The sequence below is a fragment of the Lingula anatina genome, chromosome 3 (assembly GCF_051362555.1).
Source record: "Lingula anatina isolate TDL-2025a chromosome 3, LinAna3.0, whole genome shotgun sequence".
Classification (NCBI taxonomy): Eukaryota; Metazoa; Brachiopoda; class Lingulata; order Lingulida; family Lingulidae; genus Lingula; species Lingula anatina.
Window position 1 is genome coordinate 19,783,325 of NC_141769.1, and position 270,794 is coordinate 20,054,118.

The 270,794-nt window shown below is 36.9% G+C and overlaps 17 protein-coding genes across 38 annotated transcripts; 5 read left to right on the forward strand and 12 right to left on the reverse strand.

Moving 5' to 3' along the window:
• Positions 1 to 2,304: 2,304 nt before the first annotated feature.
• On the reverse strand, positions 2,305 to 22,796 carry LOC106166843 (transient receptor potential cation channel subfamily A member 1). Its single transcript, XM_087009461.1, has 24 exons — positions 22,525 to 22,796; positions 20,702 to 20,867; positions 20,146 to 20,354; positions 18,083 to 18,271; positions 17,600 to 17,818; positions 17,123 to 17,216; positions 16,636 to 16,831; positions 16,193 to 16,376; positions 15,744 to 15,851; positions 14,956 to 15,044; positions 14,330 to 14,476; positions 13,777 to 13,888; positions 13,289 to 13,425; positions 12,400 to 12,521; positions 11,890 to 12,036; positions 11,451 to 11,551; positions 9,863 to 10,041; positions 9,343 to 9,502; positions 7,485 to 7,619; positions 6,992 to 7,192; positions 6,491 to 6,694; positions 5,990 to 6,058; positions 3,624 to 3,782; positions 2,305 to 2,612 (listed from the first exon to the last, which is right to left on the reverse strand). The coding sequence occupies exons 1-24, from the start codon at positions 22,684 to 22,686 to the stop codon at positions 2,394 to 2,396; spliced, it is 3,708 nt and encodes a 1,235-aa protein (XP_086865587.1). The 5' UTR covers positions 22,687 to 22,796; the 3' UTR covers positions 2,305 to 2,393.
• A 1,147-nt stretch (positions 22,797 to 23,943) lies between these two features.
• Positions 23,944 to 28,121, reverse strand: LOC106156215 (methyltransferase-like protein 27). The gene is made up of 5 exons (XM_013531340.2): positions 27,765 to 28,121; positions 26,293 to 26,418; positions 25,948 to 26,083; positions 25,389 to 25,481; positions 23,944 to 24,685 (listed from the first exon to the last, which is right to left on the reverse strand). Exons 1-5 carry the CDS (start codon positions 27,870 to 27,872, stop codon positions 24,489 to 24,491), a joined length of 660 nt encoding a protein of 219 aa, XP_013386794.1. The 5' UTR covers positions 27,873 to 28,121; the 3' UTR covers positions 23,944 to 24,488.
• A 669-nt stretch (positions 28,122 to 28,790) lies between these two features.
• LOC147763039 (uncharacterized) lies at positions 28,791 to 48,471 on the reverse strand. 3 transcript variants are annotated; one of them, XM_087009519.1, is made up of 23 exons: positions 48,309 to 48,471; positions 43,582 to 43,646; positions 42,849 to 43,133; positions 41,619 to 41,755; positions 41,133 to 41,296; positions 40,712 to 40,823; positions 40,502 to 40,572; positions 40,160 to 40,308; positions 39,403 to 39,618; positions 38,097 to 38,297; positions 35,850 to 37,823; positions 35,287 to 35,499; positions 34,864 to 35,000; positions 34,504 to 34,734; positions 34,018 to 34,179; positions 33,652 to 33,753; positions 33,152 to 33,413; positions 32,690 to 32,928; positions 32,245 to 32,485; positions 31,914 to 32,098; positions 31,410 to 31,598; positions 30,168 to 30,383; positions 28,791 to 29,887 (listed from the first exon to the last, which is right to left on the reverse strand). In XM_087009519.1, exons 2-23 carry the CDS (start codon positions 43,607 to 43,609, stop codon positions 29,765 to 29,767), a joined length of 5,637 nt encoding a protein of 1,878 aa, XP_086865645.1. In that variant the 5' UTR covers positions 43,610 to 43,646; positions 48,309 to 48,471; the 3' UTR covers positions 28,791 to 29,764. The 3 variants fall into 3 exon arrangements, with proteins under 3 accessions (XP_086865645.1, XP_086865644.1, XP_086865646.1); XM_087009518.1 differs by lacking the exon at positions 48,309 to 48,471 and adding an exon at positions 47,040 to 47,140; XM_087009520.1 differs by lacking the exon at positions 48,309 to 48,471 and adding an exon at positions 46,035 to 46,106.
• A 401-nt stretch (positions 48,472 to 48,872) lies between these two features.
• Positions 48,873 to 71,958, forward strand: LOC106156231 (uncharacterized). 3 transcript variants are annotated; one of them, XM_087009524.1, is made up of 3 exons: positions 48,873 to 49,097; positions 68,859 to 70,490; positions 70,880 to 71,958. In XM_087009524.1, exons 2-3 carry the CDS (start codon positions 68,927 to 68,929, stop codon positions 71,104 to 71,106), a joined length of 1,791 nt encoding a protein of 596 aa, XP_086865650.1. In that variant the 5' UTR covers positions 48,873 to 49,097; positions 68,859 to 68,926; the 3' UTR covers positions 71,107 to 71,958. The 3 variants fall into 3 exon arrangements, with proteins under 3 accessions (XP_086865650.1, XP_086865649.1, XP_013386831.2); XM_087009523.1 differs by lacking the exon at positions 48,873 to 49,097 and adding an exon at positions 66,497 to 66,611; XM_013531377.3 differs by lacking the exon at positions 48,873 to 49,097 and adding an exon at positions 67,235 to 67,422.
• LOC106156230 (uncharacterized) lies at positions 50,295 to 67,685 on the reverse strand. Of its 4 annotated transcripts, none has more exons than XM_013531363.2 (23): positions 67,548 to 67,685; positions 63,840 to 63,904; positions 63,036 to 63,320; positions 62,253 to 62,389; positions 61,479 to 61,642; positions 60,935 to 61,046; positions 60,636 to 60,706; positions 60,290 to 60,438; positions 59,529 to 59,750; positions 59,030 to 59,230; positions 56,799 to 58,772; positions 56,253 to 56,465; positions 55,827 to 55,963; positions 55,175 to 55,405; positions 54,645 to 54,806; positions 54,267 to 54,368; positions 53,855 to 54,041; positions 52,949 to 53,181; positions 52,480 to 52,720; positions 52,147 to 52,331; positions 51,654 to 51,842; positions 51,165 to 51,380; positions 50,295 to 50,700 (listed from the first exon to the last, which is right to left on the reverse strand). In XM_013531363.2, exons 2-23 carry the CDS (start codon positions 63,865 to 63,867, stop codon positions 50,353 to 50,355), a joined length of 5,787 nt encoding a protein of 1,928 aa, XP_013386817.2. In that variant the 5' UTR covers positions 63,868 to 63,904; positions 67,548 to 67,685; the 3' UTR covers positions 50,295 to 50,352. The 4 variants fall into 4 exon arrangements, with proteins under 4 accessions (XP_013386817.2, XP_013386823.2, XP_013386815.2 ...); XM_013531369.2 differs by having other exon boundaries at positions 63,840 to 63,899; positions 67,548 to 67,651; XM_013531361.2 differs by lacking the exon at positions 67,548 to 67,685 and adding an exon at positions 66,404 to 66,537.
• A 5,389-nt stretch (positions 71,959 to 77,347) lies between the features above and the next one.
• Positions 77,348 to 119,373, forward strand: LOC106156203 (uncharacterized). 2 transcript variants are annotated; one of them, XM_087009526.1, is made up of 13 exons: positions 77,348 to 78,328; positions 79,560 to 79,629; positions 80,201 to 83,160; positions 83,967 to 84,284; positions 84,597 to 84,866; positions 85,042 to 85,060; positions 114,197 to 114,288; positions 114,438 to 114,572; positions 114,842 to 115,024; positions 115,228 to 115,311; positions 115,534 to 115,605; positions 116,125 to 116,224; positions 118,311 to 118,949. In XM_087009526.1, the coding sequence occupies exons 3-13, from the start codon at positions 83,088 to 83,090 to the stop codon at positions 118,540 to 118,542; spliced, it is 1,578 nt and encodes a 525-aa protein (XP_086865652.1). In that variant the 5' UTR covers positions 77,348 to 78,328; positions 79,560 to 79,629; positions 80,201 to 83,087; the 3' UTR covers positions 118,543 to 118,949. The 2 variants fall into 2 exon arrangements, with proteins under 2 accessions (XP_086865652.1, XP_086865653.1); XM_087009527.1 differs by lacking the exons at positions 77,348 to 78,328; positions 79,560 to 79,629; positions 80,201 to 83,160; ... (1 more) ...; positions 84,597 to 84,866; positions 85,042 to 85,060 and adding exons at positions 112,350 to 113,257; positions 113,570 to 113,827 and having other exon boundaries at positions 114,178 to 114,288; positions 118,311 to 119,373.
• Positions 86,943 to 100,084, reverse strand: LOC106156211 (uncharacterized). Of its 2 annotated transcripts, none has more exons than XM_087009522.1 (3): positions 99,944 to 100,084; positions 92,220 to 93,508; positions 86,943 to 91,470 (listed from the first exon to the last, which is right to left on the reverse strand). In XM_087009522.1, exons 2-3 carry the CDS (start codon positions 93,309 to 93,311, stop codon positions 87,991 to 87,993), a joined length of 4,572 nt encoding a protein of 1,523 aa, XP_086865648.1. In that variant the 5' UTR covers positions 93,312 to 93,508; positions 99,944 to 100,084; the 3' UTR covers positions 86,943 to 87,990. The 2 variants fall into 2 exon arrangements, with proteins under 2 accessions (XP_086865648.1, XP_086865647.1); XM_087009521.1 differs by lacking the exon at positions 99,944 to 100,084 and adding an exon at positions 99,017 to 99,197.
• Positions 99,306 to 107,689, forward strand: LOC106155271 (uncharacterized). Its single transcript, XM_013530013.2, has 3 exons — positions 99,306 to 99,452; positions 101,270 to 102,748; positions 104,307 to 107,689. The coding sequence occupies exons 2-3, from the start codon at positions 101,621 to 101,623 to the stop codon at positions 107,652 to 107,654; spliced, it is 4,476 nt and encodes a 1,491-aa protein (XP_013385467.2). The 5' UTR covers positions 99,306 to 99,452; positions 101,270 to 101,620; the 3' UTR covers positions 107,655 to 107,689.
• A 1,404-nt stretch (positions 119,374 to 120,777) lies between the features above and the next one.
• On the reverse strand, positions 120,778 to 122,652 carry LOC147763040 (Na(+)/citrate cotransporter-like). The gene is made up of 4 exons (XM_087008726.1): positions 122,546 to 122,652; positions 121,875 to 122,036; positions 121,413 to 121,550; positions 120,778 to 120,933 (listed from the first exon to the last, which is right to left on the reverse strand). Exons 1-4 carry the CDS (start codon positions 122,642 to 122,644, stop codon positions 120,778 to 120,780), a joined length of 555 nt encoding a protein of 184 aa, XP_086864852.1. The 5' UTR covers positions 122,645 to 122,652.
• A 2,211-nt stretch (positions 122,653 to 124,863) lies between these two features.
• Positions 124,864 to 126,622, reverse strand: LOC106155265 (Na(+)/dicarboxylate cotransporter 3-like). Its single transcript, XM_024074304.2, has 3 exons — positions 126,516 to 126,622; positions 126,073 to 126,209; positions 124,864 to 125,174 (listed from the first exon to the last, which is right to left on the reverse strand). The coding sequence occupies exons 1-3, from the start codon at positions 126,620 to 126,622 to the stop codon at positions 124,864 to 124,866; spliced, it is 555 nt and encodes a 184-aa protein (XP_023930072.2).
• Positions 126,623 to 146,454: 19,832 nt separating this feature from the next.
• LOC147763041 (uncharacterized) lies at positions 146,455 to 151,745 on the reverse strand. Its single transcript, XM_087007449.1, has 2 exons — positions 150,417 to 151,745; positions 146,455 to 149,020 (listed from the first exon to the last, which is right to left on the reverse strand). Exons 1-2 carry the CDS (start codon positions 151,722 to 151,724, stop codon positions 146,744 to 146,746), a joined length of 3,585 nt encoding a protein of 1,194 aa, XP_086863575.1. The 5' UTR covers positions 151,725 to 151,745; the 3' UTR covers positions 146,455 to 146,743.
• A 4,938-nt stretch (positions 151,746 to 156,683) lies between these two features.
• Positions 156,684 to 163,672, reverse strand: LOC106155269 (uncharacterized). The gene is made up of 3 exons (XM_013530012.3): positions 162,348 to 163,672; positions 158,718 to 161,045; positions 156,684 to 157,218 (listed from the first exon to the last, which is right to left on the reverse strand). Exons 1-2 carry the CDS (start codon positions 163,656 to 163,658, stop codon positions 158,778 to 158,780), a joined length of 3,579 nt encoding a protein of 1,192 aa, XP_013385466.2. The 5' UTR covers positions 163,659 to 163,672; the 3' UTR covers positions 156,684 to 157,218; positions 158,718 to 158,777.
• Positions 163,673 to 179,312: 15,640 nt separating this feature from the next.
• LOC106155272 (transcription factor IIIA-like) lies at positions 179,313 to 189,692 on the reverse strand. 2 transcript variants are annotated; one of them, XM_087007886.1, is made up of 9 exons: positions 189,535 to 189,692; positions 189,236 to 189,360; positions 185,447 to 185,537; positions 185,015 to 185,103; positions 184,372 to 184,445; positions 183,354 to 183,440; positions 182,756 to 182,979; positions 181,937 to 181,990; positions 179,313 to 181,727 (listed from the first exon to the last, which is right to left on the reverse strand). In XM_087007886.1, the coding sequence occupies exons 1-9, from the start codon at positions 189,631 to 189,633 to the stop codon at positions 181,122 to 181,124; spliced, it is 1,449 nt and encodes a 482-aa protein (XP_086864012.1). In that variant the 5' UTR covers positions 189,634 to 189,692; the 3' UTR covers positions 179,313 to 181,121. The 2 variants fall into 2 exon arrangements, with proteins under 2 accessions (XP_086864012.1, XP_086864013.1); XM_087007887.1 differs by lacking the exons at positions 189,236 to 189,360; positions 189,535 to 189,692 and adding an exon at positions 186,082 to 187,777.
• Positions 189,693 to 189,846: 154 nt separating this feature from the next.
• Positions 189,847 to 211,053, forward strand: LOC106158622 (P protein-like). 6 transcript variants are annotated; one of them, XM_087007884.1, is made up of 20 exons: positions 189,847 to 189,990; positions 198,233 to 198,400; positions 199,402 to 199,573; positions 200,064 to 200,136; positions 200,343 to 200,509; positions 201,114 to 201,214; positions 201,772 to 201,925; positions 202,062 to 202,133; positions 202,543 to 202,665; positions 202,951 to 203,075; positions 204,176 to 204,314; positions 204,772 to 204,907; positions 205,178 to 205,322; positions 205,589 to 205,640; positions 205,861 to 205,969; positions 206,749 to 206,876; positions 207,113 to 207,277; positions 207,938 to 208,025; positions 208,459 to 208,552; positions 209,337 to 211,053. In XM_087007884.1, the coding sequence occupies exons 2-20, from the start codon at positions 198,261 to 198,263 to the stop codon at positions 209,422 to 209,424; spliced, it is 2,271 nt and encodes a 756-aa protein (XP_086864010.1). In that variant the 5' UTR covers positions 189,847 to 189,990; positions 198,233 to 198,260; the 3' UTR covers positions 209,425 to 211,053. The 6 variants fall into 6 exon arrangements, with proteins under 6 accessions (XP_086864010.1, XP_086864011.1, XP_086864008.1 ...); XM_087007885.1 differs by lacking the exon at positions 189,847 to 189,990 and adding an exon at positions 192,186 to 192,333; XM_087007882.1 differs by lacking the exon at positions 189,847 to 189,990 and adding an exon at positions 192,519 to 192,699.
• A 230-nt stretch (positions 211,054 to 211,283) lies between these two features.
• LOC106155263 (uncharacterized) lies at positions 211,284 to 217,769 on the forward strand. Its single transcript, XM_087007888.1, has 2 exons — positions 211,284 to 215,979; positions 216,372 to 217,769. The coding sequence occupies exons 1-2, from the start codon at positions 215,806 to 215,808 to the stop codon at positions 217,272 to 217,274; spliced, it is 1,077 nt and encodes a 358-aa protein (XP_086864014.1). The 5' UTR covers positions 211,284 to 215,805; the 3' UTR covers positions 217,275 to 217,769.
• Positions 217,770 to 218,864: 1,095 nt separating this feature from the next.
• Positions 218,865 to 255,907, reverse strand: LOC106158624 (ATP-binding cassette sub-family C member 4). 7 transcript variants are annotated; one of them, XM_087007878.1, is made up of 28 exons: positions 255,886 to 255,907; positions 244,294 to 244,710; positions 243,459 to 243,569; positions 240,788 to 240,911; positions 240,364 to 240,579; positions 239,883 to 239,972; positions 239,144 to 239,307; positions 238,599 to 238,724; positions 237,897 to 238,146; positions 237,265 to 237,393; positions 236,904 to 236,993; positions 236,323 to 236,514; positions 235,866 to 235,963; positions 235,126 to 235,212; positions 234,519 to 234,615; positions 234,054 to 234,272; positions 232,405 to 232,604; positions 231,683 to 232,037; positions 230,916 to 231,066; positions 229,998 to 230,234; positions 229,318 to 229,418; positions 225,537 to 225,731; positions 225,065 to 225,220; positions 224,667 to 224,756; positions 221,515 to 221,690; positions 220,834 to 220,939; positions 219,985 to 220,139; positions 218,865 to 219,694 (listed from the first exon to the last, which is right to left on the reverse strand). In XM_087007878.1, the coding sequence occupies exons 2-28, from the start codon at positions 244,305 to 244,307 to the stop codon at positions 219,526 to 219,528; spliced, it is 4,098 nt and encodes a 1,365-aa protein (XP_086864004.1). In that variant the 5' UTR covers positions 244,308 to 244,710; positions 255,886 to 255,907; the 3' UTR covers positions 218,865 to 219,525. The 7 variants fall into 7 exon arrangements, with proteins under 7 accessions (XP_086864004.1, XP_086864006.1, XP_086864000.1 ...); XM_087007880.1 differs by lacking the exon at positions 255,886 to 255,907 and adding an exon at positions 254,815 to 254,951 and having other exon boundaries at positions 234,105 to 234,272; XM_087007874.1 differs by lacking the exon at positions 255,886 to 255,907 and adding an exon at positions 254,815 to 254,951.
• A 3,315-nt stretch (positions 255,908 to 259,222) lies between these two features.
• Positions 259,223 to 268,463, reverse strand: LOC106159391 (acid-sensing ion channel 1-like). Its single transcript, XM_087010071.1, has 9 exons — positions 267,907 to 268,463; positions 266,540 to 266,873; positions 265,459 to 265,590; positions 264,719 to 264,871; positions 264,159 to 264,306; positions 263,361 to 263,417; positions 261,416 to 261,569; positions 261,053 to 261,144; positions 259,223 to 260,100 (listed from the first exon to the last, which is right to left on the reverse strand). The coding sequence occupies exons 1-9, from the start codon at positions 268,179 to 268,181 to the stop codon at positions 259,919 to 259,921; spliced, it is 1,527 nt and encodes a 508-aa protein (XP_086866197.1). The 5' UTR covers positions 268,182 to 268,463; the 3' UTR covers positions 259,223 to 259,918.
• Positions 268,464 to 270,794: the final 2,331 nt, after the last annotated feature.

Sequence of the window (270,794 nt, forward strand, 5' to 3'; positions counted from 1 at the left end):
TCCTACTAAGTAGAGCCGCATTTTGCAACTGAACGCATTTTGCAACTGCAACGCATTTTGCAACCAAAGAAAATCGTGAAAACGCATTTTGCAACTGCAACGCATTTTGCAACCAGGATTTTTTTCTAAGTTCCTAAAACAGTTTGAGGTACGAAACAGGTAGAAATGGAGTGGGGACGGGTTTGCTTCGACGAGGTACGCTGAAACTGGTCAGGTTGCCTCTAGGGCGGGGAAAATATATAATCTATTTCACATTGTAATTTCTTATACCATTAGGGTTAGGAAGTTGAAACGTCAGGGAATAAAGAAAGATATTGTTAGGCATGTACATAGGGGTGTGGCCGTCCCTAGGGGTGGTTGATTGTAATTTTACATTGTATTTTCTGTTATCTACCCTTATATCTTTAGAATTAGGAAATAAAAGCGTTGGGGATTAATACATCATCGTAAGAAATGTGCGTGGGCACTTCAGATTTTTGGGGAGTTGGGGTGTGTTTTTCTCTGGGGTGGTTGAGATCGTTAGAGATGTGCTTGGGCACAACGGAATTTTTGGTGACTTGGGGAGTGGCCGTCCCTGGGGATGGTTACTTGACTGTAATATTTTCACCGTAATTTCTGTCATCTCTTTCTCGACCATTCGAGTTAGGAACATGAGTCTTTGGTGCATGGGTACAGGGGAATTTTAGTGTGACTTTGGGTGTGACTGTCCCTCAGGGGATGGGGTGATTGGTGGCATGTCAGACAATTAAGCTGATTCCACTGATTGCACTTAAGTGAGATCCCCTGCAGAGTTGGACCGACCCAGCTAGTAGGATGTGTGAATCTGAAAGCGGTCTTCGAGTTAAGAATGAAGGTGAATGCAAAGAAAGCAGCAGACAGCACTTAATAACAGACCTTTAGCGGTGTGCTTGGATGTAGGTCAAGTTAATTAAAAACCCATGCAAGACCCCATACTTTCAAGAATCTTTGTGCATAGCCTCTGTATAGCAACACACATGCTAATTACTATTTATGATTAATTAACATGTTTGTTTCGTATTAAGACACAGCGGCTAGTTGAATGCCAGGATTTCCGAGTGTGTAGGGCCTTGTGGTTGGCATGGATCAAAAGGAGCAGCTTTAACTGGATTCTTTGACCTATATTCATGCCTATGACTGTAAGTCCGTTTAGTGCTATGTGCGCTGCTGCTGTTCTCTACATTCCTCAAAGACCCATGCACATTCATAAAAAGTGACTGGTTTATCAATCCCCAACGTTTCAAGTTCCTAACTCTAAGAGTAGATAGTAGAAATAACGGTGCAAAAAATAGAATCAGCCACCCCCAGGGACGGCCACACCCATCAAAAACGCAGAAGGATCCATACATATCCCTAAAGACATGTTTTCAATCCCCATAGCCTTCCGTTCCTAACTTATATGGTCTAAAGGTAGATAGCAGAAATTACAACGTCTAATTGTATTCAACCACCCCCAGGACCACAACCTAAGTCAAAAAAAAATTAAATGCCCTTCAACATCCCAAATGATACTGTAGCTACGTTTCATGTTTTAACTCAAATGGCCGATACAATGGGTAGATAGCAGAAGATACGTTGTAAAATTAGAATCAACCACCCCCAGGGACAACCACACCCATGTCACAATAAATTTCCGAAGTGCCCCTGCATATTTCTTACGATAGTTTATTAATCCCCAACGTTTTTATTTCCTAATTCTGAAGATATAAGGGTAGATAGGAGAAAAATACGAAGTAAAAAGTACAATCAACCACCCCTAGGGACGGCCACACCCCCAATTAAAAAAAAATCCGAAATCCCATGGACATGCCTAAAAAAATGTTTATTAACGTTTAGACTTCCTAACACTAATGGATTAGGAAATTACAACGTGAAATAAGTTTTATATTATCGTCCACCCCAGGGGCAGCCTGGCCAGTTTCAGCATACATAGTAGAAGCAAACCCGTCCCCACTCCAATTCTACCTGTCTCGTACTTCAAGCTGTTTCAGGGACTTAGAAAAAAATCCTGGTTGCAAAATGCGTTGCAGTTGCAAAATGCGTTTTCACGGTTTTCTTTGGTTGCAAAATGCGTTGGAGTTGCAAAAAGCGTTCAGTTGCAAAATGCGGCTCTACTTAGTAGGACCGCATTTTGCAACTGAACGCATTTTGCAACCGGTTGCAAAATGCGGTCGGTTGCAAAATGCGGCTCTACAACTCTCGTGGCAAGTAGAACGGGCGGCACTTGATGACTAGAGTCTCTAGTTCCTTGGTACAGCATCTGGATAGTACCTTCGCGTTATTGCACCAGGAGTAATTTTTCAATATAGAAAATGGTATTCATCTTCAGTTACCCCTTGGGTCAATTATCTGCAAATATAACTTAACAACAGTACTTAAATTCCCAGAGAAGCCAAATTGACTTCATCCTGGTCATCCACAACCTCCTCTTCCTCCCAGTCGATCGCATTATGTTTCATCAGGGTCGTCATCATGGTCTCAATGTGCTTTGTACAGGATTTGAGGGCCTTCACCTCAGCCCTCACCTGTCCCTTCAGCTTCAAGATATCTGTTCTGGTCAACTTCTGTTGTTCCTCTATGAAATTGATGCGGTCCTGGAAGAGGAATTGTTGTACCAACAGCTGTTTTACATTATGTCTTGAAATTTTATTTTGTTTCACTCATGCTTGCTTCTTTAAAGGTTCAGCCTTACTTGCATGTAATTAAAACAAGAGACCTTACCATCTTTAATAGCTCTTCAGAAGCAAAAATCAGAGAGTGTAATTAACATCAGTGTCTCAAGTTACAACACAGAAAACTGGAAGCACTGACAATTCAGAGCGCCATGTACAGTGGTACAGTACAGTGTAAGGCCTAAAAGAGAGGCGATACTGCCTCCAGGTATTGTACCACCAGTTGGGGTAAGCTCATTTGTATGGAAAAAAAATGTGCTTCACAAGCTGTACAAAATGCAATAAACAAGAATTCTCAATTTTTGGCATCTAATGAAATCTCCACATATATGTGACTTTTCTCACATTTATAGTAATTTTTCAAATTTTGGTCAAGGGTGCATTGCAACGAGTGCCACACCTAGCCCAGTGCACCGACAAAGCCCAAAATTTACATGGATCAAGTTAAAATTATATGTGACCTACATCCAAGAGATGAGTTACACAGGCTCTTGTAGTCTAGGGGTGCATTCCCAGAGATTTAGATTGATCCAGAAATTTAGATTTAGATCGACCTAACTCCCTGGAGGTTCATGCTAAATTGCAGTCAGTTGAGTGCGCAGCATAGTTAATTACCCCCTTACAGCTTTTAGTAGGCAGGACAAATGCTTAAGCTGGCTAACCTGACAGTAATCTAGTTAGACTCCCCACTGGGATAGATCGATCTAAAATCTATGGGAATGGAGTCTAGGAGGAGAGCGTTAATGGTGATGTGGCAATGGAGCCAGCGAACGAGAGGGGTTAGGACAAAAGCCATTTGTACCACCAGTGCTGTGCAGGTGATATAATTAACAAAACATATTTGTTGCATATATACTACACGGCTCTCTATAATAAGTTTACAAAATACTATACTCAGTCTTTAAGTTTATATGGAAATTAATATATACTTACCAGCTCTGGCTGCAACATATGTGCAACGGATGCAGATGTCAAGGGCTTATCCTTGGTAAACCAGCTCTGTTGTTTAGGCTTCAGTACCTCTTGCTTAATTACCATCCTTTTCCGGTATTTGATAGGTATTTGATTTTCCACATCTAATGCCAAGTCAACCTGAAAATGGAGATCTCTTCATAAATTGACTCTACAGCCAATGTCTTGACATTAATCTGTATATAACAAAGATTAACCAAAACAAGGCAGCAAAGCTGTCAAATGTACAGACAAAAAAACAGAAAATAAAGATGCAAATAAGTGAAAAATTAAATTTTCACAAAAAACTGTTAAATTGCCAGAAAAATTTACCAAACAGACTGCATTGCCTATTGAAGCTGTATGTTAGACCCATGTTTCTTTCCTGTAAGTTTGAGAACAGTAAGTGACATGATTTCCCTTAAATGGTCATCATAGGAGCAGTGCCCAAAATAGGGGTTTCTTCAAATTTTGATGCAACATTACATAATGTTGAATAGCATGATGACAATCAAATGTTATTAATAAAATATTAGTAACATGGACATTCAGAAAATGTGACAAGCAAAAGTCTTCAGGATCATGGAACTTTAAAGTCACACCTTGTAAATGCCAATATGTAAAAAATTAAATTTTCACAAAAAACTGTTTAACTGCCAAAAAAAAAAAAAAAAAGAAAAAAAAAAATACCAAACCGACTGCATTGCCTACTGAAGCTGTCTTTTAGTCCCAGGTTTCTTTCCTGTAAGTTTGAGAACAGTAAGTGACATGATTTTCCTTAAATGGTCATCATGGAAGCAGTGCCCAAAATAGGGGTTTCTTAAATTTTGATGCAATATTACATAATGTTTAACAGCTTAATGACCATCAATTTTTACTTATAAAATATTTGTATCACAGATATTCAGAAAATATGACTAGCAAAGGTGTTCAGGCCCATGGAACTTCAAAGTCACACCTTGAAAATGCCAAAATGTAAACAAGACAGCACTGTTCTGAAATGGGTTTATTTCCATTTTTAACACTTTTTTAACATAAAACAAAATAAACATTTTACTGCCATTTTTATATGACCAACTAAGAAAATTGATGAGATGGGAAAACTATCAATAGAACAGTGTTAAATGTCCAATTTCCTCCATTCTGAGATTCTGAACATAGTGGATGATTGAATCTGACAAACTGCAATGATATGAGTTTATTTCCATTTTTGACACTTTATTACACAATACATGATAACAAGTTTACCATGTTTTTTACATAATCAACTAACAATGTTGTAAAGATGCAGGAAATATCAAACAAACACTTTTAGGCATCTTATTAGTTAAATAATGAGACTGTTAACATGCCTAATAATTGAATCTGAAGACATGTGAAAAAACAGTATAACTTCTAAAATAATGGCCCGATTATGCTGATTTTCGAACTCATCCTGCTTTTTAGTAAGATTGACCACTCCTGTGAGTATAATTACAATTGGCCAATCCGTTTTTCTTATATTGTGTTATCAGTGTTGCATTTATATTGAAAATAGTGAAAAAACAGCATAAATTCCCTAAAAATGGCCCAATCATGCTGATTTTCAAACTTGACCTGCGTATTATGAATATTCATCAGTTCTGTAAGTTTCAAGTCAAAAGGTAAAATGGTTTTCTACTTATCGTGTTATCGGTGCTGCATATATGCTGAAAAAAGTGAAAAAACAGCATAAATTCCCTAAAAGTGACCCAATCATGCTGATTTTCGAACTCGACCTGCGTATTATGAATATTCATCAGTTCTGTAAGTTTCAAGTCAAAAGGTAAAATGGTTTTCCACTTATAGTGTTATCGGTACTGCATATATGCTGAAAAAAGTGAAAAAACAGCATAAATTCCCTAAAAGTGACCCGATCATGCTGATTTTCGAACTTGACCTGCGTATTATGAATATTCATCAGTTCTGTAAGTTTCAAGTCAAAAGGTAAAATGGTTTTCCACTTATCGTGTTATCGGTGCTGCATATATGCTGAAAAAAGTGAAAAAACAGCATAAATTCCCTAAAAGTGACCCGATCATGCCGATTTTCGAACTTGACCTGCGTATTATGAATATTCATCAGTTCTGCAAGTTTCAAGTCAAAAGGTAAAATGGTTTTCCACTTATCGTGTTATCGGTAAAAGTGCACGGCGACGACGGCGACGACGGCGCCGACGGCGACGACGGCGACGACAGACACAGATGATGGCTATATGTACAGACACATCTGTGTCTGTACATAATAAAAAAGGTTTACAAGATTAATCTGATTAACATGTGAAATGAAGTACTGTAACAGTAGAATCTGTAGTCAAGTAAATATATCACCTGCATAGCTAGTCTTTTTAATACAGCCTGGTCCTGGACAGCTTTAATATCATCTACAGCCAAACCAACCTGGGGAAAATCATATTGCGAAATAGTCATACTTACGTTTTATAAATCCATTTTCATTTGATTTGTAATTCTTCACTATATTTCCCACTTTTACCCCTTTTTAATACATGTAGAGAAAATGAAGCTTCACCCCCCCCCCCAAAAAAAAAAATAAAATAAATAAAATAAAATAAAATAAAACTACTGTAACAAAAAATTGATTAAGCAAAATTTAAGAAATATGAAATTAAATTTTTACTTGTGAAATATGAGTCACAGTGGTTGGAAATTTGGAAAGTGCTTGAAAATAACTTATTTTATTAAGTGATTTCTTTCCAAAAACCACAATACAATATTCAATACAGGTGCCAGTTTTATGTGTAGTATACGTATATCTAAGTCATAAAATATCTTCAAACACACAAATGCATTCACATATTTGTTTCACCTCACCAGTAAATTCATGATAAGGATGGACATGAGAACCAAGAAGAGAATAAAGATGGTATATGTGACCCCCTCATAGTAGACCTGATCACTGTGCATGTTTTGCCCCTCAGGTGTGATCTCTGTAGTGTATTGAGTATCAAACTCAAACTCTCCTATCATCATTACAGTTGTCTTCAATAAAGATCTGGCTGGAGAGCTGAATGACGCCTGAAATCAAACTTTAAGTGATGAGAATTAAGTTCTTAATTAAATGTGATCTAAGTTATATACAGTAGGTACACTTTGAAATCTCAATTGGTCATGCTTTTATTTTTCAAATATATTGGACTTGCATGGGTTTAATAATATTTTATAAAAGCTGATGAATGCAATCACAGATATTGTTCTGCAAAACAGCACATACACAATTTATATGGTCTGGATGGTGTGCAAGTGGAATGATCATTTAAGCTGGACTATATAATATTTAAGGTACACAACAAGAATGTCTTTTTTTCTCCTCACTTGGTTTTTCAACAACACATGGAAGGTCAATCCAAAGGCCACTATGAACAAAACAAAGACAAGGAAGAATTGGCAGAAGGTCCAGAGGATGTCTGTGAACATCACTACATAGATTCCAAATCTTGGCAACTTTCTTATGAACAACAACAGCTCAATCCAGGCCAGGAATAGTGCAATGGCTCCCACGTTCCACTGCCATGGCTAAATGTTGACAGAGAATATCTTTGGGTACACAAATTTAAAAAATCTTGAATATATTTACATATAATGTTAACACTTAAAATTTATATTTTAAACTTGCATAAAACTGTATAAAGGAAAAGTATTAACAAACAAAATGGAACTTAAAGGATAGGGAATTTAAAAAGGCACAATTGCATATTTCATTTATTTATTAATCAGAATGACAAAAAGATAACCCAATGGCATATTTTTATTCTTTTTCATCAATAATGTAGTTAAAACAAATAAACACAATTGCATCATTACTCACATGCCTGATATGAGGGTTGCTCATCTGACATGAATCCCAGTCCATCACCAGTAAGAATGCAGGCACATATATCAACCATTCAATAAGGTTTTCTACATTCACATAGCTCATCTTTGAGTAGCATATTTGATACAACTGTAAAAAAAATATTTGAAATTTACATGATTTCATCATCTTTAAAATAACCTGGAACTTCATCTTAATAACTGGGAACACTGACAGTTGCAGTTAAAGAACAGAGCATGAAGTTACAACTTAATTCAAATAAAAGAAAGGGGTAGACAGGGTAATGTCTCCTTATCACCAAATTTTTTCAACTTGTATACTGAAAAAATATTCAGAGAAGCTGAAGATATGAAAGCTGTGAATAAAGAAGGAATCATTATAATTAATAATCAGAGATATGCAGATGGTACAGCTTCATAAACAGAAACTAATTCAGAATTACAAAAGTTAGTAATGATCAGTCAATGAAAACCCTACGGAATGGAAATAAAGCAAACAAAAACAAAAGGAATATTAATGAGGAGAAAAAAATGTGTAGAGAATAGAAATTGCAAGATTTAGCATTTTTAATTTTAGTGAAAGTTATATATAAAGTTCAAGATACATTAGCATCAATCTTTGGCTGTCTATCATTAAATGTTAACACTTTTATACAGCTCAGAGATATTGACACTAACAAAACAACAATGGAAAAAACGTAAATGTTTGAAATGTGGGTGTATAGAAGGATGTTTAAAGTATCATGGACTGAGCAGAAAAGAAATGAAGGGTTGCTACATAATCTATAAAAATTAAAAGGTCATCATTATTACACCACCAAGAAAATCAGAGAAGAATTTCATCAGCTGTGTTATGTTATAAAAATAATGTGATTTTTTTCTTCAGTCAACAGCTAATATTGAGATCTCAATATTAGCTGTTGACTGAAGAAAAAATCACATCGTTCTCACCACCAAGAAAAGAAATCCACCTTTAGCTTATTTTGGTCTCATCATGAAAAAGATAATTTGCATTGGTTGCTGTTGGCAGGAAAAGTGTGAACAACAAGAACAACATGGATGGGCAACAAAAATGAATGGACTAATTAAAAAAATATAGTGAACAATGGCGCAAGATTGAGAGGAATAGTGATCCATGGCAGCCAATCTGCTGACAGTGGATGGCACCCAAATGAATGATGAATGAATCATCTTACACCCCATTTCCATAGATTTTTAGATCGATCTATCCCTGTGGGGAGTCTCACTAGATTACTGTCAGCTTGGCCGGCTTAAGCGTCTGTCCTGCCTACTAAAAGCTGTAAGGGGGTAATTAACTATGACCCCATTTCCAGAGATTAAATCGATCTACTTTAGATTGACCTAACTCCATGGGGGTTCACGCTAAATAGCTGTCAGTCGAGCGGACACAAAAGATAATTACCCCCTTACAGCTTGTAGTAGGCGGGACGGACATTAAAGCCGGATTATCTGACAGTAATCTAGTGAGACTCCCTGTGGGGATAGATAGATCTAAAAGCTCTGGGAATACAGCCTATGGTGCCCGCTCGGCTGACTGCAATTTAGCGTGAACCCCCAGAGATTTAGATCGATCTAAATCCTAATCTTTAGATCGATATAAATCTCTGGGAAAGCACTCTTAGTCCTCATGTTTATGTAAGATTATATAAATATATATTTTGCCACTATGAAAATAAGTTGCTGCAATTATAATTGAATTTATCTATCTCAGATTTCATTTAAATAATACTTACATCGAGTCCTCAAACATTAAAATACTGCAGTATTTTAGCCTTAACATACAACTTTTACCCATGGTATCAGAATTACAGTGTATTTCCCAATTATTTTACCTCCCTGAATGTTGTAACTATGGCTAGTGCCAGAACTATCCACTTCCCTATGGTTCCAAACAACAGAAATGCTATGGGATACTGTACTGGCTGGTGTAAGCCAAAGCTGGCCAGTTCCTGACAGGATACTGCATTGATATCAGTCCCATTCCAGGCAGTGCTAGAAAAAGTGAAAAAGACAAAGAAGGCACTTTGTTTTATCATTTTGCAAATAAATAAATGATATTTCCTCTTAAAACCAGCACAAGTGATTTTGATTTTCATGATCTGCCCCACATTTACAATCTTAGTCTCTCTTAATCTCATCTATAAAATAACAACCAACGAGCAGACATGGTGGATTACCAAATAAATAAATAAATAAATAATGTGGGTTTAAGCATTATTTGTCTGTGATTGTTATCTGATGAATGAACTCCTACAATTGTTATCTGGTGAATGAACTCCTACAGCAGAACTGACCCTCATTATAATTACTGACCAATCATATAATTATTATAAATACTTTCAATATACTTACTAGTTCACCAGCATATATGGGGGTTCATGGACTAGCATATAACCTGTCAGAAATGTCAGGAAGACACTGTAAATGATCAGATTGATATAGTAGAAGGCAGCTCCAAATTTTTGCCACTTGTGTTTCAGCAAGCTGGCTACCAGTGGGTGACTCAACAAGTCCTCTCTTTTTGAGGACACCTGTAATATTTCAGCATAATGAAATAATCATAAACTATAGATACATGTATATGAGCAGAATATATATCACTTACTTTTTAAAATATTTTGCATGGTTTTAAGAACCAGTGCTTTAATTGTGATTGCAATTGTGATTGCCAAATGATAATTGTATGAATGGGTGCATGACAATTATGTTTGATAGTCCAAAACTTGTTAATTAACATGTTCATTGGTCCGAAGGTTCTTTAGTCTGAATTCAGGTTCACTGATTGGTCTGAAGGTTCAAATACCGCATGGGAATATGCAATAGTCTGAACCCAATGACAGAATGTACAGATATGGTGTACAGTGTATTACTGCATTATCATGCATTACTCCTAGAGTGCAAGCACCAAAATTGCAAATGATTTGGCCATGCAGCTTTCACTGTTCCTCTCCTTGTTTGTTTTTGTTTTTCTTGACTCGCGATTGACACTATTTCAGATGAGCAGAAGATATGAGTACTGATCAAATAAAGCTTTCAAAGACTCCAAGTCATAACATATAGTACACAAGTATTAATGCATATTTCCAACATTTTACAAATAACTGTGTTTTATTATAATAACATAATTATACACATTTCAGTCTTTAGGTATTTGACCCAGGCAATTGAGGTGATAACAGCTATATGTCTGGGGTACTGAAATGTCTCGATCAGCCGCTGGTTATCTAAGGCACACACTTTTATTTGTTATGAGCAATGTTTTTGGCAACTATTTCCATTGAGCTATGTCAGTGAGAAGTCATTCAGTTTTTTGGCTGCAGTGATTTACGTACCCGCATTGTTCCCTAGTGCAGTTTTGGCATACCAGACCTCAACAGAGTGGACAATTTAACAGGAAATGAATTTCATCATAAAGCTTTTCATACTCTGGTAGAGTTTCCCAATTTTCAACATTCTCAATTGTCCCACTTCTATCATCACTAGAGCGGCTAAAATGGTGTGAATCAGATTATTTTCCTGGAATTGGTTTTGGAATACCTTTTGTGTTGGTAATATGATCATGTCAATTTTTGAGAGTAACCTTTTTAACAAACAAAACAAACAAAAATTTACATGGTATGACAGTTACAGGGACTGATGTTCCAGATGATGTCTGCAAAAGGAGAAAACGTTGTTGTCCTTGGTCCTACTTTAAACTAATGAATTAAGTTTCAGACCAATTATAAGACCGTTGGACTAACAATTTAAACTCGATGTTTGGACTATTAGATGACCTTCAGATCAATGAACAATTTTATTTTTTAAAAAATTGATGAAAATGTTAAGAATCTTAAATTTGGACAAATGAAACTTAGGACCAATGAACCTTCAGAATATTGAGATTGAACATGCAGTACAGATGTGACTAAATAATGTTGCAATATATATATATAACATATACCATAATCTGCAATGGATGGTTTTTCTTCAAAATTCTTGAATCCTTCGAGTAGGGGGGGACATCAGGTTTAATGATATGCGTGTCTTCATCATAAATTGAATCTGAAAGACAAACACAGAGCTGCAGTAATTATACATATATATGTATATCTCTCCCCCGAGCAAAACATCAGCTGGAACAGGAGCCCAGGCTGCCAGAGAGACTGCCAGGGAGACTGCTCTTTAATTTGCAGTCTGGGGCTCCAGTGTGCAACTGTCTTCTTGAGCAGGCAGACTGCAAAGGGGGCTGCAATAACTTTAACTTTTTTGCAGGGGACTGCAAATGAAACTGAAAAAACTGTCATTTTCAGAGGATTATGTACACCTTGACACCACTATATAGCTCTCTTATCGAAACCGGCAACTGAATAAAATTGTATATCATGGACAGTTTTTCTTACCTGAGCAGGATCCATCATCACTCTTCTCTCCCCAGTCTGCAAACGTGTCATCCAGGTATTCATAGTTGAATATTATTTCACAATCTGAGTTTTCAAGGTTGGTCATGTTGGGTTTCATGCACTTGTTAAACACTTTCTCTGCAACATCTGCTTAAAATTAAATAACCATGCATTTAAATTGTCGTCCTTTGTACCCCTTTTAGACGCTTTCTTTATACATGTATCCTTGTATCTAAGATCTAATATACCTGTTTATTAGATCTTAGCTTGTATGCACAATCACTTGAAATGTGGCAACGGTGGTATAATGGGATGAAAAACTTTCAACAAAAATAAATTCAACAAATGGAGAATTACATTCAAAGTAAAACTTTCTGTCATGGTGTGATTAACATGTTAGAGTTATGTCTCTTGATCATATCTGATAAGAAAACAACTTTACAGAGATTTATTTTACAGACAATGAGAATTCTTTACTCTATATCATAGTGTTCAAGTAAACTTCCTTACCTGGCATTTTGCGGATTAGTTTCCTAAGGGGAGTGTCCTTTCCTAAATCTTTGGAAACTGCTGTTTGGTTTTTCATAGCTTCTTCCCACTTGTCCGACTTAACAACTGCCATGGCAACATTCCTATAATAATATATTATAATAATAATATACTTATTATTATTATTATTATTCCTTTATGACCATGGATACAACCACATTTTGTACAATGTCTATATACTAATCTATTATTATTTAGGCTAACATAATAATTATTATGAACCAATACATAATATACTGTTGAATGCATGATAAAATTTTGAAATGAACAATTTTCTACAATTATTGACTTCAATGTTGATCAAATACCCCAGCTTTGGGTAGAATACCATTTTCTGGTGACCGAAATACAAAGTTCATAACTGTTTTATTACATGAACGTCAGGCTAAAACATCAAACTACATAGCATTATACAAATAAATAAGCAACAAAGTTACATAAATAAATTAATGGGCAGCACAATTACACATATGTGTTTATTATATTATTATATTATGTAATGTTACAAACCATGTATCTGGTAAGACACGCATGCAGTGAATTGCACTATAATTATTATAATGCACAATCCCATTCTCAAAGTCAACTACACAGCAAGATAATTCTAGAACGATATTATTGATCCAAAAGAAAAGAGAATTAATCTCCGCAGACAAGCTATAGGTTAGATAACTTTCAAAAATGATTAAAATAAATGAAAAAAATATTAAAGACTGCATCATTATAACATGATTCCAGCAGCGTAATTACATAATAGGAGGATGAGTAACACATATACTGTGTTACAAAAACTGATTAAATTAAATGAGATAACATGTACAATAGTGTGAAAGCCTTTTGTCCAACTTACTCATGGTTGCAATCTATAGCCATATCCAGGCAGTTTAAGCCATTTTGATCTCTCTGCGCTATGTTTGCACCCATCTTCATTAGAAATTCAACCATCTCTGTGTGGCCACCCTTGGCAGCCAAATGAAGAGGGGTAACCTGAAAAATTAAAAGTTTTCAATAAGGGCTTTGCACTTATAATTAATTGTCCTCTCAAGTCATTTTATGGCAAACTTTACATATAGCCTGCCAGAAAATTATGATTGTTAAATAAACATACTGGTTTATTGCTTTAAAGATAAGATAACAAATTTAAAGTGTTGTATTAAAAAACAAGTGAAACCCAATGCAAGGATGTTTTAGTAGGATACAGAGATGTTTGGCCTAGTCTGCTGCATTCTTCCTAATTTTGTTATTGTCTTGGAGGTGTATTTGATGCAGGAAATAAAATATCCTTAACAGTTACACAAAATTAAAGAACAGACATTGCTCTTTTGTCTCTACATGTACCTTTTCTTTATCAAGTGGATCAATGGGACTGTGTGCCTTCAGCAGTGTTTCTGCTGCCTTCACCTTGCCCATGTAGGCAGCACAATCAAGAGCTGTCCAACCTTTGGCATTCCTAGGAATGACAAACACAAGTGAAAACTATGGTTAACTTCTATTATTATAATTAAAATGTGCTCGCTTATACAGCAAAATGATTGCAGGACAAATCCTTAAGCTTGTTTTGTTTTTTTGTTCAGTACATAAATTGCCAATGCAAAATATTTATTGCATTTTTGTGACATATTTAAAAAACTAAGCTTGGTTTGATGGCAATTTATAATACTTAAAATTGTTTGTACTAGCAGTTCGTGATTGTTTCTCACTGAGAATTATTACACAATAAATGTTTAATTTTATGCAGTTGTGTAGGAGTGAATAAAAATATGTATAACTCGAGACATCTGAATGAGAAATAAATGGGTCACCCATTTGAATAAAACTCCAAAATGCAAATGCACATATGCACATGCACACACCCACACGCAACTTACAGTCGGTATAAGGATACTGTTACCTAGTCTCCACACCTGCCCCGAGGTCCAGCAGCACATCCATCACTCTCTGATGACCAGCCAGAGCAGCCAGGTGGAGAGCTGTGTTTGAATCCTCATCTCCATCATATATTATTGTCTTCTGCTTGTTCACAAGCTCTCTTACAACTCTGTTAAAAAAAAACTGTGATTATTTGACATTTTACTATTGGTTGTTACCATTTATTGATGAAATCATATGTATTGTACTTCCTGCTGAATATGATATGGATCATTTATTTGAAAACTCTTAGCAAAATATCAGGCCTGCTGCAAATTTGCAGTGAATCTTGAGCAAGTTTGTTCCAATAACGCTGCAAACTGCAATGCCTTCTTACAAAAAATTTGCTGCAATATGGCTGCAAATAAGCAGCAATCAAATTCTTCTTGCAAACTTTTCATCTTGCTTAGGGACTGAACTGATATAAGTATAAAACATTGCCCTATTTTTGCATTCTTCCATGTGACTGTAAACCTTGTAATATAATAATAATAATTTTTCATGCAAATAGATAAAAACCATGACATTTTTTTTCATATCGATGCATGAGATCTAAAATTCATAATTTTCATCTTTAAAATACTGATAAACAGATTAATACAAACTCACAGTGGTTGATCATACATAGCAGCTAAATGCAGCGGCGTCTGTTCATCTTCATTTTTGTCGTCCACCATGGCATTGTGCTCCATAAGCAACTGATAATATAAGAGAATGTTCATAAATTCTGACTTTAAAAAATCACCAAACACAATATTCAATGATGATTCAATTAATGAGAAAAAATAAACATTTTGAAAATGAAAACAATGAAAATGCCAGATAACAATTTCTGGTGTTATCTTGAAAGACACTGACATTCAGGTATTTGGTAATACTGTAAAAAACAAGATTGACTTCTTTCTGGTCAATATGTTGCTTTGCAGACCTCACAAAAGTGATGCATGTATAGGCCTATACCTGTCTCCACATCGATTTTAGGTCTACAAAACAGCATATTGACCTCAGCCAAAGTCAATGAATGCCCTTAGCAAAATGAAGTTTGCAGCAATATTGCAGCAAATATGCTGCAAACTAAAAGTTTGTGGCAGCCAGTTTGCAAGAGTTTGTAAGAAAAAATTTGTATTGCTGCTAACATCTCAAGATGATTTAAAGTTTGCAGCAGGTCTGCAAACAAGTCTTTATATGTTCCAGCAAATTTGCAGCAAATTAACAGCTACTTTGCAAGAAGTTTGCAGTAAGTTTGGAGGTGGGTATTTATGTTCTTGCACATTTGCTGCAAATATGCAGTAAATTAGCAGCAAATTTGTACATGTAGCATATTTGCAGCAATTAAATTTCTCAGGGAATTTGCAGCAGTCCAGATATTTTGCTAAGGGTGTATAGCATATTGGTACCTTTACACAGTTGATGTGGCCCAACTGTGCAGCAATATGGAGTGGGGTGTTGCCATAGCGATCAGGTTCATCAATCAGCTTTGTTACTTTTGGGTTTTTCAGCAGAACCTGAAACACAGAAAATACCATATCATATTCAAGAATGGCTTTACTGACACATGGTACAAGCTGGAAAAAGAAATGAATGGAATGCCCGCAGTAGATGGGAAGTACATATGCCATTGGAAATAAGGGCTTAAGGAGACTATAAGGAGTGCAAAAAGTTGTAACTTCTTGAGGAGTGATAGAAGCAGATTGTCTATTATGTTAAGTTCCCTTCTGCTTGAAAAATTATAACTCTCTATTCAAATTCTGCCATGAATGTTGAACCTCAATAACCTGGGCAATGAGTTTTCTATTTTAAAAAAAATCTGTAATTCTTCCGAACAGACAGAGCTGACTTAAGCTACCTGAAGACAGCTGACATGATTGTTTTCTGCAGCCCAGAAAATGGCAGTTTTCTCATTCTTGTCCGCTGCACTAGGGTCGGCGTTGTACTTGAGCAGAACCTTGATCACCTCAGGATTTCCCCAACATGCTGCCAGCAATAGTGCGGTGCAGTTATCCTCATTACGCTTCTCAATGTCTGCATTGCTATAGCAATGTTATAAAGAAATGGTAAAATTTAGATATCAAACACCCCAGTATACACCTAAATGTCAAAAGCATTGTACCTATTTAGTTCCAATGGGCTCTGGTATCAGTATAGGCCTACTCCTCCTTCACATCGTGCAACAGACGCTAAAAGGGTGAGGGGCGCATAGAAACTGAATACTTCTTGAATAGTAATAATCCTTTAAAAATGAACAGAAAGGCTTTTCAGTACACAGCACTACAGTGATCAATTATTAACCTTTTCAGTAAAAGCTCCACTACTTCGGGGTGGTCATTCTCTGCAGCTTTATGGAGTGGTGTCTCCTGGTTGTGGTTAAGAGCGTCCACTCTAGCATTACTGTCCAGGAGCAGCTGCACGACCCGTACATCTCCACCAACAGAGGCAAGGTGGAGCGGAGTGGATAAGTATTTGGATGTTTCATTATCAAGCCCACCTACAATATAGGGAAAGGAGTCAAATAATGCACACAAGTTCCCCTAGATCACAGTTTTAGCAGAGATTGTGACTTATTTAGCAGAGATTATTAGTTTTTTTTTTTTTTTTTTTTTTTTTTTTTTTTTTTTTTTTTTTGTGGAGATTGGATTGAGATTTTTATACATCATGTTCAGGGATTAAAACCACAAATAAAATATAGTTCATGCAATACACTTGGATATGTAGGCTACTGGTAAGTAAATGCATGTAAAATTAAGTTTAAATGAGATATATACGTGCATGTACAAACCTTTTTCTATAATTAATTTGGCCACTTCATAATGACTATTGTTGACTGCAAGATGAAGGGCTGTATTCTGTTCTACATTCTGATCTGTTACCATCTAGAAAATAAACAACAGTTAAGGAAAAAATTATCAAGTTCTAATACATTGCAAAAAAACGCCAAATTTAAGTATGCAGAAAAAAGTTGCATAGAGTAATGAGTAAAAATTCCGAAGCTTTATTGCCACTTCTTTAAGCTGTCTTTACGAATGCTAAATGAAACAGGCACTACCTCTCTTGGAATGTCTACCATCTTGTGGACATAAATATATATCCTTTTGTACGCTTAACACACTTTAAAAAATTGATCCTAAAATGAAATGTGAAATTAAGGCCTGTCTTTCTAATACTGATACAACTTAAAGAGTATTTGTTTGCATTAGTTTTAATTAAGACAGGAGCAATTCAACCATAAAACTCATCAACTGCCAATAGTTTATACCTGTGACAAAGTAACCCAACCATCTTTTTTCTGTCCTGCATCAAACAACATGCCGACAATCTCAATATTGCCCTTCTCCGCTGCCAGGTGAAGTGGAGTACATGACTCATGATCAATGCAACGCAGGTTTGCCCCAGCTTCTATGAGAATCTGTGCCACCTCCACACAACTATGGGCCGCTGCTAAGTGCAGCGCCGTCATCTGCTGCTTATCTGCGGCCTGAAATAAAGAATAAGATATTGAATGAAATCAGGTATCATTTTACATGCTTTAACACTCTATTTAACTAAAATATCTTAGTTTATACTATAGAAGACAATCATATTGCACATTGCCTAAAGGCCAATTAAAACCATAAAACTGTTACAAACCAAAATCTTTTAGAAATGGTCATTTTCAGACTGTTTCAGAGGACACTTTTAAAGACATCTATCTGGCAATTTATAAATATGAATGTCTTTTATCCGATTCCAATCTGCCTACCTCTATATAAATATCTGGCACACTCAGTAGTTCTCTGCAAACACGGTCATTCCCTCGCATGGCAGCAAAATGGAGTGGGGTCAGACCATAGTAATCCTGAGCATTAACATTAGCCCCTCGTTCTATTAAGTATTTTACAACACTTGGCTGATTATCCAGTTCATCATCAGATGCTGCCTCTTCTCTCACCTAGAACAATACATGCACCTTAAGAGCCTTTGTTAGGACCTTGTGACTTCGTGATCCATTATTAGTATCAGGTTACATTTATTACATGAAATCCCACCATGGTGATATCATTAGCCTCTGTTTAATTAGCGCACGTAGCATTATGATAGGATGCCTAGTTGTTTAATTAAGCCAAAATGCAAAAGGTGTATTTAAGAAAGAATGAATTATACTTGAGTGGAGACTTGGGAGCAAGGCTTTTCCCAGAATTGGGGTACAGGCAGACCAAAATCGCCATTTGTAATTTCTTTCAAAATTTTAGGGCGTCAACTTTTGCAAGGTGGGGGTTGGGGTTTAAAGGAAAATGAAAAAAATTTTAAAAAATAATTAATTTCAAGGGGGAAGTGGGGTTAAAAATAATCGATAACGATCTCCAGCGAACGAACTCCCTTGAACGAACATGAGGATTGCCTTCTCGTCTCGCTTGGACCAAGAGCGATCTCTGCCTGACCACCTTCCACATGTACAAGGAAGGCTTTTTGCTTCTCGTTTAAGGGTCCCATTGGACATTTTGTTACCCGTGAAAGCTATTTTTAATACTGCGAGATGCAAGAAACGTTAATTTTATTAAGCGAGATCCGTGAAGCACCCCATTCTCGTGACACGTGAATGCGGCTTTTATTTTTCGCCCTTCGTGAAAGAAGTCATTATACCCAGGGATTCATGATTTTCAGGATTTTCGACTTGCATTATAGGTGAGATATGAATGAAGTTTTATTTACTGGGATTTGTGTATTGATTACTCCATTTCCCGTGAACTGTGATTAATATCTCCCATGCAATGGGACTCTCTCTCGTCTCGCTTGGATCGCGAAGGATCTCCGGCTGACGATCTTCCGCGAACAAAGTCCCATGATCGAATATGAAAATTGCTTTCTCGTTTAGCTCGGACAGCGAAGGATCTCTTACTAAGATATTAGAATTGCCTCCTCGTTTCGCTCGGATCGGTAACGATCTCCGGCTGACAATCTTTGCGAACGAAGTCCATTAAACAACTGCTAACGATTTCTTTCTGATCAATATGAAAATAGCCTTTTTGTCTATCAGCTAGCGTTGTCAGGTGCCGTAGCCTATGTATGAAGTTTATAGAAACATTTTTGAAATTGTGTTTTGTCAGCTTTAGGTAGTGGTTACGTCGTAACTGAACAACAGCGTGTACTACAATGAAGTATAATTAAACTCGGACGCATGATCATAAAAGCTGGGTACGTCCAATTAGTCTAAGGAAGCATTCACATCGAAAAGAGCCGAGGTCTAGTAAGGCCGCGACCTAAATATGGCGGACCTACATGAAAGGAAGGCCGCTTAATCCACTAATGGTCTCCCCACCTCTCACACGCCTTCACACGCGTCGTCCCTGCAGGGGCACACTAATTAGATCTCGGCTCAATTCAACCGGTCGAGGGACGACGCGTGGGGAGCCGTGTTAGAAGCGGAGAAACCATTACAGGATTAAGCGGTTTCCCTTTCATGTAGGTCCGCCACATTAAGATCGCGGCCTTATTAGACCTCGACTCTTCTCGATGCGAATGTTCTCAAAAAGAGTTTCGTGCGTGACGTCCACGGTCGCTCCGACAAGCCAAGCCGTCATTTAAAAAAAAATTCGTAAGTTGTCATGTACGTCTTTAGGCCGTCCAGTGATACCAGCGACCGTCCAAATGACGGCTGGACGGTTCGCTTGGAAAAAAGCTACTTTATTCGTTTGCAGCAGGAATAAATGAATGTAAATGTAAACCATTCGATCACAGCTCAAGAATAAACGGGGTGTAAATTCTTTCAAAAGGAAGGACATTCATATGATGCATAGGATATTGCATGGATATAAACAGTAATACCGCTCCATTGGGCACATCATCCCCATCTCCCCTCTCCTCCTCATTGCTCACTGCTGTTTCCACTGTGGCCTCACTACTAGCAGGGGTCAATGGTGCACCGTTGCCCTCTACCTCATCCAGGCTGTCAGTAGATTTGGTGCGCTTCATGCGCTTGCAACGGGCTGCGAGATGCAGGGGAGTCAGATCATCTTTTCCCTTTTTGTTCACATCTGAAATGCGTTTTAAAAACCATTAACATTTTTGAATTGTGCCTACCCCCAAAATCGGGATAAACTAAATTAATACACTCTATCTGGCAATCGGGGCTGTATTCTCTGACATTAAGAATTTGTGAACATCAGATATCTTAATGGCAATCTTGGTTATTTACAAACCTTTCAAAATGAGATTCATACGTGGAACTGAGGCTGTTGTATAAATAAGGCAAACCCTATGTCTTATATATAATTGGATGTATGCTCTATCAAAAACCCTTCCACTGTTTTTCCATAGCTGATTCCACGTAGTCTGCTAAAAGATTGATATATTTATTATTGAAGAACAAATATTTCTATACCTGCTCCTCTTTCCACCAGTATTTTGACCACCTCAAAATGATTGTACCGGGCTGCATAATGAAGTGGACTAAGTTTGCTTTCATCAAGAGCATTGATCTTCTTCGTTACATTGCCAAAGTTGTCCAGGAGATAAAGCAGCTTGTCTGGGTTGCCATCCCTGACACACTTTAGAGTAGTTATAAAATGAATTAGAAAATAATTTCATATAATTAAACAACAAGATATTTGTTAGACAGACATGGTTATTTTTCACCCCTGTTAATTGACAAATAAGAGGAAAAAATAAGTTATGTTGCTCAATAAATGTACACACACTGATTGAGCATTCATTGAATAAAATGGCTACATCCCTGTAGTTCCCCACAACGATACTCCTCTCCGTTACTCATCCGCACCGATACCTGCCAAAAAGATCTCCTTCGTGTATGAACGATCACTGGCAATCTGCTAGCGACCTTATGCAGCCGCTGTTTAAACTATGACAACCTCCTTGCGACAGAGGTTGCTAAAAGGTATATAGCCAAAAGGTAGCAAGCTCAGTGTGACCGAGGCTTTAGCCATGCGGTTACTGTTCTGTAGAGCACGTACTAAAATCAATTTATGCAGTGGTCATTCTTATTAGTCAATTCAAAAGAGTACAGAATCGGATAGTAAAAGCTGAGGCCAGAAAATGTATATGCTCACCACTAAAACCCCCCTTTCCCCTCACAAGACATTGCACAATAGATAATTTGTCAATTAATTTAACTGAACTGATTATGAGTCATATGACAACTTAGCCAGGGTGGTTCTATTGACACTGTGGATAGGTAAATATTTAGCCAAAGGGACACCGACACAGTGCAACAGGTATGAAATACCTATGGAATACTTAAATCAGAACTTATAAAAGTGTTAGTACATGAACTTTGGAAATTATGATTTAAACTTTTTTCTATTGGTGTAATCCCTATATATAAAATTATAAAAAAAATAATTTGTCAGAATTTCATTCTTTGATTTTCTTTATTATGATTGTCATATACTAATAATTTAATCATCATTAAAATATTTTTATTGGTTTATGCCTTAAATATGAAATTAGAATATTTTTTATTTATCAAAAATTCCCATTCTTCATTATCTTTGTCATATGCTAAGAATTTGTATTGTTGATTTACAAATGCTAGGACAATACAGGTCATCGTAAGTTTAATGATGAATCTCAAAGGAATCATACCACCTACCCCTCCTTTCTTTTTTTTTTTTTTTTTTTTTTTTTTTTTTTTTTTTTTTTTGAAGTGTCGTAGCTTGGTCTTCAAAGTAATTAAGCAATATTTGGGGCCTGTTTTATTTTCGACATCTTACTTTCTGACATTTCTTGCAAATGCAAGGTAGCTTTAAGCTTCTACACACTGTTTATTTCAATGTGAACTTTTACATATAAAACAAAAATGGATGGATTTCAGACAATCTACAGCTCAGGACACTTGAAAATTCCTCCTAGAGTCAGCAGGGTGTGGGTGGTTAGGGAAAAGACATGGAAGGCTTCCTTTATAATGATCATATTTGACTAATTCTTGTATCAGCAAATACGTGTATGTACATGTATGTACATCAAAATAGGAGTGCTGGAGACAGACATTTGGTATCACACAAAATGATAAGGAAACAACAGTTCAACAGGATATTAGAGTAGTAGGCCTATTATCATGGAAATATTGTAAACCAAAGTTCAAACAAAATCCAAATCTGGCCAAATACCTAGATCTTTAAGTCTCGCTTGTCGTAACTATCTCCAGACAGTTAAGTTCAGTCGCTACCTTTTGAACAAACAGCTTACCTGGTGGAGTGTTAAGGTAGGAGTGTCTTTCGGTTCTCCTCTCCGCATCCCAATGTTGGTCGACATCTCCATGTTATCTCTGCCGTGTTTTGGAACGTTTCTTTTCGAGACACCACCCGGCCCACCCCCTGGAACAAAGGAATCTACACTACGCCTGAACATTCTGTGTGTGTTTTGCCTTGGGTGTGTTGTCAGTGGCCGTTTCGACTGGGGTAAGATTGACGGATGATCTGGACTCTACCCACTCTGGACACAAACCCAAGACGTAGAAAATGTTATCGTAATCAGAGTAAACACTCCTATCATCTATTGGTTGTACGCGACCTAAAAAAAGCCACCGTTTTGGTGGATTCAATAGTACATAAAATACTAGTAAATGGTTGCTTCTACCGATGACTGCTTGAGAGTTCAAGCAATTTATAGCTTAATTGCAACTTGGAATGGTTTTGCCACAGGCTTATCTATTTGAAGTCTGTTAAATGACATACTAAAAATTTCAAAGAGTCCTTGCATGAGAAATATAACAAAAATCAAGATGGACGCCAAGGGCATAATAATACAGGGTGGTCCATAAGAATCGACCTATTTTACTTTCCATCTCCAACTTTCTTTTGCCAAAATGTTCCATAAGGATAACCATTTTTCCCTTACAAATTCTGCAGAAATTGTAAACATTCACCCTTACATCTCACGCAACACGAACATTAATTTGGCCACCCTAGTACTTGCTAGATCTCAGATTTCTTCCTTAGGGTGCACCTAAAGAAAAGAACCAATGTCAACAAGCCACAAATATTGGCATTTTCAACGTATGAAGAGAAGTAAGGAACAGTCGTACTTTTTTGTGACCTTGGGTAATTTGAGTAAATCCGAGGTGGAGGCTATTTTCCATAGAACATAGGTTCTAACTACTAACAGGGATGATTCAGTGTTCTGTATCAAGTAAAGTTATTTTAAGCGTTTACCACGTCCTCATGACTATAATGTATATCTGGTGGGTGACTAGCATTTTTTCCTAGAATTTTAGAGAAATTCCAAGATTACCGCCGTTTGCCATATAATTACATGTACATCGGAATCAACAACTGCCAGGGATTTATATTATTCGTTATTAAATAAAGTTTAAGGGCCCTATTTTCCTTAAAATACAATGCCGTAGTACATGGATTTCAATTACCAGATAGACATTTAATTCACTAGAAAATAAATGTCACACACGCACTGGATGGCTTGCTGCACTGACCTGAAAAAAAGGTAATAAGGACGGTACACGATTCCACTGGCAGTTGTTATCTAGGTTAAGCGTCAAAAGATTGCCTTAACCCCCCCCCCCCCCCCCCAAAAAAAAAAAAAATAAATAAATAAATAAATAATAATAATAAATTTAAAAAAAAAAAAAAAAAAAACAGAACGACGGCGTACCGGCACATGTATTTCGTTTTTATTAAATTGATGCAGTAAACGGAGCAAATTGCTTTCTAGAAGAAAATTTACGACACATTTTACATCTTATGGAAATGACATCCTACATTACACATGATGATACGTTTTATTTCCCTCTATCGAAATGGAACCATTCAGGGCTGTCTAAGAATTTGCCTTTACAAATTGAAGGACATTTTGCAACTTGTACGAAATACGAATAAAAAATATCGTCACGTATTTAAATACACTAAACCATATTTTGATACTCGTAATGTCCACCACAAGTTTTAACATGTAATATAAAAGGTATTTTCAAACGTAGACATTAGTCAATTCAGTTTATTGCCAGATCTACGCCTGTGCTCTTTTTCATTTTTAAAGTTTTTTGCTTACAGGCCAGTATCTAAGGAATTCGAATGTGCTATTGTACTTGATATGAATACAGATTCCCATACCTCATGTGTTCAGGTGATTTTTTATAAGTTGCATGTCATTGCTCCCATAAAGACACGGAATAGGCCCTGGAGACACGACCGATATTAAAACCCCTGTACTTTGATACGAAATATGTACAACATTCCCTCTTCCATTTCGTGATACCTAGGTATGGGATGGTTGGCCAGTACGTCCCATCGGCCGGCTTTGGTATGCTCGTCCATAATCTCGTGAAGCCCTTGACCGTTGTAACCCAGAACTGGCAGGAAAACTTTTTTGAGGGCGATAACTATGTAGCCACCTGGATATAAAAATGAATGGATGTACCATGATTGATGGAATAGTAATAATATTTAAACAAACAAATCTGTGTGACATATGTTACACCAGCGGTAAGGTGTGCAGTGACTTGACTGTTCCATGCCCAAACCGCTGTGTACGGTTTTGAAAAGAAAACTTTATTTTAAAATCATTATGTGTTTGTTTGATTTTACATTGCTATAGTTTAGAAAAAGACGGTCATGACCCGGCAGAACTATAGTCGCGACAAAATGTCTCATCTTTCCAAATTAACTCTTCGTTTTTATCGATATCATGTTAAATCAATTGATTATCACCCTATGATATATTACAATTAAAAAGAAAAAGTGTCGACAACATGCCATTACGGTGATTTTTAAACTAGAATCCAAATTTCTGATGACCGTCTGAGACCATGGTCTTAGATACGACAGCACGCTAGGCTCTGTTTTATCCACAACCGTTTTCAGCTTCGAAGAAGTACCTGTTATCTAAAAAATAATGCACATTTTTTCTCACACTATTGCTTCATCGAATAATATTGATATTGGTTTTAAAACGCGATCACAAAGACACTTGGGATCAAAGTTGAACATCAATTTCAGCAGACAGTTGTACTTGATGAAAAGAAACGTGTCGGTGTGTTCGGTATGGCCCCTATTGTTTGTTTGATGTAACTAGTGTGTATTCACACTATCATGTACCTGGCTTCACGATCCGAATTAGCTCAGCCAGACAGCTTCCGTTCACGTGACCTGGACAAAAGCTACCTACAGTCACAACTCCGTCATAAGTATCTGTAAAAAAAAAGGCAATTCGCATTTCAGTAAATAAAACAAGTTCCATATATATATATATATATATATATATATATATATATAAAGAAGACAAATTTTCATAATTTTTTCGGGCTGGCGAATATGCATGTACAGCGCAGATATACATGTAGGCCTATTCTTACCCTGGTCGCAGCGCATTAAAATTAATTTAATTTAAATAAAAAAATCAGTTCCTCAAAGAACTAAATTCCTACGTCAATTGTTGTAGGTAAGTCGTAACTGAACACGTGGTCACCCGAGATAATGTGGCTGTCAGTTTTTCTGTTGCCTAACCTACACGTGCACCACTACTACTACTACTACTACTACTAATAAATTCTCTTAATTCTTGACTGGGCTTTCACATTATTAAACAGTCGATAAGTACTGTAAAATAGAACGAATTCTGGTAAACTAATTCGTCAACTCCTATTTCAAATATTACCATCTTTTATATCCAACCGATTTGGGCCCATAAAGTCACAGATAACGTTATTATACAGTTTCTTCTCCTTCGCCTTTTCCAGCATTTCCGCGCTGGCGTCCAGTGCATCGATGTTTTGAAAACCATTTTTCTTCAGCTGTAAAGACATTTTTTAATTTATAAAATGATGAAAGTAATATTGAGGAATTGTTTTCTATGTTGTCTAATATCATCGACACGCACGTTTTAGCGGTTTCACAAATTATACCTGGTCTTTATGAATAAGTTCAATCTTGAATGTCTTTCTACTTCTCCAATTTTCAATGAAAAGCTGTTTTTATTAAAACTGCATCTTGTAAACCCTACCTCAATTGCTACTAACCCGGTCCCCGCCGCAGCGTCCAGAATTAAAGCGTTCTTATTGTCCCCTAATAACTTCGATAACTCGCTGGCACCAATTTTAGGGGGATTATATTCTATGAAACTCAAATCCTAAAAATATATTAAATGCATGTTTTTCAGTATACAATTTCCACATTTATACTTATATTACCAACATATAGATATCAGCTTAATACTTTAAAAGCTAGAAGTTTTATTACCTTTAATTTGGGGATTTTAAAGTCCTCAACAAAATGTTAAATGTTAAATGTACCCCGGTAGTACTGGTAGATGTGCAAACAACATAAGAAGTTTTTTTCATTATGGTAAACTTCAAAACTGTCAAATTTCTACACAATAATTAAGCTGCAAGCGCACACGAGAGCTTTCGTCCCAACACATGGGACTTCTACAGTCACATTTAACCTATGCGACAGTGTATAGTAAACAGTTTAGTGAGAAACAGTTTAGTGAGAACTGTCCACTATAGCACTGTCCCAGAAGCAGGTTATGCCCCCCTTCCCTCCCCCCGTCTTTGTTAAGTGAAGGTCCCTGGGCCCGTATGTAAATGGCCTCCTCCACCCCTCGATTGAATCACAGGGGGTCAAAAAAGCTCTCAGGTACGCTTTCAGCTTATTGTGTAGAAATTGACCCTTTTTTCAGTTTATCATCATGAATAACTCTACTACACATATCAAATTTCATCATAGGTTTTGATCATAGTGAAGCGTGTCTTTTATTAATTTATTATAGGCGGGAGGGTGGGGTAGGATAGGGGTTCTCGTGAGCCCCAATTTAGAGTTTTTTCACCCTTCTAAGCCCCTAAATTCCAATGAGAAGTGTAAGCTCACGCAGTTCTTAATGGGTCAGAGGGCAAAATCCTTACGTTCTCTGGAAAGTACAGTCACTGTTGAAACTCTTGAAACATTGATCTAGAGAACCTTCTAGCACTGTCACACAGAGAACATTTTCAACAGGTATTCACAGATATATAATATATAGTTCTCTGGCTAATTCTCTGCACTTTTCTATCCCACCCAAGAATATTTTACGAAAAATAAATAAACCACGCAAAGAAATAGTAATAGATAAATTAAAATACCCATGCTGTCCTAGGGCAGAGAGTAAGTCCGAGGATCTCTGCGCGTACCAGTAATATAAGCCTCTGTTCTTGGCTAACAGTTTATTAAGTAGGGCGGTATAAAGTAGGCCACCTCACTTGGCAGGGGCTACATTTGCGCTAATGACACTATGATACATACACTACCTAAGCTACTTAGGGAAGATACATTCTCAGGCCTACATGTATGACCCAGATATGTTTTCAGTTTTCAAATTCCAGTCATATTTGACTTCTTGTGAAGTGAAGCATGCATTATCAATCTTGTCGACACTGCACGGTGACATATTTAAAGCAGGTAGCCCAGAACAAGTACAGTGCAAAGCCTAATTCTTACCTCATCGTAACTCTGGGCCCATACTTTATACTTGTCCATAACCTCATCGTTGGTGATGTCTAAGCGTGTGATGTCGGTGACGACTCCACGTACCTTTTCGCTACTCATCTCTTTTTAATGAACTTGTAGATGCCGATAAATCAGGAATTAACTCGTAAGATGTAATGCTCGCTCGTATTTGCGAACAGTCATGCAAAGCACACGTCTTATTCAATTCACATCTAGACTATCTGCAGCGGAACTAACTTGACCTACAGAATCACAGACAATGATAGGCATTCAAACACACGGTTTTATCTGTTGTCTTGGATCAATCCGTTATAGTGGTATGCCTGTGTTGGTCTGTCTAGGTCAAGCGGAATTAGGAAAAGCGTACATTCTATACAAAGAGGGCCTGTACACTTTATCGTATCTGTAAACTTTATTGTAGATACGTACTCATTCAGACTGGGCGCAGACAGCTCGTAGAATTGCTTCTTATAGATAGCAAAACGGACAAAATGTTGGTGGGAATTGATATGCAAAGACAGAAGCAAGAGTTAAATTGAAAAAGATCTTGATAGATTTGAATTAATCAGCGGAGGGAAGGGGTTGGTGGGAGGGGGGGGGGGGCATTGGCTTTTTTTGAAAAGTTATGTTCGCTCACGCGAACCAGAAAACTTGTCCCCTATGCCTATTACGGACCGTTCATATGAAAAATCAATTTTCTAAAAATCTATTTTCTATTCGCGGTATCTTGTGATCACTCCGAGCGCAGCCGAGAATTAATTACAGCTTTGGAAGTAACTGGGTCGCGCTGCCAGTAATTATGCCGCGGGGTATTCAGGGCACAGACCGTGATCACAAGATACCGCAAATAGAAAATACATTTTTAGAAAATAGATTTTTTCATATGAAAGGTCCCTAAGGGAAAAAAAATCTGTGTAACCCCCCTTCCCTGTGAAAAATTTCGTTGGGATTTATGTAATCAACCAGTATTAAATGACACAAACAAAACACAAAGAAAACAAGCAAATGCATAAAAGGTGAAATCGATAAGATTTATTGACAACTGGTATATTTGAACACTTGGTGTGTGGACATTTTAACGATGGCGATATTAAACATCTTTTCAAAAATACGCGTCCTCAGACTTCAAAGAATGAGATTGTTGTCACAGCCCATCCTGCTTTTGTTAGGGTTTCATGAATCTGCAGATTTCATCTCACATTAAGTCTCGTGATTGTATAAAATCTATGACAAAAATATTTCAAACTATTCATCTATAAGAATATAAAAACGTTAGGTAACCCCTTACCAATCGTGTATAAAATATATATATACTTGAGATAATACATGATCTGATTAAAAATATATAAAACTAAATTTAACTTGCATAGGTGAAAAAGGGGCCTTGATGGCTGACAGACAAACCGTGTAAATAGGGGAAAGCCCCTTTATTGTGCAAAATATTCACATCTATTTAAATCTTAACATCTAATATTCACATTCACAATATAATAATATTCACATTCAAATATTCACATCTATTTAAATCTTATCAAAGGCTCGGTTAATTGGGAGTGCACACTGAAAGCCGCAAATTCCAGTTCACAATTAAAATTACAACTCTTTACTATAGATTATATTCAAGTAAACGTCTCATTATCGCACTTATTTACCCCAAAGGAAACCTCAGATATTCCGCAGAGTAACGTCCAACATGAAAGAACACTGATAAAGCTGTCATTGTTTTATTTGCGTTGAATAGTTTTGATAATAACACTCTCTGTTTTAGATGTTATTTTAGATAACGGGCTCCACTGATGTGCTGGAAATATCGTGTTATATGTTCTGTGTACAGATTGAATTCAAACAAAACGCAAGGAAAGGTGCACACAAAGCATTTGTAAGTTGCAAATAGCCACTTAAAAAAATTCTGTCAAAATGCCAACAGTGGAAATTATCCCCAGCGTTCTTCAAAGCTATGCCAATTATAATTTGTTTTCATCCTACACTTTCTATATTTTGTTCTCCAAGATGTTGAGTCTTCTTTCCCAATCCTTCCGTTTCTTTTGCATTCCATCCTCTGCTTTTTTAACCATTTGGAGCATTTTCTGCTGTTGCTTTTCAGCTTCCTTCATCTGAAAGCAAAAGGAAAGTGCTCATCAAACATTAGAATTAGCATGTATAACCCGTATGTATAACTTGTGTAATGTTACAGGAATTACCAAACGTTTTTATAAGATCTCAAAGTCGCATCTCTTGTATTTACTAAAACACACTGTGTTTTTGGAAAGGTCTACTAGGATTTCACCATTCCCATCGCTACCAACATTTCATATGATTGATAATCTGCATATGTTTTTTTACCTAATGACTTAATTGCAATTGTTCATATATAATAAGTCACTGAAGACTTACTGTGTTTTGAAGCTCCTGGCCACGAGAATCAATATCTTGTTTCATGAGACTGGTGGCCTCGTTCACATCTTTTATAAGCTTATCAGACAAAGACTCAAAGGCGTCTCTCATTTCCTTTTCAAAATCCTCTTGTCTCGTCTTCTGCTGGTTTTCGAACGCTTTGAACTGTGCCTTTAGCACTTCCATACCCTCCCTATGGAGACTGGCCATTGCGGCCTGAAATGAAATAGAAAAGAAACTTACCAAACACCGGTGTCATATGAAAATCTAACTCCCATGAAAATCTGACTCCCCAGTCATGAAATTCCCCTCTCCCACTCACAAAACTTTATTAATCTTATTTTATTTGAGTTTACAAATTTCATCTTGTAGTATGCATAATGGATGATACATTTTCATGAGAAAATTAGAAAATTAAAAATGTGTGGTTTTTCCACCCAGTGACTCCTATGAAAAGGCTATGGGAGTCTAAATCCAGGTAGTAAGATGAATACTTGTTCCAAAAATGATTAATTTTCACCACCCAACTTTCAAATACTACCAAAATATATATCACAACGCAAACCATGGAAAACAATGATATGGTGTCTAATTATAAAATAGGTTTTTTCTTCATGGGAGTCCAAATCTCATGGGTATGAATATAAAGATTTTTCATGTCTGTTTTTCCAATTTTTTTTTATTTGCACCCAATATTTTACCGCAAAACGTTCAAATATTTCCAATATATTCTTCATAAAGTATACTTAAAGGAAAGAGTCATTGGGTGGTAAAATACACATTTTTAATTTTCTTATATTCTCGTTCAATTTTTCACCTGCAAACTAACAAAAAGTGCCAGTGTATCCTTCATATTGCATACTACAACATAGGAGTCTTATACTCAAATAAAATAAGATTTATTAAGTTTTGTGGGGGGAGTCAAAATTTCATGGGGGGAGTCACATGTTCATAATGAAAATTTGATTGGGGAGTCACATTTTGGGGGAGTCAGATTTTCATGGTACACCGGCATTTGTTCGCCACAGATTTTTCACCACATTATTCACAGATATGCCTTTGGCTAATTCATGATATTTTTCTGCTTTCTAACAAGAAATTTGGCCTCTAGTATATATATATATGCTGCTTCATCCTCACCCCAGGCCACTGATGTTGTAGCGCTGCAGTATTTGACAAGGCACGTCTTATTTAAGATTATTTTGTTTAAATATCATGTTATTTACATATAATATTATTTACCTTATGGTTTTCAAACATGTTTTGTACATCTATTCTGTGTTGGTCGAAGTTTGACGCCATGGTTTTCTTGAAATTGTTCTGATCAGCCTCCGCCTTCTGAATGTTGCTACGAGTCTCATTTTTGTGATGACTATTTTCTGCATTGACCATTTCTTGGAAATCTTTAAATTCTTCTTCCATTTTTTCCGTCTAAAATTTCAATGCAATTTTATATAACATTATGCACAATAAAAGTTCTGCAACTGAGTTTATAAAAAATGATAAATATGCAATGGATCCAACGCAAGGCACAAAATTAAAAAAAAAATGGAAGCTGCAATTACCACATCTTGAGCAGTACGCACGTGAATGCCACTTCCTGTTTAAAGTACTTTTACAAACGGCTCTCATGTGTACAGATCACAAAATAGTCCACAAAAAATTAATTCATTTAAATGGAGTCGGTTACTTGTGCACACAAATTGTTTTATGGTGACTTTGCCTTGTGGCCTATCGCTGACTTACCCAAGTTTTATTTTGTGCTTGCAAAGTATCTACGTTGTCTTTGATCGTGTAGAACCAATCTTTAGCCCTCTCCTCTGCTGACATTGCGCTGGTCTCCAAGTTCTGTCGAGTAATTCCCTCCGTTTGGAGGTAGGTGTCGACTCTCCACTCCAGGATTTGCTGAGCAGTAGAAGTTTCACTTTCATCTGTTAAAAAAGGATAAAACTGGTTTCAGTGAATCAGTGAAATAAACTAAAATAGCACTGCTCTCCTTTACACAATCTTCTTCAATGTTACCACGTTGTTTACTATATATTTGCTTATTATATTGAGCCATTGTTAATTAAAATACCTGCTCTGTAGAGATCAATACATTCATCCTCTCCTTCTGTTTTATCAAAAGCCACTCCATTTTCTCTCCAGAATTTCTCAACGTTAGCGGCTAGACTGTCCGTTACCATGTAGAACCCGCAGTTGTTGGTATCGGTATAATTTTTAATAGTATATGTTCTGGCTTTGCTTCTAAGTTCTCCCTTTTGAAGTAGATCCAAGAGAGTGCACCGCCGGGTATCTCTTTCTTGTGGAATAGTTAACTACAGAGAAGAAAGAATACATGTAGAACTTGCAGGTAAAATCACAATACACACAAATTGCGCTGAGATAATTAGGTTTGGATATACTTGTACGTATTTTGTTATAGATAAAATGCTAGTGCCTAGGGAACTAAAAATGTGATGTCATTACAGTTGAATATTTATGTTAAAGATAAATGCAATTTAACTGAAACATTGACGTACCTTACACATTGAAGCATCCTCGATTAAGGTCTGGTGGAGGTTGTCTGGGTTGGCAAAGGTTGTGAAGAAGATGGTTTCGTAGAGCACCATGTCCAGTTGAATGGGTGGGCTGTTTGGATTGCCGATCTCTCCTCGCTTGAAAGAAGTCATGATATGTGAGACACAGTAGTCACTCAAGCACTCTACCGGATTAAGGGCTCCGTCTTGTGGACTGTCTTGTGGATTTTGCACTGCGGCACCTGGCGGCGATACATAAACATCTATTTAGTGTGTACAAATTGCTGTTATATACATGTATTTGTGTTCCTACCTTTTTTTAATGCAAATTTGCCGATCACATTTGACAGACTTTGAAATTATATTGAAAAAACTTCATATACAGGTACATGTATCAATTAGAATCAAAATGGAGCAAAAATTAGGACAAGCTAGGGTTATTATATCCTGTGCAAAGTGGCGTACTGATCATACTGTTAGGAATTATGAAATAATCATATTCCACTAATGGTCCTTTGCAACCAGCGTGGCACTTTTCACCTTGTAAGATTTTTATTTGTTCAGCATAACACAGCGTCAGATAGAACGCCACATTGGTGATTGTCCGGTCTAGCTCTGCCATGACGACGACGAAGTCTATCTGCTTTGCCTCCTTTTTTCCTATCGGTCTTGTAAATTGAATGCCCCTAGTTGCTCTGTTCTTCATGGCACTGAGAGCTGCGACAATCTAAAAATCAAACGAAAAACACGTGTCTGTCCAGGTCAATACACTTATAAAGCAGCAAGAGTTATCTAAACCAATGTGAACCTACTTTAAAATTCAAAGAACTGATATTTAGAGAATAATCTTAAATTATGAAAGGTTTATAATATTATTTTAATTATTGCTACCATTATAGTTGATTAAAACAGAAACTACGTTTCAATAATGCGTGGCTATGCACAGCATGTGCTGCGTGACGTACCGATTGATTAGATGATTTTTCTGGATTTGCGACGTCTTCGTCTTTTCCAAACAATTTCACTGTGGAACTTCCGTCTTTAGTTTTGATACCGCCACAGGCAGCCTAAAATAGATCTCACATTTATTTATATATGTGTAAATATCACAACTTTTAATGAGGGAAAGCACCACCATCTCTCTCTCTCTCACTCTCTCAAGTGCAGAATGTACTGAATTAAATATTCTTAAATTTCTTAACCGTTCTATTATATTTCACTACAACTACTACTTCACCCCTATCTTCATTTTCTACAAGGTGAGAGTTACTGTACCAAATTGTTTTTTTTTTCAAATTCATAACAAGAAAATACACGTAGCGCTTACTTACCTCACATCGAACAAGCCATGTGTGCAGCTTTGATCTAAATGTCTCAAAAAAGACATACTTTTCTCCTTTGTTTTCTTTGAACCTGTCATTGGCTTGCTGCTTTCGTTTGATAGCTGCTTGTTCAATCGTTAATATTGCTTGCATTGCATGCGCTTGAACCATCTGAAATTCAATGACATTCCTGTATGTCAAACTATTTTATATTTTTGTAAACTTGTCATTCCACAAAAAATGACGCTCTGAGTCACGTTAGTGCAGCATACACGCTCTGAGGATTGCTTCAGGACTTTTCACTCATAATACTTACTGTAAGTATATCGCTAGTCTACTACTTTTTTCCTAACATATAAAAAATTAGTATGCACATTAATTAACTGTTCTGTTACAAAAATGCTAGTTACAGTATAACGTAAACAATTACCTTGCATCTCCGGCCAAATGCTCTTAATTTCTTGACGTACACGTACACATAAAAGAAACACGTACCTCCTTCTTGAGCAGCTCTAGATCTGCGTAAAGTTTCAGTCTTTCAAGCGGTGTGACTGCCTTCTTGGCTTTGTCTTCTATGTCACTGATTTCCGTATAGATATTCTCTCCTGTTATCTCCAGGCTGGCCATTTTCTGGTTTACATCGTCAGCACGATCAGAGAGCTTTTCAGCGTCATCTGCGATAGCTCCTTTTGGGTCTGAGTATAACATGGTAGTCTTAGTTTTTACCTTGAAAGGGAAAACACTAGAATAACCACTGTCGAATTCAAGGTATTTCCAAAGGAAAAGGTACAAGTTTTAAGTAATTATGCAATTAAAATAATAATAATAATTGTCGTGGACGATTTTACTGTTTACCTTTTGACTGATATTGCTCAAATAACTCTCATCCCCAATGTCGTCAATGTTGTCAACGTTGGCAAAGCGTTTTACCATTCCATTTAGAAAGCTGTCTAATATCTTCTGTACATTTCTGCTGCCAGTCAGCTTGCGTTCTGCAAAAGTAACGTGATGAATAATAAAAATGGGGCCGGGTTAAGTGCACTTAACAAGTATATTTTTCTAATTTATATAATTTTGTCTTATAATGAAGATATCTTTCTAAGCAAGTTCATTCTTATAATATTACTTGAATGTCAAAATACATGTGCACAAAATACAATCGGTGGTTATAAGCAACATTGGCAAGTTGAGAAGCCTCAGATCAGCAACCGTTTCTTGTAAGGTCTTTTAATAACGATGTAAAACATACTTTTTCTTACAAACTCTGCATATACATACCTGAAGTATCCTCTTCCAGCTGCTTAAGATGGTCTTTCAGTTTTTTCAATATTTCTTGTGCGTTTCTACGAGTGGCCTCATATATGAGTTGTTTGCAAATCTTGATCTTCCTCAGGCGGTTCTGGTATTTCTCTTTTATGAAAGCGTCAATTATTTTCATATTCCCTTTCTTTGTGGCATTGATCAATTCTGCATCCGAGAATTTCGGTTTCTCTGCAAAATAATAGACAAATATATAAATGTATAGAGTAAAACACATGTTGAATTTTATCACCTCATATTTTATTTAGTCCAACTAAAATAATTTTCCACCATAGAATTTGTATAGAAACCAATATCTGAACATTTTAATGTTTTTAATTTTAATGACAAAATTACATATGTTCTATCAGCATTAAGCGAAACGTTCAGCAGGCATGAGAATAGTCGTCCCTATCAGTTGCCTTGTAGCGAACATGATATTTAACTAACCTCACGGTTCCTAGTAGTGATGATGTCTAGCATGGTTAAGATACGCAGGTGGTGCTATATATTTTAGACTGATTCCCTTTATATGTACTTACCTTTCTCAATTTCTCCTTCTTCAGGAAGTTCATCAGTCTCGAGAAAATGTGCTGTTTGAGTGTACCCTGCTTCGCTTGCAATCTGGGCAGCAGTTTTTCCATGTCTGTCAACCTCTGCCTTGTTGACACCGCATTCTCGAACCAGGAATTTCACCAGGGCAAAATCGCCATTTTGGGCCGCTAAACCGAGCGGGAATTCGCCTTTGTCATTTTTGGTTACAAATTCTACTCCGTTCTCTTTAAGCAGCCTGACGACTTCCTCTCCTTGGTTGTTCTTGGTCACCAGAGTCCCCGCAGTTTCCCCGTCGGGGAGCTTCGTGAGGTCTATACCTTGGAGGGAAAAAATGGCTTTTAATTCATTAATATTCCCGTGGCGCAAAGCTTCATGGTACCGACGCTGTCCAACACGGCGGATGTATTTCTCCATGTCTGTGTTTCCCAGGTCCTTAGCCTCCTTCACCAAAGTGGTGGCGTTGAACCTGTGAAAAAGGGAGGCTCCGTGGGACAACAGATAGTGCACAAGTCGAAGGTTTCCCGATTGAACAGCGATTCTTGTGGCTGTGTTGCCATTGTAGGTCAATTCGTCTATGTCGGCCCCTTCGCGATGCAGTCTCATAACGGCCTCAACATCTCCTTGTCTTGCTGCTTCCCTGACTTGTTTGTTCTTAATTTTTTGTTTAAGATATTCGGCTATATCAAAAGACCGTTTCTCTTGTGCAAATGTCACCATGGATTTTCCATCAGGAAATCTCCAACCAGGGTCAGCCCCATAACTAACCAAGTGCTTCACCATTTCTAAATTTCCTTGATCCACGGCCCGAGCGATGTTCGACCATGTATCGCCGTCTGCCGTCTCTGGTGCTGCACCACGTTGCAACAACACCAGGCAATCTTCAGCTTTGTTTTGCTCTACAGCAGTCTTCAACCAAACGCCTAAACGACCGACGATATATGTCTCAAGGCGAGTAAAACCCCTTTCTTTTGCGTAATCTAGCGGCGACTTCTGGTTTTGATCAGTGACACATAGGGTACGCAAATTGGTTTGATCACACTCAACTAGGTAATTCAGTATTTCAGGTTTGTCCTGTCTTTGGCAAAGGATCCCGACCAGCCCAAGAGGCATCGTGTCCGAGCACAGGTTAATGTTGCCACCGACCTTATGTAGAGTCTGCACTCTTTCTAAGCTCTCACTTTCTACTGCCTTAATAAGTTGACCGTTCACAAGTATCCGAACCAACTGATCAGAGCAATAAAGGCACATATTGCATTGGCCTATCTTTACAGTTTTCATGTTTGGGTCAGTCTGTCGATTAGCTTCTTGTCTAAACTTTTCGGCAGACAATCTCGCTTCATCCATTGCTGTGCGTCCCCTCTTGTTTCGGTATCTAATGTCAGCACCGTCTGCAACGGCCAAGGCTGCGTTGTTGTAATCTCCTCGTCTGGCTGCTTCCATTAGCTTTTCATTCAGCGTTGTACCAAGCAGCCCTCCGCCAACTTTTCGGAATCCAGGTTCAAGTGGAATCATGGGCAAAGTTATGATCCGTGTCTCTGGAACAGCGACAGGAGGACATACATCTACTGAATCAGAGGGCTTAGAATTGCCTCTCTCTGTTTTTCCATGAAGAGAGTGACCGTAGTCCAGCTCATTTAGGGCGTTGATGATGTCATCCTGATTGCTTCGTCCAGCCTCGTCTAGCGCTGACTTTCCTTCCACGTTTCGCATGTTTTCGTCTGCACCAAGTTTCAACAGGAAGCGTAAAATTGGGACATGACCGCCAATAGCCGAATATATAAGAGGTGTGTTGCCATGGTTGCACTGCCTGTGGATGTCAGCGCCGAATAGATGAAGTAGTTGGACCATTTGGAAGTTACCTCTTTCTATGGCAAAGGAAAGTGGCGGTTTCCCCCCTCTCTCATCGCCCTTATTGATATCAGCTTTCATTTCACATAAGAGCTTCAGTATGTCAACGTTTTCTAAAAGAATATATTAACGTTGTATCAGACATTTTTGTTCTTTTAAAAAGTGCCTTTTGCACAGTAGCCTTCACATGTTTTAAGGTTCCAGGTTGAACTAATACGATTAATTAATCAAAAGACACAGGACAGTTAATCAATTATGGGAGTGCAAAAAGCTTATGCCAAGGCCATGTATTAACAGAAACGTGACAACGTGACAATTTGGGAGAAATAGTAATGAAAACCGTTAAATATATATGTGTATGATGTTTTATACTACTGCATCTTTACCGCGGTCCACAGCAAGATGCAGCGGAGTCCAACCATTCATTACGTTCCTATGGTCGTCGCTGTGGTAACAAAAATTAATGTCAGCCCCAACCAGAAGAGATTCTTTCAAATTATCTTCTTTCCCCTGGTCTACCGATCTCCACAGTCGTGCGTTGGCTTCGGTTTTGATCACGGCACAAACTTCTTCGGATGCATTGTGACCTTAAATAAATTGCGGTCGCCATATACATTAGAGCTACAGTGAGTCACCATATTAAGCTACAATGAATTACCATAATGGGCTATAACGAGTCCCATAAAAGCTATATTTTATAGGCCTGTACCACAGAAATTGACCAGAAAATAGGGGGAGCCAACGTTAAACTATCCACGAGACAAAATACCACATTAGCGATTCTAAATTGATGTACCCAAAGGCAAACTTTTTCTGGCAAAAAGCACTTCCAGGTAACCCAAAAGCATCGCGTATTGCAAATAGCGATATCTCATAGAGGCTACAATTTATTATGTGGGGCGAGTTATGGAATCGAGACGCTGCACAAAGGGCGTGTACGTGTACTGTTGAATAGCAATTTCAGTAATGAAATGAAGGTAAATGAAAAGTAAGAGATAACAGCAGCGAACTCTGTACTTCTGAGTGTCAAATAAAATCATAAAAATCGGCATTTAAATACATTTGGGTTGAAGAACATTTATGATATGGAAATTCCCAATTGACATACATGAACCCTACCCCAGAACTGTACTGTACACAAAATATATGTTGAAAAGTATTTGTTACCTCCGTCAAGGAGGTTGTTTTCAACCCTGTTTGTTTGTCTGTTTGTCTGTCATCAACATCACTCTAAATGTTATGGACTGATTTTGATGGAATTTTCGGGGTAGGTCAGAAGTGGGCCAAGGAACACATGATTAGTGTTTGGTGGTGATCCAGATCAATAAACAATCAATAATCAAAAAAACAATCATCAACATTACTCCAATAGTTATGGGCCGGTTTTGATGAAATTTTCGGGGTAGGTCAGAAGTGGGCCACGGAACACATGATTAGTGTTTGGTGGTGATCCAGATTAATAATCAATCAATAATAAAAAAACAATCATCAACATTACTCCAATAGTTATGGACCGATTTTGATGAAATTTTCAGGGTAGGCCAGGAGTGGGCCACGGAACAGATGATAAGTGTTTGGTGGTGATCCGGATCAAAAATCAATCAATAATCAATAATAATATACAAAATGCTGCCTTGGCGGAGGTCTGCGCTCTCGGAGTGCTTTTCTGGTTATCTTTTAAGTTAACATTACCTTTGGCAAAGTCTAACAGACTCCACTTCTGTCTTTTCATGTCTGCTCCGTGCTGAAGAAGCATCTTCAACACGTCCGGTCTCTTTATGGCAAGTTCCACCGGTCCTTCGCCACTGTGGTTCTGCAGGTTAATGTTAGCGCTGTAGGAGGTAACGAGTGTAGTTACAATATCCACGGAGCAGTTGCAAATGATGGTTAAGCACAGCAAACTGTTACCTGTAAGAGAAAGTGTTTTACATGGAAGCATATGAAGGTGCGTGTACAGAGTGTTCGATCGATGGAAAAACGTGCACTTATATTATTGTTACTTCTGTAAATTGAATTCACGAAGATCACTTATCACACATATGACAGTGACTTTAAAAGTACACTGATCACCATACAGATTTGGTTGTCCAAATAGAACTAGGTTTGAAGTACCTCACACTCAGGTTAGAAAAACATGGACAGATAAAATGTTGCAAAAATGTGGCTCTGTGTACTTGAACTCGAGTATAATATAGTTTATTCGATAGGAATGCGGTGTAAGGGGAAGCCACGCCCAAGTCCAATTGAAACTTAATGCCCGAAAGTAATCGACATTGGCCCCATTAGGTTCCAAGTGTGACGGTCGGGCATGGGTGGGGGTTTGGCTTCATGCTGCCGCACATTGTTACAGATACGCAACTCAAATGCAAGTCCAATCCCAAACAATCTCATTCATAATGGTCTGGACACATGTGGGAGCTGGGTCGGTATGCCGGTTCAACAGACTTACCTTTCTTATCAGCAGCATTAACATTGAAACCTTGAGGACAACTTGCTTGTAGGTCAGCCACTGTGAGGGTCATGCCACTATCCATGACTGCTTGTCTTATAGGTTTGTTGGTTATGGCATTCTTGAGGATAGTTTCAATCTGAGCATTTCTGGAAGATATAGGCTATGTAACGCTTTTAATATTACAATACTAAATACTTCTTTTGGACTTCCTTATAAGAAGATTGGAAATAATTCCATAAATATTTACCGTCAAGGACTACTCAGATGAATGACTTATAACGAGTTGAAAAAAGTTGAGTATATAGAGATGTAACGTAAAAAATATAAATGCACGTGTACCTGGTCTCGGAATGTATGCAGATTCCAATTGCCGTTTGTCCTTTGGCATTCTGAATTTCTGGATCTGCACCCTGAATGACATTGTAACATGTGTTCAACATTATAAATAACAATACCAAATTTGATATGTTGCAAATCTTTTTTGAAAACGCATTTAATAACTTATTAAACAGGGTACGATGTTTTCCGCTTTGCTGCAATGGCATTTACCTCGTTCACAAGCAATTTTACAAGTTCGGTTTTCTTTCCTAACACTGCATGCATTAGAGGCGTGCTTTTGTCTTGTTCTTCTTCCCGGACGTCGACGTCAACACCAAATACTCTAAAATTAAGCATATTAGCTAGTGTTATCAAGAGATATATATGTAGTGGTCGCCTTGTATGGAATATTGTGAAGGCAGGGGCGCTATTATAAAAGTTAAAGTTCGTTGGTGATAGGTTGCTCGGGATCTGTGCATAACCTGCCATTAACGACAAAGGTTTCCCATCTTTATATGAGAAAAACTTGTCTTATCATAAGCTTTGGAAAAAAAAAACTTAAACTACGAAGAACGACAAAATAAACAGAAAAGGGACGATATGTTATAACACATAACCAAACAATTTTAGGCAAAATAACGTCCACACTAACTTTATCAGTCTTGTGACCGCGCCCAAGTCCAATTGTCCGTTCCGAGACGCCCGGATGAGAGCTCGCCCCATGGCATGGCGAATGGCGTCGGCAACTTTAGGATTTCCAGCGTCTTTAGCGACTGTGTGTAGACCCACCTGCCCCGTTGCCAAGGAAGTTATGACCTGTGCAAGAAAACAATGTTTGTGTCGTACTGAAAGTAAGCGCTACCAGATGATTTTCCTGAGATAAATGAACGTGCACAAGATCATTTTTGTCATAAAATTGTTTGCATCATAAATGTAATAAATGTGATGGACACAAATGCTAATTCGTGATATTCAGATAGTATATCTATAACAAAAATGATAAAAGTACCTTTTTTACAATAAAAAAGAATACAAAAATGCGTACAAAAATTAAATTAGAATTCGCAACTGCTAGCAAATTACACTAATATACAATTCAGGTATAACGGACAGTCAATAATTTTGATAATGAATTTACTTCTGCATTCCTTGGGTCTTCTCTCAGCAAATATTCCTCGATGTTATTTCTGTCGCCTGGTAGTGTTGCCGCCAATTCAAGAAGGCCCATCTTCAAACCACTTACTGTTGGTTTACCAACTTGGTGTATGTCACCTCCTGGAAAATGTATGTCAACGTACGTATTACAGCTGTCAGCGTTTTTTTCCTGCAATTGGTTATCAATCGACCACATGGGTTCAATATTGGTTACGTCGTGTGTCCTACGTGGGTACAAAATTGGCCTAACGCTCTACGTAGCTTCAGGTGAGTTTGGTGAGTTCTTCGTTGGTACAAAAATGTTTATGGACATCGTTTCTACATGCGGACACGACGTGGAGGTGAATGGAAATGATGGACATAGAGAAAATCAGTAATTCTAAAAACACGGTAAGATAGCATTTTATCTTTATGCATTTATTACAGAGAATACTTTTAGAAATAATAAGAGCATGATATGAAAACGTCTCACGGAACTTAATGGTGAAATATCGTGCTTAATTTGCAGTCAATTTGTTTTGAAAGACATGCTGCATTGACCGCAAGCTCGACAAACAGCGTCAGGGAAAAAGAATTCCCGGGAGGCTATTAATCGTTGTCATGTGTAACTTTGCATGTATGCAATCTATTATGCCTATATCTAAGTATTTATGGGTGTTTTATGGTATGTACTGCAATTATAACGATCTTTTAAAGTCTTTGTGAAAACCAGGAAGTAGTTCGCAACTGACAACTGAACCGTACCGATCCACGACTGCTGTGCAAAGATGTATCTTTTTTTTATATTGTGACAATTTTTAGATGTCAATATATCCATCTGACATGAAATTCCACACATATGATCACACTAATACAACTATTACACAAATGCCATTTCCACAAGTATTCTCTGCTCAAAATGCGTAAAGAAAAAATGTTATCTTACCATGTTGTTGGAAAAATTGCCTTTTTCTCCAAGTCAACGTCTTTACTCCTGTTCACCTCCTGCTAAAAATTACCAAACAGCTTCGCGTCTTACACTACTTGACGTCACACTTCCGACACAGTTCTCGTCTCCTTCGGTACCCTTTATTTAACTTATTTAAAATTCTTGATCGCGTAACAATGTGCTTTCAATATTCCAACTTCGGTTTGAACTAACAGCCAAAAGGTTGACTGCAGCCTAAGTCATAAATGATAAATACTACCTAATACCCATTCCGATTTTACTTACCTGCTTTGTGTAACTTTTCCAGTTGCTCTATGTTTCCGTTTTTAACAGCCTCGACGATCTGCTCATCCATCGCTCCTTCCAGGAGGCATATAATTTTCTCGTACTCTTGAACCAAATAGGTCATGGTTGTACTCAAATACTTGTCTCGCATTTGCCTAGCAGCCTGGATAGGACTGCCTTGCAGGTTATACTTACGTGGCGGTGACATGTCGGTTAGGTCTGCTTTACCTTGGTTCAGCACCTGTTGAACCCTGGACGGCTGTCGAGCTATTGCTGCCCACAGTGCTGAAACATTTGATATGACAATTAACAACATTAAATGCATAAGATTTACTTACTATTGTTATAAGATTGCAGAAATAAATTATAATATTACAATAATAATAAAATTTGAACTTTGATTGATGGTCGTAAAAAACTTTTATAAAATGTAAGAGGCTATATTCATTCCAACCCAAAATAATAAAAACAGTTCCATTATAGATATCTCTGGAGCTGGTATTAAACATTTTAGCGTAAGCAATACCGTTCAGATTGTACATCTTACGTCGATAGTATAGTTTTCATTGCCGCACTATATTCATGACTTTCATAAGCAAAGTTTATAACCTACCGGTATGTATGAGAAGTCTTGTAGATATGAGCAACAAATGTTGATAAACCTACACGCAAACATTTTGAGAGAGAGAGAGAGAGAGAGAGAGAGAGAGAGGAAGATGTCGTATACAAGTACCTTCATTTTGCGACGGACTGTTTCCCATGGCAACTTATCTGAGTGGGCAACCTCAATCTGCTGCTCTGAAACGAACGAACATATGTGCGTATAATCGAAGCTTTCCCAAGTAAGAAAGGCATATTTGGCTGTGATATTTTATGCCAACGCCAAGTTACATACTTCAATGGCAAATGACGTTCATAGTACCATGTACTAATTTATTCATTGTGTACCATGTCAGGCTTATAAAAACACATATTGAGTTTTTACTCCTCTAAATTCATTGGTCTCCCCCAACCTCAAAGGCAGGCATTTATTGTCGTTGAAGTGTACAAAACTGTAACTAAAAACTCATACCTACATATTTTAACCGCACAAACTAAAAATAATGACCCTGATATAGGTCTGTGCTGTACGGTAAGAAGTCTTAGTTACGATGGAACAATTCTTTGGAACTTCACATAAAAGCTGGCAGACTGTTGGAGAAAAATCAGCCGACCACAGCAATTAAGAAAAGTATGACTATTAAGTAGACCAAAACTGCGAATGATTAATGTGCATTCTAAATATTTTTACCCATTCTTGTGGCCGGCTCGAATGTTTTTGTCATGCAAAAACTTTCGAAGTGCATTCCAAGAGGAAATTTATCGAATGGCATTTGAACAGTATTTTAACTGTACTATGACTGCATTCTAAATATTCTCACGGCATTCCAACAGCATTCGAAACACTATGATCAATTACCATTCCTGTGGTGTTATTTATACACTCTGGGCATCGTGTTACATTCTAAACATGTTAGAAAGTAATTTTAATTTAAAAGTATTTTAGGTATTTCAGCTGTATTATGTTTGAATTCTTTATATTTCAAACCATCATTGGCAGCCATACCGGGAACAGTTGACTGCATTTGAGTTTGCTTCATATATCATTCGAGGCATCTTCTTACATACTTCTGCCTGTATTCGGCCAGCAGTCAAACCACACTCGTACGGCATTTGAATCTCATTCGGAATATTCTGACTGCAATTAGGAATTCCCTCCCGATTATGGCACGAATTTTTCAATTTATTCATTCTTGCTGGTTCTACCTTGATTCCTGCTGGTTCCGAATAAGTGCGACGGGGGCCTTAAGTCGCGTACCAGTTCAAATATCCCTCGAATGTGATCAGAATGTTTTGAATGTTGTCGGAATGCCGTGAAAATATAAAGAATGCAGTCACAGTGCTGTTAGAATACTATTCAAATGGCATTCGATAATTTTCCACTTGGAATGCGCTTCGAAAGTTTTTAACATTCAGGCCGACCATAAGAATGGGTAAAACTATTTGAAATGCACTCAGAATTTTTCGAATGCTCTTTGAATATCCAGGAATGCACAAAGAATTGTCTTTCCGACGGCATTCTTGTTCATTCTGCCTCTAGTGTGACGGGGGTATTAGCATGCATTACATGAAAATGAATTTTCTTTTTCTGCTTGCAAATGAAAATATTTTACTAATTCTAACTCCTGCTTCCCTTTCAAAGACCAACGTTTTTTGGAGTTGTTTTTTGTGTACAACATATACACGCTGTCTGTCTACCTATCCGATTTAAGCATGTAGCAGCTACCTCATGGCAGGAATAAACATGGCTGCTTGCTAGCATATGGACTGAAAATGTCAACATAAGTTTTGAGTAGATATCAAGACCAACCGTAACACAAGCTGATTTTCATATACATCTCAACTTATATTCATGTCTTTTCAACCATGTATAACTAGCTTGTCTTAGGCAGGAGCTTTATCCTCAACTTATTGTGAGATTTTTCTTTCAATCAGCACTACTTGTAAGAATAAAGCAATCAAAATATTGATCTCAAACAATGATAGGCCACTTATTGTCTTTCCTTTTTTACACTGGCACCTTCCGTACCCAATTACAAAATTGCACAATTGTCACTATAATAGATGTGTAACATTTTACGTCAGAACTTCCCTAAAACACACATGAATATTTGACAATGTCATTGTGGCATTAATTTTCTATATTTCAAATTAAAAAATATTGTTTTCAAGACCCTAACTTTGATTTAGTATCAATCTTTTCATTCATTCACAATTTATTTTTCATGTACAAAGGTGAGCACTTTTACCCTCTTATCTGCACTCATCCTTTTATTTGGGGAACAATTTTCATTTAATACATACGATTCAGAAGAACAAATTACTTTCAGTAATCGGCCCGTTTGAACACAAAGGCCGCATTAAGTTAACAGTGAACCATCCAACTAGTCAGAGGGTCAAATATGGCGACCCACTAAAAAGCTTGCTGTCTAATCCACTAATCGACATTAATAGATTCCCATGGGGAAGTATTCAAGTAGGTGAGCCATGTTTGACCCTTATCGACGACCCACACATAACCCTCCATGAGCACGTAATTTTCGTGTTTACGTTAACGTAAACATTCATCTATCTTTAAGCAATTACCTTAGCACGTGCATGTACAAACATACTAGCAAATTGATAAGCACGCACGTACACGTCCGTTCGCGCCCTTTGCTTGCCACATCCTTACCTGAAGTCACATAATGCCTGCGAGCTTGATGTATTCATGCGTACTATTTGTGCTTTTTTGTTGATCCCTTTTGTTAACAGACGCCCATATTGATTCTTATAACTACGCAGTTTGAAATGAAAGTAACCGTTTATACGGCGGCCATACTTTACACATTCATTTTCAAATTCCTTGTGCCAGTACTGCCTATTAAAGAAGGGCATCTATTTACCTGTCAAAACTAACGTGTGAATGAGAAGTTGGGGTACTAGCAGGAATAGATGTGTATGTGGCGTTTCACATCACTTAATTCTCATTTGCAATTGATCAGTAAGAAACAGAAAATGTGGATACTGATTTTTCCCGAGAAAAGTCTGGTTTACGGTCCGTCAGCGTAATCAGTTATCCATGCAATGGAAAAATATACATTTCAGGTGCTTATTTATTTATCTTGGACCAAAGTCAACTTAAAGTTTGGCCTAAAAGTTCTTTTCTTAACAGGCCACGGCTGTAATTTGAAATGTGGAAGAGGTCGCTCTATAAATGGGAGGAACCCATAGCCAGAGGAGGGGAATGTAGAAAAACCTGTGACGTTTGTCAATCTTATTGGTAAATATTAAAAATAATGACATTAACGGTAAACAGATATTATGGTTGAAACAAATGCTGGGGAGCAGTTCAGAAAAACAAAAAATCCGAGGACTGTTATCAGTGGAACGTGCATCTTTAAAGCGACTGGTCAATAAGCCTGGTCTTACCGGCGCGTTGTCATTAAGTTAAAAATTACTTTTTAAGTTAAGAATACACTTTCCATTACAAAATTGCTGTATACTAATCCAATCAAGCATTTAACAGACAGTACCACAGAAGCGAGTTAAATGCTAGGAAATAATACCTATCAGGTACATGTTGTACGTACAGGTAAGCCGTATACTTACTGAATGGAGTATTAGCTGCGTCACTACACAGCGTCTCCCTGGCCCAAAATGACCTCGAAATATTGATTTAAAGCTTTTAATAGCATAATAGGCGAGATCACATCATATTTATATAATCGTTGTTTGGTATTAACCCCCAATTTCACGTCACAGGGACAAATTAGGACATAATTACTGATGACTACCCGGGCAGATGACACGGAAGTGATTGAAGGGGACCCCTGGTTATCTGACTGTCATAGGAGTGCATATATTTGCCGTTCTAATAAAAGATCTTTAAGCGATTTGGGGATGAAATGTAATGAAATCGTATATGTATTGCTTACTTGTTGGTGAGCCAAAGCGTAAATTAATATATACTGATCTTGCTGCCACTTAGGTCCCATTCAGGATAGGGGACTAAGTAATCCGAGGGTCAAATATGGCCGACCCACTTGAATACTTCTCGCGGGATATCTAATTCTTTATCTATTAGAGGATTGGACGGCAAGCTTTGTAGTGGGTGGCCATATTTGACCCTGGGACTAGTAAGTCCGCTATTCTGAATGCGGCCTCGCAGCCCTTAAGCGTAACACATTTTATAAATATATGTACCGTATGCCTATTAGCTCGTAAGCTTTCTAAAGATCGGAGAAGGTGCGACCGCAGGGCTTATTCAAATATTTGATTTCACTTCGTCCCGTCGCTATTATATGAAAAAAGTCAGGGGAACTGGAAAACAGACCCCACTGCAATTGTTCATTTCTGTCACTGAACCAAAAGAATTTTAATAATAATTATGCTATTCTTGAAATCGTTTTACTTCTGAGGCATGCATTAAATTATCAAAAACACCCTCGGAAGACACCATGTTGGGTACAGTTACCTTTTAGTTATTTTATAAAAAGGGAAGGCACCGGGTAAAGGGATGTAGTTGTCTGGATTTTCTGGCCCGTGATAAATCTGCACTCTGTATTGGGGTAGTCGTAACAAAAGACAGCTTCTCTTGCTATTATTACACTGTGACACAATAAGGTGTGAAATGTACGCGCGACTTTCCGAGGCTCACCGCAATGGAGGCTCTTATAATAGCATTCACTCGCTTAAAACCGCTTTGCCAGTTGACACTATCTCAGGTCAATGAAGTTATCGTCTATCAATATCAACAATATTCACTGCCAATGGCTTTCTTACCAGTGTTTACAACACCTTACGCCACAACGAGTAGACACATATTGATTCTTGTTCACATATTTAAGACCTGACAGAGAAACATACTGACAGATGTACCTTAAAGTTCTTTCCCTTCCTGCAGTTCTTTTCGCCACGTTGACTTTAAGGTGAAGTAAATTGGTAGTCGGTGAATTGGTCTGGGATTTATGCGGGAACTAACTAGGCGACACCGCGTTTATGTGAACAACAAGGATTTTTTGTCGTTCCATTTTAAGCCTTTAAGAATGACGATTTACATAATGGCAAATCTCGTTTGAATACGATAAAAAAGGAGGCTATTGTAGTGTACGTTTAGGCATTTTAGGTATTTTGTTGTATTGATACGGAGGTTTTCTATGCACAATAGCGTAGGGAATAAAGCTACATCCTGAATAACATACACTTTTGTTCGGAACTGGTTACTGGTGCATAATACGCCATTCTATATTATTCTTATACAATTGTAATTTCAACGTGTAAACTGTTTATATTCATCCAAAATTAAGTTATTATACATGTGCATGTATCATTCATTGGTTTAACACAGAAGTCGTGAGTCCTAAATTTAACAGCTTTACCCATTAAGAAGTGCTGACATTGGGCAGTGGCAACGAATATATCAACCTTCCAAATGGGATCATGTCATTATTTTTCAGAATGTCCACCCAACTTCTAATTCCCCTCCTCCAGGCGACTTTTGGGTTGTTCTACATTGTGCCTGTTACAAAATCGGATGAAATAGGACTTTAGCCTCAGTCACAACCGGACGCAGATTTTAGGACCGTACGTCCCCTACGAATTTTGGGTGCAGTGGAGGTCGTGAGGTTCGTAGAGGTAGAGGAAAATCTGCCTTGCGACTTATACACGGTAAGTAGATGTGCCAAAACATAACAAATTGCAGCAAATTTTCAACAACTGTGATTTTTCTTGCAACAACCTGCAAACAGTTTCTTGCAAACTATCTGGTTTGCAGCAAATTTGCTGCAAATTTTTTGCAAGTTTGCTGCAAACTTTTCATTTTGCTAAGGGTATTGAGCAGTTAAGTGAGAACTGTTCACTATAACACTGTCCCAGATGTGAGACAGGCTCTGCCTCCCTCCTTGTTAAGTGAAGGTCCCTGGACCTGTATGTAAATGGCTTCCTTCACTCCTGAACCACAGGGGGTCACGGTCTAAGGAAGATCTCAGGCATGCTTTCATCCTATTTTGTAGAAATTTGAACAGTTTAAATGTATATCATCACGAATAACACTACTACACAGATCAACTTTCATCAGAATGACAAACTTCTTTTCTTTGGAAACGTCGTTAATGTTCGTTCGCCCGCATACTGGAAATGTGTCCCCTATATGCTTATTTACTCTGTGTAACCCCCCCCCCTTCCCTGTGAAAAACTTCGTTGGGATTTATGTAAACAGCCTATATTAAACATCACAAAGATAACACACAGAAAACAAGCATTTATGGTGAAATTGATAAAATGTATTCACATCTGGAATTTTGGTACACTTGGTGTGTGGACATCTAACAATGACAATATTTTAATATGTTTAAAAATATGTTAAAAATATCTTTTCAAAGTATCCCCAGACTCCAAAAATGAGCTCATCCTATTACATGTATCATTAGGATTCATCTGTAGGTGACACAAAGTCTCGTGATTGTATAAAATCTATGACAATAATATTTCAAAATATTTATCTCATGCATGAAAATATATAATTGAAATAATACATTATCTGATTAAAAATGATAAAACAATTCAACTTGCATGGTGAAAAAGGTGTCTAGATAGCTAGATGGCTGTTTATATTCAAATAAACGTCTCACACTTATTTACACACTTATTTAACGTGAAATATCCCGCAGAGTTACGTCTACATGAAAGAACACTTATAAAGCTGATGTAATTATGTTTTCTTTGAGGTGGTTAGTTCTGATAATAACACTCCCTATTTTAAATGTTATTTTAGATAACGGGCTCCACTGATGTGCTGGAAATATCGTGTTATATGTTCTATGTACAGATTGAATTAAAAAAAAACGCAAGGAAAGGCGCACACAAAGGCGTGACAATTATTTGTAAGTTACAAATAGCCAGTTTATAAAATCCTGTCAAAATCTCAACCGTTGAAATTATTCCCAGCATTCTTCAAGGCCATGTCAATGTTATGTTTGATTGCCTCTTGCACCTTCTGTATTTTGGTCTCCAAATTTTTGTTCCACCGTGAGAGTTTGTCGTCGAAGCTTCTGAGTTTGCCGTCAGCAGTTTTCTCCCAAGCATTCCGTGCCTTTTCCATTTTTTCGTTTGTCTTTGCCTGACGGTCCAATGCAAGCTTTATCGAGGTGTCATGCTCGGTGTATTTATTGTGCATTTCGTTTTCTGCTTTTCTTTGTTCAGCACGCATGTCTTGAAGATTTTTCTGAACCATTTGGTTCATTTCCTGCTGCTGTTCTTCAACTACCTTCATCTGAAAGGAAAAGGGTAACGAGCTCATCAAAAATCATAATTAGCATGTACAAACCGTATGTATAACTTGTGATGATACAAGAATTACCAAACGTTTTTATAAGATCTCAAAGTCGCATCAATTGTGTCTACTAAAACACATTTCGTTTTTTGGCAAGATCCACTGGGATGTCATCATTCCCAGCGCCACTAACGTTTAATATAATCGATCGTCTCCATATATTGAAGATTTTTATATAATGGCTCAATTGCATTTTTTCATATAAAATTGATCATTGAAGACTTAGGCTGCATTCAGAACAGTGGACTAACTAGTCCGCGGGTCAAATATGACAACCAACTAAAAAGCTTGCCGCGTAATTCGCTAATAGAAACTGAATAGATTGGCCGTGAGAAAGTATTCAAGTGGGTCGGCCATATTTGATCTGCAGACTTGTTAGTCCGCTGTTGTGAATGTGGCCTTACTCTGCTTTGAAGCTCCTGGCCAAGAGAATGAATATCTTGTTCCATGCGACTGGTGGCCTCGTTCACTTGTTGTCTAAGCTCATCTGACAAAAACCCAAAGTCGCGTCTCATTTCCTTTTCAAAATCCTCTTGTCTCATCTTCTGCTGGTTTTTAAACGTTTCGAACTGTGTCTGTAGCATTTCCATACCCTCCTGATGGAGAGTGGTCAAAGCGGCCTAAAATGAAATAGAAAACAAACTTGCAACACACTAGGGAAACGTGACAGAAAATATATATATATATTTATATAATGTATAGATTTATGTATAGTATAGGCACTTGTGATGTACCGGTACATAGAGTGGTTATCCAGGCAGTATATATATGACACTTAATCCTCACCCTAGGCCACCGATGCTGTCGTGCTGTAGTATTTGACAAGGCACTTCTTATTTAAAATTATTTTGCTTAAATATCATAGTCATAACCTGATTATTCAAAATATATACCTTATGGTTTTCATACATGTTTTGTACATCTGTTTTGTGTTGGGCGAAGTTTGACGCCATTGTTTTCTTGAAATTGTTCTGATCAGTCTCCGCCTTCTTAATGTTGCTACGCGTCTCATTTTTGTGTTGACTATTTTCTGCATTGACCATTGTTTGGAAATCTTTCAATTTTTCTTCCATTTTTTCTTCCTAAAATTTCAATAAGTTTTAACACAACATTATGCCCAATATAAGTTCTGCAACTGAGTTTATATGAATTGATTAATATGCAATGAATTCAACGCAAGGCACAAGATTTAAAAAAAATGGACCCGCATATTAAGCAGTACACACGTACGTCACTTCCTGTTAAACCCACACGTACAATTCGACGCTCATGTGTACAGATCACAAAATAGTCCCCCAAATTTTTAATTAATTTAAATGGAATCGGTTGCTTTTGCATACAAATTGTTTTATAGTGACCTTGCCTTGTGGCCTATCGCTGACTTACCCAAGTTTTGTTTTGTGCTTTCCAAGTGTCCACGTCGTCTTTGATCGTGTAGAACCAATCTTTAGCCCTCTCCTCTGCTGACACTGCGCTGTTCTCCAAGTTCTGTCGAGTAATTCCCTCCGTTTGGAGGTAGGTGTCGACTCTCCACTCTAGGATTTGCTGAGCAGTTGAAGTTTCACTTTCATCTGTTAAAAAAGGATAAAACTGGTTTCAGTGAATCAGTGAAATAAAATGAAAAACACACTGCTCTCCTTGACACAATCTTCTTTAATGTTACCATGTTGGTTTACTATATACTTGCTTATTATATTGAGCCATTGTTAATTAAAATACCTGCTCTATAGAGATCAATACATTCATCCCCTCCTTCTGTTTTATCAAAAGCCACTCCATTTTCTCTCCAGAATTTCTCAACGTTAGCGGCTAGACTGTCCGTTACCCAGTAGAACCCACAGTTGTTGGTATCGGTATCGTCAATAGTATACGATGTTCCGCCTTTGCTTCTAAGTCCTCCCTTTTGAAGTAAGTACAAGAGCGGGCACCGCCGGGCACCTCTTGGTTGGTGAATAGTTACCTGCAGAGGGAAAGGAATAAATGCACAGCAGAACTTGCAGGAAAAATCACAATACACACAAACTGCACGTAGTTATACAATCCCGGTACACTAGTACGTTTTTTGTTATAGACAAAATACTGGTGCCTAGGAAACTAAAAGGGCGATGTCATTACCATTACTGCTGTGTTCGCTTGTTAAAGATAAGCACAATTTAAGTGAATTAAAATAACTGAAACACTGACGTACTTCACACCGCGAAGCACGCTCGATTAAGGTCTGGTGGACGTTGTCTGGGTTGGCAAAGGTTGTGAGGAAGATGGTTTCGTAGAGCACCATGTCCAGTTGAATGGGTGGGCTGTTTGGATTGCCAAACTCTCCTCGCTTGAAAGAAGTCATGATGTGTGAGACACAGTAGTCACTCAAGTACTCTACCGGATTATGAGCTCTGTCTTGTGGATTGATGTTCAGCGCTGCGGCACCTGGCGGCGATACATAAACTTCATATCAGTTTACTTAAGTGCAAATTTACGTAGTATATGTGTGTTCCTACCTTCCTTTTTTTCGTTTTAGCGGACACCATATATGCCAAACATGCCACGTATGACAGTCTTTGAAATTATACTGAAACAAACCTTATATATATATATATATATATATATATATATATATATATATATAATCATTACCTCCACCAAGGAGGTTATGTTTTCACCCCTGTTTGTTTGTCTGTCTGCCTGTCTGTCTGTTTTTTGATGAAATTTTAAGGAACTGTCAGAAGTGGACCAAGCAACAAATGATTTTGGTGGTGATCCGGATCAATAATCAATCAATAATCAAAAATTAAAAAAAAAAACTAAATCATTATAGAAATAGACAAACAAACAAACATCAGTGAAAGCATATCCTCCTTGGCGGAGGTAATGAAAATTTAGGGGTGAAACGGCATTGGGTGGAGACTTTGTTGCCTTGGCGGAGGTCTGCGCTCTCGGAGTGCTTTTCAAGTTATTATTTGAATCATTATGGAGGGAAAATGAGGACAAGCTATAAGGTTATTATATACTGTGCAAAGTTCCTTACTGATCAGACTGGTACCAATTTTAAAATTATCAAATTCTGCCAATGGTCCTATGCAACTAGCATTGCAGTTTTCACCTTGTAAGATTTTTATTTGTTCAGCATAACACAGCGTCAAATAGAACGCCGCATTGGTGATTGTCCGGTCTAACTCTGCCATAACGACGACGAAGTCGATCTGCTTTGCCTCCTTTTTTCCTTTCGGTCTTGTAAATTGAATGCCCCTAGTTGCCCTGTTTTTCATGGCACTGAGAGCTGCGACAATCTAAAAAAACAAACGTAATTTACGTGTTTGTCCAGCTCAATACACTTTAAAGCAGCAAGAGTTATCTTAGCCACGTTAAACAACCAAAGTACTGATATTTGGAAAATGCTGCTACATATTGAAAGGTTTATAATATTTTTTTAATTATCGCTACCATAATAGTTAATCAAAATAACTAAAGTTCAATAATGCGTGGCTATGCACAGCATAAGCTGCGTGACGTACCGATTTATTAGAATGTTTTTCTGGATCAGCGACTTCTTCGTCTTGTCCAAACAATTCCACTGTGGATCCTCCGTCTTTAGTTTTGATACCACCGCAGGCAGCCTAACATAGATGTCACATTTTATATATGTAAATATCACACCTTTTTATGGGGGAATGCACGACCCTCCCTCCCTCCCTCTCTCTCTCTTTCTCTCTCAAGTGCAGAATTTACTGAAATAAATACTCTTAAATTTCTTAACCGTTCTATTATTTTTCACTACTATTATTACTACTGTACTTTGCCCCTATCTTCATTTTCTTCAAGTTGAGAGTTACTGTACCATAATAGTTTTTTTACAAAATCATAACAAGAAAATACACTTAGGGCTTACTTACCTCACATCGAGCAAGCCATGTGTGCAGTTTTGATCTAAATGTCTCGAAAAAGACATACTTTTCTCCTTTGTTTTCTTTGAACCTCTCATTGGCTTGCTGCTTTCGTTTGATAGCTGCTTGTTCAATCGTTAATATTGCTTGCATTGCATGCGCTTGAACCATCTGAAATCAATGACATTCCTGTATGTTAAACTATCTGATATTTTTGAAAACAGGTCATTCCGCAAAATAATAATAATAATAATAATAATAATAATAATAATATATAAATAACAAAAGAATGACGCTCTGAGTAACGTTAGTGACGCATACATTCATTGAGGATTGCTTCAGGATTTTTCACTCAAACACTAAATTAGTAATTCGCCTGTCTGCAACTCTGTGGTTGCGAGCATATGAAAAATACGCACATCCATTCAACGTTTTCTGAAAAAAAAATGCTATTTACACTATAACATATACAATATTGCAGCTCCGGCTAAATCCTGAAATGTTCATGACATACACGTACACATTTTAAGAACACGTACCTCCTCCTTGAGCAGCTCTAGCTCTGCGCCATGTTTCAGTCTTTCACGCGGTGTGACTGCTTTCTTGGCTTTGTCCTCTCTGTCAGTGATTTCCGTATAGATACTCTCTCGTGTGACCTCCAGGTTGGCAATTTTCTGGTTTACATCGTCGGCACGATCGAAGAGCTTTTCAGCGTCATCTGCGATAGCTTCTGTTGGGTCGGTGTACAACATGGTAGTCTTAGTTTTGACCTTGAAAAGGAAAACACTAGAAAAACCACTGTCAAATTCAAGGTTTTTCCAAAGGAAAAAGGTAGAAGTATATATATATATATATATATATATATATATATATATATATATATATATATATATATATATATATATATATATCAGACAAGAAACCAAAAACAAGTTAGAGGTTGACAATAAATGGGACATTGGCAAGGGACAAAACGTGTCTCTCACTTACGCACTTGAAAGCAAGAAATCTAAACGTGGACAGTATATATGTAGAAAAATAGGGATAAGATGGATAAAATGGCTGATTATCAAAGAGGCGCTAATAAGACTGGCAGGTAGGGGATTGAGTTGGAAATACCTACTGGTTCCCCATATTGTATGGTGTCCCTATCATCTCCAATCCTCACGTTTAGAATCATTCACAGCTTACCTTTTGACTAATATTGCTCAAATAACTCTCATCTTCAATGTCATCAATGTTGTCAACGTTGGCAAAGCGCTTTACCATTCCATTCAGAAAGCTGTCTAATATCTTCTGTACATTTCTGCTGCCAGTCAGCTTACGTTCTGCAAAAGTAACGTGATAAATAATAAAAATGGGACCGGGTTAAGTGCATTTAACAAGTATATATTTTTTAATTTATAAGTTTTGATAATAATGAAGATGTCTTTCTAAGCTAGTGCCTTCTTATAATGTTACTTGGATGTTAAAGAATATGTACATAAAATACAATCGGTATAAACAAAAGTGCCACGTTAACAAGTCTAATATGTCTCAGACCAGCAACCGTTTCTCTAGCCTTTTGATAAGGATTTGAAATATTATTTTTCTTGAAAACTCTATACATATACATACCTGAAGTATCCTCTTCAAGCTCCTTAAGATGGTCTTTCAGTTTTTTCAATATCTCTTGTGCATTTCTACGAGTGGCCTCGTATATCAGTTGTTTGCAAATCTTGATCTTTCTCAGGCGGTTCTGGTATTTCTCCTTTATGAAGGCGTCAATGATTTTCATATTCCCTTTCTTCGTGGCATTGATCAATTCCGCATCCGAGAATTTCGGTTTTTCTAAAATGTGATAAATAAATATATAAATACGTACTGTAAAACATATGCTGAATTCTATCACCTCACGTTTTACTTAGTCCAGCTCAAATAATTTCAAACTTACACCATACAATTTGTATAGAAACCAATATCTGAACATTAAATTACATATTCTGTGTAAGCATTATGCAATACGTTCAGCAGGCGTGAAAATAGTTGTTCCTATCAGTTGACTGTAGCGAACATTATTTCAAACTAACTTCAAGGCTCCTAATAGGGTGTTAATGACTAGCATGGTTAAGATACATAGGTGCTTTATATCTTAACACTGCTTTCCTTCATATGTATACTTACCTTTCTCAATTTCTTCTTCTTCGGGAAGCTCATCAGTCTCGAGAAAATGTGCTGTTTGGGTGTACCCTGCTTCTCGGGCAATCTGGGCAGCAGTTTTTCCATGTCTGTCAACCTCTGCTTTGTTGACACCGCACTCTCGAACCAGAAACTTCACCAGGGCAAAGTCGCCATTTTGGGCCGCTAAGCCGAGCGGGAATTCGCCTTTGTCGTTTTTGGTAACAAATTCTACTCCGTGCTCTTTAAGCAGCCTGGCGACTTCCTCTCCATGGTTGTTTTTGGTGACCAGAGTCCCCGCAGTTTCCCCGTCGGGGAGCGTCGTGAGGTCTATACCTTGGAGGGAAAAGATGGCTTTTAATTCATTGATGTCCCCGTGGCGCAAAGCTTCGTGGTACCGACGTTGTCCAACATGGCGGATGTATTCTTCCATGTCTGTGTTTCCAAGGTCCGCAGCCTCCTTCACCAAAGTGGTGGCGTTGAACCTGTGAAAAAGGGAGGCTCCGTGGGACAACAGGTAGTGCACAAGTCGAAGGTTTCCTGATTGAACAGCGATTCTTGTGGCTGTGTTGCCATTGTAGGTCAATTCGTCTATATCGGCCCCTTCACGATGCAGTCTCATGACGGCCTCAACATCCCCTTGTCTTGCTGCTTCCCTGACTTGTTTGTTCTTCATTTTTTGTTTAAGATATTCGGCTATATCAAAAGACCATTTCTCTTGTGCAACTGTCACTGTGGACTTTCCATCAGGAAATATCCAACCAGGGTCAGCCCCATAAGTTACCAAGTGCTTCACCATTTCTAAGTTTCCTTGCAGAACGGCCCGTGCGATGTTCGACGACGTATCGCCGTCTGCCATCTCTGGTGCCGCACCACGTTGTAACAACACCAGGCAATCTTCAGCTTTGTTTTGCATTACAGCAGCCTTCAACCAAACGCCTAAACGACCGACGATATATGTCACAAGGCCAGTAAAACCCCTTTCTTTTGCGTAATCTAGCGGCGACTTCTGGTTTTGATCAGTGACACTCAGGGTATGCAAATTGGTTTGATCACACTCAACTAGGTAATTCAGTATTTCAGGTTTGTCCTGGCTTTGGCATAGGATCCCGACCAGCCCAAGAGGCATCGTGTCCGAGCACTGGTTGATGTTGCCACCGACCTTATGTAGAGTCTGCACTCTTTCTAAGGTCTCACGTTGTACTGCCTTAATTAGTTGACCGTTCACAAGTACCCGAACCAGCTGATCAGAGCAATGAAGGCACATATTGTATTGGCCTATCTTGTAAGTTTTCATATTTGGGTCAGTCTGTCGATTAGCTTCTTGTCTAAACTTTTCGGCAGACATTCTCGCTTCATCCATTGCTGTGTGTCCTCTCTTGTTTCGGTATCTTATGTCAGCGCCGTCGGCAACGGCCAAGGCTGCGTTGTCGTAATCGCCCCGTTGCGCTGCTTCCATTAGTTTTTCGTTCAGTGTTGTCCCAAGCAGCCCCCCGGTAACTTTTCGGAATCCAGACTCAAGTGGAATCATGGGCAAAGTCATGATCCGTGTCTCAGGAACAGTGACAGGGGGGCAAACATCTACAGAATCAGAAGGCTTGGAAAAGCCTCTCTCTGTTTTGCCAGGAAGAGAGTGATCGTAGTCCAGCTCGTTTAGGGTGTTGACGATGTCATCCTGATTGCCTCGAATAGCTTCGTCTAGCGCTGACTTTCCTTCCACGTTTCGCTTATTTTCGTCTGCACCAAGTTTCAACAGGAAGTGCAAAATTGGTACATGACCGCCAATAGCCGAATATATCAGAGGTGTGTTGCCATGATTGCACTGCCTATGGATGTCAGCGCCGAATCGATGAAGTAGTTGGACCATTTGGAAGTTACCTCTTTCTATGGCAAAGGAAAGCGGCGGTTTCCCCGCTTTTTCCTCGCCCTTGTTGATTTCAGCTTTCATTTCACATAAAAGCTTCAGTATGTCAACGTTTTCTAAAAGAATATATATGATAAAATTGTATAAGGCATTTTGTTGTTTTAAAAAGTGCCATTTGCACAATAACATACACCTGTTTTTAGGTTTTATATTTTGCATTTATACGATAAATAAATCGAACAATACAAGACAGTTAATCAATTATGGGAGTGCCAAAAGCTTATCCAAACGTCATGTATTTACAAAAACGTAACAATATGGGAGAGATATTAATGAAACCGTTAGATATATCTCTGTATGATGTCATTTTTACCGCGGTCCACAGCAAGATGAAGCGGAGTCCAACCATTCATTACGTTCCTATGGTCGTCGCTGTGGTAACAGAAATTAATGTCAGCCCCAACCAGAAGAGATTCTTTTAAATTATCTTCTTTCCCCTGGTCTACGGATTTCCACAGTCGTGCGTTGGCTTCGGTTTTGATAACGGCACAAACTTCTTCGGATGCACTGTGATCTTAAATTAATACCGGTCGCCATATAAGGCTACAGTGTGTTACCATATTAGTCTACAATAAATTACCATATTGGACTACAATGAGTCCTATGAAAACTATATGTTATAGACCTGTAGCACGAAAAATTGAAAATCATAAACATTGGTATTGAAATACATTTAGTGCACATTTTGATTGGAGAAAATGTAGAATTTTTCCATTTTGCACACAAGAACGCTACCCCACAACACGGCATCTACTTTAGTGTACACAAAATATAAGTATTAGTATATCATTCATATATTAAGTTGGTATTACCTTTGGCAAAGTCTAACAGTGTCCACTTCTGTCTTTTCATGTCTGCTCCGTGCTGAAGAAGCATCTCTAACACGTCCGGTCTGTCACTTTTTACGGCAAGCTCCACCGGTCCTTCGCCGCTGTGGTTCTGCAGGTTAATGTTAGCGCTGTAGGAGGTGACGAGTGTTGTTAGAATATCCATGGAGCAGTTATGGATGATGGTTAAGCACAGCAAACTGTTACCTGTAATAGAGTTTTACATATTAGCAAATAAAAAGGGCGTGCACAGAGTGTATGACAGATAAAAAACATGCGCAGTTACAGCTTAAAATCAAATCCATGACGATTACTTATCGAAGTCCTGTCAACTCAAAGTCGTCCTCACACAGATGACAATGACTTTCAAATGTACCCTTATTGCGCAGGCCCAGTCACCATAGACTTGCCCATATAGAACTGGGTTTGAAGTACCTCGCGCTCACTTTGGAAAAACATGGACGGATAAAATATTGCCTAAATGGGCCTCTGTATGCTTGGGCACGAATCTCATACAGAATGCAGTGAAAGAGGAAGCCACGTCCAAGTCTAGTTGAAACTTGATACCTGAAAGTGACCAACGTTGGTCCCATTCGGTGCCGAGTGTGATGGCCAGGCAGGGGTTGGGGTTTCGCTTCATAATGCCACACAGTGTTACGAATACAAGTCCAATCCCAAACAAACTCATTCACACTGGCCTGTACACATGCGGGTCCTGGCTCGGTATACTAGTTCAACAGGCTTACCTTCCTTATCAGCAGCATTAACATTGAAACCTTGAGGACAGCTTTCTTGTAGGTCAGCCACTGTGAGGGTCATACCACTTTCCATGACTGCTCGTCTTATGTGTTTGTTGGTTATGGCATTCTTGAGGATGGTTTCAATCTGAGCATTCCTGGAGTATATAGATTACGTAATGCTTTTCAATACTGAATACTTCTTATTGACTTCCTTTATACGATGATTGGACACGATTCCATGAACATTTACTGTAATATCTCTGCCAAAAACTATTTAGATGGATGACTGAAAGCAAGTTGAAAAAAGTTGAGTATACAGAGATGTAACGTAAAAATATAAATGCAAGTGTACCTGGTCTCGGAATGTATGCAGATCCCCATTGCCGTTTGTCCTCTGTCATTCTGCATTTCTGGATCTGCACCCTAAATTGAAAGGTTTCTTCTGAATATACACGTTTATGAAATATTTAATTTGGAAAGATATTGATATTCAATCGCGAATAAAGCCAACAAGAACGAAGAAAAAAGACGTCCGGTGCAAAAACAATACCCGGTACCAAACTTCACTATCTTACAGCCATTTAAACACAGAGTTATAATACGTTTTAATAAAGGGTAGGAACTTTTCTGCTATTCCACAAAAGTTTTTACCTCATCCACAAGCAATTTTACAAGATCTGTTTTCTTTCCGAGTACCGCATACATCAGAGGTGTGCTTCTGTCTTGTTCTTCGTCCAGGAAGTCGACGTCGACCCCAAATACTCTAAAATTCAGTTTATAACCTTATGTTATCAAAGTTTATACATTGGTCGTATTTAAAATGTTTTGAAGGAAATGTGGCTACTTAAAATGTTTAAGTAGGATGGTGTTGAGTTGCACGGGGTCTGCGTATAACCTGCCATTTACAACGAAGATTTCCCATCTTTACCAATTCCCATTAAAGATGTCATATTATACCTTCCTCTATACCACTGCACAAGTATATAACACAATTTTCTTATGAGACAATCTAGTCTAGTCATAAGCTTTAGAAAAAAAGTAAAATAAAGAAAAGAAGCGATATAAAAAGGAAGGAGAAAAGCAAAAAGGAAATAGAAAATGTAGAGTTGAGAATCACGGCGGAGTAAGGTCGATTCACAGAGACCGATGGTGTCTGTGGTAATGGGGCTTTAGGCAAAATAACGCCATCACTTACTTTACAAGTCTTGTGACCGCGTCCGAGTCCAATTGTCCGTTCTGAGACGCACGGATGAGAGCTCGCCCCATGGCATAGTAAATGGCGTTGGCAACGTTAGGATTTCCAGCGTTTTGAGCAACTGTGTTTAGGCCCACCTGGCCCGTTGCAAAGAAAGTTATGGCCTGTGCAAGAAAAATAATGTTTGTGTCGTACTTAAAGTGAGTGCTACCAGTTGGAAGATGGTCAGAGGTCCTTATATAACTGAAAACTCACTAGATGAATCTTGCCATAAAAGTTCTGTCTTCACACACACACACACACACACACACACACACACACACACACACATGAACTTGGTAAAAAAGGCTGCCCCCCCACTTATTCCAAGTTATTTTGTTAGCAAATGATAACCTCCTACCTGTAAACTATTTCAAACGATTAATGCCCCAGATACCATATCTAGACACCTTACTCAATGGGGTCTTTTTAATGTTATGTACTTTTTTATTTTATCTTTGTGGAACATCAGATTCCGGCGATTTGAAGGGGTGCATGCTCTAAGTTTGAATAAATGTTTTATAAAACATAGATATCTTCACCAATATTTTGCATTTTGTGTACCCTGAGTCATGTTAGATATGATAACTGTAATAAAAAATCACAGTTCAAAATGGTTTACTGATAATAAGGAATACAGAGAAATGAATACATAATTTACCGGAATTTTCAACTGCTAGCAAATTACACCAATTTACAAGTAAAAATCAACACTTTTGATGGTGAGGAATTTACTTTTGCATTCTTTGGGTCTTCTCTCAGCAGATATTCCACGATGTTATTTCTGTCTCCTGGTAGTGTTGCCGCCAATTCTAGAAGGCCCATCTTCAAACCACTTACTGTTGGTTTACTAACTTGGTATATGTCGCCTCCTGAAATATTTATGTCTAAGTGTGATAGATGCTGCCACTTGGCTACAAGGTTTTGCCATGGTTTCCACACTCTGACAAGTCGGGGTTAGCAATATGTTGGGAAAAATACAGTGGAACCGTTGACAATCCCAAAGCACACTAAAACCCAGCTAGCTTTGCAACTGGGCATACACAGAGACAGCCAGAGCTTCAAAATCACGAGTTGTGCTAGTGGGTTATGAAAAAGTTCTGGTATTTTGTCAGACCGGGCGGGAGAGCAATGGGGGAGACATGTTCTGTACAGAAATTGTCCTCAAAATAAAACACAAACAGTCTTTTCATTATTATGTTTTTGTTTTAGATCACATTTTTGGCGCTTACTGGTTGAGGGTCAATCACGTGCGGTCAATTATTTTAGAAGTTGGCCTTCTAGTCGACTCACTCCGCCATTTTGGTTCTCCATGTACACCGCATGAGCCAGATCTCTCAGCAATAAATTCTCGATGCATTTAAACTATTGGCATTGCAATTTTAAAATGCTCGACGGGGAATAATATTGTTCAATTATCCCAACTTCTGGTTGAAGCTAACCAAGGGGATGGCTTCAGCCAAAGTCAATAAATGTTTATTTCTATTGCTAATTCCCATCCATCCCGGATTGACTTACCTGCTCGGTGTAACTTGACTAATTGCTCTTTGTTTCCGTTTTTAACAGCCTCGACGATCTGCTCATCCATCGCTCCTTCCAGGAGGTGTATAATCTGGTCGTACACATGAACCAAGTTGGTCATGGATGTACTCATATACTTTTCTTTCATTTTTTGAGCAGCCTGGAGAGGACTGCCTTGCAGGTTATACTTCGGTGGTGGTGACATATCGGTCAGGTCTGCTCTACCTTGGTTCAGCACCTGTTGAACCCTGGACGGTTGTCGGGCTATTGCTGCCCATAGTGCTGAAACATTTGATATGGCAATTAACAGCATTAAATGCATGCGATTTAATTATTATTGTTATAAGACTACAGAAATTAATAATAATAATATTTAACGATAAACTTTTAACTTTGATTGATGGTTGTAAAATATTTTATAAAATTTGTAAATTGTAAAGTGTTTTGTAAAATGTAAAATGTTTTGTGAAATGTGTGAAGGCAATATTCATTCCCATCCAAAAATGATAAAAACACCTCCACTATATCCGCTATCTCAGGAGCTGGTATTCAACACTTAAGTGCCAGCAATAATGTGCAGCTAGTACCTCTTACCTCGCACTATCTTTATGGCCTTATAAGCAAAGTTGATAACCTTGTTATTGCATACGATACTTTTCAGAAGGAAATAACGTCTGACAGGTTTGAGATACAAGATCCCAAACATATATATGAGCAAACAAATGTTGATAAACCTACGCACAAACATTTTGAGAGAGAGAGAGAGAGAGAGAGAGAGAGGAATATGTCGTATATAAGTACCTTCATTTTGAGACGGACTATTTCCCATGGCAACTTATCTGAGTTTCCGTCCTAAGTTTGCTTCACTGAAACGAACAAACGTATATGCAAGTAAGAAAGGCCCGTTTTGCTGTGGTATCTGCAGGGTCCAATGCCAAGTTACACACTTCAATGGCAAATGACATTCATAGTCCCATTTATTAATTCATTGGGCACTATGCCAAGTTAATAAAAGCACATATTGAGTTTTTACTCCTTTAAATTCTTTGTCTTCCCCAACCACAAAGGCAGACATTTATTGTCGTTGAAGTGTACACAATTGTAACTAAAAACGCATACCTACATAATTTAATCGCACAAACTAAAAATTAATAATTAATAATTAATAATATTAATTAATAATTTATTGAGCACAAATAAATGGTTTACATTTACAGGCTCTCTAACTAATACAAATATTAAAAAGAATAATTTAAGTAATAAACTATGCTCATCCATGCAGGGATACACGCTTTTTAATTGCACTGTTAACAAATTTACATATGGCAATCACACTCTGCGCAGAGAGTGGATTGAGTAAAATAGATAGTTTATTGTCTGTTGGACCCTGCAAATTCACCTCTGGTATGGAAGCGAACAGTATTTCCCGTTCGACTCTGTGTTCACTGCATTCTAGAAAAAAGTGTGCTTCATCTTCTACTGAATCGCAGTGGGGGCATTTCCTTTTGTCAATTGGCTTCTTTGGTTTTGTATATCGCCCTCTTTCAATTTCTAATTCATGATCACTAATAATAAAATAAAAATAAAAATAACGACCCTGATTTAGGTCTGTGCTGTACGTTAAAAAAAGTCTTAGTTTCGATAGAGCAAATCTTTGGAACTTCGTATACTAGCTGCCAGACTGTTGGAGAAAATCAGACGACTTAAGTAACTTTAAAAAAAAACATACGACTTATTAAGTGGGCGAAAACTGAAAATGATAAATGTGCATATAACTTGTAAAATTTTTTATGTTTTTTTAATTGGAAATTAATATTTTGGCTTTCATTTAATTATATGCTCATGATTGATGTCGAGCTGTTTATAACAGCTGATGTTTGCTGTTTAAACAATTCAAATATTTACAAATACCATAACGATGGAAACAAGCTTACCTTATTAAAATACATTTCGTCCAGCACACAAATTTAAGTATCTTTAAGCTGAATTAATTAAATGACAAGGGAGATGTTATGGGTTTTACTCCTCGAGGAGACAACGTACAGAATGTAACTGCTTGAATTGGGCTAGCTATTTCTAGGCAACGTATATTTTTTTCCATTTAATGCACACGATTCAGAAGGACAAATTGCTTCGTTCTTTGTACTGGGTCCGTTTGAAAACAAAGGCCGCACTCAGAACAGTTAACTAACTACTCCGAGGGTCAAATATGGCGACCCACTAAAAAGCTTGCCGTCTAATCCGCTAATAGACCCTGAATAGATTCTCCCTCGGGAAGTATTTAAATGGGTCGTCCATATTTGACCCTCAGATTAATGTGTCCACTGTTCCGAATACGGCCAAAGACTACTGTTTTTTTTTTTTTTTTTTTTTTTTTTTTTGTAGCCTGACGAATCCACCATGTTCCAAAACATGCCCCTATCTGCAGCCCTTTTAAGTCGATATCATGACACATTTGGGACTTATCGACGACCCACACACGCCCCTCCTTGCGCACGCATTTTTTGTTTGCGAACTCACATTTATTAAATTTGCATCTACGCAAGCAATTAGAACATACAAGCAAACTGGCAAATCGATATGCACGTATGTAAACTTCCTTGCGCGCCGCTTTGCTTGCCACATCCTTACCTGAAGTCACATCTATAAAAAAAGAAATAATGCCCGCAAGCTCGATGTATTTATACGTATTATTTGTATGTGCTTTTTGTTTGGACAATTGATCCCTTTTGTACACATACGGCCATTTTGATTAATATAACTTCGCAGTTTTGAAAATGAAAAAAACAGTTTATAGGGCGGCCGCACCTTAAACGTTCATTTTTAAATCCCTTGTGTCAATGTTCACTATACACTGCCTATTAAAGAAGGGCATCTACTTACCTGTCCAAATTTACATTTGAATGAGAAGATGATATCCAGGAATACATGTATAAATGGCGTTTCACAGCACTTAATCCTCATTTGCGACACCTTCTAATGTGGAAGGTGTCGCTCTATAAATGGGAGGAACCCATTGCCAGAGAAGGGAAATGTAGAATAACATATGACGTTTGTCAATATAATTGGGAGACATTAAAGAATGGCATTAATATTAACGGTAAACAAATGCTAAGGAACAGAAAAACGAAAAATCCGAGGACTATAATCAGTGGAACGTGCATATTTAAAGCGACCGGTCAATAATCCTGGTCTTACCAGCGCGTTGTCATTAAGTAACTACTTGTTAAGTTAAGAATTGAATACACCATCCATTAAACTATTGCCGTATACTAATCCAATCAAGCTTTTTACAGACAGTACAACAGATGTCAGTTATGAGCTAGAAAATAATACCTATCGGGTAAGGTAAGCCGTATACTTACTGAAAGGAGCGCTAGCTGCGTCTCATACACAGCGTCTCTCTGGCACAAAATGACCTCGAAATATTGATTTAAGCTTAGGTGAGTCCATATCATATCGATGAAGTCGGCTTTCGGTATTAACCCCCAGTTTCACATCACGGGACAAATTACTGATAACTACCAGGGCAGATGATATTGAGGTGATTGAAGGGGACCCCTGGATCTAATGGTATGTCCGTAGGGTACATGTAAGCATTTGCTTTGCCAGCAGGCAAGCACTTCTTTCAAATAAAAAAAAAACAATTTTCAGGCTAGCGTTCGTACTTTAAGTGATTTGGGGATGAAATGTAATGAAAATGTGTATGTATAGTTTACTAGTTGGATACCCTGAGCGAAGTTAATATATACAAATTTTGCTGTCACTTACAGCCCGTAGGCCTAACACATTAGCTTTCTTAAGATCAGAGATGGTGCGACCTCAGGGCTTATACAAATATTTGACTTCACTTCGTCCGTCGTTATTATACGAAAAAAGTCAGGGGAACTGGAACACAGGTCCTACTGCAATTGTTCATCTCTGTTATTGAATCAAAATAAGAATTTTGATAATAATTATGCTATTCTTGAAATCGTTTTACTTCTGTGGCATGTATTAAGTTATCAAAATCACCTTCGATGGACACCATGTTGGGTATACAGTTACTATATACATTTCAGTTCTTTTATAAAACGGAAAGGTGAAGGGGTTAAGTTGTCTGAATTTGCTGGCCCGTGACAAATCCGCACTCTGTAATGGGGTAGACTAACAAAAGACGGCTTCTCTTGCTATTATTACACTGTGACACAATAAGGTGTGGAATGTACGCGCGACTTCCCGAGGCTCACCGCGATGGAGGGCCCTTATGATGGCATTCTCACGCTTAAAACCGGTTTTGCCAGTTGACACTATCTCGGGTCAATAAAGTTATCGTCTATCAATATCAACAGCATTCACATCCAAACTTCCACCGGTGAGTGGTTGGCGACACTGGTAGGAAGAGGTAAGGGCAGACCTAGGTCTTTCTTATTTACAACACCTTACGATGCAACGAGTTGACACATATTGATTTTTGTTCACATACAGGTGTAGTTAAGACCCAACATAGAAACATACTGAGAGACGTACCTTTAAGTTCTCTCCCTCCCTGTAGTTTTGTCGCCAGGTTGACTAGAGGTGGTCAGCGAAGTGGTCTGGATTGTATGTGGGAACTGATAGTTAAATAGGCGGCACCGCGTGTATGCGAACAAGGAATTTTTGTAGTTCTATTTTTAGCTTTCCAAGAATGACGATCGAAGATGTTGCATAATGGCAATTCTCGTTTGAATACGACAAAAGGAGGGTATTATAGCTTAGTTTTAGGTATTTTTCATATTCTGTTGTATTTATATACGGAGGTTGTCTGTGCACAATAGCCTATGGAATAAAGCTACATCCTGAATAGCATGCACTTTTGTTCGGAACTGGTTACTGGTGTATAATACGCCGTTCTATATTATTCTTATACAATTGTAATTTCAACGTGTAAACTGTTTTTATTCACCCAAAATTCAGTTGTAATTATGCATGTATAATTCATTGGTTTAACATAGAAGTCGTGCATCCAACGCCAGTGAGTCCTAAATTTAACAGCTCTACCCATAAATAAGTGCTGACATAGGGCAGTGGCAACGAATATCCAAATGGCGGCACCGTGTTTATAAATGTGAACAAGGATTTTTTGTCATTCCATTTACATAATGGCAAATCTCGTTTGAATACGATAAAAAGGAGGGTATTGTAGTGTAGGTTTACGTATTTTGTTGTATTGATCGGAGGTTTTCTATGCACAATAGCGTAGGGAATACAGCTACATCCTGAATAACATGCTAATTTTTTCAGAACTTGGTGTTTACGTTACTGGTGTATAATACGGTAGTCTATATTATTCTTATACAATTGAAATATCAGTGTATAAACTGTTTTTATTTATCCAAAGTTAAGCTGAAACCTAAAACTTACTTTCATGTTCACATACCCGGTATGTACATGTATAATTCATGGGTTTAAAATAGAAGTCGAGCGTCTAACGCCGATGAGTCCTAATTCTATAGCAGCTCTGCCTATTAAGAGGACCTGGCATGGGGCAGTAGCGATATATTAACCTTTCAAATGGGATCATGTCATTATTCTACATAATTTCCGCCTAACTTCTAATTACTCTTTTCCAGACGCCTTTTTGGCTTTTCAACAATGTAACTGTTACAAATCAGGTGATATAGGAACTATCTGGTGACTTAAATATTCACCCTATGCCACCACCATCACCATCCAAAAATGTTTCAATATACATTTATCTGCTAAGATTGATAGATATGGACAATATCTGATGGCCCAATTTCTATATCCCAAATAAATCCCAGCTTATAAAATAGAAATTGTTGCTGTTTATTTTTGTAGGTTGACGATATCCACCACAGACAAACATACTCCAATTTTACCACGACAAGATAACCTACTACCCCAAGATGGCAAGAAATGTCGACACGTGCATTTTGGATGGACTAGATATCGACTTTTCTCGTTATTTCTCGTCCAGAGCCCTCACCTTTGCATCAAAACTAAAGACAGTCTCTCTGGACAGCCACTACTTCTACAGGCGGAACACACCTATTGACTTTAAACCAATGGTGGACAAAATGCGGCAAGATAAAGTAAATGAAATCGGTTTCCTGAGACTTCCCTCCGAGAGAGTGATAGTTAACAAAAAGATTGATGAAGGGAATAAGGGCTACCTTTCTATTTTGGGACCTCTCCTCGATTTTTGTATTGTCCGTGACATCCATTGCGCTTTTATTCGAGATGACGATGAGGATGTGTTATTAAACGTCCTGGCACTGGTCTCGGAAAAGTCACGGACGGGTGTTACGGTAGCAATCCCTAAAATGAATCCGTTCAGAAATATCAATATCACCAGCGCTCTGAGCAAAGCAAATCACAGTATCACTCTTCAAGTGAACAAAAAGTCAATCAAAAGTTTTCAATCTAAAAACACACACATCGTACCGATACAAGATGAAGTCAAGTCGGATACCGTTCCAACAAATGCAGTGAACATCTTTGCCTCTGGTGGCAGATACCAAGAGCGGTCGGTCTCTCTCTTCTTCGACTCGGTTCCATCATATAACCTCCACTGGCAAGATCATGCATACAAGCACATCAGCATGACCAAGACGTGGAAACGAATCGACGAGTTTTCGGAGCACCGTTCGAGTGTAGATATGAGGAAAGGAAAATTATCTCCAGACGAAGAACCAGTAACAATTGCTGTTTTAGACACCGGTATTCTATCCTCGCATACCGCCTTTATGTCTGCCGATGACGGCCCTAAAGGCTTCGGGAGAACGATTAAGGTGAAGAACTTTGTGCCTTCCAACTACGGGTCATACGAAAACGATGAGTGGTTGGATCGGAACGGTCACGGTACCCACTGTGCGTCCATCGCAGTCGGTGGCACTTTCAGAGCGTGGATCCCGGAAAACAAGCAGGAGGGGGCACTCCCCTCAAGGGAGTGTGGGGACATCGAATGCGGGGTAGCGCCCTTTGCTAGACTCGTCGTAGGAAAGATTGCCACAACCGGTGGTTATTCAAAACCAGAATGGATGGCGGAGGCTCTAGATTGGATTGTAAATCTTGAACGTGAAGATAACATAAAAGTGGACATAATTTCCCTGTCAGTGGGATATACTAAATTTTCAAAGCGTTTGTTCGATTCAGTTTGCCGCACTCTTCTTGCGGGGAAAGTTATCGTATGCGCGTCAAGCAATGACGGCAGGCGCCAACAAACAAACATCAGTTTTCCTGCGAGATTTGGAAATGTTCTCTGCGTTGGCAGTCATTCCAAGAAGGGACAGCCGTCTGAGTTTTCTCCAAATGGCCGAGAGATCGACGTTCTAGGTCCGGGTGAAGATATTTGGGCTGCGCTGTCTGCCAATGAGCATGGTGCTGTGTTCCCGTTCTCGGGGACTTCAGCTTCCACGCCCTTTGTGGCAGGTGTGTGCGCTCTGATTCTGGTAGCTGCCCAGCGCATAGGTGAGACTTACGTAACGTATACGTATTTTTGTGTGTCACAATAAATTTTATATTGTGAATGATAATTATCACGCGGCGCACTCTTACAAACATGCAGCATATTTTGTTGTACCTGGAAAAGAGTAGTTGCGAATAAATATATGGACTTATAAAACATCAAAATCAATTTCATGAAGTAATTTCTGCATATGGTTGACTCATTTTTTTGCTTTTGAGAAGTTTTTTTATTTGATTTTTATCGATTCATATTTGAGAAATTCTGATACGAGAGGTTATCAACAATTTACATGTTCATTTATCATTTCCTTTCTTTATTATTTATTTTACAAAATGGTTTTTAATAATACCTAAATTACGAAATAATGAAAAATGTGCTTTCATCTTTACAGGCGGTGAGACCCTACGCAGCAGAGTGTCGAACACGAGCGTGATGCGTGAAATCCTCCGCAAGATGGCGACAAAGCCCGGTCACCATGACGAGTCAATGGGCTACGGGAACGTGGATCCTTGGAATGTATTTAACTACGGGAATGCTTATTTCAAGAGAATCATTGACGATGTTCTCGAGTTGGATGACAATTCAGCACCAACGCGTGTAAAACAACTACCAGAATAGGTGACCGGTGGGGGAGGCAGAACTCTTACTTTGAATGGACTATCACGGCTGTAAAAAATACAGGATACAAAAAGACCTAAAAAGAGTTATAAGACTGACTACAAAGCGCGCAAAAAATTTTGTAGTCAAACATTTCAAACGAGAAAGAAAAGAGTATTGCGCATTCTTTTATTATTATTATTATTATTTTTTTTTTTTTTTTTTGAACATTTAAAAATTTTTTGCATTGCGTATCTTTAACGTGCTAATGTCAAATGTATCAGTTAAAATAGTGATTCAGGTAAAAAAAAAATCAGTTCTTTATGAACAAGTTAACCAGAAGTGATTTTCAATAAGAATAAATCAGCGATTATTCTTCATTCAACATTTGTTGTAAAGTAAATGACTCACACTTTCACTAATTACAGATAATAATCAAAATTGAATCAAACGAGTAAAAGTTTTTGAGTGTAAGTTAAGTTTCACCAAGAGTCAACAAGTGTAGAACATGTTTTAAGTGTCAGAAAAAGTCAAAGTCAGAAACAGTTTATGTGATTGGTTAAATTCATAACATTTTTTAATTTTGATCAACTGTTTATCACATGATAAATGAGTTTTGGATAAGGTCCAAGCATGAGTAATTCAAATAATATTTTAGATATCTTAAATTGAAAAGAAGTATCTTAGGGATTGCCTAATAAGGAAATGTTGCACGGTGACTCACAACATGAGAATGGAAAATTCCTTGTAATCACACAAAGACAATGGAAAAGAAAACAAGTAAATGCGTGATCAGTACGGAGAAATTGAGTATAAATATTTGTGATGTTGTATGAAGAAAAAGTCGGTGAATAAACGTTAGAAAGCTCCAGACCGCTGTCGTTATAATTCTCATTCTAACAAGTGGTGGAGAAAAAATCGATCCCCGCTCTACCGAGGCAAGCGGAACGGCGATACAGTTATAGTGATGACGGCAGCAGGAGCGTAGACACCGATGGGTTCACACCATCCACCCAAGGGCAAACATCGTCAGTGCCCCAGTGCAGAGAAAACTGAGTATGCTGGGTATTGAAAATTGCCATAAGTCATTACCTTAGCAACAATGAATAGCTGAAAAAAAAAGACGAAGATGTCCTCAGATGTTAATAACATATTGCATATTGTATATTAAGTATTAAATGTCTGAAGTATTATAAATATAAATCTATTTGGTTTATTGATCTTATGATTGTTGGTTATCGATATTTGAACAGATGATTATTGTTATATAAACAATGTATTTAACTTTTGTAATAATGATGACATGAAACTGATGATATGCATTAAGGAAGATTCTCACATTTTGCGACTTACTTATTTATCAGTATAAGTTTAGTGGACTGAATTTGATGTGAACAAAGCGTTTCTCTTATAGTCATCACAGAGGATAGCTACAGTGTGGACAAATACGAAGATGAACAGGTACTTCATCATGAACGCTGCGCTGGTCGCAACGTTGTGGTGATTGCTATTCATTGGACAGGGGAGGGCCGACCCAATATTGTCTCATGTAGTGCATTCCTCCTATGTCTTAAATGACAACCGAAAGAGCAAAATGTATAATAAAGTGTGTCAGCACCATAATAGGAGAGCAATATATTTCGATATCCGCATGAGAAAACTAATAAAAAGTATGGACTACAGATGCTATTGGAGTACAGATCAAATGGTGTAAATAACAATATATCCACGAACAAATACATTTTCATGAAAAGTTATTAATTATTCTTTCTTCAACTCATATTTTTAGTTTCTTGTCGAATGTGTTTTTAATTTTATGTATAAGTTACGTATATAGGATTAATTTATTTAGTTTTATTCCTGCACGAATTTATGACTGAAATAGACTGTTTAAGGAAAATTATTATTTTTTTATACTTATTGCTTTTTTAATTTGATTTTGCAGAATATAAAGAACTTGCGTATAACATTTACATTCATGACAGACCTGTAACTTTGTCATTTCAGCTTTTTAAATGATTACGTATTTTATTTTATTTAGTATTTGCTTTGCTTTAAAAAAAGGATGAAAAAGGAGCGTATGTTGTAAAGCTTTAGAATTCGAGGACGAATTCTTTTGAAGAAGGGGTGTATGTTGTAAAGTAAATGACTCACACTTTCACTAATTACAGATAATAATTAAAATTGAATCAAACGAGTAAAAGGATAGAGAGTTATTGAGTGTAAGTTAAGTTTCACCTAGAGTCAACAAGTGTAGGACATGTTTTAGTGTCAGAAAAAGATGGAAAAGGTCAAAGTCAGAAACAGTTTATGTGATTGGTTAATTTCATAACATATTTTAATTTTGATCAATTGTTTATCACATGATAACTGAGTTTTGGATAAGGTCCAAGCATGAGTAATTCAAATGATATTTTAGATATCTTTAATTGAAAACAAGTATCTTGGGGATTGCCTAATAAGGAAATGTTGACTCACAACATGATAATGGAAAATTTCTTGTAATCACGCAAAGACAATGGAAAAGAAAGCAAGTAAATGCGTGATCAATACGGAGAAATTGAGTATAAATATTTGTGAAGTTGTATGAATAAAAAGTTGGTGAATAAACCTAAGAAAGCTCCAGACCGCTGTCGTTATATTTCTCATTATAACACATTTAATACTGAGGATTGTTTACTTCAAATATTTCGATGTGTCAAGAGGTTTTATTTCTCGCAGAATGAAGTAATCATGGTGAATAACCTTTATCCAGGTAAACATTTTTTTCTTTTTTTTTTCTTTTTGCATTTGTGAACTGATCACGTTTAGGTGAACTATATATACCAAATTTCACATATCACCATCTTTATAGTTTTCATGTTAAGAAAGCAATGAATAGATTTTAATCATTAAAACACCATTCCGTTACGGCTTTGAAGAATTTCATGATCACTGCATGAACATATGTTTAATGTAAATACATTTCACCAATAACTGATAACTATTTAAGACATTGTCAATCATTTAATAATAATGATAATAATAATAATAAGTATTCAAAAACAATACCAAGATCATAAGGAAATTGATGTTGATGTAATGTGAACTGATGTTGAGTTGTGACTGGTGTCACGTGGTGACAGTCTGCGGGAGATGTTCCCCGGGCCCGTGTAACGAGGGTCCGTATAACGGAAAATCCGCCGTCTATTTAATTATAATTGTTAGGTTATCCCGACCTTGGGTCAAAATGTAGGGCGAGGCTTACCTGTACAAATTAATGGGAAGGGGACCCTCTATAATCGCGGGCTGACTCTCTGTCACGTATCATAGATGTGATAGTTGATATCTCAGGCCACTGTGCTTGTTGAGGGTGGGTTTCTTTCAATCTCTTTCATGAATGGTCTCACTCCTTGACTGAACTAATCCTCCTGCTTATCATGATTTCAAACGTAAAAGCAACATAAGAGTCAATTTGATTATGATCTTAATATAATACAACTGGATGCATAAACAGTAAGAGTTGTCTATGAAAAGGAAAGTTTGGCGTAGTCAAACGATATTTTATGGCGACAACAATCTCCAGAGCTTATTTACGCACATGCGCATTCTGCACATGCTCAATTCTACTCTAGAGGGGTGGTCCCAATTGAGGCACATGTTGCTACTTATACCAGGGGACGTCACTGCCTGACCCATTTTGCGCTCATTCTGTTGTCGCGCACGATACGTTGAAGCTACAAGTTATCTCCGACTTTCAACTTAAACCTTCAGTTCAGAAAATTTCATCGGCTTTTCCTTCGATGAGACCTTTCCAGCAGTTCATCGATATTTCGAACGGTTACAACACGTTTACAGCATATTATATCAGCGAAAGATTATGTACAAGTTCAAGCAGGGAGTAGCTGTACATGTACACTGTACGTAGTACATCTGCCGACTGTTAGGCTACATGAAGGCGGTAAGTTATTTTCTCTACTGATTTATCAGATGCCGTTGACATAATCCATTTGCTCATGACCTTCTGGTTTGCTCTAATAATGGTCACGGCGACTGCACTATAAGGCTCCTTGCGTATCTCCTATTCAATTTTTTAGTTATCACTGAAGTTACCGTTTATACCTACCATTTATTAATTATCTTTGAGTTGCACATTTACGACTCCGTTTATAAGTCTTCTGATCACGATTGTCTTATCAACCCCCACCCTTCACACATCTTGAATTTTGGGGTTCACTTATGCTTAGGGCACTACAACTGATAAGTAAACATAGTTATTAGCTTTTTCCTTCTACTAAACAAGATCATGTTACATGGATATTGCAAGAATAGTACAGTCACGGAAAATTTAGTGAAACAAAAATACTTATTGAAGCATATCGCTTTTAGATTTTTTATATTCTATAAGCCCTATTCATTTTCTGGGGTCTTTTCTCTTTCAGCTTTCAGTGGATATTGTAAAACTTTCCCACCCTAGTTAAGCCACCCTGTGTTCCTGCCCCAATTTCATTTCACAAATCTCCAAGAAGAGTTTCCTGTTCTCTGATTTTAATTAAAATTATACCCAAGCTTAACGTTCTTTCTGTGGCCTATTAAACGAGTCTGGCCCCTTTTATTAAACAGTTCATAGAGGCTTACGATCCCTGGCCTTACTGCCGAGGGTAATTATGCCCTCACCCAAGCAGTATCATCCTGGCCACCTGTTATGATAGTGATAAAGGCTGACAGCTGCCTAGTAGTAGTTCTCATAAGTTAAGTTCGAGCTATAATGATGAACATATACGTTGGATTAACGAGATACTGGCTAAGTGTAGACATTTAATATTACTTTAATCATTCACCCACAACAAGAAAAACAAAACATTTGGGTCTCACAATGCAAACTAGCTCAGACACGCTTTTAAACTCATAACGGTTTTAAGATCAGAGGTTGATAAAGAAGGACTTAGTTTATAATAAAGGGCAATCTAATAATTATTTTGGGTATCGATTATCTTACAGCCAAGCATGACATCTTGCCGTATATCTTAGTATTAATAATCTTCCAAAAACAATGTAAATGGCCTCATCCTGGAAATTCAGTATCCTTTGTCGTATATCAGGACCCATGATTCAAACTTTCATATAATGTTTACCCCATAGTAAAAACGCAACAACCACTTTAATTTGCTAATATAGGGATTTATTTAGCTTCACATACATACATTGAATACCCAATCAACTAAACTAAATCAAGTACACCTGTGTTAGTAAAACAAAGGACTTCCTAACCCTGGGGCGAACAATACCCAGGAAATCACACCTCTAGATATCTGATCGTGGGCACCTGGGCCCTTGCAAGTGATAGCCCTTAACAGACTGCAGCTGAGTTATTGTTCTGTGTTTACTTCATTGCAAACAAAATGTTCATATAAACTGCAGTCTTAGAACACAGACAAGAGTCTTACATAATCCCATACGTACACCCTGACAACCGTGCTAGCGCCTAAAGAGGGCAATTCATACACAAGCTTCCTCAATCACCGATGGCCGGTTTCTAGTTAGAAAGTAGTGTAGCTAAAGTTGTATTGTTTTATATTAAATTGTTTTGTTAATTAACGTAAACGGGTGGTCTGTATAGCCACTATTTATGCCAGATGTTAAACATTAGTAAATATACCAACGAATCAAGGCTATATTCGCCAATAACAGCTCGTAATTATCATTGAGCCCAATGAATTTTTCCGACCGTAATATTTCCCCTTCTAACCAAGGTAGGGACATTGAAGAGTTAGCCCGTCTTTTTCACGACGAATTCGGTGTTTCTCTTGTGGTGGAGAATATAAGTTCACCACTGACTGCGTCCCCCTCACCCTTCTTTTAACGATCAAGTTGACCAGCTCAACATTCATCTTGCAGACTTGCCCTTATGAAATCCATTTACTTCCTTTTGGAAGAACGTAGGTCTGCGGAAAGTGACCCGGTGTGGCGTGTACCGCTCGGAGCGTGAACAATCCGTTCTGCTCATGCGCACAAAGCGCAGGCAAATCTGAGAGACTTCCGGCGTGTACAGTCCGTCTCAATAGAGTCATGAATACATTCTTAGCCTTTAATAAACATGCGCTGTTGAGAACATACTGCAAATTAAAAAATAATATTTAGAAGTATTCATATCTTATAGATGTTCACCTCTACTGTGATTTCCCTCAGGTGGCCATATCAACACACTAGCCTAGTAAAATCAGTACTAAAATGGTAGCCGGCAGCTGAATAACGACAGCCCGTCCATGGTAGGTTCATCCATGCATCAAGCTGTAATTTGACGCTGATTCTCTATCAAAATTATCAATTAACACATGAACTTTATCCCCATCATAGTAAATGTATAATTTGGTAGGGAATGAACTAGCCGAATATAACAGTACAGGTGAGTAACAACGGATCATTCACGGAACGGTTCATACACGCGTCTGCTGCGTGTACAATCGGTCAGGACGGATGGTTCACGCAGAACGGACCGTACACGTGACACCGGTTTCACACCAAACCAGACGGGGTGCATCTTTCGGAGGTTGGCCAGTATAAAGTATATCGTAGTATGCAGGGCGCCATTATTAGGAAGGCCTTTTGGCTTAGCATTAAGTTTTTCCTAATCCCTTCCAACTTCATCATAAGTCTTTTCAGGTCCATAGACTCATTTCTTCTTCTTGTTATAGGCCCCGACCTTTTCAGGGCCACCGGTAAGTTTGCCCTTGCCCTTACTTCTTAAAACATACCCACAAGATATCCTTATTTTTTCAGATATCTTGTTGTATATTTATTTTCACCTTCATCATATGTCCTTTTCAGGCCCATAGACTCATTTCTTCTTTTTGTTATAGGCCCCGACCTTTTCAGGGCAGCGGCCCAGCAAGCCTTGCGGGTCCATTCTTGATCTTTACTCACTGCAGAGGTCATTGGAACAGCGGTATAAAAATATCTGACTTCCCCGTTTTAAGGGGCCAAGTGGGCCCCATTCCCGGTTTTTGCTCCAAAACTGTAATTCATTCCAGCATGTTGTGACAGGAGTGTTGCAAAAAATCCTACTTGCCTACCCGCTGTTTCATGTCGTATGAGAATTTTGACTCTATTTACACTAAGATCTAATAAACAGAAAGATTGGACACTCGGCGATTCTTCAAAGGGTAATCCGATTAACTGTGGAAAGACGTTCGTACGGCGGAAGTAGTCAGTCGCGTTGTGATCGTGCGCAGGTAGAGCTCTGTTGCATGTGGGCGATTTCAAGGTAGGTAAATTACCTCTTTTAGTCTTGTAGTTTCTCTGAGAATGTATGTGCAGAAGGGAAAACTAACAGGGTTCACTTGTGTGTAAAATATGCAATATTTTGGAGCAGATATTATCGTGAAAATTTGCCTTCAATCCGTTGTTGCATTCAAATTAGCAATATGGCGACAGACAAGCGAGTTTGAATGCTTTGTTACCTAAGGTCTAACACGGGGAGTTTAACTTTATGTACGTTGGTTTTTATATTACTGATGACTGAATAACACTGTCGTTTTATTGGTTGATAATTTAATTTATAGTAGCTTCGTTTTCTATGAAAATTTAAACAATACTTCGGGCAATAAAGCAAAATGGCGGTGCTGATCATAATCGCCGGGGTTAAAATGCACAGCCGAACACGAAAGTGGATCTATACAATGCGTTGGCAGTTTAACTTTGTCCATCTAAAAAAGTAGTGGAAGGTCGTAGGGTCAAACTTAGCTAAAATTTAGCTTTTTTTCTTAGGAATATTTAACGGTAAAAATGACAGTAACACAAGATGGCGGCGACTTTTGATATCGATGGGCTTCAAATGCACAGCCGAACACGAAATTAGATCTGTACTATGCATTGGCAGTTAAACTGTGTTCATCTAAAAAAGTAGAAGAAGGTCGTAGGGTCAAACTTAGCTAAACTTAAGCTTTTTTCGTTAGGAATATTTAACGGTAAAGATGACAATAAAACAAGATGGCGGCGACTTTTGTTATCGATGGGCTTCATGCACAGCCGAACACGAAATTAGATCTGTACTATGCATTGGCAGTTAAACTGTGTTCATCTAAAAAAGTAGAAGAAGGTCGTAGGGTCAAACTTAGCTAAACTTAAGCTTTTTTCGTTAGGAATATTTAACGGTAAAGATGACAATAAAACAAGATGGCGGCGACTTTTGTTATCGATGGGCTTCAAATGCACAGCCGAACACGAAATAAGATCTGTACTATGCATTGGCAGTTAACCTGTGTTCATCTAAAAAAGTAGTGGAAGGTCGTAGGGTCAAACTTAGCTCAAATTTAGTTTTTTTTCTTAGAAATATTTATCGGTAAAGATGACAATAAAACAAGATGGCGGGGACTACAACTGGTGATATTTTTATCCAGGATTTATACCTAAGTAATGAGAAGATTGCGTGAAAATGTGCCTCACATCCTTATTATTATTATTATTTTTTTTTTTTTGTTTTGTTTTGTTTTCAGATGCCATTAAAATGGGTCAAGGCCCGCAGGAGAAAAAATAAAGAGCAAAATCTGGCAGCAAAATCAAAAGGTAAGCTTTCTGGTCTATAACTAGAACTTTTTAGTTTATGGAGTTGAAAGTAAAATGTCTTACATACATGGGCACTATCAATCTGTCCCTTGTGTGTCATGCTCAGTAAGATATTTCCACTGTACCGACAACATTATTACAAGTATCGGATTTCCACTGTACCAACAACATTATTACCAGTATCGGATACAAAAAGGCAGGTGCAATCACCACAGTGGATTGAGTGGAATTATACAAATGACAAATAATAAGAGACTAGCACATGTCAGAACCTTTTTAACAGTAAAATATTATTTTATTATTTCGGGTGAATGTCATAATGCAAGTGTTGCAGATGATTTAGATGCACCACTGTCAAGTTTGCAAAGTGATTGTAAACAATCAAAAAGACACACAGATGTATTAAATAAGCAAAATGGTAAGCTGCCCGAAATTAAATATTTAATTTTTGCTCGATAGTTTTACAAGTGCACGAAAAGCTAGGTCAGTGTTGTCCGTACCGTGGATTTTAACATAACATGAGCAATTAACACGTCAGCATCTTTTTAACTGTGTCATAATATTTTTTCAGATATATGTTGCAATGGAAGTGATTCTGATGACGACGTACCTCTGTCAAGTTAACTCGGTGCTACTCAAGAACCTGACAGGCACATTGATATTTCAGCAAATGGACCACCTTGAAACTAGCCATATGTTGTTCTTCATGAAAAACAAATATATCACTATAAATTGTCTCCCTTCTGTAAACTCTGAAGTTTAGTTTCTGTCAAGTCTAGGTTGGAATTAGTCAGTAGTGCTCTTAACAATAGATAAATATTATCATCACGTGCATAATTTTTATTGAATGAGATATTAATGTTGAAACAAGTCAAAATAGGGGGAAAAGTCTATAATTCTTTGTCATGTGAAACTAGTACTCCTAAATAAATTACCTATCTGTTGTGATTGTGTAACAGTCAGTGGTATCTAAAGGTGTTAACATTTTTATTTGCATTTCAATATCTGTGCCTTATTAAATCTATAATAAAATGCGTATGAACAGAATATGACTTGTATTATGTTACTATATCAGCCAGAAATGAATGATCAGTTTTAAATGCTAAATCTGATGAAATATTGATAATTTTTAGCAATCATCTTTTATTTAGTCATTTTTAGTGAGATGGCAAACAAAATTGTTACACATATTATTCTTCCAATACATTCTGTGGAAGATGTTCAAAAGACATATGTTTTAAAACAGATTTTGCAGAGTTTAAAAATATGTGCATGATTATGAAGTCGCAAGGAAACTATATTGCATGTGTTCTTTATAAATATGAAAAAACGAGTTTACTTTTATTTGATTGTCAGTATAAAGATATGTCTTACCTTTCACTATCATTATGAAGTAGGTACCCAAATTAGTGTTTGTGAAAGTGAAATTAAAAACTACTTTTTCTTAAAGGATTTTTTTTTTCAGTCCTTTTTGTTTCACTGATTTGCTACGAATATTCTGGTGAATTTGAATTGATTATGCTCTAAAAGAATGACCGCTAATAGTGACAAAGTTTTACAAACATGCATAATACATCAAGTTTCTGTTTTGGTGTAGCTTCACCATTCAGTTTCTCCCAGTGATTAGCATGACCTTATTGTCCAAAACGGCATCGAATATCACTATCTGTTACGTTGATGATCTCGTCACGTTTCCGGCTATATCTCCACGTTGAGTCAATTTCTATAAAATGGCAGCTTTTGTTACAGGGAGTGCGCTATTGGGTATTGCCTCCTCTGAATATAAAGTATTAAGACAACTACGAAATGTAAACAAACTGTACATCTTTAGAACTTTTTAATAAAAAACAAACTCGTGTGCCATTGCTTATCCAATATGGCGGATCTACTTGACGACGATGTGGCGTCCGCGAGAATGCACGAGAAATCACGCTATTCGCTAAACACGGGTTAGGTACAATGGGGATTAAAATTAAGCCCGGCTATCAAAACAACTTAAGGGGAACAATAGAGCAATGTTTACCCGTACGAACGTCTGGTCAAAGGGAAAATGCCGCTGTCCAATCTTTCTGTTTATTAGATCTTAGATTTACATGACCCAGTCATGTTTTTCTCATATTTTGACCCAGCAAGCTTTGCGGGTCCATCTGTTTATCGGTTGAAGTGAGGAATGTAACGGGAACATTTGCATAAGAACATACCTATCTATGTTATCCCCGAGATTATATTATTTGTTCATGTTTTATTCTGTCATTGATAATTGTAAACTGGAAAGAAATTGCTTTTCCGCAGAATATCGTTAATTTTTATTCTAATTAACAAGTACGGCACAAGCTAGGATGGCATGGCAATTATAGAGAGTTCACTCTTCCAGCTGTTTTCAGCATATGGGAAAAACTGAACCTCCCCCCTTCCTTCAAAAAAAAAAAAAAAAAAAATGAAGGAAGTAGGGGTTAGGCCACCCGCTAACAGCATTGTCATGCCGGTACATACGTAGAATTGTATTGAGAGTCCTGCAATGCATTGACCTTGCCTTTGGAATCAGACAAGCTAAATAAGATGCACTACCGTTGTCAAATAATTGCTTATTGTGGATCACAGCTTACAATAACTGTTGCATGGTGGGGGCCTCTTTGCAACCCCACAAACGAAATTTGTGCAAAATTGCTTGAAAATGATAACTTGTGCTGACTCGTCTCATCATTATTTTTAGAATGATGAGTCTTAGTTAATATTTCATATTTAATTTTTATCCCTAAGGCCATAACATTTAATGCAGGCAACAATTTGCCACATTGTTATTATTGTTAAAATTATTAGGATAGTGAGTTTATTTAATAAAAGCGGCCTTGTTTGGCCAAATCACGAACACCCGATAGTTTTTGTTGCATTCTCTTTTGCTATGAACGGGAATATGCAAGTTTTTGATGCACTGGGATGGAGGAGACATAAAGAGTATTCTATAAATATTTAAAGTAAAAAGAAACCCTTGCAAGTAAAGCTTAGCAATTTCAATTATTAAAATAGGCCACTGGTATGAAATTCATCCTTATCTAAAAGCAATGCAGAATGAAAAAATAAGTGATTAGTCTTATTCGTATTTCTTATGTTCGTCATTCTGCCAACCCCAAATGCGCCTTCCTCGGCTTCACTGAACTGAATCATGAATTCTAAGAAAAGTACACGGTTTGGCAAAACGTATTTATTTTTCTGAAAAGGAACTGTTATTATGAGTAATTTCCTCACTTTACCTTCCAAATTATTTTGTATTCGACTGACGAATCCTCAATACCTCGCTGGTTAATACATAGGGCAGGTAACAATGCTGCGAGGGGCAGATTTATACAATAAAAGTGGGTCATGCAAAATTCAATCCTGTCGATTTTATAAACTTCCGCATTGAGTTAACAGACCTTACAAACGACAGCTACACAGAAAACATATGACTGCGTGTCATTATGGGGTTGCATGTTACCCAAGTGTTCCTTGTAATATGGTGTTATAAAGAAGTACTGCAGGTGATGGCAGCAGGTATGTTTTCATCTTTATCCTCGTGTGGGTATACGCGCGCATGTTTTAGATAGAATATGCCGTAAAGTAAAGCAGGAATATCGTCTGTCACGCTTTCGGAAAATTTGATAAGTAACACGAACGTTAATGCATTCTGTTTGTATTTTACGAACATGAAGGGGTTCGATAAAAGCAGACACTAATATATGGTTGTGTATCATGTATCGTTAAATAGAGTAATCTAGTATACACGTACATTGCATGAGTAATGTTAATGTCTGCGCATTCGAGTGCACATGTTACATGATGTAGGACACAAAAAGTGTTTTAAATGACAATATTATATGACAAAACGTCGTTTTGGATGAAGTTCTTTTCATCGCAAATTCACTGGCGGATCTAGCATTAGGAGCACAGTAGTTGTTTGTCCCTCAAACAACTGCTGTGGTACGCCCTTCTCTCTCCTTAACCCTTAAAAAGTGAAACGAGTCAAACAAAAACCCATCATTTTTCCATCACTTCGCTCTACATATCATAGTAAAATGTCTTGATCTACTGTTACTCCCGCCGGTGTATTTACATGAACGAAGTGAGGCCAAATGTGTTATACTTGTGCTCCCCTTTTCCCTATATCCTGGTTCCACCATCTTTTCAGCACCATTCTATTAAGGTTTTTTCACGGTGGCGGTTGTAGGATAAGTACATGTCAACAAGTAAACAAGTTTTTTCTAGTCTTTTTTGTTCTCACAGCTTACCTAAAAGAGAAAATGTTTTAGATTCTATTGATTTAACATCGCCTCGTTTTCTTAATGCACAACCCGTTTCAGGTACATGTTACCTGTGGCTATTCAGACAGCGAGATATCGGACGCTACGAAAAGACGGAACTGCTGGGGTTTTACTATAGAAATGGCACCATGAACAATATGCCAAGATACATGAAAACTCATAGCCAAGGCGGTACGTCTCACTTTGAGGTGGTGTACACTAAATCTCAGTGGATCATCCAGGAGGGCACGTCGGTAGTCCATGCTCGTTCAGTTCCTACTGCAGTTGATCTCATAGAAACGGAGTTGTCCTCGCCATGGCAATACTATAGGAACGGTTGGGTGAACTTCACCGGATGGTTCCATTGTTTTAGCCGAGGTAATATGACTGCGTAGATTGCTGTCAATAATAAAGCTTTTGGTCTGACCCTTGTATGGGCATGTAAACGTGTTGCCCCTTAGTATGCTTCCATAATTACATGTAGTTTTAAGCTGATCCCTAAACTTCTGACAACTTTCAGTTCTGCACCAGATCAGTTGATAACAAACACGCTCTTGATCACTATATAGTACACGTGTTTTCTGCCATTTTTGGGACTCGCTAAAAGGGAAATTTAGAAGGTATTATTTGTACAGGTATATGCCCTATTTTATTGGTGTGTGAAGATATCGTTATTCTTTTACTTTTCAGATATTTCACTGCCGTCTCACTTTAACTTAACAGTATATCCTGACCAAACTCCAGCACAAAATTCATATCAAACATCTACCATCCGACAGTGTCTAGATAAAATTTCAAATGGTCAGTGTGTAAGCGTCACATGGAAGCCATATGAAAGCCTTTGTGATTGCTTCACAAGTGCAAATGTATGTGCAATGTCATTGGACACTTTACAGCCGGGACAACTACTTTCAAGTGCCATCGCTATTCACATTGACACCGCACATTGTCGCCGAGAAGGTAATATCAACTGTTAACGACGCTTGTAAAATTAAACTCCTCCCACCCCCGAAACACACACAAACACACACACACACACACACACAATACAGGTAATATTGGATAACTGTACTTGTTTGATATCCTCTGAATACTTCTAAGATAATGAATTTATTTAGCCTCAATATTTCGATAGGTCAGCAGTGTACCATTCCGGTGTGTGACATTTTTTTGAGCGTGGTGCGTTTTGAGCCCAACATCTGCGTGGAAAGTGATTCAGGAATTTTGGGTGATTGGTGATTGGCCTGAATATATCTTGGCGATTGGTGATTGAGCTGTTTTAATCTTGGTGTTTGCTGATTGTAGGGGGGGGGGGTATTCCCTACTCTATTCAAAGAGTGTAAGGTCTACATCTGATACCAAAGTTTGACTGTGATTTACTTTGATCTGCATTAGTATCTTCCTGTAAACACTATACAGTAGGAATCAAAGAAAGACCTTATATTAGTGAAATGAAAATTGAAAATTTCAACACTACTTAAGTGTTATCAACGCATTATTAAAAATATCTTTCAAGCCGTTGTAACTGAGTTAAATATACGTTTTCTGTAATTTTCAGTTATGGCCCTGGGGATCGGAATTGGTATTGGAGCATTTTTACTGATGTTGTTGGTTATTATAATTGCCCTGCTGTGTCTACGACGGCGCAAACGGTAAGGGTTTATTTAGTCATTGTGTCTGATACTTGCCCACTTTTAAAAACGTTTTATTCTGTGATTACTTATTTTTGTTATATTAACATTTGTTCGTTCTTTTTACTTTTTAAATATGTACATAAACATGCATAACATCAAATTTTGATTCGTTTTCTTTTTTTACCATACAGGCGCAAAATATATTGCACACAAAAGATAATTGGTTGCCATGATTAGTTTTAATTATTTTCCATATTTTTATTATTAGAAAAAGATACACGAATCCTGCTGAAAATTTAAACCTTCCTGTAACCCGAGTAGAGAATGACTACTCTCCTTATCAACTTGCAACAGATTCAAATGTGGATATTGCAGTGCATCAAAGTGGCCGGCTAGGTGAAGAACCTTCCGAACAACAAAGCAACATGATTCCTTGCTTTAAAGAGACCATGGAACCAGCAGACACTAACGTCTACCTTGTTTCGAATGGTATGTACGCTTCTACGGGGGAGAGGGTGCGTAATGGTCAGCATAACAACTCAGATCAGAAAGAAACTGCCGGTTTGGAGGAATGTGTCATGGTTGATAACGACATTTATAGTGCAGAGTGATTCCGGTGACAGAAAAATTGACATAGTTTACGTTTATACATCGTTCTTTTTGTACGCATTTCATGTTTTTGAATGTTTTAATCCTCACCTGTAAACTAATGGCAAAAATAAATGTCACGCGCAGATTGCCTAGTAGCCAAAATGAACGAATTTTGGTCCACAGATGCGTGCAATATGGGTAATAAGGAACAATACAATGTTTCTTCTAACGCTTTTCAATGCAACCTGACCCCTAAAAATGACTAAATGGAGAACAAAGGGGGTGTAACAGAAAAATAAAAAAAAGTAAAAATTCCCAACATATCCCCAAAAATCTGACATGCTAGTTAAAAAAACCAAGTCTTTGTTCTTGTACATGACATATATTTCGTCTAGCCGCCCTTTGTCGATATTTTTAGCAAAATCTACATAAAAGGTTTGCTCTTATTTTATTTTATTTATTTATTTATTATTATTATTATTATTATTATTATTATTTTTTTTTTTTTTTGCAATTTCTAACTTTCCTAGATCCAAATAATACCCGTTTGTCAGTACTAGCTGTTTTTAGTCATGTGTGTGTCAAAACAGGTCAGTTGATGGGCCATACAGTGTGCGTGGGATAGCTTTGTCTTATAGTGGTTACATTTATTATTCCAGGGCCTAAGGTTTGGTAAGCTTTTATCCATTAGATGCCAATTTTTGAGGAATTGTTTTTATATTAAACCAATGTTAGTAAATGAGAGCTATGTCAGCACAACAAGAATTCAAGCCAATTTAATAAATTAGAAAAAAATAAATAATACATACCACTCGTTTCATCATTTCTATTTATTATACAAATGAACAACATACAGTAGTTGAATTATTTGCCACGTAATATGTTGATTTGCTCTAATTCAAATTAACACCAAATGTGGTGCTTGTGGGGCTGCCTTTAGATGTGATTGATCAATTAGTTCAATAACACGACTCTCTAGCACCAGCGTTGATAGACCCGTAGTATATAACACTTGATGATATAAATTAGTGAGGTTTCGCCAAATGGAGTATATATGGTCCTTTTCATTTCGAGATGGTGTTTCTGTACAGCACCAGTTTGACTGCATGTGGCATTACATTTTACTATACGCTTCGGAGTCTTACTCCTATTCACAAGCCCTAATGTATCGGTAAAAATCAATACGAGTTCATTTAGGTGGTTTAGGCTATATTAACCAGATCTTTAAGTTGGCAATATTTTTATTTGCGAAGCGTGTCGATGAAATTTGGCTAGGTTCCAATTTTAATATATTTAATATAATTAAAATACCTTATTTGGGTGGTTCCCTTGGGCGAAGAACGAACTGTGAAATGGTTATCATAATATTTTTGTATGTTCAGTTACCGGGGTACCTACAATCCGCAATGGTATCATGTTGCGACAAATACTCATGCACACATATGCATGATTCAAAATTATACATACATTTACTGTCTATAAAGATTCATCATAAAGTACATAAAACACGTGTACAACGCAACACCAAGTTAGTGTATCAAAATAAAGGGAGTCACTACATGTTTTGGATACTGGTTCAGATTATTAGGTCAGGTGTTCCCACGACTTCAACCCCTGAGATCAGATTTTTCTCTGTTACCAATTAAAATATAAAACTTTGTTGAAATATGAGTTTCTTTTACCATAGAAATAAATCTTTCTAGGTACATTGTAATAGATAGCCTCTTTTTTGTCGATAACTTCCAAAAGAATGGACAACAAGTTTCACATAATTTAAAAATTACTAATGGGCACTATAGTTGTTAAATACCAGAGAAAAAAATCTGAAGTTTGGGACAAATGCTGCTTTAATCTTCTTATTACATTTTTGTCTCAGCAGTGTGTTCCTTGCTAGAACTGTGTTTAGTATATGAATTAGAAAGGGAATTGCGCCATTTCTTCTTTAGCTTCCCACATATCTTGATATTGGCGAGAGTGTATAATATCGGGTTCATGGCGGAGTTGATAGGTAAGATAAAGACCGCGACCCAACTTGAGACCTCGGGACTAATTGGGACGCCTGCCATGCTCAAAATCCCCAGCACTGTAACTGGGGCCCAGCACAAGAAGTCGGTTATCAAAATCAGGGATATCTTTTTTAATAACTGTACATCCCTATCTGTCTCCTCTCTCCCTGAGTGCTTGCGTGATTCGTACACATATTTCAAAATGGCGACATACGCAGAAAACATGAAAAGAAAGGCAGCAAAATTGAAAAATACGAATATTACGTAGGCGTATTCCCTGCCCCCGAACTCAACCCTGCTCAAAGTGAACGGTAAACAGACTGAGTTGTGCCCGTAAAAATCTTTGAAATACCCCACTTCTATGAGAGGAGCTGCACTTAAAATCAGAAATAACACCCAACTAACACCAGCCATCAGTAAGCTTTTTTTCGTACCAATCTTTTTCATCTTCATGGCATAAACGATAGACACCAGTCTATCCGCCGTAATACAAACTAAGATCACCACGGACATTTCACTGGAAACCATGGACATAAACCCTGCAAATTTACACATACCACTAGACATCCATTTGACAGCATGTGAGGCATATATTCCACGGTGGATTGTATCCGCTGCGGCTATAATGATAAGGTACACCCCCATGAAAAGATCCGCCAATGCAAGGTTCATCACCAGTATACTAGAGGCAGCAGATTCTTTCTTTCTTAGCCAATATATGAGGACGACTGCATTTCCCAAGCATGCCAAAATTCCCATAACCCAAATGGACACCTGCAGAAATTGATTTTGCAACAGGTCGGAACAGGAGGAGAACTCGTCTTTTGGTGGAAAACAAACGTCAACTTTACCTTTTCGTTGAGCCAGGCAACAAATGCCAAATTGGTCTGCCTTTAACAAGTCTGCCTGAAATTCTAGAAATGCGTCAGGTTTAACTAGTACGTCCTTGTTACCCGTCATATCTAATTCATGTAGCCTTGGTAGACCCTTAAATGCACCGTCTGCCACGGACGACAATGTGTTAAAGCTTATGTTAAGAATGGATAGAGTCTTTAAGCCCCTAAAAGTATTTTGGGCCAAAGTCTGGATGTTCAGGAAGCTGAGGTTCAAAACTTTCAAATTACTTAAGCCTTCAAATGCGCCAGGCTCTATATGTTGCAAGGGGTTCCCTTCAAGAATCAGGTTCTTAAGATTGACCAGTCCGGTAAAGCAATTAGCGACAAAATCCGTTATCTGATTGTAAGACAGATCCAAATCTATAACATTGTTCAAGTGTGAAAATGCACCTGGGGGAATCATTTTCAAATTATTGAAACTTATATTCAATCTAACTAATAAGAAGTGTCCATTAAATGTTTCATTGCTAAGGGAGAGATTGTTTCTTGCAAAAGCCAGTCCTCTGATATCGGGAGAGTACTTTGGTATGGAACTTAGTCCTTGCCCCGTACAGTCCAGAAAGTATCCTTTGTGCTTGCAACTACTGGGTAAGGTCGCATTTATATCACAGAAAACTTCGTCGTCATTCGAATGTATACAATTCACTACACCATTGCATACCTCACTCTGGTGCAAACACTGTCGTTCTCCTCTACACCGAAAATGACCTGGACACGTATAATTGGTGCATCTCGCCTCATCCTCGTCTTCCCCGCGAGGGCAATCTTTTTCTCCGTCGCAGACCTGTCGCAGTGGAATGCAGTATGTGTTCGAACATTTAAACATACTGGGGCATTCATACGTCTGGCACTGCTGAAGATGCTCAAAATGTCTGCACGTGTTTAATGCTTTCACTTGCTCTTTATCGTGAATGCAAGCTAAGTGTCGTGGGAAGCAACTTGTGTGGCCAGGGGTGCATCTAATTTGGTCAAGAGATGGACAGTACGTTAGGTTTATTGGTCGAGCGAATATGCCCACTCCGCAGTTGGTTTCACCCTCATTTGGCATGGCAAGCACAGGCTCGTCCTCCTGGGAGAAGCCCGGACAGTCAGGGTACCGGTCGTCGATACTTTTAGCGGGCACGCATTCACCCGTATAGCACTGGAAGCCATTGGCGCATGCGTCCAGTTGTGTTGAGTTCACTGGGGAAGAGCCGAGGTGAGAACCGTCAGGGTTTTTGAGTCCACTACTTAGATTGCATGGGGAAGCTGTGTTTTTGCATTGTCCATGAGGGCATATATTCTGTTTTTCATTGCAAGCTGGAAATAAGCACCAGTCTTCGTCACTTCCGTCTGCGCAGTCAGACACGTGATCACACACCTTACTTATAGGAATGCATGAAGCGTTCGTGCAGCGAAAGCTATCTGTACCACAAAAACAATTGAGTTCGTCCTCTCCGCGTAGACAATCATTTTCCCCGTCGCAAATGTTTCTCACAGATATACATGTCCCGTCACTACACCGGTACTGATTAGTGGAACAGTCTTGTTTTTCTGATAGCACAGCCGTCTCGCAGAGAGCAAAAAGAGAACCTTGTGTTGTGTCAGACATGCAGTTGTTATATGGCTGTGACATAAACCATCCGGGCATTTGTCCAGGCATTGACGAGCGTGCACATGCTCCGGAAGGCAGTCGGAACCAAGGGGATTCAAAATGAGAAAACATTTTGGCATTTCTTTCGGTACCAGATCCTAAGATGGCGCTCTGGTTCACCCACTGAGTTTCTTTGGCCCAGATCCTATGATAATATTGTATAAATTCGCTACTCGAGAATGAGAAATCATCGAATATTGCCACTTCTCCCCCGATAGATTTGCACCTTTCTACTGCACTTCTAAAAGTGAGATTGTATTTACCTTCTGTGAACCAGTGGTAGGATCGGGAATACGTGAGGTATTTAGTTTTATCCGTCAGGGCTACATGAAGCAATCCGAAATTATCTAGTCGATACAAGTGAAAGCATCGCCCGCTGATGTACACCCATTTCTCGGGGCAGTAATGTCTTGGTGTGAAAGACTCTTTACTTTTCAGTGCACTTATATTCGTTGTTGGGACCAGAGCTATGTGGGGCAGATTCGTCGTTGGTTGGTTCAGTCCGACGTCCAAAGGATTGGCTGCTTTCTTGCAAACGGAGCTCATGCAGCAAATAGGTCGCTGGCAAGGTGTTTTAGCCCAGTTTGCCCACCGACTTTTCCCATGTGGATGTCCTTTTTCTGGATAAAAAGGCATCATTAACGAGCACGTAAGAGTACGGTCTGGAACCGGTTGTAAAAGGTATTCCATCACAACAGCTTCAACGAAATCGGGAATATCGTATTCATTGAATCCGTATTTCACAGGCCCGTACCATTCTGCATATGTATACGCACTCCCGTCAGTCCAGTTGAATATAGTTAACTGAAACAAATATTGACTTTAAAACCAAAACAAAATTCGTAGGGACATATGAGAAAACAAGGGGATATAATTCATAAAACGTAAAGTTGTGTTTGAGAAAAACATGGCGTTTCATTGCGTGTGGAATGTGAGTCTAGCTGGTCTTATAACTCTTTATATACTGATACACAAATTATTTAAACAGACGTAATAAGAACTGAAAAGTCTTTGTCAATTTTACCACGTTTTGCTGGACAAATGACTTTTATATGTACACGGATGATATTTAAAAATGCCCAATATGTTTTTTCTGATGAAAACTTTGGATGCGGTTTTCGCCAAATACTGGCGCTCTTTTATGCCGCGTGGAAGGTCCACGCTATGCAGGGGATCTAGTTCCTACTGGGTACCGCTCTCAAGGTAACCTCCTTACTTATATCTACCCACATTACCACTATTTTCAGCCTTTAATAATGTAAAAGTTAATTATCATACATGTACATATAGCAGCTCTTCTGGGTCATTCCACAAAAATGTGTCGCTCTAAGTCAAGTGCCGCTCAAATTTGTCCTGTATTATTTGCACAATTCTGACTTACTCCGTCACATGTTGTTTTACACTATTGTTCCATCCAATGAAAGAAAGACCAATTATTAAATGAAAGAGTGATATAAAATTCTTATGCAAATGTACTCAAAATAGGTGCGTCACTGACCTGACTGAATTTTCTAACAATTGTAGCGCCGGCATTTATGTACGTATATACTTACCCCATCAGTGGATTGTAACCCAATAAAAACGCCGCTGTTTGTGTGATAGGAATCACAGACATCGTTTACATGCAGCACACCATGACTGTTCAGCAACCTGTTAAGGAAGCGCATCTCTCGTCTGCTTTGGATACTGACAAGATGGGCGTTCTCCTCTACACAGTCGCGTTCTGCTTTCTGCCAAGTCAAGGGCGCAGAATATCTTTTAAATGAGTAACAAAAACCTTCAAAAAGTTTGTAAGCACCAGGACAAAGGCTACTCTCCATTCTCTCCCGGGGAACAGCAACGTAGTTTGCTATTATATCTCCAAAGAATCCACTACATTCTGTGAACGTAATAACCATTTGGTCCGTGTTGCCGTGAATAGAAAATATTGTCGAAGTTCTGTTCACCTGGTGTTTACCAAGAAGTTTTTCCACCCCTTCATCATTGTCATAAAAAGTAAAATCCCCGCACGTTTCGTTTTCATGAATAGGAACTGTTACATTAATTACGTGGTCCGCAGGGGCAGTTAGGTAAAATTTACACTGAGGTATTCCGTTTGTAATACCGCTTTGTACTTTGATCCAACCCCTCAATGATTCAATGAAATGTGTGCACGGTAAAAAATCATTCATCGTGCTGATATTGAGGACATATCCAGTAAAACCTGTTGAGGGTATCTCAAAATCACTGCTGAAGATCATATCCAAGTGTCCGATTGGTTTAAAAAGTAGCATGACATTGAAGATGTTCGGATCGAAGGTTCTCATAAATGCCCCGTGTTGGCCGCAAATGGGTCCCCATAATATTTCATTATCTTCCAAAACACGCTTCATAATCACAACGTAGTCGTTGTCACATCCTGGTGAATATTCTAAGAAAAATTGTTCAAAAAAGACTCCGACTAGATCGTGCCTTTCTTGAGATCCATTATGTAAAGGTATCGTCTGCATGAAATTCAATGGGTATAGCCCAGGACGGTGCGTGTCTTCTTGGCTTTGAAAATGGAGTCCGTTCTCTGCTAGCTGTGGACCACTAAGCTGACTTAAGCTCATTTCTGGTGAAAATACCAATGTTGCCAGAATAAGGAAAATTATCCCAGCCGACATGATTTTGCTTTTCAGGTTTTCGCTTGGTTTATATGTTATGGGCAAGTAGTGCCGTTCAAATATATATTCACAAAAAGTGTTAATTGGTGAATGGTAAAATTCGTGATTTGACAATATTCTCCTGTGAATGGATACAACTGGAGACTCAGGTAAAGTTCTCACTTATGGCGTCCTCTAGGCGGATTTGTTTCTTCTCTCTGCAAACGAGAAAATAAAAACAAAGGACAATTAACCAATTAGGGAAATAGCATAGCAATTGACTTAAGTGCTACTTTCGCAATCGATCACAATAAAGGCCTTATTTATCATGGCGCTTACATATTTCTCTACAACAGGTTCGAACAACAATGAACCCAAACCAATTACAATAGAGGCAATTAAATACAACCCAAATGAATTATTAGGAGTGTGGTGTATGTGTATGTTATGATTAAGACATTAAGTGATATGGTTCTTTCATTAAATGTTAAAATAAATGTGATACAGCAATGAAGGCAATTGGTAAGGAATACAATTCTATTTGCATTTTTATTGGTTGGATTGATAAAAAAGCATCGTAACCAGCGCGAACACAGCACTGTCCTAATGGGAATGGAGCACTAAATCAACATCCAATTCCTTTAATTGATATTTCCATAGTATTTGGTCAGACCAAATGGCCGTGCAATGAAACAAGGCATGTAATGATAGATCAAAGACAATTCTCAAACTACCATATTGAGTAAATTAGAAGTGAGATGCAGTTATCAAATTAAGTGTATCCATCCATGTTGTATTTTGGTCGAACTTCTGTTCTGTTGGTTGTTTTCAAAATGCAGATAATAATGAAACTTAGACAATATGACCACATAATTGAAGCAAATTGTACTGCTTCTATTTTTGCAGTCCTCTGCTGTTTGACCGAATTGTTTGAATCCCTTCTATGGACCTATCTAAGGTTCATCAGATAAAAAGTCTCAGAGCCATTAATTTTTTCTCATCTATTTAGTAGATATACGGGCGACTAGTCGGCGACTGAAATAAACGCCGCGCCTTGTGTCACAAGATGGACTTTTTAAGTTTTGTTTAATTGGGATGACAAGCACAAGGGATATTTGAAATAACACTGGTTATCTTAGATAATAACATGTCAATGCAAACGTTCCGTTTCCGTGAAGGTATCAAAACGACAAATTAGTCAAATGGCCTTTTAAATACCTTGCGTTGATTGTTAAAAGCAAAGAGACTAATTTACAAGTGACCGCGGCTAATTAGGCTGATGGCCCAAACGGGTTTTAATGTGGCTTTTAGTGCAATCTGTCTCAATTACGACAACAATTATCTTTGATGAGTGTGGATGCCCCATAAATTTGACAGATATTACACCATGAGTTAATACGATCGACCCGTGCGTGCACTCTAGCGCAATGAATCATTTTAGGTGTTTCTTTTATTAAAGACTAATGTTTACCCATGGCTAATGCCGATTAAACTGTCGCAGGCTATTTGTTTTCCTTTTTTTCATCAAACATATAGTAACCGTATCAATACAAAGTAACTATTGTATACACCGTGCCTGTCAAGATAGATAATTACCAGAGATGATGAACTATTTGGGTGACTCCAAAACCTTGCACAGCCTTCCAAACAATGCTTTTAAATTAAAACTGATAATCTAGATCTTAAGTAACCATAGCAATGTCTTTTCGTGAAATCCTTACACACAAACTGTATGGACACACCTGTCTGTTTCGCAAATGCCTTTAAATGTGTTAGTTGTTACATGTATTTGATGACGCATACGCATTTAAGTGTTAGAAGGAGTGTTGTCAGTTTTCAAACAAATTCTAAAACTTTCAATATTTAACAATATTTTGAATGATTTCAAAGCAATAAAAATGACTTTCAAGATTCGGAATTAGCCATTGAACATGGTACGCGTATTTATTTAATTTTAATTTTTTTATCTTAAACATTGATAGTGTACAAAGCACTAAGACGAACGTAGAGCACTCATAATAATATTATTAACAATTATGATTATTATTAATTTAGAACTTAAATCAACCATTTAAACATGTAGAAAATGTGCGTCCATAACGAAATCATAACCTTTTAACCAAATAGACAATCATATAGAGTTTAAATGAAAGCTTATCAGTGGTGGATTTAGTGGGGGGGGGGGTATCAGAGGGGTCCTGCATTTTCGTCCTGAATTAGAATTTTGACTAGCTGATTTATAGTACTAAACCGTACCAAATGGCACCGTTCGCCCTCTAAAATACCAGATATATTCGGGGCCCTTCAGCGCGCCCTGAACCCTACGACAAACAGTGGGGTGGGGGTGGGGCGCCTTTCGCATCCGCGGACCCCCCTTCAAATAATCCTGGATCCACCCCTGCTTATTATACTTCCGAAAATACATTTGATGCTGTATCTGTAATATATTCGGCGTGCAGCAAATGATATAGCAAGAGTACAATTTTCTAAGAGTCAAATGGAGTAAATTATAATTTCATGGTATTTTGAGTGAGTAGTGTCATTTGTGTACAAATTAAATGTGTTTATTAACGTAACACAGCGTAGTAAATAGCGTAAACGCCAACAAAGAAAATAGTTAAAACTACAGACAATGTTATATGTTCTTGTTGAGAATAAATATTTGTAAAGAAAGATTTATCAAGAGGCAACAAGAAAGAACAAGAAAAAACAACAAGAAAAAAAGGCAACATGCATGCAATATTATACGCTCTCGTCAAGAGGACAAAAGAAAAATATATTAAGAAAGCCAGTGTATATAAAAAGGGGAAATTAGAAAGCATAAAAACAGCCACAACTGTACTGACCACAGTAGGAATAAGTATATCACCCTTAGGCTGTATATCAAATCCAGGACAGGTCTTCGGTTCAAATACGAATACAGCAGTACGAGAACTCATAACATTGAAAGGAAAATGCACGCTAACCAATCTCAAAATTTCTCTAAAAAATATGCCCTTGCGTCAAACTAACCAACTTTGTATAACCTATACATCAAAATATGAGACAGTGGTGATGTTCAAGTCGCTCCCTTACACGCATAAAATGTGAATGCGGACCTCAAAATGGACAAAACGGAAGAGGAGTTAAACTGATAGGCAAGTAGAACGCGATATCTTTTGTGCGACACATCTTGGGGACTGCTACTAGTGTACATGTATGCGTCTTATATGCTTGTCTGTGCTAAGGGCCTGTGAATTTAATGCCTGAATATCTGTCTTAAAGTAGAACAAAATCGTTTATCACCCTCTAGCTTCCAAATATCCCTTAAGAAATGTGACTATCATTTATTTACAACTTAAAAGAAATCTTGGGTCCTACGAAAAGTTTCTGAATATTTTAATTAAAAGGGCACATGCTACTTTTGCATTTCCCAGTAAAATTAATGGTAAATGTACTGATAGCTTACCTGAATTAACTAGATGGAAATAATGGGCGGTGGTACTGTATAATGAATTCACGTTAACAAAACCGGTGTCAAGCAACACAGAGTCCTACCATTCTAGGGTCCGGCGGACCCGGTGTTTTAAAACTGAGAGTCCGGCGGACTCCCTGTCTCGAAATAACGGGTCCCGGACTCTATGTTCTGAAATGTAGAGTCCCCCTAGACACTCTATTTCAGTACGGAAAGTCCTAGGACCCTACGTTTTAATACTGAAAGTCCGCATTGAAGAGCAATAATGAAATCTCACACTTAAAACATATTGTTAACTGATACAGAGGGAAGAATTATAAGGATTAAAGGTAAAATAAACATTCTTAACCTCTGTTAAAGTGTAACGCGTAGTATAAATGTGCATTGTTCGCATTTCATAAACTAATTTGCAGGATTATCTTTTGTATGCAATTGAGAAAGAACATCACTTAAGAAATATAAATTTATTCAGAATACATAAGTGCCCTTGGTGAACTTCCTGATTTTACAAAAATGTTTATTTTATTAATCAATATTGTAATTGTTTTTTCTCCTCAATGTCATTTTCTCTTTGTCGTGCATTTCTTGTAACAAGGCAGTTTTCTTATCTTCGCTTTCTACTACTTTCCTCCATCTCCCCTTCTTCCTCTCTTCATTTCCACTCTCTACTCCAACTGCATGTATCTTTCTTACAGCTCTGTAATATAAGCAGCAGCTTTCGAGCTAAAACAGAAATGTTAATATGTACCTTAAATGTACATGTAAGTTTCGCTTTTATTAAACAGTCTTGAAGTTAAACGAGTATTAATGTATAAAACTTATAATTAATTTATAATGGTTTGCAGCGCTTCTCCTTATTGCTCTTTTCTGATTGTCGGTTGTTCGTCTTCTGTACCTGCCATGTTGTAAATAAGGTCGCACTGCTTGAAAATCCATGCTGACAGAGTAAGACATCGCGAAGAGCTAGCCATTTTATACCCTGAGAAACATGGAACACATTCCTTTTGGGTTGATTCAATTTTAATTTAGGTTATGCAACTTAAATTAAAACTTTATATAAATTGGTAAACAAAATTAAATGAGTACATTTTTAATTACACTCCATAAGCATGTATATTTAATAACTAATTAATTTCGTCAGTTTCCAGAAAATACATATTTTGCACAATTTGGCATTGATGCACTGTATAACGCTAGCTGTCACACATTTATGTCACACATTTATGTCATTGTAGCCTAAGTCACGCGTATAGTCTAAATAAAAGGAACGTTTTGCACAGTTTAGCATCGATTCATTTAATTGTGTATCACTAGCTTGCAAACATGTGCGAGTGGTAATCAAATAAGTCACGCGTGTATATAGTCCAAAGCATCACAATGCAATGGGATATGTGTGAAATATTTTAAGTAAGTCCAATTAAAAAAGGTATGGAATGTAATCAAAAGTGAGTATAACACATATTATTGCGGAATGACACATTATAAATGGACAGTAAGTTAAATATTTAACTATAGATTTAAAAAACAAGAGTGACTCTAATGTGGGACTCGAACCAACATATTGTTTAATTTCTGCATACTTCCCTGTCGTTGGATACCATAGTAGGCTTATCTCCCGTGTCGCTGTCCACTACACCACCAGGTCGTTGTGCAAACCACCGCCGTTTTGTTATATTACATTTACTTGCATCAAGGGTTTGCTTTTTTATAATTCTATTATACCCAGATTGTCAATATAAAGCGCTTTTACTAAATATCTACTATTCTACAGTAGGACCCTAGCTTTTAGACCAAGTTCTTCTGTATGACGGGCGGACTCTGTGTTTCGTGATAGCTGTCATGAAACGTAGGGTCCGGTTAAATGCAGGGTCCGGGGGACCCTGTATATTATATTCAATTATCATGATACAGAGTCTGGGACTCGTTATTTCAGAAACCAGGGGTCCGTAGGACCCCTGGTTTCTGAAATAACGGGTCCCGGACTTTCTGTCATGGGGGACCTTCTGGTACATGACACCGGTATTGCTGCATGAAATGGTTGAATAAACATGTAGAACAACCGTGGCTTGTGGACGGAAGCCGTAGAGAAACCACATAGTTTACCAAAAAATGTCATACATGTAAAAATGGACTATGGGTCACAATGTGACATCGGAATGTACCAGTCAGCCGACCAGTAGAGTTGGCGAACACTGACCAATTTATGGAATGTGTTACTTGTAGGCACAGTTGTGTATAAATTTACATTATATTGTATTTTACATGTACATACCTGGTTAATTCGAGGAGTTGCAGGGCCTAAATACATGTGGTCCGAGAGCCGATGTCGCATTGTCAATATGTTGGTATGGAGTATAACTCTATAATGCTACGTAGAAATAATTAGTTTACTCATCGTGTACCGATGTGAATGTCCTGATCCGGAGAACCAATCTAAGGTAACTACAGGTATGCGTCGCACTGTAAGGGCTGCCATGAATGGAGCGCGTTTATTGGCCAGTAGCCCCATGCCAGGGAATATATATTCGACCCTGATCTGAGCAAATATCTTGTTATTTACACCGAACCGAGACCTTAACAAGGACCTACCGTAGGATAGCGGTATGTGACTGCTGCTGGGTAACACCGATTAGGACAAGTGTTTAAAAAGGTGCGCTACTTGTCCTTCTAACTGTTCTAACAGAGTGAATATCCGGCAGTAGATACATGTAAGTTGTGCTACAGTGAAAGTCTGTCCTGTTGATAATTAGACAGGGCGCGGAGAGGTACCTTTGTTAAAGGTGACATTTTTTTTCATGATGAAAGTGATTTTGACGTCATTGTAGATTAGAAAGATAGTCTTTTAGTCAGCTGTGTCTATATTTAACATCTCACTCGTTACTTGACTTGAAGTGCCGTGTGGATAAGTATATCACACCCGTAAATGCTCGTATCTTTTCTGTGGTAGCTTACTTCGTTACTTTGACACTTATCCCGAATTCACCCTCTGAAATATGGGGCCCTCTATACTGTGCAGAATTACACTATCGCCTTCAACATTTTTGTAACAGCTAGCACATCCATTGATCAGACAGTAACCTTAATCTACAGTGTACTCGACTAAATCTTCCGAGAGAGAGGAGGGGGAGTGGGAGAGAGTTCCTTCTACTATGCTAGGATATATTTCACCTCAAGATAGAATTGTAAAGTGTCATCTTACCGTGACAGGTGAACCACTGTTTTCTCTCACACATGTAAATGACCAAGGTGAGAGGCTTGTGGTGTCAGGGCACGTAGTGTAAGTTCAAAGGCGCGTGATGTTGCTGTTGACTGTCCTCGCCACAGTCCCCTACCGTCTGTCCGGACCGCAGAGATGTTTTCATCACAAGATATTCACAGATAATTACCTGGTTAAGCTAGTTTATATTTCTGGCCAGTTAGAACGTTTGCACGAAAATTCAGAAATGGCGCCGTCAGACAGCTAGGCTCCGGTTGAGAGAAATAGATACCGGCAGACGACACAAAGACCACACACAACAGATAATTTTTTTGTCTACGATCAGGGGTACGTTTGCTTGTAAAGAGCCACGCTCGAAACATTATGACCAGGCTTTTACACATTTCATGAAATGTTAAGGACAAGTCAAAATTGGTCATTCTCAGAATCGATTAGATTTCTGTGATAATCAATTAATTAATTAATTAATTAATTAATGAGAATAATGATAATTGCATTGCCTTGGCGGAGGCCCGCGGTCTGTAATTCACTGTGGGACAATAATTGCAATAAGGTGCCTAACTGGGGTATATTGCACTTCATTGTTGCGGCAGATAAACAAGGTGTTATGTAGTTGTACAAGTACCGGTACTTGTAACAGCTAGTACAAGTTATCGTGGCTCATTTAGTAGTGATATATACCGAATTATAAGTTAATACGGCGTGGCAGCTTCCACCGCATCTGAAGTAGAAAATATTCAAAACAGGTACGGTGGGTTATTATTCAGCTTAAAATGACATGGTGCCCTTGTGTACAGAATCCAGTTATTATGTACGTTTGTGGTTTTTTACATGTACCTGGCTCTAAAGTAGCATTTAACGGTTATTTAGTTGTTGTTTTTTTTTTCAATTTGCCTGAAGGTTGTTTCACTCGCACAATACACATTCACCTGTCAAGACTGGTAAAATGGAAGGTGGTAATTTTAAACAATAGACAAAATGTGTTCAAAAGTAAAGAGGCGTATTATTGTACAGTAGCTTTTTTTGCGATATCAGCGGAGTGCAGTTTTCTACTGAGAAAAAGTTCGACAAATGAAAGAACAGGTCAAAATATGTAAATCTACTTTACGTCATTTGTCCACAGGTGAATAAGATAAGAATCAAGCTAGCAAATATAAAAATGCTCGAATTAACGAAGGTAAAAAGACATATGTACCCAGTACAGTAAATCAGACAAAATAATTGTGCATGTTAAGTTTTTCATTGCATACTCAAGTATAAATTTATTCTGTTATATAAATATAAACGTATGTTTTTTTTACATTTCAGGACCGCATTTCGGCAGGAACTTGTTGATATTTTCCTGATGGAACCTTCGTTCTCTCATATCAACAAGTAAGATACAAGTACCAGAAACGTTGTTTTCCAATAGAGTCCATACTGTTTTTTTTTCAGGAACTGATGCCTATACATCTCTCACTCAGTGGGCGGAATATTACCAACTGCATAATCTTTCATCTCTCCCAGCTTACACCCGTCGCGATAATAACATTACGAAGCAAGCATAAGTACCTCTAGAGGTCACGTCTATAAAAAGGCAGCTTCACGTAAATGGGAAACAATGATGACGCTTATTGATGTAACAATATTTGGTAACTATTCACACGTCACATTGTAAGTATGGCAATGATGTATTTTCATCGTGGAATAATCGCAAGTGTTTTACTTGCAAGTATCTGCCACTTACCTCAGAGCATTAATGCTCAGATTAACGGGACCGAATATTACCGGCCGAATACAGTGAAATTCCAAAGTGATGAAGACCCGTTGTTTCCCGGCATGTACCCTCTGAATTTACTTCAAACTATCCCGTTGTTTTATGGCACGAGGGTAGGTGTGCACTTTCGGAGATTTGACTTGGAGAAATCTCCTGGTTGTGACAATGACTACGTTGTGATCGTTGAAAGACGGTTCATTGAAATTGGTACAAGGAATACCATTTTATGGGGGCCGGTCTGTGGTCACCAGAGTACTGCCCAGTCCAGTTTCCTCAATGTTCAATTGATATTTGAAAAAGAAAATACGCACAGCGAGATATTTATGGTATTTTCAACCAATAAAGAAGTGAGAGCACTCGGATTTTCGGGCAACATCTATCCCGAAGCCCCGAGGGACATACCCTTCGACCGTGTGGACACGTGTACTCACACCGTAACTACGGCATGGGATGGATGGTTGAGAGTTAACCATGATCCATTTGCTAAAGCTCACAAGTCTTGTAATTTTCGTGTCACTGTTCCATTGGATCGCGTGCTTCAGTTCAGAGTTATCCCTGCAAATTTGTCGTCCTGTGGCCGGTTCGATTTTTATGACGTCACTGGTTACGGCGAAAAATGGCTGAGTACCCATTACCTGAACAGCACCGCTGCTGATGACGTTTTAAGTAGGGGGTACGACCAAGTATCGGTGCACTGGACGCCATGCGGATCCTCTTTGCTGGAGGATGTTTTTGTAAACTACACTGCAGTCCCAAGACAAATTGTCGAACGTGTACACTGCACGAACGGATACGTTCTTTTTGAAGGAAACTGTTACAAATTTTCCACCTTCACGCGGGGTCTTTCTTGGGAGCAAGCTGAAAGCAAATGTGGTCTTGAAAATGGTCACTTAGTCAGCATACAGAGCAGGGGAGAAATGCGTTTCCTCAACAGAATCATCAACAATCACCAAAAGAGGTACTTCGCGACAATGTGTGACAGTTACTACCAAAGAGGTGGCATCTTCATAGGCTTAAAGTCGCAAGAGAAGGTAAGACGATCTCTAATACTTAAAATCTATATGTATAATTTCTTTCGAACGTGGCTAGGTGACCATGTCGTGGGATTTATAATATGTCAGAAAATGGAATCAATACCTCAGAAGTAAGTTTTCATACCGACACTCATTCTCAATATATGGGCCCATTCAACAGTTTTTTTAAAGGGATAATAACTCTTCGTATGAAATCTATATTTCACAATAAAAACATTGTGAATAACTCATAGAAATATAATATATTATGTCTTACGACGAAAACAGCAGTTATAGCTATTATTCTGATATCTGAGCTTGTCTTCAGATCACGTGACCTCCATTGATGGCTATACTCTGTTATAATCTCTTAAGAGATTTTAACATAAAACCAAACTTTTTAGAAAAAAACCAGGGACTTACTTTGAATGTAAAAATGGATTCATTAACCATTGGTAAGCATGGGAAAATTGTTGTTTACTCCAGGAAAATTCATTTTTTGGCCAAAACGAAGAGTTATTATCCCTTTAAGTTTATGAAAAGTAAGCGAGCGGAAGAATATTTTGTTCAAGTGGAACTTTACTACATGTAACATATCTGTCTAGCAACTTAATAATAAAAAGTACTAGATTCTTTATCTCACCAAAAACATAGACGGACTAAAAATTTAAACCTCCTTACTGTTGCACGCAGCACCATCACATTCTCCAATTGATCTAGCTTATTTTTACTAAAGTAGAAAATCTGCCACACGCCAGAAAGCGAATATGATGACTAACGCCTTAGAAATATCTAGAAGGTTTATTTTAAATAATTCGTGATCAATAAGTAGCCTGCGTCTACTTTCCCGTTGTCGCCGGGTTTTTAAAAAATTGCAAAATAAAGCTTCATCATGATCACGTCCTTTGGCGCCGGTCATCATTTTTAGTTGTTTGATGTTTTTGGAATATTTTAGCCATTGATTAAATCTTCAATTCAGTTACATTCATGATAAGTTAGGTTATATGGAGACGGGGCACTATAAAATGATTTACATGAAATAGGACAAAACTGCATTCTCTTAGAAATTAACTTGCAAAACCTTCGATAGTGGGCATTGTTGATAAAATATACTTGAGTTTGAGTACAAAAGGTGTCAGTAAATAAAAGCGCATCTCGTAATACCCCTTTTGCTCAGTCTAATTTTTGTTGGTTAAGGGTCTTTATTTTTAAAATTTTCGTTACTCAAGCAGCTGAAACTTTCGTTACTAAGCAATAATCAGGAAAGTTTTCCATGATTTACGCAAAAAGCTATAAATCCGACACTCTCTGTCACCGGAGATTTAGAAAAAACTAGAATGTGCTAAAAAATCTGTAACTTAATGTTTCACATTTCTGTTTGCTTCAAATGGACCCATAGATTGAGAATGAGTACAAAAGCTTAAGTTATATGACCACTTACAAATTTTACAGCGCAGCTGGTATTAGAAAGTTGGTTACATCCCATTATCTTCACGCGTGTTATCTACCAGCAGGTAGTCTTGTACGGGGCAAATTTGCCTTTGTTTCAATTTGACATTTTTCCTTTCATGTTAAGACATTCCTGTTTAACTGGACGGACGGAAGTCCCTATGTGTATTCAGAGTGGTATGGGCCCACGATATACGGCTATGATCAGTACGGCGTCCCAGATTCCTTAAAGGCGGTCTTTAAAGAAGACGTTCTCCAGCCGGTAGCACAAGAAACGTTACAGTGCTCAGTAATGATGGCTTTTAGTCCTTTGTCCAATGGCTCCCCGCATGGAAAAAGTCGCTGGGCAAATTGGATTAAAGTCCCATGCCACCGACCGTTCTGTTGCATGAGCTCAGTTTGCAAAAAGCCTGCCACTTCTGCTACAGCTCATTTTAGGGATGAAAATGTATCCGCGGACGTCTTCAACGCTGACGCTAAAGTGAAGGTACTCTCACCGGCACATGAACTATACTGTCCCGATAAATGGGTATATATTGAAGGTCGTTGCTTGTTCTTATACACTCTCAGCACTTTTGGGATAAGGCCAGTCGCTTCCTCCGAAAGAGAATACCAGGTCTGCTCTGACTCCAGGGAGTGGTTTTTGACTCCAAATATGAGTATGACATATTATGCTGCTGCAGCAAAATGTGCATCACTTAAAGGACATGTTGCCTCTCTTCCGACTGATGCCTCGCTGGAAGTCGCAAAAATACAGGAATATTTTTCGCTGTGGGGAAAGGAACAGCACTGGCTATATCATGATGCTTTATTAATGGATTTCGCAATGGAGAGCGGAGGACTACTACAAATACGGTTTTCCGACTTTATGCAACCGTGGATTAGAACTCAGCGCGGAACGTGTGCGCAGGGTTTGGGACCAATGCCCACTTTGGAACAAGAAGTATCGCACTGCCTCAATGACAGCAGCACGCGTTCAATGTATGTGCTCTGTGAGACGCAGCCTCTAAGGGAAACTAGCGGCTGCTTGAAACACCAGTTCCAGTGTAATGATGGGGTGTGTATCTCCATTGTGCACCTGTGTGACGGCGAACCTGACTGCACGGACGGCGAGGACGAGGCCAACTGCGCATGCGACTTTGGAAGTTTTTCCTGTGCTGACAACTCTTGTATTTCTACAAGTAAAGTCTGCGATCACAGACCCGACTGTGTCGACGGTAGCGACGAGTCATTTTGCATTCACCCGCCATGTAGAAGTGACAGCTTCCGGTGCAAGAACGGCCAGTGTGTTAAGCAGGAGAGCGTGTGTGATCTAACGGCCGACTGCATCGACGGGTCCGATGAAAGCCCAGAAAACACGTGTTCTTGTGAAAAAGGATTTCAGTGTTATACCAGCGAATGCATCAGAGCGCAGGCAGCTGATGACCGCTTTCCAGACTGCCCAGGAATTTCTCAAGAGGACGAGATACAAGACAGTGTCTGTGGAATATCTGTTGGGTATGAAATCATTGAACAGTTATATTGTCAAAAAGCAAATGATATTCGATGTACCTCAGGGCATGGGCATTGCTTTCCACGCCATCTGGCTTGCATACACGATAAGGAATCGTATAAGGCACTGAACGTATGTAGAGGATTTGAACATCTCCAAAACTGCGAGACGTATCAATGTCCAAGTATGTTTAAATGCCCCATGTCATATTGTATACCGCTACGTCAGGTATGTGATGGACAGGAAGACTGTCCCAGAGGAGAAGACGAGGCGGACATTCTGTGTTCCAATTTCACTTGTCCAGGGAGGTTTCGTTGCAAGGGAGAGAAACAGTGTCTTCATCAAAGAGATGTGTGCAATGGTGTTGTGGATTGCATTCTTTCTGATGATGACGAAAAGCTGTGTGAAATTGCCGAGTGCCCGAATAATTGCACGTGTAGAGGCTACCTAACGGATTGCTCCGGTGCCGGTTTCATGACATTACCTTTACTACCCAATAATATACGTTCGTTTACATTTGGAAACAATCAGTTAACATTGACCAACACCACCTTCAGTGGGTATTTGATGTTGATTAAATTAAACATAAGCTCAAACAGCTTGAAACTTATCCCAGTTTATGCATTCCAACATCTAAATAATCTGATTGAGTTAGATATTTCTGATAATGGAATAGAACTGTTAAGTGATAAAACGTTTGCTGGCCTCCGCAATTTAAAATACCTGCATTTGAAGAGGAACCCTCTTGCCAAAATTGAAGTGGGCGCATTCAGCGAATTGAATCAAGTTCAATTGCTTGATCTTAGTTTCCTTAAAATCCGTACGATATATAGCGGCACGTTCAAAGGGATGGACGCGATCACTTCTCTTAACATCAGTTTCAACAAACTTTCAGCGGTACAGGATGGAGCTTTTAAAGGTTTGCCAAAACTTAACCTCTTGGATATTTCTGGGAATGAAGGCGTAGTGGTAGACACTAATGCTTTTGACTCTTTCAGCGCACAGTTACTGAAGTCGGACAACTTTGGAATATGCTGCTTGGCAAGAAACAAAATTGATAACTGTTTACCAAAAGTCGATGAATTTTCTAGTTGTTACGACTTGCTTAAAAACAGTTTTCTTCAAGTAGCAGTATGGGTTGTTGGACTAACGGCTCTGTTTGGAAATATGGGTGTCTTAATATATAGTATCCATGTCATGTATAAAGGGGACTTAACCACAATGGGTCTGTATGTCACCAACCTCGCCACTGCAAATTTACTGATGGGCATTTATATGATAACGATTGGCTCCATGGACGCCACATTCCGTGGACGTTTTGCTGCATTCTCTGCTGTATGGACTTCAAGCGCTACTTGTCAATTTGCTGGCTGTTTGTCATTACTGGCCAGTCAAATGGCTGTGACAGTCCTGGCTTTAATTGCGACTGACAGACTGATAGCTATTGCATTCAGTGAAAAGGTTCCGAATATATCTCCAAAGGTTGCCGTTGCTTTGCTTCTCGGCAGCTGGGTGTTTTGGCTCATTCTTGGCGTCATTCCGACAACTGGAATTGATTTCTTTAAATACTTCTACGTTCACAATTCCGTATGCTTACCTTTCACGCTGAGTAAAGCTGACTTTGGAGGCAGGGCATACTCCAACGCTATATATGTGGTTTTCAACCTGATTGCCCTCGTGTACATATGTATCGCTTTTATTGTCAGAATGAGGTTTGCATTTAAGCCACAATCACACGAGGATAGAAGTCGAAACGACGCAATTTCTTTTAAAGGACTTTCCTTAATTATGATAAGTGACTTATTTTGCTGGGGTCCTGCAACTATATTGGGCCTAGTTAACGTGTCTGGTGGCTCTATTGCCCCCGATGTATCTGAATGGGTGGCTGTCCTTATTCTGACTATCAACTCGGCTCTAAATCCCTTGCTCTTTGTGATCGCTAATAGAAAGGTTTGCAGAAAGACGAAAAGGAAACCAACTTAACAACAACCCTCAAAAGAGTTAAGTTATTTCAATTTTGTGTATTATTATAAAATTTGTGCAGGTACAGTAGTTTGTTTAGGCGAACCCTTTCAACACGACGAAAGCTTTCTTTAAAGTTTACCATCTACATTTTATGTGTAGTAAAATGCATGGATGGCAATTAGGTGATTCTATTTCAGTGATGGTTTCTATTTTTGAGTCACACTAACTGTCAGCATTTCGCCACTCGTGGATTAAAAGCAATTTTCGCTCAGAGAACGGTTTATTCAAACGAGCTAGCATAGTTTCAAGGTTGCCGAATAATTAGGAGTGGCGTAGCCTGCATCTGTGCTGCGTATAGGACCCAATAATTCTACAAACATTTTGTTTTTGTATAATTAGCATATGTCGTACGATTAGTCCTAGGTAGAGGGGACCCGGATTTATTTAAAATGTCGTTTCTTTGTAATTCTAGTTAAAATATAATAAAAAAAATTATGCTGGACCGCCAGATGCTGTTTGTCTATTCTTGTGTCCGTCCGTTCAAAGGAATTGTAAGGATAACTTTATTTCTCCTTCACCGTGAGTTAGAATAAATTATCTATGCTATCACATTCTTATTTTGTCTACTCTGTATGCACAGCATGTTCTTATAATAAATTCGTAGAGCATCTGGCTCAGTTAATGACTAAACTTACAATATTTGTCAACAGTGTATTTCTAGAAGAATAATTCTCAAAGAAAAATATTGCACACATGTGCTTCCTCACCGAAAGAATCTGAATTTTGGTATCATGCTAAACTGCAAAATTCACAGTCTATGCTAGAGCAGATGGATATTTACCTCCGCCAAGGAGGTTATGTTTTCACCCCTGTTTGTTTGTCTTTCTGTCTTTCTGTCTGTCATCAAAAAGTTATGGATGAATTTCGATCGAATATTCAGGGTAGGTCAAAAATGGGTTTACTTAGAAGTAGTTTTTGGTGATGATCCGGATCAATAATCAACCAATAATCAATCAATAATAAAAAATTTACAGGTGAAACGGCACTGGGTGGAGACTTTGCTGCCTTGGCGGAGGTCTGCGTTCTCGGATTGCTTTTCTAGTTTTAATTGAAATAGAGACATTTTGTTTAGGATCTTTTAAAGTGGTGTACTTTTTGAAGCATATGCTTTTTGGTCATCAGGATATTTCATTTGTCCTAATTTATTGGGAATTATAGGTGACAAAGTCCACCGCTATAATATTCTCTTGTTTTCAAAACGGTAACTCCGCTTCTTGAAAATGTTCATAATTCTCGTGTACAAACAACGTCGATGAGGATATTGTCTAAGACACAGTGCGCCGGTATTTTTTTCGTCAAATATCCAAGAAGTATACCCCTTCTTATTTCTCATAAAAATGATTTACAATTAATTCATCATTCCCGTGCATCAAGTTTCCAATCACATTTGATAATGACGTATAGCCCTTGCTTTTAGTTCACCTTTCTGCTCCTTGTATCCGAAATTATAAGTACCAGTAAAGTCATAACTCCTTACTTTCGAACTTATTTGTTTGATAGGTGGAACCATTGCGTTAATTAAGAATAACTTGATTTATTGCAGTGGCAGATCCAGGATTACTTGAAGGGGGGTCAGTGGATGCAAAGCCGACCACCCAAACTCAGCGTAGGGTTCTTTGGGCCCCGAAAAAAAAAGGTACTTAAGAGGGCGAACGGTGCCCTTTGATTCGCTTCAGAACTAAGATTCAACTAGTCAAAATTCTAATTTCAAGAGGGGACCAGAATTCAAAGGGTGGGGGGTCAGGACCCCCTCTGACCCCTCTACAGCCGCCACTGCACTGGGTCTGTTTCGTGAATCCACTGAAGTCCAAAACCCATCTTAGTGTGGCTGGTAAGAAATTCAACCAAATTGTATTTCTGAAAGCATTCCAAAAGTTCGTTTGTCCCATTTTGTTTTTGGTCTTTGAGAATAACTGTAATTGTATCAATTTGAACATGCACAGTATTTCACCTTTGTTGTGGGCCAAATTTCTCACAAAACGCAATCGCTTTTACGATTTAGGAATTCTGCTAAGTCCCTGAACTTTTAACGATACTAGATCCTATAAATAACAATCGTTTGTCCAAAAATGCAGCTAGTTCGCTCGCTACATGGGCAGAGAAGTCGCACTTACACGCTAACAGAGAGAATGTTAACTCCAGTACAGAGTGCCAGTACGGCTTAACGTTTACAGAACTCGTAAATCAATGTCGTCATGCATGATATGAACAAGATCTGTAACTGCGGTATCAGATGCATCTATGACATTTAAGTTAATGATACAAAGGCGGGTAATAAATCAATTAATTTCCCCATGAAGTTAATGGTGGTAAAATTAGGGGACCAAGTAACAAACAGAATTTGGTGGTGATCCATAATGCAATTTACACACTGCAGTACCACTTATAATGTTTGTTTGTTCCGTAGCAACTTATGCAAAAAGTTATGGAGGCTTTGTCTAAAAGAGTCAGAAATGGGATAGATCTTGGTAGAGATAAATAAGTAATGGGAATTGAGCTGCCTTTGCGGAGGTCAAATTTTCTAAATGACTTCGTTTTGTGCACTATTATTTATTCTATGTAAGATACACATGGGCCTGTGAACTACGGTAACATGTTAACTGAGGGAATTAAGTTGTGAAAGCTTTTGTTACAAACAATGCCCATCTCGGTTCATTTCGGAACAAGCCTCGTCCCCATGACGACGTAAAACCCTCAAGTGGTTTTGTTCTGTGTGTGCTCGTGAGGTTCGTGAGGCTTTGGCGGAGTGCGTCTCTGCCGATGACGGATTCAGAACAGACAACTGGAGTGGTTACTCTGATGTTTTATTCTACAGAATTAGAGGCGGCCGGAGCGTCGGCCCTACAGTCGTCTTGGAGTCTCTCCCACTGAGCTCCGTTATCTAATTTACAGAATTTCTGAACTCAACTAAAAACTGAACTCACTTAGAAATGAAACCACCTTATATACCTGATTGTGGAGAGAGCTCGTTAAGGTGTCATTAGACTTCGATATGTTTGATGTCGCTTTGTCTGTCAAACTATCTAGGACCACTTGGCGTCTCTATGTCTGCAAGACGTTCCTCCCGTTTATACATTCTCGTTAACCTTAATGATTCTGGTCGTCAAACTGATACTGAGTATTGACTCATATCATTGTGTCCTAAAAGTAAATGACGGTCACTTGTGAGTATCGTTGTCGTGATTATCCTTTAACGAGCCGCCCCACCACATTCATGAAACAAATACTATTGTTCTCACCTGTACCCTTCTTAACTTCAAAGGCTTATAACAATTGCTCTTTGTCGGTGGGCTCTTACAAAGATCCACCATATCTAGTCTTTCGTCAGTGAGTTCTGATATGACATTATTAACCCAGATATTCTCAGTGCAATATAGTTTTCACGTTACAACTCTTCCCTTTCCCCCGAGTAAAAATATTATATATTTTTTACCATATCAGAATATCACTGACAAACAAAGGTTTTACCTTGCTTGATAAAAGAGCCCTGTTTAGATCGTTCAGTATTCAGGATGGTGTGGCCTGTACACATTATAGGACCATTCCCATAACCCTATCGCATTAACTCGATCAATCTAACTCCTCGGTGATTATCGCTAAATTGCATTCAGTTTAAGCCGCTTAAATGTTTGGTACGCCCCCTCGTTACTTGAATGAATTCGTGAAAACTGCGGTCCACGATGCTGCTCATGTTGCTTTGCGAGGGGGCGTACCAGACAATTCAGCTGTTTAAACAGAGGGCGCCTTAGCGAGAATCCCCGATGAGAAAGATCGATCCTGCCTGTATGATAAGGTTATGGGAAGGGAGTCCATTTGACGGCACAAGTACTTTTTCTTCATAGATCGGAAGATTGTTAGTCTGAATCGGGAGGTCGGGAGAATTGTCCCCAAATCAGGAGACTCCTGACGAGATCGGGAGTGTTGACAGGTCGTGCAGTAATTATTTTTTGAAAAAGAATTGTCATTATTGTATCCCTTTATCTTGCATATAATTCTGTGGTCAACTGACGAATCCTCAGCCCTCAATGCCGCGCGAGTACAATGGGCAGGTAAAAATAGAAAGAGGGATGGATTTATACAATGAAAGTGGGTCATGCTAAATTCCCTCTTCTAGTTTTTATAAACTTCCTTATTGAGGCCATAGACTTCATATGTCAAACTACACAGAAATCATATTAACGTTTGTCACCATGGGATTGAACGTTATTCAAGTGTTCCTGGTGATTATGTGTTATAAAGAAGTACTCCAGGTGACGGCTGCAGGTACCTGTATGTTGTCATTTTTACCCTCGTGTGGGTACGAGTGCATGTTTCATAGAATGAATGTCGTAAAGTAAAAAAGGGAACATCATGGCCACGCTTTCGAAAATTTGATCAGAAACACGAATGTTTATGAATTTTGTTAGTATTCACTACCATGAAGGGGTTTCGATAAATATTCGTTTTTAGGTATGTACTACATGTATGTATCGTAATCTAGAGTACATATACTCCACAGCAGGGGCGGATGCGATGCCGACCCCCCCCCCCTCCCCAATCCCCCCCCCCCCCCCCCACACACACACACACACACACACACTTGGCGTGGAGTTCCGGGCCCGACACCCTGAGCTTCAGAGATGACTTGACACTAACCTCTTCACAATAGCCTATCTTCATCGTGTCAAGTTACCTCTGACCGCATTCGATTGCCTCCGCCGCCCGCCAATCAAATTTAAAGCCCGCACTCAATGACTCATTGAACGATCTTGCCAATGAACGCGAACGAGTCAAAGCGCGCTTTGTTCAAATCCGGACCAATCAAAGATAAGGCTGAATATCAGGGACATCATCCCTCAGTAGATAATGATGCAGGGCCTCAAACTGCTCTGGTTTCAATTCCGATATACTCATATTTTGCAAAGAATCAAGAGATAACTTAACACATTATTTCACGTAGTCACTCGTAGGAGACGCCATGCTTTCTTTGTGTACGGTTATGCACTCGGACCTATAGGATGTCTCCGCACTTTGTTGTTAGTATGGAGCTTGCGGAATCAGCCGAGGATTGCCGATTGACGGTCAACCAATCAGCGTTTTCACCAAACTTTGGTGAAAAATTTTGAAACTTGGATTCGATTGGCTTATATAAACTAGGTCAAACTATTTTCGTCAGAGGTAACTTGACACGATGAAGATAGGCTATTGTGAAGAGGTTAGTGTCAAGTTATCTCTGAAGCTCAGGGTGGGGCCCGATGAAAGGCCACGGAAAATTTTCGCATTTTAGAAGGCGTTAGAAGGCAAACGCTACGAGAAGACGGAACTGCTGGGGTTTTACTATAGAAATGGTACCATGAACAATATGCCAAGATACATGAAAACCCACAGTCAGGGTGGTACGTCTTACTTTGAGGTGGTGTACACTAAATATCAGTGGGTCATCCAGGAGGGCACGTCGGTAGTCCATGTTCGTTCAGTCCCTACTGCGGTTGACCTGATAGAGACGGAGTTGTCTTCGCCATGGCAATACTTTAGGAATGGTTGGGTGAACTTCACGGCATGGTTTCATTGTTTTAGTCGAGGTAATATGTCTGCGTAGATTGCTGTCAATAATAAGGCTTTTGATCTGACCCTTGTATGGGCATGTAAACGTGTCGCACTTAGTATGCTTTCATAAATACATCTACATTTAAGCCGATCCGTAAACTTTTTGACGAGTTTCAGTGCTGCACCAGATCAGTTGACAATAAACACGCTCTTGATCACCATACAGTGCATGTATTTTCTGCCCCTTTTGTGACCAGCTAAAAGGGAAATTTAGAAGGTTTTATTTGTACAGGTAAATGTCCTATTTTATTGGTGTGTGAAGATATCGTTATTCTTTTACCTTTCAGACATTTCACTGCCGTCTCACTTTAACTTAACAGTATATCCTGACCAAACTCCAGCACAAAATTCGTATCAAACATCTACCATCCGACAGTGTCTAGATAAAATTTCAACTGGTCAATGTGTAAGCGTCACATGGAAGCCGTATGTTAGCCTTTGTGATTGCTTCACAAGTGCAAATGTATGTGCAATGTCATTGCCGGGACAACTACTTTCAAGTGACATCGCTATTCACATTGACACAGCACATTGTCGCCGAGAAGGTAATATCAACTGTTAACGACGCTTGTTAAACAAGAGAGCATTCACATCGAGAAGACCCGAGGTCTAGCAAGGCTGAGACCTTAATATGGCGGACCTACATGAAATGAAGGCCGCGTAACCCTTTAATGGTCTCTCAATGACATTCATTTAGGCCTCGGCCTTGCTAGACCACGGCTCTTCTCGATGTGAATGCTCTCTAAAACTCCTCCCACCCCCGAAACACACACACACACACACACACTATACACACTATAGGGGCCTACAGGTAAAATTGGATAACTGTACTTGTTTTATAGCTACTGAATAATTTCTAAGATAATGAAATTATTTAGCCTCAATATTTCGATAGGTCAGCCGTGTACAAGTCTGGTGTGTGACGACATGTGCATTGTTATTAACCAAAACCAGTTCTGTGGATGCAAAACAGGGCGGCAGTTAACGAATGGAAGTCACTGTGAAGGTAATCCTCTTATACATCAGCATGCAGAGTATAACATAATTCATTTTCATATTCTAACACAAACCTGTTGAATTGTTGACAGAAGTGGACTTCAAAGTAACATGGTAACTGAATGATAAGACAATGCAATTAGGTGTGCATGTTTTCAGATACAGATGAATGTCAGATTGACGCAGACTGCCACGTTCACCAAACATGTTTATCAAACGGCAACTGTTACAATACCTGCCTCCAAGGGTACCACCCTGTCTTAGACACAAACTCAGGCGGCAAAACATGCACGAGTAAGTACTTACTGTAGGTTATACTAGTAGTTGAACTGCACACTTTTAAAGATTTCAAAATACATTACTTTTTATAACAGCACATGGTACATGTACTACAACGGTGTAGTAATTAGCGTTTTCCTTTAGGAATTATTACAACATGTAACAGGAAAATATACAATGGGTATGAGCACGTGCATACTTGTATTTCATCAAGGTACATATCAATAGTTCAGCAGATACTTGATACGTAACTATTGTGCAGTTGCTTTGATCTCCTTCTATAGGCAAATGTGTCGTACCTGGCAATGCCGTGAACGCCACACGGGAGCAATCAAATGTGAATTATGTAGATATTGGCGAACATATCGCGTACAATTGTTCATGGAACTTTACCCTGACAGCTGGTAATTTAAAAAGAAAGTGCACGTTTGACTTCACATGGACTGGAGAGCCTCCAATTTGTTCAGGTAATCTATAAACAATTGGGCAGTTCGCTTCAAAGATTTAAAATTTTTAAAACGTTAAAAACAAAGTTCGTTGTAAAACGCTGTGTACCTTTTCTTAGATATTATGAAATAAATTATACCATGAGCCAAATGGACTGTTAAAAATAAAAAAATATGATCTTCATATGATCTACTGTTACCGGACAAAGTCCTTATACTGTTAGGTTCATCACATTATCCCATTACTTTAGAAGAATCCACAACACATTCAACGGTTTACTCGTCTACTGGAAATGATACCTTCACAGGTGAGATGAAGCGGGTTTCACGTGACCCTCGGATATTGGGTTTTGTATTTAGACTGTTTCATTTATAAAACTTACAGACATTAAGGCAGAGTGATATTCACAATGTTTGTCGTCTTTGATATAACTGTTTTTTTATTGTTTCCCCTAACTAACGTTGTAATGCCTGAGTTCTGTAGTTCATTTACACTAGCTAGTTAATTAATCTTTTTCGCACTTGTTCAGGTATAACGGGCATCCGTAATACTACCACACCTATACATGGAGGATGGTCTACAGAAGAAACTCTATCACCAGGTGAGATTGTATCAAAAAGAGTTTAAAGGTGCATAATTTGCCATTTAAAAATATAACTCAAACGTTATTTAACACTAGATAAGCACCCAATTGCAGCAATGTTTGGGTCATCATAGGCTCTTAATCGCCATGCTGAAGAATCCTCCAAAAAATCTTGGATTCAGGTGTTGATCTAGATCATTTCCAAAATTTTGACCAATCCTGAAAAAAATCAAAACAAACCTCATCCATAGTTTGTTGACGAACAGAAAAAAGAATCATCTTCAGATTCAACCAAATCTACATCTGATAATTTTAACTGAAATTAGTCTGGATATGCGCGTTTGAAAGATAAGGTCTATCATGAACTAACATGAAATTAAAACTTTTTTTTTTCACCGGGAAAGATTAACAGGTCAAAGTCTATGATTTCATTGATTATGATTACCTTGATAAGTAACTTCTTGTGAACACAATACAAACAAAATTTTAAAACAAGATATTGGATTGTAATTTGGTTAAATACACGTTCTTCATAAGTTTCAGTCATATCCACTGGGATTGGAGTTGGTTGTGGAGCATTTTTACTGATTATGCTTGTTATTATAACCGTCTTGTTGTTTTTACAACGGCGCAAACGGTGAGGTTTTATTAAGTCACTGTGAATGGATACTTTTACATCTCTAGAAATATTTTAATAAAATTAAAATTAAAATTTTGTGTGATTACTGTGTTTTGTAATACTTTCTGTTTTATATATGTCCTAATCAGTCATTTTGTATCGTTTCTTCTTAGGCGCTAAATATTCCCCCTAGCAAAAAGAAAAGTGTTATCCCTAAAGCAATGTTTTAAGTGATACAGAAAAAGCATGCCATGAATCAGTGTTAATTAATTATTCAACTTCTAGCAGGGTTTTTTTCACAAAATTTTACTGATTTAACAACTAATGAATAAGCTAACCATAGTGAAAGATTTAGTATCATCAGGATTGGAGGACGAGTCTGTGATTGGAGTCAAAGAGTACCGTAACGTTTGCGGAGTGATGGCGTTCAACATATGGTGCAAAGAAAGTATGAGATCATTTTTGCTTGCAGGGTTTTCCATTCCTGAGGATACAAATGTACCCCACACATTTGTTATGGATCTGGTTGGCATACAACCAGCCCTCTTTTGTGTGCCGAATTTCTTGTCATTATCTTAATTTGTACGCGAGGTAGAAATTACAACTCTTGTAACTGTTATATTGTCTCATCTTATTTATAAACTGCTTTTCAGTTGTTTTCCGCGCCACTTCTATTCACTTGTCTTTATACCTATTTCAACCTCTAGCTGTCTTCTCCCCGTTTACATCACATTCCTCTGCTTATACTATGAGCACATGTGAATCAATTCAGTTAGTCTACAAAACTCCACCTGCTTCTAACTCACTTGCGGCCGTCAACTACCAACATTACAGTCGCATTGGCTGTAAGTGGAGTTGCATTATCACGCTGAAACATGAATGGTTTGGCATGTTCAAAGATATTCTCGAAAGGATTCTTTAATTTCTTATTAGTCCTTGGATGCTTGGCTCTGTGTTAAGGTTTCCGTTGACCACTACCAGATCGCCTAAACCAAAGTTGCCAATACACCCAAAACTTTGACGTACAAAAATGATGTTAAAAGGTTAAAAGTTTAGGGCAAAGCCAGGCTAAACTGCAATCAATTATATGTTCAAAATTTATAATAGTGTGAGCATTTCAATGTAATAATTTGAGATGAAATTGATGACTCAAGGAAAAACGTAAAATACGCCGTCTTAAGCCTAGGTCCCAACCGAACGTACGGGCTGCTACGTGTGGTCTACGGCCATAAAAATGCCGCACGTGTGGCGACTTTTGGAGGACGCAAACAGCGCGTAGAACCTTTTCGACATGATCAACAGCCGCTACGTGCGATCTCGCTACGTCCTAGCCGGACGCTAGTAACCTGAAAACCGTGCGTCCAAAACGTAGTAGGGACCTTGGCTTTATCAGGGTTATGGATCCTTTATTTTCAACATTCAGAATCAACAACACATGGGAAATTTGAAATTTACAACACAATTAACAACAAAAAAAAGTAACTATGTGTTACATAGTTACTTATTATTATTATTATTATTATTATTTTATTTTATTTATTTATTTATTTATTTATTTATTTATTTATTTTTTTTGGTGTTAATTGTGTTGTAAATTTCAAATTTCAAATTCAAATCTGCCCGACTGCAGATAATCAGATAAGTGGCTGGGACTTGGGAGATGACAATTAACGCTGTCGCTCAGCAGCATTAGTAGAGGGAGAGGTGGCAATTAAGGCTGTCACTCATCACCTCAAACGAGGCCAACTCGACTTACTTCCCGTAACCCAGGTGACTTACGCTAAGCATTGTGGCCTATTGTGTTTACCCTGTAATTATGTTAAATGTGCGATACGTAAGATATAGGGTCGTTTATCCGTATCCGTAATGTCATCTTCTCTGCACAAAACTGTATATAGGGCTCTTTGTGTAATGTATGTGGGGTGCAATGGTAAATTTAAATCTATGGGTAACCTTGTAGCAATATATGAGGTAAATGCAATAGGGGTGACATGTTTTGCTAGGGGAGAATACGTGTATTTTGTATGCGAAGGATAACTGTTTAGCTTGACTATGTTTTTTATTCTGCTTAGTTTGAATTATTTTTCCGTATTTTTATTATTAGAAAAAGAGATATGAAGCCATATGAAAATGTGGACCTCCCAGTATCTCTAGTAACTGATAAGGACTCCGCTCTCTATCAGCCTGTAACAGAGACAAAAGTGGATGTTGATATGCATCAGTATGCCCGGCTTGGAGAAGAAACTTCCGAACGACAAAACAGTATGGTTCCTTGCTTTTACGAGAATGTGGAACCAGTTAACATCAACGTCTACATTGTTCCGAACGAGACGTAGGCTACACTTCTACGGGGGAGAGGGTACGCTATGGTTAGCATGACAACTCGGATCAGAAAGGAACTACCGGTTTCTAGAAATGTGTCTTGGTTGACAACGACATCTGTAGTGCACAGTGATTCCTGTGACAGAAAATTTCTTTGTGACTCGTACGTATTTCGTATGTATTTGGTCGACGTATACGTGCAATATGGAAAATACAAATTAATACAATGTTTTCTCCGACGCTTATGCAGTAGAACTTGACCTCTTAACATTGACTAAATGGGGGACAAAGAGGGTGTAACAAAACTTTTCATAAAGAAATTCCCTGAATTTCCCCAAAATTCTGAAATGCTGGTTAAAACCCTACGTCTTTATACTTGTGCATGGCATATATATATATATATATATATATATATATATATATATATATATATATATATATATATGTTTTCTGAAGCAGGCTGCCTACACCAGCAGCCACTCCGCATTATAGAGCAACAGCTTTGTCAGATTCTGCCGGGATATGGTGCCATCTATGTGACTGTATATCAGGCAAACAGCCAGTTACTCCTGCTACTACATATATTCATCTAAGTGAATACTCTATACTATAATATTTACCTGTATATGTGTATATGAACATCAGTGTGTTCATATTTTATCCTTAAGCAAATCTCTCGCATATATACATGTAGTTCATTGTATTAAATAAAGCGTTAATTGTCAATTGGTATGTTTGGATTAATCAACAAAAGAGATTCTGCGCATTATCTATATCCACTATAAATATGTAATTATAAGTGCACCATCCATTAAAAACATTTACCCAAATCTTTGCTAGTTTCTGTTTTGCTAGTACTAATGCGGCAGCAACAAAGTTGATTTAGAGATTTATCAAGAATAATGGGTGCTTTCCCAGAGATTTAGATCGATCTAAAGATTAAGTTTTAGATCGACCTAACTCCCTGGGGGTTCACGCTAAATTGCAGTCAGCCGAGCGGGCACCATAGTTAATTACCCCCTTACAGCTTTTAGTAGGCGGGACAGACGCTTAAGCCGGCCAAGCTGACAGTAATCTAGTGAGACTCCCCACAGGGATAGATCGATCTAAAAATCTATGGAAATGGGGTGAATGAAATATATCGTTTTCAGCACATTGTCAAATGCACGCTTGAACCCATTTGTAACTTTGTGTCGCATTAAAACCAAATCAGAACGATCACATGACGATTACAATTAAACCGAATGCCAAGGCATAGGATTCCTGCATGTATAACCACGTGGAATAATTAAATCAGCTGTGTTATGCACTCTGAAGTGAGCATATTTAGTCAACAGTTAGTGTTAAAATACTTCGAAATCTGTCTAGAGGACTTTCAATGGGGAATAAGGCTATCCAGGTGAATAGTCTCTATTAAACAACATTCCAATACTAGCTCCTCAATGAAGAAAAAATTGTAAATGCCACACAATCCTACCCTGAGTGTCAGAGCAACGTAAAAGCTAGCTTGTTAAATATATACCTTGTGATGGAGTCGCTTTTACTAGCTCTGACGAACAGCGACAATCTGAGGGCGTTCTTCTTCAAAATTTTTGGAAGTCACACGTCACAGCTGTGTCCGCCTGGATCCATATTTGGAAGTCATAAGTCTCGTACGTCACAGGTTTGGCCGCCTGGAGCTGCCTTTCCCGCCTCGCGCTGAAGTTATCTCGTGCAGACGAGACAAGAAGCAAAGTGCCTGACGAAGTTTGAATTGAAAATATCTTGCAGTCGAAGGTCAGTGCCACAATAGAAGCAACATTCTGCTTTAAAACCTGATTTTGGTGTAGCCATTGCGCAGCCCTTATAGTGGTATCGGGCATACAGTGTAGCTGTCAAATTTAGCACACGGCAAGCACGTGCATGCGCACGTGTACATCTCAGGACTAAATGTTCTTTGATAAGCAAAAAATACAAAAACATTGGATATATCTTTTCTGTTCGAAGAATATTATTTATTTTTTCACTTTACATCTTAAATACAGCAAATAAAATTAAATAAAGCAAAATTAAATCTGTTTTACGTTTCATTTTGGTCTGATGACATTCAACTGCAGATTCACTGCGGAGCAGTTCTATTTGATTGATGGAAGTGTAACATGGCCGCTGGTCACTAGAGCCGGTATTGTTGATATGGGTTATATATGAAATCAAGATCGAGCTGGCAATACCGGAATCTAGAACCTAGGGTACACAATCCAGGCAATCGTTCAAACAATGCTAAAATTTCCATCACTCTGGACGAGGTTTTGGTATGTGGAATTGAATGGAAATTCGTGCCAATTAAAGGCTGCGTACGCCCACGTGTTAGCCCCTAGGTTGACAATCGTAAAGGAGACCACGTTTAGGATGACCCCAACTTTTACCTGAAAATAGATTTAGAATTTAAAATGATGCATTATTTTATAATGGAAGCGCTTTACTTCCACGAACATTATTAAGTGAAGCCTAAATGAAAAAATCCTACTGCACTTAACTCAAGTACCTCGCCATCTTTATGCCGATATGTCTACTTATGATATAGCAACAAAGTAAAGGATGATATTCTGCGGTTGCTTCACGTACAGTACATATAAATTGTTCTTCCTGATCAATCTTTGCACCTTTAAAATTTGGAACAATTATCATAATGGCACAAAGCAAAGTTGTTTTAAACACAGTTTGTCCATTAAAATGAAAAGAACAAACAGGATGGGGACCGTTGACAACCGCACATATGCAACCCTCTTACATTCACGCGCGCACACACATACACACACACGCGCGCGCGCGCGCTCTCACATACATGTACATACATAGGGGTGTTTACGGGACGTGTAATGTCACTGACATTATACTTATTTACCATGTCTATTATCCGAATCCTCCCATATGCAAAGACGAAAGCATTAGCACTTGTCCCGACTGGTAACATGAACGTCATATTTGTGCACAATTCCACCGGCCACATTATGTAAACCGGGTTGTAGCCAAACTGCAAAGCCTGCATAAATATAAATAAAAAACACAATAAAATATTAAAATAAAATCAGAATTTAGAACTTAGAACTTAGAAGTATAAGACTGGGTTCTCATGCCCAGATTGATCCATCTGGATCGGTCTATCTCTCTGGGGAGTCTCACTATTTGCTTTCAACTTAACCGGCTTAAACGTCGGTCACGCCTACCGTATCAGCTAGGGGGTAAAGATAATTACCCCCTAACAGCTTTGCTAGGTATCTACAGTATTTATCATTTATCATTAATTTTCATTTTATTTTGGTTATGTAACTATGAGAGGGAACAAAACAGACAATTTCTGGCTTACCACGCTCCCTACAATAGGCATCAGTAATGTTGTCGAAGCTGTGTTTGTGATAAACTCTGTCATTACCGTGGCGACCGCACATAGAACCATAATCAGCTGCCAGGGGGCCAGGGAAGACAACGAAAACAGTCTGGCGCCGATCCAGTCTGACAAACCCGAAGCCTGACGTATATGTAAAGGGAATGTTTGGTTTACATAGGTATAACAAGAAATATTTTGTCAAGGAAATATGGAAACGGGGTGCAGAATTTTTTGAATATCAAATACCGCGAATCTTCACTGAAACAGGATAGAAAGGGATACAAAATATGGTAATTGGTTACCAATTTTGGAAAAGACACTGAACCAAGGAATCTGTGTTGGAGGCTGCCGGTGACCATTCATGTTACTGTTAAACGACTAACAGATCTGAATAGAAATCGCTGTCCTCAAAATGGAGTTTCTATGGATTAAGAATATGTTGAGAGGTCGAGGGTAATTCTACACACTTCAGCTAGAGGCTTCTGAGCAAAGAAACGGTCATAGCAACTGGTTTGGACATAACTGGAATCACACCCTATCCATTTTAATTATTTAAACCTGTTTCTTGAAGCTATTTAACACCAAACACAAAGTATACAGACAGATATGTTTAAGTTATATTTTAGTCTAAGACTCGAAATATTTGTTACCTCGCACGCAGACGCAAGCGCCACGCCACCGCCTAGCAATATAAGTATCCCCCAGGCGACCTTGCTTTGTGCATATTTCCAATCCATAAGGGTGGCCATTGGGTCATCGTCTTTGCAGAAATGTAAAACGTGTTGCATGTTCAAACCAAATTTACATCAGTGTGTTATATGTAGCATATGGTTCTTTTGGAAAAATGTGTACTTTGCTTTGGCATGGACCTGCCTGTTTTTATATGGAATCCATAAAGAAACTATTCCAAACTAACTGTAGTTTAAATTGTCACAGGAGACCTTTATTCATGAAATATAAAATCACAGAGACCGTCTTATTAAATACGAGACGTGTTATTTTTCCTTTCATTTAAATGTGCACATTTCTCAGAATGTGTCCTTTCACACCTACTTACCTTCGTCACGTGTCGTCGAATCTGATGCCAAACCAAAATACCTTTTCTATTCGGATTAGACGGGATGACAAATAAAGAAAATATAACAGCCATGGCCGCGGTCCCATCTGACACGTATCTGTTGGGGAACAATAATAGCTATAATGCGCTAAGTTAGATATCACAGTTGGAAAGATATAATAATAATAATAATAATAATAATAATAATAATATACTTTTAAAATGTGAGATTTCGTATTACATTTTTTTTCGTTTATTTAATAACTCTTGCATTAGCATGGGGCAAATAACATACCCCTTTCTAAAAATCCAAATAGTTGAAATAACACAGATTATAATAATGCACTTTTTAAATCATTTATCATTGAAATTAAAACTATGTTCAAGGAAACTATATACATTTATATCATAAGCTTTAATCAGTTACATATGGCTATATTGTTTTGATAGACTGCAAATTGCTGCAATTGTATTAGCCTACCCTTTTCTGAAGGCAACCGACCATCCGTCTATAAAACGCGGTTCTCGGGTAAGCCACAGCAATGATAGCACGGAAAAATGTACCAGCACTGCCTTCTCTGCAAACCTGTATATTGGAACGCAATGAGATTGCAATATGTCTAAGTCTAAAATACCTGCAAAGCCTCTATAACCTTTCGTAGCTAATTAAAAGAAATGAGCCGTTTGACCAAGGGCATGTTCTTGAAAAGCTTAAATACCTATATAAAGAAAATATTTTAATATATGAATATCAAAATGTTAAAATACTTTTCACTCTTTTTTTTACTGTGAACAATATTGATTGCTAGGATGCAATGCAAGACATGCGTATCCAATGTATAAATACAGAAATAAATATACATTGATTAATCAATTAATATATTGAAATTGCTATCCATCTTGTAAGGGAATTTAATGCATAAATAAGTATACATTAACTAATCGCTTAATTGATTAAAATAATTATCCATGATGTAAGGACATTTAAAGTTCTTTATATGATAATAAACTAACAACGAATGTGAAAGTGTTTTAAAATAATCCCAATATTCCTCTTCCTTCCAGTTCAACGGAAATTTAACTATTGGTCTATTTACAGACAAGAAACAATTTTATTGAATATTAAGCGACGAATAAATGTGTAGAAACTTTAAGTGAAATTTCTATAATGTTAAATGAAAGCGAAAGTAGAAAAACGATGGGTCGACATACGTCATGGGTCCCAGACTTTCATATTCCTTCGTCAGTACCTTGTTAACTTCTTCTTTCCCCCTAAAAACCTGGCCCTGACAAAAAGTGTCCCTGTGAAAATGAACATATCATATTATATTATATTATATTAATGATTTTTTAATGTCTTTTTGTTATATCCCTTAAAAGTGTAGGAAGAATAAAATCAAAATCGAAAAGAATAAAATGGGCTTTGGCCTTAGTTTGATATTATTAAAAAGTAACAAGACGAAACCAGTGGAGGGATTCTAGGTTTCTCGTATCACCGAACAACATTTTAGAAATGTCAACGTTCTTGCAATCGAGTATCTATTATCCTACCTCCAACCTAAGAAGAACAGCTGCAAGACGAACCAAGTGCACACCGTAACCAAAAGAGATACAGGAAAACCATACATCAGCCATGTCGCAAACGTTATGCCGGGATCGGTGAGGGCTTTTTTGTCAGCGTATATTCTGAAAAACAAACAAACAAATAAAAAAATAGATTGGATATAATAAAAAAGCAAGAAAAAGAAAACAACAGGATCTTTTATGCATTCCCCTTATACATTCGAAACTTTTGTTTGGCTTGTATAGTATAAACATGCCCACTTGCGACCTAAGAAAAACATTGTCCTACATTTACCTTCCTCTTTGCTAATGTATCATTAGTAATTACAATATTTACAAAAAAGACACTCACTGATCTGCCACATCTTTGAAAATGAGATTCGTAGAATGCCCCGTCAGGGTTGCCGTGCCTCCTATACTTGCAGCATAAGCAATGGACAAAGTGAAAGCTTTTTCCATGTCCTTTATGGAAATAGTAGAGCGGTATTTCGGTTTATCTTCTGGGAATTTGTCCACGCCTCGCATTTCTATGTCGGTAAAACCATCGTCGTTTGTCTTCTCCAAGTCCATGAGGGAGCTAATACTGTCATCTTCGGAGGCCATGTGTCCGAGATTCTCGCGATATTTCTTCCCCACTGACGAGATCCCATCTGGGATGTCTGAGAAATTAATTGAATATACTTACATATTTACAAGATTGTTTCTCTGTAGTCCTATGCCTGAACTTGTAGCATTCTTTCAAAATATAGCACATGAACTCAAGTAGAGCAAGGAAAAGCTATATAAGGCATAGAGAGAAGCCACCAGTTACCACCTTAAACATTCAATGGATTATATCATGGTTTGTAAGCGCTAACACATGTACCAATATTTTAATAAAAACCTAGATGAATACACATTAATATATATAATTGGCACCCTCAAGAATTTAGACATATTTATTTAAAATTGCCCCTTCTGTTCAAAGAAGACAGGTTTTTCCGTGATGTCAAGCGAGCAGAAGGTACATGTGCTTGCCCAAAAGTGCTACATTGGGGCTGCTGCAAATGCCCTAATGAAGGCCAAATATTTTATTTTATTCTGAATAGTGAAGGGGGGCGAACAAGGGGCCGCTCAAGCTTTGGCGCATGAGAATCATCCAAGATACTTAAAAGCGTAAAGTTCAGAGCGATTTGAAGGAGAGTGGGGTCAGATACACTATAAGACTAGGGACTACTGTGGGACTGTGCGGCAATGAAAAAAATTACCGAATCCATTTAAAGATAGATTTGTCGGTTGCTCGGTTGGTCGTTTTGCCTAATGACAGTATTGTGTACCGGTGCAAATTCATTTAGTTTTGCGTGTCACATTCATATTGCTTTCCCAGACAACATTACCCGTCGCAGAGTTTTACCCTTATCATGGAAAGGTGAACCCCACCTCACGCGGATTCTCGGACATTTTCTATTCCTGTATAATATAGTGCAACGCAGACAGTCTCGTTTTAGGTTATCTCGGATGATTTCCATTGGCGTCTGAAAGGCAAAATGAATTTGATATTTACAACAATACATTTACCTTTATTCTCCGTCTCCATTTCCTCCAGGCGGCGTAAAATCGCCTCTACAATTGGGAGCATCATGGCGACGGTGCTGCCAGTGGTACTCATCCACATGGCTAAAAACCATGTGATCAACATGAGCCCAAACAACAACCTACGTATAAAATGATAAAACTCATATATATACCCATATATATATATATATATATATATATATATATATATATATATATATATATATATTCGATTTTATCAGGTTGGTTTCGGGGTGTATCCTGCGTACCTTGCTCCAAATTTGTAAATATTCACCCCAGTGACGTAAACGTCATTAGACTTCATACAGACTAGCTGCAGTGCATTTCATGCACTTGCCTTTCGAATGTCTAAATAAACTGCATCAATTCAAATAATTTTGCTTACAAGGACCAAGGAATAAGAAAAAGAAGAAAGAAGGAGAAACCTTTTAGGTTCAGTTCCGACCAGAAGCAACATCCTCAGTGCCATGCGTTTGTGCAGGTGACATCTCTCTATGGCAGTGGCTATAATAAATCCTGCCAGCTGTAGCATATTGATGTCCTGGCGGCGAGAGAAAAAAAAACAGCAAGTATATTTAGCTCTTCCTCTACCCTTTGCTTGATGAAAATATAACGTGTACATTGGATAATGTTTCTATTTCCCTTTCTTTATACTATTCAGTGCCGGGAAGTAAGGCACGCCAGTGACGATTTCTGAAAAAAATCACACCAATGGTCCCCTCTTGAAATTAGAATTTTGACTAGCAGAATCATAGATCTAAACCATACAAAGTGGCACCGTTCGCCCTCTAAAATACCAAAATTTTCGGGGCGCGTCAGACGGCCCAAAACCCCACGCCAAGGGGGCATCTGCAGACATCCTTCAAATAATCCTGGATCAGTTGTTGTCAAATCCATCAGTTATACTAAACTATAGCAGCTTTTTATGCAAAAGGTAATTTGTCCGGACGTTTTTTTTTTTTTTTTTTTTTTTTTTTTTTTTTTTTTTTTTTAGCAGCCGTGCACGCTAACGATTGCGCCGTGAGTGAACCGCCCACCCTCTGTTGGTACGAGTTTCCTCTTATAGTAATAAAACAAAATTTTTAGAACTGATTTTTATCCACAAAAACTGGACGTTAGAGAATTCGAAGCGGCGTAGGATTGTCTAGCGCTGTCCACGTTAGCGGAGTTACCACGGAGCCGCGGACTCCAGGTCAAATGCAAACTTTCTACCCTAACACGGAGAGGACCAGTTTGGATGCCCTTCAGCTGTACAAATGTATTTCATCCCGCACAACCCCCGAACAATGTCTTATCACTGAACTTTGAAGTTGATGATGTACACGAGACCTTGTTTGAGATGCCGACCAGGAGCGTTCCTACATAGATTCCTTTTTTACTTGACTTTGTTTTGAGCTGAGATTCAGTTTAGTATCACCTATGACGTTAAAGAGCACAATGGGATGACTTTAGTTTTAGCAAGCCCCTAGGAAGAGGAAATTATTTTAAAAACGTACAAATGTGTTGAAGCTGGTGCGCTTTCCATTCAAGCAATTGAGAAGATGTGAATTTTGAGAAATAACACATTTGGCAGATAATTCCGCCGAGAGGATACCTTTTTTTCTGGTGAACGCGGTTTACAGGCGGTATGACATGGTGCTATAGCGGGAAAGCTACAAAATCCATATCAAGTTTGGTCGCTTTTATTGAAAAGACTGCCGTTCCTAGTCAGATGATTTCAGATGCTTTTATTTTCATTATGTTTACAATGAAATTACGTCTGACTTCACCTGTGACGTTACAGAGCGAAAGCGGCTCACACTTTCACAGTTTTAGTTTTAAGTAGTCTTTGCATTTTTAATGTTCTCTGTGTAGTTGCCCCGGGTACTGTACTGTACCCAGACCCATCTCTGTGGGGCGGTGAAATGCCCCATCCGGGATTTGAACTTGTGACTTTCCGTTACCATTGAAGATGATGTGTTATGTTCATTTAAGCAGCTGTGGACGCTCCCGATTGCACCGTGGGCGACCCCCCCTCCCCCACCCCCACCCTCCTTAGGTACGAGTTTCCTTCTATCGTAATAAAACAATTTTTTAGTAATGACTTATCAATATAAATTACATCAAACGTTCCAGAATTCTAATCCGCGTAATAGTATCTAGCTGTTCCCTAGTCAGCGGAGTTTCCACGAAGCCGCGGAAGCTTCATCGGCTGGCTTCAGATCAAATGTAAACTTTCTACAGTCAGAATCAACGTTCATAAAACGACATCAAACACTTAGATCTAGACTCAGTTTTACACGTACACACATGCAAAATTGAAATGCACCTAAACACACACGCGCACACACACACGACCACACAAATATACTACCTTCCAATATTGCTGGCTGATATCCTTGGCCGTCATAATCCCCAGTAAAGGTACCAGAGCGACAGGGATCAGCGCTGTCATTGCCATAGGAACAGCTTCTGTGATCCAATAGACAGCCATCAGTACGGCGATATAGCTCGCCTTTCCGATCTATGGGTAGATGCGAAAAGAAGAGAGATAACGATTATCTTACATGCAATAATCACCGAGTCATCCGGTGGTATTTTCATTAAAACGAAAATAGGGCCGTAAATGCGTTTGTTTACGGTATTGCTGTTTTACCTTGGGTGCTAAAACTGGATATCTTTTGTGGAGTAATAACAATAGTAATATTAATTTATTCAGATTTTAAATATATAAAATATATACACATTATGTAAAATATATATCAGGAAGTGAATTCTGTTTGCAATATTAAAAGTAATAATAATTGTTAAATCCTCTAGTTTTAGAAGTGAAAATGATTAATAAGGTAGTGATTTAAAGGATAAATATAGCTAAAATGTAAAGTATAAACAAGAAAATGTTCATGGATAAAAACTTTTTAAAGCCTTTTGTTTCCTTTTAAAGGTATCAAAGTCTCTTGTGCCGTGACGTTGAAGAGCGTGAATAAATGATACATGTACATGTAGCAACCAAATTGGCTTAACCGTATGTGACGATTGTGTTGTCCAACCAACCACAATCTGTGCAGGGAAAGAGACTGACCGGTGTTACAGGTGTGGTCTGCTTCCCATTACTTTGTTCAGGTGACATTCGTCCTTTATACTTACTCCAATACTCCGACTAACCCTAACCTATACTAATCATATGGAATCCCGGCCTTCCATTTCTAGGAGTTTCATTCCTGTGACACTGATCATTTTTAGCTCTTGTGCATTACTCGTTAGTGTGAAGAAGAAGAAGTGGTTTTTATCAAACTTTGTAGTAGGTCAGAGATTAAACTAGCTCATGGTGAATAGACTATAAGTGAGAGAATGTCATTACTACCGATAACAGCCATGGTCGACAATAGCTGAAACGCTCAAAAAAATGCAATTAGGATAATAATTGTATTTATGTAGCAAATGGTTTGTTTTAGTGGTGGTAATAACTTTTTGGTAATACATCAATGTTTTGTTCATAGGAAATTAGTCTTAGTTTGGGTCTTGTGTCTGCCTTAAGTAGTTGACCAAGGCAGGTGATAACAGATGTTCAGTTTTCTTGATACTTGGTGACTGCATTTTCTTCGGCTAATATTCTGTTTTCCCAGCCACCAGTTTTGTTATCAAGTTTCGGCGACGGCTGTTTCCTTTTATTTGAGTGACAAATAAGATCACACACAGGCTAGTAATTTTATATTTTCTTCAATTATTCCCTTATTCATGTGTTCTTATCATCAGATTTATAATTTGTCGATTGCTGCAGTTGTTAACTATTTTGTAAAGATGTCACTGCATCTTCAAAAAAAATGTTTTTTTCTTCTTTGTGTGTAGCTATAATATTTATGCTGAATCCTACCGGGCCAGGAATTCCGCTGTTTTTATCATTTCTCGGCTGTAGTTTACATGCCGTAATCCATACATTTCTGTCTTTATATTGTCTCCGTGTCCGCATTACCAGGTGCCATAATTTAATGGGTTTCTGGTCGACTAGTTTACATGCATTTTTGTTATGCTCTTTGTTTTGGGTGTACTTCCCCAGGTGTTTAATTGTTTGCCTGGTAGTGAGAACCCGGTGTGGTATCGGGTATTCTAGGTTCTGGATGTTTTCCCCAGGTGTTTTATTAATAATAATAATAATAATAATAATTTATTTACTAAAATCGCAACCTAATAGGTTGAAGTTTTACAATGCGTCTTAAATAATAAAATCATAAGGTATTTTAAAATTAACTAAGAATTATAAACTAAACTAAAAGGACCAAAGACTTATAAGACAGTTTGAAGCAGTAATTTACATAAAATTTAAAAGACTGTGTATTATAAAAGATTATTTAAAACGCTCCGTTTTTACTTTTGGTATTAAAAATTTGTTGCTGACCCTGAGATTTCTTGGGTTCTTTTGTTTAAACAGATGGTGTAGCTTATTAAAATTCTTGATTTTTGTAAAAAAGTTCTTAAGTAAAACGACTCTTCTCTCCCTCAGAGAGGTGAGATTACTAGCCTGTAGGGCATCCTTGTAAGTATAAAATGGGTAAATAATTCTAAGAGCTCTCCTTTGAACAGATTCTAAGCATTCACATTGTTCAGCTGTAAGACCAGGCCCCCACACAGGGCATGCATATTCTAGGACTGATCTAATTATTGATTGATATATAACTATTAGATCCTCAGTGGCCAGATTTGCCCTTTTCAACTGCCTTAGATAAAAAAGCTTGGCACAAGACTTTGAATAAATTAACTGCACATGTTCTGTCCACTTGAGATCAGGGGTCAGAGTTACTCCTAGTAGCTTAAATTTACTCACTTTTTCTACAATTTCTCCATCTACCAATAGTGTTGGAATGATATCTATACATTTGGTAAAGTTAAAATCCATACATTTTGTCTTCTTTACATTTAATTTCATATTGTTATTTCTAACCCAATTTTCAAGTTGCTCTATTGCCTGTGGAAGTAGTGATTTTTGGCCAAACTGACAAAGTTCATAAATAGATGTATCATCAACAAATTTTATATCTGGGCAGCAGGTTTTTAGATCATTTATCATTGCTATAAACAGGATTGGACCTAACTTTGTCCCCTGAGGTACCCCTCCGTTAAGCTGGACCCAGTCAGATTTACACTGACCACATTTCACTCTCTGATATCTTTGGCATAAAAAGGAGAAAATCCACTTCCTAATAAACTCTGGAATCCCTTGACTGCCCAGTTTTTCAATTAAGATGCTGTGGTCTATTCTGTCAAATGCCTTTGAAAAATCTAAAAATAAAACTTGTGAATAAGATTTGGTTTTAGCAGACGGTTCGAGACCTTCTAGTATTTTGTGAGTCAGCTCTACTAGGGCGTGGGTAGTAGAGCTATTTTTGACTACTCCAAATTTGGACTTATCGATTTGCAGGCTACTCATCACCCATTTTGCCACAAATGACTCCAATATTTTACTCAACACTGGTGTAAGCGATATTGGTCTAAGATCAGCCTCTATCACTTTTGGTTGGTTAACTTTTGGGACGGGGATTACCTCTGCAGATTTCCAAGTGTCAGGTACATATCCCTCTCTGATAGAGCTATTAAAAATTGCGCACAAGGGCTTGGAAAGGAAGCCTGCAAAATCTCTGATGACCCAATTTGGAATTTGGTCAGGACCTATAGCCTTTGAGAGCTTAACATCAGAGAGAAGTTTTTCGACATCATTTACGCTAATAGTAAACTCATCTGGTACTACATAGTTCTGTTGGCCATTTTCAGCCGGTGTAAGAGGAGTCAAATTGCTACTAACACTTTGAAAAAATTCGTTGATCTTTTTTACTAGAACCTGGTAATTACCATTTGATGTGCTATCAGCAAGTGACTCTAATGAACATTTATTGTTATTCAAACCTGCTAGCTCTTTGGATTTCTTCCACCAAGTGGATTGTTTGCCTAGTAGAGAGAACCCGGTGTGGTATCGGATATACTAGGTTCTGGGTGTTTTCCACAGGTGTTTAACTGTTTGCCTAGTAGTGAGAACCATGTGTTGATATCTTGTATACTAGGTTTATATTTTGTGGGAGTTGTTATGTTCCTATTCTGGGGAGTCACCCAGCTGTATGTTCGTTTGCCTAGTCGGTTTTACCAGATATCCCTTTTTTTACGTGCACGGCTAAGCTGAGGCTGTTGCCTGCATGGATTTTCTCTGGCGGCGGACTAGATGTTTTTGCATTTTTAATATAAATATGGCTCGTGTCATATCTACCCAGGCTATTCGTTGGGTTTATGCCGGGTAAATATGTTCTCTGTACAAGTGTATATTTTATTCATATTACTTATTCCGTTTACTTACTTGAATTACCTGGCCCGGGACATTTTATTACTGAATTGTCTTATGTATAAATGCAGCTACCTTTGCGCGGTCTTCTTAGTTTCCTTTGTCTTTAAGTTACCATGCCTCCCAAGACCCCTCCCGGGAGGAGTAGGGGGTCCAGGACGTCGGGTGTCTCCAATGCGCGCTCATTATCCGGCAAAAGACGATTGGCTCCTGCATCCACTGCTCTTGGTGGAAAGAAGCCGAGTCACACCGCCACACACTTCTTCTGAGATGGAATCAACCTTTACTTCACTTGTTATCGACTGCGATTTGTTGGCACAGCGTATTATTGCTCATCAAACTGCATCAGAGGCACAGAAATGCCGAGCGCTTCTCCTTCTCCCGACTCCTCCCTGCAAGAGACCCACGTTCAGCAGCAGATACCCGGTATCAGCAGTCTGTTAGGCACTGTAAACACACGGGTCCAGCCTATGAAATTAGAAGTGATCCACATGCCCAGAAATCGCCGATTACCCTTTACCAATGGACTGATGCCTTTTTTTCAGCGATTTTCTTACAAAAATTTATATGATTCTGTAAACTTACTTAAGTACGGTTCAACTATTAGAGCATTAAGTAGCTACCTAATGCTAATGATTGGCGTCTTTATGATGACGCCTTTTGCAACTTACGAGCAACAATACTGGTCCCGTGGGAACAAGTTATCCCTAAGTTACATTTAAATGTGGCAACCATGAATATTTCTCCCCTTTTCTACGTCCCTTTCGTCATCTTTTTTGCCTTTTATAATGGGGAACAATGTACCTTTAGTCTATGTCAATTCAAGCACTGTTGCCAGTACTGCTAGGGATTTCATCCTAAAATCGAATGCCGCACATCCCATGCCCAGTTACAGACCCCGCCTACAAAATTGTCTCCTAACTCCAATTACCCATTCCCTGTTACAACTGGAACTTAAGGTTAGGATCCTCATAAGGTGATTTTTCTCATCAATATATTTCCAAGGGTTTCCGCCTTCATTGCACCACCACTCCTAGCATTCACGCACCTCATAATCATTTATAAGCACGTACTCAGCCTGAAGCGATTTTGGATTATATTGAATCAGGTTTATCCTCTGGGCGGATTGCTGGCCCAATTTTATTTCCCTCTTTCAGATTTTAAATGTTCACCATTACACGTCATTCCTAAACCTGAACCTTACAAATTCCGTGTTATTCACGACCTTTCTTATCCCCACCTGGACTCGGTTAATTCTAATGTACCCAGAGTATTTTCTGTACGACTCAATTGATACGATTATCGCCCATGTCCAACATTTCGGCCCTGGTGCTCTTTTAGCTAAGTCTGACATTCTAGATGCTTTCCGCATTTCACCTCTTAGCCCGTTGTTTGTTTCTCTTGGAATGAATTATTTTATTATGAAACATGTCTGCCAATGGGTGCAAGTTGTTCGTGCCAAATATTTAATCACTGAGTACAGCTCTACAATGGATGTTGAAGAAATTTCATGCCTCGGCCATATCCCATATACTGGATGATTTGTGTTTCATTGGACCTCCCCATTCCAATAACTGTCAAGTTGATTTACAAAGTTTTCTTGCGTTATGCAAACGGATGAACGTTCCAATTAATGTCGAAAAAAAAACTTTACTCCGACCACTTGTTTAACTATTTGCGGCGTTGAAATAGATTCACTGCAAATAGTAAGTCGTTAGCCACAGGACAAATTGGAAAAGTGTTATCTTTTAGTTTCCCAGCTTTCTCAAAGGAAAAAGATACATATCTTATTGGTCTTTTAAACTTTGCATGCTTCGTCGTAGTATCGGGCAGAGCTTTCTTACGCCGCTGAATTGATTTAACTGTTAGTGTTAGGCGCCTGCATCATTCTATTCGACTCAATAGTGAAGCAAGAGCGGACCTAGGCATGTGGCTTCATTTTTTACATTACTTTAATGGAAAATCAGTCCTGCTGCCTTCATCATGGCAATCATCAGATACCTTACACTTGTTTACAGATGCCTCGGGGCCAATAGGTTATGCGGCGGTCTTTGGCTGTCACTGGTTCTTTAATGAATGGAATGTATGCACCATATGACAATGGGTTGCTTCGTTTAGGCCACTGGGACATTCAATTTGCAGTTATTAGTGTTAAAGTGCGACGTGAAAAGGAAACATCATACGTTTTCCCAGGTCAACAAATGCGTGTGGTTCGAAGAGGCATGTTTACTCGATGTGTACTTGAACCCACGATTGGCTTGTATTTTAGTACCCAGCTTTAGATGAAAAGGCTGCATAACTCAACCGGCAGAGGGTCTATATTCTAAGCGGGATGGCCCGGGTTCTAGCGTGTGATTTTTTTTATTATTTTTGTTATTATTTTTTTTTGTTGTTGTTGCATATTTAAGCATATGTTAACATTGTTTTATATATTTATATGAAAAGATAGTTACATTATTATCAGATATCTTAAATAGACTTAAAAATATGGCAATCATTTATGCAATTATAATGCAGTGTAAAACAAAGTTATATTTAGATAGAATAAATATGCTGCCAGTACAAGTTGCATTTTCTTGGTTAATTTGTAATTAAATCTCAATATTACTACATTCAATAATAAATAAAAAGTTAAAGTAAATAGAAATTTTAAAAATTTTACATCTTTTGCAAGTTTTTTGTTCTATATGAGCAATTGTATTGTTACTTGTACACTCTCCACTCTCACCTGCCACCTGCCTTCATCCTTGTGGCGTTTTTCATACTAAGACTTAATTACTTTCAAGCGGCACTTGTGCGACAGAATTAACGGGGACACCTAATTGGACAGTGCCACTTTGCCTCTGGAAGACCTGCTAATCAGGGGCATATGAGTTCAGTTATTTAGGAGACAGTTAGTGCTCTCCCTCACTTGTCTCGTAAAATTCACCACATTAAGTAGTGCATTATTCAGGAATGATAATTTTAAAGTGAATTTTGGTAAAGTTATTCAAACCTAACCCTGTCCCCCCCTAATAATTTTTTTCTCTTTTCATGACTAATGAAGCAGATTTGAGCATTGGCTAAGTGTAATAAGGTTGTATTTATGCTAGTTAGCTATAACTCGTTTGGCACATTTATTAGTCATTTAAGATTATCTGGTTATCATTTGTTTATTGATATATATCATACATGTGAGATATATTACTTTAAAACTATAGTTAGGTAAATGTACTAAGCAGGGCAAATATGGCAGTACTAAGGCCAAGAGAGACAACTCTATGATTGGGCTGTCAGAGCAATGAGGAAACCTACGTCCCCGTCCTAAAAGGTAGGGGTTCCGTAGCTCACTCTCAGCCTAGGCCGGCTTTAGAATGTGAAACTTCTTAAAAAATAATCACTGCCATTTGTGACCATTTTTTTTCCCTCCATCTTTTCTTTTCATTTGTGCCAACTTTTTGCTCCTATAGCTGTTGTAATTCCTCATATTTTTCTTAATTAAGCCTGGTTACACTCATTAACATATTTTATTATTTTTATATTATGTCACTTATATAATTTGGGGGATGTTTGATTATCTCCCCAGTTTTGTAACTTTGTATCTTATTAGTTTTCGTCATTGATAAATGACAATTTTCAGTCATATGGACTTATTTTACTTATTTTGGAGCAAAATCAGAGCTTCGTTGTGCTTGTGAACATTTGGGTACATAATAATACGGTTACCAAGTTATAGGTAATATGATATAATTCACTTGGAAAATACCATGCCCTTGAAATTTTTTCATAATCTTGGCCTCTGGTGACCTTGAAAATAGTTGCAAGTGTTTGGCAGTGTCCCAATTGGTTGATATTGTTTCTTATAACATGTTTCTAGGACAACTGGGGAACTGTCATATAGACATTATGGGTTTTTTTGTTCCAAAAATGCTTTGACCTTGTAATAAAGTCATGACCTTGACCTCCAGTGACCTTGAGACTAGTTGCAAAAGATTGGGGATCACTCACTTAGTAGAAGTTGGTACTTAAAACATGTTTCTGTGACATTGGGAAACTGTCATATAGACATTACGGGGGTTTTTCCTCCAAAAATACTTTGACCTTGTAATAAGCTCATGACCTTGACCTCCAGTGACCTTGAGACTAGTTGCAAAAGATTGGGGATCACTCATTTAATAGGAGTTGATACTTAAAACATGTTTCTGGGACATTGGGAAACTATCATATACAGGGTTACCACTTAATATGGAATATTAATTTTTGGCGAGTAAATTTTCTACAAAATATTAAATTTCTCTCTAACTACTTTAAATCTAAAGCTGAGGTGTCACTCCATGTGTGTTACCTAATTACCACACAACTCTCGAAACAATTGATGTATGCAGTTGCATGTTCTGTGGTCAGAAATGTGAGGGGTGGTCTTTTCGGCAATTTCTGCCCTTGTATAAAAGCGCATGGGTTTGGTCAATCTTTGGAGTGTGTTTAGAGAAGCAACAGAGGGATCGCTCTGAAACTTGACAGGTACCTTAGTGAAGATATGGTTCGACAGCTATCAAACGCAGCTTACTATGGGATTCTTGCTCTCAGCTCTCAGAGAAAATGGCCAGAAACGGACAGCCAATGCAAGGTAATTCAACATTTATCAGGAACCGTTTGGAAAATCCTCCAAAGAAATATTGCAACAGGGGCACCTACTCCAATACCTCGACCAGTGTGTCCGCATTTCACACCAAGAAGACAGGATCGCCTTCTCCTTAGAGGACGCCGTGCTGGTCGTACAAAGACAACCAGTGTCCTCAGAAAAGAGTCGCAGAATGTCATTCAAACGCCCGTTTCAAGGTCCCTCGTGAACAAGAGATTACTGAAAGCCGGTTATTTTGCACAAAGGCCAGTAGGGAAACCACTGTTAACAGCAGGTTATAAACAGCGACGTCTGCAATGGGCTGGGGACCACGTGCATTTGCAGCCAAAACACTGGAATCACGTCGTTTTTAGTGATGAGGCCAGATATGGATTTTTTAGGGTTGATGGTCGAATCCGTGTCCACCGACGTGTACGAGCGGCATAAAACGATGATTGTGTACTGCCTAGGGTGCAAGCAGGGGATGGTAACGTCTCTGTTTGGGGAGCATTTCATGCCGGTGCCTAGGACCAGTTGGTTTTTCTAGGAGGCAACCTCATCCAGGATACCTACAGAGACATTCTACAGCAAACAATGCTTCGATTGGTAAGAGTCATCTTAAGGAACAACTTTGTGTACCAAGACGACTGCGCAACCCCACATCGAGGCCGACGAATCACTGTTTTTCTTAAAAACCAATGGGTTCAGCAACTGCCCTGGCCTGCAAACTCTCCAGATATGAACCCAATTGAAAAACTTTGGGCAAAAGTAACTCACACAATTAATAGCTATGGTCATCGACCGGTAAATAGTGATGAACTGCGACAGGCAAATATCACTGCGTGGAATGATATCCCCACCCAAACTCTAAAACACGTGTCACAGGGTATGCCATGTAGGATGAGGGCGCTGCAAGCGGCTGCTGGAGGTCATACCCGCAATTACTGACTTTTCATGATTTACTGTAGTGAGTTCTTTGACTGTGTAACATATCACTGGCCGGAGGCTATCATTTTCTTTAATATCTTAGCTTAAAGTTAATATTGACATCAAACTGTTGATATGGTTTTCTGGGGGTGTTCCTTTCTTTTGAATGGCATCTTATGTCAGATTTGATATAATTGACCAAAAATCTCATAACAGAAGACTGGTTGTTTTTATCACTCGGTGACATACTTTTTTAATGACTCAAGCCCAAAAAAATTTAATCAGCACTCAAAAATAACAATGATAAAAAATATTCCATATTAAGTAGCAACCCTGTAGACATTATGGGGTTTTTTCTCCAAAAATGCCTTGACCTTGTAATAAGGTCATGACCTTGACCTTCAGTGACCTTGAGACTAGTTGCAAAAGATTGGGGATCCCTCACTTAGTAGGAGTTGATACTTAAAACATGTTTCTGTGACATTGGGTTCCCAAGTTATGGATTTCAAGTCCACCCACCCCATTCAATAGCGGCCATTTTGGATTTTTGTGGAAAATGAGACTTTGCCATGGGGGGATTCATGGGGGGAACTTTTTGGGATATATTGGGCCTTCAACGGACCAGAATCAGTTGAGAAACCTTTGTCACCAATTTTTTCCAACCTAAGTTGTTTATTGACTGGCCTAATAAATAGACTGTAGTCCGACGATCATTCAGTGAAAATGCGGCGATGGTGGCTGTCTGTTCGTAATTTGTGGGAGAAATAAACTGAATTTTGGCAGCGGTAGGTACCAGTAGTAGTCATTTTAATGTTAAAACATTCAACTTCGTAAACGTTTCTGCTCATGTTTAATTATTCTATGGCATTGATGATAGGTTAAAATGGGTGACTTTCCTGAGCTAAATGTCACTTTCGACATAAAGCACCGGTACTGGTAAAACAGCATGTGTACTGTTAAAATTTTGAACTTTTTTCCTTAATAGTTTTTTTCTATGTGAATTCTGTAGAAAGGACTGTTATACAGTTTAAAAATGTGTGTGTGTGTGTGTGTGTGTGTGTGTGTGTGTGTGTGCAAACCTACATGTATGTCCGTTGCTAGTAGGCCTACGTGTCAGAGGCAGATGTTTATTCTACTGATAACTGTCAAATAAAATTCAATTTCTTCCGGCTTTATATTTAAAAGGGGGCACAAAAATAATAATTTGAATGTCAAGACACTAATTTGAAAAATATGACTAGCTAGAAGGTATTATTTTGATGACCATGAGAATTTTTTTCAGTGATCAGCTGGTTATTAGCAAGACCACATATTTAGCCAGCGAAATATTCAAACCATGGTACTCATGGTACTCCTCATTTCTGACTGTCTTAGTATGGTCATACTAGATTATATTAAGATATTTGAAAATAAATCAAAATTCCCTGTCTTACACATACCTGGCTGCCTTTCTGTCATATCTTTAGAGCACATTCCGAACAGCGGACTAACAGACCCGCGGATCAAATATGGCCGACCCACTTGAATGCTTGTTGCGTAACTCCCGCAGGGAATCTATTCAGTGTCTAATCAGGAGTTTCAGCGACAAGCTTTTTAGCGGGTCGCCATATTTGATCCGTCCGCTGTTCTGAATGCGCTGTTACATGTATATACCAGTACAGGATCAATTATTACTAAAACCACAGAACGAAAGACTAAAATCTTTTGGCGAAATATCATTCCAGTACGCGGCACCACATGAGTGGAATAAATTACCTGTAGTCTTGAGAAGCATTAGCTCAGTGAAGGATTTTAAACAAGCTTTAAAAACATACCTTTTTAACAAATTTTATTAAAGAAAATTTTATATCTCGGAAATATTAACTGGACATCATTATCATAACTCAGACTATTAACCCCATAAGGCCGGTAACCGCATATGTGCGGTTCTTTCTTAAAGGTCCCTAGGGCCGGTTACCGCACATATGCGGTTATAACTTTTCGTGCTTGTTATGTCACCTATTGTTACCTGACATTCAATAAATACGCTTTAAAAGCACCTGGTTGTATCTTGTCTGTCAGTTCAGTCATTATTGTTCCTTCTTTGAGATTCTTAATCGCCAGAAATCGTGATTTTACCACACCCTGTTAAAGCCGCTGTCACCAGGTGAATTCAAAATGGCTGCCCGCAGTAGAAAGAGACGTATGGCAAGGGAGAAGTAGTTAGAATAACTTGAAAACTCTGATGATGACGGTGAAATGTTTAGTGATACAGAGAGTGAAGATAATGATGAAGACATGCCGCTATCGAGATCAGCATGCCGGAGAGATGACTCTGGTGCAGATGCAGACCCAGAAATAGACGCCGCTTCCTTCACAAACGACGTCGCGCGTGAGGTCCTTCACATGAAAACCATGCATTTGATAATCTTTTTTTTTTTACACTGTGCTTTTTAATTTATTTTATAAGTGATGCTCAAGGGATTTTTTTTATTTATTTGTGCTGATATAAATGTTTTTGATCTCATTTATTGTCTTTGTAGTTCTAGTTTATTTTTCTACGTTTTTGTACAAGACTTCTTGTGTGAATAAATATGCATTTGGACTCTATTTGTGTACTTTGTCTTTGTCCTAGTTCAGAGCATGCCTTTCCTGGCAAGATGACGCGATAAAAGGTGATTGTTAGCTAATGAAAGGTGTCAAGTTTGTTATCAGAATAGCCCATCTCACCACCTATACCTACTTCAAGGTGAACTAATTATCAATTGCCAATTACACCTGCCGCCAGCAGTAAACATGACTCATACGGTCAGATAAATATCTTACTGACTTATGCAGAAGATAAAGACACGTAATGCCGAAAAATTGGGCTACATTTACCCAACATCCGAAGGTATACCAATGCGCTTTATGAAGTGAAGTAAACTCAATTTCATTTTATAAAATATAAAATCTGATTTGTTATACTGGTGAAAAATTATTTATTGATGAGGCGATATTGAAAAGGCAATTTGTAGTACTGCCACTCGGAAAATTTCAGGATAAATCTAAAATAATTCAGGTGTCAGCTTTGTAATTATAACACCCTATCCCCCTCCCCTGTGAAACATCCAGGAGAACAAAATTGCCATGCTGTAAGACCTGTTGACTGTAAACAGACTGTAACTTATAAAATATCTAAGATATCTCGTTAGCATTTTCAGCGGATAAGAACAAATAATGTGAAATGGTTTTGCCTTATTCCCATCATAAAAATAGCCATTATTTAATGAAATGAGCAACATTATAATTTTATTTCAGAATATGAAAATTAATCGGTACATATATATACCTGTATATATCATCCCGTATCAATCATAAGGAAACGATACCTTTTTTGTGACAGTATTGGAAAGGTTCGTGAAAGTACCGACTTTCCATGAATATATAGATTAGATAAGTTATTCGAGAAATTTAGGTGTCAGCTTGTAATAAGAATACCCTATCTCCTTGCGCAGCGCAACGGCCAGGTGAGGTAAATTGCCAGTTAGACTTATCAACAGTAAACCGGCTGTAACTCAAAAAGTACATAGAATATTTCCCTGAAATTTTCGGACGATAAAGGGAAATAGTGTGACGTTACTGAGGTAGATTTACAAAGATGTACTTGAATGAAAAGAAAAAAATATCCTTAGTGAAATAGGCAAAAATAAATAAATTTTATTTAGAGACCGTTAAAAAGTTGACATTTAAAAGACTATATTTACTTAATTCAACCATATTCCTACATTTAGTGGTCATAGAAATAGAGCCGTAAATATTGGCTTTTTAAAAATATATATGTCAAGTAGGTTTTGTTGACGAAATAAGTTGTAATTAGTGATTCTGTGAGATAACCCCCTATTCAGCAGTCACTGACTCAAAGACCCTTAGGCCCAAGGCCGCTTTCTAGGTCACTGCTAGCCAGGGCCTATGGGGTTAAGTCATAATTTTATTAATTCAATTTAAGTTTTTAGTTTGTAAAGTCTACAGAACATATTTTATGGATTTTAGACTTTAAATAAATATATTATTATTAAATATATTATTACAGCTAGAATCTAGGATAATAAAAAATTTCTGAAATGACTGTAAGCTGGGATCTCACGTATTTGTCAGTTGCGATTAATTTTAATTAATATCTAATATATAATTTAATTCTAAGATTGTGAACCAATGGTCCAGAAATAATTGTGATAATTGAAATATTGTGAGTTGGGATCTTATCTACCTGTCAGAAGTGTTTTCCCAACTTCGAACTGCATAAGATTGGTAACCAGTGGTATTGAAAATTTTCAATTTGAGTCCTATACTGTTACAAAATTATCGTCATAGGCTACTTAAAACTAGTAGGCTATATTGTGGACTTTTATCCAGACATTGCCTTAAATTACTAAGTGAAGTTGGACTCACAGACCATTTAATTACCATGATGCATCTGATTTGATGTTTAAATAAGACTACATTAAAACATCATGCACGGCAGCCCGTAAAATTATTTCACATAAATGTGATAACATGCTGCAGTCCAGTAACCTGCTGCATTAAGTAACTAATAATTGCCCTTACTTGTTTCACGCCAGGACCGATGGTTTCTTTTTTGGCTCGAGCATGACGAGAAAGACTTTTAACAGCAATAGACAGGCAAAAATGGCATTGTCGGACACATCATGCGAAAAATCATTTAGAAACAGAAATGTTAATAGCTGCAGTGAACGATTAAAGATGAAAAGAAAAGCCGAAATCCAAAGTCGAGATACACAGACGACAAAGGAGAAAATGTGGGTGGCAGAAGAGTGTTTGAGATATACAGAAAGACATAGGATAGGAGGCGTTGGAAGTCCACAGTGGTTCACATTAAGTCTTCTGTTAAGATATTCATGGATTCATGATAGTAGCTAACTGGAATAAAATTCAATTTGCTTTTTTTTTTTTTTTTAGGAAGCCTGCTTTGTATTGTAGAGATGTACTATATTAAAATATCATACACTTCCTCCCCTTCCCCTTCCCAGCACACCCTTGTCACCTGTGTATCTCTCTTTCTCCCTCTCTTTCACCCTCTCTACATTTCTCTCTCCCTCTCACCCACACGAACAGGCGCTTATTGATGAATACCAAAAATACAAATAAACGATAGAAAAAAATAATAATAGAAATAAAAAATAAATAAATACTGAGGTACGATCATATATGAACGTCTTTATTTGAATGCCGTTTTCTCATAAACACACATATACACACAATTATGCGCGTGAGCACGCGTTTGTTTCCTCCCTCTTCCCTTCTCTCTGGCTATCTCTCTCTTTAATGCATGCACACATGCGCGCGCTCACATTAATTTGAACATTTATGCATCTCTCTTTTCATTTCCCTCCTTTTCTCATAAACGCATACAACCATTCAACCTGTAAACTCTCTTACTTAATAGCAACACGCGAAGAATTTACCGCCTCCTCATCGATTCTTTTTATTTCTAAACAAAGACAATGATAGCTTCCTTGTGTAAGCATTTTTCTTCCATAAACAACGTTGGAGACGAGTCCTGCGCCCTGTGGTGCCGGGTGAAGAAGAAAATATAGCTATCTTACTAAATACAACTCCCGGGGTAGGCGAAACATCGCAAAACAAAACGAAATTAAGGTACAAACGTACAAAATAAAATTTGAAAGAACTTACTTCATCGCCAGTTATAATCGGCAAGGGCAGTAAAAGTAGGGGTGTCAAAATGACAACCCAAAATCTCTTTGCGATCCAGCACCTCTTGACATGCTGGCCAGGCATGGCGTTATCAATAAAACTGGTGAAACAGGGACGCGGAGCCCACGTGACATAGGTACATATCTGAACACCCATTCCAGCTGGGCTACAACCTGAAAACCTTGATTCCTCAACGAGTTCGGTGACATCTTTTGGAGGACTAAGTCACTCTGTTTGCCTCAGGTTTAGGTAAACAAAGCAGGCAAGCAAAAAATAAATGAAATAAATGACTGTGACTGACATATCTCTTCGCACCAACACGGCTTACAGAAAGCACAGGTGTATGTAAAGAAATATGTAAAAAAACGTTGACTAGGAGACACAACTTGGCTGCTGGATGAATCAGTTTCGCATGGACTGTTTGCACGTCTTCCACACGCACTCGCCATCTTTACCAGGGGCGAATTGCGTTTTGGAGGTGTGTTCAGCTTGTCTACAGCTCAAGATTGCTGGACTGGGAAAAGTCTCCATAAGGAGAGGATACTGTAAAACTGACTTGCTAGGCTTGTTGACATCCTGCCTTAAAATAATGGTGCCCAACTGTAGAATCCCCATCCTATGCTGAAACGCGTCTTCAAAAGAAAGTTCTAGCTGTTATGTGGACGTAACCTGTTAATGTTTTACTTATTGTTAAGGGTTTGTCGGTGTCTCAAACGAGCGACGATTATTTTTTTTTATTTTCCTCTCGTGATGTTAAAAGTGTTGCTCAATGGCACTGGTGTTCACTAGGAGAGAAAAAAAGGAAGTTCGGCGTAGACAAACTATGTTTAATGGCGACTCATTGATTTCATGGGCTGTTGTAAAAAGTTCAGGGAAACAGCATCTCGTATTTCCGGGTTACATGCATCAGCGTGAACTGGAAACGGCATTTGCAATTCACTGCACTAAGATCCTTGAAAATTCCCTGTCTAATCAGGAAGACCCGGCAGCATTGAAGCTGAGGTTTCTTCACTTTTGCCGAAATTTGCAGCACTGAGTATCGGGTTCTCTTTAAGGTACGCGCTGTCGCATTGTACAATAAAGCGCTTAACTTTGCTATAACTTCTTTGCTGAAATAGCATCCACGATTAGTGATACTACTTACGCCTCGCTGACAACAAAATTTGTCAATGAATGAATCAATGAGTTAACCGTCGCCGTAAAACATTGTTTTTCTGCGCCAAAACTTCCTTTTATGTCTCCTCATTTACTTCAGCGAAAGTATAAGTACAGGACATACACAAAAATGGCGTTCAAAATTTGGATGGTGACGGCCACTTAAATTGAAAAGTCCCTCTAGTAAAAGAATAGTGCTAAGTTATTATATGGCATTATATGATGTTTACTGAATTTTATTACGTAATGTTATAGCATTAATAATAAATATCCAAACAAATATACACATATTTTGATTTATGGGGTTGCAAAGACGCCATAAACTAGTAAACAAAATATATGTTAACTGTAAGTCGAACGTCCATAGTGTCCAAATGTACGAGACAGCAGCTTTAAAAACCATTGCGTGCGTAATGATAAATCATTATTCACTCAAGTTCAGCTTCCTTTCAATCATATTACTTTTCAATTCTCCAATTACTCGATAAATGACGTACGGATAATATGTCGTTTTAATGAATGGCAAATGTTGGAGATATCATAAATCCATCTCTATCACCGAACTGTCCAGAATATCTGACACAAACGCAGCACTTTTATAAAAAGCGATTACGCAAGAAATTGAAAGGATCACGGTTTTACGTTTTAGCTTGGTTGAAGATCACTAAATGACTCACTGAATAATATCAATCTTCTTATATTTCATGTATATATATTTTTAATCAAATCCAAGCGTTGTTAATAAGAAAGTTTTCAACAAGTACCGAAACTGAATACGTTTATTCAATAAGTAACATGCATGTATACCGACATTTCAAAAGCCAGTACAGTACAGCAATCCTGAACTACGATAAAGTGTGCTTCTCATCAGACTTCAGGTACAATGAGGTGCATAGCAGTTCATCAAATTTTGTACAGGTGATTGCACTGCAACAGATAGTGTGCGTAAAGTTTAAAGCTCTTAAGTCAGAAACCCAACGCCAAATGATATGGTTAAATAACTTAAAGCTACAAGTATAAATAGTCTTGTACCCTGTATTCGGTATTAAGTATCATTTTAGTGTGTGTATGTGTTGGGATAAGGGTCACTCCTACAGAGAGAGGCCTCCAAAAACCAATACATCATTGCGCGTTATATAATAGGAGAGAATACAAGCAAACCAAATGTCAAAGGCACGGACCAAATCTAGTCCTATTCATAAAAAGCCCAGACCCTGTGTTTATTACAACCTGGCTGGGCCCATTCTTTATGGTGTCTTTGCATTGTTAAAAGCATAATGGGAAAGTTAAATGGCCAAGTTAATTGGCCAAGCTGCCAGTTTGTTTGTATGGCATGTGCAGAGGATTGATGTCTTAGATCAAAGCACATATTATGATACTTACAGGTGTGGCAAATAAGATATACTTGTATTTCATTACCTGTGATTTGTAAAATACATCTGAGGATGATACTTTTAAAGATGTATAATGTTTAAAGAAAAGACATGTAGATTGATTTAGTAACATTAAATCATATATATTTACTAATTATATATATATATATATATATATATATATATATATATATATATATATATATATATATATATATATATATATATATGACACAGTGGAATGATATGCTTCTGGTATCATTTTATTAACATCAAATTTCACAAAAAGACCAACAATACAATTCCATGGTTCAGCGGTTTTATACGCATTAGTCACACTATAAGTACACCGGGCATTCTTTTATACATTGTGTGTATATTATCAAAGTCTGTTATCCGACAACATCACAGGCAAATGAAAAATAATGAAATGAAATATTTGTGTCAAAACATTACTCTTTCGTAAAAGTATTTATTAGTTCGTACCAATATAATCAAAAAGACGGTGCAGATAGAATATTTACAATGCCACACTGTGCTTGGCTATAAACGCAAAGATTAAACCCAACAAATGGCGCATCTCTCAAAAGAAAATACATTTCACAATAAGCTGTTTGAAACTGTTACTACAGGTGTTGCAACATAGGTGGCATTTTTAGTTGATGTGAACGTATTCATGTTAATAGATGTAGAAGATGTGATATGACCTGGTGACTTCTTTCTGAAATAATTTCGATAACGATGCAATGTTGACTTTTTCATAATGTAAGAAAAGCAAATAAAAGCACCTTGCAGACAGGAAAATACGTAAAAGAGATACCACATAAATATTAGACTTGTAAATGCAGCGATGAACGCAAAGATCCACCCAAAACCCATTAACGTTGATAGTTTACAATAAACAAGAAACTGGTTGTAATCTGGACCACAACGTTCAACACTAGGTACAGGTCGTAAGGCAATAGCAGTCCTAATGAAGAATCCAAGTTGTAGCAGAATAGTTATTCCAACGGGCAGAGCGAAACTGTAGGCAAGTGCCGCAGTGCTGCCTATCCAACATGATGAAATACCTGTGCCGTAGCCTATCGAAACACTACTGCATTCACAAAACTCAAGAACAACACACGGGATAACGATAACTAATGGAGAGCAATAGCTTATCAGGCAGTATATGATGTGCCACTTACGAATGTCTGAAGAATCAAACTGGGCAATACTAAAGGGATAAGTAAACGTCCAACACATATGAAAAGCACATACAGTCATCCAAGCAAATGAACAAAGCCACCAGTAATGCATCACAATAGCAAACGCTTTACAAACAACATTGTTTTGAGAGGGTACATAATTAAGGAGAAACAATAACTGTGCAAGCATCAGGGTGACGCAGAGGTTGAATGAATTTTTTCCCGGGAGACCCTTTCTCAAGTCTGTAAACAACAGATAGGTGATAATTGTAAAAACCAAGCAAAGGACAGACATTGAGAGAAGACTATAGGAAACAATTACCTGCACAAGAATATATGAAGATTCCGGGGTTCTGTTTCCCTTATCTTTTAAGTAGTCGTCTACACAGATAAGAACCCCCTCCTCGTCTTTAATAAAGTCGGACTGATTCAATTTCAACCCATTTACTGACAATGTAATCATGTTATCGTCTCCAGTGAACTCAGACCTGTTAAGACGCACTCTACTACAGTTCAGGGTGTCTTCTGAAATCTTGGTAACATTTGGTAAATGGCGATTGTCCTTATTTTGCCCAAATCGTGGTGCGTCAAAATTGGGGATTGCGCTGATTGGTTTTCCATTTATATCGAAACCTGTAAAGCTTGAGCTTGGTTTGCTTTGCCCTAATGCAATAGTATACGTTTCTGATTTTGGAAAGGAAAGATTATAGCTCTCGAATGAAATACAGAGCATGCAAGGAAATAGAAAACATGGGCGGGCGGATTTCTTTGAAGAAAAAGAATAAAATTGCATATAAAATGGTACTTCTGTTGCCAACGAAAGAAGCTCTACGTTGCTAAAATTCAGATGCAAAGTCGCGACTGTTGTTTCCAAAGAAGAGCTAGACTTGATGACAGTTTGTTGTTGATAACCAATCACAAAGGAAACATTTGTAAAATGTGCCGTTGGATCGACTGATTCCATGTTATTGCCAAATCTTCTATGAAAGAAAAAGGAAATTTCAGAATTTTCGGAAAACATAAGACGCATACCAAGGGCTTCGAAATGAAGCAAAATATGTCTTATGAAATATCTTTCTGTACCAAGCATGATATTAAATGGTTGAAAATCCATTGAAGAATTTGTCTCTATTTTCCACGTTCCTGTCAGCCAGATACTGTTTTCTGGGAGCCCATGTCGAGTGACGACACTGATGTTCAAATTACTGAATTCCCACGCCATCCTCAGATGTTGACTAAATCTTGACTCTATCTGCCTAGCAACAGACGATGATACACCCTTCCAGATTGCTGATCCTGTGATATAAACCGCGCTCGCTTCATTTGATGTATGCGTTGTGGTCAGAAAAGGATAACTACACAGTGTGATGCCGTTGGATTGGACTCCAATTATGCTTGTGTGAATAATCTGTGGCTCAAATCTACAACTAATGGCATCATCCTCAAAAGCACTGTCTTTGTGCTTTGTATATATGCAATTCACCTCATCAGGAGCTATTTCACCTGCTGCTGTGGATATGTTGTGAATTAGATCCTTGCACAAGACTGGATGCGTTGCGTCAACGGAAAAAGCATAAAGTTTCACGGGCACCTTAAAGCTGCAATTCAGATTGATTTCAGGAAACTGGTCAATGCAGTCTGTACCACTGGGAATCATGCCGGCTGGACAAATGATTTTTCTGCATTCCTCCTGTAAGTGTAGACAACCTATGCATTATTTTCGTGTTGAATTTAAAGAAAGGGTGCTTTTATTTAAATGTACATAGATATCGATCAAACACTCTCACTCCAATATAGACTAAATACCCATTGTAACGTGGTGGACAACGTTAAGATAATCATCATGTTAAAACATTTAACGTTCTTGGACAGTCAAAACGCCTTTATTTCCTCAAATTCAATAAATCTATCTACATTGCTAACCTAAATATAATTTGTCATTGTAGATTATTTCTACTGCTCCTCATTTTTCAAAACAAGAATCGGTACAGGCTGTCGTATCTTTTTTCATTGTGGCATATAAAGCACTGACACAAGATAGAGCTTTGGATTTCACTACATCTACAAAAGCATTAAATATAACTCTATTATTTCCCTGGCCAGTGTGTACTTTACAGAGACGAATACACGAGAGAGGTTGATGGTTTATACTATTCATTTTTAAACTAAATAAGAAACTTCTATATGGACATGTTAACATTACAATATTTACAAAATTATCAATTAGTAAATGGAGAGGGTAAAAATACAAACACAAAAAGATTCGATAAAACAAGTTTAAGCACACCACAAAATAATCTTTGAAAAAATAATTAGCACACGTATGCACTGTGAAATAAATAAATATGGCAGGCCTAAAGAAATAAAACATGAATTTAAGAAACGCAATAAAACAAATTATTTGTGTTAAACATTTCCACAAAAAATTATAATTAATTAAAATACCCACTATTTATGCCTTTTGTTATTATTTTTATGTTAAACATTTCTTCGTGACCGGAAGTTTCAAACTTGGGCAAGAGGTTAATAATGATATTAATAATCATAATAAGAAAACAGCGTTATCGCTGACAAAGTACAATCACAAAATAGAACACATAGCAGAAAATAAAAAAGTAAGTCGAAAGCTTTAACTTTGCACGGTGGGCAGGACTTGTAGCGAACATCTCTCTGACTTAGGTTGAGGATACGAAGACGACAGTGGATGAAACATAATCATATAACCTTAATATTCCGTAATCGTCCGTTAGAAGATAAAGACGGGCATAGCTTGATCGTGCAGTAACAGAGAGAGAAACTTCAAAATACAATATGTTTGAGACAGGAACCAAACGCGTTCCTCCTAAACTGGCCGTCTACAAAGGTTGGCAAGGTGAATGAGGATAAAAGCTAGCAAATCAACATAAGTATATTGAGGAATGAGAAAAAGGATGAGATGCGACATACAAGTTCCCTGGGCATGCGTAATAATAAATCTTCATGTCTGAAGATTTGTTTTATTCACCAAATATACAGGTACGAATGTATGAATTATCAAAACTATACCAGTCGTGTCAACACAATACACAATGAACACCACTACTTACGTATCCTTGTCTTTTAATGTATCCTGCCGGACATCCCTCTTGTATGTTCCTTTCACGATCTGTTTCAATTCTGATATCCGGACCAAAATCCATCATCATAGAAAAGGGTCGGATGCCTTCAGTATCCGGAAGTTTACCAGGCCCGGCATTAGTCTGTGTGTCCTGTATCATCTGTGGACAAATTAGACTGTTTTTCTCAAGGATTATACCATTGCACGTGGCGCAATGAGGATTAGCAAACAGGCCGAAAGTTGACCACAGTTTTGATCTCTCGTCAGGACAATACCCAGAACAAATTGGTCTCGTAATTGGGGAGGGATTGTCTGGTTTTATTTCAAGGTCGACTGGATAAGAAACAAGTGTTGTTGACACCGTCGTCGTGGTCGAAGTCGTTGGCGTTGTAGAATACAGAGGAGGTGGCATCCCTCCTACAACCCACTGGTTATATGCTTCACATTGCTCCCTCTCATTGTCATCATACTGCTCCCAAAGGCCTGTAACGTTGCAAGTTTGGATAAGGTCTCCATATTCAAAAGGTTGAAATTGCGCCATCCATTCTTCATACCATGAATCTACTGATGAGAAATCTACGGTAATGATGTCAGAATTTTTGCTGATATTTGTCCTACACACGTGCATATCACCTTCCATATGAGAGCGGTGTTTAAACAAAATTGAACAACTCGGCAAAGATGCTATTTGTCTCAACAAAGAAAGTTTGTCCGTGGAATTTCTGGGCAATGAATCGATTATGTCAGGCGATTTGCAATGAAAAAAAAGTAGCCAGGGCTCTATATCTGTATCATTGTGACAAACAGCACAGTAAAGATTTCTATACACCAGACGACTTGTCTTGGACCAGACTGGTAGGTCTTTTTTCGGATCTAGATCGGTTGTTCTGCCTGCTTTGAAACATTCCATGGAGGTAATATTGTCGGTATTTGGCAGGCAAGATGTAATCATCTTCACCGCGTTTGGCATGCCTGGCAGAGTCACACACGACGTCTCGTTTCTCTTATTCTTGACATTTTTTAACCTCCTTATTTCAATTTCTGGTGTATTAAAAGCGACATCATAACAACAGTCACCGTAAGCCATGCAGGTTTCCGGGGCACAACTACAGTAAGGCGAAACGCTTCCGCAAGAGAAAGTGTTGTTAATCAGTGGACATAACCTGTTAATTACCTCACGTCGGTCCAGGGTTTCCCGAAAGAGCAGCGATTCTTGCGGTGATGGGAAGCTATTACTGGTGTTCACTATAAGACAAAAATGAAAGCACAACAGAAGTCGCAGTAGAGAGCAAAACATGTTGCTAGCTATGAGGCGGACGTCCATTGTGTGCAGATATGCAAGACAGCCGCGTTAAAAACCATTGTGTGCGTCATGTTGATAATTAACCGTCCAAAATGAACATAGGGGATGTAAAGATGAACCATTATTCACTTAAGTTCAGCTACCTTTCAGTCATGCTATTCTCCAATTTTCCATTTAGTTGATGAATGGTGTTCGGATAATATGTCATTTTATGAGCGGCAAATGTTGGAGATATTGAAACAACATGATCCTGTCTCTATCAACAAATTATTCCGAATATCTGATACAAACGCAGCACTTTTATTAAAAGCGGTTACACAAGAAATTGAATGGATCACTCAGAACCGTGAATATAGGTTTGCTGTAGAACGAGAAATGACTCACCAAATAAGATTACATGTCACATCTTTCATTCAATTAATTGAGTGTATGTGTTGTTGAAAAAAAAAGTTATCGACAAGTGCCAAAACATGCGTTCAGACAGTAAGTATAACCTGCGCGCATAGTTATTGTTGTAAAGTTAATGGCTAACATGTACATATTCACTAATTGCAAGTAATGATCATTAGAGGAATCAAATGAGTTTAAGGATGATAAGTTATTGAGCGCAAGTTTAATTTTCGTAACAGTCAACAAGTTCAGAAAATATTTTAGTAAGGAAAAGATAGAACAGGTTAATGCCACATTCACTTTCATTTGATTAGTTAATTTCACAATAGAATTGTAATATTCTGGCAAAGCATAACACATGCTAACTGATTTTTGGATATGGTCCAAGTATGAGTATAATTCAAATAATATTTTAGATTTTTTATTGGAAACAAGGATCTTAGAAACTACCTTATGAGGAATAATGAATGGTGAAATGCAGCAAACGAATGGAAAAGTTTTGATAATCACGCAATAGGCAATGGAAAGACAACAAGTAAACTCGTGGTCAATGATGAGAAATAATGTTTAAGTACTTGTGAATTTGTATGAAAACTCAGTCGATGAATAAACGTTTCAAAGCTCCAAATCTACGTCGTCCTCGTCATTATAATAGAGAGCTTTCGCACCTGTGCGTTTAGGTGAAAGACTACGTTCAGGTCATCATATTTTGCTGTCTAGTGACGTGTACACATACGGTTAGAGAGAACATCATCCGCAGCTAGATTGCTACCCGTCAATGAAAAACGGTTTGACAAATCAGCATAATTTTATGAAATCAAGCCTTTCAAAATTGATAGTTTCTCTGTAAAATCACATTGGACATTTTATTTTTGCAATATATGTGAAACATGTTGTATCTGTTATTTGTGTCTATGTTTTTTTGTTACTGTTGAAATATAGTTTATACTCGTAAAAAAGGCATTTTCTACTGACCACAAGGCAGTAAGAACTGGCCTTTCGCACGCATGACTGATTGTATTATAAGACTGTTAGGTCATCATTTTGTGAGCAGTTATTACGAGTACACATGCCTTTATAAGTGGTCTGTGGACTAGTCGTCTGCACTTGACGCATAACAAGCAGGATATCCGCAAGGTAAGTGCCGTTAGTAAGATACTACTAGTAGCTCGATTTTCTCCTTTAGTTGACAGGACATGTCCCCTCGACTTTTAATGCAAATTTTATGAAGCCTTGTTTCGAAAGTCACATGGCGTCCTGTTTTGTGTATTTGAATAAATGAATTATAAATAAAAGTAAGGATAGCACATCTTTCTTTACATGAAATTGTCTCTAACAGCAAATATTATTTAATATTTATTATATCAGTAACAAAAACTGACGCTGCATTAATTTTTCAGCTGAAAATTGCGACAACATGCCGCCAACTAAGAAGCGCCGTACTGACTCACCAGCAGATTACGTCAGTTACCTGAAAGACAAGTTGGTCTTCGAGAAAGAACGCTTTGAATAAGAAAAGAAAGAGCGAGAAGCTCAAATTGAGAAAGACAAACAAATGATGGAGATGGTTATGTCTTTGGTTAAAAAGAGAAACTGAATTGGCATATTAGGCTCTTGCTGCCTTTAAGATACACATGGGCTGAATCTTTGTTAAAACATTAGTTTTTTATTCAAGATTTCATTTAAATAAATGTTTGCTTGCGGTATGAATTTTACATTTTACTCTTTAATTTTCCATACGCACAATGTACACGTGTACAGTTCATGCTAAATAGTCCTCCAAGGTGGGAGGATCTAGTTCAAAGTACCGACTCATCTGATTGCCATACACACAGGTATGGCAGTTGACCAGAAGACAACCTACCAAGTAGTGCTTGGCTACAGGAGACAACAGAACTTTTAAATTCTTTCGAAATTCCAGGAAGGCAAAGTTTCACAATAAGTTTCCGAACTCCCACTCGACGCATTCCCGCACAGTGGACATTCTCCTGTTGAATTCTTCTTCTTCGGCACTCATATTTGCTCCTCTGAAGGAACTCAACAAATACCTTTTAACCGGGTAAGCCGGATCTCCATAAATTGCGTATGCAAGACCATTCCAAAATTACCTAACCTGTCCAATGGCGTATGACCTCATTTAACGTCTCTTCATAAGCCTCGGTCACAACCGACCGTATGGGCTCTTACGGGCAGTTTGCGTCCAAATTTTGCGCAGAATCTCACGTCCCACGCAAGGCCTTCCTACGCAACTTCTTACAGCTCGTAAGCACGTAGGGAGGATGTTGGACATGTCCAAAAGTTTGTACGAATAGCCTGCGAAGAGCGAGGCCGCAAGCGTAACTTGCTCCCCTCGTACAGAGTTAGCAAGAGAGACGCGCGTTGTGCAAGACTCACGTTACAAGCAATGAAGGAGCAAGTGCCCTTTGCGTGTTGAGTAAGGCGCACGCCCTCACAACTAACGAACAAAGTCGAGAGCACACCGGGAATGCGTCGCACGTGCGTCACCCCCACGCCTGGTGTATAAAAGGCGTGCTCACGACGAACGCTCGTGTCTTTACAAAGAACATCGACTATGTAACGTGTACAACAATTTTCAAAATTTTCAAATTTTTGCTGAATTTTGTTTCTAATATGCCTCAAAAAGGCAAGAGTAAGAAGCTTACATAGTAGAAAAAAGGGAGGAGGAAGAAGAAAGAAGAGTAGAACAGGAAGCAAAACTGACGTACGCCGTCAGTACGTCACCACAAACGTGTGAGGCAAGTGTGAAGTAAAACTGACGCAAAAGGGCACTTCTTTCGTCGCTCGTTGCATTCCCTTCGTAAGTGGTGAGTGTGCCACGTATACAGGAAGCAAGACAAACTCAAAAATGAGTACAATTTCCACGACCATCGCTCCTTGCAATTAGCTTCCCTGCCTGAAAGGACATCTCATGTGGCCCTTGCGACTCGCAAGGCAGACTTTCCTCTACCTCTACGACCTCCACGGCCTCCGTTACACCCAAAAATCGCAGGGGACGTACGATCCTGAAATTCGTGCGTCCGGTTGTGACCGAGGCTTTACAGCATGTGAAACATGTATCAGCCTACTGTACAATTCGACTATCCGTAAAGGCTAACCGGATCTTTCTGCGAAATCTGCGAAAACGTTGGTCATTTTACGGTTACGGATAGCTAAATGTAGTCGGTCGCCTAAACGTGCAGGTGCGAAAGCTCTCTATTATTCTAAAACCCACGTATAGTAGAGTATATCAATCCCTGCACTACGATATTAAAATGTGCTTCTCGCCAGAATTCAGGTGCATTACAGTGCATCAAATTTTGTACAGGTGATTGCACTGCAACAGATAGTGTGATTAAAGTTTAAAGCACCTAACAGCTGAAACTGACGCCGATTGATCTGATTAAATCACTTAACGCTGGGAGTATAAATGGCTTTGAGCACTGTATTTGGTGATAAGTGTCTTTTTAGAGTGTGTGTGTATGTGTGGGTGATGAGGGCCAATGTTACAGCAAGATGCCTTTAAACAAATACATTAATGTGTGAAATATATTTTCAGAGAGTGATAATCAAATAATCAGTACTAGGTATGGTCTTCTCTGAAAACTAATGATACTTCAGATTCATTTCCAGATAATCATTTGTTTCTGTCACAATACAAAACGACAAAAGAAACTCATTTAATGTTTACTCTGGATAAACCAGATTGGATCTTTTTGCAAACATTTCATTTGCACCTTTAACTTTAAAAAAAACATACATACTGTTTATCAAAGCCTGTTGTCCAACGAAAGCACAGACAAATGAAAATACTTAGACTTGTGACAATGTTACCTATTGTCTCCGTCAGTATTTCGATAAAAAAATATATTTTTTAAATTTGTCACGTAAAGCATATTTAATTGGCTCAACCCCTATAACAAATGAAAATGATTAGATGGAGTGTCCTAAATTGTTTTTCTTCGTCCATGTCATCTGAGGTTTACGAGTAAATTGTTCGATAAAAGCTATATATTCCCAGTCGCGTGACGCATTATACAATGGCCCAATCCCATTTAATCATTCCTGTGTAGGCGCTCCTCTGTTGTGGGAGAAATTTATCACCTTTTTGCATCATTTTCCAAGCATTTTATGTGCACATTTAAGTAGCAGAAAAAATACAAATATATTGTTTATCAAAGTCTGTTATCCAACAACCGCATAGACAAATGAGAATAATTACGAAGAGTGCAAATTTTTCCCTACTTATCTCTGTCATATTTTAAGAAAAACAACATTCATATTTGCCTCATGAAAGCACAGTAATTCAGTGGTTCAACTACACAGACAAATAAAATAATATAATTGAATGTCAAACAACTGTTTGTCGTCGTCCCTTTCATCTAGGTATACGTGGGCATCGTTTGATAAAAGCAATATTCCCAGCAGTCGCGTGACGAATCATTCAATTGCCAATTCCCACTTAGATATTGCTGTATAGTGCCTTTATTGCGTGATAAATTTGTCACCTTGATTATTTACTAACAGACAGAAACCGTTATATTATGGATAATTGAAAAACGTAAGTTTGTGTTCCAAAACTTTATCCTTGATATACGTATAGAACCGTCACATAAAAGAAAAAACAGATAGGATATTTAAAATGCTACACTGTGCTTGTCCTTGTCAGACGCAGAGATAAAACTCAACAAATAACGCGTCTTTCAAATGAAAGTGAATACAAAACCATATATATATACAGAGAAAAAATACGTTTACATCGTTCGATAAAAGCTTTTTCCCAGCCGTTTTAAGCATATTAAAGGACCCATTCCCATTAATTAAGTCAGTACTTAATAGGCGTTCCCCTATCGTGGGATAAATTCATCACCTTGTTTACTAACAGTCAGAAACCGTTATGTAATGGATAATAACCCAAAAAGATTTCTTGGAAGATATACCAATTTGTCCGTAACAATGAGATCTAAAACAGTAAAGATAGGATATTTAAAATGCTACCCTGTGCTTGTCTTCAGACACAAATATAAAACTTTACAAATAACGTATCTCTCAAATAAAGGTAAATGCAAAAGCATCAACATGAAATGAAAAATTAGCCATATTAACCCCATAGAGCCTGACAGCATCTGACCTAGAAAGTGCCCTTGGTCCTGAGCCCTCTACCCGTATGCACTCAATTGTACATGCGGACTCATTTAATCAATGATAATGTATTCACTTCTTTCGAAAACACCTAAAAACTGTACATTTTTAGAAAGCCAAGAATGTAAGCTTTAAAGTCATGTCAGTTTTTTTTTTTTTTTTCACATTTGTTTTTTAGGTAGAAATAGCAGGAGTTTAAATATGAGACTTGCTTTTCTCGAAGAGAAGTAAAAAACAAAACTTTAATTTCAGCATGCACATTCTTTTTCACTTTACCAAAGAATTTGTTGAAATTTTCTCACTAACATCCGAAATATGTTGCAAACAATATCAGAAAATTTCAGAAAGATATCTAATTTAGTTTTTGAGTTATAATAAATTTCCTGGGATGCGTGCTGTACCTAAAAACCTGCATCACGTCAGAGAGTTGCACAACATACAGGCAGGCTAGCTGACTAGAAGACTTCCACCTAATATTACTGTTATCATTACAAATAGATTGTAAATTAAGTGCCTTTTTCAATAGTTTTTCAAAGTTTTTTAATCAACTGAACTAGGATACTCATAAAATTTTGTTTTGCACTCAAATCATATACAAGAATACAAACATTGTCATGAGCAAATATTACACTTTCATGAATAAAAATTGCATCATAAAAATACTAGTAAACGTGTCATTTGTACTAATACACAAGCAGGAAAAGACATGTTGATACAGCGCACTAGTAAACATATTACATCTGTATTTATACACAAGCAGGAAAAGACGTGTTGATGCAGCACACAAGTAAACATATGTCATTTGTACTTAGGCATAAGCAGGAAAAGACATGTTGATGCAGTACAACGTAACATATGACATTTGTATTTATGCAAAGCAGGAAAAGACATGTTGATGCAGCACACAAGGCAACATTTAGCCTGACTTGCCACGGAACGGTTATAGTCATTTTATCAGTAATATAACCCTTCCAATTACTGTTGTCAACTGCTTGGTTACTGCAGTTAGTATCATCAGCGTTTTTCATATATCAAGCCCCACGTCCGAATCTGCTCTCTGACAACTCATACTAGCCAAAGGTACATCATCTTTGAAGTTATCGGAGTATCAAAATCTATCAAGGACTCTTCCCCGAAGTCTGAATTTACTAACAAATCTAGAATATTTCTCAACCCATAACTTCTGCTGACTTCTCGCCGCCATTTTGACTTCTTAGCGCCTCGACAGTGGTTGAAATAAATCGCTTTTTCATTATCTAATTCTCGCTACACGTCTTTCAAAAGCCGGTAGTAAACAAAAAAACTAACATTAAGTTAGTCTTGTGATAGAAGCATGAATTGTTACAAACGACAGGGGACAGTACAAGCATGTAAACACAGAAACCGCGTATATGCGGTTCCCGGCACTGAGGACTTTTTAAAATGAACCGCATATGTGCGGTTCCCGGCGCTATGGGGTTAAAATAATGTGACGTGAATTTTGATTCTGATAACGGTGCATTTCCCAATAAACAGGCTTCAAACAGCAACTTCAGGCACCGTAATATAGGTGGCGCTCCGTGCGTTTTTAGCTGATGTCAGTGTAGTCATGCTCATATTTGTAGTAGATGAGATATGACCTGGTGTCTTATTTCTGCAGTAATTTCGATACCGTTGCAATACTGACTTTTTCATAATGTATGAAAAGCAAATGAAAGCACCTTGCAGACAAGAAAATACGTAAAAGAGATACCACATAAATGAGAGACTTGTAAATGCAGCGATGAACGCGAAGATCCACCCAAAACCCATTAACGTTGATAGTTTACAGTAAACAAGAAATTGGTTGTAATCTGGACCACAACGTTCAACATTAGGAACAGGCCGTAAGGCAACAGCTGTCCTAATGAAGAATCCAAGTTGTAAGAGAATAGTTATCCCAACAGGCAGAGCGAAACTGTAGGCAAGTGCCATAGTGTTACCTATCCAACATGACGAACCTCCTGTGCCGTAGCCTATCGAAACACTGCTGCATTCACAAAAGTCAAGAACAACACACGGGATAACGATTACTAATGGAGAGCAATAGCTTATTAGGCAGTAGATTATATGCCACTTACGAATGTCTGAAGAATCAAACTGGGCAATACTAAAGGGATATGTAAACGTCCAACACATATGAAAAGCACATGCAGTCATCCAAGCAAATGAACAAAGCCACCAGTAATGCATCACAATGGCAAACACTTTACAAACAGCATTGTTTTGAGAGGGTACATAATTAAGGAGAAACAATAACTGTGCAAGCATCAGGGTGACGCAGAGGTTGAATGAATTTTTCCCGGGAAGACCCTTTCTTAAGTCTGTAAACAACAGGTAGGTGATAATTGTAAAAACCAAGCAAAGGACAGATAGAGAGAGAAGACTATAGGAAACAATCACCTGCACAAGAACAGAAGAAGATTCGGGAGTCCTATTTCTCTTTTCTTTTAAGTAGACGTCTACACAAATGAGAACTCCCTCCCCGTCTTTTATAAAATCAGTCTGACTCAATATCAACCCATTTACTGACAATGTAATCATGTTATCGTCTTCAGTGAACTCAGACCTGTTAAGACGCACTCTGCCACAGTTCAGGGTGTCTTCTGAAATCTTGGAGACATTTGGTAAATGGCGATTGTCCTTATTTTCGACAAATCGTGGTGCGTCAAAATTGGGGATTGGGTGGATTGGTTTTGCACTTACAGTGAAACCTGTCAAGCCTGAGCCTGGTTTCCCTTGCTCTAATGGGAAAGTGTACGCTTTTGATTTTGGAAAGGAAAGATTATAGCTCTCGAATGAAATACAAAGCATGCAAGGAAATCGAAAACATGAGCGGGCATTCTCCTTTGAAGAAAAAGAATAAAATTGCATATAAAATGGTACTTCTGTTGCCAACGAAAGAAGCTCTACGTTGCTAAAATTCAGATGCAATATCGCGACTGATGTTTCTAAAGAAGAGCTGGACCTGATGACACTTTGTTCCTGATAGCCAATCACAAAGGAAACGTTTGTAAAATGTGCCCTTGGATCGACTGATGCTGTGCTATAATCATATCTTCTCTGAAAGGAAATTTCAGGGTTTTTGAAGAACATAAGACGCATACCAAGGGCTTCGAAATGAAGCAAAATATGCCTTATGAAATATCTTTCTGTACCAATCAGGATATCAGATGGTTGAAAATCCATTGAAGAATTTATCTCTATTTTCCACGTTCCTGTCAGCCAGATCCTTTTTTCTGGTAGGCCATGTCGAGTGACGACACTGATGTTCAAATCACTGAATTCCCACGGCATCCTCAGATGTTGACTAAATCTTGACTCTATCTGCCTAGCAACAGACGATGATACACCCTTCCAGATTGCTGATCCCGTGATATAAACCGCGCTCGATTCATTTGATGTATGCGTTGTGATCAGAAAAGGATAACTACACGTTTTTATGCCGTTGGATTCGACTTTCATAATTATGCCTGTGTGAATAATCTGTGGCTCAAATCTACAACTAATGGCATCATCCTCAAAAACACCGTATTTGTCCTCTGTATACGTGCAGTGGACCTCATCGGGAATAATGTTAGCTGATATTGTAGATACGTTGTAAATTAGATCTTTGCACAAAACTGGATGCGTTGCGTCAATGGAAAAAGCATAAAGTTTCACGGGCACCTTAAAGCTGCAATTCAGATTGATTTCAGGGAACTGGTCAATGCAGTCTGTACCACTGGGAATCATGCCGGCTGGACAAATTACTTTTCTGCATTCCTCCTGTAAATATAGACAACTTGTGCATTATTTTAGTGATGGATTTAATTTAAAGCAAGGATGATGTTGCTTTTATACGCTGACTGCGTTTTAGAAGGCGAAAATAAACACATTTGAAAAAGATTTCGTAGATTATTGCTACTGCTCCTCATTTTTCAAACAAGAGTCGCTACACGCTAGCTAGTTTTTTCATTTGGTATATAAACATTGACACAAGAGAGAGCTTTTGATTTCATCTGCAAAAACAAATTTTACTATATTATTCCCCTGGCCAGTGTGTACTTAACATAGACGAAAGCAAAGGACAGACTGATGGTTTATACTATTCATCATTTAGACTGAATAAGGCGATTTTACATGGATATGTTAACGAAATATATACATTTGTAAATGGAGAGGGTAAAAAATACAAATGCAAATAGGAAGCTAGATGAGATAAGTTTAAGTGCAGCACAAAATAATCTTTAAGAAATTATTAAGCACACGTATACACTGTCAAATAAATATATATGGCAGGAGCCTCAAATTTAGAGAAACAGTAACATAATATTACTAGACAAATTGTTTTACTGAAAATTTTGACCTTAATAAATAAAACAAATTTTGCAAATATTTGTGTTTAACATTTTCCACGAAAATGTATAATAAATTGAAATACCCACTGAACTGTATGCGTAATTATGCCTTTCTGTAATTAATTCTTATGTTACACATTTCTTCGTGACAGGAAATTTCAAACTTGGGAAAGAGATAAATAATATAATTAATAACAATAAGTAAACAAAAAATATATACAGTCACAAAATAAGAACACAGCTGAAAATTAAAAATTAGTCAGAAACTTAAACTCGGCCTTAAACTTAAACCGGTCGGACTGGTAGAGAAATCCTGTCTGACTTAAGTTGAGGAGGACGAAGACAACAGTAAATGAAACATAATCATTTAACCTTAATATTCTGTATCTGTTAGAAGATAAAGACGGGCAAAGTTTAATCGTGCAGTAACAGAGAGAGTTACTTCAAAATACAATATGTTTGAGACTGTAACAAAACGCGTTGCTCCTGAACTCGCCGTCTACAAAGGTTGGCAAGGTGAAAGAGAGTAAAAGCCAGCTTATCAACGAGGGTGCATTGAAGAATAAGAAAAAGGATGAGAGGCGACATACAAGTACCCTGGCCATGCGTAATAAATAATCTTTATGGCTGAAGATTTGTTTCATTCACCAAATATACAGGTACTCCTGTATGAATTATCAAAACTTTGTCAGTCGTTTCAACACGATACACAATGAACCCTACAACTTACGTATCCTTGTCTTTTGGTGTATCCTGCCGGGCATCTCTCTTGTATATTCCTTTCACGATCTGTTTCAATTTGGAAATCTGGACCAAAATCCATCAGCATAGAAAAAGGTTGGATACCTCCAGTATCCGGAAGTTCTTTATCCTCGGAAAACCTCTGTGTGTCGTGTATGATCTGTGGACAAATTAAACTGTTTTTCTCAAGGATTATACCATTGCACGTGGCGCAATGAGGATTAGCAAATAGACCAAAAGTTGACCACAGTTTTGATCTCTTATCAGGACAATATCCAAAACAAAATGTTTTCGTAATTGGTGAGAGATTGTCTGGTATTATTTCAAGGTTGATTGGAAGATAAGTAAGCTCTGTTGTTGACATCGTCGTCGTGGTTGAAGACGTTGTCGTTGTAGAATACAGACGAGGTGGCAACCCGCCTACAACCCATTGGCTATATGCCTCACATTGGTCCCTCTCATTGTCATCATACTGCTCCCAAAGGCCTGTAACGTTGCAAGTTTGGATAAGGACCTCGTACTCAAATGGTTGAAATTGCGCCATCCATTCTTCATACCATAAATCTACCGATGAGAAATCTATGGTAATGATGTCAGAATTTTTGCTGACATTTGTCCTACATACGTGCATATCACCTTCCATATGAGAGCGGTGCTTAAACAAAATTGAACAACTCGGCAAAGATGCTATTTGTCTCAACAAAGAAAGTTTGTCCGTGGAATTTCTGGGCAATGAATCGATTATGTCTGGCGATTCGCAGTGAAAATTAAGTAACCAGGGTTCTATATCTGTATCATTGTGACAGAAAGCGCAATAAAGATTTCTATACACCAGACGACTTGTCTTGGACCAGACTGGTAGGTCTCTTTTGGGGTCTATATTGGTTGTCCTGCCTGCGTTGAAACATTCCATGGAGGTAATATTGTCGGTATTTGGCAGGCAAGATGTAATCATCTTCACCGCGTTCGGCATGCCTGGCAGAGTCACACACGACGTCTCGTTTCTCTTATTCTTGATATTTTTTAACCTCCTTATTTCAATTTCTGGTGTATAAAAAGCGACGTCATAACAACAGTCACCGTAAGCCATGCAGGTTTCCGGGGCACAACTACAGTAAGGCGAAACGCTTCCGCAAGAGAAAGTGTTGTTAATCAGTGGACATAACCTGTTAATTACCTCCCGACGGCTCAGGGCTTCTCGAAAGAGCGGCGATTCTTGCGGTGATGGGAAACTAGCACTGGTGTTCACTAAAAGGCAAAAATGAAAGTACCACAGAAATCGCAGTCTTGAACAAAACATGATGCTAGCTATGTGCTGAACATCCAGTGTATCCAAATTTGGGAGAAAGCAGCTTTAAAAACCATTGCGTGCGTCATGCTGTTGATAATTAACCGTTCCCAAAATGAACATAACGGATGTAGTGATGTACCATTAATCACTTAATTTCAGCTACCTTTCTATCATGCTATTCTCCAAGTTTCCATTTAGTTGATAAATGATGTTTGGGTAATATGTCACTTAAGCAGCAAATGTTGGAGATATTGAAACAACATGATCCCATCCCTATCAACAAATTGTTCCGAATATCTGACACAAACGCAGCACTTTTATTAAAAGCGGTCACACAAGAAATTGAATGGATCACGGTTCTCCGTGAATAGGTTTGCTGTAAAACGAGATGTAACACATCTTTCATTCAATCAATTGATTGCTGTTGATAAGAAAGTTAGTTCTAAATCTTGCGCTCATTCATTAACCATCATGCATCCGTATTGTTGTAAAGGTAATAGCTAACATGTGTATCTTTACTTATTGCAAGTAATAATCATTAGAGGAGACAAATGAGTTTAAGGATGAGGACATGTTGAGCGCAAGTTTAATCTTCTTAAGAGTCAACAAGTGCAGAACATAGTTAAGTTAGGAAAAGATAGAAGAGGCCAATGAGACATTTACTTTCATTTGGTTTGATGATTAGAGAATAGAATAGTAATTTTCTGTCAAATGCATAACCGAGCTAACTGAGAGTTGGATATGGCCCAAGTATGAGTAATTCAAATAATATTTTAGATTTTTTTATTGGAAACAAGGATCTTAGAAACTTCCTTATGAGGAAAAATTGAATGGTGAAATGCAATAAGAGAATGGAAAAGTTCTGATAATCACCCAATATACAACGGAAAGATAAGCAAACTCGTGGTCAATAAGGAAAAATAATGTTTAAGTACTTGTGTGAAAAGTTAGTCGGTGAATAAACGTTTGAAAGCTCCAAATCTACGTCGTCCTCGTCATTATAATATTCACAATAATCTTTTAAAACCCACGTACACTACATCAATCCTGAACTACAACAAAGTTTGCATCTCGGCAGACTTCAGGTACAATGAGGTGCATAGCAGTTCATCAAATTTTGTACAGGTGATTGCACTGCAACAGATAGTGTGATAAAAGTTTAAAGCGCCTAACAGCTGAAATCCGACGCCAAATGATTTGATTAAATCACTCATCGCTGTGAGTATAAATGGCTTTGAGCACTGTATTTGGTGATAAGTGTCTTTTTAGAGTGTGTGTGTGTGTGTATGTGTGGGTGATAAGGGCCAATGTTACAGCAAGAGGCCTTTAAACAAATACATCAATATGTGAAAGTGAGTGATAATCAAATAATCAGTACTAGGTACGGTCTTCTCTGAAAACTAATGATACTTCAGATTCATTTCCAGATAATTATTTGTTTCTGCCACAATACAAAACGACAAAAGAAACTCATTTACTGTCTACGCTGGAGAAACCAGTTTGGATCATTTTGCAAATATTTCATTTGTACCTCAAATTTTCAAACAAAAAATAAACATATATTGTTTATCAAAGACTGTTATCCAACGACAGCACAGACAAATGAAAATGCTTAGAGTTGCAAAAATTGTTACATACTTATCTCTGTCATCTGGGTATTCATATTTCGATAAAAAATCTATATTTTACATAAGCCGCGTGAAGCGTAATTAATTGGCTCAACCCCATAAACAAATGAAAATGATTAGGTGGAGTGTCCAAAATTGTGTTTCTTCGTCCATGTCATCTGGGTTTACGAGTAAATTGTTCGATAAAAGCTAAATATTCTCAGTCGCGTGACGCATTACTCAATGGCCCAATCCCATTTAATCATTACTGTGTAGGCGCTCCTCTGTTGTGGGATACATTTATCACCTTTTTGAATTACTATCATTATTTTCTGTCAAATGCATGACATATATTTATTTTATTTAGAGAAGAGTATATTTTCCAATAAACAGGGTAAACAAAGAAACAAACTCGTTCAAAGTTTACATTGAAGACACCAGAAAAGATCATTTTCCAAGCATTCCATTTGCACCTTTAAGTAGCAGAAAAATACAAATATAATGTTTATCAAAGTTTGTTATCCAACAACAGCATAGACAAGTGAAAATAATTACAAAGAGTTGTGCAAATTGTTCCCTACTCATCTCTGTCACCTTGGTATAAGTATTTCGGTAAAAAAACTACATTCACATTTGCCGCGTGAAAGTATAGTGATTCAGTGGCTCAACTCCACAGACAAATGAAAATATTATGATGGAATGTCAAATAATTATTTTTCGTCGTCCCTTTGATCTAGGTATACGTGAACTTCGTTCGATAAAAGCAAAACTCCTAGCAGTCGCGTGACGCATGATTCAATGGCCAATAACCATCCAGTTATTACTGTATAGTGCCTTTATTGCGCGATAAATTTGTCACCTTGATTACTTACTAACAGACAGCAACCGTTACATCATGGATAATTGAAAAACGTAAGTTTCTGTTCCAAAACATCACTCTTGGTATACATATAGAGCTGTCACATAAAAGACAGTACAGATAGGAAAATAAAAATGCTACACTGTGCTTGCCTTCAGACGCAGAGATAAAGCTCAAGAAATAACGCGTCTCTCAAACGAAAGTGAATAGAAAATCATATATAAACAGTGAAAAAATAACCATACTGAAAAATGTAGTATGTGAATTTGTGATTCCCAATGAACAGGGTTCAAACTTCAGCAACAAAGGGGGCTCCTCTTGCGTTTTTAGCTGATGTCAGTGAAGTCATGCTCATAGATACAGTAGATGAGTTATGGCCTGGTGACTTCTTTCTGCAATAACTTCGATACCGATGCAAAGTTGACTTTTTCATAATGTATGAAAAGCAAATAAAAGCACCTTGCAGACAGGAAAATACGTAAAAGAGATACCACATAAATGAAAGACTTGTAAATGCAGCGATGAACGCAAAGATCCACCCAAAACCCATTAACGTTGATAGTTTACAGTAAACAACAAATTGGTTGTAATTTGAACCACAGCGTTCAACTCTAGGAACAGGCCGTAAGGCAATTGCAGTCCTTATGAAGAATCCAAGTTGTAGGAGAATAGTTATCCCAACGGGCAGAGCGAAACTGTAGGCAAGTGCCATAGTGTTACCTATCCAACATGATGAACCTCCTGTGCCGTAGCCTATCGAAACACTGCTGCATTCACAAAAGTCAAGAACAACACACGGAATAACAATTACTAATGGAGAGCAATAGCTTATTAGGCAGTAGATGATATGCCACTTACGAATGTCTGAAGAATCAAACTGGGCAATACTAAAGGGATATGTAAACGTCCAACACATATGAAAAGCACATGCAGTCATCCAAGCAAATGAACAAAGCCACCAGTAATGCATCACAATGGCAAACACTTTACAAACAGCATTGTTTTGAGAGGGTACATAATTAAGGAGAAACAATAACTGTGCAAGCATCAGAGTGACGCAGAGGTTGAATGAATTTTTCCCGGGAAGACCCTTTCTTAAGTCTGTAAACAACAGGTAGGTGATAATTGTAAAAACCAAGCAAAGGACAGATAGCGAGAGAAGACTATAGGAAACAATCACCTGCACAAGAACAGATGAAGATTCGGGAGTCCTATTTCTCTTTTCTTTTAAGAAGTCGTCTACACAAATGAGAACCCCCTCCCCGTCTTTAATAAAGTCGGACTGATTCAATGTCAACCCATTTACTGACAATGTAATCATGTTATCGTCTCCAGTGAACTCAGACCTGTTAAGACGCACTCTACTACAGTTCAGGGTGTTTTCTAAAATGTTAGTGACATTTGGTAAATGGTGGTAGTCTTTATGTTGTACAAATCGTGGTGCAGCAAAATTGGGCATTGCATGGATTGGTTTTGCGTTATCAGCGAAACCTGTGAAGCTTGAATCTGGTTTGCTTTGCCATACTGCGATGGTATACGTTTTTGATTTTGGAAACGATAGATTATAACCATCGAATGAGATACAGAGCATGCAAGGAAATAAAAAACATAGACGGGCATTCTCCTTTGAAGAAAAAGAAATTAATTGCATATAAAGTGGCACTTCTGTTCCTAATGAACTGAGCTCTACGTTGCTAAAATTCATATGCAAAATCGCGACTGTTGTTTCCAAAGAAGAGCTGGACTTGATGACGTTTTGCTGTTGATAGCCAATCACAAAAGAAATGTTTGTAAAACGTGCCGTTGGATAGTCTGATTCCGTGCTATAGCCAAATCTCTGAAAGGAAATTTCAGGGTTTTTGGAAAACATGAGACGCATACCAAGGGCTTCGAAATGAAGCAAAACATGTCTCATGAAATATCTTTCTGTACCAATCATGATATTAGATGGTTGAAAATTCCTTGAAGAATTTATCTCTATTTCCCACATTCCTGTCAGCCAGATCCTGTTTTCTGGTATACCATGTCGAGTGACGACACTGATGTTCAAATCACTGAATTCCCACGGCATCCTCAGTTGTTGACTAAATCTTGACTCTATCTGCCTTGCAACAAACGATGATACACCATTCCAGATTGCTGATCCTGTGATGTAAACCGTTCTCGATTCATTTGATGTATGCGTTGTGGTCAGAAAAGGATAACTACACTTTTTCTTGTCGATGACTTCGACATTTGGAATACTGACTGTGCGAATTATCTGTGGCTCAAATCTGCAACTAAAGGCATCATCCTCAAAAACACTGTCTCTTTGCTCTGTATACATGCAATACACCTCATCAGGAGCTATTTCACCTGCTGCTGTGGATATGTTGTGAATTAGATCCTTGCACAAGACTGGATGCGTTGCGTCAACGGAAAAAGCATAAAGTTTCACGGGCACCTTAAAGCTGCAATTCAGATTGATTTCAGGGAACTGGTCAATGCAGTCTGTACCACTGGGAATCATGCCGGCTGGACAAATGATTTTTCTGCATTCCTCCTGTAAATATAGACAACTTATTTACAATTTAAAGAAAGGAAGTTGTTACTATAATACGGTGACTGCGTTTTAGAATGTGAAAATAATTATTTGAAATAAGGTGTGTTTCCAGATTTTGTATTCACTGGCACGATACATTACCAGTTTTCCTAATTATTAAATCAGAAACGATGACATCATCTCAAATGCAGAATGAAACAACCAGTAGTTTGTGGTCGCATCGCCATTTCAACAAACAATACGCAATATATTTTGTACATTATTTCTTAATTTTTACCACTTAAGTTTGAAACTCTATAGAAATCAAACATTTCATTTCAGTAAAGACTAAATATCTATAGTAACATGGTTAACAACACAAAGTTCATTATCAGAATAAAATTTAAACGTTCAAGCGTTCTGAGAGAGTCAACAATTAATCTACCATTGTGGTTTATTGCTACTGCTACTCATTTTTCAGAACAAGATGCAGTACAGTCTAGTGTAGTTTTTTCATCGCGTTATGGCACACAAACATTGGTACAAGATAGAGTTTTGAATATCACCACACCTCCAAAGACATAAAATTTTGCTATGATATTTCCCTGGCCAGTGTGTACTTTACAGAGGTGAATAGACGAAAAGAAGATGCAGGCTGACGGTTTGTAAAATTTATTAAAACAAAACTAAATAAGAAGCTTTAATATATAAGACTTTAATATATAGACATGTTAACATTACAAGACGTATTACATGTATATTACTTTGTAAATGGTGAAAATAAAGATCCAAATACAAATAGGAAGCTAGATTAGATAAAACGAGTTTAAGTGGAGCACAAAATAATCTTTGAAAATAAGTTAGCGCACGTATACACTGTGAAATATACATATAAGGGAAGCAGTATAGTAACATAATATTACTACACAAATGCTGGTATTGAACATTTTGACTTAAAGAAATAAACCATAAATTTACGGAACGTATTAAAACAAAATACCTGTGTTAAACATTTTCCACGAAGGAGTAATAAAAATGCAATTAATTGTATAATTATTCCCTTTTGTTATAAATTGTACATGTTATGTTGTACATTTCCTCGTGACAGGAAATTTTCAAACATGGGAAAGAAAAGAAGAAGAAGAATATTTAGCGGAATCTTTAACTTTGCACGTCAGTTAGAACTGGTATCGAAGCCCTGTCTGACATACGTTGAGGAGGCCAACATCAAATGAAGTAAAATCGCATAATAGTAATATTCTGTTATCATAGCTCAATCGTGCAGTGCCAGAGAGAGAAACTTCAAAATACAATATGTTCGAGGCAGGAAGTGGCCGTCTTCAAAAGTGGGCAACATAAATGAGAGTAAAAGCTAGCTAATCAATGAGGGTACATTGAAGAATGAGAACTAAAGATGAGAGGCGACATACAAGTACCTTGGGCATGCGTAATAAATAATCTTCATGGCTGAAGACTTGTTTTATTCACGAAATATACAGGTACTTATGTATGAATTATGAAAACTAGGCCAGTCGTTACAACACGATACACAATGAACCCTACAACTTACGTATCCTTGTCTTTTAATGTATCCTGCCGGGCATCCCTCTTCTATATTCCTTTCACGATCTGTTTCAATTCTGAAATCTGGACCAAAATCCATCAGCATGGAAAAGGGTTGGATGCCTTCTGTGTTCTTTGACTCAAAAACCCTGTCAACAGGCTGTGTGTCCTGTATCATCTGTGGACAAATTAGACTGTTTTCCTCAAGGATTATACCATTGCACGAGGCGCAATGAGGATTAGCAAATAGGCCGAAAGTTGACCACAGTTTTGATATCTCGTCAGGACAATTCCCATTACAAAATGTTCCCGTAATTGTTGGGGAATTGACTGGTTTTATTTCAAGGTCGATTGGAAAATAAACAAGTTCTGTTGTTGACATCGTCCGCGTGGTTGAAGTAGTTGTGGTTGTAAAATACAAACGAGGTGGTAACCCTCCTACAACCCACTGGTTATATGCTTCACATTTCTCCCTCTCATTGTCATCATACTGCTCCCAAAGGCCTGTAACGTTGCAAGTTTGGATAAGATCCCCATATTCAAAAGGTTGAAATTGCGCCATCCATTCTTCATACCATGAATCTACTGATGAGAAATCTACGGTAATGATGTCAGAATTTTTGCTGACATTTGTCCTACACACGTGCATATCACCTTCCATATGAGAGCGGTGCTTAAACAAAATTGAACAACTCGGCAAAGATGCTATTTGTCTCAACAAAGAAAGTTTGTCCGTGGAATTTCTGGGCAATGAATCGATTATGTCAGGCGATTTGCAATGAAAAAAAAGTAGCCAGGGCTCTATATCTGTATCATTGTGACAAACAGCACAGTAAAGATTTCTATACACCAGACGACTTGTCTTGGACCAGACTGGTAGGTCTTTTTTCGGATCTAGATCGGTTGTTCTGCCTGCGTTGAAACATTCCATGAAGTTAATATTGTCGTCGTTGGGCAGACAAGATGTTATCATCTTCACCGCGTTCAGCATGCCTGGCAGAGTCACACACGATGTCTGGTTCTTCTTATTCTTGATATTTTTCAACCGCTTTATTTCAGCTTCTGATCCATTAACAGTGACATCATGGCAACAATCACCGTAAGCCATGCAGGTTTCCGGGGCACAACTACAGTAGGGGGCAACGCGTCCGCAAGAGAAAGTATTGTTAATCAGTGGACATAACCTGTTTATTTCTTCCTTATGGTGAAGGGTCTCTCGAAATAGCGGCGATTCTTTTTTGCTTTCCGCCAGTAATGCTGATGGTATTGATAAATTTATACTGGTCTTCACTAAGAGACAAAAATGAAAGCACCGCGTTAGTGAGCACAACATGCTGTTAGCTGTGTGTCGAACGTCCATAGAATTCAAATGTGCTGGATAGCAGCTTTAAAAACCAATGCGTGCGTCATGGAAGTAGATAATTAACCGTCAGAAATGAACATAAGGGATGTAAAGATTCACTTTAGTTCAGCTACCTTTCAATCATTCTATTCTCCAATTGTCCATTTACTTGACAAATGATGTTCGGATAATATGTCAATTTAATGAGCGGCAAATGTTGGATATATCAAAATAACATGTTTCCTTTTCTATCACGAAACTAATCTGAGTGCAATGCTTTTATTAAAAGCGCGTTATGCAAGAAATTAAATTGGTCACGGTTCTCTGTGATTAAGTTTGTTGTAGAACGTGAAATGACTCACCAAATAAGATTACATATCACTTTTTCATGCACCGAATTAAGTGCATGCGTTGTTGATAAGAAAGTTAACGACAAGCGCTAAAACTGAATGTTTTTATTCTAAAGTAATATGCATGTATATCGACATTCCAAACCCAAGTACAGTACATCAGTCCTGATCAATGCTAAAGTGTGCTTCTCGCCAGACTTCAGGTACAATGAGATATGTAAAAGTTCACCATTTCTATGGGTGATTGCACTGTAATAATTGATATGCTTAATTTTTAATGCTCTTGACTACTGAAACCCAACGCCAAATGCCAAGTACTTATGGCTATAAGTATAAATAGTCCTGAACCCTGTACAAAGTGTGTTTGGTGATAAGTATCATTTTATGTTTGGGTGACAAGGGTCGTTTCTACTCAAAGATACCTTAAAAGAAAAACGTCAATATATAATTACAGTTATATAATTACAGCGATTGGTAATCAATACTAAGAATTATCTCTTTGGAAACAAAGGATACTTCAAGTTCCTTTCCAGATAGTCACTAGTTTCCTTTACATTTCAAAATCACCAAACAAACTCATTCAAAGTTTACATTGAAAAAAGCAGTTGGGTACTTTTTGTAAGCATTTCATTAGTACATTGAATTAGAAAAAATACACATATATTGTATATGTAAGCCTGCTATCCAAAAGACAAATGAAAATTATAACGTGGATTTGCGAAAATTGTTTATCTTTGTCATCTGGGTATAAGCATTTTGGTAAAAAAAACTATATTCACATTAATTGAGAGTCTCAGCTCCACAGACAAATGTAAATAATAAGATGGAGTGTCGAAAATTGTTTTTCTATGTCCCTGTCATCTGAATATACGTTTAAATCGTTCGATAAAAGCCTTTTCCCAGCCGTCGCGTGAAGCATGATTAAAGGACCCATTCCCATTAATTAAGTCAGTACTTAATAGGCGTTCCCCTGCCGTGGGAAAAATTTATCACCTTGTTTACTAACAGCCAGAAACCGTTATGTAATTGATAATAACCCAAAAAGAACTCTTGGCAGATATACTAATTGGTCCGTAATAATGAGATCTAAAACAGTACAGATAGGATATTTAAAATGCTACCCTGTGCTTGTCTCCAGACACAAATATTAAACTCTTCAAATGACGAATCTCTCAAATAAAAGTAAATGCAAAAGCATCAACATGCAGTGAAAAATTAGCAATATTGAAATAATGTGACATGATAACGGCGCATTCCCCAAAAAACAGGCTTCAAACAGCAACTTCAGGCGCTGCAACATAGGTGGCGCTCCGTGCGTTTTTAGCTGATGTCAGTGTAGTCATGCTCATAGATGTAGTAGATGTTATATGACCTGGTGACTTCTTTCTGCAATAATTTCGATACCGTTGCAATACTGACTTTTTCATAATGTATGAAAAGCAAATAAAAGCACCTTGCAGGCAAGAAAATACGTAAAAGAGATACCACATAAATGAGAGACTTGTAAATGCAGCAATGAACGCAAAAATCCACCCAAAACCCATTAACGTTGATAGTTTACAGTAAACAAGAAATTGGTTGTAATTTGAACCACAACGTTCAACACTAGGAACAGGCCGTAAGGCAATAGCAGTCCTAATGAAGAACCCAAGTTGTAGGAGAATAGTTATTCCAACGGGCAGAGCGAAACTGTAGGCAAGTGCCATAGTATTACCTATCCAACACGAGGAACCTCCTGTGCCGTAGCCTATCGAAATACTGCTGCATTCACAAAAGTCAATAACAACACACGGGATAACAATTACCAATGGAGAGCAATAGCTTATTAGGCAGTATATGATATGCCACTTACGAATGTCCGAATAATCAAACTGGGCAATACTAAAGGGATATGTAAACGTCCAACACATATGAAAAGCACATGCAGTCATCCAAGCAAATGAACAAAGCCACCAGTAATGCATCACAATAGCAAACACTTTACAAACAGCATTGTTTTGAGAGGGTACATAATTAAGGAGAAACAATAACTGTGCAAGCATCAGGGTGACGCAGAGGTTAAATGAATTTTTTCCGGGAAGGCCCTTTCTCAAGTCTACAAACAACAGATAGGTGATAATTGTAAAAACCAAGCAAAGGACAGATAGCGAGAGAAGACTATAGGAGACAATCACCTGCACAAGAACATGTGAAGATTCGGGAGTTGTATTACTCTTTTCTTTCAAGTAGTCGTCTACACAAATAAGAACCCCCTCCCCGTCTTTAATAAAGTTGGACTGATTCAATGTTAACCCATTTACAGACAAGGTAATTATGTTACCGTCTCCAGTGAACTCAGACCTGTTAAGACGCACTCTACTACAGTTCAGGGTGTCTTCTGAAATCTTGGTGACATTTGGTAAACGGCGGTCTTGTTTATTTTGTACAAACTGTGGTATCTCGAAAACATTCATGGCGACGGACAATCCCGGATTTAAAGCAGAAACTCTGTATTTCGAATCTGCTCTGCTTTTGCTTGCCATTATATTAGATTGCTTTGAATTTAGAATGGAAGAGTCACAACAATTAAATGATGGACATAAAATGTACGGAGATGTAGGACATAGTAAGTTGGTCTGCTCTGAAACAGGATAATGCACAAAGTAAGGCATATCCATAGTTAGAGAACTTAGTACTATATTACTAAGATATACGCGTACCGTCCCATATGTTGTTTCTAAGGAAAAATTGCCATCGATAAAATTTTGCTTTGCGTATTCAAGAGTAAATGAAATGTTTGTGAAACTTGTCGTCAAATGGCCTGGTTTCCTGTTGGTTGTTTTTTCTACACTAATTTGATTTGAACTAGGACCTTCGGCAAAAATAAGACTAACTCCAAGGGATTCAAAATGATGTAAAAGGTGGCCTAGAACACACCGCTCTGTCTCATTAATCCTGTTGTGCATAGGGGATTGCAAGGTCGAATTTAATTCTATTGTCAACGTTCCTGAAATGGAGATATAGTACTCTGGCAGCTTATGCCTGACGACGACTTTGTTGATCAAGTCCCTAGAGTCCCATGGTTTCTGCAAATGTTCGCCAAAACTTGATTCAATCGCACTCGCAGCAGACGACGAAATAGCTTTCCACAACGCGGAACCAGCCAGGTAAATGTTGTTCTGCTCATTCAGTGGCAGCGTTTTAGATAAAAAAGGTTGTGCACACGCCTGATATATAATACGTGTTTTAAAGATGCCAATAAGGACAATAAGTGGCTCCAATTTACAACCATAAGTATCACCATTGGATACTTTTCCCCTGTCTTCTGTGTATTCACATTGGATTTCGTCTGGTATACTGCCACCAGCTGCGTTGGCTATGCTTTCAATTAGATCCTTACACGAGACTGGATGGGTTGCGTCAACGGAAAAAGCATAAAGTTTCACGGGCACCTTAAAGCTGCAATTCAGGTTGATTTCAGGGAACTGGTCAATGCAGTCTGTACCACTGGGAATCATACCGGCTGGACAAATGATTTTTCTGCATTTCTCCTGTAAATATCAATTATAGTATTAATACCATGCATAATTATCCCCCAGAAGTTACAGCAGGAATAGAAATTAACCAAAGAGAAGTTCAAAAACTGTATTTGGTCTAATATGTAATAATATGAACAATGGATACACATTTTAACTTTTTAGATTTCTGTCACAATGACTTTAAACTAACTTTTCATGTTTTGTCCTATATTTTGTATATCAGCAACCCATTTTACTCCCTCTAATAAATTTCACCCTAAGGTGTTTATTAAGATATTGTTTGATGTAGTTACATATATTTGAAAACATGCTGCAATTACTGTAAACAACATAAGATGTCTTATAGATTTTATTAAATCACACCTTATATTTCGAGCTATATGTTTATGCACTGTAGTAGGGAAGTGAAGAAAGTCAAGGATTTTTTATCGGCAATATCATCCTTTTGAGTGTATAAAAACCGTGCCATGAAATACCAGTGGAACTCAATATATAAAAAATATCACCTTGGTGAAAACAAATTTAGGTTTTGTACAGTAACAATATGCATGTGGACTTGCACCATACTAAAACACATAAAAAATGGAGGAACAGGGAAAAAGAAAATAAATTCAATACCGCCTTAATTCTCTATGTAAATTCGGGTTTTGGATATTTGTTTAAGCACCAAAAATTCATTCTGAAAAATAGTGTTTCCTTGTATTGAGTAGAATAGGTACTTTTGAGTCTTTCAGATATAAATCTTAAATGCATGTTGTATTTGTTATTTAATTTTGTCAAAGAATGTTTAGACTTTTTCATCATTACTGGTTTTCTGGATACATGCCCCCTCATATGTGTAGAACTAAAAACAACCCGTTTGTTGCCACAAGATACAGAGGGAACACAATGACTTACGTATCCTTTTCTTTTGACATATCCTGCTGGGCATCCCTCTTGTATAATCCTCTTGCCGGCGGCTGCCATTTTGAAATCTGGGCCAAAATCCATCAGCATTGAAAACGGTTGAACGCCTGAAAGTACCCTATTGCTGAAAGATGTGTGCGCCTCACGTATGTTTGCTTTTGCCTGTGGACATATTAAGCTATCGTTTCGAAGGATAACGCCATTGCACAGCGCACAATCAACGTTAGCGAATAAGCCAAATGATGACCACATGTGTGAACGCTCATCGGGACGGTATTCAGTAAAAATCATTACTGTCTCCATTTTGGGGACTTCTGTCGTTGACTCCGATACCGGTGGGGTGGAATTCGTGGCAGAAAACAGATTAGGTGGTAACCCTCCGACTACCCACTGATGATATGCACCGCATCTGGCTATCTGTTCTTCGTCATAGTTCTTCCAAAGACCTGTCACGTTGCAAGTTTGAATAAGATCGCCATATTCAAAAGGTTGAAATGGCGCCATCCACTCTTCGTACCATAAATCTACCGATAAGAAGTCCACGGTAATGTTGTCAGAATTTTTGTTGGCATTTGTCCTACACATGTGCATATCACCCTCCATATGAGAGCGTTGCTTAAACAGAATTGAACAACTCGGCAAAGATACAATTTGTCTCAACAAAGAAAGTTTGTCTGTGGAATTTCTGGGCAATGAATTGATTACGTCTGGCGATTTGCAGTGAAAATTAAGCAGCCAAGGCTGTATCTCTGTATCATTGTGACAAAGAGCACAGAAAAGATTTCTATACACCACACGACTTGTCTTGGACCAGACTGGTAGGTCTCTTTTGGGGTCTATATTGGCTGTTCTACCCGCGTTGAAACATTCCAAGGAGGTAATATTGTCGGCATTTGGCGGACAAGACGTTACCATTTTCACCGCGTTCGACATACCTAGCAGAGTAACACACGACGTTTGGTTCAACTTATTCTTGTTATTCTTCAACCTCCTTATTTCAGCTTCCGAACCATTAAAAGCGACATCATGACAACAATCTCCATAAGCCATGCAGGTTTCCGGGTCACAACTGCAGTAGGGCGAATCATCTCCGTAATGTCCGCAAGAGAAAGTGATATTTATCAGTGGACATAGCCTGTTTATTTCTTCCTCGTTTCTGTGAAAAATTCGCAGGAGGTGTGGTAAATCATTTTCGTCTTCACTTGATGATGATAGGTTAGTTTTCACAGCACTGCCAACGTTCACAAACGCACAAACATGCAAGTACCAAACTAAAGCCCTGTTTGAGAGAAACATGTTGCGCTGTGTGCGGAAAAATTCCGTTTTATCCGAGTTAGCAGGGCAGAGGCGTTAGTATAGGCACTGTAGCTCATATGTCAGAACAGTAGAGTAATCAATCTAACCTTGAAACAAATATAGTGAACATAATTATGCCTTTAACCTCTAGGATTAACTCGACTTGAAACTATTCTATTTTCTAAGTGCCCAAGCAGATCATATATAATGCATGTTACAAGAGTGCCTCTATTCCCTCTGGGTAGAATATATATAGGAAATTAAAAATAATAAGTCCACAACCCTCTCACATGTTTATTAAATACATTTGATTACACAGGAAATTGAATGGTCTTCATATGTTATTTTCGTTGCTTTACACATATTATTGAAAATATGATAGCATAGGCCTACCTGGTTCTTTATTCAGCTTTTAATGTTACATGTTAACATTGTCTATGCTACTTCCGATGCAACTGCATAGCTACATACGAGTAGAAAGTAAAAGAAATAATTTAATATGGTTGATGATTGTCTATCAATTGATGTATACAGGATCAGAGAAGTTTTGGACTCTTTTTTTTCTCGTGTTGCTGATTGTATATATAGAGCAACTCTAGTTGGAAGGATTCATACTTTATGGGTTTAGTAATTTTCATGATAATAATTAACTTAGTTATAGAGACACGTCGGAAACCGTTCATTATCTCAGACAAATAACAATGCAGCAAAAATGACGATTGGCCACCCTTTGTGCAGAAACGTGTAAGGTGGTAAATAAAACAACAGAAAAGGTAGTTGGTGCTCCACAAGTGTTTATTTTTATTGCACTGATTTTGAGATGAAAAGTTCACATGAAAGTTACTGAGAAAAAGCTATTTTTCCAAACATACGCCTTTATAACGATTCTAGAACAACCCCCCTCCCCCCCCCCCCCTCCCCGGCAATATCCCCCAAGACTTCCCAGGAAAGAAAATACTATATTTGAGGTATTTATATAATTCTTGAATATTTTACTAAATAAAGAAAGAAGACAGGAAATGAAAATATGAAGTATTGGGTATAAATTACAAGGTTCAGAAAGTTCACTTACGTGCATACGTAAATCATGGAAGGGAGCCGTTACTTGTTGGATCCTATAGAGGCAGATTTTGTAAAAATTTTAATAAAAAAAATAAAAATAAATAAAAAAATACCATTCTGTCAGTTTTTTCAGTTCTGTCTAAAACTGAACAAAATTTATGCCATTTTTTGTTTGTGAGTTTTCTGAGTAACAGGTTAAGTAAATCATAGAAAAAGAAAATAAGTTTGAGACAGGAAATCCGATGGCAAGCACATTTCAAAATAATTGTGATTACAGTCATTTTGGTGGTAAAATATAATTTATTATATATCTCTGTGCTGTTTACCAAGTATTTATTGTGGAAAATATTAATCTCATAAAGAAGAGTTGTTATCCCAGTACGTAATTACCAGGCTATTTAAAGTGGCCATTTATAAAAAAAGGTTGCGATACAGATAAGTATAACGTACCAGGTGTACAGGGCCCAAAACTGGCGGTGTGTATTTGGAGCCCGCCCTTCAGAGATGCGAATCCAGTTGTGACTCAAACTTTGCCACTTCCCATCCAAATTAAATTGCATCATTTTACACAGAGGAAATCGTGGGCGATGTGTAGAGCATAAGCATACAGACAACGGAGACAAAAGAAAACAAACATCATTGGCAGATTATTCGTACATGTTATTGAAATTATATAGACATGGAAGCCTTTTAAACATCATTTACTATTAAATAAATCATTAGTATGTCACTTCATTTGCATAACTACTCTTCTAAAGAGTGAAATAGGTGAAAGAATAGTACCTTTGGGAAATTGTTAATTTCCGTAATGGAAATGGCACCTTTTACTGGTACTCTTGTTGTCGGATAATGGCTTGATGATAGATCGCACCTTAAGCGAATAATCTTCCCTCTGGACATGATTCACCCTTTCTGTCTAATGAGGACGTTTTAATTAAATTCCTCTTACTACACTGCTCCTCCTCCGATCCCCCAAATAATTAATAATAAGCAAATAAAAAATTACAATATAAAATAAATAAACAACAGTAACAATCATGATCACTGGAGAAGCATTCAGAGAGCGCAGACCTCCGCAAAGGAAACTCGATTCTCACTAATCATTCCTTAATCATTTAAATAACTCAATTTCCATTTGACTAATTAATAATAAACTAAATAATGAGCTAAATTCTCAAAAATCAAATTAAGTTACAGCTAAATCTCCACCTTAACATAGCCCATTTCCGACCTATCCTGAAAATTTTATTAAAATCCGGCCATAATTTTTGAAATATACGTTTTTACCAGACAGACATACAAATAACAATTAATAATAAACCACGAATTGATTAAATAATTATTGGATAACCGAAATCTAATCAATTTGAAGTTGTAGCTTATTTGTGATCTATCTACTGACATCAAAATCCAATCTTAACTTTTTGAGTTAGGCTGGTGGCAAACTAACTAACAAATAACATAGAAAACCACCTTATTGGCACTGGTAATAACAATAACAGTATCGTAACAATAATAGCAACAACACATACATAGATGACAGAGGTTATGCCATAAACAATCAAATCAATCCTTAACATATGCATAAAATAGAAGAACTAGACTTTTTCTTCGAAATGAGTTTTGTTTCATATTGAGTAAATTAAATACTTCTCACACACGTGACAAGGGCCTGGAGACACATCCTGTCCGTATAGCTCACATGACCTCAAAGAGTAGTAGTAATAGTAACTTGCCTTAAACAATTGCCTTAAGTAAGTTAGGAGTTGGCATGCACCTTACAGGTATTTAATAACATGCTTTTTTTTAATAAAATTTACATCGTCATTTTCATCCACCCAGGTGTGTGCACATGTTACGACGAATAAACTGTTATGACCAATTCATCACGTCAGTTTCTTATATAGGATCTGAGGTTGAGATCTCAACACTGGGCAGTTATCAATTACAAAGCCTTATGTTTTTATTAAGTATTATTCTTTACATATCAACTACTTGGTGATAAGCTGGGTAAAGGCAGTGTTTTTTTAAATGACGAACACCCACGCTGACAATTCAACTAGCATCTAAATGCATAAATTACACAGGGAAAATTCACACAGACATATTCCCATTTCCAAATTTAGGCACATTTCAATATTTCCCTATGTACCATTTTGAGCATATATTTATCAGATTTAAAACTCCAAGTCAGATCAAAATAATGGAAGATGCAACAATGACAAAAAGACAAAAAATGGCGAAACAAGACATTGTTGGTATTTTATGTGAACATAAAAGCAAACGTGATCCTAACCTTACTTCCAGTCCGTCAGCTCTAACTGATATTATTCTAACATTCAGTGCTATGATTAACAACACTCTGTAGGACAAAACCATTCCTCAGATTCAAGTTCCTCACAACTCACTGACTGGAATCTTATGTTAATCCATTAGTTTGTTCGGTGTTTATCTCACTTTATTTATATTATTTTCTGTGTTACTACAGTAACCATTCAGAAGCTCAGTATTGCTTGTTGATTGGCCAACATTTTTATTCCTTAGGTCCCCTTCATTGTTCAGTAGCATGTCCATACTATTATCTTTTTCACTGGAGGGAACAGTTTCAAAACTACTTCTATTCCCATCAATTTGGTTGAAGTTATCTGTCGCAACATTTTCAGACCCAGTGACTTGGGTAGTACAGTCTTTGGTACCCATGTTCTGGGCAATACAGTTCGTGGTACCTGTCATTCGTGCATTACTGTCAGTGGTGCCAATGACCTGGGCAGAACAGTCTGTGGTGACCGTGAACTTGGCGGTACAGTCCCTGGTACCCTTGAGCTTGGCGGTATGGTCAGTGGTACCCTTGACCTGTGTGGTATAGTCTGTGACAACGGTAAAATTACCACTACAAGAGCCAGACTCTGTATTGCACATTTCAGCAGTTCTGTCTTCTGGAATTCTTTCACCAGCATCACATAAATTAGCACCAATTTCTTCAGCGTCTTTGTCACTTATACCAGACAGCTTTGAAGCCATGCTTTTTCTTTTCACATCTGTCTGCACCTTTTTCTGGAACATTAAATTATAAAGTCTTATCAAGCATCTCAAAACACTCAATAATAACAACACTACATCAATCAGTGCTTTAAGACTTTTGAAGTATCTTTTGTTTACTCTGGTGAACACAATTTATCTTAGTGTCTTCTCAATCTAACTTTTAAATAAATAATTTCTGTATGAGTAATATTTTAAAGCAAAAAAGACAAGTCACTTTTCACCTTTTTAAACTGCCTGTTACTGTCATGCAATTTCTGATGCTGGCATAGCTTTTGCTGAAATTAAAATAAAATATCACTTTACTGCCCCTGGAGATAAATACACTGAGTATAAAAACCATGAACATTTTACCATAGAGATGTTCTTTTTAAATATGACCTTATCCTTATTTTCTAGAAATATCCAAATCCACTATGAAAAAAGTGTTAAAAGTACATTCTGATACAGAACGCATGTAACAGTTAGTTTTGAATTTTAAAGTTACATTTGAAGCCAGTGTGAATTTGCATAAAGTCCACTTGTACAAGTTTCTTAAAAAACTCAAAAAGAGTCAACATGCCAAGGGATAAACCTAATTAATCACTCTATCAGCTATAAAATATTTTTACAACTGCACCATCTTCAAAAATTCTGGCCGTAAATTGGCCTCTTTATCTCTCCAATCTGTAAAAATTTGCCAAATTGGCCATGTATGGTGCATTACTGCTGCTCACACAAAAGCAAAATTATTCAAATGAGTTGCCAAAAACGGCCAAGGTTATATGTAGCACAGAAAGAAATTTTTTTTAGGAAATATAAAATTCTGTTCTTTGGAATTTCTAAGTTATTTTATTTGAAACTATATGGTGGCATTTGGTCAGTTTTGTGGCAAATGTGCAACTTCAAATGCATCTTTAATAAGGCAAAAAACAAGTAAGCACTGAAATACTCAGGACAAAAAGCTAATTAAGTATGTTCTCATGATTCTAGTATTTCCTTCAACTCTTTCTTCAATATACTATTTCAGTATCTTCCTTCCTCAAAATAAGTATAATACATACTTTTGTTGCAAATGTCCTGCTACACCCAGTTTGTGTACAGGGAAACCTCTTCCCGTCATGGTACGACTTCAAGTGGTGCGTCAGGTTCCTCATGTCTAAGTAGGACCTGGGGCAGTTATCGTGGGGGCAGGCGAAGAGGTCCCTCTCTCCACTGTGAACTGCTTCATGTTTTCTCAGCCACTCTTTCCTGGTGAATGTTTTCTTACAGGTAGAGCAAGTGTGAACTGGAAAAAGATGACTACTATGTAGCATCAATCAGTCTTGATTGAATGTCTTAAATTTACAGAAAAGTACTGGTTAATAATGTCAACTGAAAGCATTTGACATTGATACATTTTACAGATTCAACTACTGAAATTGGTTTCAACATTTAATATTACTTGGTTTTGTTACTTTTGATGTTATAACAATCAAACCATTTAAACATTAAAATAGCTTTTGGTGCTAAAAATTATAGAAACAGTACTTTATAAATTTTATCAGTTATTTCATAACTGTCATTCAATCTTTTAATTAATGAAATATGCAATAATTTTTTTTTAAATAAAGATCATACAAGTATGCACTATAAAGTAACACCACCAGATCGCATAATTACCTTTAACATGATCCTTTGAAAGGTGTTTTCGCAGTTGTGACCATTTTGCAAAGAGGGCATCACAACCTTCGTGACTGCACTTGTAGCCTGCAAAGTGATTAAATTTGATATTCATTATTTTTATTCTTATTTACCTATAAGTTTTAATTTTCCTGAATATTTACCAAAGTTCCTCAACAATGTAACAATATCTACACTTGACCAAAAAGGTCGCAAACATGAAATTGTTCTTCAATAATGAAAATATAATGAAGTGGAGAAATCTTCAGTGTGAATAAAATAAGTAGTGAATGGTGGGTGCATTATCCATCAATATTGGGTTAAAATATTTACTTTCGCTCATATTGTTGCTTTATAATAATTCAAAATAATGTTGTTTCCAAACTTTTTAGGGTAATTTATATGCAACAAAAATATATATAAATTTAAGCTTTGAGAGCAAATGTTTAATTAAAAAAATGTCTGATAATGAATAATGGATTCAGTCGATTTTAAAAATAAAACTATTTAAACACCCTAGTAATCAAAAGTGGTTAAAAAGAATATATCTCTCAGCCTCTATGACAAGTTTAATGTTATCTCATTTGATACTAAGATTTAATGTTTAATTCCAAATAATGTCTGAAAATGAATAATGGATTCAGTCGATTTTAAAAAATAAATTTATTTAAACACCCTAGTAATCAAAAGTGGTTAAAAATAATATCTCAGCCTCTATGACAAGTTTAATGTTATCTCATTTGATACTAAGATTTAATGTTAGGCTGAATATGTTAAAAGTCTACTTATTTAAAAGGAAAGTGGTGGTGATCAACAACTGTTGCTCTTTACAAATGTTGCAGATATTATTACTAAAACTTAATTATAATAAAAATATTATTAACAAAACACAAAACCTTAGTCAACATTTCACATTTGCAATTTTTATCAGCAGATAATTTTATCTTTAATCTCATCTGAGTACAGAATTTTCCCTTGCTAAACAGATTAGGGACAGACCACTAGCTACATTACATACCTTCATGTACTTTTTCGTGTTGTTTTAACTTGCTTGGCAGAATAAAGCTTAGTCCACAGCCTTCAAAAGGGCACCTGTTTGAAACAGAATAAAAAAAATATGATCATTATATAAACATGTGACACAAAAAAACTAAAACACTGTTTACTTTTTCTAAAACACGAATAACCATATAGCAATTAATTATACAGACAGTTGAAAATTACTCCAAACTTTTTCTTCCTGTATCTATCTTTCTGCAAAATGTCTTTCAAAACTAGAGAAAAAATTCACTTTAAATCTAATGTTGTACTGATCAATCAAACATCATTGTTTTTTTAAGAACCACAAATGCTCTTCACATTCTTTTGAAATGGGAGAAAAACTACACAGAACTCAATACATTTGCTAGTGACATAAATTATCTACACAAAAAACCCTGTGGGTCTAGGATTGAAAGAGAGATAAAATAAAACATTAATTACTTGATAAAATAGTACAAGAGGACTATCCTTCCATAACATGTAGGGCACAGGAATGAAAACAACACTGCCCAAGAGCAGTTTTGTGAACTTTCACCGATTTAACTTCTTTGGGGGAGGGAGAGGAGGGAGGGGGAGAAGGGGCCATTTCCAAAATTAACTGGACACAATATAATACTCACTTATAAGGCTTGATGCCAGTGTGTTCATAACTGTGGACTGTTAAATGTTGATGCTTCTTGAAACTTTTACCACAGCCAGAATATTCACACTAAAATTGTAAATAACATAAAAAAGGTTATTAATAAATTATAAATATAATAAGTAATATACAAATACTTGTAATCTGATTAACTTCTAAATACCAGTTTTCTTCCAAAAAAAATGTAATTGAATCTTATTTTTCCCTCAGTGACTTGTTAAAAGTACCCTTTACAGGATTTGCCAGGATCTGCCAAAATAAATTTTCCTCAGAGAAACAGCAAGTTATCCTATTCATGAATCATTGCTCCGCCTGGCCCTGCATTTGGCTTTGGGAAATTTACAAATGCACCGAATGCCCCTTTAAACATCCTTCAGGAAAAGCTTCAAGGAGGTGAGCGGTCGTTACATACCACATACTGCCGCAAAACATGCATTCTCTTCATATGCCTCTTCATGATATCCATGGAGGTGAAAATCAGAGCACAGTTCTCATGAGGGCAGCTACAGGATATAAAAATAACAGTATTAAAGCTGACATGGGCCAGCATCTTCATTTTCAAATGTTTTAACAAGTCAGGGGTGAATTGAGGCCGTCTTCTCTGTCTTCTGGAAGACTGTCAGATTTTCAAGTTTACATTGATGGGTTTTAGTATCTAATTTTTTCTGTCGGAAGACGGTCAAAAATGATGGATGGATCAACAAAAATCATTTGGAAGACTGTCACAAATTCAGCACATGCCAGCTTGTTCATGAATTTCAGCCGCATTTGCATTAAATTTTACCACGACAATCACAAAGGTCAGAAGTGTCTGTTTTCTTACTAAATCTTGAGTGCCTTTTTATGAAAACATTTATTACAATAAGTAAGCAAATGTGAGATTGTGACTGGGTCAGTAAATTAGCCACTGGGGGTTACAGTAAGTGTAACAATTCGTAGTTTGAAAGTGAAGAAGCTTGCATGTATTAGTTTTCAATCTGTTGGGGTTAAATAATTTACTCAGCAGATATATTGATAAATAAAAAAGTGTTCTACGTAATGCAATACCTTTTAAAATTCAGTAGTTATCAAGCCATCTTTGTTTTGCTGCATTCTAACAAGTAGGATGACATCTCACCATCACCAAGCATGACCACATTTTCACACAATGAAATGACGCAATATTTCAATGTATAATGTAATATGTGTTGCGAAATATGAGAAGGCCGAGAAGATAATAACGACACTATAGGTACACTATGAAAAATTAAGTTTTATTTTAAGGTTTTATTGTCTTTAAGGTATCCTGGATATTGTTAGAAGCTTCCCAGGATATAAAGGGCATTTTTACAATCCTGGGCACTTTTCAGATTTTCCCACATATTGCTAATTAACAAATTACATACATATGATCAAGAATTCTTTTATCACTATGTTAGAGAATGGTGTAAGTGAAGATAAACACTGAAAATAGAAACCAAATATCACCACCGAGTCCAAAGTTATGCTAAAGCAAAGCCCGAAAAATGACAAAAAATTTTTCCCGTTTTAGTCATATGAAATAAAAAGCAATCTGAAATAAATTAAAACAGTGTTTGACATTGCATTTTTTTTTTTTTTGGATTATAAAACACTCAGTAGTATGGTGGAAGCAAAAAAGTTTAAATATTAACAGGAGAGAGGTGTGTCCTAGAAAAAAGTCTTTTAATGGCATGTTGGTATTTCCGTTAAACGAAATGTCCATTCCGAAACAAAAATAAATTACTTTCAGAAAATATATCATAAAACATACAGTATAATTAACCATCCTTATCATTATTTGGGTGTATTGGTATTGTTTGTATCAAATAATGAAATCTGCGCGATGATTCTGGAGCTTGACATGGAGTGCAAAATAACCCTACCGTATTTTTCCGTTAAATTTGTCCATTCCAAAACATTGGGTTTCTCTTACATAAAAAGAACATGTTGACACCTAGCCTGTTACAATATATATTTCTCTAAAGCCCAGGACATGTGATATCTATTTTTATATAAGAAAACCCCAGTGCACAGAAACCCATTTAACTGTGGCCTTTTTTGAGAAGCTTGTTAAAAATTGTCCATTCCGAAACAAAGTACCTTTACATTGCCAATGTTATAAATAAAGAAAATTCTGTCTTTAATGCTGTATTTTTCACTTGACATGAGCAAATTACTGTAAAAGCATCATGCATATGACATAAAAATGATAGAAAAACATTTCTTCAATGGCAACTTTTTAAATTTCTATATATATCCTCAGCAAAAAAATTCATTTTAACGAGACAGCATCTTTTCTTTGGATCTACTAGAACTTCCACTGCATATTTTCCCAAAGTTCATGTATTTCAAAGTTAAATTAACAATTAATTGAAGAGATTATATCAGTATAAATAGAAATATAGGCAATTTGGATGCTTTGTATCGGAAAGGACATTTTTTAACACATTGTCTAAAACACTTGTTTACTCTTTGGTCTGCTCATCTATTTATTATTCATGAGGAAGAGGATGATGGGAAGCACATCAAATTTATGTAGAATATAATTTTGAATAATATAGCTTACCTTACTTTAAATATTGCTTACTTATGATGTACATAAAAGTATACGAAAATAGTTATGAGGCTACACGTTAAAGTTGCGAGAGTCAGTTCACTGGCACAGTTTACAGAGGTGCTTGCAGGCAGACACAGGTTATAATTAACTTCCTGTGATTATTTATAACATATATATACATACATCATGATACATCTATATATATATATATATATACCATTTAAGCAATTTCGTAAATGTTAAATAAATGTCCATTCCGAAACACAGGACATGCCTAAAAGGACATATTTAAAAATTTAATTACTAAATTTAAACCTGACCTTGTCAAATAATATTTTATACAGCTATGAGCTGTAACAAAAGGAAGTAGAATAGGGTATAATGGAGTGTAGAAGACTCTATTTTATGTCATGATGAAATACTAATGGAGTAACATTTAAAAAAAGAATCAAAAACTATCCAAAATGACCAATTAATGTAATAAAAACAGTTCAGTTTTAATCTAGTTAACTCATATTTTGTCCAATGATTGCTTCACCTGTACCTTGTAAACCAACATACTACAGTATGAGATCTTAAGGCAATTTCATAAATGTTAAATAAATGTCCATTCCGAAACAAGGACGTGTCTAAAAGGACATATTTTTAAACATGTCTTTACTGTTGGTAAATCTGACATTGTCAAATAATATTTTATACAGCTATGAACTGTAACAAAAGAAACTGGAATAAGGTATAATGGCGTAAAGAATACCTGGAATATATCTCAGAATCAATATTTAATAAAATAAAATTCCAGTAATGAATTACTAGTACAGAATAGACAAAACAAGCACAAAATATAATAAAAAGACTTCAATTTTAGTTCAGCTTCCACCTATTTTGCCCAGTTATTCATAGACTTTACCTAAAACTTATAAACTCAAATACTACAATATATTAAAACAATATCATAAATGTTTAAAAAATGTCCTTTCCGAAACAGGGATGTTTCGGAAAGGACATTTATTTTAACATGACACTGCAATTAGCACACATGTCCGTGCAAAATAATATTTTACACAATCATGAAGCATAACATAAAGAGCTAATGCAAGGTAAAGTGAAGTACAGAAGTCCTCAGAATATCTCAGAATCAAAAACTTCATGGAGTCACATTTAATACTGAAACAGGAAAATTACAAAATATCATTGATTCGTCAAATTTTGGATATTTTCATCCATTTCTTTTGCAAATACATAAAAGAGCAATACTCTCTGAGTAAAACTAAGTGGTTTTTTGGAGATCAATACCTTAAATTATCATAAAAGTCACACACTTCAAGGTTTAGCTTATGAAAATTTGAAAAATGATTTTCAAAATTCAAATAATCATATCTTTATACATACACAAGGTTTTATCTCGGGATTGTCATATCTTATACCCTTCAGGTCTATACTTTCAAGAAAAGTACAAATTTCAACACAATAATGACTTCTATTTTTGACCCTTGGTGGGAAAAAAAGGAGCCCAGGATTGTAAAAATGCCCTAAATAAGACTGTGGGGTTTTTTTTAAAACATATGGAGAACGCATTTGAACTGTAATTCTGGCATATTTTCAAAATCTTTGAAAAATAGATATCATGAACACAAATAATAATACCTTATCTGTTTTACTTTTTTCTCCTCCTCAGAGTCAGTACAGTGCCAAGTTTCCTCATGTCTTCTCAAATGTTGGGACCTGCTGTAGCTCTTGTTGCAACCTGGCCATTTGCAGACATATGGACGCTGATAAAACAATGTTAAATAAGAATATAAAATCCACATAAGCCAATAGTAAAACAACTGTGTGGGGTTTACAGTGACCGATCACGACATCATGAGAACACTGATGTACCACTGATTAAGAACCTAAACTCTCGGTATTTCTACAGTGTAGCTGTACTTTTTAAGGTATCTTACCTCTCCTGTGTGGGTTCTTAGATGGCATTCTAATCTGCTAGGTCTCGAAAATGACTTTTGACAATCTTCGTAGGGGCACACGTGTTTCGTGGAAGCCATCTTTGTTTTGCTGCATGAACTTTTCCAATGTTGGGGATCTAGGTACAAAACGGTAAAAATGAGTGTAGCAAAAATTTTAAAGATGATTTTATCTTTGCTATAATATTTTACTTTTATAATCAAGAAATTTTCGTTATTGTTTTTCAAGTTTTAAAAAGTATATATTTGAAAATATTTTAGGGAGATGCAAATATCGTGATAAAAGCACCCCTTCCTTTTTAGTGGATCTGTCCACTTAAAATGGGTAAACAGGTCGACACCGATACTGCCATGTTCCATCACATGACCAAACAAGTTGCGGTGTAAAGTCTACTGAGGAAATTGAAGACTAACGGAAAGAAAATAATGTTTTGGGAGGTAAGTTAGATATTGACTTGCAACGATCCACATTATCTCTTTTTAAGCGTTTGCCATGATTGGGATCATTATCATACAACCAGATAAGTTAAATGATTAGAGAGTCAAAAAAAGCTGCACTGCTGACTGCGAGAATCGTTAAATACGCGTATGTGTGCGAGAACTGGCCCGTAGCAGCTACCCTTGTGTTCAAGTAGAGAACAAAAATGAAAAAGAAACTGAACCTATATTACAGTATTTCTTTCATAAAGAAATGGCAAACTAATGAAAAGGTTTCATTTTTATTTTATTTTATTTAGTTTGCGAATTTTCGTCATTTTCCTAACTATAGTTAAAGAAAACGAAACTACTTTTTAGTCATTTTTAAACTTCCAAAACGTGAAGTTCAAGGTAGAAAATTTTGTTTTCACATTTTGTCCATAGTTAGTTCCCAAAAATAAAATATAAATTGATACGATTCTTGATACTCCGTACATGTATTGAATTTGATACTCATTGTGAGTATTATAAATAGAGAATATTAATACATTATATGTGTTCAATGCATTTTGTTTGCAAAGAGTATACTTTCATTATAAACATATTTTGCATTAACTAAACAACCAACTTCCTAGCACAAAAACACCCTGTAGATGTATATTCTAGTACTACACAGTACTAGTACTTAAATCACATTTTCTTCACATGACTTCAAGCCAATTATACATGTACTAGTAGGTAGTTAACAGTTGATGTAACTTGCATGTCTTGGGGTTACAATGTAGTACATACTAAGGATGCAGGATGCCTTTGGGCACCTGAAATATGATAGGGAGAAGTTTATGTCCATATATCACTGAAAAAGGTACTTGTCTGTATAAGTTTTGTAAAATTTATGCATTAATTATTCAGCATTCAAAAATTCTCTGTATTTATTGGATACAATTTTTTTTTTTTTTTGTATATGATAACCGTATGTTTTAGATATTTGGGGAATTAACTGGTTATTGTTTTTGCAACATTGTAACTGAAATTTACTGTTAAACCTATACATGTAGTACATGTACTAGTTCTTTTTTTAAGTTAATTGAGAGAGAGAGAGAATTTCAGTTTGTACAGAACAGAATTAACATGAGCAGTAACAGAACAAATACTGTCATTTCTCCACTTATAAAAATTAAGTAAAACCCTGACCACTTAATAAATAGGCTGAATAGCAAAATTACACCATTTACCACATCCTTTCAACACCAACCTGTTATCAGCACACTATAGTTGTCTTCTTTTGTGAATGGGTCATTGATCTTAAGTGTGTCCACCTTAATTAAGGTAAATGAGCAGGGACTGTAATAGCAATTATACCAGTCTGCCCTTCAAGCCCCCAAATGATACAGGGTCTTCAATTAAAAAGACTTTCATTTAAGAGTATATCACTAGTAGATAGATAAATAAATCAAATTGTTTTTGATGTCAGTTCTTGTGAAGGTTCTATTGTGTCTAGAACTTTGAGGAATATTGTTGGTCCTTGCATTGGCCAAGTACAGTAAAACACTGCTCAGGCAGTCAGTTTTTACCTGCACTCCAACCAAGCAGGTCTATAAGGTCATGCACTTAATTTTCTTCTAACATTTTGCACACTGAGCCATTTCTGCTGCAGGTTTTGTTTAGGTCTGTTATTTTTTAAGCAAGGAAATTATAAATCTAACATTATACCAGTGATGTAATCAGGCTGTGCTGAAATTAATAAAAGAAATGAAAGTGAAGAAAAACCTTTGTGCTCTGTCTAGCTGTTCAGTACTAGTTGAAACTTTCATGCTGATTTATTATCTTTGCCCTGTGATTAGAAAGGTTCCACTTACTAGTAAGCAGAATCACACATGCACAGGGTTCAAGCTGGTCTGAGTAAGAGACCATTCCCAGACCCTGTCGTACTAACTGTGGATCAATCTATCTTCATTGGGATTCTTGCTAAATTACAGTCAGCCTATTAGATGTCTGTCACACCTTTTACAGCTGCTAGGAGGTAATTAATTATTGTTTACGGGCTTCAGTATAGGCCTTTCAGACATCTAAGCCGCTTAAAGGCTGAAAGCAGTTTAGCAAGATATCCCTCGGAGATGGATCGATCCTGTAAGATCACTCTAGGTATGGGAACCCAGTCTGAGACACACCTCCCCAAAGCCGTGGTCTTAGTAGGCTGCATGTCCACAAGGTGATGAGGTTCTTGTCCAGTCGCATTTGTCACTTTAGTTGTCAAGATAGGGCTGAAACATTCTAGTTTTAGCCTCCAGACAGTCATGTGGGCAGTTATTCTTCCATTGTCTGACATGTTTGTGAAGCAAACCTACAACCCAGTTTCATCAGGTGAATACTTTTTGTTGTAGCTCACTTAGTGGGAGTTTGTGACCTCTTTCGTACCAATCACATGATACTGATGAGACTGATTTATTATTGTTTTGCGAAAAAGGAATAGAATATTAATCATGGTTTTAGAAGAGGAAAATTGATTTATTAAGAAACAATCATGAGACTGTCTTTGCCTTACTTGGCAAGGTGTTAGGGAAGGTGTGAGCATGCCTGTGCATACAGCCAGTGATTTCTAGTTCTGTGTTCTCCCATAGCTAATAGTTCTTTGAAAATTTGCAAGAGCTGTTAGTCTAATAGCAAGTTTGAAATGAATCGCGGGAAAGAACCTTCAGACATATTGAAACTTGTTGCTCCATTGGCAAGGTAAGTGAGATTACAGTTTGTACTTAATTGTGTCACGCGTGCACTGTCACATTAATATGAATGCACACAAACACACAAATGTTTATTTTTTTATGAAAATTGTGCATGTCATGATTATTCATGGCTTGATGCACAGACAGCAGCCCTGTCTACATGGCGTTGCCCTCCGCTGATCACCGTGGGTGGTCTTGGGTTGCCATGGTGAGCACCAGTCTTTTTAAAACCGAAGATGACTCAAGGTTTTTGTTGAAATTTTTGTACAATGCTATATATATTGGGCATGGCAGTGTTTGAAATTTCATCATATGGTGATATTTACTAGAAATTATTAGTCACATCTTCCAGAAAATAGAAACAATGTTTTCCAAATTTGAATGAATTAAAAGAAACTTACTGTTGTATTCCTTGTGAATAGTTAACTTGATATCACATTTATTTTTCTTGGGGGATTTGCCCCATCTTTGTTTCAAAATACAAAAAGAAGGGCTTGAGTTAGTTGTATTAGCTGAAAGAATGCATTTAAAAGTCTACCAAGAAATTGTCATCATTTTAAATCTTATTTATTTAATTGAGCTTACAGGTGCATGTTCAAAATCTTATAACTTCATAACATCAAAAAATGGAATCAGACACAGGTGTCAGAGAAGACTGAGTTAAAATGGTTGGATGAACTCCATATGAATAAAAAAGAAATGGCAAGGGAACTTAATTAACTATATTATTTTCATTGAATTGAAAACCTCTTGTAAAGTAGACACAAAGCAGTAAGAGTAACTTTCTAATAGACCCCCTTCAAAAAAAAAAAAAGATCAAGACCTGTTTTTATAGATAATAAAAGTATATTATGCCAAAAAATCACTGGCTGTGACACTTAATTCTAGTCTTCAAAAACAACAATCCAGATAATTAGATTGGATTGGGAATGTCTTCAAACACGTCTTTATCAGATCTGGACCCAATCATGTGACCAGTGGGCACTGCGTGCTCCTATATGGTACAGAAGATAAGATGCCGCGGCTTGAGGGTTATATAGTGGGACACAGTCGAGAAGTGATTTCTTCTTATCTGTAAACTTACAGTAGATTGTCAATATAGGTACATGTATCACATAAGTGCATAGTCTTTTTCCCTTTTTGACATTTTTTTTTTCAGTGAGTATGACCACTTCAAATGTGTTTTGGTTATTTGTCATTATTTGTTTTAAATGTATTAAATGAGAAAGGATTTTTAAATTGCAAGGTGTAGTACCTTGTATATATATATACATATATATATATATATATATAATATATATAAATAATATATATATGGATAGAACATAATATCTTTTGCAGAATTTTACATATTTATGAGAACAAAGTGATGTTACAGTAGCAGTTTAAATTAAGTTTTAATTGCCTGGTAGTTGCATAAGTTTTTCAGAATCCTGCGATTATTTCATCTGAGGAAAAATGCACAAACAGCCTTTACAAATTCAGGTCACAATGGCAACTTTGTCAACATAGATAAAAGATAAACACAAACAGTTTCATAGCCTATATAGTAAGATTTTGACTGGCGAACAGCTGATCAGGTTGTGAGAGGTTGCATGTACCTTTTTCGATGTAAGTAGTTTGAAAATGCATTAAATTTTTATTACTGTGAATATAAATATTTATTCAATGTCTCTAAAGTGAGGTTAACATATAAACATGTAAGATGTGCTTATGTTTGTAGGAAGAATAGGCACAGGTTGAAAGGAAAAAGTTTCTGTATCTGCCTTACAGTTTGTTTACTTTAACAGTCAGCATTTTATAAGAAGAGCATGTTATGAGTGCTAACTTGTGTAACCAATTTAAGTAAATAAGGGACATGTTGGACATATTAGTTTTTGTCCTCCATAAGATCTGTTTTCCTCTTTAAAACTTCCTATTTTTTCATATATATCAAAAAAAGTGAAAAATGACACCCCTTTTTTTCTAACTTAAGCTCTTCAGTTTTCCTTCTAAATAGGGTACACAAATTGGTCCATAAAGTTGAATTAAGACATTGACTACAACTTTTTATTGTGATTTTTTATTGCTTTTGTTTTCTGCTTTGGAAAAATTTTTTCTGAGACAAAAGTTACTAATAATAAAGAAGCAAAAAATTGATTGAATGCTACAATATATGGATATAGAATATGATTATTCAAAGGGCAAACTTGACAAAGTACAAGAAGTAATATAAAAGACTATGAAATGAAGTCATCAACACATACATGTACATATATTCACTTTATTTCTATCAGTCAGATCAGGGACTGGTTCCCTTTTTCCTGAAAGGTGTGAAAAATGCACCAATTACCTGAGATAATGAAGGCAGGGAGGGAACAATTAATATTTAAAGGGTGCCCCCTAGGTTTCACAGAATACGGAAAAATCATCTACTGTAGCTGTGGTGTTTTCCTTTAAAGCCTCTACCACTTCTAGTATTATGCTTTAAAATTGGAAAAATATATATCTCTAAATCGTATAATCTGGGATAGCGCTAACACTCGCCAATTTAGACAAATGGTAAAACTGACTTAATTTGGCTAAACAAAAACTGGTTGGTTTGACTTGTTTTAGTTAAATTTAAATCATTTGGAGAAAAAATTAAAAAGTAGTGATTTGGCTAAGAGAAAAAAATTGCCTGTGCTACCCCAGTATAAAGATAAAGCGTATGATTTAGTCAGATGTCCTTGGATTTCTCATGTGACTGTGACTTACATAAGTGGTGAACTGTTGTTACCTTGATGTGAATGCTCTCTGTGTTTATTACCTGTATGTACCTGTACCTCATTGACTGACCTGCTTTATAGTCACACATGCTGTCAATACACATTCACATGGTAGACAGAATCTGGATATGCCTTGTTCATAAGATAAGCAATATATTGCAAAGCACAAGAAATATTGAAGTTGGGGATTGTCTATATCAGGGATTGTCCAGATAATAATTCTCTAAAAAGGCATGGACACATCTGTGTATAAATTCTCAGGAAGTGGATGGTTTGATAGGTAAAATGTCTTGAAATAGGACTGCTGGTATAGCATAATTACTCAAAACAAAGAACAACTGCATGCTTTTAAACATGTTTTCACTGTGGAATTTAGAAATGACTTTAAGGACACAGTGTTATAGAACTAAAGGCTAGTTTAAAATTTTTTTACCTAGGATAAGTTGTACATTTTTGCCACTTCACCATACCATTACTTAGTGCATTTTATTTCCATACAAAAAATGCAGTGTGCTCAGAATTGGGGTCGGTTGCTCTGTCTCTGTACTAAGGTTACATACACCACTGGACCCTCCCTTGTGATTTGACTGTCATAAAATTAACATTACAAAAAGCCAATAAAAATTATTTTTAGGAACAGCTTTGATCAGGAATAATATGTATAGATGATCATAATGCAAGAGTTGCAGGGGTTGGGTCATATAATAATTATATACCTTTAGTTATATAGCAGTCTTACTACTTGTTCCTTTTATCATTTGAGGGTAAATATAAAATTATTTAACAATTTTGATCCTCTTATCATTTTACCTATTAATGTGAATGATTAACCCAGTGCTGTTTATGAGATGATGGCAAATTTTTGCTTTCCCCAGGATAAATTTATTAAATTAATGTAAATCCCAACATCATTGTGTATTTGCAGTGATGTTGATGTCGTAGTTGTCTGATGTCCAAAATAATTCCTCTGAACTGGCTAATTACTTTGTGTTGAGAGTCAAAATATTATATCTATTTGATGATCATGATTGCTTCTATCAAGGCTATGAGTTCGAGGACAAGGGTTTTCCAAGTGAACTGTCCAGCCATCATTTTTTTTTTTTTTTTTTTTTTTTTTTTTTTTTTAATATGACGGCTTTAGGCATACTTACACTCCCTGAAAGTTTGCAGAAAATTACAGGTGGTAATTTTGGATGACCTGTACAGTGTACCCCCAATCCTTGGAAAAGCCCCATTTGAGGAAGTATTGCACGTGAAAGACAAGAGGCATTGAGTGATCAGGAGATTTTCTTATCTTCTTATGTGCATGTGATTGGTGACAGTGCAAAAATGTACCTTGCAAGTGATTTCCACAGAAACATCAGTGATCAGTAGCTGACAAATTCATATTATTTGCTATTTATTATGGTATTTCACAGTATTTTATAACCATATGACAGAATTCTTCCCACTCTATGACTTTCTTCTTTTCATGTATATGTATATTATTCCTCAAAGCAGAGAAAATTTCAACTCCTTATTTGCTTGAACTGAATTGGTAAAATTAAAATTACTAATAGAAGAGACAAAGTTTTTTGAAAGGTACATGGGTATATGTCTCACTGAATAACATATTGATTATGAAAACACTTTGATGACAAATCACAAAAACCACCCCTCCCCCCTCGGATACCCCAATTGCACATGAGCTTCTTTTTACAGTAACAATTGAAATGTTGATAATAATCTTCTCCTGATGATTAACCCATGATCACTAACAGTATTATTATAACTTTCTTTAACATACGTATAGGACTTGGTGTACCTGCCGAAATGAATTTCCTTGGGGGAAAGAAACAATTTTGTGCTTCTCACGAATCGTTGCTTAACCTGCCCAATATTAATTTTGGATTCCATTTTTACTTCCTTTTTTTTTATTGAACAATTTACATCTAAATGACTTGTCAGTCATTGAAAGTGCCATGTTTTCTTGTCAGTTCAGAAGGAGCTATTGAAAACAAGGGCTTTTATAGTTTTTAAGGTGTGAAGTGGGAAGAGATTCTAAAGAAGCTTTGCGGGATATTAAGACTGACAGAGTGCCCCTTTAAAGGAGAATTTTCTTATTTCAGCTATTATGATGTGTAGTAAATTAAATCCTACCAAACATCATTTGCTGCCATTTTTTTTTAATTATTTTCACTATCTGCAAAAGTGATTGAGTAAACTTTAAAAAGCTCATTAAATATGCTGATATCATTTATCTTCAGTAAACCAATAGGCCAATATAGAATTGAGAAAAGATAACTATTTCAATTGTATGATTTCATCTACATGCCAAAAAATCTAATATTGGGTAATACTACAAATTTATATTTTACATACTGTAACTGTTATCAAAAAAGTAGATAACATATCAATACTTTCCTGTTATCTTGATAATAAATGATGTAAATATAGATAGATACATTTTGTCATTTGACAAAGTTAATGTGTAAAAGCTTGTAGGTTATAGCCCAAGGTTGGCATCAGTCAGTTTCATATGGCAAGACTTGTACAGTGGTATAGGTATAGTACTTTGTATTTTGTAGTGAATGTATTGTGACAATGTTTGGAGCCTTCATTGTAAAGACCGTTTGATTGTCATAATGAGTTTCATCTTATGTGTTTGTTAGAACTTCTTTTTCCTTTTCAACATTTACAGTTACTGAGAAGTTCAGATGACCCTTATAAAAATTACTTTTTCTTATTTTTTCCAGGTTGCTAAGAGGGCTAGGGTGTCATCATGATGATATAATTTTCTTTATATCTTTCCAGGCAGCTAAGAGGGCTAGAAGATGAGAGTATGGAAATACACCAGCTGAGAGCTCCAACTAAGAATGGTAGCAGCGGCAACAGTGTTGACAGCTATGGAAGTATAAGGAGTAACAATAATGAAGAAACACCTCTAATGGACAGCAAATACGGTAGCACGGAGGCTACAAGGTATTAGGGACCATTCCTAGGGAAATTTGGATTGATCTATCTCCCAGGGGAGACTCGCTAAATTGTTATCAGCTTAACAAGCTAAAATGTCTGTCGACATGCCTAGTAAAGCTGTTAGGGGGTAATTATCTTTACCCCTTAGCTGATTTGGTAGGCGTGGCAGATAGTTAAGTCAGTTAGTTGACAACAATTTAGTGAGTCTTCTCAGGGAGTCAGACCAATCCAGGCGGATCGATCTATAGGCATGGGAATCCAGTCTAAAAATGAAATACTTACATAGCAGCTTAGGGGGCTTGCTTATCCAGGCCCACTAAATAGGAAACTAACAGTTATGATGAATAGCCATGAAACATTGACAACAACCCCCCTCCCTGCCCCCCCCCCCTCCCCCCCCCAAAAAAAAAGTTATATATAATATATAATATATATATATATCCACACTTCTCCAGCTATACCTGACTGGAATCCAATCTGGCCATTGGTGGTTGTATATTGCTTATTCCAGAGTGAGTCAATTAGTTACTTGTATTTCAATGAGATATGACTACGAGCAGCATATTCTTTGGGTTTCAGTAACATGTACTTTTTTTTATAGAAAATTTAGCTTAGTTGAATTTTGAAGTTAATACCCTCCTGGTCAATAAACTAGGAAATCCAGACTCAGCTTACAGAGCACTATCTTTGAATGCAGTCAGTAGGGTTATCTTTAAAATGAAAATTTGTAGTGTGTTTTACATGTATGCTGCTGATATATATTGATAGTGGGTAGTGTGGCACTGTTGACTGGTTTTTGGTTGTTGCTGTTGTTCACTGGTTATCAGCCATAACTGTTTAGGAGACCTTTTTGTGGTAGATGTGAAATGGTTCTTTATTTTTTGACTGTTGAATTTATTTATCTGTTTGTTGTAAGTTCCTTGAAGCAAACGATGCCATCCCCAATAACCATGATAAAAAGAGAGTTACAGTGCATTATAAAATTCTGTGTGACATTTTAATTTCAGCCAACAAAGTGAAGTCACCATAATTAGCAATGGATCCACTGCTAACTTGATTCAAGATGCACAAAAAGAAGATACCGATAGATCAAAATCATGGCAACCATCCAAAGCAACCAGAGAGAAGTTAAAGCAAATCAAAGTTGCTCTGCTCTTTATAGCAACAATTATGTGTTCTGTAAGTAAAAACAGCATCAGTTTGATATGGTTGTAATTTAAAAGATCAAATAGATTCATTTTCAGTCAGACTGACTTTTTTTACCAAGGAAGGGCATCAAAATTTGATAAGTATTTTCAAGATAGGCTGAAGGTTGAAGAGGGGGGTGGGGGGGTATGGTTAATTTTCTTAACTGACCAAGATGTATACTAGTACCAACATGTTGCATATCAATAAAAAGTTTATTTCAACAGCTATTCATTTCATATCATTATTTTTTTACATAATGGTTACGTAAGGAGATATGACCTGCAACCTATAACATTTCACAGGTGCATTATGTTTAAGGACAGGTACAAATTTTCAATTTTGTCATAGAATGATATAATATTATATTTAAATCTGAACATACATTTTAAGAAAATTGCTAATACAGACATAATTATAGTCATAATTGTTAATTGAAAACATACATTCACTAGTTGTTTTTTTCCTTCAACTTTATCTGAAGGTCTGGGTTGGCATATCTGAAGAACATGAAGAGGAGCTACATCAGTTTTCAGTATCGGCTTACCAGCCATTAAGTAAGTGTGTGTCTACTTTATCTTCATAAAATGAAGTCCTTTCAACTGACTCTCATAAGTCCATTCCAGTAGGTATATAACAAGTTAATGTATTAAGACTTCCAGTATGTATAACCAACTGCAGAAATGTGAGTTATTTTGTAATTGCTGGAAGATGGAATCTGCCTAATCCACATTTTAAAATATTTTCAACTTTTTATTTACAGGTTTGGACATAACTCCAGGTGCAGGGCAGAGCGTAGTGAAAGTGATGATCAGTGGACCCTTTGTTAAAGCCCTGGATGACCATGGAGACTATGAGAACAATATGACACTGACGGTGGCTAACTCTGCTGCATTTGACAATGGAACTCAGAAACCAGCAGTCAAACTGGTATGGATAAAGCCCCAGCAATGTTTTTTCTGTCATTGTCTTGTATTGCTTTCAGTATTTCAGTAGCTGTGTCTAGAGTTATCCCTCCGTGCATGAGGCTATCAGGGTGAATAGGTAACCAGTATCCAGGAGATAGACGGATACTTAGCTATTTACCTGGAAAGCCTTATTCCATGGTGGAGATGTAGCTTGATGCTGACAGTGTTGGAAGCAAAAAAAAAAAAAAAAAAAAAAAAAAACAATTTCAATACTAAGTTGTTGATTGGAGAATGGCTGAAGAAATGTTAAGATAAAAGTTTTTAAGATGGTCGGGTGAGATGCCATTCACACAAAAAAACCTTTAAGATTGTTGGACTAAACTTGCTCTGAATAATTAGTACAAATCAATAGTAATTTTTTATATGTTTTTCAGATACGAATATTGATGTCTGTATGAGACATCTGGAGAGGCTTCTGTAACTGTATAATTGATTTTGATTTCAGGGTTGAAAAGATATGTCTGCCATTAAACCTGAAGTGGAATGTGATTGATTTTTTCATTCCAAAATTTGAGGAAGGAATTTCTCACATTTCAACAAAATGTTTAAATGATATGATATTCCAGCAATCCTCGGCTATCCAGCAGGAGACTTTGATACTTTCTAAAGAAAATGCTTCCTATGAAACTGAAGAATATACGTATTTGTTTGACTTCACAGGCCCTGAGTAAGTTCCTTAAGTTTCTAGCATTCCAAGATGAGACTTGGCAATGATTTTGAACTGCTAATAGTTGTCAGTTTTATATGATAAATGTATTTTAGTAACGTAACTTTTTATTTTACAATTACATCTATTCATTAACTTCAGATATTGTTAATTTTGACACACAGTTTAAACAAGATGGAATAAGTAGTTGATGTTTTAGATACACAGTGATTGGAAGAAATTTATTAAAAATTTGAAGCAAAAGAAATAAAAATGAGAATTCCTCGAAAAATTTTTTTTCACCGACACAAAATGTTATTTTATCCAAGTTTTGAGTTCCATATTTCTGATTTTTACATTATTAATTTATGTCCATTCCAAAAGTAACTCAGAGACTAAAAAGTATTTACTCAGAAATGGGTATATGGATTATTGGAACTCTGTGAACAATTTTGGATATCATAATGGTATATTTTTATGATTAAGAAACATAGTGGCATAAACACTAAATTCTTTTCATATTTAGTTCAAAATAAATCAAATAACACTGTCATTTTTGCCATGATATTATATTCTAGTGAGCAGGGGCCATTCAAATTAAGGCTGAACACTACCACTGCCTATGGGGTCCCTGTGTCTCTGTCCTATCTAACACTTCCAGCAGATAGCCACAATGCTGTGGTATATGCAGCCATTGTTCTACTTGGTGTTTATGTCCTCATTGTGTTTGAGGTGGGTATTGTTGCTATGGTAACGAATCTGCCTCTGGTGTCTGATTTTTTTATTTTAACTATTTGACAAAAACAAGATGGTGATGTTATCTTTAACATAGAATTATAAAGTTTTTAATGGAATTTATTTCTTCCAGTTGGTTCACAGGACCTTGGCCGCCATGATGGGATCAATGGCCGCCCTGGCTGTGTTGTCTGCGATGAATGAGGTAGCTATTCTCTCATAAACTCCTGACATTGTGTGTGAGATATAATTAAATTAAAACTTTTTATTAAAAAGATATTAAGACATACAAAGCTAAATTTTTCATTGGGTTTACTTTTGAAAGTAGATTTGTTTGAGGGCCAAAGCAAAAAGGTATATTCCCCTGGAAATGAACACGTATTCAACTGATTTTCAGAAAACTTCAATTAAGAAATATTTGTGCCTGCTTTAAAAAAAAAAACTACATCCTGGATAGAACGTAATAATTTTTAGTAAATTTTAAGGATAAAGGGTTCTTTTTCAGTTTGTTTTGCATAATGATATACTATATGATTGTGTATTCTTTCTGTTCCGAGTCAGCTGTAATGAAAACTATTGACTAAAACGCAACACACATTTACTTTACTATCTAGAGACCAACAATGTCTACCGTAATCTCATGGCTTGACACAGAAACATTGTCACTGCTGTTTGGAATGATGGTAATGGTGGCCATTTTCAGTGATACTGGGTTCTTTGACTATTGTGCATTATTGGTAGGTACTGTACACGTATATGCACTGAGCAAAAATTTAAACGCGCTATGTGAATTATATACATGTATGTAACATGTAATGGGCTACGGACAGTTATTTGTGGCACATTGCACCACAAAATTCCTTGATGTATGATTTAATACATATGATACAGTATATATTTTTTTCAAGTATTGTGTAGCTGTGCATGGTACAGTATTTCAACGGGAAAATAGGAGTTTGGGACATTTTCCAACACACACGGTATACCTAGCTGTAAAATGTTCAAAATGTGTATATTTCCAGGCTTACAAGTTAGCCAAGGGCCAGGTGTGGCCACTGATGACCATCCTGTGCTTTTTTGGAGCTGTTGTGTCAGCCTTCTTAGACAATGTGACTACCATATTACTTATGACGCCAGTCACTATAAGGTGAGAAATGCATTATGTTATATGAACTTATATCCGAATGTTAAATTGTTAAACATAGTTGAAAATTTATTTTAAAAATTGAAAATCCATGGGGCAAATGAGAGTGTAAAAGATGGCCGTAAAAGATGTGTTTTACTTTTATTCTGTTATACCTAGTGTTGAATTAAGCTTTTAGTCCAATTATCTGACAGAATGACTTGCTATTGATATTGTTTATCACAATTCAATTGCACTTTTCTGATGATAATGTGGAAATGATTTTGTTTATGAACTTAAGTACTTATGTAACCAAAGAAACCAATATGTATATATCTGTATTATACTAAATCTCTTACTCTGACATATTTTATTATCATTATGTGAAGCATACTTAATTTCAGCAGCAGTTTGGCAATCAACATGTTAGATTAGTAGCATGGAGAAACATATGTTGATATATATATAGCTTTAAAAAAGCTGGGTGGAGTAAGAGGCATGTTAGGTTGAGAAAGATCCAGATTTTGATCACTGACGTGTGTCCTAATGCCCTGTAGGCTGTATGTCACAGCGTCTGTTGCCATTAATCTTAACAATAGTTGAGTGCAGTAGGTTTCATAAGAACAGTGGTGAAGTGACTCAGTGATGTTAAGAGTTACAGGGTTGTTGACAGCATGTTTTGGCATTAATCTTACAAGAAGCTGACAGTAAGAATGTGTTGTAAAAGAGATGTGAGTGAACTACTAAATGAAAAAAATTAAAGAGTTAGAGCAATGGTAGGAAAATATATATTAATTCAAAAACTGAAGAAAATTATGTTCATCAAGGTTTTCAGCATTACATCAGCTAGAATGACTCTAGACTTGACTGACTGTTGGTTTTTTTTTTTTTTTTTTCATTATTTTCACTTCCACTCTAAGACTTGAATTTGGACCATTTCTTTTCAGACAGCTACTTATATAAGTGTTTTTATTTGCCCCTATATACAGTTACTGCAGCTATCACTGGTTTGGAAAAAGATAAATTTTTAATATTATTTAATTAGAAACTCAGTTGTGAATGTTCCTCACATCAATTTATTTATATTATAATAAAATTATTATCCTATTTTCCTTACCCATCAGGTTATGTGAAGTCCTCAACCTGGAGCCTAAACATTTGCTCATTGCTATTGTGTTGTTCTCCAATGTCGGAGGCACAGCTACTGCAATCGGTGACCCACCCAATGTGATCATAGTCTCAAACTCCTATCTTAAGGAGAAGGTAAGAATGAAGGCTGATGTCAGGTTATTTATCCAGATAGGTTTATTATCAGCAACAGGGGTGGATCCAGAGCTATTTTCTGACAGTCTTCCAAATTATCTTTGTTGATCCATCCTCCATTTTTGGACGTCTTCCGACAGAAAAAATTAGATACCTGTCAATGTAAAATTGAAAATCTGACAATCTTTGGGAAGACCCTTAAGACGGCCTCAATCTGCCCCTGAACATGCTCCATTAGGAAAATGCTCATAACTTTGAAAGCAAAAACGTTGTAATGTTAGTCATTGTTATACTATACAACACCATTGAAGTAAAAAAAAACTATAATTTATATCATTCTATTGATGTGGGGCTTGAGAAAATTTAAAGAAAAAAAATAAGTTCTCTTGTTGGACACATTTGCTGAGTTTTTTCTCTTGTAGGATATAACATTTGCTGAAAATCTTTTCTCTTGTAGAATATAACATTTGCCAACTTCACAGGACACATGATACTGGGTATTCTGTTTGTGTTAATTGGTGCCTATGGCCTCCTTAGAGTTCAGTACAGAAATCTTGCCAACCTCAAAAACAAATTCCCCCCAGAAATCGCAGGTACTGTTACCCTTACTGGCTACTTTCTCCAATTCTAATACTGCTTTTGTTGCTTAATACCACAAGTAAGAAACTTTGTTTCATGTGATATATGAGGCATAAAAATAGCTAAAATTTATTTTAAGCTTAATAATACATGATTAATAATTATAAATTTCTAATGTTTAATTCAGTAGGGTTTTGTTAAAAACATAATGAGCATCCCAATATTTGATAAGTTGCCTAGATGATTTTTAGAATTGCTGTATATTATGACTTTTGAACTTGTAGAATTGAAGCATGAGATTAAAGTATGGCGTCGCAGTGCAAAAAGGATAGCGTCTGTCACCAGAGAGGAAAGTGTGGTGAAAGCCTTGCTCATGCAAAAAGTTGTCACACTGGAGAATCTGGTGAAGAAAAAGCTTTATAAAACCAAGTAAGTGGTGGAATTAAGGAAAATGTAAACCTTTTTAATCCTTTGCTAGTATCTAAAAATAGAAATTATTTTCAATTGATAATTTAAATGTTTTGTTGAGAGATAACTTCAAGGTATTAGCAGGCAAGAAAATGTGGTGAACTTGACATTGGAAATTGAGAGAAAGTTATAAAAAGAGTAATAAAAATATAAAGGACATTGTGTGCCATTGCTTTTACTGCTGTGCTTTAAATGATGATAACTGCTTTTTTCATGTTTAATTTTAGGCGGAGTGTTGAAAAAGACTTTAAAGAAAGTGTTTCCGAGCTGGAGAAAAAGGTATAAAAGTGTGGTAACAATACATCATTTATGATGGTATTTATTCATGAACAACAGGACATGCTTATTATAAAAGCTCATGATCAGCAGTAATGGCAACATTCCCAAAATCCTTTGTTTTTTTTTCTTTGCTTGTTTTCAGAGGAAGATGACTTCTTTTATTTACCATCCACTCAAAAAATTTAAGATGTCACAGTAGATTATATTTTTCTCTTTCCAGTACCGTATCACTGACCACTGGCTATTGCTGAAGTCCAGTATAGTGCTGCTGGTTGTTATACTGGCCTTCTTCCTCCACTCTTTTGTTACACAGATGCATTTGGACCTAGGTGAGAAGCAAATAAATATATCATATATTGAATGGAGATGTACGGTAACTGAAATGACTCTCTCTTTTCAATGGAAAACATTGCAACTTTTACAGATACTGTATTTTTGAAGTCGTAAATTCTTATAAGTAGAGTATTCTTTTTAAATGGTAGCAACAAAATTGAAAAGCATGCTGTCTTATAGTTCAATTCTATACAGTCAAAGCACCACAAATGCTACATACAAATATTAAATATTTTAAATTATTTCAGAATTACGTATCTAAAAGATTGATCATTTTTCTCAATTGAAAAGATATGATCATTACCATAATTTAAAGTTGGATTTGGCCAATTTAAGCTTCCTTAAACAAAAAATTATGCCATGAAAGAATCTGGATTAATTAAAAGATCATTATATCATATTATATTTAGATGTTTGGTTTTGAATGTAAATATAATATGATAGGTGGAACCGTTTCACATCAAGTAGTTTGTTTAAGGTCCACCCTAAGCATGCTAAGATTATATCTTTTGGAGTTTCACTTCTAGCTTTATGTAATATAATGGAATTGCAGTCAGTGTTAATAAGTGAAAACTGAATTCAGGGAATTCTACAATTATATTCCTCTCCAAAAAAGTTAGGGATAAATTGATAGGATTTTCAGGATAATTCAGAAATGAGTAATAGCTTGGAATTGTTTAGGTTTTGGTCCATTAATTTTAATTTATTTTAAAAAAATGAGCTGCCTTGACAAAGGGTCATTGGGTGCTTTTCTAGTTCTATTTTTAATCTTCAGGGTGGATTGCAATAATTGGTGCTATATGGTTACTGGTGCTGGCCGATATTGAAGACTTAGAGAGCGTTTTTCACAGAGTGGAATGGGCAACGCTGCTCTTCTTTGCTGCATTGTTTGTGCTCATGGAGGTGAAGGAAAAATTGATCTCTGTGTTTTTGCCATAATATTATACATTGTTTTAAACTCATCCTTGAGTCATAAGTCTGTAGTAGTCTAAAAAATTGAGATCCTGAGGTATCAAACAATATGTTTGGGGAATACAATCACTTTCTCTCATGAAAAAAGCTAATTGAAAATTATTTTGATTATATCTTTATTTTTGTTCAGTTTTATTTCTAAAACTGGAAAAGATGTTATTTTTTAGGCACTGACAGAGCTTGGTTTGATAGAGTGGATAGGGGATCAAGTTGTAGCCCTTATAAGGACAGTTGATGAGGAGTACAGACTGGCAGTGGCCCTTATTCTCATCTTGTGGGTCTCGGCTATAACTTCCAGCTTCATTGACAACATTCCCTTTACAACTGCTATGGTAAGAATGCAGACTTGGCAAGGTTAAGATCTGCCAAGGAGGTTATGTGTTTATCTTGGAGTCCGTTTGTTTGTTCGTCACTAGCCAAACTCAGAAAGTTAATTTTCAGGATAGGGCTCACTTCAGAGTGATTTGGGTCCTGATCCATTTATTAGGTTATTTATTTATTTATGGTTAGTTATATAGTTATAAGTTATAATCAGTCTGTCTGCCTGTTTAAGCAACATTATGCAGAATGTTACAGAGGGATTGTGGTGAAATTTTGGTTGGAATTTGGCTATATTTGACTGGTTATTAAGTAGCAAGTTAATTAATAAGTTTATTAATTAGTCATGTAATTAATTATCCAGTTATTAATAATGTTGAAACTTTAACCAATTATTTAGTTAATAATTAATTTGTTATAATATAGATTTGGTTAATTAATTGATTAACTAAGTAATAAATGGTTTATGACAATTGAGCTGCCTTGGTGGGGGGTCTATGCTCTGAGTGCTTATCTATATTTTTTAATTTAATAATGTTACAGCATTTATATATTGCTATAAATAATACCTTAATAATATGGTTGATTCATGTATTACTAACAGTTGTTATAGATAATATCTTGAAAATAGGCTTGATTATGTCTTACCAACTCTTTTTTATTTCTATTTCAAGATTCCTGTTGTGATTCATATTGAAGAAAGTATTCAGCTTCCTATAGAACCAATGGTGTGGGCTCTAGCATTTGGAGCTTGTCTTGGAGGTAATTGCTGAGAGTGATACCTTTTGACCATGCATTTTATTATATGATTTTCTCCCTTTTCTTCTTTTTAGAGCTTCTCTTCTCAAAAAAAAGTCCATTAACCAAGTTGTATATCAGTCAAGAGTTTAATAATTTAAATTCATATTAAAAGTAATAGGTTTTTGAACCAACTTGTCAATACGCTTTGGGAAAGGTAAAATTTTATTGGGCTCTTTATGTATAATTAGTATGTGTCCATGTAGTCAGTAGCAAGGTGATTTTGGAATTGTAGCAATATATTGACCCTAATATTTGTATATTAAGCAGTTCAATATAATACTATATGAATATATGTAAAGTCTGTTGAACTGTCAAGGATAAATTATGTGGGATATGGGTACAGTCTGTGATACACAAATGTTTATTATTATTATTATCCTCTCTCTCCCCCCAGGCAATGGGACCCTGATTGGTGCTTCCTGCAATGTTGTGTGTGCTGGCATTGCAGAACAGCATGGATATGGCTTCACTTTTGTAGAGTTCTTCAAGTGAGTTCTTAAAAGATAACCAAATATTTTATTTAAAAAAAACTCTTAATGCATACTTGTATGGCTTTCATCTTTTTAAAAGTTTTTATATATATGTTTGATTGGTGGTTGTATATGTTATATGTAGGGACCATTCCCAGACCCTCTTGATGTTACTGTGGATCGATCTATCTCCAAGGGGATTCTCACTAAATTGCAATCAACTTAAGTTGCTTAGATGTTAGCTGCTAGGGGGTAATTGGTTATCATTTAGCAGCTTAAGTAGGCATGTCCAGACATCTAAGCTGCTTAAACTGAAAGCAATTTAGCGAGAAACCCCTCAGAGATGGATCGATCCTGTTAGATCAATCTAGGTATGGGAACCCAGTATTAGACACGGCTAACGCTTCTTCAGTTTATGTATTATAAGTGCACAACTAACAGAGATGTGTTGCATCCAAATGGGGCAGTCTTATTTTCTGAATCGAAAAAATGCTTCTCAAGACTGCTGTTCCTGTATTATTTGACAAAATATCCAAACAATGGTATAATTTTATAATATTTGATGATTATTTAACACAAGTTGAGAATATTTTCGTACTGTTAGCTTGCGGCAAACCTGGACATAGGGCTTCATCATACCAATGTGAATTATAACTCACTGACCAGTAGTTGGAATAACTATATAGCCAACAGTCTGAAATTATTTTCAGCTTGTGTTAAATAATTCTCATATTTTATCCAACTTCCAAGCGAATGAACATTTTTCCTCAATTGTACAATTGTTATTCTGTTATTTTCTCAGGGTTGGTTTTCCTATGATGCTGGTGACTACCTTTTTTGCAATGTGCTATCTTCTTGTGTGTCATATAGCCATTGGCTGGAATGGCTAGTACAAAATGACCACAATCTTGACCGTTCGGCAAAACTAGTGGACCATAGATTGATTCTCATTGTCAAACTGGGGATATGGAAAATGACGGGAGATTTGAGTCAGTTGACTTGGGCCTAATAGTAAGAAAACCACATCTTTTTAAACTATAAGAACAAAATAGGATTTATACTGGATGGTGCTCAGGTTTGTTATTTTCTCTGTGAAAGACTTTCGTTGTGGAAAGTGTTGGATCATAGGTGCACTGTCCAGCATACATATATCGAAGGAAAATCGCTATCGACGATGGATCAAAATGAAAGTACACATTTCAAGACATTTAAAAGGTACTGCATATGAAGAACAATGTATGATATGAAAGTTAATATAACATGCTGGTTTTTTCAAGTTAAAGAAATACTTGAAATTGAGAACAATTGATATTGTTGGTGAGGTTAATGTTCAAGTACTTAGTGATTCCAAGTTGCATATCATATTACAAGTCTTCTTGTATTTATTAGTACTATTACAGTAAGATTTTCTTGTATTATATTGAATATTCAACTTTCATATATCATTAAAACAAACATATCAACATGAAAGGAAAACAGTAGAAGTTCTCTAGATAGAAGATACTCCATATTTTACAGATAGGAAGTTATTGAACTCAAAATAGCAGAGTGCATGTTATAAAAAATGTCACAAATGCTTTAAGAACTGACCAATATGTGGATAATATTTTATTTAATATGTGATATTAGACAAAAGATTAGATAAAGTATGGTTTAGTATTGCAGGGTGAGGGTGTTTAATGAACTGACATGGTTCTAGATTTATATTTACCATAAATGATGCTTTAAATTTTGTGATCTTCCACATTATGTAAATAATTATTGCTTATTTCCATCTTATTGTAATTAAATTATTGATTTACATAATGATGATGTCATCAGTGGGGCAGGTGCTTTGAAGGCCACACAGGGACAGATATGTTGCAAACATGTTACATTCTTTACAAGGAAAAAATACTGTTTGGTGTTGTGAGAGCTATAGCTAAGATACATAAAAATACAGTGCAATGGAATTACGCAATCAGAAGTAAATTATATGTGAAGAGGTACACTTTTCAGTGATATTATAAGTGACAGAGCACACTTGTTTTCAGGTATATGAAATATAAATGTCATATAAACCAGCTACATGTTACTTGAAGTTTTTGTTTCTCACTTAGAATATTTTGCCTGATTGTTTTTCTTCCTTTATCATTTTTAGTTGGAAGAATTTGTGGTCATTTGCAAAAGGGATTATGAGCATCTTGCAAGCGATATTATAATTATTATTATTAATATTATTATTATTATTATATGAGCTGTTTATGGAATTAAATTATCTTAGACATCGATTCTGTTCAGCATATTTAACTAATAGAACTGATAAGAGATTTCTTTGTCAGTAGTATGTATTTATATATTTACATACACTGCAGTAGCACATGCTTGGACAAATCAGGACATTAACTGAAGAGAATATTGAATGGAAAACTTATTATTTTTTCAAATATTTTTTTTTCTTTTTGAATATGGTATACAAACCAAATATGTGATGGTTATACTTAAAGGACAATTAATTTTTATAAATCATATGAACAACCCTTGACTATCATTATGTGAATGCATTTTATATCAATGGTCATAAGTCTGTCATATTTTGCAGTATGAATTGATTTTTTTTCCCGGAAATTAGAAGAACCTGTGATACAAAGATGAGCATGAATAGTAATACATTCCACTTATATAATATTTCTATGATTTATTTATTGATTTATTCATTGATATTATATGATTATGAGTTTTGTTCCTTTTTTTATGTACAGACACAGATGTGTCTGTACATATAGCCATCATCTGCGTCTGTCGTCGCCGTCGTCGCCGTCGCTGTGCACTTTTACCGATAACACGATAAGTGGAAAACCATTTTGCCTTTTGATTTGAAACTTACAGTACCGATGAATATTCATAATACGCAGGTCGAGTTCGAAAATCAGCATGATCGGGTCACTTATAGGGAATTTATGCTGTTTTTTCACTTTTTTCAGCATATATGCAGCACCGATAACACGATAAGTGGAAAACCATTTTACCTTTTGGCTTGAAACTTACAGAACTGATGAATATTCATAATACGCAGGTCAAGTTCGAAAATCAGCGTGATTGGGTCATTTTTAGTGAATTTAGGCTATTTTTTCTCTTTTTTCAGCATATATGCAGCACCGATAACACCATAAATGGAAAACCATTTGACCTTTTGGCTTGAAACCTACAGAACTGATGAATATTCATAATACGCAGGTCAAGTTCGAAAATCAGCATGATTGGGTCATTTTTAGTGAATTTAGGCTATTTTTTCACTTTTTTTCAGCATTTTTGCAACACTGATAACACAATAAATGAAGAGCTGTTTTACCCTTTGGCTTGAAACTTACAGAACTGATAAATATTCATAATACGCAGGTCAAGTTTGAAAATCAGCACGATCGGGTCACTTATAGGGAATTTATGCTGTTTTTTTTTCACTTTTTTCAGTATATATGCAACACTGATAACACAATATAAGAAAAACAGATTGGCCAATTGTCATTATACTCACAGGAGGGGCCAATCTTACTAAAACGCAGGTTGAGTTTGAAAATCAGCATAATCAGTCCATTATTTTAAAAGGTAATGCTGTTTTTTCACATTTCCTCACATTCAATTCTTAGGCATGTTAACAGTCTCATTATTGAACTAATAAGATACGTAAATGTGTTTGTTTGGCATTTCCTGCATCTTTACAACATTGTTAGTTGATTTTGTAAAAATGATGGTAAACTTGTTATCATGTATTGTGTAATAAAGTGTCAAAAATGGAAATAAACTCATATCATTGCAGTTTGTCAGATGCATTCATCCACTATGTTCAGAATCTCAGAATGGAGGAAGTTGGGCATTTAAAACTGTTCTATTGATACTTTTCCCATCTCATCAATTTTCTTCATTGGTCATATAAAAATGGCAGTAAACTGTTTATTTTGTTTTATGTTTAAAAAGTGTTAAAAATGGAAATAAACCCATTTCAGAACAGTGCTGTATTGTTTACATTTTGGCATTTTCAATATGTGACTTTGAAGTTCCATGGGCCTGAAGGCTTTTGCTAGTCACATTTTCTGAATAACCATGATACTAATATTTTATAATTAAAAATTGATGGTCATTATGCTGTAAAACATTATGTAATATTGCATGAAAATTTGAAGAAACCCCTATTTTGGGCACTGCTCCCAAGATGACCATTTAAGGAAAATCATGTCACTTACTGTTCTCAAACTTACAGGAAAGAAACATGGGACTAAAATACAGCTCCAGTAGGCAATGCAGTCTGTTTGGTAAATTTTTCTGGCAATTACACAGTTTTTTGTGAAAATTTAATTTTTCACTTATTGGCATTTTCAAGGTGTGACTTTGAAGTTCCATGATCCTGACGACCTTTGCTTGTCACATTTCCTGAATATCCGTGATACTAATATTTTATAATTAAAAATTGATGGTCATTATGCTGTTAAAAATTATGTAATGTTGCATCAAAATTTGAAGAAACCCCTATTTTGGGCACTGCTCCCATGATGACCATTTAACAAAAATCATGTCAATTACTGTTCTCAAACTTACAGGAAAGAAACATGGGTCTAAAATACAGCTTCAGTAGGCAATGCAGTCTGTTTGGTAAATTTTTCTGGCAATTAAACAGTTTTTTGTGAAAATTTAATTTTTCACATATTGACATTTCCAAGGTGCGACTTAGAACCTCCACGGGCTTGAAGGCCCGTGCTAGTCACATTTTGTGAAAATCCATGACACTTATATTTTATTATTAAAAATCGATGGTCATTATGCTGTTAAGCATTATGTAATGTTGCATCAAAATAGAAGAAAACACAATTTTTGGTGCTGCTGCCTTGATGACCATTATGGAAAAACCATGTTACTTATGACTGTCAAACTTTCAAAAAAGAAACACAGGACTAAAATGCAGCCTGAGTTAGAAAAGCAGTCTAATTGGCTTCTTTTTCTGGAAGTTATACATTTTAGTGTTATATTCATTATCTTTTTTGGCATATTCATTGTGGGACTCGGAGCTCCCATGGACATGAAACCAAATGGTAATCATATTTTCTACATGTCCATCCTATTTATAGTCAATAAACAAAAATTGGTGATAATTATTCTCTAATTTATTATGTAATGTTACATCAAAATTGACAATCTTTTCGCACTGCTACTGCAAACATTATGAAAAGAAAACTGTGCTACTTATTATAATTTTAAACTTACAAGTACGATTTTTAGGATTGGCCTTCAGCTCATGAGAAAACCAGCTCTATTGGATTATCATGTTTATTGTATTTATGCATTTTTTGTGAAATTTTCATTTTTCTCAATCTGGCACTTTCTAAGTATAAACTTGAACTCTGATGGGCCTGAAGCCTTATGCTTTTACTTTCGTCTGTGTTACCTGTTGTGCATAAGTTGATGTTGACTGTGCAGTTAAACATAATGTATTATTGCATCAGGATTGGTATTCTCCTATTTTGGGCATTATGGTTTTGTGCTTTTCTTAAGGTGTGACTTATGGGCCTGAAGACCTTTGAGTGGGTCAGTCTGTAAATTACCCTTGGGTATCACTGGATTAATTTCAGAGTTATAAAGTCATTTGCTTTATAGGCCATTAAATGAGATTACGTAAAGCACACTTGTTGATATTTCCCTGTAAACTCCCAAAGGTAAAGCTCTTTGCTAGATTAATAATAAGGAAGCAGTGATAATTATGCAGGTAAATTTTGTTTAATATTGCAAATAAGTTTTAAATATATATATATATATATATATATATATATATATATATATATATATATATATATATATATATATATATATATCAAACTGGAAGATTAAAAGTTTGAATAGCAGCTTCATTGGAATTATATTTACCTCAAGCTCTGCCAAGGAGGTTATATTTTCACCCCTGTTTGTCTGTCATCCACATAACACAAAAAGTTATGGACTGATTTTGCAGAAATTTTCAGGAACTGTCGGAAGTGGGCCAAAGAGGACAATGATTAATTTTTGGTGGTGGTCCGGATCAATAATCAATCAATTATCAATAATAATCAACAATTGCTGCCTTGGCAGAGGTCTGCACTCTCAAAGTGCTTTTCTAGTTTTGTTGTTTTTCTTTATAATTTTTTCTCAAACACTTGCATTTGTGACTTTTAGCCCCAGGCAGGCTCTCATCTGCCTGGGGCTCTGCACATTTTCTGTATTTCTACATAAGCAGTTGTATTGTTTTTTATGTCTTTAAACATTATGTAATATTATTTTATGCACTGTCATCATTTTTCAAATATTGAGACTTTCATAATGTGAATTTGAACTCTCATGGTCCTGAAACTGTAATCTTATTGAAGGGGTGGATTGAGACCATCTTCTGGGTCTTCCGGAAGACAGTCAGGTTATTAAGTTTATATTGACTGGTATCTATTTTTTTCTGTTGGAAGACCATCAAAATGGAGGATGGATCAACATAGATACTTTGTAATACTGTCAGAAAATATCTCTGGGTCCGCTCCTGTTATTGACCATGTTACCTGTTGTGCAAGATTAAAATTCAGTGTTGACTGACAGTGCTATTATAAGCATTATTTATTATTGCATCAAAATTGACAAAATGACCTTTTTTGCATCTTTATTTTCTGTTTTTTGTCTGTACATTTGACAGCTTTGCTGCCTTGTTCTTAAGTTTATTACTAAAACTTGCTATTTTCTACCCTTTGGCTGCAAATTAAAATCTGTTGACAGTTAAGATTTTATTTTACTTGTGTGTATGGATTCCATATCCTGTGTGGAAAATGGAGAAGTAAAATTATGTTAAATATGCTGAATTAAACATGCTGAATGTAAAGGCTGTAGTATATGGCATTATACAATACCTTTGGAAGTGAAGATGGTTAACATAGCTGATTTTGTTGTTGATATTTATATGAAATGAAGTAAACATTATTTGCAAAGATTAATCGACTGTCTGTTATTTTCATTCTAAGTTGTACTGTACTTTCTGTGCGAAGTGGAGAATAAAAAAATGACAATGTTTGTTATGTGTGATGAATAGCTGATGGGGGGAGATATAAAATGCTGCTATTTCACCTAAAGGCAGTAGCCAAAAGCAAATAGCTCTGAACACGGCAAACTTTGCTTCAAACGGGAATAAATTGACTCAGTGCTTCCTGCATATTGAGGTAGTCGCACCGAAAGTGTTTTTGTTGGGGTGAATTTGATGCTGAAATTATTCTTAAATGTGTATCTGATGCAGAATGGTTAATAGGTTGAATCGAAGAAGATGGATAATCCGCGTAGGAGGCTTTTTCATCTTAGTCCTGGTTTTCTACGCCCATCGTAGGATGCAGATAATACGTGGAGATGTTTTAAAAAGTCCCAGGAATGAAGTTTTCCCTGAGGAGCAAGCACCCGTGTTTGTTGCGGCTGAGGTAGTGTAGTCAATAAGTGTAATGTGGGGTTGCATTTTATCTTAAAAAAACATGCTATTTTCTACTATTTTTGTTCGTTTTTTTACTCATACTATTATTAATGACTTTACACTCTTAAGCTGTTTAGGGAGTGAAACCGCGCTTCAAGACTCAGGCAGTGCGACCTTTCTTTCTTGTTAGACAGAGAACCGCCTGCATAACATTGACAAGCTGACACAGACCCTGGGCACCTGCAATATGTAGTTCCCTTTAATGAGAATAGAAAAAGACAAAATAGAAGAATATATGAAAAATATATAGCAATGGGGAGTTTAATGTGATGTTGGGAGTGCACAGTGCTACAAGTGTGTCTATTTGCTTTTTCGCTTCTTTAAAACATGCTTTCTTTGCAGGTTACCGGCCCGACGGGTCAGATATCTGCAGGGAGTTCTCTAGATAGTTTTGCTACTGCCCCATGTGGCCAAGTTTGCGATTACAATTTGCACCGAAAAGAAGGAGAAACGTATCTTAAAAAGGATTTTAATTGTCTTGCGCTCTTTCGGAGAATGAAACACCCTCCTGGAAAAGTGTATGATCCACCATTACGAAAACCACCCCCGGAATTAGTGGAGGCATTCACACAGAATGGAGAACTCGATCTAGAATTCTGGTACTGGAACTTTAAGAATTATCATCATGTTACATTGTTCAATAAAACCTTTATTGACACATTAATCAAAAACGATAAAAACAAGAAAATGATTGGGGCATATGGACATGAAAGTGCAGGTTTAAAGGAATTACTACAAAAATATGCTGCAGAATTGAACGGTAAATCAGGAATCGTAATTGGTACACAACACCCCTGGGTGGAAGTGATGTTGCTGAACGTCGGAGTAAATCATGTGACAACCGTAGATTACAATACAATTACCATAGAGCACCCAAATATCTCTGTAATATCAGTGACTAACTTGGCAGAGAAAAATCTGGATGGGAGATTCCAACCAGCAGACTTCGCCGTTTCTTTTTCCTCCATTGAACACGCGGGCCTGGGACGATATGGCGACCCTCTCAATCCTTACGGGGACCTCGAATCTGCAGCACAAACATGGTGCATGCTTAAACCTGGGGGTCTTTTCTTCCTGGGTGTTCCTGCCAACTTTGGGAAACGCAAGGGCAAAATACGGTTTAATGGAGATCGCATTTATGGCGAGGCGAGACTGGAGCACCTTACGGCAAATTTTCTGGAACTTGAACGTCGACCTTTTGAGTATGATAGTATAATTACTCTGAGGAAACCTTTATCAGTTTGACATGTCTATTTCGAAAAAAACCTTTGGTTTGAGAATATATATACTTGGAGAGAGACCATTCAGAGGTGTTTCTGTTGACCTTGCCAAGCCATGTACTTAACCGTACCTATATTTGCAAAATAATAGATTCGCACATTGTGAACTATCCACATGCGGTTTAAATGTGTATCTGTGAAAACATGGACTTCATTTTACCAATGAATCATAATAGATAATTATTAGTGAGCTTCTCAATTAATACGCTGGTATATTCAGTCTGTAACATTTAGCCTCGACCAAAGTAGAAATACATTTTAATGTAGAAATACAATTTTAAAAAGTTGGAATCGGAGGGATTGTTCAAAACATTTTAAAACATTTTTTACTGTCAAATACTTTCTTGAAACATGACCACATATGCATAAAATCTGCTCGGTTTTATGTAGCGTTTTCTGCGTCTTGTCCTCCTATCCAAAATTTCTGCTGTTTAATAAATGAATAAATGAACAAATAAATCCGTAACTCTCCTGAATGCACTGTCAGCTTACTTACACTCTAAAATGAACGTCATATAATGGAAGCGTTCACAATGAGGATGAGGATCCAATATGTTCACCTTCGGCCGATAACAATCAAGCTGTACCAAAGCCTATGCTTACTAGATAAAGTGACATAAATGATAATTAAATAGGCTTACTTGGGGGGGGGGGGGGGCGGATGAAGACCAGTAAGGCGTTGGCCTAATTAGTACCAAAGGGACAACAATTAGCTCTGTCGACCAACCAAATAGCGGCATACTACTCAAAACAGCAGCATTGGGAAAGTGAAGAAGAACCAAAGTAAGTTTCGTGGATTTTTCTCTTCGTCTTATTCAACTTAAAGAACAAAAATGGGTATATCGTGAAGCTGTATGGTTCTAAGGTACATGTAGGCGAGTTTTCAAGTGTATAGATGTCAGTCACTCGATAAGTCACCCTTTTATGCGATCAAATATCTTTCGAAATAACACTGATCAGGCCCGTAGCCAGGGGGGGTTCGGGGGGTTCGAAAGAACCGCCCCTTTTGCTTGGAAAAGGTCCACTCTGGGTAAAATTTGATCTAGGTACATGAAGTTTTTATGGAAAAAGGTCCACTTTTTCAGAAAAAGAACCCCCCTTTTGAAATTGCTGGCTACGGGCCTGACTGATTCATCAGAAGTTTTTAATGGCGGGTGATATTATATTTTCGGTTAGAATCAGAATGGACAGGGCACGTTTATTCCTATTTGCTGCTGGCAAGGAAGCGTGTGTACATAGTTTACGTGCTTGGAATGCGTTATCCAAGGGGGATGTTTAGCTAATATAAATCAGTGTGTGGGAGTGTGTGTGTGTGTGAAATATGGTTTTAATCAATGCTTATTCATCAGCCCAAGGACCCTGTTTTGCGCGTTTCTAGATCGATCTTTTCTATCAGTGGCGGATTTAGGGTGGTATGGGGGGGGGGGGGGGGTCTTGAGCCTCTTTCAGTTTCTGAAAAAAAATCACACCAATTTGTAAAATCAAACGATGAGAGTCATAAAGATGATGAAATAAAGCAAGGAAAAGAAATATTGCAAGATGGATTAACTTGAAATTGGTTTTATAATGGTTTTATTAATGAATATAAAATGGTACATTCGAAGTATGTGAAATTTAGCACATGTTGAGTAGACCCTTTAATTATTCAAATCCTCTGGAGGGCAAATATCCTTGTTATACCCACGTGTGATTAACAAAAGCCCGGACATACAGCATAAATTATGCAGTTCGCTTTTGTCATACTCTGAACTTTGAATGTCACCTCTTTACAAATTTGACAAGAAACATCACCAGATAAGGATATATTAGGTGTCACAGTGAAAATCAACTATCACTTCAACATGTCTCCTCTTGACATTTCGAAATATTTTAAAAATTAAAAATATGTCAGGAGTTTATAATATTTCAAGCTAGATTGTGTTAAACCATGCATTTGTAGCTTTCATTTGTATAAAACTGCATGTTACAGTCAAGAAATATCTACAAGTTGCTTTTTCTCAGGCAAAAAGTTACTGTTTTCGTGAATTACAAAATGACAGACGATTGATGCAAGTATTCCATGCTCTTTTCAGCTTGGAAAAATGACAAGAAAAAAATGTTTTGCCTCGATTCCCCCCCCCCCCCCATGTAAAATCCTTGTGTCACCAGTGATGTCAGAAAACCACACATCACAAAGCCTTTGATTGAAAAAAAAGACTTCCCATTCTTCTTGCGTTTCAATCATCTGTCATTGAAAATCTGTTGCCGCCAGTTGAAAGATGATTAATTGTTCGTGTCAGCCGAAGAGTTTGAAATGCTGGTAGAAAATTGTTTGGGCTTCTTACAGGGGCTGATGAGAAGTTCATGTTGACCTCTGTGGACAATATGGTCTCCAGGGAAGGAGATCTACAAAATAAAGTTACGTAAAATAGGACATTTCTTCATAAATCCTTGGAAAGAGTGACTCAATATGAGAAAATAACATTGTCGAATTGCTTTATAGTAATGATGAGCCCACTGTCTCACAAGTTATAAAATTTAAAGTATCTGGCAAAATTTAAAATTATAATATCATGTGTGCTGCCTGCAAAGAAAAAAAAACAATCTACTCTGTGTGTTTAAATGGAGAGGAAATCTTGCAAAAACTTTGTTTTCACACTTCTTTTAGTATATTAAAAACTATAAAAGGTGCTTACCTGTATGGTTTGTTTTCAAATTTGTGCTGTGCTATCTGTAATAATGTTTTAAAATCCTCTCCACTCTCAAGACTCATTTTGTAAAATGCGCCATTTTGGTTCTGTAACAGTTCGTAAGGTGTGTCAAATTCATTTATTCTCCCTGTCTCCAATACCTGGAAATGTTCAGAAAATTTTACATTCACCAAATTTGGCAATCAATTGTCAATTTACATTGGTTGCACTTTAAAATGATTTGAAAAAGCTGCAAAATCACCTTTCATTTTTTTTATTTACCAAGCACTTGTATGGTAGCTCACAGCACTATGTGTTTGTCAGTATCAAAAAAAAAAAAAAAAAAAAAAAAAAAAAAGCAGCACTGGTGTAAAAAGGGAGTCTTTTTATTCTGAGAGTTAAATTTCCCTGTGAGTCACAAAAAAAAGCTGAGTCAGTAAACACATTTTTGCCATATAAGTTCTTACAAAATACATGAACCTTGCTCACTTGAATGTATGGTATATTACTCATATATAGCTGCCTACATGTGATCCCTGCTTCAGGCCTACCCAACTACCAGACTTGGCACTGAATGATCCTGAATTCACCAGTAGATCGGAACACACTACCCGTTTTCAAGGTGTATGTCAGTAGTGCTTTGAAGTATCATACACTACACTGCTCTTGCCTAGTACGCGATGTGATAGTGATGATTCTCAGAAGGGTTGGAAAGTAGTGCATCTCATCTCAAGCTTTGTTCGGGGTATGATACTGTAAAATGCACACTGATGCACACCTTGAAAACGGTGAATTCAGGATCATTCGGTGCCAAGTCTGGTAGTTGGGTAGGCCTGTGCTTCAGATGTTACCTACCATAACTCTGTCATAGTCAATAATTGTGCGTAGTCTGTGAGCCAGTGTAACTACTGTGCAGTGCTTGAAGAGAGTCTTGATTGTCTGTTGTATGAGAGCACTGCCTCTGAGATATGAGAAAGAATGATCAACAGAAAGTATCTCAATAGTCAATATGTTTCTGTGGAGTGATTAAAAACTACATTATAAATGATCTGCAATGTAGTTTGTCAGTATTATTCCACATGACTGTGTACAGTATTCTGAATAAAACTAATTTTTTTTTTTTTTTTTTTTTTTTTTTTTTTTTTTTTTTTTGTTAATCAACACTAAGTCGATAAGGTTACATGTGAAGAAGGAACATAAAATATAATTAATTTATCATTAGGAAAAACTAGAAAACTCACTTTTGCACCCTTAGGAAATCTTATTATTTCAATTCATTGCAAAGAACTACATAAAAAGCTGCAAACAGTGAATAATGTCCTGAGGTAATACAGAGCTGAAAACAATGCCTTTTAGCTATTTATTAAATCAAGGAATATAAAACACTGAAAGTTATAAAATGCTTAATGCCCTTTGGTTAATATGTATTCATTTAATATTTGTATCGTGTTTATGACTCTGCAAAACATGCAAATTACCTGTTCCTAAAATAAAAGTGGAACTAAACTATTACCAATTCATGAATCTGTAATTTACCTCCAATCTGTATTTGTTACAGCTTCCTCCAGGACCAGAATTTTTTTCTGTTTCAGTGCTGCCCTGGCAACACAAACTAACTGGAGCTGTGATGTACTAAAACCACAGGGGTTGTCCGCACACGTCTCTGTGTACAGGTTCTCTGGCAACATCAGAACTTTTTCTTTTAAATGCACCTGGAAATAAATGTAAAATGTTGTGATTATTATGTATGAAACACGGTCACAGTGAACATGTATGTGTATGATCACACACAAAAAGAGATTTTGCATGGCCTGTCCCACAAGTTGAAATTGTGGACTAGATGAGGCTGTCTTCTAAATATTATGCATAGCTTATAAATGATGAAATATATTAGTCATGTACCACAGTTATTAAGTATACTTGGACAAGTTCTGATCAAATGATAATATGCAATCCTCACAAATACTAAGGGATGTAAAAAAAAACTCATTAAACACTTGTCTTCGGACTGGATATTCAAAATTATAATAATTTAAACAATCATAAAAATAAATTTGTATAGTTCAACACAGGAGCATTTGCAATATTAAATGATGTTATTCAAACTTATCACACTAGTTTATTCTTTCACTTTAGGGATGCATGTAATTCACTTACCCCCTATCATAACAGTTCAAATATTGACCTTATCATTATTACCAATCAACAGGGGAAGACAAGGTAACCAACGAAATGATAAAATCAGGGAAGGATTATCTTATAGATGTAATTGTAAAATTGTTCAATATCATATACAAAAGTGCTAAGTACCCATCAATATGGAACAAGGCATATATAGTCCCTATCCACAAATCTGGTGATGAATCAAATGTTAACAACTACAGGGGAATATCTATTACAAGCTGCCTCGGAAAGCTGTACAACTCGGTCCTGTTAAACAGAATTCAAGCACACGCATCCCAACAAGGGGTACCCCTACCTCATCAAACTGGGTTTAAACATGGTCATGGTACTTCAGATAATATCTTTATATTTAAGTCCATTATTACAAAATTTATGAAAGGAAAGAAAAAATTATACACATGTTTCATTGACTTTTCAAAAGCATTCGATAGTGTTTGGAGGAACGGACTACTGTTCAAGCTAAGTACTCTAGGAATAAGAGGACTTATGTACAAAAACATTAAAAGCATGTATGAAAACTCCCAAGCATGTGTTAAGACAAGTAGTGGTATATCCCCGGCCTTTAATACAACACTAGGTGTAAAACAAGGTGACACATTGAGCCCATTTCTTTTTAATATTTTTATTGACGACCTTCTTAGATCAATTGATAGCGAAAGTGCTGCAAGTCCAGATATTAATGGAATACCAATACAAGGTTTACTCTATGCTGATGACCTCATCCTTATGTCCAAGACCCCCAATGGGCTAAGGCAAAGTTTGGAAATAGTAGAAAATTTCTGTAACAAGTGGAGACTGACTGTAAATGTCACCAAAACTAAAGTAGTTATTTTCAACTCAAAATCAAAAGCTCACAGTGAAAAATTTTTCCTGTATGGAAAACCAATCCAAGAGGTCAACAAATACATGTATCTAGGTCTCCTTCTAAATCGATCAGGAAGCTTTACAGAAACCAAAAATAATCTCCTACAACGTGCTACAAAGGCATTCTTCAGTCTGTCCAAGTCTCTTCCACTTCAGAGTAATGTTAACACATCCTTAAAAGAGAAATTATTTGATACCCTCATTTCCCCAATCCTTACATATTGCTCAGAGATATGGGGCTACTCGGTGTCAACGGATAACTGCCCTACAGAAAAGTTGCACTTAAAATTTTGCAAACAAATCCTTGGCCTCCATCAAAACGTATCAAACTATGGTGTATACACTGAACTTGGCCGCCTTCCCCTCTATACCAAAATACAGTTTGCATCTGTCAAACTATGGTGTAAAATTATTCAAATGTCTGATGCTACACTAATGAAACAAGCATACATACAAGAGATAAATAGTTACAAGTTGCTGACACCCTATGTCCCACCCGCAGTCCACACACTCAGACCAGCTTGTATGTCATGGTCTGAGGGTATCCGAAAAATCCTTTTCACATTTGGCCTTGGTGATGTGTGGCTTAGCCAGTCACCTCCAAAAAACTTCACCACAATTTTCAAACAAAGACAAACTGACCACTTTACCCAAATATGCAATAGCAAACTTCAAGCCAACAGTAAATTATCTCTTTTCCGTATACTTAACCAAAAGTGTGAAAGGGCAACTTATGTTGATAAAATAACAAATTACGACACCTTATCAACCCTTGCTAAACTACGTCTTAGTGACCATAAACTCCACATCGAAACTGGGCGGCACACCAGGCCAAAAACTGAAAGGTGCGACAGAATCTGTCGCCTGTGCACACAAGGGGTAATTGAGGATGAATACCATTTTATATTCCAATGCCCAATGTACAAAACAGACCGAGTCACCTTTTTCAGTAAAACCTCATTCCTAAAAGCTGATTCAAGGCCACCAGACAGTCAATTATGCCATGTATTTAACAGTGCCAACAAAGATACTTTAGTGTCCCTCTCCAACTTTATAATCAAATCATTTAAGAAAAGAAGTGAAGTGGTTGCTCTGCTTGGTAACTCTTAGCATATCCCTTAAAATGTCAGTGTATGGTCCCACTGTTGTGAGAAGTGACTCGGCAGTGGGACTGAACATGGCACAATATTTATATCTGTGTAACTTATTTACTTATATGTCTTATGTAATTGTCATTAATCGTAATTATCAATGTCATCAAACAGCCATGTAAACAGCTATGTAACGGTGGTTTTAAGTTCTTTAAAAACATATTCTTTTTGTGTAACATGTTTATAGTATGTTTATAAATGGTAAATTTATAATCACACCAAGGTTTATCTCAATGCTTAGATAGAATATTTTATGAGTAATTTTACTAGTACTTATCTTCATTATATAAAGATGGTAATACACTAACTGTATTGTATCATCATTTGTATATCATATTGTACAAGGTCATGACAATCTATGTACCAGTACAGAAATAAATTGAATTGAATTGAAATTATTGTCATGCATCTTACTGGTATTCAATTCTTCAGTCTCCCCTAGCCAACCCCTGCCCCCCTGCCCCCCCCCCCCCCCCCCCTTCTCCTCACCTCGTCCAACATTTTCCAGATATGATCATCTGTAACATCTCCATGTGGATCTATGTTGTCTCGCACAGTGCCATAAAACAATACTGGATTCTGAAACAGTTTAGGGTAATTACAAACGATTTTCTACACACACTGTACTGTTCACAAAACTGAAAAAGGTTATGTTTAAGTTTCACATTTTTAATCCAAACAGTGTACTCAAACATACAAAAAACCCAGCAAATCCTCATTTTTGCATTGTAGGAAAAAGCTCAATTTATCAAGTGTTACAGTAGTAAAATTTTGCCATTTTAAGATAATTTAATATCTTAACAGCTCACATTGACGTCTTATTCTTATGCAATTCAGCTTAAAATCTTTTTACAGCCTTAAGATAGACAGATTTCCAGGAATTGTACCTCTGGAATAACAGCTATGCTTTCCCTGAGCTTTGGAAGTGGTATTTCATGGATGTTAATGCCATCTATTCTGATGGTGCCGGAAGATGGCACAAGCCCCAGTAGAGCCGAGAGGAAGGTTTTCTTGCCAGCACCAGCTTTGCCAACAATCCCCACCTGAATGTCAAGGTCACTATATTTAGTCAATTCACTATCGTTAAATTTCATTGCATCAAAAACTCATCAAATGTGTTAGGAATAACATATGAAAGTGAATGACATACATTTATACACTAAAACAAATATTGGCACACAAACATACATACACACACATACACACACACATACACACATACTGTACCAGCTTCCATGGGTGCCGGCTAATGGGATAAAAGAAATAAGTGCCTTAATTATTGATATGGAGATATAATTGAACTGTTGTTGTTTTATAACAAATATTACTTTGCCTTGATCACATCAAGCAGTTCCTCACCATTTCGTGAGCACGTATACAGCACCATGCATTCCTCAAAGCCTTGGTGTTGTCATTGTTGTGGTTGACAGAGACCCCTTCATATGTTATAATACCATACTGTGGCCAGTTAGACGGCATAAGACTGGGTGTGGCTGGCTCAGTGTCCTCTGTCACCAGGGATGTGTAGGCAAGAGTTTTTTCTACTGATGTCATCTGGAACATTTTATTTATAGGCATAAATATTATCGCATATATCTTGGTGTACCTTAATAGTTTTCAGATAGACCAAATTAATGTATTTAGAAAAAAATTATAAAATCCTTTATAAATTATCTAGTGAAAAAAAATTCTTTATAAATTATCTAGTGAAAACAGACAACTATCTAGTGAAAAAAGAAAATGGCAAGTTAAAATTGTCTTTTTACATATCAAGGACAAGGCAGCAAAGCTGTCAAATGTACAGACAAAAAACAGAAAATAAAGATGCAAAAAAGGTCATTTTGTCAATTTTGATGCAATAATAAATAATGCTTATAATAGCACTGTCAGTCAACACTGAATTTTAATCTTGCACCACAGGTATCATGGTCAATAACAGGAGCAGACCCAGAGATATTTTCTGACAGTATTACAAAGTATCTATGTTGATCCATCCTCCATTTTGATGGTCTTCCAACAGAAAAAAATAGATACCAGTCAATATAAACTTAATAACCTGACTGTCTTCCGGAAGACCCAGAAGACGGTCTCAATCCACCCCTTCAATAAGATTACAGTTTCAGGACCATGAGAGTTCAAATTCACATTATGAAAGTCTCAATATTTGAAAAATGATGACAGTGCATAAAATAATATTACATAATGTTTAAAGACATAAAAAACAATACAACTGCTTATGTAGAAATACAGAAAATGTGCAGAGCCCCAGGCAGATGAGAGTTAAAAGTCACAAATGCAAGTGTTTGAGAAAAAATTATAAAGGAAAACAACAAAACTAGAAAAGCACTTTGAGAGTGCAGACCTCTGCCAAGGCAGCAATTGTTGATTATTATTGATAATTGATTGATTATTGATCCGGACCACCACCAAAAATTAATCATTGTCCTCTTTGGCCCACTTCCAACAGTTCCTGAAAATTTCTGCAAAATCGGTCCATAACTTTTTTGTGTTATGTGGATGACAGACAAACAGGGGTGAAAATATAACCTCCTTGGCAGAGCTTGAGGTAAATATAATTCCAATGAAGATGCTATTCAAACTTTTAATCTTCCAGTTTGATATATATATATATATATATATATATATATATATATATATATATATATATATATATATTTAAAACTTATTTGCATATAACTTATAACTTATATATATATTTAAAACTTATTTGCAATATTAAACAAAATTTACCTGCATAATTATCACTGCTTCCTTATTATTAATCTAGCAGAGAGCTTTACCTTTGGGAGTTTACAGGGAAATATCAACAAGTGTGCTTTACGTAATCTCATTTAATGGCCTATTAAAGCAAATGACTTTATAACTCTGAAATTAATCTAGTGATACCCAAGGGTAATTTACAGACTGACCCACTCAAAGGTCTTCAGGCCCATAAGTCACACCTTAAGAAAAGCACAAAACCATAATGCCCAAAATAGGAGACTACCAATCCTGATGCAATAATACATTATGTTTAACTGCACAGTCAACATCAACTTATGCACAACAGGTAACACAGACGAAAGTAAAAGCATAAGGCTCCAGGCCCATCAGAGTTCAAGTTTATACTTAGAAAGTGCCAGAATGAGAAAAATGAAAATTTCACAAAAAATGCATAAATACAATAAACATGATAATCCAATAGAGCTGGTTTTCTCATGAGCTGAAGGCCAATCCTAAAAATCGTACTTGTAAGTTTAAAATTATAATAAGTGGCACAGTTTTCTTTTCATAATGTTTGCAGTAGCAGTGCAAAAAGATTGTTGTCAATTTTGATGTAACATTACATAATAAATTAGAGAATAATTATCACCAATTTTTGTTTATTGACTATAAATAGGATGGACATGTAGAAAATATGATTACCATTTGGCTTCATGTCCATGGGAGCTCCGAGTCCCACAATGAATATGCCAAAAAGATAATGAATATTACACTAAAATGCATAACTTCCAGAAAAAGAAGCCAATTAGACTGCTTTTCTAACTCAGGCTGCATTTTAGTCCTGTGTTTCTTTTTTGAAAGTTTGACAGTCATAAGTAACACGGTTTTCCCATAATGGTGATCAAGGCAGCAGCACCAAAAATTGTGTTTTCTTCTATTTTGAAGCAACATAACATAATGCTAAACAGCATAATGACCATCGATTATTAATAATAAAATATAAGTGTCATGGATTTTCACAAAATGTGACTAGCATGGGTCTTCAAGCCCGTGGAGGTTCTAATTCACACCTTGGAAATGCCAATATGTGAAAAATTAAATTTTCACAAAAAACTGTTTAATTGCCAGAAAAATTTACCAAACAGACTGCATTGCCTACTGAAGCTGTATTTTAGTCCCATGTCTCTTTCCTGTAAGTTTGAGAACAGTAAGTGACATGATTTTCCTTAAATGGTCATCATGGGAGCAGTGCCCAAAATAGGGGTTTCTTCAAATTTTCATGCAATATTACATAATGTTTTACAGCATAATGACCATCAATTTTTAATTATAAAATATTAGTATCATGGTTATTCAGAAAATGTGACAAGCAAAAGTCTTCAGGCCCATGGAACTTCAAAGTCACATATTGAAAATGCCAAAATGTAAACAAGACAGCACTGTTCTGAAATGGGTTTATTTCCATTTTTAACACTTTTTTAACATAAAACAAAATAAACAGTTTACTGCCATTTTTATATGACCAATGAAGAAAATTGATGAGATGGGAAAAGTATCAATAGAACAGTGTTAAATGTCCAACTTCCTCCATTCTGAGATTCTGAACATAGTGGATGAATGCATCTGACAAACTGCAATGATATGAGTTTATTTCCATTTCTGACACTTTATTACACAATACATGATAACAAGTTTACCATCATTTTTAAAAAATCAACTAACAATGTTGTAAAGATGCAGGAAATGTCAAACAAACACTTTTACGTATCTTATTAGTTCAATAATGAGACTGTTAACATGCCTAAGAATTGAATGTGAGGAAATGTGAAAAAACAGCATAACTTCTAAAATAATGGACTGATTATGCTGATTTTCAAACTCAACCTGCCTTTTAGTAAGATTGGCCCCTCCTGTGAGTATAATGACAATTGGCCAATCTGTTTTTCTTATATTGTGTTATCAGTGTTGCATATATACTGAAAAAAGTGAAAAAACAGCATAAATTCCCTATAAGTGACCCGATCGTGCTGATTTCCAAACTTGACCTGCGTATCATGAATATTTATCAGTTCTGTAAGTTTCAAGCCGAAAGGTAAAATGGTTTTCCACTTATCGTGTTATCGGTGCTGCACATATGCTGAAAAAAAGAGAAAAAATAGCCTAAATTCACTAAAAATGACCCAATCACGCTGATTTTCGAACTCGACCTGCGTATTATGAATATGCATCAGTTCTGTAAGTTTCAAACAAAAAGAAAAAACAGTTTTCCACTTATCGTGTTATCGGTAAAAGTGCACGGCGACGACGGCAACGACGGCAACGACGACGACAGACGCAGATGACGGCTATATGTACAGACACATCTGTGTCTGTACATAAAAAAAGTGTGTCAGTGTGTATACATGTGACATTGTACCTGAGTTTCCACATCTGCAGACTGCCTAACTGACCACTGGAATAGCCCCAGCATGTTCATGGCATAGGTCAGTGACAGACCCACCAGACCTGCATCCAATGCTGGACAGAGAAAAAAAAATTGAGGTATTAACAATACACAGCTTAAATGTCCCAAAGTCATATTTTCTATGTCTACATTAACCTTCAAAGCTACTTTTAAGTAAATATTTAAATAATTTTCCAAATGCAGGTCTTAAATGATACAAACCCTCAAATGAAAGTCCGCGATTGTTTTTATCAAGTGGAAAAATTGATTTGGTGTGAAAATCCTGGAGGATGCTATTAAGTAAATTTAAAACTATGTAATATTTATTTACCAAAGGATTCTTTTGCACCCACTAATTTCATATCTGATCAGTACCCCTTCATTTTCAAATTGCCAATAAGATTTATTTTCACAATCAACAAGGTAACAAGCAGACATATACCCCTTGCAGTATATCTGAAGATGTGAAAGTGAAAATTCAGCTCTAAAATGACAGGCAATCTTTTTTAGATTGCTTAGATATTTAACAAAATGAATTTTTATTTATTTCTGAGCATTTTGTACAATCCATCAACTCTGGTTCATATGACTTATTACTAATTCATTAAAGATTATGGGAGCACAAGCACACACAAGTCAACATAACCTCTTACCCCTGAATTCTTGAACAAACATGGCGCCGTAACATACTGCTACGACAAACACCATGCATAGGATTTCTAGACGGAAGGCAAACCATCTATTAATGGCTAAACTCATAAAACAAGCTGCAGTATGGCGATCCTGATAGCGATCAAAACTGCGTAGAAACCGCTCTTCGGACCCAAATGCTCGAACCGTCCAAATTCCGCGTAAGGTACTTGTGAGGTGATTGTACAAAGGTGCCCTGGCTGTGAGGAGAAAGGAAAAAATTTTAGCAGACTGTTTACAAGGATTAAGATATCTGATGTTATCAAATCTTGATTTTATTTATTAACTTGATATTTGCGTAAACTAAGTATCCTGGAGGAAGTTTCACAAAAAAAAAAAGTAAATCAGTTCCCTTGCTTATAAGTTGACTAAGATTTCCAAAAGAGTGCGTTACACTGCTCCCGATAAAGATGTGACCATGTAACCATGGTAACCAAGTTCTTAGCCAGAGAACCAGACTTAAGTTTTTTTTTTTTTTTTTTTTTTTTTTTTTTGTGAAACCAGGGCCAGTTCCAAAATTTGAAAGAGGTAATTGACCATTAACATGTGAAACCTACCATTTAATAATATGCATGTGAGAAACACCTAAATTAAATTAATTTTGGGTCAAAATTCGGTCAAAAGTACACATAAATTTTGTATCTTTCAACAATATCTCTCTTGCATTTTAAAAAAAAATTAAACCTTTCAGGCCCTAAATTGCACAGTTTTGCAAGTTTCTGATAAAAATATCCAAGATTCTAGAAGCTAGCCCACTCATTCAAAAGGCAGTGATTAACTTTAAATAAAAAATTGCATTAATTTTGTATATCATTTAGTATAAAATCTACAGCATGCCATAAGAAGTTTGGCATAAATAATACAATAGAAAAAGCCCTTACATTCATATTCTATAGCTTTGATGTCTTTGGCTGTTTTTATATAGTATTTTCGGGCACACAAAAAGATGAGCAGAAGAGGAACTGACACCAGCAGAACCCAGAAGTTCACTGCTGCAGCAACAATAACTGCAGACAGCATGATTCCTAAACACTGAAAGAAAAATAAGTTGTATTATTAAGCAAAATATCTATAACACATATTTAAAGTTACATATGAAGTCAAATATTTGCAACTAAGCCTGACCAAATTCCACCATTTAATTTCAAACAGCATAACTTAATTAGAGAAAGGATATCATTTTACACTTCCCAAAATATGAACTCTGAGAGGTATTTTCTGCTTTTTTACTGTGCTTAATAAATATAACCCTTGGTTGTTTTTGCCAGCCCTGACTTAAATTTGCTATTGTGCATGCTACTGTCACTTAAAATGGCTATTTCGAATTTCCTCATAAAGTGACTTGTAACAACTTTATACCTTCTCATTTAAGAACTGTGTGCAACTTTGATTTCTTTCGAAATGAATGGAATATCCAACATTGTTTTCATTTGAAATGAATGAAATAAATCTCTGTAATTTAAATTACATGCACCAGGGTTTTTTTTTAAACAATTAAAGCACTATAAGGTTGATATTATAATCTAAAAAGGATTTACAATCTAATAGCATGGTTTACAAGCAGCAAAAAATAAGAAATTTACAACAAGGAGAGAAAATGTTTTAAAGATCTTCTAATCTTTTTGTGGGACCTACACATTTCCCTCACCTGTACAGCATCAAAAAAACAAATAGGCAGCACATTGTCTATAATGTTCATGTTCTGCGAGAAACAAGTGAGCAACTTGATAGGATTGTGCTCCGAGAAAGAATCTAGCGTCGTATACAGCATGGCATGAAATACCCTTTGGTGGATCTTTTTTGCTGACCGGATGGCCATGTAGAAGAAGGTTAGAGCACCATGGACGCTAAGCAGTAAAACACCCGCGGTGAGGCCAGCGAACACATAGAACTTCACCATTATATTGTGGGGGTTCATGGGGGAGATGGCTGTGGTGCTGTTGTACATATTGAGATCCTCAAGAGGCTTCTGTCCATTTATTTCCCCTGTGAAATCTAGGGACCTGTTATAAATAAATAAATAAATAAAAAGGTCTATTGACCTCTCATCTGAGAGATCTTCTGAGAAGACCCAAAGCACATTCATTTAATTTTATCTCATTATATAGCATATCTCTTGATTTTTCAAAACTAGAAATGCACTGAAAGAGTGAAGACCTCTGCTAAGGCAGCTTAATTCTCATTAATATTTAATTAGCTAAATAATGGATTAGTAAATAAAACTGTGGATTCTGAAGGCACTGTGCTAAGACAATTTGAAACTGGTATTCGTTTCTATAATGATCAATTCAACACTGAATTATCTTAGGAGATTTACTTTGTTTAAATCTAATTCACATCTAAACTTCAGTGGTCATTGTGCAGACTAACCAGTAGGCTAACCACCAGTCACACATCACATAGGTAGATTGCATGACAAACCACACGAGAAGAAATACTGCCATCCCAATCACTCCCCCACCAAGGTAAAAGTAGCGCAAGTAGACAGCGCGCCCTACTGGCTGGTCATGCTGGGAAGAAGAAACCTGGCTATGTGTCTCAAGCTGAAGACTTGCAAATTCATCCTCTTCCTGCAAATCAAATGGAAACATTTCACTTTTGCAAGCTTGTAATTTTGTGAATGCAAGTTCTCAGAAGGGAAAAGATTCAAAGAGCGCATTCTCAACGAATTAAGCCAGGCTTTACAAAGCCGGTGACCTAAAAATGGCAGACGTACATGAAAGAAAAACCGCCTAATCTTTTAATAGTCTCTCCGCCTCCCCACACGTCGTCCCTGCGGGGTACAGTAATTAAATCTCGGCTCCGTTCGCCATGCGGAAGCTACCTGAGAAATATTAAGTGCGCATGCTCATAAGTTAAACTCGTGGTGAAGAAAGCATGGCAGCTGAAGGCGATCGAAGGAAAAAAGCTCTTCTGTTCTATTATCTTTGAAAACAGAGACGAGAAAGGAATAATTTGGCCCGTAGAGCAGCAATGAATCGACTATCTACGGAGATAATATCACCAGAGATATTCACGGAAATATTAATGTTCGGAGCCGAGATTTTATTACTGTACCCCGCAGGGACGACGTGTGGGGAGGCGTGTGAGAGGCGGAGAGACTATTAAAAGATTAGGCGTTTTTTCTTTCATGTACGTCCGCCATTTTTAGGTCACCGGCTTTGTAAAGCCTGGCTTAATTCGTTGAGAATGCGCTCAAATATTTTAATTTAAAATTATTCTACCATTGCTATTTTAGATCCCATTCCCATTCCCATACCTAGATCGATCTAGCCACCCTCACAAGTCTTTATAGAATGTTCATTGTGTAGGCCAAATATTGGTAGCCATGTCTTAATATTCACTACACTTTGAAAATACAATGTACATACATCACATCTAATCCACAATTAAGGGGCACTATCATATTTTTCAATTCATATTGCATTAACCAAATAACTGGATACACCATGCAATCCAGTATGAAAAGACTTATTGTTGATTACAGAAAAGTGACACAGTTCATAACGAGTTAATTGAAATATTACAATAAACTGAAATAGAAAATAAATTTATGATGGCTTTTGTCCAATATATTCCATTCGTTTTAAAAGACAGCCTAAATGATGCTGATTAATGCTACAATGTCCCTTTAACGGCAAAAAAAAAAAAAAACTGGCATTCAAAACATTATAGCCTGTTATATGTACATGTTACAGCATTTCTTCCAGTAGAGAAAAATGAGTACGTATTACTTTTGTACATATCACTGAGTGTATAAATCATTAGGTAGTCTAAGCTCACTCCACCATGTTGACTTCATAATTTAGAGCCAATTTCAATTCAAATCAAACTGAAGGTAAAAAATTATTATAAAACATTTAACCTTTTTATTCAAGTAATTTTTGCCATTGACTACATTTACAAAACCAACTCGTATAAAAAATCTTGGAATAAAAAAAATAAAAATAAACAAAATTTATCTTAAAATTTGAAATTTGAATGGCTACACAAAAAGTAATGTTAGAGTGAGTTTCTACCTTCATCATTTTCTCCAACTCCACATCCATATCATCTGTAGATTCCAGCACCTGTTCTGACCGCAGCTGTATGACTGTGGGCAGTGCACTGTCCACTATACTGTCCTCAATGGTCAAGGATTTCTCTACATCCACCAGGCCACAGTCCCCGAGGACTTTTTCCAGATCCACCCCTTGGTTGATCAAGTCCAGTGGGTTACCAAGGAGACGTATGGCACCCTGAATTACAAGATAAAACTTCTACATTAAATTTTTTTACTAAATGTACATACAGAGTTACCAACCTGAGTTTAAGCAGCTTCAGTAGGCATGCCAGACATCCAAGCCATTTATGCAGAGTGCAATTTAGCGAGAATCCCCTCGGAGATGGACCGATCCTACTAGATCAATCTAGGTATGGGAATGGGGTCTGAGCCTCATTCTTTGAAGAATTCCCTTACTTTAACCATCTTCCCTCAAACTTACTTGTGTCAACACTAAGATCTGCTCAGCTGCTCGGAGGTAGTGTATACGGTTGGTGACTAGAATTACAGTTTTATCTTGAAGTAACTGGCAAAAACAACTGGAACAGAATTATAATTTTCATGAATATATATAATAAACAGTTTACATTTAATATATATATATATATATATATATCTTACATGTATGAGATTTTTTGAATAATAATTAGGCATTACATGTACAGTTATTGAATTATTGGCAGGAAATACCAGAAATTAATTTTTCCCTTATTATTTTTATATCCCTCACCAAGCAGGCAATTTAATTTTGTGCAGAAGACTAATGATGTAAATGCATGTAAAACACTTTTGGTCATATTAAGAAAAATAAAACACATACCAAGAAATGAATTGCATAATGGAAGTGGTATCATGATTAGTTCCCTACCTTTCAGAAAAAATGTGTAACTCATCACCTCAGTCTACTAATGTACCAGCATTCATATTTGCTATTTCCAGCATTATGCAGACCCTGAGTACCCCAGACACAGAAGATGGGTAGGCCTATGCTTATAATACAGGTGAGTTTCAAGCAAACTCAGAAACCCAGGGTGATTCTTAGAAGTTACCTGTTGAATATATGTCTTCCAGTTTTTACATCCAGGTACTCAAAAGGATCATCAATCAGATAAATATCTGCCTGGTGATATACAGCTCTGAAAACAATAAACGGGATGATGTCATCTGTATTGTTTCATACCTATTCACACAATCTATTCACAATTTGTCCTATCACCCTGATTTTCAGAAGTAGACATGAGTTTCCAATAACTTCTGAACCTCAGAATGTGGATCGATGCTTTAAATTTGCTACAGAACAGGTTTTTCACATTTACTTAGTCAATTATATCAATTTTTATTGAACAGGATTTATATTAATTAAAGCAGTAAGTTTGGTGGAGGGGAGGGGTGCTTGCACAAGGCTGGTAGTTGAGAGAGGCTCTACCTTCATGTAGTGGTATGTGGTCAATGACCCATAGTACATGGCCTCCCAAAGTGATTGGGTAATCATTTAGAAGAGTGTGTCAATTTTTCCTCATGAAAAATCTGATATTTTCTAAATTTAAATCATGCAAAGAGTTTGCAGTAGCATCTTGTTTATAAAGAACTATACTTCTATATTTACCTTGCTACTATACCAGTTTATTCATTTTTTTCTCTATTCTTGTTCTTCACATACAATTTACTAACTTGGAATATTTGTGTCTTGCATCCAAAATTATGAAGATAATGATGAAAGTCCAGTAACTGAATCAAACAAAAAGTACAATATGGTTCACCTGGATGTTCAACATCCCCATAAACTCACCTGGCCAAGTTTAACTTTGCCCTTTGTTCCACTGTGAGAGGCTGACCACTCTCTTCTCCAATGATGGTCAAGTCTCCATCCGGCAGACCTTCAAGCTCCTGTAATATGGATCAAATTATAGTACAATATGGATTCATCCTATGGCCCACATCTGGCCTAGATCACAACTGGTTTTGTGATTAAATTGAAAAAATAAAGAGAAAGATGTTTCATTGTTTAATTCTTTGCTTAATTATTGGAGTTTATAATTCATCTACACATATATACATTCAGCCATTCAATTATTCATTCACTTTTTAAGTGCAGCATCACTGTGAATTTGAAAAATAATCTATAACTTCATAACTGAAATCTTTTTTAATGTACACTCATGTTATCAAATCTTACAACTGTTAATCTAGGGCTTGTTTACACTCTTAAAAGGAAATCATTATGTATGTGTTATTTGAACTGATACCTCTGTCAGCCCACATGCCTCAACAGCCTTGGTATAGCGCAGTTTGTCCCACTTTGAACCGAACAGAATATTCTCCCTGATGCTGGCAGAAAACATCCATGGTCGCTGTCCACAAAAGCTGACTTTCCCAGACACCCCCATCTGCCCCCTCTGTTCAGGTATCTCTCCAAGGATTGCCATTAAAAATGAGGTCTAGGAGGGAATATATGATATGCGACTACAGACTTAATAGTTTCAGATCACTGAATGCCATTAAAAACAAAGCACATACTTGTGAAGATTTATTTTTTATTTATATCCAATAGAATGATTTTATACAACACCTTAAGTTATAAGTCTGAAAAGAATTTGAAAGTAGTGTATCCAAAAAATATTACATTACAATTTGTAAAACCCTCCAAAACTGATTTTCTATGGACTTTGACCTAACTTTTTATTAAATCATTTATACATATTTTGTCTTACTCAGAAATATGAGAAATATTATCATCCATCATGGATATTGAAACCCTACACATTCCAACAATAGGAACAAATGTACACCCTATAAAAAGAAAAACTAAACATCAGAATTTTCCTACCTTTCCACTTCCTGAAGCCCCAGCCACCACCAACAACTGTCCTCTCTTCACTACCACTGAGATAGACTCCAAGGTAGAAGGGGTGGGCTTCTGGAAATACATCATTTACACCTAAAATGTTATATGCCAAGTATCTCATGCCTAACAAAGTTTACAAGCCAACCATGAAATTATATTTTATTCAAATTTATATCAATAGTTGATAAAATGTGTACTTGTATACAAAACCATGGCTTTTCCCAGCGATTGGTCAAGCTGCCATTTGGATGGCTGCCTGCATCACCAGACGACCAATATTTTCAAAGGCGGCTGAAAATTTGAAATTACAGATGATAATGGTTTCAGAGTAATGGTCCATTACCTGTAAGTTCCAACAAGCACTGAAATCTTTGGCAATTATTGCAATCTCATTGGACTCTGCTGCTGCTGACACCAGTTTTCTTCTGTATGTCAAGGTGAGCATCAACTTTTCTTCAAGAAGAAGGAATTTCTGAAAGGCAGAATGTTTTTATCAATAAAAGCAATAATTTTTCATATTGCCTAATTGCATATTGATTTTTCTTAAAATGAAAGATTTTCTGGATTTCATATCATAATTGAGTGGTCTGCAACCTGGAAAACATTTTAACATTCTTAACACAATTGCTGATCTTAAATGAAATGAAAATTTTCATCAGTTTTGTATAGTGCAAAAACCTTGCTCATACCCTCTACAGACTATAGGTACCATGGAGAATCCATTTTTTTTACTTTACAGAGGGGAGGGGATGGGGGCAAATGGTTAAATTATGTCCCAAATTGCTAAGCACACCTGCATGTAAAAACATATTAAGAGATGCTAAGGTGGAGGAAGTATTTTTCCTACATCCTAAAAAAACTGTTATACAGTGTATACTGTTTATTTGATTAAAATTTTAATAATAATATTCAAATACAAAATTTCATGAGCTTACCATTGGTAAACACCCAGCATGTACTTAATACCAATCATACCTGTATCCTATTGATAGCATCAAAAGCTTCAAGGCCATGTTGTAGTCCCCAAGGTAGCAACAGACTGAGGCTTGTCCGTAGCATTTCAAACATGGCCATGGACACGAATACATTTTGAGCTGTGAGGAAGTTGCCACTAAATATGTGAGTAGCGAAGGTACAAAACATGACTAATTTGCCAGTGGAGAAAAAGAAAGCTGTGAGAAGACCTCGGCAATATGATGTCTGACTTATCATGCTCATTTCTAACCTGAAAAAGTTAAATAATATCGTGTTCAAAATGTTCACATGCAGATAATAAATTCCTGATCACTTCAAATGTACAACATTTTAAATGTAACTCAGTGCACAAATATCATGTCACTTTTAGTTTAAAGATTTCATGTATAAATGATGCCAGATGGTGTCTTAATTTATGTGTCTGATTCTATAAAATGCATCACAAAAAGTTTAGCCGTATATTTCATGGAAAAAAAAAACAGTGAATAACTAGAATACCGCAAGCCATATACTATTCAAACTTGTCAAAAATGAAGATAAAATTGTGAAAAATTCATGCCCCAGCAGAGGTTGTTCTGATTGTGTCTGGATGTGACTGCACAACTGTGCCCATCAAGTATGGATAGCTAAATACCACAGACATAAATTATCAAAACCACTATGAATGTGACACAAAAACTGTTAAAAAGAGGTTTTCCTTACTTTCTTATTTTGGAAACCAGTCCCAAAAAAGGCATTTCCCAATTACAGAGTTTTACAAGTTTTAAGTTGCACAGCAACTCATTTACAATCTGAAGTCTTTGGTGTGTCAATTCTGAGATTCTTCCCCTGAAATAAGTAAAATATACATTTTATAATTACCTTCCCTTTTTTAATCATAACAATCACATAAATATTTCTGATCAATTTTCCTTATAACATATAATTTTTCATTCAAACAATATGACATTGTTTCTTTCATCTTTTTATAATTGTATACATATTTCATTTTACATTTAAAAGAACCAGCAGCGCCCTTCCCCCTCCACATAAACAGACACACACACACACATGTCAAAATGGATTGAGTTAGTTCGGGATTCTCTCTTTCTCAAACCCACAAAAAAGCACAGTCACATACTAGTACACACACACTCGTTTTATTATCTTTGATATGCCGTCAGGCTCATTCTGCTTAGCTATATTATGTTTCCAAGATAAAAGATGCCAGGTTTCGGTTAGGGTAAATAAAATATACCAATCATTACCTGAGTTTATGAAATACTTTGTTCATGGAGAGTTGTAATGGCACCAAGACAAGCAAAAGTCCCAGGCCAGGTAAGCAAGACAAGCCCACCTGTTGCCATAGCAACCAGCCTATCACCAGAGCCTGAAGTGGACCTATCCACAGGTAGTTTATGGCTATTACACTCTAGAATAGTAATAAGAAATTGCATTATAAGGAGATGCATTACAATAACTATAAACTTCAAGAGAAAACCAAAATAAAAAAAAGTTTTTCAAAGTTGTGTCATAAATTCATTTTCTAAGAAACAATATAGTTTTCTGAAAAATTGCACTAATTAATGCCCTGCAAATAAAATGAAAGCAGCTGGTCATACTGCTAACAGCCTGTGTCTTAAAATCGCCTGTGTTTGAGTTCTTGTTCCATATGTACAGGTTCACCAAGTATATCTGAGGTTGCCTTCTGACCGTCTGCTAGGGTGGAATACTGCACGACATTGATCACCATGGTGATTTATACACAGCTTGTAGAACATTATTATTATAAATTGATTTACTCACGACATTTACTTTTATTAGCTTTATTCTGGATTTTTTTCTTTCTTTGAATGATATTTAAAGGGAGATTTAAAAAAATCACAACCATCTGACAATAAAGAAGAGTCATAAAAGTTTCAATCAAGTTTGCATATGAACACATATAACTACATGTATACACCTTCTATTCAGATAAAAATAATAATCCTTGGTTGGAAAACTCACTAAATTAAATTTGTGCACTTCTTCTGACATGAGCCTTGCTATGTCACCACTTGTGTCTCTATTTATATGAATATTCTGTAGTCGCAGAACCTAAAATATAAAGTAAAACATCTTTATTGTTGTACAACCACCAGTGAAAACCATCATTTTCTTACATTTACTTGCACAGTGGTAATTTAAGCAATGGAATGCCAATTTAACTAGTGTAACAGACTAACAGTACTGCATGTAGTAACCCAAGAGGTTTCAAAAACATGAACCTCCTTGGCAGAGGTCCTATAATATACAGTGTAATCTAAAAACTTCACATCCCTTTTCACAATGCCAGGGGACACAGAATTGGGAAATAATTTGCTATTAACATTTTTCAAAATTCATATTTATAATTATTTCCGAATTCTGTGGTCCCTGACAACACATGCCTTTATCACAGCATTGCAATATCATGATAAAAAATTAAATAATCTGTAACATATCTCACCTTTCTATATATTAAAGAAGAACATGCCACTTTCATCTGAAGTCCTCTCACATAACTGTTGTGGAAGGCAGGTTGGTCAAGAAGAGATGCAAATATATAGGCCAAACAGAAAGACGTGGCATAGATATAGGCCTGCAACTTGGACACCGCGCTTGTGTGCTCAAAATAGGATAGGACGTAAGCCAGGAGAACTGTCTGGATAACTCTGAGGCTTTCCTAGAAAATAATCCTGAGATGTAAGACCCTTTTTATTTTGGTTGGTGTATTCTGATTCTGACAAATGAACTACTGAATGCTACTGCATGTGCTTCCTTAAGATTGTCAATAAATTAATCCAATATCAGTAATGATCATCAAACATGAAAATAAAACATACTGCAGAAAAATTATGTGAAGTTCTTAATAACCACATTTAATCAATTACCTCTAATAACAGTAAGAGTCCTGTCAGCCCAAAGACTGACCATCCATGACACTTGACCAGTGCTCTTAGCAAACTGGGCTGGCCTGTACCTGACCTCCATTTGTACAGCTCCTTCTCCCATTCCCTTGAACAGAAGGAAAAAAAGAGAATAAAACTAGTCCCAATAAATGATAATTGTTGTTTATGACTTGGAGACACAGATAAGTGATTTTGATTGCCAGATTAATGGCTTGGAATGGCGATTTCATATATAAATACTGAAACCCAAGAAATGTTTTAGCATCAGAACCGTAGAATTAAAAGCTTGAAAGCATTTCTAGACAAAACTGATTGAGGTGTACTTATAAGTATAATAAAAGTTCCTTTTTAAAAGTACACAGTTTGATGGCAGGGTCTAGAGTAATTATAAGCTGTCAAACAACTTGAACTTGTTCCCTATATCTTTGACCATCAATCACCAGTAATTGATCGAATTATTAGAAATTGTCTTCTTGTCAGAACCACTGGAAGTTTTCCCTTCAAAATTACAGTTTGCTTTTTGCTATTATTTCCAGCTCCCATCCTTCAGACTGCTTTCTCTGTTAATGGTACTTTGATGTTATTACATGTTGTATTATCTTGTCAAGGTGGGACACTCTTGGCTTCTTTGATTTTGAATTAAAAGGAAAGATATAAAAACTTAGGTTGTAAATTTTGAAATGAATATTTTTCAGTACATCTGTAAGACTGGGTTCCCATACCTAGATCGATCTAACAGGATCGATCCATCTCTGAGAGGTTTCTGGCTACATTGCTTTCAGCTTAAGCGGCTTAGATGTCTGGCACGCCTACTGAAGCTGCTAATTTAAACAATAATAAATTACCCCATAGCAGCTTCAGTAGGTGTGACAGACATCTAAGCCACTTAAGTTGATAGCAGTTTAGCTAGAATCCCGGAGATAGATCAATCCACAGTTTGTACAATAGGGTCTGTAGAACTTGTATTTTCATGTGTTTAAACTAGTATGTGCCTTTAACAAGTATTATTAGAGTAAACATGTAACAGATCACACTCTCAGGCGATTAAGTCCATCCTTCCCCAGCTGACCCTGACACTACAATTGTACATGTATCTGAACTACTTAACAAGCAGCAAGGAATTTCTAGTACCCAACCTAGCTAGATCTAACAAGAATCTTTTTCTGATGTAAAGAGTTGAACTACATTATTACTTCACTGGAATGTGAGCTCTCTACCGCCCTACTAGTGGCATATAGTGAGCAAGTGGTTACTTGTTTCTCAGTAAGTATACCTTGCCATCAGTAATCACAACTCAGAAGAAAGATTTAAACACAAATAATTATTGGGAGGATAAAATCAGCATAATTATCACACCAAGGTTCCAATAATTATACCCGTCGTCAAATACCATGACAGTCAGCCTATAATTCAAGGCATGTTGACTTGTAGTGTGTATATAGCGAGAGCAATCACCTGGTGTCTTACATCATACAGGTAGAACTCCATCTGTTACAGGGCGACACTGGCTACCAGCCAGATTTTTCACAGGGGGGGAGCAGGTTGAAAAAAAGTGTGTGTGTGTGTGTGGGGGGGGGGGGGGGGTTACCCAGTTAGTTGCCTTAACTTGAGAAATGTGGCATGGGATAGCCCTTGGATCACATTTTGGTACAGAGGGGACCTTTTCCAGCAAAATAAGTGTTCGTTTAATTAATATTGTTTATCCAAAGCATCCTTCTCCAACTGACGTTGTAATATGGTGGGTAAACATTTTTAAAAACCGGTGCTGCTTATTGAAGAAAAATTACTGTCTTGTTCTTAGTGCAAAACACAGACACTGAATTCTTCTCTAATTTTGAAAGACACTGACTTAAAATGCTCCTAGTTCATCTTTGTTTACACACAACTGAAAATAAATCGCAGTACAATTAAATAAATACTGACACAGTGGCTAATTGGTATGAAGTATTGTAATCATCCTGCTCCTAAGGCAATGGAAAAGGGTGTCATTAGGTGCAAAAAATATAAATCTGATTCATGCACCTTAAACTGTCAATTCTTCCACTCAGTGTTAGTAATTAAGCATAGAAGTATATCACAGTACTGTGGGGAAATTATGTATAATTCCTAGTACATGTATATTACCATATTAGGCTCAGTTTGCTGCATGCAACAGAAGTATGTACCATTCTTTATTCAATTAATAAATGCATGCAATTTTTTCTAAAATAACTTGAAATTTTGAAATATACAATTAGTGTTGTTTCTTGTAACTATAAGCAGTAGTTACTTGTTGTTTAATTGTATTATACCACTAGGAAATCCAACAAGTGGCACCTTGTTGAAGAAAACTGCTTGTCACATGAATTCCAGCCACCCTGACTTCTAGGGACTACTGGATACACCTACAGTGTCAGTATAACTCTGCTGTCTCCAGTGATTATAGAGACTAGTATTAAGTTAAGCTCTGAAACTCAGGGCGATACCCAGGTACAGAAACTGTATTAACTACCAGAACATTCAAACAATATTGGTCAGGTCCACCTTAATCAATTTGTATGGCAAATGGAAGGTTTACAATGTGGGTAAAGAAAAAAATCTCTGCAAAAGTGAGTCACTGCCAAAAACCTGAGTAAGACGTTAAAACAACTTCACAACACATGTAAACACATACCTTGCCAAATCACTTGACAGTTTTATGGAGGAATCCTCTGGCAAGACATCATAAATGTCGATGTTTTCTAACTTCCTTTCATAGCCGATTTGAAACAGCTTCTGTGTCCAGCTGAAAAAATGATTAATTAACAGGGTATTAGCACACAGCATGATGTCATGTGTTAACCCCACCCTTCAAAATAAAAAGGTTCTTTGTGGATTAAAAGCCAATTTAAAAGTTGACAAACCTCTTTAAGAATGTTATCTTGAGTTATCTGAAGATATAAATTTAAATTGAAAGACAAATTAATTATTTCCCCTTATAGTAAGTCCTTTTTTTTTGGATGGAATGTACTTAAGTATCTGCAAGCAATCTTTATGTGATAGTTTTTTTTACTTCTTTTACTTGTTATGATAATGGCCAATACCAAATAACATTAATTTGAAAAATAATTGCATTCAACCTTTGTAATTTTCTTTCTTCATTTTTGCAGTTAAAGTTAGGAGGTCATCAAAAGAGAAACATAACTCGTTTTATATTACACTGAAATGTTTTATCCAGTGAATTAGAATCATTCCAGTGAAAGAGATGATAAAAATGAATGTGAGCTGCAATTTAAGATTTCAGATCTTGAACATCCCCATGAAATTAAATTCATGAATGTTAAAACACATTGATCCAGATGCTTCTGATAGGCTCAAATAGTGAGGACATTACTTTCAAATGTCTGAAAGGTAAAAATGATTAACTTTTTAAAACCCACATTTATAGAATGCTACATGTATGGTATAAAACAGCTTTATATATATAAACTGTATTTCTTTTAAATAAAGACGGTGAGCAATGTACTTACACAAGTTTCACCATGCTTCTTAATCCTTGGGCATAAATGTTTTCAACCGCTTGAACACCCAATCCCTTGAACTTTTCTCCTTCTAAAGCACAATATTAAGGAAGCCAGCTGCTACGACACGTCAAAAGTATAAAGAACACCTTTGGACAAGAAGAATAAAGAGTCGTTGGATGCTCTATTTTTTTTTAATGCCAAATCACAGATGTTGTTATGTCCCAGATGGTACGATATCACTGCCTGATAAATCCGTCATCTTGATCGAAATATAGTCTGGCAAAAAACCAGAAACTGTGACTTCATGTATTGTCAGTACTGCTACTGCTGCATTCTAAAAATATTATGGTAAATGTTTTTTCTGTTGTCACTAGTAGGACTTCAGGCACCAGAAAATGATTGCCAATACTCAGTTGACTTTACCTGCAACAGAAAAATAATAGAATTAAGTTTCTTAAAAAAAGAATTCTGTAAGGAACTATATAAATGCCTTGGGCATAAGCAAAAGCTTGCAATTTCTTAAACACATGTACCAGTACATATAATATCTTTCTTTGTCAAACTAAATCACCAAAAACACTGAACAAATCCCACCTGTCCAATACTGAATTACTCACAATGTTGAGTCACACATGCCTGCTGTTCATTACATAACTCATGCGTATACCTTCTCTGGTATTTCTTTCTCACTGTTAAGAGGTTTTTACTTTCACATCCCATTTTCTCCAGAAATTCCTATTATAAACTAATCAAAAAGTCTATGAGAACTGAATCTAACCATTATAAATTAATCTGCAATTAGTGCTCCACCCCTTGGGTGATCTTCTTCATCTGCCCTGTTATTTTGAGAGGTTCATTATATATTTAGGATTATATTGTTTAAATTGAAATTCACACATAAATATAGAAGGGGAGCATTTTAATGGTCAATAAATTTTGATGGTCTGGTACCTCAAATGAAAAATCCTGAATTTAAATGTTCTTCAGTTAAAATGAAAGGAACCAATGATCCAGTGTTGCAGTAGAAGTACGTAAAAGACTAACTCTACGAAGTGAGAACTCAAACTAAGAAGTGAGAACTCTTCTTTTAAAACCAACTGATGCTGAGGAATCAGCAGATATGATAGTGGCACACCAGAAAAATATGCAAGGTTTTTCTTTGTCACCAAATAACCAAGAAGACATTAGTATAATCTGAAAATTTTCAAGTACTGTTACAGTAACAGGCCTACCCAACTTCCAGACTCAGCACATAAGGATCCTGAATTAACTGGTATATCAGACCACACTACCCATTTTCAAGGTGTGTGTCAGATGGCATTTTCGAGTATCATACCCCAGAACAAATTTTGTAGGACGACCGCGGGCTCATCCTGTCGGTGTTCTGACTGATACTCCGAAATGCGATCTGACACATACCAATATACCGGTTGATTCAGGATCTGTATGTGCTGAGTCTGGTAGTTGGGTAGTAAGTCGTGATATTTGTCACATCTTCAATGTGTCGTGTCAAGAGTATCAACATATGTTCTCACTAAACTGAACTTGATTTGGACTATCAACAAATTCAGGCAACAGGAATTACATGCAATATTCTCTCTAACCTGTTACACACTAATACTAATATAATAAATAAACATTTTATCCTCTCCATGCTCATTAAATACTGTGAGCAAAACTTGTCTAACTCAAACAGAGAAAAAAATACAACAGAGGATAAAATCAATGCATCTACTATTTCTGATTAAGGGGCAAATTATTTGTGTCAAAACTAATTCTAAATGAAATCTTGCTGTTGCTTGAGAAAAGGGCCGGGCAGCTGATATTGTAATGTTGCACAAAAATAATATTTTGATGCCCCAGTAACAGTCTCTTTTTTTAACAACAATATGATAACACCATTTATTTGTTTATTCATTTACTTATTTATTTGCTTGTTCATTCATTTACTGCAGTACATAGTACTCTAACATGTGGACTAATTTTTTCACCAATAACCTTTTTTACTTAATTCTGTCTACTAGTAAGTCCTCATTAATCCTTCCTTCATATGCAAGCAAATTCATAACACTGCTTTAATTTCATAAAGTCTTTTCTTGCACTTACCTGATAACTGATGCTGCCCTATATGTATGTTATATATGTACAGGTGCTCAGGTGTATGTCCAAGGAAATTGAATTATACATCAATATGCATGTATGCCATATGCTTTGCCCATGATCTCTTTCACCTGTTTTTACTATCAAAATAATCCAGAAAATGCACCTTTTAAAAACTAATAATATAATTACATCTTTTTTTTTTTCAGATAAAACAAATCTGAATATACTACCATGCCCTCGGTATTTCTGAAAGGAAATTAAGCTCTAACAACCTCCAAACTTCTCTTTGCCAAAGAAGCTTAAGAGAGAAGCCTCTGGGTCACAATTAACTACCCATGAAATTACCTTTCACTCCCTATCCTTAGAATTAACCCTACCATACAGTAAGTGCCAAATAATATGTGACTGGCGGGGAGAGCTCTGTAATTTGCCAGGTTAATTTCTACTTCTGGTGTGTGTTACATATATCCACACATACCTCAGGTCCAGCCTAGATGACAATGTATTTTTAATATGTTGAGGTCAAGGCCATCAGGTAGTGTCCTTTTAATGTTCTTTGAATAAATATATATACTATAATTTTTAAATTATTGATATCTTTAGGGTTTTCCTCTATTCTTATCTGCCAGATATTGCTAGTGTGCTGTTACTAACACAATATACTACTTACTAGTACCACTACCTAACTGTGCCAGATGTTACTCCAACAATGCAGTACTTCAAAAAGTGGGTAAAATTAAGTAATACAGAAACCATGATTTAATATATGCCACTGAACTGTTTTCTGAACTGTCAACACACATGCACACACACATCTTGCACACACACATACTAGCTACACACAAATACATGCAGATAAACAAACCCACACATGCACACATATATGTACATATACACAAACACACACACACCTCAAGAATTTACTAAATATAAAAAAAAATTCTGGTACTTAATGCATGTAATTTACATGATGTAGAATAAATAGTTGAAAACCTCTGCATTTTTTTTTTTTTTTTTTCAAAAAAGTATTTCATTTTACTTTTTCTGAAAGTATATGATTATAGCTACAAGTGGTTACATTGTTGGGACCTTTTCTGGATGAGTAATGGAACCTAACATTCATCATTAATATTCCTGATTTTCTGAGTGTTATATTTCCTCTGTGTCTGGCATTAGATCATAATTCCCTGTGTGTGTATAATCATTAAATGCATGATTTACACTAAATTGCCCACCTCTGGATTAGTAGCAATGACTGTGTTTGTGTTATGCAAAAATTGCCTCTCCATTTACTTTCAATAGTTATGGTTTTGTGGAATCTCAAACTTTGAGATACACTCCAGTTTTAGAAATTCCAAACAAATTGGACTTCAATTTTATTATTCAATGTTTTAAAGCATTAATGTATTTAGAACTTCAAGATACAGTCTGATGAATTTTCTGTAATTTCAAGATTACAGTTTTCTCTTGTTTTGAAATAATGTAATGCTGGACCGTTATTGTTGTGATCTAGCAGTTTTTAAAAGAAAAAAAAACCTTTTCAATCATAACTTAATTTTTTCACATTAATCTTGAGCTCTTGTAACCAACATAAATTTTAAAAAAACTCTCTACATATAAAATACATGCACATAATATCTAGTAAATTTTGTTGTCAAGTTTTGTCAAATCAGTTCACTGTATCAGTAAAAGTACAAAAGAAATACTGGTTCAGAACTACTAACAGTTACACCAACTAGTACACTCAGTGAACCTGTTCAGAACCAGTTAAGCAGTTGATTAACTAGTCCGTGGATCAAATATGGCCCACACTTTACAATGGATTCCCACCTCTCATGCATGCCCTCCCTGCAGGGGCAGAGCAATTAATTATCGGCATACTTTCAAGTGGCTGGAGACATATTTAATCTGCAGACTAGTTAGTCCACAGATAAACTAGTTCTGAACAGGCCCAGTGAGTCCAAGGTAACTGTGACTTTTCCCTCAGTAGTTCGTTCTCACCTCTTCTACTTCATACTTATACTTACAAAAATTCAGTAAACTCCCAACTACACTTACTTGTATTATATTAAAACAAATGATGATAGGGTGTATACTTAAACATATATTCATACTATATATACCTAGACACTGAGAGTGATGGCTAACTGTTGCCAAAAAAAAAGATAAAAAATGAGGTGTTACTTTTGGGAGGAGCTAATGTGTTGAAATACCATATCATTACCTTGGTTTACCACAAAAAAAGATGAAGACATAAGATAGAGCAAGCCAGAAAAAAATTAGTCAGGTCACCTGCTGATTTGATTTCAGTGGCATCACTATGACAGTGGCTTCAATCCCCCCACACCTGCTCAGGGAATGAACGAATAAATAAACAAATGAATACTAGTACATCAAACAATAAAGAAACAGCAGAAAAAAATTCACATGGCAAGGGTAGGTCCTGAGGGACCTTTCTGGATATAAAGTACGGGAAGGGGACTTTCCGCGTTTCATTTCTTTCTTTTGGTTTTCTTTCCCTTGGCAATTCCCTCCCCCATTCTCTTTGCCTCTCACCCCCCCCCCCCCCCCAACCCCGCAGTCCAAATAATCCCAAGATCCCAGGACTAACTCTAGTCATAGTAATATATTTGACATTGTGAAGTAAGGTATACATAGTGGAGAGCATGCTTTCTGTATTAAACTCCATGTATGTGCACAGTACCTATTTTCACAAATATGAGCAATTTTCGTCTTTAGAATAGATAATAATGATAGGGAATGTCGGTGTCATTTGTAGATTTTGAAAATAATCATAAGCATACTGACCTTTGATCTACTGATTTTTCTTTTGATTGATGAATTCAATAAATTTATCTTACCCCTGCTTTTCTAGATGAGATTCATACTGTAACATTGAGTGATAAACTATTTATTGTTATTGTACATGCAATGATAAAATGCATGAATCTAAACCAGCATTGAAAACAGATCAGACAAATACTGCACCCTTTCTCTGTATGCAATGATCTATTTTTCATTTGCAGAGCTTTTCCATCACATGGGAATGGATTAACTTGATAAAATCAACTCTCACTTTCAAGAAAGTTGCAAAGGCTACACAAGAGTACCTTTGTTCGTTCTCATCAATGGTGTTAGTTACGGGCGGTGGGATGGAAAATTACACTACAATCCTCCCCCTGATGTCTGATCATGATAACACAGGTGCCACATATTTGTATAGAATTTTGATTTATTTCCAATTTCTAAAAATAGCTTACCATAGCAACAATTTACTTTTTTTTTCTTTTTTTAATTCTAATTTTTTTCTGAGACTATGCATTCACTGTCACACATTAAAAATCCATGAAGCATTTTAATTTGTGGGTTTCCTGTATAATTATAATAATTTATTTTATAAAAGATGTTAGTCAATAAAAGAAAGTGTCTTCAATAAATTTTAGTTTGACTTTTGCAATAATGATAATTAAGTAAGCTTATAAAATTATCCAAAAAAATCTTCACAAATTAAATTTGCCCATCATGAACAGTAACAGGTATTACTGTTACAGTGTAAGAGTTTATAAAATAAATGTCTACCTTTTAACTGCTGCACCTTTTTTCACAGTTTGTTGGATAAGGCACCAGACAAGGCAAGAGTCATCTCACCAGTTTCAGATAAATATTTTGACCCTCGGGTTTGAAAATCTGACACAGGACGTCCTTGGAGGCTCAGGGTTGTGGCTGTGTGCAAGTTACGGCCCCTTTATCATTCTCACCAACTTTCATGCATGCTAGATCACAAATTTGATATAATTTCTGCAGAATCATGAACCAGATTTCTATACACTTTGTTTGATAGGTTTGGTACCCACATGTACTTGTACACCATTTATGAGCCTTGTATATGTCAGCGAGATATTCCAGACAGTGCACCATTTGCCGTACGTTGTACACATGCAAGCATGCACATGTGAGTATAGGTGTACAGTGTATAAGCATGTGTGTACACATATTTCTGCACGAAGAAAGTGTGACCTTTGGAATTTATTTTAAAAACTTTTTTTCTGGGTAATCAGGGTCTAGGTAAATCAGGCAGCTGCTTCTCCATATTCTTTTTTAAACTTAATTTCTTCCAGATTCTTAGCAATGTGTCTTTTAATTAAAATTAGACTGGTGTCAAAATTGAAATTTTATTCATTAAATATTTTTTAAATTTTATTTATAGCACAACCTCTATTTATGAACCACTGGCTGTGATTAAAAGATTAAAATACCTTCATGGTCTTTTTCTATATTCTAGATAAAATCATGTGTACCACCCATGACAAAAATTCTGCCTTTAATCTAAGCTATGTGTCAGTCATTCAATTTGTAATAGAATTTTCCTTGTGATTTTCACAAGAGGCATGTTTCTTATATCTACTGTACTGCAACACTGCAACACCAGTAAGCAGACCCATTTGAGGATTTTCATCGATCACTGTCATTTGCACTTACAATTTGTACTTTTTTCACTTTATCTATATAATTCCATGTATTAGAAGCACAATCACGAAAAAAAAATATCACCAGTCAGGGTGTGTCAAAATACTTGTCACAGATCATTAAATTACTTAAAGAGACATGGGAACTATAGATCACAGGTTGACACTTACAGACTTAATGATGGTGAATAATCCTTAACCAGCCCCTATTAACACCTTTGGGGGTCAACCAACTGGTCCTGATGGCCCCTTCTACTATATACCTTCCATAATTGCAACCCACATGTCATATATCAAAATTGGTCCAGGATGAAGATTTCCTGATCTCTACGGCTCTGTTTGAGCTATTCTGAATATAATTTACAGCAATTTACAACAGAACTGATCAATTGTGTCTATCATATTACAAGATAATGGATTCTTTGAGAGAAAATTTCAATATTTACAAAAGGTATATACATACTGTAATGGGTGTAGTTTGAGGGAGAAAGTCAGATGCCTCTCGCAGTGAGCAGTTTATATTTAGCAGAAGCAATTTGAACATTATCAAAAGAAAAAAATCAAAACAAAATGCAACTTATAATACAATGAAAATAAACCACAACCTTAAAATGTCTAAGACGGGGGCAAAAGATTGAAGAAATTAATTGAAAATACTGTATTGTTAAAAGAGTGGTCCCAAAACAAAGATCTTAAATATTGAGACAATTTTCACACAGAATGCAGCACATTTCTCCAAAGAACATCTCTGTTCATGTAAGCATTAGCATATGTACAAGAAAGTCTACCAAGTACAGATACACCTAATACACGGGCACTAACCTCATCACTTAGGAAAACAGATAGGCTGTCAGTGACTTGACCCTGTACAATACAAACCTAACCTGTGCTGGTGTTCCCCCGTGACTCCTGTCTGTTCTCTGTCTGGTTAGAACACGAAAATATTACTTACCAAGCTTGTTTCTGACACTGCTGAACACACATAATTAGGTACTTTCTCGCTAGGCTCAGAGAGATTGAAAAAAAATGGCTTCGGCTGTGACTTGATGCAAAGTTTAATGGAATTTAAATTTAAAGTGTCTGGTTTTTACTGGTTTAAACAAGAGAACATGACTTACCATTCTGCAACCTTGTCTCCAGTACGCATATCACCCAGGACACATTCAGACAAGGACAAGATGGGTGCATCCAATGACAGCAATAATGTGGTTTCAATTTTAACATTTCACACACAGATGGCATCTAATTCAGCTATACTTTAGTCCTTATCCAGCTTACAAGTCTAAATTTTACAGTGCAATCTTTATAACGATGGCACCATATCATATCCAACCGCACAACAAATTCAAGATCGATGAATCTTAGCATATATAGTGTGCTAAGGCCCGTATTTTACCATAGGCACACAGTGCATGTCAATGCCAGTTACTGTTTCAGTGTTAAGAAGGTAACTTAAAACTCCCAATTCTCTCAGTGAGTATACAGTTTAATGTCCTCTAGAGTTGTTTACCTCAGTTCATTTATCAACACGTGTTCTGCTGATCTGAACATAAACACAACTAAATTGCTCTTTAAACTACATAATATTATGAAGAGCCACCATACATTACTGCACACACATGCACTTGCCACAAACATACATGTGCATGCATGCACATACATGCATACACACATATACCACTAGTATCCAATCAATTAGGTTTTTTTTTTTACAAAAAAAGGTTTAAGACAACAGTGCCTCTTGCCTTAATTCCTGAAATTACAATTCCATCTGTTACACTAACATTGGCATTGCGTATGACAATCTATATGAAGTCACTATTATAATGACTCTAAAACATGGAACACTTAATAATCATAAGTTAACTTACCTTGTTTCAATACTAAAACAGTTCTACAGATCGAGTTATTGCACTGGAAAGTAAGTAAAATTATATTGACCTCATATCACACCTGTGACACAATCCATGTGAATGAAAACCATATGTGCACGTCCCTTATAATTACTTTATCCATTAGTGCCACAATTAATTATGTATTAATTAGTACTTTTTGTTCGCAACACCCATCGTAACGACCCACCGGGTAAGTCTGCACAATGTGTCAGGCTGATATGATTAATTGGACTGGAAAAAGAAACTTTTCATTGTGACTCAATTTTCTAGGTTGAATGTATACTATTGTAATTGGTATCTGGAGAAGAAATGGGTTGCTGTGTACATTACGGTACTAGAAGACTCTCTTTCATTATGCTCAATACATTTACCATTGTGTACTTAACAACATGTCACAATGCGTCAATTAAGAACGTGTGAAATTAACTGACTAACAAGCAGTCGAGTATTAATTTCCTCAATGGAGAAAACTTTAATTATAAATTAATGCAAATTATAGTGTATAGAGTATACATGTATTGACTAAAATTAATTAAGGTATTAATTTGTGTGTGATCTCTGGCTCCAAATCCTACCTCGAGTTTCAGAGTTAACTGGCTATGTGAAATGACTGAAATGCATGCCAATTGATGAGGCTGAGTTTCCAGTCATCTTTTAAACTCAGGGTATTAAATGCCGTGTCTAGACTGAGGACCATTTAACACAAACTGGTTTCTTAGAGGTTCAGCCAGGTTGACATGTAACCCAAAGGTGAGGTGCAGTTACACTTAGTACATATATACTCTTCACCAGGGGCACAGATTATTTCTCTAGATATTTACAAATGTTTTAATTTCTGGATATAATTCTGGCTAATTTTGTGCACTTTTTTGTCAAGGGTGTATTATTTTCCTACAGAAATGATGTCATCACCCAACTCCAGTTCTCTATAATAAGGCCAGGCCAGTATGCATCATTAAAAAGTACATACCTCACAGAGAGACAGCCAAATATCTGAGTTTGCTTCTCCCTTGGTGATATTTAAACCAATAAATCATACTTGGCTGCTTTTTTTAGAAATAAATCTCTTTGTTTAAATATTTCTGCAAAACTATATGACATTCTGACAGATATTCGTTTATTGTGCAAATTAAAATTAAATAAATGCTGAATGCTAAATCAGTCTTTTGGTAACTGGAGCAGGTTAAGTGTTCATGGTAATGGAAAAAAACTAATGAATAATGCATAAATCTGATTACATTCTAGACAGTCTGTTATCTCTGAAAAAATCTTTCTTCCATTTGTAAGTTTTCTCAGCAGTTTGAACTGAATCAATGAAATTGGTCCTTGAAAATAATCATTATCACTACCATTTTCAAGGACCAATTCCATTCATTCCAATTCATTCCCCCCTTTTTTTATTGATTTAAAACCCATTAAATGTCTTCTCACTTTCAAGGTATTTCTCCTTTTTGTATTGTGATCCAGTATTTAGAATTTTAAAATCAGATACACTGTATCAGAGAAAGTCATTTGGCAGTTTCAATCTAGCAGAATTTTTGCAATTTTTTAAAATTAATCAACAGCACAAAAAAAAAACATCTTTAATAAAAGGCACAATAATTGAAGACAATACTGGCAAGGTTAAAAGTAGAGCAATCCAGAATAGTGAAAACCAATTCCACTGCAGTTTCTTCACCAAGTGAAGTTAAATTGAATAATGGATAAACCAATTTTAAGCCACATGTACAATATAATGTACAGCCAACTTGGTCTATACACACATGTTAAGACTAAATACTACCAAAAATAGTTAACTTGCTCCTTTCATATATTTTACATAAATTTTACTTCATTCTCCAACTTAGATAGATTAAATTCCAATTAAACAAGCCTCAATTTCCTTCATGAACACACATGGACATATTTGGACTCATATTTGCGTGCAATCTTGTTTCATCTGCCCCCCCCCCCCCCCATCTCCACACATAAACTGTAACAATCTTAAAATTCCCATCGATCTCTAATGTCATGTAATATTACATGCTACATGATCACAGCCGAGTAGACAGGATATTTCTCACCTTTTCCTTCTCTTAGGGGTACGTAACAACTACAATATTTCTAAGCACTTGTTCCTCTTCTTAATATATCTGCCTAGAAGGGGTACACTGGCAGAGACCATGTCACCCTGCTCAGCTCTGCTAAGTGGTTGCATGTCAACCCATATTTGTTTCTCGCCCTCGGCAACATAGCACAGACAATTATGGTAATTTACTCTAACCCTGTACATGACACTCAGTGAGGCAGCTTGTCTACTTTGGGGAAAATATCTGGAGGTGGATTTACAGTCGATTTGTGACCATTTGATTCAGTGCATCTACATTATACACAAGCATGTAATTTCTTAAATTTTTTAACAATATTGTCTTGACCACAAAAAGATTCAACAGGTTAATATAATGTGTCCATTTAAAAGACAAAAATATTTTTATCAATTTGCTTTGAAACTAAAAACATCCTGATTTACAAATTCAAACTGATCTCACAAATATGTAAAATGCATAATTTGTAAAACCTAGCAGCCTTGTTGCTAAGAAACTTTAGATCAACAATAACTTTCTCCTACAGCTATGGAGAACTAAACAATTACAATCATTAATGCAAGCGTAAATTAACTAAAAAGTTTTGTTCTTAAAATACATATTGCCACAATTGTACGCATCGGTGCAAAACAAAAAAAAATTCCAAGTTAGTCCAATGGGGGATGTATATTAAACAAAAAAATTTTTCATGACTTAAATTCTTTGACTAATGTGCACCCAAGCAAAACAAAACAATTATCACTGTTGTAAATGAAAAACTGATTTTTATAGCATTTGAAGTAAACAAGCAACATTACCTAATAAATAATCCAATCCTCACAAATTCTACTCACCATGTGTTTGAAAAAATGTTATGCAAAATCTAAGTCAGTTCACAGTCATATCAATACTCACCTAAAATGCACAAAATATCTTTAAAATCAATATTATGACTGGATTTTGAAGTCTAAAACTAAAACTCTCTCTCGCCTTCCCTCCAGAGAAAGTGAAATGTGAAACTTGAATTCTACTTACCTAGTTTTATTTCTCTCAGTACAAAATGTGACCTACCTGATAGTTATAATGAGCCAGGTTGACAAAACTATGCTTTTTCCCCGTCCCCTCCAACGCTGACCAGCTTGCGGACAGTTTTCTTCAACAAAGGAGAGATTATGACCACATAAGCTATATGAATGCTACGGTGCGGAAGGTTATATTATGGGTAAATTCAATACAAAATACAACAATCTTTATCAACTTATCATCAGTATACAAACATGGATTACTAGTGTATTGATTATCCGTATTCCTGGCACCAAAACTGAATGGATACAGAAATAGATTATGTGAATGCATAGTTTAAGAGCAAATTTTTAAGGTAAATAAAGAAAACACTGACAGTTTCAAGAGATATAAACTGAATACTCAAATTTTAAAATGCCTTAAATTACTTTATGCAGTATGTCATCTTTGCTTAACTTCAAAATAATATCAATTTTTCACCATCATTGGTGTTTTGAATTTTTGCTATTAGTAATATTAAAATGAAATAAAAAATAGGAAAAAATTTAAATAACTTCTATGGTAAAAAAAATGGATCTTTGCAATAAATTGTCTCCAACTTTTACATGATTTCAGTTTATTAATAATGTATCAAATGTGGGACTTCAAACAAACAAACGAAACCTTCCCGTAATTTTAAAGTCAATTCACTTCATTTATTCATCATATTTCAAATATTGTTTTTAAATACTTCATACAATATGTGCAGGGTGGGTAGGAAGTTGCAACTTTAGTATCCTAACACCCTGAGAGGAGGAAATATGTACCTGACCATTATAACCACATTCAGTTACAATAATACAATAAATACCTTATGTCCATTGTACCGTGAAATATCATATAATACAAATAAACACAATATGTTGAAGGATATAGGAAATGAAATGTGTGTGTGCAAACTTAGAGCCCCCTTTTCAATGAAAGTTTAAACAAGACTGACTTGATTCCTTAGCTACAGTTGTGGTTTCAAGCGGTCTTTAGCCAGTGTATGGATATTGTGTCCCTGTTTAAGGTTTTCTACACGAGGTTTTTCGCGCCAAACCTACTTGAAGGCAAATTTCTTCTACAGCATGTTCCTACACTTGAATCTGATGGGGTTTTTTTACCATTTCTTACTAAATAATAAATTGTTAGAACTTTACAAAAGATGAAACCAATACTATTTACCGGATTTCCTGCCACTCTACGTGTACATGTACAGTGTACAGTGTAGATCTTTTTTTTAACCCTTTTTCTTATCACAGAAATCTTACTGCCCCCCCCCCCCCAAATATTCATTCCTGCCTCTTCGTTACAAAAACTACATAAATTTGACCCCCCCCCCCACACACACACACGTGTACACACACATGCGCGCGCCCGCGCGCCGGTCTCTACGTCCCTTAAATCTTTGATCATCATCTTCAGTAACCCCACATCTTGTAAATGAATAGCTGAGCCAAGAAGGTTGGTGATTGCGTTTTCTCACCAGTAGCAATCACTGTGTTGAGTGTACAACCAAGGAAAACCATAAACCAGCGAGGTTTAATGTAAAGGAAAAGGAAGCAGTTTTTACTTTACTTTTTTAAAAGTTATTACTCAACAGATGTTTTAACTTTTAAGTTAAAAAACTACTAATAACAACGCGCTCACGCACACACTCACACACACGCACACATTCACACACAACCACACACAAGCACAAACGCACACTTTCAAACTTTCAAACTCATATGAGAGGCCTACTACTCTACGCGTGTTAGACACGGCATTCTAATGAAAAGACAGCAGATAAGAAGACTGCTCTAACAAGGAAATCATTTCTGTTCGGTCTTGAGTTTTAGATGACGTTGTTGCTGTCGAAGAACGATGTTCATTTGCTTTGAGGTTTTTCTTTTAATTAGTAGTCTAAGCGACAGTTTGCATTGGTCTACTCGTCTCCCCAGAAAGCCGGGAAATGTTAGAATCAATATATTATTCCTACTTTTACTTTATTTATTTATTCATTATGCAGTGGCGGATTTAGAGGGGGGTCAGGGGGTCCTGACACCCCTCCCCTTCGGTTTCTGAAAAATATGTCATACCAATATTCCCCTCTTGAAATTAGAATTTTGACTAGCTAAATCATAGTTATAAACCGTTCCAAAGGGCACTGTTTGCTCTCCAAAGCACCAAAACTTTTTCGGGGCCCTTGAGCAGGCCCTGAATCCCACACCAAGGGGGAGATCGTCGGCTTCGCATCCGAGGCCTGTCGTTCCGGACCCCCCCCCCCCCCCCTTCAAATAATCCTGGATCTGCCCCTGTTATGCCTCTATTTATTTTTTATTTATTTTGTTTTAAGGTTGGGGTTGATTTGTAGCAATGTTAAATAGCAAAAATAATGCATAGTAACCTGTACCCATTTTAACCCGTCCGTCAAGCGTGGGTTTTAAGTTTTCTGCTTTCATTTGCTGGAATTTCCTATATTAAAAATGAACACCAGCGACAATTTATCTTCAAGGAGCCCATAAACACCAACACGAGGTATTACCTCATTTCATTAAATCAAATTAAATCAAATCAATAAAATCGCACCGGATGATTATTTTTCCATCATCACATTAACCGATATTTCGATTACTATAGCATCTATGCAATGAAGTGGAGGGACGTGATGAATGTTTTCATTAATTATAAGTTTCGTTTGCCATAACAAATTGCCAATAAAAATAGTTTCCCCAACTGCTACCGGGTAGATTATACATGTATATGGACGGCCTTTTGACTTTTTTCATCTTATAAGAAAAATATATGTATCAAATATAAAATGTTAAAAGAGGCATAATCTTATATGCCCCATCTGCGTTGAGGATACAAATAAAATGAAACTTTTTAAGTATAGTAAATTCAAAGTGTAAATAGATTCAAAGTTACGACTTTTTTCTGTGTACAATGAAAGTACCTAAAATAAACACTCACGTGCAACATTGCTGTTTACAAAAAAATATCACATTTCATCTTTTATTTCAAACATAACAATAAATCGCCAAAAGAATAATATCCATAAAAATGGAATTACATTGTATATAAACATTATCTGACTCTCATAAATAAAATAGTGTCCCCCGCATGGGTCTTTAAGAATTTGGATGAGTCTACGAGAGTGCTGGCAAATTTCACTAACGGCACTGCGTGACAAATTATCAGCAAAGAATAACAAAAATATAGGTATATATTAAATAAAAATGATACATGATTTAACATCTGCGAGCCGTCATGCAGCGGCTACAGTAACGTGTGCATGTGTATATATATATATACTGTGCATAACATGTACGTATGACAATGCACTCACTGGTCTAGTTGTCAGCCCTCCCCCCCCCCCCCCCCCCAAAAAAAAATAATATTAATAAATAAAATGGAATAAAATAAAAACAATCACGCAAACTCTATTGACTAATTGGTTCGTTGTCTGAGAACAAAACCGGTCAACGGTCATCTCGCGGACAACGACTAAACCAGTCCACTGAACTTACAATTTAAATCGCATATTCCGATGGTTTTCGGAATATAAAGGGCGTGTTTATCTCCTAAACGTACAGTTGGCCTTGCTCATTTGTTAATTGAGGTATCCTTGGGTCTTTCTTACCCAAAGCATCAGGTAGGTTGTGTGTCAATTTTTTTCCCTGTGGCGCAGCCAAGCAGGTCTATAGATCGAGAATTCAACCTTTTTCTATTCTGCAAACCGAGGCCATTCACGCCGCAAGTTTTAGTTTAATAAGTCCGATGCAAAGAAAATGAAATCTGTCTAACATTGAGTCCGCTCTCCATTAGATTCGTACAGGTTAGGGTTGGCGTGACGCAAGCGGGTGCTAGGACAGGGTTTGCCCTTACAAATCAGAGGACACCGGACACTGCACTTCAGGAGACAATTCCGAACGTGGCGCCGATCCTTATATCATTTCATTTTCATACCTTCATAGGAGCACGCTCATTGTAAAAGCTTCGGCTCTTAAACTCCGACTAGCCTCTCGGGAGGCTGGCGTAGATAAATCTTAGTGTCCTCTCCCTTTTATTACTTCTTTCAATAATGGAATGCGGATTTAGAATTACTCTGTTCTTTCGGCAGGACGGGAGTTATTGTGCGCTTCTTTTTCTTAGGACGGCAAATAAACAGTATCAGTCTTGTGAAGCCGAACTCGATGAATTCAACTAAAGTTAGCAGGCTGAAGCCCATGAAAAGCCCAAACTGACCTCCCAGGTCACCTGAAAACAGATGATTTAAAAATATTACATACACATTTGTCTGCTGTGAGTGCCCGCGTGTGTACCCGTGTTGTGTAATTCGTTTTCAGAGACCGCGTTTGTGTGTGCGTGTTTATACCTTTGCATGTGTTTTTACGCACACTTGTGTGTATGTTTGCCTAAGTGCTTGAACTTGTTGAAATGCATGTTTAAATATTTTTGTGAAAATTCAGTATTCTGATCAATTCAGCGTAATAGAATAACCGTGTGACTAAGTGACGATGAATTTTTAATGTTCGATAGAGGCCGTGCCACCATACGGATTGATACTGTGTGTGGTCCGTCAAGTGGGCCCTAGTCATTAAAAGCAATTTCGATACCTACCAGTAAAGTGACACACGCAAACAACAAAGAGTGAAAGCAAAATCGATTTTCAGACTTTCCTGTGTAACATAACGTTATATCGTTAGCTCATATCAACGAGCTTGCTATTCTTTCCCGTGACTTTGAACGTACCCAAAGGATCCATTTATCGGGAATAAAAATCACAAAAAACTTTTTTGTGTTTGTATGGAACTCTGCTTGACAATCGACCGTGGGATATCGTTGCCCAGCACAATACACAGGGTATAGAACAAATGTATGACCATATAATGAGTAAATATGTTATTATGCCCACGGGATCCGTTTACCGGACAATAAACAGCGTTACGGGCATTAATTCAACAGTGTTTAAGAATATGTGTTCATGCCATTAAACTGTCAATAATATGGAATAAGTTACCGATATAATTGTCCAAATTTTCTTATCACTTACAACTTTACTCAAAACAAAAAATAAAACTGAGCTTATATTCTGTGAATGGCCACCTCTATAATTTAATGAAAAGTTGGGTTTGGGCCCAAATGAATAAAGACAAATTATTATATTTAAAAAATATATATTATGTATATATATCTATATACAACTTACTTATCAAACCCGATGACTCGATGGCCGGCAATTGTTCGCTAATTACGTAATTTAAGTCTTGGAAGAAAATATCCAGCACGAGAATGTTTTTCCTGAAATGAGAAAAATTTGCTCATAATCATCAAACTTATTTGCACTTCCATCTGCAGTATGCTTTTTGTGTGAGTGTGTGTGTGTGAACTGAAAGCTTTTGTCAGTTGGAATGCTTTCCCAAGTTTGAAAGATGAGCAACTCAAGTGCATGATAATTTCGTTTCAAATGCGGTGTCTTAAACAACATAATTTCTCTTTTATAAAGGTATTGATTTTTCTAAAAGCTGCTGAGTTTTATTTGTTCAACATTTTAGCCGTATAATATACTTACTCGATATCGGACTGTGCTACGCCGTATTCCATGGCCACCTCAGGTGCAGTTTCGTCGCTGGGAAGCTTGGCGTAGGAGAGATAGGTCTCGTAATTCACGCTCTGACATGGGATTTTGCAGGGGCACATGTGCGTAAAATTCTTCTTAATTTCCACTGGAATGAAACAATTATGAATGCATACATATTTTACGATTTGAAAGTTTTGTAACAATGCAATTTAATGGAAGGTTATTGCTTCAGGAATCACTTGAACAATAGTTACTGAGAAGAAGGACAAGGCATATGTATGCAGTGGCGGATTTAGCGGGGGGGGGGGGGGGGGGTCAGGGGGGTCCTGACCCCCCCCCCCCTTCCATTTCTAAAACGAAATCACACCAATGGTCCCCTCTTGAAGTTATAATTTTGACTTGCTGAATCATAGTTTTAAATCGTACCAAATGGCACCGTTCGCCCTCTAAATAATTTTTTTCGGGCCCCTTTTTCCGCGGACCCCCTCTTCAAATAATCCTGGATCCGCCCTTGCATGTATGTGTGTACTAGCTGGACAACAGGGTCACACTGTCTATATGGCCAAGCTCTTTTATTTTTAAATTTTACTTAGTCGTCATTTTTTCTCTGTGACACAAAACAAAGCAAAATGATACAGGATATTTTCTGTTGAAAATCGAGAAAACGGACCTTAAAGCCGATATTTCAACAATGACAATATCAGATTTATTGGACTCAAATGCACCCCAAACCAATTAAAGATAATGTTAAACCTTACAAACATTACGATGTGACACCGTAATTTATCATTGGTCATCTGAGAATTGAAAATGGAGAAAAAAACAGCATATCTGATACTAATGACCTGCTCAGCCTGGTCAACTTTCAAGATGATTGATGGCTGCCACATAAAATCATGCTTCACCCCCGAAATTACTAGAATTCTACGTCGATATACGACACATGATAAGGCATTTGAATTATTACTTACAAATATGAATACTGACACGTGTCTTTTATGATAAATTTCCTCAAATTCAAAATTCTCATATATAAAACATGCTCCCGCGACAGTGATTGATTTGTTTTCATCACAAAACAACCTTGTTTGTCCTTGCCTTCCTTCACCCTTCCCGCCTCCTTTTCCTCCCTTCTGAATAACTGAGACTGCCCAATATTTCTTCCTCTTCGAGCACGTGTTGATATGGACGTTATTGTATCAACAAAATTTGGGTTAAATATTAATGTACTTAGCAAACAAGCCCGTAGGCGGCGGGGGGAGGAAAGGCTGGGGGGAGGCTATTGCGAAATGCCCTTTAGGACAGGAAGAGGATTCTCTGTGCACCAAAATTTGATCTTGGTTCCGTGCTGAACATTATGGTAAAGAAGTTCCCCATTTCAGAAAAATACCCCCCCCCCCCACACACACACACACTTCGAAATTGCTTGCTATTGGTCTGCCAAAGGAGACCACGTCACAAAGTTTAGCTGTGCTAATGTAGCAACCTAATCGAATCACACAATGTTTTTAAAGGTAACTATCTATTTTTAAATAGAAAAAAAGAAATTAAAAATATAAATTTCTTCGAATTAATCATCTAAATAAAAACGTTTACCAGTGTTCTTTGTACATTGGTTTAATCACAAACTAACCTACTATATTTTTGACGAAATGCAGTGGTATAAAAACTGGGTGATACGCAGATATCAATATTTCATCTGGAAAAATTCTTCTGACGTTTAAACTCAATTCTTGTCCAGCTATTTAACTCAAAATTTGAATGAAAGCCAATACTGTATATGGAATTTTTTAATTTGAGGCCTATTCATACTAAATTTCCATTCATCGTTTCCACTACCCCATCACCTCTGCCAACATCTGTTAGTAATTTCTACTACGTGCTTTTGTTTGAAAGAATAAGAATACATTAAAGAAAAAAACTATTTTTTACTTACGTAAAATTGGTTTCACACACTCTACTATCTGCTTAGGGGAACACACTTCACCTGGGCCTGGAAAACGCCAAATTTAGATAACAACATCGGTTTAAAAAAATGCTTGACACGAGTTAACGGAAGGGCAAATTACCCTAACGACACTTGCCACATTGGCTTGTGTCGTGTCATATATTGTGTGCCGTAACTAGGACGTCACGTGATCAGACATCAGGCTGTCCTTTGAGTCCTGCAAATTATTTAATATTTACAGAGAATAAAAAAAGTTTCAATAATAGGTTCTTCTTCATTTTGTTTGATAACATTTAGAAGGAATACTGAACACTAACAGAAAATAATCTTAATTCAGAGTCGACTTTACGATAATCCATGTTGCTGCCAATGATTTTATAGCGAAAGCAGATTTTTTAAAGATAAAATATAGCAGGAATTCAAAAGTTGTGTATGATTCTAATACGTAATTGTAAACACGAAAAATGTTTCTTTTAAACTAGATCACACACAGCATAAGGTGTAAAAATTAAAAGAACAGAAGAGAAAAAATTAATCTTCGATAACTTCTATAACTTTTTTGTTGTTTGAAATAAAAGGTTATAGAAAGCCAGAAGTTTTCACTTAAAAAGTAACTCAAATCCCGTTTACATGTCATAGGATTTAAAAATTCCTATTTTCGTTTAGGGCATCTTGTGCTGAGAGCCTTTTAAATACACTTCAAAGAATGAAATACATTTTTGAGCAAAAAAAAAAAAAAAACATACATACATACATACACACACTGAAGAAAAATCAGAAATTTACCTGGATAGTTGAGTAATTTGCATGTACAGTTGCCCATCATGTGGTCCAGTTTACACTCCTGGACACACGCGGACATCGTATACACCGAGTAGTATTTCAGAGGCGAGGCTCTGTCACATATCCCATACGGCGGCTCCATCTCTGCGGACTGAAGTACAAGAGAGAAAGTTCCCTATGACAACAACCTTGGGAATGAGGGACAAAGACACCCCCCACCCCCCGAGACCCTGCATTTCCACCCCAGGTCGATGGTTTGAAAGATATCCACAAACTGACAGACGTTTGGAGGGCACCGTTTCTGCAAAATGCTGCTTACTTTTGAGCGAACGAAAAAAGTATAGTAAGTCATCCAAAGAAGAAATCTAGCAAATGCAAATGCGAGTTGTTACAGCTGAAAACTTATTCAAACACAAAATTCTTTTCCTATGCGCGTTTTCCTATTTTTTTTATGGTTATCTTATTTATTTAATTCGCCCATGTTTGTTAATTAATTTATTTATCTCATTTTATTATACAAATTGAGAAAGCGGTTATTCAGTTATTTTGACATAATTACATACATCTGTCCGTTTCACCCCGGCGTAGGCGTGGAAGCCAGGAGGGACGGCCAGACTCTTGGTCTCCATCATTGGGGGCTCAGACTGGTTGTGCACCTGGAACAACAGGCCCACCTCGATAGGGTCGCCCCTCTCCATTTTGTTGGTGTACTCACTCTGAAAGCATACGAAAAAAGATGATGCAAGCGAAAGGTGTCTGTCGCACAGGTAGTTTTACGTGTAGTAGTATAGGGACATTGTTTTTTGTTTATTACCAGCTGAACTTAAGAAATTATGTATATTTGATTTTTGGCAATAGTGTTTGCTCCAAAAGGTCACGGAATGACACGAAGAAATGAAATGGAAGCGCATAAATTGAAGATTCTGCAATTTTCAGGACACTGTGATAAGAGAATTCAGGCCGTGTAGTCCCCAGGACTAGAAAATATTGGAAATGTAATTTTTCTATATGTGTAGTTCATTAACCCAGGCTTTCAGATATATCAGCCTCTTGATTTGAAGCGGGGGTGTAAGGAAATTTGAAAATGGTGTGTGTGTGTGTGTGTGTGTGTGTGGTAGGGGGAGGCTGGAAGGTGAGTCAGAAATCCTTCAAAAAAAAACATCACATATGACTTTAATAGAAACACAGTCAAACCTCTCCTCATAGACTAGATCCAAACCGCTACTATCGAAAATCAAAGGAATAAAAAAACTGACATAAGTGGAAGGGAGCAGCTCAATAACTGATCTCCCCTTACACTTACCTGTTCGATATTGACGATTAATTTCAACCCGTTTCCAATGCCGGGCTGATCTTGAAACACGCGTGGCTTAGAGTTGGGCACGGCATTGAAGGTGTAACATAATCCGTATTCCGTCAACACGGGGGTGAAGGACTGTAAAAGTTAGAAATCAATACTGAATTAGATACACGGCTATCATTTCAAATATGCAGTGATAGAGGTAGTGGTTTTGGTAATCATTTATACGTCTCATTTCATAACCGCGTGTCGTTCATTTTGATCCTAATAAGTTGGCTCTTGGCGTGCAGAGGTCTTTGACACTGCCTGTCCCCAGAGAGGGAGGGGCATGTATTAAAATACATTGCATTACTTTATACATGTTTTTATTGTCTAGACTATAACATGACAGGGATATGTTACAGTGAACGAGTTTCTGTCAGTCACTTATTTGTTCAGTTTGTTCTATACTAGGTTATTACATAAAGGGATAATAACTCTTCGTTTCGGCCAAAAAATGAATTTTCCTGGAGTAAACAACAATTTTCCCATACTTACCAATGGTTAATGAATCCATTTTTACTTTCAAAGTTAGTCCCTGGTATTTTTCTAAAAAGTTTGGTTTTTTGTTAAAATCTCTTAAAATATTTTAACAGAATATAGCCATCAATGGAGGTCACGTGGTCTAAAGACAAGCTCAGATATCAGAATAATAGCTATAACTGCCGTTTTTGTGGTAAAACAGAATATATTATATTTTTATGAGTTATTCACAATGTTTTTATTGTGAAATATAGATCTCATACGAAGAGTTATTATATCTTTAAGATGTCATAAACCCGGCGTTGCCACAGTGACCACAGAGGAAGGTCGAGAACGAAGCCTAGGATGTGCTTGTTTTAAATAAAGATGCGTTTTGTTGTTGGGACCCAAATGGCGCTTATACCAAAGTCCCTTTAAATCCGTAGATTTACTAATTTATTATTTTTTAAATTATCTATTCATTTATGCATTTATATCTCACTGCGCGCAGATATCTCTGATATAATATTGAAGCACATTCCAATGTAATGAATTCATATATCGGAGCAAGCTGCGTACTCACCTTAGATATGTTGCATTTTACTCCTTTGAATTCACAGTGTATATTGGTGTCTGTCAATTGCCACCCCTTCTCCTTAGTAAAGTTGGCGAAATCAAAGCCTCCCGGGTACCACAGGCTAATATTGGCCATCAAGTCATCTATGTTAACACTGCCGGTATTCCCGCTAGGTGCAGCAGGTGGAACTCCATATGCGGCGTCTCCGCTTCCTCCGTAGTCGTAATAAGAGTAGTCTTCGTAGCTGTACGGATTGTACGCATAGTCGTACGGGTTCAGCATTGACGTCGCTTGGTCCAGAAAGTCGATGTCCGTTTGGTCCAGCTGCGACTTAAGGTACCTTGAAGGTTGAAAAAAATGTCTCAAGTTCTTATTTTTATTTAATGACAAATTTTTATTTGGTATATTTACTGGGGAGTAGATATTTATCTCCAACAAAATGATAATTAATAAATTCTAAAATTCTGGACTGATTTTTTAATTTTTCTTTCAAAGCCTTTCAAAATGTAGATGTACCGCTGTAAATAAATTGAACATTCAGCCAAGAGGATTATTTATTGCTACTGACATAAGATATATGGCCTATCGCTCAATAACTTTATATAATAGCGCCTTAGATTTTTTTTCATGTATGGTTATACTAACCAGTATACGCGAACACACACACATACAATCAACAGAGGGTCACTTATTCTCAAACTTATAACTTTGCCCCTTACTCCCTAAAGCTCTGCGACCGTTGTATTTTGATGAAAAAGTCCTCTTCATTTATTTTAAATACATGTTTGCCTAGCTTCGTGAATCATTTGCCCCCCCCCCCCCCCGAACAAAATCCTATGTCACCAGGCACTCACGTACGCACTCACCCCGCACACGCATTTAAACATGCACACAAACACTCACACGCATTTAAACGCACACCCCCGGACACGCACACACAGTCACACACCCATTTAAACACACATGCACATGCATTCAAACGCCTTTATACACACACACTACCACAAACGCACACACATCCAAAACACACACATTACACACACTCACATACATTCACACAAACACACACACGTCCCCCTTACATGTTATTGTGGTATTATTGTACAAAACGAGAGCCCTTGTACCATATGGTGCCATTGTTGCAATAAATATTCATCGCGACAGCCCATTGCGTCATTTTAAGCTGTCCTTTGTCCACCTTAGCCTGCTTTTGAATCTCTGCACCCAAGAGTAAGCACAACAACAAGAATAATGTTGGCTTAGCTCAAAAATGTTGACCCCTCTCTAAATCTCGTCAATGATTTAAATTATTTACGATGAATTGGGTATGGTAAATGGCTAAGAATTCCAAATTCACACCTACTAAAACTTACTTGTTCACGTTGCAAATTGTTACTGCAGGAAATTGAAGGGTCTTCGAAAACGTCATAGTGATCTTTGTTGTAGTGTCGTACTTGTAATACGCTATGAAACGCATAGTGATCTGCCAGGTTGCTACGCCGAATCCAGTGAGAATTAACAAAACCCAAATAACTCGACTTAAGGTGTACTTATTGTCAGCAACCCGGGCAAAGCCGTGAGCGGAGGTGTTGGTGGCGAATTCATACTCCGGTGTGTGTTCCTCCTCCGTGGTCGCCTCGGTGCCCATATTTCGCTACCGGCCCCTCGCCTAAGGACGAAGAAAAATAACGAATTATTCCTTGCCTAATCCAAAGTTGTCACACGACTTGTCTGAACTCTAGGGACTTGGCCCCGTGACGCCCTGTTAAATGTTTCAGTAAAGGGTGGATTTAACCGCGCCGTCCTTGCCATTAACTAGCATTGAACTCCACATCGTATGGTCACAGGTACGTCACTACGCCCGTGCTGCCAGAGTTGTCCAACGGTATGGTGTCAATAGTGTTTATATAAACCGGCTGTGAGGGAAGGGGTTATGTGAATTAGCAGTGACAAAAAAACCAATGAAGCGTCCAGACCAAAACTATAGGGGCGTGTTCAATACGCTTTGATTATTTTGGTAGTTACGTGTGACCATAACATTGGTATAACGCCTGGAACAAAATTGATCACCGTATTGATATCCTATATATAAGTATCAGTTTAATATATCCTTATAAATGTCTTAATACTTATTACTATATCATTTTAATTTTTATTTATTTATTTATTTTTTTTGGGGGGGGGGGTAGTAAGTAATGCCTTATACATGTAACAACTTTGTTCTACTTATTTCGTTTTTGCGCTCATTTTCAGTAGCACTCTTAGAATTGTAAGATTTAACATCGCTATATTTATCATATTTCAAATCTATTATATATGAGTTCGATAAAATCTTTAGTACGTTATAGATTATGAAGAAAAATTTCCGTCGGATTACAGAAAAGAAAAGGTTTATTGTTTTCTCAAAAACCAATTACGTCCCTAAACCAATGTTATTATGATACTTACAGGTTATATTTTAGCGTGAACGGCAGTGCTTGATTTTCTAGAGCAATTAAATTTATGTTTCACGTATCTGCATGATTTAACTTGCTATATATGAATGTGGCCGAATACCAATTACTGTCAGCTGCACAATGAACTTGGAGGCGGTCTGTGCTTCTTGTATCATTCTGAATTTCGATCAACTTTGTGACTCCTCCCGAAATTACTCCTACAAATTGTGTACATGCTGCGCCCAGTATCAGAAATCACAAGAAAATTGATGACTTTCATAAATATTTGATACAGAAACGCCTTGACGCTCACTGCTGTAGTATAACGATATCACGCGCCGATGTTTACCAGACAAACTTGAGACGGACCTCTTGAAACAATGGCCAACTCATACATATAATGTAATCGATGAGCGGAAACACTCTACTAATGACCGATGTCTGATATAGCCATTAGACTATCACAGCCAATTAATGGTATCGAAAATATTGTGATGAAGATCGAGGGAGGAGTAAACAATCCACTTGACAACTATATTAACCGATCTCATCACGTGAAACAACTTTTTTGTTTTAGACGTAAACGCCATTGCTACAGTTTATATACCTACTTCCAATCCGAGGTCGTGCATCATACATGTATATGTAACTGCGTAAAATTGAACTGTGTTTTATTTTTGTCCTGAAACTTTATTAAATTAACTTCATTGTTTAAATATTGTTGATACATTTATTTCTTTGCTCCATGAAGGACCCGAGACTGGGGCCATCCCAGCTGCATTTGCTTTCTTCTGCGTGCGATGAAGTCATATCGATTCAAGTGAACGTATTCTTCTGATGGAAATTCATCTGTGTAGATAAGTCATTAGGTTTCACTTTTTACGCTGTTACACACGCCGGGGAAGGTCGCGAAGTAACCGAAAACTTTGTTTAGATATAGCTTAATGTTTAGTGTAGAAAAGTTTAAACCTCATGAATGAACGTATTCTTGTTCTCTCTCGTAAGATTTCACAAGAGGATTTTTTCAAGCCAATGTGATATTGATATCACACACTTCTGTCGCACTTGGAGCAAATCCATCAATTTCAGTTGAACTGCCTTTAAAAGGGCTCTTGCATTTTTCACTTAGGTCAGGTGTACGTTTACTTTTTCAAAAGACTTGGGTTTATTTACATCGAATTGCAAATAATTTATGCCAACATGATGGTTATCTCACCAAATATTGATTTACGTCGTGTAAAAAAGAAGTCTAACTGAGTGGGTAAACTTGACCGTTACTCTTAAAACGCTGCATGCACCGGCATTTACTACTAATGCGCACCATTTGTTACGGTAAGGCATGTTTGTCCTTCTCTTTCACCCCCCCTCCTAATTTTTAAAGGCATAGTTTGCTCCGTTGTTTTTCTTTCAAGCATAGGTTATAAGTTTAAAAACACCCGAAGCGAACAATTGCCACGAAATCATCTTTAGTAAGGATATTGATCAATTTCAGATACTTTTTCCTTAAAGCCCAGTATCAACTTTGCCATGTTATTTCATTGTAAAACATGTTTTCTGCATCATTGAAAACTTGAGTTCCAACCATATACCAACTGCATTCACCATAGCCCTCTTTTCGTGGCCTTGGTGTGTTAAATTCTTCTTTGCAACGACTGAAGATTATATTTTATGAACTGTCATCAATAACAACCCCGGGTTAAATTCGATACAGTTAATGCATCCCTGGACACTTTTAAATGAGGGAATGACTTAGGCAACTGTTACAGCAAATGTTACAGCCGAGTAGTAAGACGAAAAGTAAACGTGAGACAGTCAACTAAAATAAG

What these genes read in the sequence shown, in the direction of transcription:
- LOC106166843 (XM_087009461.1), bottom strand. Translation starts at nt 22,686, where the DNA reads ATGTTCAGGCGTAGTGTAGATTCCTTTGTTCCAGGGGGTGGGCCGGGT. An exon ending in GCTATGTATGATCAACCACT is followed by an intron (nt 14,477 to 14,955) that starts GTGAGTTTGTAT and finishes TTTTTTTAACAG; the next exon opens with AGTTGTAAGAGAGCTTGTGA. An exon ending in TAAAAAGACTAGCTATGCAG is followed by an intron (nt 3,783 to 5,989) that starts GTGATATATTTA and finishes CTCCATTTTCAG; the next exon opens with GTTGACTTGGCATTAGATGT.
- LOC106156215 (XM_013531340.2), bottom strand. Translation starts at nt 27,872, where the DNA reads ATGAGTAGCGAAAAGGTACGTGGAGTCGTCACCGACATCACACGCTTA. An exon ending in CCGGGTTAGTAGCAATTGAG is followed by an intron (nt 26,084 to 26,292) that starts GTAGGGTTTACA and finishes ATGTCTTTACAG; the next exon opens with CTGAAGAAAAATGGTTTTCA. An exon ending in AATTCGGATCGTGAAGCCAG is followed by an intron (nt 24,686 to 25,388) that starts GTACATGATAGT and finishes TTTTATATCCAG; the next exon opens with GTGGCTACATAGTTATCGCC.
- LOC147763039 (XM_087009519.1), bottom strand. Translation starts at nt 43,609, where the DNA reads ATGGGAAACAGTCCGTCGCAAAATGAAG. An exon ending in TGAGCAATATCAGTCAAAAG is followed by an intron (nt 34,735 to 34,863) that starts GTAAACAGTAAA and finishes TTCCCTTTCAAG; the next exon opens with GTAAAAACTAAGACTACCAT. An exon ending in AAAAATCATCTAATCAATCG is followed by an intron (nt 33,414 to 33,651) that starts GTACGTCACGCA and finishes TTTGATTTTTAG; the next exon opens with ATTGTCGCAGCTCTCAGTGC.
- LOC106156230 (XM_013531363.2), bottom strand. Translation starts at nt 63,867, where the DNA reads ATGGGAAATAGTCCGTCTCAAAATGAAG. An exon ending in ACTGTTAGACTTTGCCAAAG is followed by an intron (nt 59,231 to 59,528) that starts GTAATACCAACT and finishes TATTAATTTAAG; the next exon opens with ATCACAGTGCATCCGAAGAA. An exon ending in ACAAATAAAAATCTTACAAG is followed by an intron (nt 53,182 to 53,854) that starts GTGAAAACTGCA and finishes TATCGCCGCCAG; the next exon opens with GTGCCGCAGCGCTGAACATC.
- LOC106156231 (XM_087009524.1), top strand. Translation starts at nt 68,927, where the DNA reads ATGGCAAGAAATGTCGACACGTGCATTTTGGATGGACTAGATATCGAC. An exon ending in GGTAGCTGCCCAGCGCATAG is followed by an intron (nt 70,491 to 70,879) that starts GTGAGACTTACG and finishes TCATCTTTACAG; the next exon opens with GCGGTGAGACCCTACGCAGC.
- LOC106156203 (XM_087009526.1), top strand. Translation starts at nt 83,088, where the DNA reads ATGGGGTTGCATGTTACCCAAGTGTTCCTTGTAATATGGTGTTATAAA. An exon ending in GTTCCATTGTTTTAGCCGAG is followed by an intron (nt 84,285 to 84,596) that starts GTAATATGACTG and finishes TTTACTTTTCAG; the next exon opens with ATATTTCACTGCCGTCTCAC. An exon ending in AGAAGAAACTCTATCACCAG is followed by an intron (nt 115,606 to 116,124) that starts GTGAGATTGTAT and finishes GTTCTTCATAAG; the next exon opens with TTTCAGTCATATCCACTGGG.
- LOC106156211 (XM_087009522.1), bottom strand. Translation starts at nt 93,311, where the DNA reads ATGTCGGCTGGGATAATTTTCCTTATTCTGGCAACATTGGTATTTTCA. An exon ending in GGTTACAATCCACTGATGGG is followed by an intron (nt 91,471 to 92,219) that starts GTAAGTATATAC and finishes TATTTGTTTCAG; the next exon opens with TTAACTATATTCAACTGGAC.
- LOC106155271 (XM_013530013.2), top strand. Translation starts at nt 101,621, where the DNA reads ATGGCAATGATGTATTTTCATCGTGGAATAATCGCAAGTGTTTTACTT. An exon ending in GCTTAAAGTCGCAAGAGAAG is followed by an intron (nt 102,749 to 104,306) that starts GTAAGACGATCT and finishes TTTCATGTTAAG; the next exon opens with ACATTCCTGTTTAACTGGAC.
- LOC147763040 (XM_087008726.1), bottom strand. Translation starts at nt 122,644, where the DNA reads ATGGCCACCCTTATGGATTGGAAATATGCACAAAGCAAGGTCGCCTGG. An exon ending in CGCTTGCGTCTGCGTGCGAG is followed by an intron (nt 122,037 to 122,545) that starts GTAACAAATATT and finishes CATATACGTCAG; the next exon opens with GCTTCGGGTTTGTCAGACTG. An exon ending in TGCCTATTGTAGGGAGCGTG is followed by an intron (nt 121,551 to 121,874) that starts GTAAGCCAGAAA and finishes ATATTTATGCAG; the next exon opens with GCTTTGCAGTTTGGCTACAA.
- LOC106155265 (XM_024074304.2), bottom strand. Translation starts at nt 126,622, where the DNA reads ATGCTACAGCTGGCAGGATTTATTATAGCCACTGCCATAGAGAGATGT. An exon ending in GTCGGAACTGAACCTAAAAG is followed by an intron (nt 126,210 to 126,515) that starts GTTTCTCCTTCT and finishes TTTTATACGTAG; the next exon opens with GTTGTTGTTTGGGCTCATGT. An exon ending in AATGGAGACGGAGAATAAAG is followed by an intron (nt 125,175 to 126,072) that starts GTAAATGTATTG and finishes TTAATTTCTCAG; the next exon opens with ACATCCCAGATGGGATCTCG.
- LOC147763041 (XM_087007449.1), bottom strand. Translation starts at nt 151,724, where the DNA reads ATGTTTTGCTCTCTACTGCGACTTCTGTTGTGCTTTCATTTTTGTCTT. An exon ending in ACATTAAAAGACAAGGATAC is followed by an intron (nt 149,021 to 150,416) that starts GTAAGTAGTGGT and finishes CTACACTTACAG; the next exon opens with GAGGAATGCAGAAAAATCAT.
- LOC106155269 (XM_013530012.3), bottom strand. Translation starts at nt 163,658, where the DNA reads ATGTTTTGTTCAAGACTGCGATTTCTGTGGTACTTTCATTTTTGCCTT. An exon ending in ACACCAAAAGACAAGGATAC is followed by an intron (nt 161,046 to 162,347) that starts GTAAGTTGTAGG and finishes CTATATTTACAG; the next exon opens with GAGGAATGCAGAAAAGTAAT.
- LOC106155272 (XM_087007886.1), bottom strand. Translation starts at nt 189,633, where the DNA reads ATGGCTTCCACGAAACACGTGTGCCCCTACGAAGATTGTCAAAAGTCA. An exon ending in ATGTTTTGCGGCAGTATGTG is followed by an intron (nt 185,104 to 185,446) that starts GTATGTAACGAC and finishes TTACAATTTTAG; the next exon opens with TGTGAATATTCTGGCTGTGG. An exon ending in ACTGGCATCAAGCCTTATAA is followed by an intron (nt 184,446 to 185,014) that starts GTGAGTATTATA and finishes TGTTTCAAACAG; the next exon opens with GTGCCCTTTTGAAGGCTGTG.
- LOC106158622 (XM_087007882.1), top strand. Translation starts at nt 192,644, where the DNA reads ATGAATCGCGGGAAAGAACCTTCAGACATATTGAAACTTGTTGCTCCA. An exon ending in CATTGTTTGTGCTCATGGAG is followed by an intron (nt 206,877 to 207,112) that starts GTGAAGGAAAAA and finishes GTTATTTTTTAG; the next exon opens with GCACTGACAGAGCTTGGTTT. An exon ending in ATTTGGAGCTTGTCTTGGAG is followed by an intron (nt 208,026 to 208,458) that starts GTAATTGCTGAG and finishes CTCTCCCCCCAG; the next exon opens with GCAATGGGACCCTGATTGGT.
- LOC106155263 (XM_087007888.1), top strand. Translation starts at nt 215,806, where the DNA reads ATGGTTAATAGGTTGAATCGAAGAAGATGGATAATCCGCGTAGGAGGC. An exon ending in CCGTGTTTGTTGCGGCTGAG is followed by an intron (nt 215,980 to 216,371) that starts GTAGTGTAGTCA and finishes CTTTCTTTGCAG; the next exon opens with GTTACCGGCCCGACGGGTCA.
- LOC106158624 (XM_087007878.1), bottom strand. An exon ending in AGGCATGTGGGCTGACAGAG is followed by an intron (nt 235,964 to 236,322) that starts GTATCAGTTCAA and finishes TCCATATTACAG; the next exon opens with GAGCTTGAAGGTCTGCCGGA. An exon ending in TTTGAAAACAAACCATACAG is followed by an intron (nt 219,695 to 219,984) that starts GTAAGCACCTTT and finishes TTTATTTTGTAG; the next exon opens with ATCTCCTTCCCTGGAGACCA.
- LOC106159391 (XM_087010071.1), bottom strand. Translation starts at nt 268,181, where the DNA reads ATGGGCACCGAGGCGACCACGGAGGAGGAACACACACCGGAGTATGAA. An exon ending in TAATCGTCAATATCGAACAG is followed by an intron (nt 264,872 to 265,458) that starts GTAAGTGTAAGG and finishes GTATGCTTTCAG; the next exon opens with AGTGAGTACACCAACAAAAT. An exon ending in GTGTGTGAAACCAATTTTAC is followed by an intron (nt 261,570 to 263,360) that starts GTAAGTAAAAAA and finishes GTTTCATTCCAG; the next exon opens with TGGAAATTAAGAAGAATTTT.